At 40.8% G+C, this 269,543-nt stretch overlaps 17 protein-coding genes, 2 long non-coding RNA genes, 103 other non-coding genes and 2 pseudogenes across 127 annotated transcripts in view; 66 read left to right on the forward strand and 58 right to left on the reverse strand.

The window, feature by feature from the left end:
• Window positions 1-11,832: 11,832 nt before the first annotated feature.
• On the reverse strand, window positions 11,833-13,532 carry LOC130687818 (uncharacterized). Its single transcript, XM_057510976.2, has 7 exons — window positions 13,377-13,532; window positions 13,125-13,248; window positions 12,812-13,058; window positions 12,598-12,743; window positions 12,312-12,537; window positions 12,122-12,238; window positions 11,833-12,029 (listed from the first exon to the last, which is right to left on the reverse strand). The coding sequence occupies exons 1-7, from the start codon at window positions 13,425-13,427 to the stop codon at window positions 11,903-11,905; spliced, it is 1,038 nt and encodes a 345-aa protein (XP_057366959.1). The 5' UTR covers window positions 13,428-13,532; the 3' UTR covers window positions 11,833-11,902.
• A 1,110-nt stretch (window positions 13,533-14,642) lies between these two features.
• LOC130687817 (unconventional myosin IC-like) lies at window positions 14,643-21,933 on the reverse strand. Its single transcript, XM_057510975.2, has 19 exons — window positions 21,720-21,933; window positions 19,405-19,594; window positions 19,209-19,324; window positions 19,075-19,145; window positions 18,776-18,984; window positions 18,517-18,696; window positions 18,225-18,437; window positions 17,658-18,090; window positions 17,301-17,587; window positions 17,045-17,227; window positions 16,812-16,982; window positions 16,545-16,733; window positions 16,241-16,471; window positions 16,053-16,173; window positions 15,847-15,974; window positions 15,499-15,744; window positions 15,324-15,391; window positions 15,135-15,237; window positions 14,643-15,059 (listed from the first exon to the last, which is right to left on the reverse strand). Exons 2-19 carry the CDS (start codon window positions 19,528-19,530, stop codon window positions 15,048-15,050), a joined length of 3,087 nt encoding a protein of 1,028 aa, XP_057366958.1. The 5' UTR covers window positions 19,531-19,594; window positions 21,720-21,933; the 3' UTR covers window positions 14,643-15,047.
• A 1,475-nt stretch (window positions 21,934-23,408) lies between these two features.
• LOC130687821 (uncharacterized) lies at window positions 23,409-24,076 on the reverse strand. Its single transcript, XM_057510978.2, has 3 exons — window positions 23,853-24,076; window positions 23,649-23,792; window positions 23,409-23,586 (listed from the first exon to the last, which is right to left on the reverse strand). Exons 1-3 carry the CDS (start codon window positions 23,994-23,996, stop codon window positions 23,518-23,520), a joined length of 357 nt encoding a protein of 118 aa, XP_057366961.1. The 5' UTR covers window positions 23,997-24,076; the 3' UTR covers window positions 23,409-23,517.
• Window positions 24,077-26,026: 1,950 nt separating this feature from the next.
• Window positions 26,027-26,879, forward strand: LOC130687820 (sodium/calcium exchanger regulatory protein 1-like). Its single transcript, XM_057510977.2, has 5 exons — window positions 26,027-26,240; window positions 26,304-26,476; window positions 26,534-26,601; window positions 26,677-26,710; window positions 26,770-26,879. The coding sequence occupies exons 1-5, from the start codon at window positions 26,171-26,173 to the stop codon at window positions 26,824-26,826; spliced, it is 402 nt and encodes a 133-aa protein (XP_057366960.1). The 5' UTR covers window positions 26,027-26,170; the 3' UTR covers window positions 26,827-26,879.
• Window positions 26,880-27,871: 992 nt separating this feature from the next.
• LOC130687824 (E3 ubiquitin-protein ligase RNF10-like) lies at window positions 27,872-31,443 on the reverse strand. The gene is made up of 11 exons (XM_057510981.2): window positions 30,979-31,443; window positions 30,710-30,915; window positions 30,423-30,649; window positions 30,268-30,358; window positions 29,836-30,032; window positions 29,417-29,789; window positions 29,127-29,351; window positions 28,766-29,069; window positions 28,400-28,662; window positions 28,104-28,326; window positions 27,872-28,040 (listed from the first exon to the last, which is right to left on the reverse strand). Exons 1-11 carry the CDS (start codon window positions 31,037-31,039, stop codon window positions 27,940-27,942), a joined length of 2,271 nt encoding a protein of 756 aa, XP_057366964.1. The 5' UTR covers window positions 31,040-31,443; the 3' UTR covers window positions 27,872-27,939.
• A 21,236-nt stretch (window positions 31,444-52,679) lies between these two features.
• LOC132087773 (uncharacterized) lies at window positions 52,680-65,975 on the reverse strand. The gene is made up of 2 exons (XR_009420559.1): window positions 65,873-65,975; window positions 52,680-52,806 (listed from the first exon to the last, which is right to left on the reverse strand). It is a non-coding gene; the product is annotated as an uncharacterized LOC132087773 (long non-coding RNA).
• On the forward strand, window positions 54,267-56,338 carry LOC130687812 (RAC serine/threonine-protein kinase-like; annotated as a pseudogene).
• Window positions 58,230-62,141, forward strand: LOC130687823 (neprilysin-4-like). The gene is made up of 16 exons (XM_057510980.2): window positions 58,230-58,332; window positions 58,573-58,749; window positions 58,820-58,903; window positions 58,966-59,177; window positions 59,269-59,466; window positions 59,593-59,706; window positions 59,778-59,919; window positions 60,007-60,124; window positions 60,205-60,301; window positions 60,420-60,599; window positions 60,702-60,805; window positions 60,917-60,975; window positions 61,045-61,099; window positions 61,189-61,256; window positions 61,555-61,682; window positions 61,768-62,141. Exons 1-16 carry the CDS (start codon window positions 58,281-58,283, stop codon window positions 62,110-62,112), a joined length of 2,133 nt encoding a protein of 710 aa, XP_057366963.2. The 5' UTR covers window positions 58,230-58,280; the 3' UTR covers window positions 62,113-62,141.
• On the forward strand, window positions 64,857-64,929 carry Trnar-acg (transfer RNA arginine (anticodon ACG)). The gene has a single exon. It is a non-coding gene; the product is annotated as a tRNA-Arg (tRNA).
• A 1,704-nt stretch (window positions 65,976-67,679) lies between the features above and the next one.
• Window positions 67,680-69,851, forward strand: LOC130687813 (RAC serine/threonine-protein kinase-like; annotated as a pseudogene).
• Window positions 69,852-72,743: 2,892 nt separating this feature from the next.
• Window positions 72,744-74,903, forward strand: LOC130687814 (uncharacterized). The gene has a single exon (XM_057510972.1). The coding sequence runs from the start codon at window positions 72,744-72,746 to the stop codon at window positions 74,901-74,903; it is 2,160 nt and encodes a 719-aa protein (XP_057366955.1).
• Window positions 74,904-77,659: 2,756 nt separating this feature from the next.
• On the reverse strand, window positions 77,660-77,732 carry Trnar-acg (transfer RNA arginine (anticodon ACG)). Its single transcript has one exon. It is a non-coding gene; the product is annotated as a tRNA-Arg (tRNA).
• Window positions 77,733-99,937: 22,205 nt separating this feature from the next.
• On the reverse strand, window positions 99,938-100,010 carry Trnar-acg (transfer RNA arginine (anticodon ACG)). The gene has a single exon. It is a non-coding gene; the product is annotated as a tRNA-Arg (tRNA).
• Window positions 100,011-100,621: 611 nt separating this feature from the next.
• Window positions 100,622-100,698, reverse strand: Trnar-acg (transfer RNA arginine (anticodon ACG)). Its single transcript has one exon. It is a non-coding gene; the product is annotated as a tRNA-Arg (tRNA).
• Window positions 100,699-101,310: 612 nt separating this feature from the next.
• On the reverse strand, window positions 101,311-101,383 carry Trnar-acg (transfer RNA arginine (anticodon ACG)). The gene has a single exon. It is a non-coding gene; the product is annotated as a tRNA-Arg (tRNA).
• Window positions 101,384-101,995: 612 nt separating this feature from the next.
• Window positions 101,996-102,068, reverse strand: Trnar-acg (transfer RNA arginine (anticodon ACG)). The gene has a single exon. It is a non-coding gene; the product is annotated as a tRNA-Arg (tRNA).
• Window positions 102,069-102,680: 612 nt separating this feature from the next.
• On the reverse strand, window positions 102,681-102,753 carry Trnar-acg (transfer RNA arginine (anticodon ACG)). Its single transcript has one exon. It is a non-coding gene; the product is annotated as a tRNA-Arg (tRNA).
• Window positions 102,754-103,365: 612 nt separating this feature from the next.
• Window positions 103,366-103,438, reverse strand: Trnar-acg (transfer RNA arginine (anticodon ACG)). The gene has a single exon. It is a non-coding gene; the product is annotated as a tRNA-Arg (tRNA).
• Window positions 103,439-104,050: 612 nt separating this feature from the next.
• Window positions 104,051-104,123, reverse strand: Trnar-acg (transfer RNA arginine (anticodon ACG)). The gene has a single exon. It is a non-coding gene; the product is annotated as a tRNA-Arg (tRNA).
• Window positions 104,124-104,735: 612 nt separating this feature from the next.
• Window positions 104,736-104,808, reverse strand: Trnar-acg (transfer RNA arginine (anticodon ACG)). Its single transcript has one exon. It is a non-coding gene; the product is annotated as a tRNA-Arg (tRNA).
• A 1,297-nt stretch (window positions 104,809-106,105) lies between these two features.
• Window positions 106,106-106,178, reverse strand: Trnar-acg (transfer RNA arginine (anticodon ACG)). Its single transcript has one exon. It is a non-coding gene; the product is annotated as a tRNA-Arg (tRNA).
• A 612-nt stretch (window positions 106,179-106,790) lies between these two features.
• Trnar-acg (transfer RNA arginine (anticodon ACG)) lies at window positions 106,791-106,863 on the reverse strand. The gene has a single exon. It is a non-coding gene; the product is annotated as a tRNA-Arg (tRNA).
• Window positions 106,864-107,475: 612 nt separating this feature from the next.
• Window positions 107,476-107,548, reverse strand: Trnar-acg (transfer RNA arginine (anticodon ACG)). Its single transcript has one exon. It is a non-coding gene; the product is annotated as a tRNA-Arg (tRNA).
• A 612-nt stretch (window positions 107,549-108,160) lies between these two features.
• On the reverse strand, window positions 108,161-108,233 carry Trnar-acg (transfer RNA arginine (anticodon ACG)). Its single transcript has one exon. It is a non-coding gene; the product is annotated as a tRNA-Arg (tRNA).
• Window positions 108,234-108,845: 612 nt separating this feature from the next.
• Window positions 108,846-108,918, reverse strand: Trnar-acg (transfer RNA arginine (anticodon ACG)). Its single transcript has one exon. It is a non-coding gene; the product is annotated as a tRNA-Arg (tRNA).
• Window positions 108,919-109,530: 612 nt separating this feature from the next.
• On the reverse strand, window positions 109,531-109,603 carry Trnar-acg (transfer RNA arginine (anticodon ACG)). The gene has a single exon. It is a non-coding gene; the product is annotated as a tRNA-Arg (tRNA).
• Window positions 109,604-110,215: 612 nt separating this feature from the next.
• Trnar-acg (transfer RNA arginine (anticodon ACG)) lies at window positions 110,216-110,288 on the reverse strand. Its single transcript has one exon. It is a non-coding gene; the product is annotated as a tRNA-Arg (tRNA).
• A 612-nt stretch (window positions 110,289-110,900) lies between these two features.
• Window positions 110,901-110,973, reverse strand: Trnar-acg (transfer RNA arginine (anticodon ACG)). The gene has a single exon. It is a non-coding gene; the product is annotated as a tRNA-Arg (tRNA).
• Window positions 110,974-111,585: 612 nt separating this feature from the next.
• On the reverse strand, window positions 111,586-111,658 carry Trnar-acg (transfer RNA arginine (anticodon ACG)). Its single transcript has one exon. It is a non-coding gene; the product is annotated as a tRNA-Arg (tRNA).
• Window positions 111,659-112,270: 612 nt separating this feature from the next.
• On the reverse strand, window positions 112,271-112,343 carry Trnar-acg (transfer RNA arginine (anticodon ACG)). The gene has a single exon. It is a non-coding gene; the product is annotated as a tRNA-Arg (tRNA).
• Window positions 112,344-113,658: 1,315 nt separating this feature from the next.
• Window positions 113,659-113,731, reverse strand: Trnam-cau (transfer RNA methionine (anticodon CAU)). The gene has a single exon. It is a non-coding gene; the product is annotated as a tRNA-Met (tRNA).
• Window positions 113,732-113,830: 99 nt separating this feature from the next.
• On the forward strand, window positions 113,831-113,903 carry Trnak-uuu (transfer RNA lysine (anticodon UUU)). The gene has a single exon. It is a non-coding gene; the product is annotated as a tRNA-Lys (tRNA).
• Window positions 113,904-114,020: 117 nt separating this feature from the next.
• On the forward strand, window positions 114,021-114,102 carry Trnas-gcu (transfer RNA serine (anticodon GCU)). Its single transcript has one exon. It is a non-coding gene; the product is annotated as a tRNA-Ser (tRNA).
• A 112-nt stretch (window positions 114,103-114,214) lies between these two features.
• Trnaq-uug (transfer RNA glutamine (anticodon UUG)) lies at window positions 114,215-114,286 on the forward strand. The gene has a single exon. It is a non-coding gene; the product is annotated as a tRNA-Gln (tRNA).
• Window positions 114,287-114,792: 506 nt separating this feature from the next.
• Trnam-cau (transfer RNA methionine (anticodon CAU)) lies at window positions 114,793-114,865 on the reverse strand. The gene has a single exon. It is a non-coding gene; the product is annotated as a tRNA-Met (tRNA).
• Window positions 114,866-114,964: 99 nt separating this feature from the next.
• Window positions 114,965-115,037, forward strand: Trnak-uuu (transfer RNA lysine (anticodon UUU)). The gene has a single exon. It is a non-coding gene; the product is annotated as a tRNA-Lys (tRNA).
• A 117-nt stretch (window positions 115,038-115,154) lies between these two features.
• Trnas-gcu (transfer RNA serine (anticodon GCU)) lies at window positions 115,155-115,236 on the forward strand. Its single transcript has one exon. It is a non-coding gene; the product is annotated as a tRNA-Ser (tRNA).
• Window positions 115,237-115,348: 112 nt separating this feature from the next.
• Trnaq-cug (transfer RNA glutamine (anticodon CUG)) lies at window positions 115,349-115,420 on the forward strand. Its single transcript has one exon. It is a non-coding gene; the product is annotated as a tRNA-Gln (tRNA).
• Window positions 115,421-115,927: 507 nt separating this feature from the next.
• Trnam-cau (transfer RNA methionine (anticodon CAU)) lies at window positions 115,928-116,000 on the reverse strand. The gene has a single exon. It is a non-coding gene; the product is annotated as a tRNA-Met (tRNA).
• Window positions 116,001-116,099: 99 nt separating this feature from the next.
• Trnak-uuu (transfer RNA lysine (anticodon UUU)) lies at window positions 116,100-116,172 on the forward strand. Its single transcript has one exon. It is a non-coding gene; the product is annotated as a tRNA-Lys (tRNA).
• Window positions 116,173-116,289: 117 nt separating this feature from the next.
• On the forward strand, window positions 116,290-116,371 carry Trnas-gcu (transfer RNA serine (anticodon GCU)). Its single transcript has one exon. It is a non-coding gene; the product is annotated as a tRNA-Ser (tRNA).
• A 112-nt stretch (window positions 116,372-116,483) lies between these two features.
• Trnaq-cug (transfer RNA glutamine (anticodon CUG)) lies at window positions 116,484-116,555 on the forward strand. Its single transcript has one exon. It is a non-coding gene; the product is annotated as a tRNA-Gln (tRNA).
• A 505-nt stretch (window positions 116,556-117,060) lies between these two features.
• Trnam-cau (transfer RNA methionine (anticodon CAU)) lies at window positions 117,061-117,133 on the reverse strand. The gene has a single exon. It is a non-coding gene; the product is annotated as a tRNA-Met (tRNA).
• Window positions 117,134-117,232: 99 nt separating this feature from the next.
• On the forward strand, window positions 117,233-117,305 carry Trnak-uuu (transfer RNA lysine (anticodon UUU)). The gene has a single exon. It is a non-coding gene; the product is annotated as a tRNA-Lys (tRNA).
• Window positions 117,306-117,422: 117 nt separating this feature from the next.
• On the forward strand, window positions 117,423-117,504 carry Trnas-gcu (transfer RNA serine (anticodon GCU)). The gene has a single exon. It is a non-coding gene; the product is annotated as a tRNA-Ser (tRNA).
• A 691-nt stretch (window positions 117,505-118,195) lies between these two features.
• On the reverse strand, window positions 118,196-118,268 carry Trnam-cau (transfer RNA methionine (anticodon CAU)). Its single transcript has one exon. It is a non-coding gene; the product is annotated as a tRNA-Met (tRNA).
• A 99-nt stretch (window positions 118,269-118,367) lies between these two features.
• Window positions 118,368-118,440, forward strand: Trnak-uuu (transfer RNA lysine (anticodon UUU)). The gene has a single exon. It is a non-coding gene; the product is annotated as a tRNA-Lys (tRNA).
• Window positions 118,441-118,557: 117 nt separating this feature from the next.
• Trnas-gcu (transfer RNA serine (anticodon GCU)) lies at window positions 118,558-118,639 on the forward strand. The gene has a single exon. It is a non-coding gene; the product is annotated as a tRNA-Ser (tRNA).
• Window positions 118,640-118,751: 112 nt separating this feature from the next.
• On the forward strand, window positions 118,752-118,823 carry Trnaq-cug (transfer RNA glutamine (anticodon CUG)). Its single transcript has one exon. It is a non-coding gene; the product is annotated as a tRNA-Gln (tRNA).
• Window positions 118,824-119,334: 511 nt separating this feature from the next.
• Window positions 119,335-119,407, reverse strand: Trnam-cau (transfer RNA methionine (anticodon CAU)). Its single transcript has one exon. It is a non-coding gene; the product is annotated as a tRNA-Met (tRNA).
• A 99-nt stretch (window positions 119,408-119,506) lies between these two features.
• Trnak-uuu (transfer RNA lysine (anticodon UUU)) lies at window positions 119,507-119,579 on the forward strand. The gene has a single exon. It is a non-coding gene; the product is annotated as a tRNA-Lys (tRNA).
• A 117-nt stretch (window positions 119,580-119,696) lies between these two features.
• Window positions 119,697-119,778, forward strand: Trnas-gcu (transfer RNA serine (anticodon GCU)). The gene has a single exon. It is a non-coding gene; the product is annotated as a tRNA-Ser (tRNA).
• Window positions 119,779-119,889: 111 nt separating this feature from the next.
• Window positions 119,890-119,961, forward strand: Trnaq-uug (transfer RNA glutamine (anticodon UUG)). The gene has a single exon. It is a non-coding gene; the product is annotated as a tRNA-Gln (tRNA).
• Window positions 119,962-120,470: 509 nt separating this feature from the next.
• Window positions 120,471-120,543, reverse strand: Trnam-cau (transfer RNA methionine (anticodon CAU)). The gene has a single exon. It is a non-coding gene; the product is annotated as a tRNA-Met (tRNA).
• Window positions 120,544-120,642: 99 nt separating this feature from the next.
• On the forward strand, window positions 120,643-120,715 carry Trnak-uuu (transfer RNA lysine (anticodon UUU)). The gene has a single exon. It is a non-coding gene; the product is annotated as a tRNA-Lys (tRNA).
• A 117-nt stretch (window positions 120,716-120,832) lies between these two features.
• Trnas-gcu (transfer RNA serine (anticodon GCU)) lies at window positions 120,833-120,914 on the forward strand. Its single transcript has one exon. It is a non-coding gene; the product is annotated as a tRNA-Ser (tRNA).
• Window positions 120,915-121,026: 112 nt separating this feature from the next.
• Trnaq-cug (transfer RNA glutamine (anticodon CUG)) lies at window positions 121,027-121,098 on the forward strand. Its single transcript has one exon. It is a non-coding gene; the product is annotated as a tRNA-Gln (tRNA).
• A 506-nt stretch (window positions 121,099-121,604) lies between these two features.
• On the reverse strand, window positions 121,605-121,677 carry Trnam-cau (transfer RNA methionine (anticodon CAU)). Its single transcript has one exon. It is a non-coding gene; the product is annotated as a tRNA-Met (tRNA).
• A 99-nt stretch (window positions 121,678-121,776) lies between these two features.
• On the forward strand, window positions 121,777-121,849 carry Trnak-uuu (transfer RNA lysine (anticodon UUU)). The gene has a single exon. It is a non-coding gene; the product is annotated as a tRNA-Lys (tRNA).
• Window positions 121,850-121,966: 117 nt separating this feature from the next.
• Trnas-gcu (transfer RNA serine (anticodon GCU)) lies at window positions 121,967-122,048 on the forward strand. The gene has a single exon. It is a non-coding gene; the product is annotated as a tRNA-Ser (tRNA).
• A 112-nt stretch (window positions 122,049-122,160) lies between these two features.
• On the forward strand, window positions 122,161-122,232 carry Trnaq-cug (transfer RNA glutamine (anticodon CUG)). Its single transcript has one exon. It is a non-coding gene; the product is annotated as a tRNA-Gln (tRNA).
• A 505-nt stretch (window positions 122,233-122,737) lies between these two features.
• Trnam-cau (transfer RNA methionine (anticodon CAU)) lies at window positions 122,738-122,810 on the reverse strand. Its single transcript has one exon. It is a non-coding gene; the product is annotated as a tRNA-Met (tRNA).
• Window positions 122,811-122,909: 99 nt separating this feature from the next.
• Window positions 122,910-122,982, forward strand: Trnak-uuu (transfer RNA lysine (anticodon UUU)). Its single transcript has one exon. It is a non-coding gene; the product is annotated as a tRNA-Lys (tRNA).
• A 117-nt stretch (window positions 122,983-123,099) lies between these two features.
• Trnas-gcu (transfer RNA serine (anticodon GCU)) lies at window positions 123,100-123,181 on the forward strand. The gene has a single exon. It is a non-coding gene; the product is annotated as a tRNA-Ser (tRNA).
• Window positions 123,182-123,293: 112 nt separating this feature from the next.
• Window positions 123,294-123,365, forward strand: Trnaq-cug (transfer RNA glutamine (anticodon CUG)). The gene has a single exon. It is a non-coding gene; the product is annotated as a tRNA-Gln (tRNA).
• A 506-nt stretch (window positions 123,366-123,871) lies between these two features.
• Window positions 123,872-123,944, reverse strand: Trnam-cau (transfer RNA methionine (anticodon CAU)). The gene has a single exon. It is a non-coding gene; the product is annotated as a tRNA-Met (tRNA).
• A 99-nt stretch (window positions 123,945-124,043) lies between these two features.
• Trnak-uuu (transfer RNA lysine (anticodon UUU)) lies at window positions 124,044-124,116 on the forward strand. Its single transcript has one exon. It is a non-coding gene; the product is annotated as a tRNA-Lys (tRNA).
• A 117-nt stretch (window positions 124,117-124,233) lies between these two features.
• On the forward strand, window positions 124,234-124,315 carry Trnas-gcu (transfer RNA serine (anticodon GCU)). Its single transcript has one exon. It is a non-coding gene; the product is annotated as a tRNA-Ser (tRNA).
• A 112-nt stretch (window positions 124,316-124,427) lies between these two features.
• On the forward strand, window positions 124,428-124,499 carry Trnaq-cug (transfer RNA glutamine (anticodon CUG)). Its single transcript has one exon. It is a non-coding gene; the product is annotated as a tRNA-Gln (tRNA).
• A 505-nt stretch (window positions 124,500-125,004) lies between these two features.
• Trnam-cau (transfer RNA methionine (anticodon CAU)) lies at window positions 125,005-125,077 on the reverse strand. Its single transcript has one exon. It is a non-coding gene; the product is annotated as a tRNA-Met (tRNA).
• Window positions 125,078-125,176: 99 nt separating this feature from the next.
• Trnak-uuu (transfer RNA lysine (anticodon UUU)) lies at window positions 125,177-125,249 on the forward strand. The gene has a single exon. It is a non-coding gene; the product is annotated as a tRNA-Lys (tRNA).
• Window positions 125,250-125,366: 117 nt separating this feature from the next.
• Trnas-gcu (transfer RNA serine (anticodon GCU)) lies at window positions 125,367-125,448 on the forward strand. The gene has a single exon. It is a non-coding gene; the product is annotated as a tRNA-Ser (tRNA).
• A 112-nt stretch (window positions 125,449-125,560) lies between these two features.
• On the forward strand, window positions 125,561-125,632 carry Trnaq-cug (transfer RNA glutamine (anticodon CUG)). Its single transcript has one exon. It is a non-coding gene; the product is annotated as a tRNA-Gln (tRNA).
• Window positions 125,633-126,130: 498 nt separating this feature from the next.
• On the reverse strand, window positions 126,131-126,203 carry Trnam-cau (transfer RNA methionine (anticodon CAU)). The gene has a single exon. It is a non-coding gene; the product is annotated as a tRNA-Met (tRNA).
• Window positions 126,204-126,302: 99 nt separating this feature from the next.
• Window positions 126,303-126,375, forward strand: Trnak-uuu (transfer RNA lysine (anticodon UUU)). Its single transcript has one exon. It is a non-coding gene; the product is annotated as a tRNA-Lys (tRNA).
• A 117-nt stretch (window positions 126,376-126,492) lies between these two features.
• Trnas-gcu (transfer RNA serine (anticodon GCU)) lies at window positions 126,493-126,574 on the forward strand. Its single transcript has one exon. It is a non-coding gene; the product is annotated as a tRNA-Ser (tRNA).
• A 112-nt stretch (window positions 126,575-126,686) lies between these two features.
• Window positions 126,687-126,758, forward strand: Trnaq-cug (transfer RNA glutamine (anticodon CUG)). The gene has a single exon. It is a non-coding gene; the product is annotated as a tRNA-Gln (tRNA).
• A 507-nt stretch (window positions 126,759-127,265) lies between these two features.
• On the reverse strand, window positions 127,266-127,338 carry Trnam-cau (transfer RNA methionine (anticodon CAU)). The gene has a single exon. It is a non-coding gene; the product is annotated as a tRNA-Met (tRNA).
• Window positions 127,339-127,437: 99 nt separating this feature from the next.
• On the forward strand, window positions 127,438-127,510 carry Trnak-uuu (transfer RNA lysine (anticodon UUU)). Its single transcript has one exon. It is a non-coding gene; the product is annotated as a tRNA-Lys (tRNA).
• Window positions 127,511-127,627: 117 nt separating this feature from the next.
• Window positions 127,628-127,709, forward strand: Trnas-gcu (transfer RNA serine (anticodon GCU)). The gene has a single exon. It is a non-coding gene; the product is annotated as a tRNA-Ser (tRNA).
• Window positions 127,710-127,821: 112 nt separating this feature from the next.
• Trnaq-cug (transfer RNA glutamine (anticodon CUG)) lies at window positions 127,822-127,893 on the forward strand. Its single transcript has one exon. It is a non-coding gene; the product is annotated as a tRNA-Gln (tRNA).
• A 506-nt stretch (window positions 127,894-128,399) lies between these two features.
• Trnam-cau (transfer RNA methionine (anticodon CAU)) lies at window positions 128,400-128,472 on the reverse strand. The gene has a single exon. It is a non-coding gene; the product is annotated as a tRNA-Met (tRNA).
• Window positions 128,473-128,571: 99 nt separating this feature from the next.
• On the forward strand, window positions 128,572-128,644 carry Trnak-uuu (transfer RNA lysine (anticodon UUU)). The gene has a single exon. It is a non-coding gene; the product is annotated as a tRNA-Lys (tRNA).
• Window positions 128,645-128,955: 311 nt separating this feature from the next.
• Window positions 128,956-129,027, forward strand: Trnaq-cug (transfer RNA glutamine (anticodon CUG)). Its single transcript has one exon. It is a non-coding gene; the product is annotated as a tRNA-Gln (tRNA).
• A 507-nt stretch (window positions 129,028-129,534) lies between these two features.
• Trnam-cau (transfer RNA methionine (anticodon CAU)) lies at window positions 129,535-129,607 on the reverse strand. Its single transcript has one exon. It is a non-coding gene; the product is annotated as a tRNA-Met (tRNA).
• A 99-nt stretch (window positions 129,608-129,706) lies between these two features.
• On the forward strand, window positions 129,707-129,779 carry Trnak-uuu (transfer RNA lysine (anticodon UUU)). Its single transcript has one exon. It is a non-coding gene; the product is annotated as a tRNA-Lys (tRNA).
• A 117-nt stretch (window positions 129,780-129,896) lies between these two features.
• Trnas-gcu (transfer RNA serine (anticodon GCU)) lies at window positions 129,897-129,978 on the forward strand. The gene has a single exon. It is a non-coding gene; the product is annotated as a tRNA-Ser (tRNA).
• A 112-nt stretch (window positions 129,979-130,090) lies between these two features.
• Window positions 130,091-130,162, forward strand: Trnaq-cug (transfer RNA glutamine (anticodon CUG)). Its single transcript has one exon. It is a non-coding gene; the product is annotated as a tRNA-Gln (tRNA).
• Window positions 130,163-130,667: 505 nt separating this feature from the next.
• Trnam-cau (transfer RNA methionine (anticodon CAU)) lies at window positions 130,668-130,740 on the reverse strand. The gene has a single exon. It is a non-coding gene; the product is annotated as a tRNA-Met (tRNA).
• A 99-nt stretch (window positions 130,741-130,839) lies between these two features.
• Trnak-uuu (transfer RNA lysine (anticodon UUU)) lies at window positions 130,840-130,912 on the forward strand. Its single transcript has one exon. It is a non-coding gene; the product is annotated as a tRNA-Lys (tRNA).
• Window positions 130,913-131,029: 117 nt separating this feature from the next.
• On the forward strand, window positions 131,030-131,111 carry Trnas-gcu (transfer RNA serine (anticodon GCU)). The gene has a single exon. It is a non-coding gene; the product is annotated as a tRNA-Ser (tRNA).
• Window positions 131,112-131,223: 112 nt separating this feature from the next.
• On the forward strand, window positions 131,224-131,295 carry Trnaq-cug (transfer RNA glutamine (anticodon CUG)). The gene has a single exon. It is a non-coding gene; the product is annotated as a tRNA-Gln (tRNA).
• A 507-nt stretch (window positions 131,296-131,802) lies between these two features.
• On the reverse strand, window positions 131,803-131,875 carry Trnam-cau (transfer RNA methionine (anticodon CAU)). Its single transcript has one exon. It is a non-coding gene; the product is annotated as a tRNA-Met (tRNA).
• A 99-nt stretch (window positions 131,876-131,974) lies between these two features.
• Window positions 131,975-132,047, forward strand: Trnak-uuu (transfer RNA lysine (anticodon UUU)). The gene has a single exon. It is a non-coding gene; the product is annotated as a tRNA-Lys (tRNA).
• Window positions 132,048-132,164: 117 nt separating this feature from the next.
• On the forward strand, window positions 132,165-132,246 carry Trnas-gcu (transfer RNA serine (anticodon GCU)). Its single transcript has one exon. It is a non-coding gene; the product is annotated as a tRNA-Ser (tRNA).
• A 112-nt stretch (window positions 132,247-132,358) lies between these two features.
• On the forward strand, window positions 132,359-132,430 carry Trnaq-cug (transfer RNA glutamine (anticodon CUG)). Its single transcript has one exon. It is a non-coding gene; the product is annotated as a tRNA-Gln (tRNA).
• A 509-nt stretch (window positions 132,431-132,939) lies between these two features.
• Window positions 132,940-133,012, reverse strand: Trnam-cau (transfer RNA methionine (anticodon CAU)). The gene has a single exon. It is a non-coding gene; the product is annotated as a tRNA-Met (tRNA).
• Window positions 133,013-133,111: 99 nt separating this feature from the next.
• On the forward strand, window positions 133,112-133,184 carry Trnak-uuu (transfer RNA lysine (anticodon UUU)). The gene has a single exon. It is a non-coding gene; the product is annotated as a tRNA-Lys (tRNA).
• Window positions 133,185-141,773: 8,589 nt separating this feature from the next.
• On the forward strand, window positions 141,774-141,855 carry Trnas-gcu (transfer RNA serine (anticodon GCU)). Its single transcript has one exon. It is a non-coding gene; the product is annotated as a tRNA-Ser (tRNA).
• A 12,659-nt stretch (window positions 141,856-154,514) lies between these two features.
• Trnam-cau (transfer RNA methionine (anticodon CAU)) lies at window positions 154,515-154,587 on the reverse strand. Its single transcript has one exon. It is a non-coding gene; the product is annotated as a tRNA-Met (tRNA).
• Window positions 154,588-154,686: 99 nt separating this feature from the next.
• Window positions 154,687-154,759, forward strand: Trnak-uuu (transfer RNA lysine (anticodon UUU)). The gene has a single exon. It is a non-coding gene; the product is annotated as a tRNA-Lys (tRNA).
• Window positions 154,760-154,876: 117 nt separating this feature from the next.
• On the forward strand, window positions 154,877-154,958 carry Trnas-gcu (transfer RNA serine (anticodon GCU)). Its single transcript has one exon. It is a non-coding gene; the product is annotated as a tRNA-Ser (tRNA).
• Window positions 154,959-155,069: 111 nt separating this feature from the next.
• Window positions 155,070-155,141, forward strand: Trnaq-uug (transfer RNA glutamine (anticodon UUG)). The gene has a single exon. It is a non-coding gene; the product is annotated as a tRNA-Gln (tRNA).
• A 1,555-nt stretch (window positions 155,142-156,696) lies between these two features.
• Window positions 156,697-158,510, reverse strand: LOC130687840 (uncharacterized). 2 transcript variants are annotated; one of them, XR_009000278.1, is made up of 5 exons: window positions 158,292-158,510; window positions 158,006-158,212; window positions 157,767-157,953; window positions 157,039-157,707; window positions 156,697-156,955 (listed from the first exon to the last, which is right to left on the reverse strand). It is a non-coding gene; the product is annotated as an uncharacterized LOC130687840 (long non-coding RNA). The 2 variants fall into 2 exon arrangements; XR_009000277.1 differs by having other exon boundaries at window positions 157,767-158,212.
• A 14,443-nt stretch (window positions 158,511-172,953) lies between these two features.
• LOC130687838 (protein dimmed-like) lies at window positions 172,954-177,755 on the reverse strand. The gene is made up of 5 exons (XM_057510998.2): window positions 177,391-177,755; window positions 175,566-175,704; window positions 175,158-175,381; window positions 174,945-175,081; window positions 172,954-173,199 (listed from the first exon to the last, which is right to left on the reverse strand). Exons 2-5 carry the CDS (start codon window positions 175,702-175,704, stop codon window positions 173,064-173,066), a joined length of 636 nt encoding a protein of 211 aa, XP_057366981.1. The 5' UTR covers window positions 177,391-177,755; the 3' UTR covers window positions 172,954-173,063.
• A 2,492-nt stretch (window positions 177,756-180,247) lies between these two features.
• On the reverse strand, window positions 180,248-181,341 carry LOC130687839 (mitochondrial import receptor subunit TOM20 homolog). Its single transcript, XM_057510999.2, has 4 exons — window positions 181,105-181,341; window positions 180,951-181,045; window positions 180,712-180,885; window positions 180,248-180,450 (listed from the first exon to the last, which is right to left on the reverse strand). Exons 1-4 carry the CDS (start codon window positions 181,235-181,237, stop codon window positions 180,391-180,393), a joined length of 462 nt encoding a protein of 153 aa, XP_057366982.1. The 5' UTR covers window positions 181,238-181,341; the 3' UTR covers window positions 180,248-180,390.
• A 1,092-nt stretch (window positions 181,342-182,433) lies between these two features.
• On the reverse strand, window positions 182,434-185,795 carry LOC130687836 (poly(A)-specific ribonuclease PARN-like). The gene is made up of 14 exons (XM_057510993.1): window positions 185,680-185,795; window positions 185,478-185,612; window positions 185,132-185,368; window positions 184,893-185,040; window positions 184,661-184,777; window positions 184,374-184,557; window positions 184,246-184,297; window positions 184,112-184,181; window positions 183,797-183,915; window positions 183,618-183,725; window positions 183,451-183,523; window positions 183,316-183,371; window positions 183,170-183,256; window positions 182,434-182,769 (listed from the first exon to the last, which is right to left on the reverse strand). The coding sequence occupies exons 1-14, from the start codon at window positions 185,696-185,698 to the stop codon at window positions 182,444-182,446; spliced, it is 1,731 nt and encodes a 576-aa protein (XP_057366976.1). The 5' UTR covers window positions 185,699-185,795; the 3' UTR covers window positions 182,434-182,443.
• A 2,347-nt stretch (window positions 185,796-188,142) lies between these two features.
• On the forward strand, window positions 188,143-191,988 carry LOC130687837 (uridine-cytidine kinase 2-like). Of its 3 annotated transcripts, XM_057510996.2 has the most exons (9): window positions 188,143-188,361; window positions 188,429-188,468; window positions 188,537-188,656; window positions 188,748-188,844; window positions 188,902-189,047; window positions 189,105-189,202; window positions 189,305-189,353; window positions 190,606-190,731; window positions 191,817-191,988. In XM_057510996.2, exons 1-9 carry the CDS (start codon window positions 188,152-188,154, stop codon window positions 191,840-191,842), a joined length of 912 nt encoding a protein of 303 aa, XP_057366979.1. In that variant the 5' UTR covers window positions 188,143-188,151; the 3' UTR covers window positions 191,843-191,988. The 3 variants fall into 3 exon arrangements, with proteins under 3 accessions (XP_057366979.1, XP_057366978.1, XP_057366980.1); XM_057510995.2 differs by lacking the exon at window positions 191,817-191,988 and having other exon boundaries at window positions 190,606-191,228; XM_057510997.2 differs by lacking the exons at window positions 190,606-190,731; window positions 191,817-191,988 and adding an exon at window positions 189,631-190,053.
• Window positions 191,989-194,293: 2,305 nt separating this feature from the next.
• Window positions 194,294-204,350, reverse strand: LOC130687835 (discoidin domain-containing receptor 2-like). Of its 2 annotated transcripts, none has more exons than XM_057510992.2 (24): window positions 204,225-204,350; window positions 202,694-202,875; window positions 202,106-202,211; window positions 201,198-201,318; window positions 201,019-201,129; window positions 200,839-200,946; window positions 200,732-200,771; window positions 200,314-200,415; window positions 200,155-200,211; window positions 199,874-200,013; window positions 199,087-199,224; window positions 198,863-198,935; window positions 198,499-198,615; window positions 198,075-198,241; window positions 197,736-197,985; window positions 197,317-197,621; window positions 196,892-196,968; window positions 196,546-196,743; window positions 196,356-196,448; window positions 196,152-196,293; window positions 196,041-196,088; window positions 195,838-195,945; window positions 195,544-195,673; window positions 194,294-195,438 (listed from the first exon to the last, which is right to left on the reverse strand). In XM_057510992.2, the coding sequence occupies exons 2-24, from the start codon at window positions 202,800-202,802 to the stop codon at window positions 195,416-195,418; spliced, it is 2,763 nt and encodes a 920-aa protein (XP_057366975.1). In that variant the 5' UTR covers window positions 202,803-202,875; window positions 204,225-204,350; the 3' UTR covers window positions 194,294-195,415. The 2 variants fall into 2 exon arrangements, with proteins under 2 accessions (XP_057366975.1, XP_057366974.1); XM_057510991.2 differs by having other exon boundaries at window positions 194,295-195,438; window positions 197,736-197,988; window positions 204,225-204,349.
• A 4,088-nt stretch (window positions 204,351-208,438) lies between these two features.
• Window positions 208,439-209,860, reverse strand: LOC130687828 (protein obstructor-E-like). The gene is made up of 6 exons (XM_057510982.1): window positions 209,701-209,860; window positions 209,437-209,625; window positions 209,157-209,345; window positions 208,971-209,041; window positions 208,756-208,880; window positions 208,439-208,625 (listed from the first exon to the last, which is right to left on the reverse strand). The coding sequence occupies exons 1-6, from the start codon at window positions 209,750-209,752 to the stop codon at window positions 208,583-208,585; spliced, it is 669 nt and encodes a 222-aa protein (XP_057366965.1). The 5' UTR covers window positions 209,753-209,860; the 3' UTR covers window positions 208,439-208,582.
• An 890-nt stretch (window positions 209,861-210,750) lies between these two features.
• Window positions 210,751-213,147, reverse strand: LOC130687843 (protein obstructor-E-like). The gene is made up of 9 exons (XM_057511001.2): window positions 212,846-213,147; window positions 212,668-212,771; window positions 212,484-212,583; window positions 211,897-211,967; window positions 211,679-211,802; window positions 211,499-211,589; window positions 211,373-211,417; window positions 211,205-211,282; window positions 210,751-211,113 (listed from the first exon to the last, which is right to left on the reverse strand). Exons 1-9 carry the CDS (start codon window positions 212,934-212,936, stop codon window positions 210,897-210,899), a joined length of 921 nt encoding a protein of 306 aa, XP_057366984.1. The 5' UTR covers window positions 212,937-213,147; the 3' UTR covers window positions 210,751-210,896.
• Window positions 213,148-213,310: 163 nt separating this feature from the next.
• Window positions 213,311-215,327, forward strand: LOC130687844 (protein obstructor-E-like). The gene is made up of 11 exons (XM_059494175.1): window positions 213,311-213,439; window positions 213,503-213,545; window positions 213,625-213,658; window positions 213,739-213,766; window positions 213,848-213,866; window positions 213,927-214,012; window positions 214,091-214,176; window positions 214,241-214,355; window positions 214,599-214,803; window positions 215,034-215,123; window positions 215,251-215,327. The coding sequence occupies exons 1-10, from the start codon at window positions 213,358-213,360 to the stop codon at window positions 215,050-215,052; spliced, it is 717 nt and encodes a 238-aa protein (XP_059350158.1). The 5' UTR covers window positions 213,311-213,357; the 3' UTR covers window positions 215,053-215,123; window positions 215,251-215,327.
• A 790-nt stretch (window positions 215,328-216,117) lies between these two features.
• LOC130687845 (formin-binding protein 1-like) lies at window positions 216,118-225,612 on the reverse strand. 2 transcript variants are annotated; one of them, XM_059494174.1, is made up of 11 exons: window positions 225,408-225,612; window positions 223,754-223,869; window positions 223,638-223,688; window positions 220,842-220,989; window positions 219,853-220,125; window positions 219,201-219,371; window positions 218,856-219,119; window positions 217,869-218,062; window positions 216,991-217,287; window positions 216,715-216,914; window positions 216,118-216,354 (listed from the first exon to the last, which is right to left on the reverse strand). In XM_059494174.1, exons 1-11 carry the CDS (start codon window positions 225,429-225,431, stop codon window positions 216,194-216,196), a joined length of 1,899 nt encoding a protein of 632 aa, XP_059350157.1. In that variant the 5' UTR covers window positions 225,432-225,612; the 3' UTR covers window positions 216,118-216,193. The 2 variants fall into 2 exon arrangements, with proteins under 2 accessions (XP_059350157.1, XP_057366986.1); XM_057511003.2 differs by having other exon boundaries at window positions 217,869-218,092.
• A 4,506-nt stretch (window positions 225,613-230,118) lies between these two features.
• On the reverse strand, window positions 230,119-230,194 carry Trnaq-uug (transfer RNA glutamine (anticodon UUG)). Its single transcript has one exon. It is a non-coding gene; the product is annotated as a tRNA-Gln (tRNA).
• A 311-nt stretch (window positions 230,195-230,505) lies between these two features.
• Trnak-uuu (transfer RNA lysine (anticodon UUU)) lies at window positions 230,506-230,578 on the reverse strand. Its single transcript has one exon. It is a non-coding gene; the product is annotated as a tRNA-Lys (tRNA).
• A 99-nt stretch (window positions 230,579-230,677) lies between these two features.
• Window positions 230,678-230,750, forward strand: Trnam-cau (transfer RNA methionine (anticodon CAU)). Its single transcript has one exon. It is a non-coding gene; the product is annotated as a tRNA-Met (tRNA).
• Window positions 230,751-231,253: 503 nt separating this feature from the next.
• Window positions 231,254-231,325, reverse strand: Trnaq-cug (transfer RNA glutamine (anticodon CUG)). Its single transcript has one exon. It is a non-coding gene; the product is annotated as a tRNA-Gln (tRNA).
• A 112-nt stretch (window positions 231,326-231,437) lies between these two features.
• Trnas-gcu (transfer RNA serine (anticodon GCU)) lies at window positions 231,438-231,519 on the reverse strand. Its single transcript has one exon. It is a non-coding gene; the product is annotated as a tRNA-Ser (tRNA).
• A 6,769-nt stretch (window positions 231,520-238,288) lies between these two features.
• Window positions 238,289-242,329, forward strand: LOC130687815 (uncharacterized). Its single transcript, XM_057510973.1, has one exon. The coding sequence runs from the start codon at window positions 238,289-238,291 to the stop codon at window positions 242,327-242,329; it is 4,041 nt and encodes a 1,346-aa protein (XP_057366956.1).
• Window positions 242,330-243,377: 1,048 nt separating this feature from the next.
• Window positions 243,378-243,450, forward strand: Trnam-cau (transfer RNA methionine (anticodon CAU)). Its single transcript has one exon. It is a non-coding gene; the product is annotated as a tRNA-Met (tRNA).
• A 25,464-nt stretch (window positions 243,451-268,914) lies between these two features.
• Window positions 268,915-268,986, reverse strand: Trnaq-uug (transfer RNA glutamine (anticodon UUG)). The gene has a single exon. It is a non-coding gene; the product is annotated as a tRNA-Gln (tRNA).
• Window positions 268,987-269,098: 112 nt separating this feature from the next.
• Window positions 269,099-269,180, reverse strand: Trnas-gcu (transfer RNA serine (anticodon GCU)). Its single transcript has one exon. It is a non-coding gene; the product is annotated as a tRNA-Ser (tRNA).
• Window positions 269,181-269,308: 128 nt separating this feature from the next.
• Trnak-uuu (transfer RNA lysine (anticodon UUU)) lies at window positions 269,309-269,381 on the reverse strand. The gene has a single exon. It is a non-coding gene; the product is annotated as a tRNA-Lys (tRNA).
• A 100-nt stretch (window positions 269,382-269,481) lies between these two features.
• The window catches only part of Trnam-cau (transfer RNA methionine (anticodon CAU)), a 73-nt gene continuing 11 nt past the window's right edge, over window positions 269,482-269,543 (forward strand). The window contains exon 1 of the tRNA in view: window positions 269,482-269,543. This exon is cut by the window's right edge and continues 11 nt beyond it. This is a non-coding gene — a tRNA (tRNA-Met).

Here is a 269,543-nt window from a genome sequence, read left to right on the forward strand (position 1 = left end):
GGAAACTAATAGCTAGCAGGATTGCGTTAGTTAAGGAAAAAGAAACAAAAAATGAGGTATCATCATCATCAGTCCCTTTGCATTTCGTTTAAAAAAATTCTGCCACCCTTAACGAACATGAGCTATTTTTTATCGACAAAGAAACACATTGGCCGTGCGTGACAAATATCCAAGAGTTAAAGATTTGTTCTTGGAATATAGCACAGCCTTACGTCGGTGCTTCAATCGAGATGCTCTTTAGTGAAGGTGGCATGTTCTGACCGCACATAATCACCTGGCCGAAAACATTTTTGAGACTTTACTATTGCTAAAGATTAATGCAAGTTAAGAAAACTAAGCTTTCGTGTCAACTTCTGTCATGATAACTAGTCTATTGCCAGTATATTAGTTAGTCAAAGTTTAATATTGCTACAGTCTTACGCAGATAATACACTTGAACAGTTTATACCTTGGTACCCAAGAGCTCTCGATTCTGATTTTGGATTCTGTTTTTGATATTTGATACTGATTATTTTATCCTTGTTCTGCTTCATTGGTTTCTGATCAAAAATTTTTAACTGTTCAGATTTTTTATTCTTTGGATAATTGAAAGTAATTAGTCTATTCGGAATTGATTGATTTTCAGACCGCAAGAATGGTGGGAATACTCTTTATTTTGTATGATTTTGCAATGTTATGTAGCGTATAGTCCTTAATGCTGCAATTAATTACTGCTATGATCTGACGTGCGGGCATATATCGTCGCGTATAGAACGAACGGCACTTGTTTCGACGCAAACTATATGAAAATTAAAGGTGGGGTAGGAAGAAAAACAATGTCTGTTTGTTGGTGGTTTTCACTGAGTGGTATTGGGGATTTTGTCCGGATTGAAAGAAAGTAGAAAAGCGAAAAATATTTGGAGACTCTTGGGAAAGTTCTGCTTTCTTCCATTCACGCAAGATTTCTCGGAAGCCGCAAACAAATGTCACGGTAGGATGCCAATTCATCAATTATGAATGATAAAACAGTGGTTTACGATCCTGATGCCGAAAATGAGCTACTTCTGTTCCCATCTTAAGGAGTCGACATGAATCCAATTGAAAATGTTTTAAGGTGCGTCTACACTGGTAGTTTTTACAGACAAGTTACAGTCATACGGGCATACAGACCCCATACAAACATACGGAAAGCTTATTCTGTCCAATCTACACTAGCAATTTTCCGTAGCCGTATGCCTGTATGCCTGTAATTCTGTAAGAAAAAATGTTTGAAAAGTTTCAAACTTTTCCCGTAAGCGAGAGCTTCCGTAAGCTAAAAAATAAGGTTCAACCAATCAGAATGAAGTATATATTTTTAAATACTTTTTATTAGTACAACAACACATAACTGCAACATTGTTTGTTGATGTTCGTATCCCACAGTTTTCGTGTGTATTTAAAAATTTAAATTTGAAAAATAAACGATATCAAAAACATGGGCCTAAACTATCTCCAAACAAGAAGAAATCTCCAAAGAAAATAACAGAAAGGTAAATAATTGAATTGTATTGGTTGCTTTTGCTCAGTTTTTGTAAAATTTTAATATTTTTTAGACTGAAACTAGAAACACAAGACATTGAGAGGTTCATTTTGTGTATAAAAAATCATCCTGTATTGTATGACACAGCATTGCATGATTACAAGAACGGACAAGTTCAAGCACAAGCCAGGGCAACAATTGCAGCCCAATTTTATTGCAGTAAAAGCACCATTACAATAATGCATATCAAACTTTAATCGTGGTCCTTTTTTGTTGCATTTACAGCCCCTGCTGAGGTGAAGGATACATGGCAATCGTTCAAAGATAGGTACACCAAAGAAAGAAAGATGTTGAACAAACAGCCACCAATCACATGCAACTCCTTCGAGAACTCCTTCTTGGTTCTACAAACAAATGGACTTTCTGGACAAGCACATTAAACAGCGACAGTATTCTATGATGCTAAAATTTTGTTTAAAGAATTTGATTATTGACATTAATATTACCATTATATTCATCAGGCGACAATCAAACTGTGGCGATACCAGTGATGTATCAACAGCTGAATGTGCAAGTGTTGTACGGAAGGAAATGCCACATGAGGTGATTGAAATGAACATAGAAGACATTGAAACCGCACCTGAAGGTTTCCAGCCTGACGAAATAGAAACGTTCTGCATTTCTGAAGAGTATGCGCAGAACTCAGCAGCGCCCGATGATGAAGGTTAATACAATTTCTCCTGACAACTATTGTGTTCATGCAGAGTGAATGAAAAGCTAATATTTTCATTTGAAACAGATGATAATTGGATGATCTGTTGTACTATTGATAGTGGACATGTAATGACATGTCCACTATCAATAGTACAACAGGTGATACCAATTCCACGGCGTCCGCTAGCAATGTTGCAGATTTTGATCGTGATGTCTTCAAGACGCCATCTCCAGCTTGTAATAAGAATTCGACATCATCAGGAAATGGTAGTTGATGGTTGCAAGTCATACATTTGTCAGTATAACTCGATTGCGTCATACGATCATTGTAGGTGTTACACATGGATTTTCCGAAATTGCCAGCCCGTCAGGGGAAAAACCATTTAGAAAAAAACGCAAGCTAGAAGACGGTGATGCAGCTTTGCAACAGTCAATGGTGAACACTCTTGATGCCTTGTCGAGCAGTTTGAGGAACAAAACCAAAAGCGTACAAGAGGATGAAAGGTCGAAAACGCGTAATAATGATCCAGTTTACGACGAATTGTTGCAATACTGCAGCAATTTTGCCAGGCGTTTAGCCGATATTCCAAATGAGGAGTCCCGTGAAAGAATTAGACACGCAATGGAAATGGCCATGTTTGAACATAAATTTAAATGATTCATTTGTTTTCTTAAAGCACCAATGCGCTCCTGCGCGTGTGAACACAGATCTCATTCTTGTCAAGAAAGCTTAATTGAATAAACTTTCAGCAACAACATTAAAATATTTTCATAAACAATTCTCCAGGTAATTATACTCATGTGGCACACTATACTCATTTTGTATATAAAAATAATACATAACTGGTGGTTTACAAAAAAACCTGTAATATTGAAGGGTGTAGACGAGTCCACCTACGACCTTCATGAACTTTTTAAAATCAATTATGAAATTTCAAGTTTGAATATTATGAAACGTATATGACAGATTACCAAGAGGATGTTTCCTTCGATGTTGACGTTCCTTCATAATTTTTCTTATCTTCCACATAAGTGATAACATCAAAACAATTTCTGTGGTTTCAATAAGCTGGTCTAAACTAAGATCCATGGCTTAAAATTTAACAAAATACACAGTTAAGCGAATACTTCAGGAAGAACGAAACTTCGAGACTTGTTTCATCAACACTTGAAACAGACAGATTTGAGTTGACACTTGTTTGTTTTGAAAACAAAGTTCGCCTAGCGGGATGTGCAGGAACTACCAAAAGGTTGCTCCGCCTTCTATAACGCCCATTTTCCGTACAATGTCTATAAACCTATGTGCAGTATAGATTGCGCTACGGAAAAACTGAAATAGCGTGACAGTAAGACTGTATGCCTTTATGCCCGTATGCCTGTAACTTGTCTGTAAAAATTGCCAGTATCGACGCACCTTTACGTGATATGGTGAAGGACTCTGAATTTTTCCATCCTCGCTCCTTGGATGAATTTTATAATAAGACTAAATTAGCTAATGGGATTTGCGAGAGTTATCGGGGTAAGCCTAATTATTGACCAAAACTCTGAAATTCTTTGATTAAAAGATTGCAAATTATAATGGAAAATACTTGTTATTGGACCAAGTTTTAACAGAATAAGTAAACTAAATTCATGTAAATTCGTTTCTGTTATTTTGTGCTAGTGACAGCAGTGAACTACGTTTAAGTAAAATCCAAAAAAAGAAATCGTTAGCTTATGGAAATGGAATCCAAAAGCAGGAAGCGAGTTATAGTGTGGGAGCAAACAGCACCTAAACAGTTTCGAAAAAAACGTTGTGTTTTTTGAACGTATGGATTTTTTATTTTCTTTCGTAAAAAATACTAAAATGGATAGCGATAGCTCTTGCCATGGCAGATCCAGAGTATGATATATCGAATTCATCAAGCTCTGAGTTGGAGATATAATATTAAATCCAATTCAAAAGAAGAAAAGGAAAAAATAAACGAGTTGGAGGAAGTTCCAGCAATGGCTGAGAATTCCTGTGCAAATTATCAAAAAATGAAAACTGCAAGGCAGTCCACCGCACTGAAAAACCATGAATTTGTCAAAGTAAGTATCCTCAAAGAACACTTTGTATTGCATTGTTATACATTTTTGGCTTAGGTTCATCACAATGCCACTAAATGTGCACTGCATTACAAGACCATTCAAGGAAGGACACGTACCAAGAAAAACAGATAGAGGATGACTGTGCTAAGCTTTGGCCAAAAGCTTAAGCTTAGAAAACTTGTGAAATCGTTGAAGCTACCTCACATTTCTTCTCAGTTTTTAGCTCCTTATTCGCAGAATCATCCTACGCTGTTGGCTACTACATCTCCATAGTTCACGAATTCACAGTTCGCTAGCACTTCTTTGCAGACAATTATTGAAGATCTTGGGAGATCTCCATCGTACATTGCACTAGTTACTCCTCCGACGACACCACGAATACCGTTTGAATCATCTCTATCCAGCCTAGCCAACGCCTCTAAACAAGGATCATCAGTTGCTGCTGCATCGATTTCGTCAGTTAACACTAGTCAGGCAAAATATTGGTGAAAGGCTTTTGGTTTTGGGCTCTCCACCGCAAGATCCCTCCGGGGGGTTGGGTTTCGTGCTCCGGGAATGTAAGATTGAAATTAAAAAACAAAAGCTTCGATATGGGTTTGGGCCCGAGCCGGCATAAGAATGGCGAAGAAAAAACGGTGTGTGCTAGTTGTGTGTATGAGTGTGCTGATTTCATTAACACCGAGTGCAAGCTTAACTGTAAACCAGTTTACCTTGATTGTGGTTGAATATGGCCAGTCGGCCATCAATTATGTGTGTCTATTTCATTTATGGTGGGTGAAAGCGTAACTGTCAAGCAGTTTACCTTATTCCCGGGTGGGTGTGGCTAATTAGCCATTATTTAGTGTTGTCCAGACGCTAGGGGAACGCTAGGTTGAAAGAATTTGCGTTGGCGGCTTCTTTTTTGGCGTCATTAACTTAGAATGCGCTTTCCGGCCAGTAAACGGCGCCGAATGATATTAAATTATATATTTTCAGAATCAGCATAAAAAACTGAACATATTGTGTAATTTTCATGTAGAAGCTCAGTGATTCACAACTTAGGTAGTTTGTCAGTCGCTCTCCAACGCTCGTACGGGTAAAACGAACATCTCCGCGCTCTGGCTCTTTTATACAAAACTTCACCAAAATCATCCAAATTCATTCTTTTTTTTCAATTATGTCCAGTTCAGAGGAAGAACCCGACAACCGTGAATTCGGGAGTCGGTTTTTTACTAGTACACGGGACCCTTATGGTTCCCGGCTGTGGGTCAATGTCAACGACCTGCATTGTTACCACGTCGAGGGTCGTGGGAAGTTAAGTTTCCGCGGGTACGCTGCGTGACGTCACCTGTCGCCAGGAGAAGGTCAAGATTTGTACGGTCGCCCCTGGAGGGGATCATACCCATCGCCCAATCACCAATTTTGAGGTATCTCCGTTTACGTTATTATATTCGAATTGATTGTGCCTCATGGCGTTCAACAGCAGGGGTACAAGGCAAAATGAGTCGCTTGGTAACGCGTTATGCTATGCCCTGGGAGGCTAGGGACATATACCGTAGTCTTAGGGATATGGCCACATATTGCGCCCGTTCGGACAAGCCCTGGCAACGGGCAGACGAGTGGAAGGATCCCGAGTCCAAAGAGCGCTTAGAGCGCGAGTTCCGCCTAGCCGCTCGCTTACAGCAACGGCAGTTGCGAGGGGGGGGGCAGTAGGGCCCGGGAATATGGAGTTAGCCTCAACATCAGCGGCTTCAGCCGTGGAGGGGGCAGTAGGGCCCGAGGATACGGAGCTTGCAACAACATCCGCAGCTCCAGCCGTGAAGGTGGCTCCTGAGGTGATGTCGCAGTGTAGGCGGTTCGGATGAGTATTTTATTTGCATTTTCTCTTCAAAAAACAAAAAAAAATCCCAAAAAAACAAAAAAACAAAAAGATATTTCTATCGTTTTTAGTTCCATAAAATCTTCCAAGCTCTTCAAATCTTCCAGGTAAATTACAATCTTCACGACATTCTAAGTACAAGAGAAGATGGAAGAAGGCGGTTGGTAACGTATTCCAAAAAAAATAAAGTAGTAGTGTCGATTATAGAAAAGAGCCTTCTGGTCAGAATTTGTACCGACAGACTTTGTAATGACGTTTGGCATTTGAATCCCACGTCTGAACAAAAACACAAATTGTCGTTAGCAATCGTCCGTCTGTTCCCCAGCCTAAAGAGCAACCAAGAGAATCATCCAGAATGGCTTAATTTACATAACAACTGGAGTTCGGGCTTCATCGACGTTCGTTTGTAAATGATGCGTTCCAAAAAAATAAGAAGCAAGACCTCAAAGCCTTGAGGCATCCAAGAAATGTAAAATCTTGACTTACACAAACCACAGGACCACACTGTAAGCCTGTAGTAAGCCGAATAACATAGATATATTCAATAATTTCGTCTGCTGTTGATGAAGGGAGAGAATTAGCCGTTAGATGGTGTGCCAAATGTGTCGTGGTGGGTTTCCTTATTCCGTGTTCCATCTCCTTATCTCTGCTGGCACTACGAAATGGGCAAATCCTAAATCCGTTAACGTGGTTAACTTGATATTTGATCAACAAAACAATACACCAAGAATGTCAACTACGGAAAAAATTATGACAAAACATATGTAAAATATACTCTAAAAAGTTAGTTAGCAAATGAATGATAAATAGAACATTTCTTAAAATTTCTTATTTTCGCCCTATTCCTCCCATGTAAAATTTCCTCTGTGTTCTCTCGGAAAAGATTGAAGACACTTCAACTCAGCGTCTTTTAGAACTCTTTCAATTTGATCTCGTTCAGCTGCCTAACACCCCCAAGAAAAGTACGATGGAAAGCCTTGGTAGAGTTTAGTTCATTTAAAAAAATTTCGAAGTTTTCGTTCTCCGCTTATATATACTCAACCTTTTTGATAAAAAGATGAAAAAATGTTTCTTTTAAAAATTTTTAAATAACAATTATCCAGCAATTTTTAGAGAAATACATAGCTCTCATAAAGAGCTTTTTATTTCATCTAAGTTCTTGAATTTTCAATGTTTAGTTCTCCCAATAATAATAATTTTAATTTCATTTAAAATTGGAGATGAGTACCCGCCTCAATCGGGTAGATTTTTGGCCGATCGGCTGGGTTGACTTGGATTTCGTTAAGGTTCTTTTGCTAAAAACTGGTTCCAAAAACCCGAGTGCATACCCCGATTACACCACTTTCTAACCTGATTACCCAACTTCTAATGATATTTAAAAAATAAAACAAATTATTAGAACCGGCATTTCATTATTTACATAAATATAAAAAATATATAATAAATATTTATTAAATATTAATGCATTATCAATGAAGGCCATGCATAGGTTATATTGTAGTATACAGATAGGTGCTATTTCCCCTATGTGCTTCATAGAAAGGGCCTGAACCCTACCAGAACGTTCAGCCGTACTTTCCTGGTATGGTTCCCGCAGCTGAACGAGATCGAGTTGTGAACATTTTTTCTAAATACACCGTGTTGCCAACGTGCTGAGTTTAAATCCGCTTACTTAGTTTTTTTTTTTAGATAATCAGGGGATAAATGTCAGGTTCCGTGCTAAGCTGGAGTTATATCCGGCGTTTTCTTAACATCTTAGATTTTTTAAATTAGTTAAATAGATGATGAATTTGGTTGCCTTGAAGGGAAAAATTATTAATTCTAAGGTCACGTTTTTCCCTTTTGACGTTCTCGTTTGTCATTAGACGCGAAGCTCTACATGGAGTACATGATATTCAGCTTTCGATTCGAAAGCATGTCGTTTTAAAAACTTTGATCGTCCCAGATTAGTTTGATTTCGACAACATGGTCTCACTACATATGTACTAAGTAGTACATAGTTGCAGATGCACTTTTTCTTATGGGGTAAATGATAAACGCGCAGGGCGTTAGTCAATTATTTTTTTTTAAATTTTGTCTGCTTGGAGCTTTTCCACGCGGAAGTCGCGATAAAACGTGATTTTCCATGCGGAATGTGGAAAAAGACACCTAAAATTGTAAATTAAATGAGAACCCATGAAATAAACATATTTAAATTATCTTAGTTAATTTTTAATACAAGACGGAATGCTGAAATTTTCTAGACACAAAAAAAATGTAAATATGTACTTATAATTAAAATTTTTTACACTTATTTACACTTTTTAAAATTTGAACTTGGCGCGGTAAAAAAATGGCCGCCATAATGGTTTATCGAAAACCACTTTTTCAAACGTAATTTTTGGGGTTAATATAGCATCTTAAAAGTAAACGTTTAGAATAACTTGTTCCTCGAATCACCAGGAACAAAAATATTATAATGGTTTCCTGTTTTGACGAAGATTAAGCATCAAACAATCAATGCAAAGTTTCATCTTTTTCACACACCCCCTCCCCTTTCTAAAATCATGAAATCCTTTAACAATTATTTATAAAGAAAATAAACAGTTAAAATTGACAAATTTTGCATCAATCGATAGCTCTTATCAAGAGCTATCTAATTCTATAAAACTTATGTTAAATTTTCAGAAAAGGAAAAAGTTTAAGTGTAACATCAATTTTTTGTTTTTATCGGTTGCGTCCATTAGAACCTTAGATCGAAAAACAACAAAAACGCATTTTGCGTTTAAGATATTTCGATTTGAAAATATTGATTACAATTACCTAAAAATGGACAGCCCTTACCAAGGGCTATCGATTTATATTATATTTATATTATTTATATATTAAATCAGCGAATATCATAATTAATTTTGCTGACAAATAATTAAAAAATTGTTCCTCTTATATTCGCTTATTTCAATTACCATAACTATTGTACATATATCTAATAGTAATATATATATTGTAATTGTATGTATGTATAAATATATAAATATAATTGTAATATACTGTATATATGTGTATTTATTATATTGTAGTATTTATGTACATTATCATAATATTGTAAATATAAATTTATATAAACCTAATTCATATTATTCACTTTGAAAAAATTAAGACATGCGCTGCACGCATTTTTGTTTAACTGGTTTAACTTTAACGGTTTAACCATTAAAGCAACCAAATCAAAGCCCTAGGGGTGACAACACACACTTTCCCCATAAAGAAAACTGCAGGCGCGATTATGTACTAAGTAGTACATATTGCCTCGCGACCAGCCTGGATTTCGAGGCTGTGGGGCGGGGACCCCGATTGAAGTCCATCGTGGCAATCACACGAAACCGGTTTTATGCTTTTTCCCGGCGTTTGGGGGAAAAATTTGGCAATCGGATCGTTCCGGTTTTTTTTAAGGAGTTGATTTCGGGATTTCAAACGAAAATGAAGTTGGCAATTATTACTATCCCTGTTCCCACACAACTGCCATATGGTTGTTTGCGCGCGGAAGTTCTCGTCAAATTTGACTATTTTCTTACAATAGGGGAGGGTGGGCGTGGTTGGAACACAAAACTTATTTTTGTTCCGTACGATTACAAAAATCGTCCAAGTAAAGTAAAAAAATATATAGATTTGTAGCCAGTTATCTCAGCTACATAACAGTATTTTTTTTGGGTGGGTTCGGCAAAGTTTAATATGTGCTATGAGTAAAAAACCGGAGGTACCCCAAGTTGTTTCAATTGCCAATTCTACTCGGCAATTGAAACAGGGCGTCTGGGCAATTGAAACGTGGGTTTTCCCATAAGAGAGCTCCTGGTTTTACGAAAAAACTAAAATGACGATATCTCAGAATCTGGGATACGTATTTTGATGAATTTTTTACAGTAATATAGAGAATTTTAATCTTTATTTTTAAAGATGTTTTATAAGTTTCTATAGTAACTAAATATTATTTAATGAATTTTAGTAGTTTTCTGAATTAGGTTCCGAACACCGTTAGTAATCCAAAGAACGGTTAATAGTATGGAGAGCAAATTTTTATAATCGAATATTGCATGTCCAGCCTTACATCATAATTGTTGTTAATGTCCTTAATTTAATTTTTAAAATTTAATTTCTTTCTTCAACGTTGTAAATAAAAGCGCAAACATTGTGGCAGACGATAAATGCCAGCCACCCAGCAGACGAAATAAAACAGAAAATAAACAATAATTGAAAAAAGAGCTCTGCTAATACGCTGCGTAGGGAACACTGTTGCCAGACTACAGTAAAGGAGACGCGCATACGGAAGGGTCGCAATTGGAACAAGGTGTTCCAATTGCTCCGACCATGGGTCTTCTCGGAGTTTTAATTTTTATAAGTGATAAAGTTAAGCTAGAAAATTAAGGTGATCAACTTATAGCTTAATGAATGACGAATGATTGAAGACCTTTTTTAATGATTTTCTCCATCGTTTTCAGTGTGAAAACGAAAAAATTTTCTGCAAAAAAACAACAAATGGACAGTCAAAAAACAATTTTCTGGGATAATTCGAAAACTTTTAAATTCTAAAGCCTCCAATTTTTTCTAAAAATTGAGAACCCTAATTCCCGTTAGTTAAAATTTTTTAAACAAAATCTCTTACATACTTTAAGTGGTAGAATTTTTGTTTCAATTGCCGCGTGTTCCAATTGCGCCCTCCCTCCTCTAACTGAACGACTAAATGAAAAAATTTTTTGTACACGTTTCAATAAGTTCTCCATGCTTGTATTTTTAAATTTTTAAATTAAAAAAAGTGCGTCTTTGCGCTGTTGATGTTTTTGATTGCATTTTAAAATATGATGAAATTCTTATCTCAACGATTTTCACACAGTTATTAACTAATGTTTCCTTAAACCCCCCCCCCCCTAACAAAAACATCTATTTATTATTAATTTGGCTTAATACATTGTTATGACTGCTCTATAATATTGAAAGTACGATTCATCAATGAAAACACTTTTCTGTGACCAATGAGTGATTGCCTTTTTCAATTTTTAAAGAATTCTTTTTCGTTTTTAGCCTCACTCCGTTTGCCTGTCGGTAGTCGAGAACTGGGGGTGGTATTATGCCAAATAAATTTTGTTGTGTTTCGTTGGTTGCGGCACATTTTTGCAAAAAGGTAGCTATTTTGTTTGAATGTTACATTTCATTATTATTATTATTGTTTTCATTGCTAAGAGTAGTCACCTAGGAGAATACATAAGAACTGCTGTTGGCCAGCGGAAAGAACGGCACCTGCGGGATTAAAAAAAAAATTTGATGACAGCACCTGCTGATGTGAATTGAGAGGAATCCATTTTCAATTTTTCTAATGGTGGCTCCTATTTTCATCGGAATACCAACGCAGATTCAGACAATCCATGAGAGGCAAACCTGGCTGTAGGGCCTACACTGTACAATATACAGTATCCCCCAGAAAAAAGAGGCTCTCTTTGGTCGTAAAAAAAACTAACAATTGTGAGTATTTAGTGCTACATTGCATTTTTAATTTATGGGATGAAAAAAAAACACGCTGATTGTTTTTTGTGTTTTATTTTGACCAAATTGAATTTTGCCGTGCTAAGACAATAAAAAAACGTATATCTTAGACAAAGCAAAGCTGTGCCGTTTAGATATGTATTTGTCCAACTAGAAACAGTGTTCCACTGCCCATTCTCAGATTAAAATTGTTACGCCATAGAACCGGTTTGGCCTTTCACCTCTTCCACTGAGCAAACTAGATTTTTCTAAGAACATTTGCACAATCGTGAGCATCGCTCGCTAAATGGCGATAGCAAGCAATCATGCTGACAAAAAGATTCCTCTGAGGCTCGTTCGCTTTTTAACAGTTCTTCCTTGGGGGCACAGCTTACTCTGCAAAATATAATTCAACACGATACTTCGTATTTGGGGGAAAAAAATATCTATTTTTTCTATATAAAGATGATTAAAGGGGACAATCTTACATGCACTGACAAGCGTGTTCCGGACAAGTGGGCGGGTACTTCATACAGCTAGTCATGCACCAGGAATCGAAGTAACTGATGCCGCGGTATTTTCCAACTGCAGTACAGGACTGGGAACTGTGTATTTTTAATGTGCAACCAAATTAATTCTCCTCTTAGTTGAAATTGAAAGGATAAAAAACTTTCGTACCGGACAACTAAAGTTTCTTCGGTGAGCGTGCCATGAGGAGGGTTGTTCCATAATCTAATGGCATACGGATTAACGTTTTGGCTGGTTGGAATAGTTGGAATGAGCCCAAATGGTTCGAAGCCCCCTGTATTGGTGATGATGACTACATCCGCACAGTTCCGATAAACTTCTTGTTTTCCACATCCAGCGTTTACGGTTCCGTCTTCGCATGTCCCGTTAATATTGCCTATATACGTTAATCAAAAAGCTAAAAGCTAACGGGAAAATCCTTTCAAAAAATGAATACTGGCATAGTGAATCCACTGGATTATGCAATGTGTACAAGTGACTTGGTTAGGGAGTTTAACGCGGTACTTGAAAACTGCGTGTCTTTCCGAATCATCCGGAATCTTGAATTGATACGTGGATTGGCCTTCTAAATACAGCGGGTACCTGCCATATGGTAAAGATTGTTTAAAATTCACAAAGTAAGTTACGTGCTAATGCGATGATTCGAATACTTTTCGAAGCACTCGTCTGTTTCATGGTTTGCAGTTAGATGTCCGAGCAATGGACAAAGACGCAACTCGAAGTGTCCTTTGTGATTTGAAGTGAGCTCGATTTCTATGTCAATTACTTGTCCCGGAGTGTAGCGTCGTCCTAGCAGGCCGTTTGCAAAGTATCCCCCAATTTCGTGGGGGCGTGGTTGAGGTTCGTTCCATGGATCTCCGCAAACGCCGCACTTGCCACCATTGATATCCCATAGCACTGTATCATTGAAATACATTTGGTAAATTCATTCCTTGCTAAAGTCAGTAAATATGTGCCTATTACCCTCGACTCCTCCGCACCAAAGCTCGTTATCTTTTACGTCGACTGGATTGGGGAAACCGAATCTCCACATTGCGTTTCTTGATGGTGGATTCATTAAACGTCCATGGCAAATTACTAGTTCAATCTATAATTGGTATTTATGAAAACCAAATAAGAAGTTCAATAATAAGTTTTAAATAAATGAGGCAGCTATTTGCAATCGCTATTCCTATTGTGGTCAATAATTTTTTGCGACAAATAAATTTTTCTTACCAGAAGCAAAAATGATGCGAGGAGAAGTATCGCAACGGCCAAGAGCTTCATTTTTGAACATGCGCTTTCAGCCGGTAGAACTGGGCGAATACCCACAGAACAGACGAAGAGCCAAGCTTAACTGTTCTTTTTCTTTTTTATGTTGTTGATCAAATTGAAATGTTCCAGGTTTACACAAAAAAATAAAATAAAAACACGGGTCACGTATATGTATTTTTTCTTACTTGTTGCTCATTTCCTTCTTTTGCAGGGCCGAGACTTTATGCAAAGTCTCACCTTAGGGGAAGATCAGGAAAAGATTGCATTTTTAACATGTTCCTCACGACGCGACTGTCTTATTTTGGCGTTGGCAGCTACAAAATATCTGAGTTTGAATCCATCTATGGAAAAATTTTCAAAATTCAAGCAAACTGAAAATATCGCGAAACAAACTGCATTAATGACGTGAAGTTCGTACAGTTCAGTAAATTGTTCTTTGCTCCCCTTAAAGTAAATAGCATGTACTTCTTATCATGACTAACTATTTTCAGTTATCCGAACAGAATGTTAATGAAGATAAATTGAATGGTAATTTAATGTTGGATTTTTTGCTTCTAAGGACCTGCAAAAATTCAACAAATGCAATTAAAAAGAACGAATGGTAAAGCAAAATATTTGCTAGGGAAATTTAAACAGATTGCATGATTATCCATATTTAAACATTTTAAAAATTTGTCTAGTCTCAAAGGTAATCAGACTAATAATTAAATGGCTTTTTCCATTCAACTAACAATATTGATTGTATCCTGAATTTTTTTAATTTTTGCTTGTTCCCATTGCTAAACAACGCCCAGAGATGTCTTTTTGCCATCGCGCAACTTGCTTGACCTTGAACACTTTATTTAAAAAAAAAAAATCAAGCACCTTGTTAAGAATGATTAAGAGAAACGAGAATTTCCAACATCCCAGTATGGTCTTGTTATTGCTGCGCATCGAAACATTTCAGCTCGTTTACATCGTACTGTGAAACGTGAATTTCACTGAAGCGTTAACGCCTGGCTTCCCCAGATGTCGTGAGTATACAAATAGATGATTCACTCTGGTTAATCGGTTACTTGTTGCGTCATCATTGCCATCTGCATCTACAATGTAATCAGAAATTCTTGCCGTCAAACTCCAAAGTATGGCGGAATCTTCAACCGAATAATGAGTTGGCATTTCACGGTAGGACTATATTTATATGAATGTTATACCTTGAGATCAGACAAAGAAAAAAACAAAAATATCTTCTCAATTGATAAATTTTCCATGTTATCGATTTCGAAATGCACATAAATTCAACATAGTAAGTACAATAATTTCCCCCTTCATAAACAATCTAACCAAATAATATGTTTTAGGATTTTTTTGTGCTATATCATTTGTATACCATGTTTACGAGACTAGCTGATGGAATTCCAAATCACAATTATCGATTATAATTTGTAAATGGTTGACCAAATCGAATAAGGGCACTTGTTGTCGATGCTCCGAGTCGTTTTGCTTGTCCTCTCTCAAAAATAATAATCAACAAAAATGAATAATGGAAAAGAAAAAAATAAAATAAAATGAAGGAATGTCTTCTTTTTATCTGAACTGTCGCTTGTGAATTGCCCGTCTCACCGCTAAACGGTTCCGTTTGTGATCCGACTTTTACGTAGCAGCCTAAGGCGTGAAATAAAAAATAATCAAATGTTTATTGAGGGAAGATAAACGTTTTAGCGGTTGTTGGCAACTTACCACCATCAGATGTCCATTTTTACCCTTAGCAATGCCCGTTATTTCTCCACCTCGGGTAATTTCAATAGTACCAGGCTTACCCTTGGCAATGTGATGTGTCAGCCTTTAGGGAAAAAAACGATAAATAAATTGTAGAAAACGAATAATGCAAATATACGAGTTGATTAATTAGTGAAAGCGGATCATTACGAAGTTGCGGATTCAAATCGAATTATGTCGCGCTTTTTGCAGGTTTCGACAATCCAGGTAAGCGTTTCCTATGAAAAAAAAAAACAAAACAAATGTATATATATATACTGTAGTTTATGCACAGTCACATGGAAGCAAGCATTTACTACACTATTAATAAGAATGGTCGACTTACAATCAGGTAGTTGCATTCGAGGATCAGGTCACCTTTATCTTTTTTATCGTCTTCGGGGATTCGCACCACGACCAAATTATCCTGACTGTTGGTCACCGTTATGCCAGTAATATCGTTGAAGGTCAACCTGTGCTTGACTTTGCAATCTTTGGCATCCAGCAAATAGACGGCCGCCTTGGTAAGTACTAGGTAACGTTCGCGAGCCGTGTATCCATGACGGTCAAATTTCGTTACCGGAGCCGAGTACTACAGAAAAGCCAATTGAAAAAGGAAAAAAAAAAATGACCCATCAAGTGCAACGGACGAGAAAAAAGTCGTCGAATAAAGAGTAAAAGCATAAAAGCATACCAAAATAGTCTCGCCTTGGGATTTGACATTGGCTTCGAAATTAGAACGGAAAAGTCCTTGTTGTTCGGTGGACAATCGGCAATCGACGAACCATTTGGTGACACTGGCACCGTAACTCTTTTTGTTATCTACAGTGCAACAAATGACAATGATGAATCATTTGAATACAATTGCAAACATTAGGAGGGTAGGATTATGTAATTTACTTTTAAATACCGCTTCAGCCAACACTTTCATTTCAAATTGATGACGACGCGAAGGCGAAAGACCCTTGCAGTAGCGTCCCACCATCCATTGCATGTACATGGCTCGCAGTATATTATTGGCCTGCATAAAAAAAGAAAATCAAACGTATTTTCGCGGTTTTCCAGCAAGTGTGACAAATGCCAAAAACCTCTTGACAACTGGCGGGAGCGTCGGGCCAGGACTTGTCCATGACTGATTGAGGAAGCTGCTTAGCCAAACGCAACAGATACTGGTAACGGACGAAGCCGAGGAATTTTTCATTGTCGCTTCCCATCGGCTCGTTACGCTTCATGAAGCCAATAATGAATCGACGAATCACGGCTACAGCCGATCGGCGTTTGGTAGCTTCACGTTTAGCCAAGAAACGGCGAACCAACGCCTTAAGATGTTAAATTTAAATCTTTATGATAAAAAGAAAACAGCTCTCAATTTCTTTTGCCAATAGGGTTTACTTGCACGTGGATGATGTGAGCGCGAATAACCAGGTACTTGCGTCGTTGCAGTATGCCCTTGTATTTGGCCTGAATTTTGCTAGCCAACTCGTTCTTCCGCCTCTGAAACGCGTCTTCAGTTTCAAACAGAGTCTTGGGCAGTCTGATGAATATCTTGGTCAGACCCATGCGATAATCATCTTCTCCATACTGCGTTTTCCAAATATTCAATTGTATCAGTACGGACGATGGCTTTTTGCCTACATCTGGAGAAAACTTTGCTTTCACCTTAAGATGATTGACGAGTGTCTGAACGGCGCTTTTGGCATCGCCTTTCGGATGCGGCCAAGTTTCTGGACACAGGCTTTTATAGCGACCCAGGAAGCCTTCGTAAGGCCGACGGTAGGCGAAACCAGCTCGACGGACTCGCAAGTTCTCCATCAAACCCAAATATTTCACCTAACGAAAATGAAAAAAAATTTGAAATGATATTCTCTTTTGAATTTTCATCAAAGTCATACTTGATGCGTGACGATGGCCGTCTCGAAAAGCCCCGGTTTTTGAACGTCATTGGGTTTGATGCATCGAATATACGACGGCTCTTTACTAACCAAAATGTCTACCAGCTGCGCCAAACTGGTCTTGAATTGTGACGCGGCCGTATCTGGACGCTTCTTTCGACTCAAATCGCTCGCCGTGAACATCTGACGGGAAAGAAAAAAAATTTCAATTCAATCACACGGAAATACGTAGAAAAAAAAATCTCGTGACGCGTACGTCTTTGGTGATTTTGTTGGAAGACGAAATCATGGCTTCCTTCAAGTCACGGTAGAGAAGATCGTTGTTTTTCTCCAAGAATCCGTTGGCGTTGTACGTGACTTCGCCAGCATAGTGGACCAAACGGAATTCTTCGCGCTCAATGGTCTTTTTGGTTTTGTTGTCACCTTTAGCATGGCTCAGATAATGCGGGTGATCGCTCAGAAGTTTGTCCATCTTGTTCAAGAATGTTTTGTCGTTGGCTTCGCCAGGCACGAGACATTCTTCGTCCATAATGGAAATAATACCTGGACGAACGGAGAGAAACAGGTTTCTAAGAATGGATTCGGATTGACTGGCAACGATTGTATGTTATACCTTTGTGCTTCTCTTCGATCAGATCGCAAATGATCTTGTTATCGAAGTAAGTGACGGGTTCCCAAGCGATGCCTTCACGACGATATTCATCTTGTTCGGATTTCATGGTCAGCTCGATAAAGAGCTGTTGAAGTTTCTCGTTACAATAATTAATGCACAGTTGTTCGAAACTGTTGGACTGGAAAATTTCAAAGCCGTAAATGTCCAAAATGCCGAGTACGACTTTCTTCTTGACCTCGGCGGCAGATTGCAGAGACTGATTGAGTCGCTGGACGAGCCAAGTAAACATGCGTTCATACACGGATTTTGATAAGGCGTCTCGGGCTTTGACAGCTTCGTCACGACCCATCGGCGACACCACAACGTCTCCTCGTGCGTCGATTGTCCGATTCAGCAGGGCTTTCACCAGTTTTTCCTCGGGGCATCCAAGGAGCTAATGCATTACAGTGAAAAACATTGTTATTTTTTTTTTCAAGACGCCCCAATTCTAGAATACTGGTTGGTTTTTTTTTTTTTTCTTTCCAAAAAAAAAAAACAATAATAAAAAAAAACAACATAAATACACACCTTTGCGATAGTGGAAACCAAAGCAGGATTGCTGATGCTCGCTCGGCCACCCTCTCCGCTGGCAAACTCGAGGTTGCCAAGATGGATGATGACTGACAAAAGATGGAAAAGTGCTTCTTGCTCTTCGTCTCCAATTTCCATGACGTGCAGAGCCTCCCTAACGATTTTAAAGCTCTGCGCGTCGTTAATTCCGCTCAGTCGTGAGCTTTCGCCCTACGTTCAATAAGCAGACCAGCCATATCAGAGACAATGATCATTTTGCATCACACGGCGCACACTGTGTACGGCAAACCTGTTTAAGGTAAACGTAGAGATCAGGGTCCCTCTTGAGGAATAGTCTCTCCAAAAGGTCATCGTCAGCACCCGCGAGCAGCTGGTAAAATATATGGAAGTTGCGTTCGCCTTTAGCCTGGAATACGACGCGTGACTTTTCCAGTAGATAGTTGATGATATGTCCACCGGTGGGATCGCCCTGCACGAAATAAAACAAACGGCGCTCTCAGGTACGACTTTCTCCTTCTGAAACTCGTTTTTAAGGAATTTTATTTTACGGTGAAATCGAACTCGACGTCCATGTATTTGCCAAATCGAGACGAGTTGTCATTTCGGTTGGTCTTGGCGTTACCAAAGGCCTCTAAGACCGGGTTCGACTGAAGCAATTTGTCTTTAACCGTCTCCAAACTGGCCTTCTTGCGCGTAGTAGCCGCGATGAACTGCAAAACTTTCTTTGATGCTTCTGTCTTGCCCGCTCCAGATTCACCTGGTGGCCGCCAGGAAGAATCCACAACAACAAAATTACTTATAATCCGTACAAAGGGCGAATCAAATTGTTCAACTTGTGGCAATTAACCTGAAATGAGGATGCATTGATTGACGAGCTCTCCGCGCAAAGATCGCAGCGCCGTGTCCGTCAGGGCAAATCTAGAGTGCAAATAAAGGGTTTAAGGTGAAAGGCTATTCGCTTGGGGCTGAGATTTCTCTTACACGTGAGGAGGCAGCTCGTAGAAATTGACATTGCGATACTTTTCAACATAGTCTGATCCGTAGATGGGCAGGTTCTTGTACGGATTAACGGAAACCAACACTGATCCAATATATGTCTGTTGTTTTCGTGAAAAGAATTATTTAGCCTCGATTTGAAATTGCTATTGAAATTGAAAGGGAGAACAAAAGCTCTTACATAAATAAGCTCTTCTTTGGATCGTTTCTGCAAGTTTTCTATAAAATCCGCCTCAGACGTGTGGTTCTCCAACAGAACAAAATCCTGGACTCCTACCCGGTCCCGCACGTGCAAATCTTGCTCCATGGCACTGTTCACTCACGCTGGAGGAGGGGGGCGACGATGACAACGGTAGATAAGGGCCGTTCTCCTAGCGCATGAAATTAGATAGCACTTGTTAATTCTCAAATTTTGTTCATGCATGGTATGAAACGTTGGCGAATGGTAGACCACTCAGCGAAACGTGTTAAAACAATCAGAGCATAAACTTTTTCATTGCTAAGCTTTACTTCACAGCGACCGGAACTGACCCGATAGAATCATCAGTCGTAAATGTCGCTCAAGGCAATGGCTCGTAACAACAAAAAAAAATAAGAAAATAACTAAATAAAATAAAACAAAAAATGTCGGGGTCACGTTGAGAACATGCGTCTAATGATTTATAAACTTCGAGGAAAATGGACTCGCCGTAGTAGGACCTTGTTTTCCCATCTACGTTGCCTTCCTTATTGTTATTCAAGCTCTGCTGGGAAAGATACTATTTGAAAGGCGGGGCAAATGTTAAAGCAACAACAACACCCAGGATGCAAGGGGGGAAGGGATTGGGGTGGGGGGGGAGGAGGGCGTTGTTTCTACGGGTAAACGTACATACGCACGCACGCGCCTACCGAACGAATTAAGGCGGAAGCTGGCTGCTGCGCGTACCTTAAAATAGAGGTTAATGAATCACTGCTTCAACACGGATCTGAAGAGTTCCAATAGAGGAACTTTTAAAGACAAGCCCTTTTATATACATATATATACATTGTATATGTGTATATATATAAATATTTAAAGAATAGCAACGGGGAAGGCATAGCCGGGAATTTCACGTATGATAAAATAGGAGGGCGAATGGTCGAATGGCTGATACGCACAGGCAGTAAAAATAACAACCAAAGAAATCGACTTTGCTCCATTGAACCAGTAGAGGTTTCACGATGCAGGCGCGGCCAGCTTGAAAAATGAATAATCAATCGCAGCCGCCCACCATCGACGTCAATCCTTTCAATGCAAATGAGTTTTTTTTATTCTTTTTCTTAATTTCTAGTCTGAGATGCGCTTCGCTTCAGAAACGAACCCATGGTCACGGTTATTTTTCAATCTTTTTTGTTCTTTTTAGAAGGTCCTAGTGAAATAAAAGGAACCTGTTTTTTTTTGTAAATATCAACGTCAAGAATGCCCTTGTTTACCGAAAAGAAACATTCCCCACCCCCCCATTTCTTTGAAAATGGAAAAAAATATAATAAAAAAAAAGACTCAGTTATGGAGTGATCTATCTTTTTACCGGGTGTCGCAACGCTTGTTGACTGGAGAGATCAAGCTGTGTTAGATAAGAAAACAGTACCAGACTCATTGTAACTTTGACGTTCTTTGCACGATTCCCTACGCCTCGAGAAAAAAAAAGAAAATGAAAAAGATAATGCACAGTAAATAAACGGGAAAGTTGCCTTGGCTGTTTACAGGGCGTGATAGTTAAAAAAAAAAAGCTGGTAGTGACAAAGGCCAACAATTCCAGGTGAAACTTTCCTATACGAGATCAAAAGTAAAAAGGTGGAGTTCATCGAGCTCCCGCGTCACGTCAACTATATAATGCAATGCACAAAACACGATCGTTATTACCTAACAGGTTACTGGTGGAAAGCTGATTGTTTGACGTCACTGTCGATGACAATTTCGATTAAAAACCGTCAAAATCTTAACTTCTATAGACAACTAAAAGCGTCAAGCACTAGACGCCGAAATATAGTGAGAGCTTTGTCCTTTTTCTTCGATAACGTGACGAGGTATTTGAATCACGTCAAGATAAACGACATCATTCCCAAGATAAGTAAGCCGGCCGGTGGCTTATTGGGACACGTCTTATCAAAAGGTTGGTAAAAGATGAGTATCTGAGTCCGGCTTACGAGTGGCAACTTCTTAACTGACACACACTGACACCAACGAACGAAATATTTAGTTAGGCCACTATACACTTGACGAATTAAGTAGGATGCAGTTGAACAAACGAAGACTGTAATCGAACGTTGGAACGAAAAAATAAAATAATAAAAACAAACATTAAAAAAAAACTGTGACGAACATCTGCAGCTTTGACAGATGGCGATCACACACAATGCGAGAACGTTTTAACGCCATTTTTACGTTGAGTCACAAATACCAAAAGCGCGCACTTTTAATACGGAAAAATAAACAATCAAAATAAACACAACCAACTAGACGCAAAACGAACTTACTTGGTTTGAAATAAACTGCTTGGTCAAACTCAGGGGAGAGAAGAGACAAGTGGAAATGGTCCAGTGCCACCAAGATAAATGGATAATGGAAGAAAGTGAGTAGGTAAAACGGAGCACGAAAAGTACTAGACTGCACCGGTCGGGACTTGACAGTAAAATCGCGCTGATGGGGACGAAAAAACCACTTTCAACTATAGCCACCTCTCAGTTCCAGATGATAACTGTGCCGCCAGTCCCGCCACAGTTTTTGTGTGCATTTTTTCGAGCACGCGAGAGGCTCCAAAAGGTTAAAATTTCCCAATTAATTCAGTTCCGAATGCCATCTATTGGACTGTTCTGAAGGCTGTTGGATGTTAAAACTAAAACGAGACAAAAATAATTTTTGGAGTCATCATAGGGACAAAAGAAATTAGTCGGGGATAGCAAAACTCAATGTAATGGTCAAATTGGGATTTCAGCTGTAATAGCCTTCCGTCCCCCCCCCCCAGGAGACGGAACTAGATGATAAGATAAACAGACCGACACGTGCATTTGAAGCAAACTAGACTACTGTGCCAGCTTTTTTTCATTTCTATCCCTGTTTTGCAAGAAGTTTTATTTCATTCGACTTTTTTCATGTGAAGTCTCACCTCGTACAATCTTTGTAGACATTCCATTTTTCTTTCGCAACAGCCGCATATCATTTGTCGGTAACGGCTAAAACTGCTCTTCCCTCGCCATGATCACAGGATGTGTGGGCTAGTAAGAACTTGCAGTCAATGCAAAGTAAAGCCATTCAGTCAGACAGAAAAATGAGAATACAAATTTTTGAAGCGCTAATGCTCTTCGGCTTCTGTCAGTAAGCGGTCAGACATGGAGCAACTTGTGGTTCAGGGATTATTACTAAAGTACTCCATGAACTCGAAAAATTTACATTCGTTATCTTTCATCGCAATTTTGTCGTTCATCGCAAATTTTTTGTCATTAATTTTGGTACAATATATAATACAGTATTTCAATACGTGCGAGCCATGATCCATCCCTCCCCCCTTACAGCGGATTGTTAGAATTGTATTCAGTTTTTTTTAGTGGGTAGAAGAACGTTCTGCATCATTCGTGTAGCAAGGCCTTCAGCAGAAGGAATAGATTTGGAAAAATTCTTGTTTACGCCATGCTTACACTGTTGAATTTTTCGATAGGTTGACGCAATCACGTTATTTACAGAACCAAACACGCCTAAAGGCATTACTGTTATCATTCCCCTCCCGTTTCGCTATTATTTTCTATCCAGAAAATACGATAAAGGTTTTAAAGACTTCGAACAAATAGAAAAATTTAACTAGTTTTTTTTTAACACACAAAGCTATTTTTAACATTAACGTGAGTCGGAAGCGGCAGACACATGTCTCTAATAGATTTGAATATCAATTCTCAGCTATTGGACTTAAAGGATTTAAAAAAATAACACTGATTTCTTATTTCTCCACTTTTATAGGGAGTCATTAAGATATATTCAGTCCATAATTATTAGGTCAAGAGGTTTGCATGATGTTTTTTTCTATTTAGTAAGTACTAATCTATCTTATTGTACTTTAACTTTGGCACACCGAGATGTTATCTGCTTCCACCACCAGACTATAAGATGAGTTTCTACAAAGATAAAAAAGAAATGTTTGCCTATTTCTACCAAAAGTATAATCAGGGGCTTCATACATCTCATTCCCATTTATTACAATAGATGCAGTACAGAATTTAAACAGGACTAAGATCAAATAAGCTTCTTTAGCAATTACTATGTACTAGTGTGAGCTTATTTGAACTAATTAAACTTAAACATCCTGTCTGCATAGGACACCTGACCTGTTCTTAGCTTGGCTTCTTGTTCATTCTAAAAAAACAAACAATAAATGTTACATAAACAGAATTAGACATTTAAATAAAATATATTACTCGTTTGGACTGAAAAATCCAAGCAAATCCAAGGATTAACCCAACCAGCGGGACAAGACCATATTGGGTAGTTTTTGGTGTAACTCTGAAAAAATCAAAATTTGAAACCTTCATGGACGAGAATCGCTGGACTGCTGGATCGAACTGTAATGATATCGAGATTAGTGTTGACCAAGTGCAACAATTGAATTTTCAAAGACTTACGATGACGCCAGGTTCACTGTGGACGTAGGGATGAGTTACTTGCTTGCGAAATTCAGCTTTTAACGCATTTCTTAGCTTTGCTCGGGCAGCTGCTGCTTCGGTTTCAGGTAAAACTGGGATGCCTTTACCTGCTTTATCCGCCATTTTCCACTAAATTTGCCAAACAAATGCGAGTTATTCTGCTTTCAGAGTAAGGTTATGGAATATGGATATACTAATGTTAGCAGACGAAATTATCCTGTGAATTCCCTGTAGCCCTCTAGGCATTGAGTTTTGTAACGCTGCTGAAAGCTTCATTATTTATCCGCTAGGGAAGTTAGCCGCATTTTAAAAAAAGTTACGAGTGCCTAAAACGCAATGTGTAAAAAAATTTTCACAAAAAATGAAGTTAAATGAAGAGAAAAAAAATCTTGTTCGTCGTTTAAACACCTTTGGTACTTTTCTAGGGTCGACTCCAATCAACTTCAGCCCTGGTGCACCCCAACTTCCGCATGGAAAACGGACCATCGGAATCGATCAATATGATTCATTCTCCAGCAGATGCAGTGTCGGTCGGCGCACCGGTGCTCAAACGGCTGTCTTCATGTTACGTGGTGTTGGTCAAGGGGCCATTTTCACAAAAGTGAAATTTTTTATTTTGTACTTGAACACTTGCTATACAATAATTTTTTTTTCCTGTTAAGGTAACCGCAGAATCGGAAGCAGCACCAAAGAATTTTAAAGGAAGACCAAAGGTAAATTAAATTTTTAATAATTTAAATTTTGTATAATTTTTTTTGTGTGTTTTGCAACGACCACGATTATGAGATACGGTAAAAACTTGTTCTCAGTTCCTGCCCCGAGTGTGGCAAGTGAGGGCGTTTTAGCGCGGAAATAAGATATTTTTGGTGTTACAAGGATGAGTCTGAATCCTGACAAAAATGAAGTCCTTGCCTGTTTGCGTTTTTGGTAAAGGCCAAGATAAGTGGACGAGTTTGATGTTCACAAACCTATTGAAGGTAAAGACGATAGTGACCTCAATTCAGAACATGTGTAAACAGAAGATCGGGTCAAAATGCGACCCGATCAACGCGGACCGGGTCCTAGCCTTTTCGCAAAAAAATGCTATCAGCGAAACATTGGAGGCAGCAACGTATAAAAGTGCTAGCAGGCTAGGGCTGTTACAGATGCGCGCATTGGACAAGTGAGGATTCCACAACCGGTTTCTTCACAAATCCGTCGTCTGTTTCCCCATTTGTTTATCCGTTCTTTTAAAATTTTTTTTTGGCAATCATGTGTTCCGGCGGTAACACATGAATACTAGAATGATAATAACATTTGTGCTTTTGCTCTGTCTTTTCTTTATCTTCTATTTTTTAATTCTGATCTTCTGTAAGAAAATGTTACCTACTTGTTTCACCTCAAAACTGTCCAACCGCTTCATCGATACACTCTTTCAACGTTTCGAAAACTAAAAGGTTGCTTGATACTATAACAGTCACTATTCACGAGTAGTGACGGAACGAGCAACGCAGGAATTGAACAAAAGAAGTTCGTTTGTTCATTCAGCATTGCAAGAAAAATCTTTTCCGTCGCTACGCTAACTTTTAAAGTGTATTACCAGTAAAACAGAACTAATGTTGTTTTTTGTTTTGAAAAAGAGAAGATAAACCATTGGCGATACAAGTATTTCAATGTTTAAACTGGCTAGCAACCCTGCACTTCCTTAGAGACAAGACTGTTTGTGATAAAATAAACACCATCAAATGACATATGATACGGTTTGTTTCTTCTTTAAAATAATTTTATTTTATAAAACGAGTCATATTCCTGGGCTAGCCATCCTATGCATATATGCATGAATCCGAAGTCACGTCTATAATGTAACATGAAACCAGTTGGCTTTTAATATTATCTAGATATATTTTTTTGAGTTGAAAATTCAGCTGGGAATTAGCGTAGGAACAGCAAGAAGGATAACCAATTTGCTTAAAAAACCAATTGCGAAATTGTTTTAAACTTCTTTATAAGCCTACATTTTTAAAATCTATATGCATATATTGGTTGCAAGAACTGATCGATCCTGATCCGGTCCAGGAAAAAAAATTCTGCTTCTGCACCTTGGGGGAAATTTTGTTTTTCAAGAGCCATTCCGTCAATCGTATTATAACATGTAAAAGGCAACGTTGCGTTTGCTGACGTCGCATGCCTGCCATGGGGAGTGTTTTTCATTTTTGACATTTCAACAATCGACAATTCAACTCAACAAGTAGTCGCTTCCTAGTCACACTACAATATATTTCTCCAAAATATTTTCCTGCCCATCATACTTCCAGAGAATGACCAACTTTGAAGGCACTTTTACCAATTTCAAAAATGAAAAACTAGACGAATTTTATAGTGCTATCGGTATGTTATTTTCTTTCCGAATGTTATTTTCTATCGCAACATTTAAAAAAATTGTTTGCTAAGGAATACCATGGGTGGCACGAAAAATGATGACGGCTTCGTCACCCACGATTGAAATATCCAAGAACGATGACAAATGGACTGTTAAGACAAGTACATTGATGTCAAGTAGCTCAAATACTTTTCAGCTTGGTCAAGAGTATGAAGAGACAATGATGGGAGGCAGATCTATTAAGGTAAAGAAAACTCAGGTTTTTCAGTATCATATAAAATTTATGATTGCCAATGTTTAGAACACAACTGTTATTGAAGACAACAAGATGATTACCACCTCCCAGAGTGACCGTGGTAAATCTCAAAGGTATGGTATTTGATTAGTTGTAGATGTACTTCATCTTTCGTTGATTTGAAAATGATTATTGTTTTGTTTCAACAGGGTTATGGAGTTTGATGATAATGGCTTCATTATGGTATGTACTAAACCATTACACCATTTGGTACAATTGGTTAATTTTTATTGCATCGCTAGACAATGACGCACGAGAAAACAGAATTAGTCGCTGTTCGTCACTTCAAACGAGTGTAAATTTTCCACCATATAACGCTTCGGAAAGATCTGAATAAATTTTATACTAACAATTTCCGTGCATTCTTTTCCCAATATGGGCTTCATGTCTATGATAATATACTTTTATGCATGTTTTATTTTTTAAAGTCTACATTTTCCAATCGCTTTTCCTCACTATCATCAGTTGCCTAATAAGTGGGAGAAAACCTTAAATAAAATAGGAAAAACTAAAAAAAAAACGTCAAATAGGAAATAACAAGAGGTTCGTCAAACACTTAAAAATGCAGGCTCTGTTGAGTTTGGTGAATGGGAAAAACATACAAAAGGCATTGGGGCCATGCTTTCTTTATTAATTTTTTTTTAATGTTCAACCTGTAGTCGTAACTCTTCTTCAAGAAATATTTCAGTTGGTCTAGGCCTACATTTTGCTTACCGTAGCGGTCGGTCCCACGTCAATCGCTCTGTTTGCCAATCGGATGGAGTACTATTTTTGTTTTTCATAGCAGTCCGATGGTGTGCAGACATTTTTATTTTACTTCATTATTTTTTGTGCCTCACATCATCGTGTTTCCAGCGGAACAGGAAAAGCAAAATCCCGAATTCAGCTAAGCAAATGTTTCGACAATAAGAAAATAACAAGTCGGAACTCGTAAGCCAATACCAACGGCATGAAGCTCTACCGAAAAGCAATCCAAAAGCAAGACTATGTTGACTAAAGGTTACAGCTGAGTTTACACCTCGTGAATTGGCTCAATGTTACCTAAAAATCTTTTTTCAGTAGGCCTATAACTCGTACGGGCTACAATCATCGTTACATTATTGAAGAAGTATTTCTCACATTACCGAATTCCGACAAAGGTTCCAATGGGATACAACGTGCCATTTACAGAAAGCTGTGCATATAAATGATCCATTACGGAAAATGTTCAACCTTCCCTGTAGTCAGGCATCGGTGCAAAATGCTATCCTATTGAGCAATTTCGGAGGCATGACTAAGCAGAAACATTTCTAGTTCTCGATCAAAAAATTTTTTGACAAACGAGTTGTTCCAAGTTTTTAGGGATTATATTTAGCTGTTTTAATGTTCTAATTCCTTGTCATTAACAACGATTGCTTAGGTTATAATAAATGTTACATGAAATTCATACCAGTCGAAAACAAAACTTTCTGTCTGGTTTTCTTGTTTTTCTTGTTGGACGAAGAATTTTCGGGTTTCTCATCTGTGTTAACACCTATGGATGAAACGTTTGCGTTAAACAAAGCAGTTAGAATAATTTAAATTTTTTAGTTATCACTTTTCGATTTTGCTGCTTGGTCGAACGCGGCCGCCAATGCCGAACTGAAAGTTTCTTTATATTCGGGAGCTGGAGCGTAATCGGCAACTTCTGACCCACTTTCACTTGTGTTGCGATGTCGGCCGGCTTTATTCAGACCGGTAGCTGTTTGAACAGCTTTATATCCTGATGTCGGAAGCGGAGACCAGACACTAGGGATTTTATTTTTCCCTTCGCGTAACATCTAATGTAGATGAAGCATAACGAGTCAGTAAAATTTGCACAAGAAGTTAGAGACCAAATTCTTTAAAAGTAACCTGTGCGAACGATGGTCCAGCTCCAAGTTGAGCCCCACTTTCAATACTAGAAGGTGAAACATCAATGAATGTATCCATTTCCGGTACAACATCTTGTGGGCTGTGACTAAATCCTGGGAAATGAACTTGTGAGTCAATCCGCACAATAGGTTGATTTTTCGTCCGGCCCCATTTAGCGTCTTCGGCTCGCTGAATTTCTAATTCACGACGACGTTCGTCGCGATCCTTTCGCCGACGCCTCCGGGCTCGATCTTCGACACGTTCTGCGAATAACATAAAATGACATCGTTATGTTTCTTGGAAATAACCACTAATAGTACCGCAGCAACGGCCCCAGTGAAAATAAAATAAAAACAAAAAAAATACCTCTAAATTCTTCGAGTACGGTAGAATCTATTTCGGGTTCCATCAACGCTATCTCCATAATCTGAAACTGTTTTGATATCGGTATATGTCCCAAGTAGCGAAGCCGATTTCGTAATTCCTCGGTCATTGATAAAGTTTCAACTTCAACTATGCGTCCTTGTATAGTTTCTGGGCACAGTTCTAAAGACCCAAAACAGCGAACAAGTATTTGTACGTTGATGTGGTGAAGATAAATTGCTTGGCCATCACTGCTTTGGTAAAAATAAAAGACATTCTTCTGTTGGCTACGGTGAGCGTCTGTCATCTATACGACGAAGAATGATAATTAAACAGAAAAGCAACCAAGAGAATAGATACACACCGAACTATTGTCTGGTATAGCGTTTGGGAAACTCGGAGTAGGGGACACGATCCACTCCAACGATGCAACATCTGGGTCTTGCGTCATCATTGTCGGTTGCATTGCCTTGCTAAAATCTAACTGGAGCTCAATAGGAGATGCACAACCATAATTATCATTGGATGTTGCAAAACGTGATACGTCACTATCATTCGATTCAACATCTAATTTTGTCGCAGTCAAATCCTAATATTTAGATAATAATTAGTTTCGAAAGGCAAAGAGCAACGTTTATTACAAGAGTCACTTGCCAAATCCGTCGCGAAAGACGAAAGACATTGAATGGCTGCGTCGTTTTCTCTCACTGCCAGTAGTTCCAAAGCTTGTTGGATGAAACATGATTCGGGACAATCTTTCTCGGTTTCCAACTGAGCTTGCAACTCAGACTTTTCCCACTGAAGAATGAGATTGACCACCTCGTTGGGCGTGCAGAGTAGTAGTTTACTGAAAACATGATCTTCGCCGACTTTCCCCAAATACTTTGGTTTTGGCTGACAATGGGCAGGATCAGATCCTTTAGATCCCGAAACGGGTTGTGGCTGAAGCGAATGACGTTCACGTTTCATCAACTTCATCTCCAAGACATCTCCTATTTTTAAATTTCTTTGTTCAAGAGCCACAACACTATCGCAAAAGCAAGATGTTACAGATTACGCTGAAGAATAAAAACTGTTGAAATATACCTTTTAGATCCTGGATACGAACAGAGACGTCACAAATAGGGCATGGTCGAGATGGTTTGTCGGATAATGCAAGAAAATGAAGAATGCAAGGCCAACAATATATATGGCCACAACGTGTCATCTTCGCCGCAATCGGAGTATGTAAACAAATAGGACAAGATCCAACCTCTGAACCCCAAATTCTCTATTAAAAAACAAAGGATTTTTTTTTAGTTGCTTTACAAATTACCCTACATACAATGTATTGCCAATTGACGAAGTCATGCTACGAGTCGGAAGGATAATACCTCAAGCCTCCACATTAATTGACAAATTTAATATTCCAAGCAGAAATTAGCGCTGGGACATGAAGAATCCTCAAGCGAACTCAACGGCTTGGTTACATCGTACAAGGAATTTTCTAAATGAAGTGTACTTACAATTTGTTCGACCGTCTCCCACGGAACTAACAGATCAGGATCGGCCAAATATACCGTATAGTCCCCATCTGCCTTAACAACAAACTGGCAACTGCAGAGACAAAATCAACCATACATCTTCATGCATAAAATTGAGTAAAACAATTTTATTTCACTTGGCTTGTAGATAGTGATCCTTGTTGAGATAAGACCTAGCAGAATGTTGGTTAAATCTCTTGTTTCTTCCACCCACTTGGCCAGAATGTGTACTTCTCCAGTAATTTGATACAGAAGTCTCTCTCGGAGCAAATTGAAACTTCATGTTCAGTAGATGAGCCAAATTTTGCTTCTTGCCCGTTTCAGATAATACCAAATCCAAATCAGGATCATTGGAATCAGTTACCTAAAAGTCAAATATTGGTTTACATTTGGTCAACGTTAAGAGGGGAAAAATGGTTTCCACCTGGTGATAACTTTTTCTATCGATTCCTGATCCAGAAAACCCACCATTTCTCTGCTGCCTCTTGTCTGGTCCTTTTTGTTTTGACAGCCAAGGTTTCTGATTTTTAGAACCAGTTGATACTGCCAAACTGGGAGTTTTAGGTAAGACATTTTCTCTTTTTTTCACACTCCGATTCTGTAGTTTTGGACCAGTTACAGAGCTCAAATCTTCAAGATATACAGACAGTTAAATGGAAGATTAGAGGATTCATATAAATAAAACTTAAGTACCTGATTTGATGGGTTTTAACTCCGACGGCTGTCCATTAGGACGCACGTTCTTGTTTTCCATTTTCAAAACCAAAAGTTAACAAGCTGGAAAACAAAAAACTACTAACACTACAAAATCTAAAGCCAAAAAACAAACGAGACACAGAGCTATCTCCACGAGGGGAGTAGAAAACGCGAGATTCCAGCAATGGATTCATCTTATCAAAAGGCACCTTCCATCTTTTAAGTAATAATAGGAACTATTGAGAATAATAGTTCAGCAAAAAGTTGAATATTATCAATAGAAGTTAGCGGCAAAAGTTAAAAACTGCAAAGGAGTAACTTTGAACTCCTTTGCTAAGCTAAACAACAACAGAGAATAGTTACTTTTACGACAAATTTGCCGGGCAGCACAATGGCTGAAACTCGTTCTCGATAGTCTGTCTCAACTCCCGATTTCTAATGGCTGAATGTACGACGTAGGACGTTCATGAGGTGGAAGAGACAGTATCATGCATCAGTGGGTAATCGCTAGTGTTCCTGGACGTTGCCAAAATGCGATTTTTATGTATTTACACATGTTTCCTGGACGGAAAAAGCAAAAGAAAATTCTTGTACTTTTTAGAAGAAGAAAACAGTAATTTGAAGTAAGATATTTTGCGATGAAAATTATGGTAATAAATATGGTTAGAGCTTGTTCCCGCTTACTGCAACCCGACAACATGGTCTCAGTACATATGTAAGGCTCAGCCCCGATCGTCTTTGATCGGGGCAAACCGCGGTTTTTCATTTAAAAATCGTCAAACCGTCGGTTCGGTTTGGTTTTCGGTTTGCAACTGGGCCAAACCGGTTTGAACCGCCATTAAATTTTTTTTTTTAATTTTGCTAAAATTCCAAATCAAATAACTATCACTAATTGTTGTGAGCGTAATGGCGGTCAGCAACTTGTTATAAATCAAATTTCCGATCAGATTTGTAGGCATCACGATCGAAAATCAGTCGATCTTTCCGCCATCTAGCGACAAAATTTGCTACTGATGATTGTCTGTGCAAACCGCAAATCCACGGTGCAAACCGTAAAACCGCGGTGCAAACCGTGCAAAACCGCAGTTTACACCGCGGGTACAAACTGCAGATACAAACCGTCAAACCGCGCACAAGGCGTTATTCAATTGTTTTTTGGTATGCTGTCTGCTTGTAATTTTTCCGCGCGGAGGGCGCGATAAAATGTAGTTATCCACGCGGAAGGCGCGTGGACTTCCGTTTAACTTATCTTAGTTAATTACTGCGATTTTCTATCTAAGACGGATATTAAAACTCCCTAGCTGCAAACAAAATTTAAATACCAATAATTAATAAATATTTAATTTTTGGACGGTGTATGGGAGGAGGGGAAACTACGAAAAAATCGACAACTTTGGGCCCTTCGTTTAGGCATTCTTTGGGCTTATGATATGTTATTAAGGTATTATCTCGATTCCTTGTTTCACGAGGAATGTTTTCGTGGGTATTAAACAACAAAATTTATCAAATTAGTTAACGAAATACTAAGTTACAAACAACCAATCACAATTGAGAAAACGGGTGCCATTATTTTTAGGCGCAATTTTTAAATTTTCTATTATTACCAGCGTAAATAAAATTTCAAAACAGTTTTACGATTCTATATTTACCTTATTGTATAGGCTTATTGTTATAATAATACAAAAAAAAGAAAATTTTTCATTCGGTTTATTTTCATATTCAAATATTTACAGTCTTACATTATTATTACAACTACTTACATTATCACGGTTCACCGGATACAAAAAAATCGCTTACCGTCGAGTCCAAGGGGTTGTCGTAAAAGATGTCAGTGTTGATATCAAGAACGTTTTACGATTTTTGATTAGTAATTTTGTGATTTGAAAATTGAATTATTTTGAAAATTAAAATCGATGCAGACGACACGCAGACGGCACAAGCAGACGACACATCAACAGCTTGCTTTCTTTCAGCGGTGGTTGCCACTGGCATCAGAGCTGGAGAGCCAATCAAAACGCAAGAATGGGGGTGCCGCTGGGAACCCGAACGGTCGAGTCAACTTGCGGAGACCATGTTGAATTTTTTACACCTACTTACAATTTGAACTTGGCGCGGTAAGAAAATGGCCGCCATAATGGTTTGTCAAAAACCACTTTTTCAAGCGTAATTTTTGGGGTTAAATGTAGCATCTGAAAATCAATCGTTTATAACAACTTGTTCCTGGAATATCCCAGCAACAAAAATATTATAATGATTTCATATTTTGACGAAGATTAAGCATCAAACGATCACTGCAAAGTTTCGTCTTTTTCACACACCCCCTACCCTTTCTAAAATCATAAAAGCCTTTAATAATTATTTACGAGGAAAATAAACAGTCAAAATTGACAAATTTTGCATCAATCGATAGCTCTTTTCAACAGCTATCTACTTCTATAAAATGTATGTTAAATTTTCAGAAAAGGGAAAAGTTTAAGCGTAATATCTATTATTTTTTGTTTTTATCAGTTGCGTCCATTACAACCTTAGATGAAAAAACAACAAAAACACATTTTGCCTTTAAGTTTTTTTCTATTTGAAAATGTTGATTATAATTACCTAAAAATGGATAGCTTTTACCAGGGGCTATCGATTTATATTATATTAATATTATTTATATACTTAATCAGCGAATATCGTAATTAATTTTGCTGACAAATAATTAAAAATTTGTTTCTCTAATATTCGTTTATTTCAATTACTATAACTATTGTACTTATATATAATAGTAATATATATATTATAATTCTATGTATGTATAAATATATATATATATAATTGTAATATACTGTATATATGTGTATTTATTATATTGTAGTATTTATATACATTATCATAGTATTGTAAATATAAATTTATATAAAACGAATTCATATTATTCGCTTCGAAAAAATTAAGACATGCGCTACACGCATTTTTGTTTAACTGAATTAACTTTAACGGTTTAACCATTAAAGCAACCAAATCAAAGCCCTAGGGGTGACAACACACACTTTCCCCATAAAGAAAACTGCAGGCGCGATTATGTACTAAATAGTACATACTGGCTTGCGACCAGCCTGGTTGTCGCCACTAGGGCTTTGATTTGGTTGCTTTAGTGGTTAAACCGCTAAAGTTAAACCAGTTAAACAATAATGCGTGTAGCGCATGTCTTTTAAATTTTTTCGAAGCGAATAATGTGAATCCGGTTGATGTAAATTTTTCCAATGAGGTAATATGTATAACAAATACTAATATATATGTTACAATTATATATAGATATTTATATAAATTACTATTATGTATATACGATACTATTATATGTATACAATACTGTAATATATATTATAGTACATACACGATATATATATAATATATATATATATTGTACTTACGTACAATTGGTGTGATAATTGAAATAAAAGAATATAAGAGAAACCATTTTTTAATTATTTGTCAGCTAAATTAATTACAATAATTAGTTGATTAATTACAGTAAATAGACCTTGGTAAGGGCTATCTATTTCTGGGTAATTGTTATCAACATTTTGAAAGGGAAAAAATCTCAAAGGCAAAATGTGTTTTTGTTGTTTTTCGATCTAAGGTTTCTCTGTTTTTATCAGTTCGTCCATTAGAACATGGACAAAAAATAGATGTTACGCTTAAACTTTTTCCTTTTCTGAAAATTTAACATAAATTTCATAGAACTAGATAGTTCTTGATAAGAGCTATCAATTGATGCAAAATTTTTTAATTTTGACTGTTTATTTTCCTCATAAATAATTATTAAAGGATTTCATGATTTTAGAAAGGGGAGGGGTGTGTGAAAAAGACGAAATTTTGCATTGAACGTTTGATGCTTAATCTTCGTCAAAACAGGAAATCATTATAATATTTTTGTTGCTGGTAATTCCAGAACAAGTTGTTATAAACGATTACTTTTAAGTTGCTATATTCAACCCCAAAAATTACGTTTGAAAAAGTGGTTTTTGATAAACCATTATGGCGGGCATTTTCTTACCGCGCCAAGTTCAAATTTTAAAAAGTGTAAAAAATTGTAATAATAAGTACATATTTACATTTTGTTTGTGTTTAGAGAATTTCAATATCCGTCTTAGATAAGAAATTTTAAAAATTAACTAAGATAAGCTAAACAAATTTATTTCATGGGTTCTCATTTAATTTGCAATTTTAGGGGTCTTTTTCCACATTTCCGCGTGGAAAACTACGTTTTATCGCGACGTCCACATGGAAAAACTCCAAGCAGACAATATTCCCAAAAAACAATTGACTAACGCCCTGCGCGTTTATCATTTAGCCCATAAGAAAAAGTGCATCTGCAACTATGTGCTACTTAGTACACATGTAGTGAGACCATGTTGGCGACAACACACACTCTCTCCATATAGAAAACTGTAGGCGCGATTATGTACTAAGTAGTACATATTGCCTCGCGACCAGCCTGAAAGAACCTCACTGCCGGCGATGAACAGAGACCAATTTTTGACACAAATTACGTAAACAAGCCGCAATAATGGTGGGAAAACGTAATTGTCACTGACGAAAAATCATTTGGGTATTATTTTTAAACGTTATGTAGCATATAGTCTTCAATGCCTAAATTAATTATAATTAAAACGAGGTGAATGCGGCCGTATAACGTCACTAGTAGAACGAACACCACTTGTTTCGACGCAAATCATAGGAATATTAAAAATGAAGGCGGAAGAAGGGCAGCGCCCGTTTGGGCATGGCTTTCATTTAGCGGTGTCGGGGAATTTTCTGAATTAAAGAAAAGTTCAACAACGAAAAATATTTGTAGATTCCTGGGACGTTCTGCTTCCTTCCATTCATGTAAAATTTCCCGGGAGGCGCAAAAATGTTTTTCACGGTAGGCCGCTAATTTATCGGTCCGAAATAAACCAGCTAATTGGATTTGGGAGAGTTATCGCGAGGAACCTATTATTGGCAAAAAGTCACAAATTGTATGATTGAAAGATTGCAAATTGTAATGGAAAATAATGGTTATTTAACCAAGCATTGATAAAATATTAAATTAATTTACTGTAGCGTGTAATTTTCAGTTATTTCGTGCTTTTTACAAATTCAATATTGATGTTTCATTTTCATTTGCATTTAGAAACGAAACATTTCAAAAAGGAAACTTTTAAAAAGAAAATAAATTATTTTGTAGGGTAAACGAGCGAATTGGGACACAGGCCCGGTTTCTGCTAATTTGGGACAAAAAACATACATTTCGTCGCTTCACGAATGGTATACTGATAGGGGTTCTATTGGAACATGAATCTTAGCTCAAGAAGGGTATAGCTAGGCCTCGTCTTGTGATCCCAATGCGGTATGAATATTCAGATCACAGTTGCTCAACAATGGTATATTTGCCACGAAAAGGTGTACCTTTAATTTACAATAACGTTAGATGAATGACGATAAGGCAATCTCAAGATATTACCTTGGTTGACCAAAGACTATGTTGGCCACCTCGGCTTCGACAACCAAAGGCAAAATATACGGTGATCTGGGCAACGTGTCTACATTCACCAAGGATAAATTTAAGGATAAACACATAAGCAACAGCAAACATCTCAAAGTGTCTAAGAGAGCTTAATTACCTGAAGAACAGCTTGATCGTAACAATAGGGAACAATGACTGACAGGACATGTGGTTTAATCAGACGACGAAACTGAACGTTAAAGCGGAACATAGACAATAAAGGTCTACCAACTGCTTAGTGAGAAAGAGAAAATGGACAAAGTATACTTGCGCCGCCAAGCGGCAGATTCTTTATGCTATCGCTGAGTTTCTTCGTCAATCCAGAACATCTTATAGGCGAATTATAAACTAAAAGAGGGGTTACGCAATTTATCAAAAGGACAAAATTTAAAACATAACAATATCCGAGAAAACGGTAATTGAAATCTATGCGTTTTGCTTGCGGGCGAAAAACCTAAACAGCGTACGATTTGTTAGCTGACACCTGGACGGCACAGAAAATTTCTGAGGTAAAATTGAAGAAACCCATTAAATAATTATATCAAACAGTAGAGCAAGTTAAGTTCTACAGATTAAGTACAAGTCTGTCCCATTAAATGCTAGTCTTATTCCAATATTACAAACCAGAAAAAAACCATTCCTGCTAATTTGGGACAGCCGACGCTAATTTAGGACACAGATATTTTCGAAAAAAACAAAACCATTTTTTTCCAATATTTTTACATCAATCGACGCAGAATTCAAAAATAAATCGATTGATGTAATATTTATACGTTTTTTGCATCATTTTCATAGAAATAACGCAAAAATACTTTAGGGACTTTAGGGAATCTAGTCTGGGTTCATCCACGCAGCTTTTAAAAAAAATTAATTTACATCCTTTCACTTTTTTTTTCGTAACTTCAAAGCCAATAAACTTTTTAGATTTTTAAAGGTAATTTCGTATTTTTTATTTCATTTTACCAGCTACTAAACGAGATATTTTTCGGAATCTGTTGTCCCTTATTGGGACACAAGTTTATTTGTAGTTTTTTTCAGAAATTTCAGTGGTTTTTCATGCTTTTCATGTTCCTTTTACTTGTCGTAGAAGAAATTTGTTAATAAGTCATTGGTTTTAAGTAAAAATAAAAAAAAACTGTTTTGTTGTACTCGTCATAGCCCCATTTGACTGTGCTTTAAGCGAAAGCGCTAATTCTGGACACTGTTTTCGAAGCGCATGGGGTGGCGGTAATTTTCTTTTATCTTACGAGTTGGCACAGTGGATGAATGCCTGGATGGTAAGAAGGAGGTCTGAGGTTCAGTTCTCAGTAGCTAAATATAATCTTGTGTTTAGTTAATACATTAGATGTATTTAGGTACGATAGACGATGTCTGCCTATCATGTCTAATAAAATCCCCAAAAAGTAATATTTTTGTCTGCATTTTGGGGTAACATTTAAATAGTATTTATAAATAGAATGAAATAAAAACTTTCATTAACAATTTGGTAGCTCAGATGTAAAGCATTAGCCTCATGATATTATGGACTGCAGTTCAATCCCAGATAGAAGTTAAAACTGAATAATTATTTTGCATAACGCTAGAAAACTACCATACAGCAGTAAACAAATAATGACGAAGAAAAAAATCCACAATGAGTTTTCTTTTTTCTGCAGTTTTTCTTACAAACCGCGATTCAACAATATCGCACGAAATGTGAAAAAATCAAGAATGATGTAAAACAACAACGTAAAACAACAACAGCCATGTAGGGAAAATTTATACGAATCTATTAATCGCAATATTTGTTGATATTGCGTTAGTTAAAGATGTCTTAAGTGATTACAAAATATCTCACAAATAGGGAAAAATTGCAAATCGAGTTAACTGAACTTTACATGTTGTGCACTGTCGGTATAGAACCATACAATTTGGTGTTAGTAATCCAACGTTTTATCACTAGGCCATAGTTAATAAGTAATTTTTGAAAAGCATAATATGTCACTTAGTATGTAGTCTGCTGTCCCAAATTAGCGTCACGGGGGCTTATGTAAAAAACATAAGAATTGCAATGACCTATGAGATTAATATTGTAACGAAATTAAAAGTATTAGTTTGGTTAACTAGGAAATAAAAAGTAAAACTAGAAATAAAAAGTCATTTGAAGGTTGCCCTAAGCCCTTGGGAGTAGTCGGGTTATAGACGAATATCCGGAAATGGAAATGGATCCTGGGAATGATGCAAGATTGTCGTCGATCTTGCATCAGTGAATCGTGGGTTTCGCGTTGATGGAAGAGAGTTTTATAAAATGGTAGGACGAGAAATTAAAAGGGGGATTCTGGTTTGAGTTGGTCGGTCGGTGCAACGTTAGTTTTGGTGATGGTCGGTGTTTGTGCGGGCGGTGTTGGTTTTAGAGAGAGAAGTTAGAGAGATACAGAGAGAGTAGGAATCGAGTTTAGTTTTTAGTTTTTTTCGTGGAGTGACAATTTATGCTTGTTTGGACAGTGTTGGTTTTTTGTGAGTTTGAGTGTTAGTGTGTAGTGATTCTTTTGTTTTCGATAGTCCCACACAGCACACTGCTGTTTCTTAGTTGACCATTTTTGGTCCTCACTGGACCACTAGGACGTCCATAAGACGCGGTGAAATTCTTAAATGACGTGTTTTGGCTGCCTCCTGCACATCTAGATGTCCGGCAGAACGGAGCCCGAGTGCGTCTTTTACCAGCCGTCCACAATGAGTTAAGGCGGTGAACTGGACCACTTTTGGACCGATTAATAATATAGTTTTAAAAAATGTGGCTGTGGCTGCTATCGAACACGGGTCTCCCGCATCATGGTCGGACGCGCTTTCCACTAGACCACTCTATACTTATGAATTTCATTATTTTCAAACAATACAATAGAAACATAGGAAAATACTCAAATTTTTTTTCGACAACAGGTCACAAAATTTTTTTCTCAAACATAAAGTTAAAGTCGAAATTAAGTTAGACCCTCGATCCTTCAAAAGTAATTAAACAAATTAGGCTGAATTTTTGTAGATTTTGAAACTTTCTAAATTTTTAAGAAAATGAATTATTTGAGATAATATTTTTATGCTAAATAAAATATATTTTTCTAACTTCCTCATTTCAATGAAATTCACAGTATCAATTTACTTACCCGTTTAGTTGTAAAGTATAAAGTTTAAACATTCTACGTTTGAATTACATGTATGTCAAAACTGGCAACACAGGATTTGACCAAATGTGGGACTAAAGAAGTCAAGAACAGATATATTGATTTCCTAGGCAACAAACGTGGCTAACGTACATCTATTTTCGCGCCTATATCAGGCCCGTCCTGGTTGTCCTAGTGGGACGGATTAAGGATGACTTCTGGCTTTCAATTCTTGTGTGGGGTGGAGACGCCCGGTGGCCTGACGTGTTAGACTTCGGATCTGTATTAAATTAATTTCAGACCGAAGAATAACCATTGAGTCTATCCGGTGGCCTAAAACACGCTTCAATCCCGTTACAAACAAAGAAAAAGATCCCCGGCGTATTGTGGGCTTGCGTCCAAGCGCGCGTTACAATATTATCACAAGATTTTCATGACAAATTCAACAGCCATGTAGAGGAAAGTTTTTCGATTCTATTGATACCAGTATTTGTTGATACTGCGTTAGCTCAAGTGCCATTAAAGATTTAAAAGAATCTCACAAAATGTGATAAAAAGTGAAAAAGTTTGGCAAAAAATATTTTCTACAACTAGAATTGAACCATGATTCTTCAGGTTGGCAATCCAACGTCTTACGACTATGCCACCCTTGACATATTGCAGCAGAAAACTATAATAGGTCATTCAGTATGTAGTGTGCTGTCCCAAATTAGCGTCATGGGAGCTTATGCAAAAAATACAAGACTTGCAATCACCGATTAGATGAATATTATAACATGATTTTCACAAAAAAAATTCGACAACCATGTAGAGAAAACTTCAACGAATCCATTGATCCTAACATTTTTGATATTGGGTTAGTGTAAGGATTTAAAAATATCTCACAAAAAAAGGGAAAATTCAAAAATTTGAAAAATGAAATTATAGGGCCTGGACAGTATAGAACCACCGTCCTGTACGTTGGGAATCCAACGTCTTACGTCTATGCCATCTAGAACAAAAAGTTATTCAAAAGCATAATATGTCATCTAGTATGTAGTCTGCTGTCCCAAATTAGCGTCACGGGAGTTTTGTAAAATACATAAGAATTGCAATCATCGATTAGATGCATATTTTCACATGATTTTCATATAATATTCAATAGCCATGTAGAGAAAACTTAAACGAATCTATCGATCCTAATATTGTTGATATTGTAGTGGTGTAAAGTACCTTAAGTGATTTTAAAATATCTCACAAAAAAAGGGGAAACGAGAATAGGAGGATCCAAAAAATTAAAAATAGTGACTTGACAGTATGGAACCATTAACCTTTTGGTTTGGCAATCGAACGTCTTACGACTATGCCATGGTTCATACAAAGAAGTTCAAAAGCATAACATGTCTTTCTGTATGTAGTCTGCTGTCCCAAATTAGCGTCACGGGAGCTTATGGAAAATACATAAGAATTACAAGCAGCCATTAGATAAATATTCTCACATGATTTTCATAAAATATTTAACAGCCATCTAAAGGAAAATTAAACGAATCTATTGATACCAATATTGATGATATTGCTTTAGTATAAGGTGTTCTTAGTGATTTCAAAATATCTGACCAAGTGGCGAAAAATTCAAAAATAAGGAAAAATGAAATTTTTATGTAGTTTCCATAGAGTATAGATCCGTCAGCCTTTAAGTTGGCATTCCAACATCGTACGATTATGCCATGCTGAATAAAAAGATTTTGAAAAGTATAACATGTGTCTTAGTACGTAGTCTGCTGTCCCAAATTAGTGTCATGGTAGCTTATGGAAAAAACATAAGAATTGCGATCACTGATTAGATAAATATTGTGATATGATTTTTACAAAATATTCATCAGCCATGTAGAGAAAACTTAAACAAATCTATTGTTACCAATATTGTTGATATTGCTTTTTCTTAGTGATTTCAAAAATATTCACCAAATAGGAAAGTTTCAAAAATTAGGATAAGTAAAATTGAATGTTGTGTCAATGCGGTATAGATCCATAACCCTTCGTGTCATCAACCCATCGTCTTACAGCTAGGCCATGATTAATATAAGTTGCCAGAAAAGCAAAGCACGTCATTTAGTCTGCTGTCCCAAATTAGCGTCATGGGGGAAAAACATAAAAAACATAAAAATTGCAATTACAGATTAGATGCATATTTTCACATGATTTTCATAAAATATTCAACAGCCATGTAGAGAAAACTTAAACGAATCTATTGATCCTAATATTATTGATATTGTAGTAGTGTGAGGTATCTTTGGTGATGTCAAAATATCTCACAAAAAAGGGAAAAATGAGGAAATGAGGAAAACGAAACTTAAAAATAGTGCATTGGTAGTATAGAATGAGTGTCCGTCAGAGTAGCAGTAGAACGTCCTACGACTATGCCATGGTTATCGAAATATTGTTAAAAAGCATAACATGTCTTTTTGTATGTAGTCTGCTGTCCCAAATTAGCGTCATGGGGGCTTATGTGAAACACATAAAAATTGCAATTACCGATTAGATGCATATTTTCACATGATTTTCATAAAATATTCAACAGCCCTGAAGAGAAAACTTAAACGTATCTATTGATCCTAATATTATTGATATTGTAGTAGTGTGAAATATCTTTAGTAATTTTTAAAATATCTCATAAGAAAGGGAAAAATGAGGAAATGAGGAAAACGAAACTTAAAAATAGTGCCTTGACAGTATAGAACCACTAACCTTTAGAATGGCTATCGAACGTCTTACGACTATGCCATGGTACACAGAAAATTATTAAAAAGCATAACATGTCTTTTTTTTATGTAGTCTGCTGTCCCAAATTAGCGTCACGGGAGCTTATGAAAAAAATATAAGAATGACGATCACCCATTAGATAAATATTTTCATATGATTTTCCTAAAATATTTAACAGTCATGTAGAGAAAACTTAAACGAATCTATTTATACCAGTATTGATGATATTGCTTTAGTTTAAGATGTTCTTAGTGATTTTAAAATATTTCATCAAATACGAAAAAATTCAAAAAAAAAAAGGATTTACAAGTATTTAGTATCCATACGGTATAGAACCATTAGACTTTTGGATTGCTATTCAACATCCTACGATTATGCCATGGTGAGTGTAAAATTATTGAAAAGCATAACATGTCTTCTGGTATGAAGTCTGCTGTCCCAAATTAGCGTCACAGGGGCTTATGTTAAAAACATGAGAATTTAAATCATTGGTTAGATGAATATTGCCATATGATTTTCATAAAATATTTAACAGCCCTGTGGATAACATTTAAACGAATCTATTAATACGAAGATTTTTTGATATTGTGTTTGTTAAAAGTGTCTTTGGCGATTGTATAAAATCTCACAAAATAAGATAAAAAATTACAAATAATAAATAAATATTTGCACATGAGCCCCAATTGGTATTAAACCACCAACCTTTGAGTTGGTACTCTGACACCTTACGACTATGCCACTGTTGATTGATAATGGAAACACAACCTACCTACGTTATTTAGTTTATCGTTAAAAGTCTGATGTCCCAAATTAGTGCCATGGGAGCTTATGTATAAAATATGAAAATTGGCATCACAGGTTAGATGAATATTGAAAGCTGGCTAAGGTTTAAAAATTGATGGGCACAACTACGAAATCGCCTAATGATAAACGGTTGCATTGGTGAGCGAAATTCATTTTGCGATTTTAAGTATTGTAGTATTGTAGTTCATTTTACAAGTAAAAAATTTTTGCGTTTTAGTTTATTCATCCGTGTGCTGATAAGATATCAGAAAACAGCAGACAGCGAGGCAATTAATTTTATGGTTGGCCACGTAGCATTGTCGCTTTTTAAAAATGATTTTGCACTTGCTATCAGACAGAAATTTCCTTGTCTACTTTCCTAGTCTCCATAAGGGCTTGGTTCCGCGTGATTGGGACGTTTTTTTTTATCTCTTGGATCATTTCGGGTTTTGGGTTGCTGCGAGCTGTTACGGACAGCAATTTTTTTTTTGCCTCCGTGCCTCATTGGATTTCAATCTGGCTGATAGGGGAGTCAACCCGAAAGCAAGCAATCAATTAGTTTAACGAAAAAAATTTCTATTGTCGTTTTTTTCTAAAACAATCCATTGTCGATAAACCAAGCAGACATTTCTTTTTAATGTGACGTCGCTTAAACTGTAGTTTAAGAAACAAACCCAATACCGTATCCATCGCATCCCGTGGCAAAACTTATACATCCATCAGTCCCGGTATTAGTATAGATTACTACGTCATTTTTCAGTGAGTGGTCGAAACACAGCTAATCGGAGTCGAACCCCAGTGTCAAGTATAATGAGAAGAAAAGAAAGAAGAAAAACAAAATAATTGGCTCTAAGCGAATGTCAATTATCAGTGGCAGCTGGAAAAAAACTAGTCCATCGAAACATTTGATTTTACTGTGATTCAAACACATATGATTATGATGTATAACTACATGATTCAAAACTGTTATTTTTGTTGTTTATTGCTGTTTAGGTTTGATTGCCGAAAAAAATGACATGTGACTGGCGAATATATTATAGCGTGGCAAGAAAGATGCCTGAAATTTCAGCTATAGATGAGGATGAGGTTAGGAAAGAATTAGAACGTTGGCTTCATCCGGATAATAAAGGAACCAATCTGAAGCTTTTCCGGAATGCTAGAGAACATATTAAACAGAAATTTAAGCTCCAACTTTCTTTTCTCAAACTATCGTGGCTCGAGAGGCAGTACGTCAAATTTGTCTTGGAAATTTGGCAGAAAGAGGCTTTCGAAAAAGTCTCAGTATCCGGAAATGACTGCCAACTCCTCGGAAATATTTATTCTACTACAAGATTTTAATTCTATCAGTTCGTTCCATGATGTTGGAAGAGACCTATAAAAAAATTCACAACTTCTATCTTTGCGAGATGGAGGATATTTTCAGTTGATTGTCAAAGCGGAAGAGCTGTTCAAACAAGTGCCTCGTTTCGTCATTCTTGTTTCCAACTGTTTTAATAACTTCAAGATTCGCTGCATAAAAACGATTTTCTCCTGGTGTTGGCAGGTCATCGCGAAAGACGAAACTAATGGTGAGAAATACAAAAAATGCATTTTCGCCCTAAAATACTTCCTGGACAAAACTCTTGAAAGCAAAAAATTTGAAGACATTATTCCTCAATATATGGATCACATATGGTATATATATAAGGTAAGGGGGCAACTTGATCCCAAATCAGCTGATTTCTGCCTATTTTACGAAAAAAAACTTTAAAAAAACCCGACTGGCAGCAGCGACCAGAGTTCAATCCCTGATTGGTTCAAACAATTTAAAGCGGCAGCTGAGGAAATAAAAGAAGCGAAGATCATGAACATCAGCGAGATCACCAAAAAAATTATTTGTTCAGAGGGAATATAAATGTTTGTAGAATCTTCTTCCCAAAGGCATCGTGAAATAATAACGAGGATTAGTAAAGCACTCGGAGGACTTCAAGCGCAAAATGGGTTAGTGCAGTGGATGTTAAAAAAAATGGATGAGTCCTTCACAACCGAGGAAATAGGTAAAGAAGTGGGCATCTTCAGAGTGATGATGAATGAAGTTTTCAAGGTATACCTGCTGCCTCTAACAAAGGTCGATATCATACACGATGATGGGCGCAGTATTATTTTTGTCAAAGGAAATGTTGTATTTCTTAGCAAAGTTATGGATAAAATGGAAAGAAGAAAAAAAAAGAGAAAGACGTACAGGAAATCAGAATTGTTGGCCTAACATCCGTTCATATAGATTGGGATTTGGCCAATGACACCTGGCATGGAATCAATGTAGGTCTCGTTACTGACAAACTTATCGTTTGTGCCAATGAAAACAAGAAAATAGTATGGGATGTATCCGGCAAACATGCTATCGCCAAATCAAGACGTATGCTATCATAACATTTATATATTATTGCAATCATATTGTGTTACACAATTTTTATGTTCTTCAACTTAGAAGATAAATTAAGCGCAGGCGAAAGCGGAGGTAATGTTCATATTATGTTATCGGAGCTGATCAATGGACGATCGTATCCCATGGAGAGAACGGATGTTCTGGTCTCAAGTGGACGGCGGAAGAACTTGAAAACAATAATTATATAATAATATAATATTATTGAATATTACTGAATAACAATTATTATATTGTGAAATATGATAATGCATTTTCATTTAAACAGTTATTTAAGGCATTTAATCAAAGGAACTGGCTGGGGTTAGGCGGTCTAACAAAACCATTCTGTACACAATTTTATCCAAATATTTTTATACCACCTGAGGCATGAGAAAATTAGACCTAACTACCCAACCCCATTTATGGTAGTTTAGCTCCAAACCTGCCCCATCTCTATTTTAAAAAAGTTAACAATTAAAATGTTTTGCCTGCAAATCGCTTTTTAAAAACATGAAGGTGGTTTGCTTTTATTTGCAGAATACCATGAGGATACTGTAGATTGTACCGTAGTAGGTAGTACTAAGACGTAGGGATCTGCCTAATTTGCTGTAATCTTGGACTCTGCTCTCCTTCTAGAAGAATGGGCGATTTGGATAGCTACTTCTACGGGAATAGCGCGTCGCCCATTTTCGGGCTTATTCGGGAAGCTCTGATGTTGCTAAATGGAACCACGTTTTAAAAAGGAGATTAGCGATGACACGACTCTTAAAAAGTAAATCAGAAAATATAAATCATTGTCATAATTAATCAATTGCTTATAACCAAAGTGTGCACCCAGATTGAAACCCAACTGACGCTGAAGGGGAAAACCAACACCCTGTATCTCTGAACAGCTCCGTACTGAAAACCAAAATGTCTTCCTCTATCAGCAAAAAAGCTACCAGACGTTCGTTTTTAGTTTTTAGGCAAATAGATGAGAAAATAAATAAATTTTATTGTGTGTTTGTTTATTGACAATAAAATATATCTTACGCTTTATTATTCTGTGTTTTTTTTAGACGAAAGTCTCCTTGGTTTATCAATGAAACATAATTATTTTTAAGAAACTGAGAATTCAATAATTGGATTCGAATTCGTCTGCCACAATTCGTTTAGCAAAGGTAGAACAGCCGTAAGTCAGGGGGCCAGAAGGCGTTCAGTAAGTAAATAAAAGTCACATATAGTCAAATGCAAGCAATTCTTAATACAATTACCTTTTTCCATTTTTCCACCTTATATTTTTTTCATTGTAGTGCTATCGATATACTTTGTTATTTTGAATGCTAGATGTCGTTTTCGGTGTCCATACGAAAATTATCGCAGAATGATTGCAAGCTGATCGGGATAAAAAAATTGGTCGGAACGGCAAGTCTGAACTCAACATTTCCGGTACTACTTTAGTTGATCGATTTAACATAATAGCGATCACTATTGCAATTTGTTTGAAACTATAATATTCAGCGTCATTCTAGTGGAAAAAAAGCTAAATGCAGAGAAAGGGAATATGGACAACTCAGTGCTATAAGACAGACTTGGCAGGGTTTCCAAGCAAATTTCACTAACATTTTCGCCATAATATGGCAACGATGCTGTTTGTGAAGTATTTTATCATACCGGTTTCCCCTTTTCGAGATTGGTTGGGGGTACAACTCTGCGTAACTCGAAAAATGGATAATTGTGTTATTCATTGTCTATGATTTAATGACCCTGAAATGAAATGGGCGGGTATGGTTCGATAACGATAGTTGCGTGTAATAGCTAAATAAAACTAATCAGGATACTGTTTCCGAGGGTACCGCGGCTTGGGGATTCTCCTATCAAGTCCCACATAGCACCGGGTTGCCTGTAAGATATGCCAAGGATGTCCCATAGTCCGAAAGACATCCCTGACTAAAACAGGCCGTCTCAAAGATATCCGGTCAGGCCTACTTTGGTACAAAGACAGCTCTGTCCAAAAAAGGACGTCTCAAAGATATCTGGTCAGGACTTCCTTAGGTCAACGGAATAGGAAGACTAAAAAGTGACGTCTTAAAGACGTCAAGGCAGGCTTAATTAAGGACAAGACGATTCGAAAGCTAAAAAAAAAATGTCTTAAGGATGTCCCCGGAAAGACTAACTCGGGACCTAGGACTAAGATTAAAATAAGATATTCTTAAGACGTCCAAGATCAGACTATCTCAGGACAATTGCTGAAGAAAAAAACGGGATCAGAAGAAGGTGTCGTTAAGACGTCTAGATAGGGCGAATTTCCTACAGCTTTATCAGTGAAGTTAAAGGCAAAATGCAGGTGTTTTCTAGACGTCTTAAAATATCTTAAAGAAGTCTTTTAAATGTGCTCTACACGCCTGTTGGGTGTTTTTGAGATGCCTTGTAGACGCCTATACCCGAAAATTTAAGTCGCCTCTATCAGTCTATTTTTAAGGGGTATAAACAGCGTAAAAAACATATCATCAGTTATTGCGTGAAAATGAACATAAAACAATCAAAATTCATTGTTTCTTTATTGTCGGACTTCTTTGAAAACGAAAGAAGACTTCCAACATTTCGAGAAGAATTGTTGAAACCTGCTGACGTCCGAAACGTGCAAAGTACAGCAAACAAATCGTGATGCTTTTTTACATGTCCCTATTTATTTACTTGATCCTGTATTGGCCGTATGGCCCCGCAATGTGTTGATGTACACTGCTAATTCAAGAATATATTACTTGTCATGTAATGATGTGGACTCTTGTTACCATTTTAGGCCTCATATCTTCGTAAAGTTTTTGACGTCATATTCCATTTTTTATGACGTCTGTCAGATGTCTTTAACCATATTTTAGACGTCATTTTCTATGCATTTGGGCGTCATTTTCCATTCTCTGGGACGTCGTGATCCATACCCTAGTAGCACGCGGTGCCGTTTTGGTACCCGAAAGGTGCCGTACATACCGGAAATGCATCCGCACCGATTTCAGGCACCAAAACGGCACCAAAATGGTACCCGTTTGCAGGATAGGGGAGACCGGATCCATGTTGGACACCGTTCCAAGTTGGACAGTGCCGCAAAAAATATAAGTTGTAATAACAAAAATATAATATTTATAATTTTTGTTTGAAACAGGTTTTTTTAAATAGTGTAAAAGTTTGAGTTTCGTGTCTTAATTATTTACTGAGTTATTTAATAAACAAAAAAATGAGAAAAAGTTTGTATTTTTTTTGGTTCCTTATTGGTGATTTTTTCCTAAGTTATCTTACAATTATTTGTTTATAAATAATGGCAATAAGTAGAGCAGAGATTAATTAATAATATTTGAAAGTAAAAATAATTTTAGTGATACAACTTTAAACATATCAGTTTTCCTGCGAAAGCTATTTTTTGGGGCCAAGTTGTACAGACGGCATGGGTGATATTGGACACGAAATAGGCGTGCAATGGAGGAGTTAAGTCAAAGCGTGAAAGTTTGAAATGTTTCAATTTAACGGAACATGTAGAATATAGCTAAAGTTTATTCATATTTTTTATCTAAATTTTAAAAAAATTATCGAAATGTGTTGGTTCCGCCTCCTCCTATGTCTTCCCTATCAGTAAAATAAAAATATTTCAGGTATAACAAAAGTCTTTTATTTCATGTAAGATCTTATTAAGACTGCATTTAAATTGTTCCCTAATTTAATACCAATAAGCTACAATAAAAGTAAAATTTTAAAACAACTCATTCTACCTATTTTGACCCCGTCCAAAGTGGTACAGGTGTCAGTCCAAAGTCACCCCGGTTCGGTCTAAACTCACCGCAAAATATAAATCGTAATAAATACTAAAAAAAATACATTACATTCCTGAAAAAATTTGAGGGGGTGGAGGAAAAGTAGTAAATTCATTTTTAACAAATTTTGCGAATTTTGCATAAGTGGGATAGTAAATATTGGGGTAAAACCGAAACTGTCCAAGATGGGTCCGGTCTCCCTTACTAAGGCATCCTCAAAGCGGGTATGAAAAGGGTACCATTTCGGCACCCGAAACCTTCCGCAGATGACGGAGAGAGCCGACACACGTTTAAGGCACGAAATCGGCATCAAAGCGGCATCATTTAAATGTTGTGCTCATTAAAAATGGGATACGTTTATTAGGTTAGCTTGAGTTTTGGGGGGTGGTTTCAGCGCCTTAAAATTAAACTTGCGCTTAAAAAAAAATAAAGAGCTAGAAAAGTGGGAGTTAGGAAAATATATATTATTTAGCATAAGAAATGCTTAAAACAAGCATTAGTTATGATAGGACTTTAATCTTAAATAATTCATTTCCTTAAAAAATTAACAAATCATACTTAAGTTTGAAAATAAAAAACATTTAGCATAATTGGTTTAATTGCTTTTGAGGAAACGAAAGTTTAACTTAATTTTGACTTCATCTTTAGGTTTTTTAAATTCTGTTTCTGACCTGTTGTCGAAAAAAACTTAAGTATTTTTCTAGATTTCTATTTATATTGTTCGGAAATATTAGTTACAATATAAATAGAATCGTCCAGTGGAAAGAACATCCGACTGTGGTGCGGGAGACCTGAATTCGATCCCAGCCACAGCCGTTTTAGCAACGGGGCCAAAACGGTGCCGATGTGCTACTAGGGTAACTACGGAAGTCTTAAAGGCAACTATAAAATATTTTTGGGAATTCGCCTATGTAAAACAACATCGTCATGAACGTCTTTCATGCATCAAAATGAAAACTTAAATTTGTCCGCAGATTGTCTTGAAAGTTATCTTAAAGATACTACTAGTCCCGGACATTTGGACGAAAGGAAGGGGTCTTAAATATTACCTAAAGAGCTCCTCGGGATCTCCTTACTCGGGACGATCGGACATCCTCGGAATGTTTTAACGACAGCCCAGTGCTATGTGGGGTTGTGTTACATTCACTTTATAAGAACTATAATGTTGCCTATACTTTCTTAAATATAAAAAAACTATTTATGAAGAGCTTAATGATTAGTGAAAAAATACCGAAGCTGAAATTCTAGGAAAACAATGTGGTTATAATGGGGAAATTACTAACCTATAGATATATAGATCTACTTTTGCTGTCAGCCGGAGACTTTTGCCCGTCCTAATGACTAAAAAGAAAAAGCCAGAGACTGAATTAGTTTTTAAGTAGCACATGTAGGCTTAATCTGTAAAGTAATCTATTGTTTTATATGTTAAAGGCGTCTGACTTTACTGCTTTAATTTGTCTTTCGATATTTCACTAACAGAGTCTGTGAAAAACGAATGGCTCTCGTATCCCATATCCCCATAAGGCCACAACCACCCGCCACAACGAGTTGGCACGAAGTTTCTAGAAACGAAAGGGGATTTATTTAACAGTGTCCTGTCTGAATTTTTCGGTTAAGCGAATTTGGCTAGTGCAAAAGGCGTTGAGCAGTTCGGACGAAATCTTTATATGTACACTGACTGAAAATAATTGAAAAATCTGTCTCCCTTGTATACAGATATTTGGGCATAAAAAAATGTAATGCGCTATTTGCTTAAGGACACTTTATCGTATGAGGAAAAAACAGGCTTTAACAACAGCGTAGTTATTTCCTGTAAGCAAGGCTGATTTCAAAGAACAATGCGAGGACGTATGCAACTTTACATGGGCAACAGACACTACAACGTAACAAGGATTGCCGGAGAAATAGGACCTGGAGAAATAGGACCCGGAGATTTAGGACCCCAAAATAGGACCTGGAGAATTAGGATCCGGAGAAATAGGACCCAATTTTCAAACATTTTTTGGAGGGTCCTATTTCTCCATCATAAGGGTCCTATTTTTCCTTGCTCTTGGTCCTATTACTCCTATTTAAATATCTATATGTTCCATGGTGGAAAGGGAGAACCGGACGGATTATGTAGTTTTCCGCACTCTAAACAGCGTTATCAATTGCTCGGGTAATCATTCCATCATAACTTTTTTGTTTGAATTGATATTTGTAATATTTTCAACTTTTATTTAAAAGTTATACTTTTTTATACACAGTGTTTGGTTTTTAGCCCTTGACATTTTGTTACTGGCGTTTCCAGTCCTAGTATCGCCCTCCCCCCCCCACGACTAATGTCCTTATTCCATGGGTCCATGGGTACTTTGCTACATTAGCAGGCAAATTATTTTTTTTTTGTATTGTGATTTGTATGGTGCATACCTTGTGAATTGTGTCTTTATTTACGTTATTTTATTTTAATGGGAAGAAAGAAACTATTAAGTGTGGAAGAAAAAGCTAATAAGAAAAAAATGTACAATGAAAATACATGAAAAGGTAATTTGCTGTAACGGTGTAATTATACTGTAGACCTTAAGTGTTGATTGTTCATCCACTAGTATGAAATCATTGGCTGCTTTTCTACATCTTTACGCAAAGCGGTTAAATGGGCTTCACGGAAAACGGAAGTAAACAAAATTAGTGGTAATTTTTAATTCTTACATATTACTTACTTATTATATCACAATGCCTGCTTTCTTATCTTTTGAATCATGAAGACATTCCAGTAGTGGTAAGTGTTGAAAATTCAATTATTGCAGCCATCGATGTCCAACAACATTTAAAACATACTTTACCACGTAATCAATTTGTTTAATTTTGATGTAATATCATACAATTTGATCCTTTCCTTTCAATCTCATTACAGATCATCTGGAAAGTGCTTAGATAGCTTTGTGGTTTAAGAAGAAGAATCAGGCATCTCAAACAAGGAAGTTAAAGCTGCACAAAAAATGTTGGACAACCGGGAAAAAGAGAGAAACATGCAGAAGAAACTCAAGGAGGGTTTGAAAAGAATAGTTTTTATGAGTCTGTGATTAATTAATACACTAAACCTTTTAAAATGAATCTCAATATTTTTTTTCTTCAAATTTTCCACAATCATGGAAGGCATGCCAGTGTACTTTTATAAAAAACTATCTCGACATGGCTTAAACATGAAAGAACACGAAGTTAGCTCATCCATGAGACAGTATCGGTCTTTCATACGATAAATCTGCCTTTTTCCTTTAGTTTATTCAGTTTATGTTCTTTCTTTTCAGTTTTCTTTTTCTTAATGTTGGCTTTTCTCGTTTTCTGTTGTTATTCTTTTCTCTTTTCCTGTTCTTCGATGCGTTCAGCCCACTTCTTTTTACTTTCTGATTTGATTTTATCTTGTTTCTTAATTGATTTAGCAAGCAATTCCACATTGTTTTTTACCTATTGCAATACAGAAAGGTTAAAATTTTTGAAGATCATACAAATATGTTTGTCAAATTGAAAGTTTACCTGAAAATCTTCAGCTCTTTGCAGAGCACCTTTTCATGCCTGTTTGTCTTCAATGCTTCTTGCATTCTCAACTTCAGCTTGGCCTTCCAAGATTTTCACTTTTGCTTTGCGTTTTTTTTATATTTTAATTGTTACCACTTTTGTATCTAAAGTGGTGTTGTTCAGAATGGGTGAGGGATTAGATAGTTCTCCTAAATCAAATTTGCTGAAACCCAGGCAGCCTTCACTGCTGAAAATTGGTGTTGGCAGTGTACTCGTTACTCTTGGTTCAGGAATATCTGTTTTGACAACCTCTGTGAGATCAGAGGTTGATGACACAGATGCTGCTTCAGTGGCTTGTGCAAATTTTGCAATTCAGGACAACTTCTTGTTATTTTTCTTTTTTAATTTCTTCTTCTTCAATTTATCTAACTCCGTTTAACTTTGGTTTTCATTGTCCTATCAGACAAATCCAGCTTTTCCCCTGAAAATAGATGGAATAAGCTGGCCAGTCTTCCTTTAATGTAAAGATTAACACATACCTGTTGAGTGTGAGGTCTTAGCTGCTAGACATTCTTCCAGTTCAACACCAACCTTATTGCTATTGAGATCTTCAACTGTAGAAACACTTTGAGTTGGAATCAGACTTGCCGCGCCGATCAATTTTCCGATCTTGATCTCCGATCCGATCTTTTGAGTTTGATCGGATCGGGCGATCCGATCAAACTGCAAAAGATCGGATCGGCAAAAATCAATTTTTGCCGATCATTTTTACCGATCATTTTTGTGCGACAACTAACGCTTAAAATTCACACCGTCTAACGAATGTTGCATTGGCTGTCACAGCGGCAGTCACTGACGGCCATTGAGGGTGAACCCTAAACAGTTTCCTTCAATTGGCATTCGCAAAAACAGTAGTGAAAAGAGCCATGCGACTGCAAAATTTACAGCTAGATGGCGAAAAGTTTGATCGCTAAAAATGATCGGATCACGATCAATTTTTTGGGATCGCCGATCCGATCTCCGATCTTTCTCAAAAGATCGGATGGGCGATCATTTTTTGATCGAAGATCGGATCGGCGATCATTTTTTGATCGAAGATCGGATCGGCGATCAATTTTTGATCGCGATCGCGGCAAGTCTGGTTGGAATATTGTTTTTTTTTTGGTCTTTTTTTATTGTTCATGGTTTCCATCTATCGGTGGAACACGCGAATCCCAATAATAGCTTTGCTGTGCTGCTATTGTCTGCTAGCATCACTAAAAATGGCGTTCAAGTTTCGCTTCATTAATCCCTATAATGGTTTCCGCTTTTGGTATGTCCACATTGCTGTTTTCACTTGTCCAGTTGCTGTGATCCTATTACAGTTAATCTTGCATAGGCTTTTTACTTCTGTTTTTGGTATTGAAATAATGGCTGAGTCTGTGGCACTAGTAAACAACTCCTACGATAAACGAAGGCTGGCTGCTTTAAAGAGGTAAGTTGAGAAAACTCTGCTACAGAAACTTACGCACAGCATTCACTCAAATTGTTGATGTGGAATATATCATGCAGGCTTATTCACTTTTAATGTTTATTTTGTTTTCTAGGAGAACATAAAATTGGTGTCAAAGATATTTTGTTCTACTGGATGATGGATTACTACTAGGATTCAAGCATAAACCAAAGCTAAACATAAGACTTGCTAAACCACTCAACAATTTTACTGTGAAAGGATACCAAATTATGAAAGTGGTAAAACATTTTACTAACAATACTTTATTGGATATCTTTACTTTGTTTTTGGATAATACCAAAGGATCGTCCAAAACAATTCACCTTTCTGATTCGAGGTCTTCAATGGATGACTGTAACTGAAAGGACTTTTCATATTGACTCTGAAAGATAAAGGTATGTGAAGGGCCAAAACCTAATTTTAAAAATATTCATGAATAGTGGTTTTCTTGTGCACGAATTAACAAAAATTGTGAGCGTAACTTTGTTCGCTCACTCTCGCGAACGGCTTCATACAGACCTGATAGCAATGATGTGGATATGCTCGTCGTTTCCGAAGAAAACGAACTAAAGGGCTCATCAACACTATTATCCCTATCTAACAAAATGGTTTCTTTGCCAATGGATGCAGAGAATGATGAATTGCAAATGAAATTTCTTGTAGCCGGAACGTCTACAAAATAGACCTCATCATTCAGGGAAGAAGGAAGTGGTACGTAGTCGAAGAGATACAAATATGTGGTTTATTAATAGTGAAGACGGTTTAACCATTTTTAACTATTTTTTATTTCAATGTTGTTCCTTTTTTACCCCAATATTTGTTTCAAACAGACTTAAGAAAACTTTGAGTTCATCAAAATGTTGGGCAAAGGTATGTTTGGAAAGATGATTCTTGGCCGAGAAAAAGGCACTGGCTACTTGTTCGCCATCAAAATCTTTAAAAAGGAAGTCATTATTGGAAAGACGAAGTTGCCCACATTCTTACGGAAAACCACGTGCCACCACCAACCATCCTTTTTCTTTTATTGTAAAACAGTTTTCATTCAATAATATCGCACCCTTTCTCATTCATATTTTTAAAACTTCGAAACAGGCATTAAAATATTCCTTTCAAACAGCTGAACGGTAGTGTTTCGTAATGGAATATGTTAACGGTGGTGAAATGTTTTTTCACCTTTCACGTGAACGAAATTTTTCTGAAGACAAAACGCGGTTTTACGGAGCGGAAATTGTTTCAGCGCTAGGTTATTTACACGATCAAGGGATTATCTGTAGGGACCTTAAGGAAACAACCTGATAGATAAATTGTTTTGTTTCTTGGAGTTTCACGTACGAAACGATTTTTTGTTACCAGCTGGAAAATTTGTTACTCGCAAAGATGGGCACATAAAGATTGCTGACTTTGGACTTTGTAAAGAGGATACCACGTACGGACGTACTGCCAAAACATTTGCTGAACCCCCGAGTACCTTGCCCCTGAAAGCGCTTGGAAGACGACGACTACGGGGGTGCAGTACGTTGGTGGGGCTTGGGTGTTATCATTTATGAGCTCATTTGCGGTCACTTTCCTTTTTACGACCGGGATCGCGACATTCTCTAAGACCGTATTCTTTTGGAAGAAGTTAGATTCCCTCGAACACTATTTCAGGAAGCGAAAGATCTTCTTGGTGGGCTTTTAGCTAAGGATCCACATAAGAGATTAGGAGGCGGCCCTGAAGATTATCAAGAAATCATTCTACATCCATTTTTCCTACCGATTTCTTGGACAGATCTTGTTCAAGGGAAGGTACGTAGGCGTGCAAGTTGTATTTGAATGTTTTGATTTTACCCTGTCTCCTACACGCAGATTCCACCACCGTTCAAGCCGCAAGTGGTAAGTGAAAGACACCCGATAATTCTGTATTTATGCTTATGCTCAATGAGAGAAATAAACTATTTGTAAAATTGATAAAACTCTTACGAATGTTTGCGTAATCCATTTTTAATTACTTAATACTTAAATTGAAAATTTTAGGGAACTAATTCCTAAGTGTGAAATGCATGCTAAGGAATTAAAAATGCGATAAAGAAATAAATGGTATTTGAATCAAAATTGAATTATAGTAGTCTTTTTCTTTTGTCCTTGCTTCAGACGATAGTTTGTGTAAGATTGTAATATTATTCCTATATACATAATTCATCAAATGTTAGTAATACTGAACTAGATTTCATGATAACAAATCTCGTTCCTAGCACCCACCAAAAACCCCACGGAACTCATTCAATTTTCGTGCTTACCATGTAGGCCTAGTTCTTTCCTTTGTCCACAAAAGGCAAAAACAATATTTTGCGCAAGGGCAAACAGTGTTTCATTATTAAATTAACGTTTCTTAAATTATTTTTATATAATAATTTTCTTATTTGTCTGTGTATTAAAAGGTACTTATACGCCCTCCCAAGAATCCTCATTGAGGCATGAAGAAAAAAGGAAAAAAAAGTGAATAAGGACATTAGTAAGGGATGGTAGGCCTGAAAACACCAGTAAGAAAATGTCAAATGCAAAATTCCAGATACTGTGTGAACAAAATTACTTTTTTATTAAATGAGCTCTAAAAAGCAATAGATAAAGCATATAATCATGCAAAAACATTACGAATACTAATTCAAAAACAAAAGTTATGATGGAGTAAAAACACGTCATATTGATAACGGTGTTTGAAGTGCAGAAACCTGTATAAGCCGTTCGGTTTTCTTCCTAAATATCGGACAAATAATGCTCGTTCGATATTTGGCGTTTTTAAGCTGGAGAAACAGGACCAATACCAAGGAAGTATAGGATCCTTATGATGGAGAAATAGGACCCTTCAAAAAATGTTTGAAGATTGGGTTCTATTTCTCCGGGTCCTATTTCTCCAGGTCCTATTTTGAGGTCCTATTTCTCCGGCTACCCGTAACAAGTCTACGTAAAACTAGTGGTAGGCTTACTATATCATTAAACAATTCTCGCATTAACCCCTGCCTTCGCAGACAAAAAGCAGTCCACTTAAAAGTAGCCTGTTAGAAAGAACAACTTCACAAAACTAAAGCGCTCCGTTTCAAATTTTTTTTACAAGTTTGTTATTCCCCAGCTTCTTGTTGCATGAACTGCCTCTGGGTTTTTTCACATTTTAAATTAAAGGTTAATTGGAAAAAAAATTGCAAAATTATTGGCTAAACCTTTGTACATTTTATTAAAACTAGAGCTTAGTCTATTCAAAGTTGAACTCCATGAGTTTCTTTTGACTGCGACAATTGCTGCTATGACGGATGCATCTGTTACATTCTCCTAGCTCCCGTGGTTATTTAATATTGAGCTAGACACAACAATGGAGTAATAATGAATAAATTGGTTTCACTATGATTTTCAATTGGGTTTTACTTGTTTTGTAGAGATACAGCATGAAATACAATAAAGACGCATCCTATGGTATCAGGCCGAAAAATGCAATGTCCTTGAATATTTTACGAATGTATACATTGTAAGTTACGGCGAACAACCATACACAACACGCACATCCTTCCCAGTAATGTTTTCGTTCGAAAAGAGTGAGCGCAGATTAGATGTTTGGTATATAGTTTTCAAATAATCGGATATGGGAAAAGTAAAAGTTACCAACCGCCTAGATTTATGAATTTTTCAACGAAGCTTTAAATTCGAAAGACTTTCCTTAAACAGATCAGTTGTACACCGTTGGTCGCACTCACTCCATCGGACATCACTTCCGAACGGCACGCTGTACCGGGGACTTTAGAATTTTTGTCACAGCAACATTCTGTAACATGAGTACCAGGTAATGAAAACAAGGCGAACAAATATAGAAGCTCTTAAATATTCTTTGTATCACACATGGTAATCAAGAACAAAAAGATTCTGGTTTTCACAATTTGCCTGCTGGATCTTCTTCAGTTTGGTAATGGCAGTGAAATGTAACCCTATCGCCGATCATCAATTCACGAAAGTCGAAGGTAAAAACTGGCTTCTTCCTACAAGGTATTTTTCACACGAACATTTTTTAAAATTATTTTTGGAGCTATATACGTAGAATAAATCAATTTACATTATGTAAGAGAAAAGCAAACGGAAAACCAATAATTTAAATAGAGCTTTAAGTAAACTCCAATAATGAAGAAAAAAAAATTCAGAGTTGTGAAAACATGTTTGAAGTGGGATTGAACATATTGAATAGGGTTCTTTATTGAATGTAGGGGTCTATGGAGCAGCCTCGTCATTAATTGAAGCAATGGACCTGAGTGTTGACCCGTGTCAAGATTTTTTCCAGTATGCATGCGGTGGGTGGATAAGGAAAAATCCTATCCCTGCGACAAAATCTCGGTGGACCCAAATCGATGTTTTACGGGAACGACTAGCGAATGATTTGAAAAGTAAGACATTTGTAAAATCGAGCGATGTAATAATTTTCATGGTTCATCGAATATTTCGAATTACTCGAAGACATTTTAGAGCAAGACCATGACGCCAGAGACCCAAAACCTTTGAACAGTGCAAGAGATATGTACAAGGCCTGCATGAATACGCGTAAAATTTCTTTTCCATTTTTGAAATGCATGATTTAATTTGGGATTTTCCCATATATAAAGGTGCTATTCAGAAGCTAGGGTTAAAGCCGCTGACTGACGCTTTGGAGAACTATGGTGGTTGGCCAATTACGTCGGCGGCAGGTATTCACGAAGGGATCCGTTTTGATTGGAAAGTTGTGACAGCTTCAATTCGCAAACGTTACCGTATATCTTACCTGATTTCCGTGTACAACGATCTCGACAACTACGATACGAAAAAGAATTCAATTTACGTACGTATATCGGTCTATAGCTTAAAAAGTGGTTTTGCAAATAAGTTTAATGAGCGGCAGCTAATGACTAAAAGCATATTTGCGTTAAAAGATTGATCAGGGGTCGCTTACCTTGCCACACGAGATTTTGCTGAATTCTGAAGATTACCCCAAAATCATGGAGGCTTATTTTGTTTATGTTTCGGAATCGGCAAAGGCCATTCGCAATTCACTCGGAGGTGACGCAACGGATGGACAAATTGACTTGGATGCCCGCGATCTATTGCAATTTGAATTTGAACTAGCCAAAGTAAAACATCTTTATTTAAATATTATTTTTTTTAAATATCTCTTTATTTAAATATTATTTTTGTAAAAATATTCTTGTTTTTCAATTGTCTTACCCAATTTTTTCGTGGCTGGGGCTGTTTCTCAGATCACCACACCTGCAGAAGCAAGGCGAGATAGCACTCGCATGTACAATCCCATGCTCTTAATGGAAATGCAAAAATGGACTGATGGATTTTCTCATAAATCACCCCAAGCTCAAGTATAGCCTAGCGATGGAACCTCGTGTGGTTATAGGACTTTAGCATTGCATCGCAAATCTATTTTATCTAGGTGGACTGGTTCCAGTATCTCAACACAATTTATTCAGTGGCTGGCGTTGCCATTCCCACCGATGAACGCATTATCGTCGTAGAGGTAGAGTACGTGAGAAATCTTCTGGCGCTTTTGGAAAACACGTCCCCGCGCATTATAGGTATAAACTAGCTTATATAGCCTATGGCTAGAAACGATAATAATAGGCAAGTTTGACAATGCATTGTTTTACCACTTCAACCTCCAGTAAACTACGTCATGTGGCGATTGGTTAGAATATTAGCACCTGGAACTGCCAACCAAATGAATATCTTGTCTATCAATTTTTCTAAAGCCCTCTACGGCAATCCTCAGTCAGAAACTCGGTAAATAAGTAATTTTGTTATCTAAATATTTCTAAACATTAGAGATTACACGACGGAGAAAACTGATTTGAAAACAATAGATCAAATAGCTGCGCTAACGAAGTCAACAGTATGTTCGGCTATGCAGTGGGCGCAAAATATGTAGAAAAACATTTTCAAGGAAGTATCAAGACGCAGGTAGACCTACCAATCTATTACACATTTTTTCCCATATTTACTTAACATATTTTAGTATCAGTTGTAAATAAGCTACTAAACTAATCGAGTTAATAATAAACAAATAAAAACGTTTCAGGTTGAATCAATGATCAAATACCTCAAGGCCGCATTTGTGACATTGATTGACGAAGCCGAATGGATGGATGCTACAACAAAAGCTATCGCCAGAGAAAAAGTAGATGCTATGGTTGAACTAGTGGCTTTTCCAAACTGGATTAAAAAGAAAGAAGATGTGGAGTCATTTTATTCCGACCGGGTATTTATTTAATGAACCTTAGAATTCTAAATGAAAATAAAAAATAAGAACGGCCAATTTACACTTTAAATAAAAAGGGGCTAATAATTGTCTTGTTGCTAGCCACCCGTCTCTAAGGAGGAACATTTCGAAAACATTCAAAGTGTTAATGCCTGGCTGACGAAAAATGGGCTTATGAGCCTGCGACGTAAAACAAACCGAACTCGGTAGGCTAAACGATAATCGAACAACATTTTACCACTTGAAACTCTGTTTACATTGTTCCGCAGCAGTTGCAGGGAATAAGCTGAAATTTTTTTTATTCCGTTATATTTCAGATGGATTACTTTTCCTTCAATAGTCAACGCTTTTTACGCCCCAAAATACAATTCTATTAGTATATTATCTTTTGTTTTTCCCTTCTGCATCTATTGTACCTAAGGTAAAGTTAAATTTTTCTAACTAGGTTTCCCAGCAGGAATCTTACAACCACCATACTTTGGGTTGAACGGGAGATCTTCGTGAGTATGCGATTTTTGGTTAAATAAGATATTTCTGCCATATGATTTCATAAAAAAGCCTCTAACTTTATCGGACATTCAAAATCTAGTTCGATGAATTACGGTGGTATTGGAGTCGTCATTGGTCATGAAATAACACACGGTTTCGACGACAAAGGTATGGTAGGAAAATGAGCTTGGCAAGGGTTTGGCAACTCTCTGGCAAAGTATACGGGATTCTAAATTTTAGACTAGATTCACCAGACATTTTGGATTAAGATTCGTAACTTGGATTAAGGTTCACACAAGCTGTGGCTTAGGTTCCAAATGGTTCTTGGCAGGTGTGTAGGAAAATTAAATCAGTTGCCAAACCTTCGAGATTGGCCTTCAACCCATTTTTGTGACATTGACGCCAGAATGCATCCGAGAAATTCTTTAACTAATCTGTTTTCTATATGTCTGCGTGAGATGTATAGGCCGCCAAAACGATAAGTACGGCAATACTGCTAACTGGTGGACGGAGAACACATTGGCGCAATATCAATCGAGAGCAAAATGTTTCGAAGACAAATACAATAATTACCTTGTTTTAAATGGAACTCAAGTAAGAAATTTGATACGTTTCGAAATCTAGACCTTTCTACAAAAATATCCACGTTCTTTTAATAGAAACATTTTTTTATTTTCAGTTGAACGGCCTTACCACGCTAGGGGAAAATATTGCTGATTACGGTGGAATACGCGAGGCATTCGTAGCCTATCGTAACTACGTCGCAGCCAATGGAATCGAGTCTGTTCTGCCAGGTTTGGAAAGGTTTACTTCCGAACAGATATTTTTCCTATCCTTCGCTAATACTTATTGCGGCATCGAAACTCCAGAAAAGCTTCTGAATCAAATAATGAATGACCCGCATAGTCCCAACCGTTACAGAGTTATAGGGACTCTCTCCAATTCAGAAGATTTCGTTCGCGAATTTAACTGTGTGCCTGGTACTCCAATGAACCAACTTAGAAAATGCACCCTTTGGCGCTGATTCTGTCATTATGTGTTACAAGTTATTCTACAAATAAATTGTTTTCGTTAAAGTGATCGTCACAGTTTAATACTATATAACCGTATATAATTTTTCTCATTAGGCATTATTGCTTTAATATTATGGAATGGGCATCGAGAATCAAATTGGTAAAATCAATGATTTCATCTGCACTCATGGTTAATTTGTCAGCTCAAATCTCATCCAGTACAAGAAGAGGCCCGTGTGTAACAGGCGGCTAAGAAATGGTTTTTCATTTTTTTTTGCTCGAACGTGGCTCCTGGCCCATTTCACACAGTGATAGGCGCTGCTATTAAATATGATAAAATCAGGGCAAAAAAAAAAAAGTCGTTTACACGACAAATCCTGGTTTCCTGTGTAATGGGGAAAAAGCTCCAGGATAACTCAAAAACTTTTAGTCTAAGACATCAAATTTTTTCTAAAAAATAAACAGCCTAAATTACTGTTAGCCCAAATTTTTGTACGAAATCCATGTCGTACTTCCAGAGGCAGAATTTTTGTTTCATTTGCCCGAGTTCCATTTACGCCCATCTTCATCTATCTTGCTTGGTGCGGATGGAAGCATCATTCAAAAGAAGTGTGATCACTTTCAGAGCTTCGTAGCGAAGACGTTGGAAAAATCATAACTGTAAAAAATAATATGAGTTAAATGAAGACTAAATAACAGCAAAAGAAATACTGAATGAAAGATTGCTTAAAAAGCTATATACCTCCTACGCTACTTGTTCTTTTAACGTTAGGGTCCAATGTCCGTTCATAATGGAAGAAGTAGGGGAGACCGGACCCATCTTGGACAGTTACGATTTTATTCCATTATCTACCATCCCACTTACGCAAAATTTCGAAAATTTGTTTGAAAATAAATCTAGAACGCTTCCGACATCTCCTGAATTTTTTTCGAAGATGATATGTAATTTTTTTTTAAATTTATAACGATTTTTACCTAACGGTGAACTTAGACCGAATCGGCGTGACTTTGGGCGGACCGCTGTCCCACTTTGGACGGGGTCAAAAGAGGTAGAATCAGTGCTTCCTATCTTTTTTTTTTTACGCTGTAGATACAGTTACTGTAAAAAAAAATTTTAAATACAAAGTTAAGTTAAGATATTTTGTAAATACCGAAAAAAATGCTTCGATACAAGATACTACCGAAAAAACCAGTTAAGATAAGATATTTTAAAAATTTTTTAAAAATTCTCATTTTAGGCTAAAGATAAGATAAAATAAGATACAAGATACTTAGTAATAACGCAAAACTAAATAAAAAAATTCTGAATCGAAGATTAATTGAAATTCTGGGTTGCATCAAATTTGTAGCTTCATAATTCATTTATTTTTGATCCACATCCACGAGACAAGGGATGACTAAAACAATGAGACCCGAAAATTTTATTCCAAATAAATGAACTTGTCGCCGCTAGATGGCGCCGAAAGTATCTTGTATCTTTTCGGTAACTTTAGGCTAAAATTGGCTTAGCATAAGATAAAGATACTTTTTTTTGGCTCAAATTGACGCCCGATACAAGTTATCGAAAAGATGCCGGAAGTATCTTAACTTTTGCCATTCTATCTTATCTTTTCCGAAAGATAGGATCCACTGGGTAGAATGAGTTGTGTAAAAATTTTGCTTTTATTTCTAGTTTTTGCTGTTAACTTAGCGAACAACTGAAATACAATCTTCAAAGAGATTACCTGAAATAAATGACTTTTATTATGCCTGAAATATTTTCATTTTACTGATAGAGAAGACATAAGAGGAGGCGCAGCCACCACAGTATCGATAATTTAGTTATTTCAATTTATCGATCGATTTCCCTGATTCATTATTTGTAATATCATGGCTGCGTCAGTTGACGAAACTTTGAAATTGTTGAAACAGTTGAATAATACAGAAAAGTATTACATTTTTTTCCAAAATAAAATGTTTTTATGTAAGATTAAAAATATAAATAAGCATTAGCTATATCATAAATGTGCCGTTAAATATTTAAAACCTCCGCGCTTTGACTTGACTCCTCCCTTGCACGCCCAATTCATGTCCAATACAACACATGTCGTTTGTACAATTTAGCCCCCAAAAGCAGTTTCACAGAACAACTAATGTGTTTATAATTCAATAGCTAAGATTATTTTGATTTACAAATATTATTAAGAAACCTCTGCTCTACATACTGCCAACATCTACAATCGTATAATTATAAAACAACATAGGAAAAAATTATCGACAAAGAACAAAGAAAAATACAGATTTATTCTAATTTTTATTATTTGTTGAAAACTCAATAAATAATTAACTCTGTTCAAATAATAAACTCCTGTTTTGGCCATTCGTTAAGTTTCTTAACCAGTCACTCACGGAATGTGTGAAGTTTGTACAGAAAGAAACCTTTGGGATGTCTTAACCGACGAAGCGTGGTCTTTTCTACAATACTTCACTTAAAGAAGGCATCCCTTCTATTTCGAGGAAGGAATTTGGTTCACTTGGGATGTACAAAACATTTCTTAGCCTTGCCAGGTCGCTGAATCCTACCATCACGGTGACGGTGTTCATAAGTGTATGTTAAGTAAAAAGAATCGTGGTCTTTTCCAGTTGCCAGTTACTTTGGGTAAAGTAACATTCAGAACACAAGTAATTTGCTTAAACGAATTGGGGAAATAAATTTCTTATCCATTTGTTAAACACTTGGTTAAGTTTCTTAACTAGTCACTCATCATTCGCCAGTGGATGTGTGGCCCAATGGATAAGGCGCCTGCCTACGGAGCAGGAGATTCCAGGTTCAATCCCTTGCACGTTCATTGAAGACGTGAAATGTAAAGAACATTGATTGATAATGGTTTTTGAAGCCGTGTTTAACTGGAGTGATGGTGTGGTCTTAGAGGTCGTGCCAGCAGTCAAGTGGCCTGAAGCTTTTGTCTCAATCCATATTTAAGGCCAATACAGCAACGTTTCGCAAAGTGGGAGACTAGCTTAGTGGAGATTGCTGCAAAATGGGAATGTGTGAAGTTTGTACAGAAAGAAACCTTTGGGATGTCTTAACCGATGCCGAAGCGTGGTCTTTTCTACAATACTTCATTTTCAAGACTGGAGGCATCCCTTCTATTGTTTGGTTCACTGAATTATCGTACAAAACATCATATACATTTTCAAGCAGCTATTGTTTACCTAATACATCATATACTACAGTGAAATATAAGGAAGCTTTGCATTTGCCGTCAACAAAGCTACTAACAATTACAAATCAATTTTAATTATTTTGTACCATGAAGGACTTCTTTTAATGAGTCTGTTATTAGTGAAGACACTAAACCTTTTAAAATGAATCTATGATTTTTTTTCTTCAAATTTTCCACGATCATGGAAGGCATGCCAGTGTATTTTCATAAAAAACTATCACATGTCTTGCACATGAAAGAACACGAGTTTAACTCATCCATGAGTCAGTATCAGTATTTCATACGATAAATTTTGCTTGTTTTGATTTGGTTTAATCACTTTATGTTCTTTCTTTTCAGTTTTCTTTTTCATAATGTTGGCTTTTCTCTTTTTCTGTTGTTATTCCTTTCTCTTTTCCTTTTCTTCGATGCGTTCAGCCCAATTGTTTTTTACTTTCTGATTTGATTTTATCTCGTTTCTTAATTTATTTGTCAAGCAATTTCACACAGTCTTTTACCTATTGCAATACAGAAAGGTTAAAAGTTTCGAGACCTTACAAAAGTGTTTGTAAAATTTAAAGTTTACCTGAAAACCTTCAGCTATTTGCAAAGCACCATTTCATGCCTGTTTCTCTTCAATGCTTCTTGCATTCTGAACTTCAGCTTGGCCTACCAAGATTCTCACTATTGGTTTAAGCTTTTCTTCTTCATTTTAATCGTTGCCACTGATGGATCTAAAGTTGTCTTTTTCAGAATGGGTGAGGGATCAAATAGTTCTCCAAAATCAAATTTCATGAAAACTAGGCAGCCTTCACTGTTGAAAATTGGTGTTGGCAGTGTAATTGGTAATCTTCTTTCAGGAATTTCTGCTTTGACAAACGCTGAAAGACCAGAGGTTGAAGACACAGATGCTGCCTGGGTGGCTCGTGCAAGTTTGGCAATTCAGGACCTCTTCTTCTTATTTTTCCTATTTAAATTCTTCTTCATTTCGTCTAATTTCTGTTTAGTTTGGTTTGTGTTTTCTTATCAGATAAATCCAGCTTTTTCCCTGAAAATCAATGGAATAAACTGGCCAGTCTTCCTTAAATGTAAAGATTAACACATACCTGTGAAGTGTGAGAGCTTAACTGTTGGACGTTCTTCCATTTCTTCAGGATTGGGAGCATGGTTCCTGATGTTTTTTCAGAAACAACTGGCACATCCACATCATTGCTATCAGGATCTGTATGAAGCTGTTCAGCAACATGATCAATAGCAGTCATCCATTCTTCCCTAGAATCCAACAACAAAGTTATGCTCACAATTTTTGTTATTTCATGTAGAAGAAAACCACAACATATGAATATTTTAAAAATTAGGTTTTGACCCTTCACATACCTTTTTTTTCAGACTCAATATGAAAACTCGTTTCAATTGCATTCATCCATGGAAGACTTCAAATCAGAAAGGTTGATGGTTTGGATGATCCTCTGGTATCATGCAAAAACAAAGTAAAGATATTCTAAGATGTATTGGTTAGTAAAATGTTATACCGCTTTCATAATTTGGCATCCTTCCACAGTAAAATTGTTGAGTGGTTAAGCAAGTCCTATGTTTGGCTTTGGTTTATGCTTGAATCCTAGTAATAATCAATAATCCCGTATAACAAAATATCTTTGACGCCAATTTTTTATGTGTTCTCCTAGAAAACAAAATAAACATTGAATGTGAATGATAATTCATAATATATTCCACATCAACAATTTAAGTGGAAGCTGCACGTAAGTCTCTGTAGAAGAGCTTACTCAATTTACCTCTTTAAAGCAGCCAGTCGTCCTTTATGGTAAAAGGAGCTTTTGGTAGAATCTATTGCACCGAAACATTTTGTTGTAATAACGGCCTTTTCCCTTCTTTCGCCGAATTCTTTCGGTACTAGCTTCGATGCTAGCAGACAATAACAGCAAAGCTATCAATGATATTCGCATACTACACCGATAGATGGAAACCATGAACAATAACAAAGTAACTAAATTTTGTTGAATTTGTATTATAAGACTTAAAATTTTTTAAAAATTTCAATAGACAATCTTAAGAGTTTATTTTACTACGTTTGTTTTTTGTACTACCCTTCATACGATTTTTTGGATACCTACTCTGCTTATACTGCCCTCAAGCGGAGGCGCCCTGAACCTAGATTTGGGCTTGAAAATGTCGAAGAACCTAGGCTATTGTTATTTTCTTTAGAGAACGACATTAAGATTGTCGATTGAAATTTCAAAACAAAATTTATGCTTGTATTACAAATTCGAAAAAATTTTTTCTTTTTTTATTGTTCATGGTTTTCATCTCGGTGTAGCGTGCGAATCCCAATGATAGCTTTGCTGTGCTGCTCTTGTCTGCTAGCATCACTAAAAATGGCGCCCAAGTTTCGTTTCATTAATCCCAATAATCATTTCCGCTTTTGTAATGTCCAGATTGCGGTTTTCACTTGTCCAGTTGCTGTGATCCTATTACAGTTAATCTTGCATAGGCTTTTTACTTCTGTTTTTGGTATTGAAATAAGGGCTGAGTCTGTGGCACCAGTAAACAACTCCTTCTACCATAAAGGAAGGCTGGCTGCTTTAAAGAGGTAAGTTGAGAAACCTGCTACAGAAACTTACGCACAGCATTTTTCTCTAATTGTTGATGTGGAATATGTTTTGCAGGCTTATTCACATTCATTTTTTTTTTGTTTTCTAGGAGAACATAAAAATTGGTGTCAAAGATATTTTGTTCTACTGAATAATGGATTATTTCTAGGATTCAAGCATAAACCAAAGCCAAAAATAGGACTTGCTGAACCACTCAACAATTTTACTGTGGAAGGATGTCAAATTATGGAAGTGGTAAAACATTTTACTAACCAATACTTTATAGAATATCTTTACTTTGTTTTTGGATGATACCAAAGGATCGTCCAAAACCATTTACCTTTCTGATTCGAGGTCTTCAATGGATGACTGTAATTGAAAGGACTTTTGATATTGGCTCTGAAAGAGGAAGGTATGTGAATGGCCAAAACCTAATTTAAAAAATATTCATAAATAGTGGCCACCTTATGCATGAATTAACCAAAATTGTGAAGGTAACTTTGTTGTTGGATTCTAGGGAAGAATGGATGGCTGCTATTGAGCATGTTGCTGACCGGCTTCATACAGACCTGATAGCAATGATGTGGATATGCTCGTCGTTTCCGAAGAAAACGAACTAAAGGGCTCTTCAACAGTATTATCCCTATCTAACAAAATGGTTTCTTTGCCAATGGATGCAGAGAATGATGAATTGCAAATGAAATTTCTTGTAGCCGGAACGTCAAATAGACCTCATCATTCAGGGAAGAAGGAAGTGGTACGTAGTCGAAGAGATACAAATATGTGGTTTATTAATAGTGAAGACGGTTTAACCATTTTTAACTATTTCTTATTCCAATGTTGTTCCTTTTTTACCCCAATATTTGTTTCAAACAGACTTAAGAAAACTTTTAGTTCATCAAAATGTTGGGCAAAGGTATGTTTGGAAAGGTGATTCTTTGCCGAGAAAAGGCACTGGCTACTTGTTCGCCATCAAAATCTTAAAAAGGAAGCATTATTGCATTAGACGAAGTTGCCCACATTCTAACGGAAAACCGCATGCCACCACCAACCATCCTTTTTCTTTTATTGTAAAGCAGTTTTCATTAAATAATATTGCACCATTTCTCATTCATATTTTTAAAACTTTGAAACAGGCATTAAAATATTCCTTTCAAACAGCTAAATGGTTGTGTTTTGTAATGGAATATGTTAACGGCGGTGAAATGTTTTTTCATCTTTCACGTGAACGGAATTTTTCTGAAGACAAAACGCGGTTTTACGAAGCGGAAATTGTTTCAGCGCTAGGTTATTTACACGATCAAGGCATTATCTGTAGGGACCTTAAGGAAACAAAGTGATAGATAAATTGTTTTGTTTCTTGGAGTTTCACGTACGAAACGATTTTTTGTTACCAGCTGGAAAATTTGTTATTCGACAAAGATGGACACATAGAGGTTGCTGACTTTGGACTTTGTAAAGAGGATACCACGTACGGACGGACTGCCAAAACATTTGCTGAACCCCCGAGTACCTTGCCCCCGAAGTGCTTGAAGACATTGACAACGGGAGGACAGTAGATTGGTGGGGCTTGGGTGTTGTCATGTATGAGCTCATTTGCGGCCACCTTCCGTTTTACGACCGGGATCACGACATTCTCTTTGACCATATTCTTTTGAAAGAAGTTAGATTCCCTCGAACGCTATTGCAGGAAGCAAAAGATCTTCTTGGCGGGCTTTTAGCTAAGGATCCACATAAGAGATTAGGAGGCGGCCCAGAAGATTATCAAGAGAACATTCTACATCCATTTTTCATACCGATATCTTGGACAGATCTTGTTCAAGGGAAGGTACGTAGGCGTGCAGGTTGTATTGAATGTTTTGATTTTACCCTGTATGCTGCACTCAGATTCGACCACCGTTCAAGCCGCAAGTGGTGAGTGAAAGACACCCGATAATTCTGTATCTATGGTTATGATCAATGAGAGAAATAAACTATTTGTAAAATTGATAAAACTTTTACAAATCTTTGCGTAATCCATTTTTAATTACTTAATACTTAAATTGAAGATTTTAGGGAACTTATTCCTAAGTGTGAAATGCATGCTGAAATTCAAAGATCAAATCAAGATTAAATAATAGTAATCTTTTTCGTTTGTCCGTGCTTCAGACGATAGTTAGTGTGAGATTGTAATATTATTCGTATAAACATATTCATCAAATGTTAGTAATAATGTACTAGACTTCAGGATAACAAATCTCGTTCCTAGCACCCACCAAAAACCCCACGGAACTCATTCAATTTTCGTGCTTACCATGCAGGCCTAGTTCTTTTCTTTGTCCACAAAAGGCACTACGATAAGAGTAAGTATTTTGTTTTTTCGGCGTCAGTAGGTATAGGGCTAAAAGCATACCACACAACGAATGATGATTGTTCTTTATCTATGGCATAAGTATCGCAAAAGAGAAGTTACAAGGGAGACTGAGTGGGGTGGGGGGGGGAGAGAATGAGCAAGAGGTTGGACAGAACAACGCGAAGTGCGAAAAACATAGATTTCTTATATTATATTTTAAGACGCGATAGTTGTTCAAAAAACAAAAAATGTAAAAAATGAACTTTATATAACTAGTTATTAGCATTAGATAAATACTAACATAATCGAAAATCTGATTACTACCGAATCAATAATCAAAGAGCAATAATCAATAGCAAATAGCGCACATACGCTAACATTGTTTGATCTCGGCAAACCTTATAGGAGGTGACGGTTTCAGCAACCTTCGTACATTCCAACTTCCACGGAATAGGAGGTCGGAAATATATTTTGGAAAAAAACATAAAGTTTTTAGGAACTTGGAAATTGAGCGGAGAAAAAGGCCCAGTCCAAAGGGAAATAAGGCCCACTTTTGAATGTGGAAAAAAGTGGGCCTTTTTCGTCTGGGCCTTTTCCTCCGCCAATCCTTTACGTTCCATATTTCAATGATCCTACCAGGGATCAAACATGGAATCTCCTGCTCCGTAGGCAGCGCCTTATCCATTGGGCCACACATCCACTGGCGAACTTTGAGTGACTAGTTAAGAAACTTAACCTAGCTTAACTTAACCCAAAGTGAGACTGGCAGACCGAAGGAAGATTCTTTTTACTTAACATACACTTATGAACACCGTGATGGTAGGATTCAGCGACCTGGCAAGGCTTGCAGGGTTCTTTAGTGGAAATGTTTTGTACGATACTCCATTCAGTGAACCAAATTCCTTCCTCGAAATAGAAGAGATGCCTCCAGTCATTGCGGTAAGTGAAGTATTGTAGAAAAGACCACGCTTCGTCATCCGTTAAGACATCCCAAAGGTTTCTTTCTGTACAAACTCCACACATTCCCATTTTGCAGCAATCTCCACTAAGCTAGTCTCCCACTTTGCGAAACGTTGCTGTATTGGCCTTAAATATGGATTGAGACAAAAGCTACCAACGTCAGGCCACTTGACTGCTGGCACGACCTCTAAGACCACACCATCACTCCAGTTAAACACGGCTTCAAAAACCATTATCAATCAATGTTCTTTACGTTCCATGTTTTCAATGAACGTGCCAGGGATCGTAACTGGAATCTCCTGCTCCGTAGGCAGGCGCCTTATCCATTGGGCCACACATCCACTGGCGAATTATTAGTGACTAGTTAAGAAACTTAACCAAGGGCCACAACAGGTGTTTAACAAATGGATAAGAAATTTATTTCCCCAATTCGTTTAAGCAAATTACTTGTGTTCTGAATGTTACTTTACCCAAAGTGAGACTGGCAGACCGAAGGGAGATTCTTTTTACTTAACATACACTTATGAACACCGTGATGGTAGGATTCAGCGACCTGGCAAGGCTTGCAGGGTTCTTTAGTGAAAATGTTTTGTACGATACTCCATTCAGTGAACCAAATTCCTTCTGTTTACGCGAAATCGCAATAATTTAATCTGGCACCTACGCCTACCCCTCCTGTCGTTATTCCCCTCCTTTCATCTTTATTAATGTCGTCTGTTATTCGACCATGTTGCGTTAGTTCTTTGATGCCATCTAGGTAACGCTGCTCTTTCTGGAGAATTTCACTGTCGTGAGTGCGACTCCCTTTACTCTTTTCCCATCTTTCTCGAAGCCTAGCAGGTCTCAGCTATCTGTATTGTATGCTCTGTGCATGTGTGTGTGTGTGTTAAACAAATTACCCGATAAGCTTTCTGGTTTCTCTGGTAGACTTATACTTTATTGTATTTTCCCCTATCGTTCCTAACCATGCTGATCCTTCTCAGGTACCACACGCGTCTCATGTACATCGTCATATTGTATATATACTCTCACCGTTCATCACTCATCACTCATCAGTCTCAAATAAACTCTATGGCAAGAGAGAGAGAGCGAGCTGTCTAGCAATCTATTTTACTGGTTCCACATCCATAGGAACATTTGGTCCTTCGAACCGGAGCCAACAACCCTTTGTTGGCCACACTCATTCCAGGCCTCTGTGATCAGTTAATGCCCAGCAATCCTTGTTGGCCAAGTCTTCTAAATCCTCTACAACCACACAAGCCTACATCTCGTCGTCAGACAGCCGGGAACCTCCACCATGACCGACCGAGTTGTTCAACAACCACTGGAAGAGGCTTCAAGACTTGAAGAAGAGGACGCTGCGTCTACAACTAATCGGACGGAAGCACGGGCGAGAGAAGCAAAACTTAAGAGGAGGACACTCCGTCGACAAATCACTACGACGGGGAGAAGAATAGAGACTCTGATTACTAGTAGAGGCTCAAGAGGAGGAATACTGGGCCTACTTCGTAACTGTGAAGAGCTTCTGCTCAGAGCGTCCCTTCTACAGACGGAACATGCGCAGTCTCATTATTGCCGGCCGGACCCAATTAGACCGGTTGATTTCTGAGATGCGTCGCTTCTGCGACACGGAGGCGTTCGGAACGGAATTCAAGCAAGACTGTCTATCTCCCGATAATCAGAGAGCTATGGCGCTCGTGAAGGGGAAGACACGAAAATTAGCCGTCGGTTACGAGGTTCCTATCATTTGGAGAGAGGGGGAACCGGGCCTCCCGAACAATAGAGCCATGGCCGTCAATCGTTTCCAGAGTCTACTGAGGAGATTTCAACATCAGCCGCAACTCGAACGGGATTATGAGGCCGCCATGCAGAAGACCCTGGACCAAGGGTACGCATCCCGTGTTGAGGATCCGGCTGACGCGAAATATTTTCTCGCCCACCACGGCGTTTATAAAGGGACGAAGCTGAGAGTTGTGTTCGATGCTGCCGCCTCCTTCACAGGGAAAGCTCTCAACGACGCCATCATAGGAGGACCAGCACTACAACCAGCGCTGGCGGCCGTTATCACCCGTTTCCGACAGGAAGAGTGTGCCTGGGCTTCAGACATTAAGGCGATGTTTAGTCGCCTTCGTCTATCTGCGGAAGATGCGAGATTTTTCTGTTTCTTATGGAGACAGAAATCATCTGGCAACATGGTGACGTACAAGATGGATAGGTTGCCTTTCGGAGCAAGTTGTTCCCCGTTTGTAGCCATTCATACGATCCAGCGGATTGCAGAAGACGCTGGAGTAGAGGAAAAGGTGGCCGTTGCTGTTCGAGAACGGATGTACGTGGATGATTATCTGAGCTCCGCGCCAACCGTTCAAGAAGCTGTACAAGAAGCGTCCGCCGTGAGAAAAATGCTAGCGGACGCGGATTTGAACCTTCAACGTTGGGTGTCCAACTCGCCCGACTTCCTGCAGCAGATGACCGTCAGCACCAGACTGAGTTCATCAAATATTCATCAGTTGGGGAGCAATTGTGAAGAAAAGGTCCTAGGGGTTTTCTGGGACGTTCATTCCGACACTTTGGGTTTTAAAGTTGCCGAAGCGCCCGATGTCAAGTTCACCAAGATGGAGCTGGCCAGTCGAGTAGCCGGAGTTTTCGACCCCTTGGGCACCGCGTCGCCGATTATCGTGAAGGCAAAAATCCGTCTCAGGATGCTGGGACAGAGCGGACTACAATGGACGGACGTAGTAGGCGAAGAAGACGCGAGCTGGTGGCTTCTCTGGTTCAAAGAGTTGCAATATCTGAACCGAGTTGCGATGCCCCGTTGTTTATTTCCAAATCGTGAAACCCTTGAGTCGTCGGAACCTCATACTTTCTGCGACGCGTCGGAAGAGGCGTATGCGGCCGTCCTTTATGTCCAGAGTGTTTTCTCCAGTGGCCAAGTGGTGATTCGGCAGGTGAAGCCGACCAATAAGCTTGCCCCTAAAAAGACCATATCGGTGCCGAAACTTGAGCTGAACGCCGCATTGTTAGGCGCCCGTATGACCCAAGCCGTGCAGCAAGCTCTACCAGCCCATATTCATCGTCGTCGATTCTGGACAGATTCCAGTACGGTGCGCAACTGGATTCGCACCGCTGCAGCCAACTATCAAGTTTTTGTGAGTAATCGAATCGGAGAGATACAAACGATTACCGACGAAGGCGAGTGGAGATTTGTGCCTGGGCGGCTCAACCCTGCCGATGCTGCCACTCGATCCGCTTTGGATGGGGATATCTTCCCGGCCATATGGCTGAACGGACCAGATTTCCTTTTACAGCATGAAGACAAATGGCCAGTCGACCTTCCATGGATGAAGATCAAGGAAGAAATGCGGCCGGTTCGAGTGTCTTTCGCGGCCCAAGTGGAGAAAACGGATTGGTCCAAGGTCCAGCTCACACCCAGTGACATTCCGCAGCTGTGTGCGTTGGAGGGAAAATTCCTGGGTCTTGTTCGTCAGTGCCAAGAAGAGTCGTTCGCCGAGGAACTACATCGACTTCGAAAGAAGAAGGCGCTCTCCTCCACCTCCTCTCTTCTAGCGCTTGCACCGATCCTGAGTGAAGACGGACTACTTCGTTTAGGCGGGCGTGCCGGTCGGGCGCGCTTGCCGTATGATCAGCTACATCCACCATTTCTTCGGGTCGGCATCCCTTTACGGAGAGGATCGTCTTCGCTTATCATCAGAGTCTAAACCACGTCGGAACAGACTTTCTTTTGAGTTATATTCGCCAACATTTTTGGGTGACTGAAGGCCGAGAAGTGGTCAAGAAGATTCGACGCGACTGTGTAATCTGCCGACGCAACCGCGCGCAGCCGGGTGAGCAGCTAATGGCGGATCTAACGGAGTCTCGTCTCGATTTTGGTTCTATCCCTTTCACTCGAGCTGCTGTGGACTTATTCGGGCCACTAGAAATCGGGTTGTATCGAAACAAAACCGCAAAACGTTGGAGTGTGCTGTATACTTGTCTCGTCACCCGTGCCGTCTTCTTGGAGTTGGTGCCGTCGTTGTCCTCTTCTGACTTTCTTCTTTCTCTCAGAAAATTCGTCGCCATGTATCGCAGTCCAGAAGTTCTGCACTCTGACAACGGGACCAATTTCGTTGGTGCGGAAAGAGAGCTGCGTGAAGCAGCCGACGCATTGTATGCATTCGAAGAGCTTCCAAAGTACATGCAGGCTTTCCGCATAAAATGGACATTTCAGCCTCCACGGACTCCGCATTTTGGCGGGGCCCATGAATCATTAGTCAAGTCTACAAAGAGAGCGCTCTACAACGTTCTGGAGCAAGAGAAAGGCGATTTTCGTTATACATCAGAAGATCTTCTGCGTACTCTCCTCTACGAGGTAGCTGGGCTCTTGAATACTCGTCCATTGACCTACGCAAGCTCGGATCCTTCCGACTTCCGCCCGTTGACGTCCAACGACTTCCTGAATAGAGCTCCCACTGCTTACCCACCCGCCGGATTGTATAGTGATGCGCAGCCAAGAGATCACTACCGATATCTGCAACGCGCCCTCAACTTATTCTGGGATATTTGGAAGACCGTCTATTTACAATCCTTGGCTGCGAGGATGAAGTGGCAAACTCGCCGTCCAAATCTGGAAATTGGAGACGTCGTGTTGGAAATCAACAAGGGTTTCGAACGAGGTGTATGGAGCATCGGGCATGTCGTCCAAGTATTTCCGGGCCCTGACGGCTGCGTGAGATCAGTGGAGGTTCAACTGCCGTCCGGAGTCTTCCGCCGCGGAATTACAGAACTGTGCCTGCTTGAAACTAACTCAGCCGTTCCGGCCTCAGGGGAGGATGTTTCCGCGAAATCGCAATAATTTAATCTGGCACCTACGCCTACCCCTCCTGTCGTTATTCCCCTCCTTTCATCTTTATTAATGTCGTCTGTTATTCGACCATGTTGCGTTAGTTCTTTGATGCCATTTAGGTAACGCTGCTCTTTCTGGAGAATTTCACTGTCGTGCGTGCGACTCCCTTTACTCTTTTCCCATCTTTCTCGAAGCCTAGCAGGTCTCAGCTAACTGTATTGTATGCTCTGTGCATGTGTGTGTGTGTGTTAAACAAATTACCCGATAAGCTTTCTGGTTTCTCAGGTAGACTTATACTTTATTGTATTTTCCCCTATCGTTCCTAACCATGCTGATCCTTCTCAGGTACCACACGCGTCTCATGTACATCGTCATATTGTATATATACTCTCACCGTTCATCACTCATCAGTCTCAAATAAACTCTATGGCAAGAGAGAGAGAGCGAGCTGTCTAGCAATCTATTTTACTGGTTCCACATCCATAGGAACACCTTCCTCAAAATAGAAGGGATGCCTCCAGTCATTGCGGTAAGTGAAGTATTGTAGAAAAGACCACGCTTCGTCATCGGTTAAGACATCCCAAAGGTTTCTTTCTGTACAAACTCCACACATTCCCATTTTGCAGCAATCTCCACTAAGCTAGTCTCCCACTTTGCGAAACTTTGCTGTATTGGCCTTAAATATGGATTGAGACAAAAGCTACCAACGTCAGGCCACTTGACTGCTGGCACGACCTCTAAGACCACACTATCACTCCAGTTAAACACGGCTTCAAAAACCATTATCAATCAATGTTCTTTAAGTTCCACGAAATGAACGAGCCTGCCAGGAGTCGAACATGGAATCTCCTGATCCGTAGTCAGGCGCGTTATCCATTGCGCCACAACCCCACTGGCGAATTATGAGTGACTAGTTAAGAAACTTAACCAAGGGCCACAACAGGTGTTTAACAAATGGATAAGAAATTTATTTCCCCAATTCGTTTAAGCAAATTACTTGTGTTCTGAATGTTACTTTACCCAAAGTGAGACTGGCAGACCGAAGGGAGATTCTTTTTACTTAACATACACTTATGAACACCGTGATGGTAGGATTCAGCGACCTGGCAAGGCTTGCAGGGTTCTTTAGTGGAAATGTTTTGTACGATACTCCATTCAGTGAACCAAATTCCTTCCTCGAAATAGAAGGAATGCCTCCAGTCATTGCGGTAAGTGAAGTATTGTAGAAAAGACCACGCTTCGTCATCCGTTAAGACATCCCAAAGGTTTCTTTCTGTACAAACTCCACACATTCCCATTTTGCAGCAATCTCCACTAAGCTAGTCTCCCACTTTGCGAAACGTTGCTGTATTGGCCTTAAATATGGATTGAGACAAAAGCTACCGACGACTGGCAGACCGAAGGGAGATTCTTTTTACTTAACATACACTTATGAACACCGTGAGGCCACTTGTCCAGTCATTGCGGTAAGTGAAGTATTGTGCGTACAAACTCCACACATTCCCATTTTGCAGCAATCTCCACTTAGTCTACTGCACGACAAACTCCACACTAAGACCACACCATCACTCCAGTTAAACACGGCTTCAAAAACCATTATCAATCAATGTTCTTTACGTTTCACGTTTTCAATGAACGTGCCAGGGATCGAACCTGGAATCTCCTGCTCCGTAGGCAGGCGCCTTATCCATTGGGCCACACATCCACTGGCGAATGATGAGTGACTAGTTAAGAAACTTAACCAAGGGCCACAACAGGTGTTTAACAAATGGATAAGAAATTTATTTCCCCAATTCGTTTAAGCAAATTACTTGTGTTCTGAATGTTACTTTACCCAAAGTGAGACTGGCAGACCGAAGGGAGATTCTTTTTACTTAACATACACTTATGAACACCGGGATGGTAGGATTCAGCGACCTGGCAAGGCTTGCAGGGTTCTTTAGTGGAAATGTTTTGTACGATACTCCATTCAGTGAACCAAATTCCTTCCTCGAAATAGAAGGGATGCCTCCAGTCATTGCGGTAAGTGAATGTTGCTGACTCCGTGCCGAGTAGCAACAGAGAGAAGATGATGATGATGAGGGTGAATGAAGATGAAATAAAAATGACGATGATTTAACAAAGGGACGGCTTTATTTCCAATTTTGGAAAAGGAAAGGGAAAACTGACACGCTTGATTTGGACAAACTGAGGGGACGAGAAATGAGGCTGGGACAAAAAGGCAGCTGAACGAGACATAAATTGGAGACAACTTGTCTGGGTGGCTAACAATACTATTACTACCCCTTTCCCATGGAAAGGAGTAAAAAGAAAACAAAAAATGGGCACACAAATACTAGGCAGGCCCGTGCCCCCTACAGCCCTGCCCGCGAGGGCAGCACCGTAGGTGACAGCGGGACCCACCGTTACAACAGGCTCTACAAACAAAAATTACAAACTTCCCACGCAGAACATACCACCAAATATAACCACCAAATTTAGTGGCTGGGAAGATCCTTATACGTCTTCTTCGTGCCGCAGAGGATTTGATGATGGTCTCGGGTGTGGCACAACCCGCACTGACGAGGATGGGAACAATCGGGGAGCCTCACGTGCCCCGCCACGGCCGTCGGGACGAAACACCCGAAACACCTCCGTTGCCCGAAGAGAAGCTCTTGTTTCTCTTGATTGGTGAGGAGCATAACCTCCTCACATTCTGCGATCTTCTTTTTGCACGGCGTCGCTCCCGAGACGTGGCACTTAAGGAAACACATGATGTTGGGAGTGTGTACCGGAACTATATACGTAGGACGTTCGGGGGTGACGAGCGGCGTGGGCGCAAGAGTTTCGGTCGCCTTTTCACGTTCCTTACGCAGGAGGGACCCGACCTACTCGCTTAACAGGGCTCCCCGCTCAGTTTTGAAGTGCACGTGCACGTTCACCAGGTCCTTCTGACGCTCGTCGTGTTCCTTGTCGAGGCGAACAATCGCACTTTGGTACAAGTACACTTTCTCCACGGCTTCCTTTTTTGCTATCAAAATCCCGTCAATGAGTTCCGTGAGGTTGGCCACGCACTCTTGTTCGCGTTCCCTGCTTACTTTAAGTTTTTCCTTCACGGATGCGGCTGATGGAGGTGGATAGTCTGCCATGGCAATCACGTTGGGTAGAAGTTCACAGGTGGTACGTTTCACTATGACGAAGTTAGGTCGACTGAATGCCGTCTGCTAACCTAATAGGTTAAACAGTTTCCAATTTTCCTGATGTTTCTAAACAGCAACCGAATTGACTTTCGCCCTTTGCCCTATATTTGAACTTGAATATAGGTGGCGTTGAGGGCAAAGGTACTTATTGACTCTTCCACCAGAGCTTAAGTTGCGATTTTCCTACGTTGTTTACATTTGTGTTTTTACATTACGATTTACTTGTTACATTTACAATTTTGGTTTTACAAGGGGAGCTACTAATTGTAGCTCCATTACAAATCGGTATTTACATTTTACAATACTGAAATTTAATTTTTACGCTGTTGAAGGTTCCATTTTTTCTTCTTTTGCGTAAATTTGTTGTTCTTTGACTGGTACCATGATACATAATTTGGCCACCGGCCGAGTACATGGTTTCGGATGATTGGTAAGTTTTACTTTTACCACTCGAACAACATTATCCGTTGTACTGGGGATAACTTCCAACACTTTACCCATCGGCCATTGCCCACGCAAAGTATTTGGTTCGATTACAAGTACTAGATCCCCCACGGTGACGTTAGGCCTATTTTCTTGCCATTTTCTTCTCTCGGTTAAGTGGGGAACGTATTCACGTAGCCATCTGTTCCAAAAGTGCTGAAGTATAGCTTGACTTTGCTGAAACTGCTTGTTGGTTACGTTCATGTCTTCCACTTCGGTAAATTGTAGGGGCAAGTATGGCCGAGCTCCACCGTGTAGGAAGTGGTTTGGCGTTAACGGATCCGGGTCTTCTGGGTCCATACTAAGATGAGTTAACGGACGGACATTTAATAAAGCTGCCACTTCAGCAATTACAGTTCGTAACACTTGATCCGTGACTAGGCAATTTCCGATGCTTGTCTTCATTGCCCGTTTGCAGGATTGTACAATCCTTTCCCAAACACCACCAAAGTGAGGCCCATGGGGTGGAGAGAAATGCCACTCAATCTGTTGACAAGCCATTAACGTCTGAAGTTCTTCGTGCTTGGCAACAAGTTCTTCTAGAGCTTGTCGTAACTCTTGCTCGGTAGCGACAAGGTTTGTCCCATTGTCGCTGTAAACCACTTTGGGCTTTCTCCGTAGGCTAACGAAACGGGAGAAGCAGAGTAAAAACTCCTCCATACTGAGCCCGTTGGCCATTTCCAGGTGAACTGCTCGTGTGGTAAAGCACGTGAATAGGCTGATCCAACGTTTTTCGTGTCTTCTTCCCCGACCACCAACTCTTACGGTCAAGGGTCCGAAATAATCGATCCCTGTGTACGTAAACACCGCCAGATGTGGTGTCAAACGATGGACTGGTAGTGAAGCCATTAAAGGAGGACTAGGTTTTGCCGACGTGCGCTTGCAGGGCCAGCAGTTGTTGAGGACAGATTTTACTACTTTACGTCCAGAGAGTATCCAGTAGCGAGAGAAGAGGTCCGTCAACAATCTCTCGTCTTGACGTGAATGTTTCTAACGTGATAATCCCAAATTATCCTCTTCGTTAGGAGTTGAGATGCTGGCAGAAGTATGGGGTGTTTAGCTGCATAGTCGATCGGCGCTAGGAGTATACGTCCTCCAATTCGCATCTGTCCATCTTCATCCAAGAAGGGCTTGAAGTTGCGAAGTTTGGATCGGAGTGGTAGTTCCAGATTCTTGCGAAGGCCATAGACTTCTTCAGCAAAGGCCAATTCCTGCGCTCGTACGATGCATTTTGTCAGCGATGTTACCATTTCTTCTACTGTCAGCTCTCCGACAATGGGTTTTTCATCATGAAGTTTTGCTCCTGCGTTGTTGGTAAATCTTCTACTCCAGGCTAGCACCCGTTGAATCTTCACCAGGCTGGAAAAACGTGTTATACATCGGTCGATGACATGGTTCTCATCTTCCGTTTTGACTGCCAAAACGCGAATCACGTTTACGTCTCGTTCCTCAGGCTCCGTAATCTCTTCCCAAATGTACCACTCTGAAGGGTCTAGGTTCAGGAACGCAGGTCCTCGATGGAAGTAGACCAATTCGTCGACGTCCTTTGGTTCGATACCCCTGCTGCAGAGATCCGCTGGGTTTAAGTCTCCCGCAACATGACGCCATTGTCGACGACCCGTGTTTCGGAGTATTTTTCCGATGCGGTTGTTGACGAAGACTTCAAATCGACACGTCTTCGAGTGGATCCACCGCAGCACTGTTTGCGAGTCTGTGTGGAAGGTTACTTGCCTCAAATCAATTTCTAGTTCACGACAAATCGTGAGAGCAATGTTGAGGCCTTCTACTGCCGCCTGTAACTCCAAACGGGGAATCGTGAGACCTTTTACCGGTGTGACGTGCGTTTTCGACAAGACGAATGACACGTTGACGGAATAGTCTTCAAATACAGTGCGGAAGTAGGCTACTGCTCCGAATCCTTTGGAGCTTGCATCCGTGAAGACGTGGAGGCACTGTTGAGTATATCGTCCTCGTTTGAAACGGAAGCATCTCCGTACTGAGAGCGACTCCATATTTTCCAGATGATCGTACCAGCAATAGAAACGTTGACTCAATGTTTCCGGTACGATGTCATCCCAACCGATCCGTTCTTCGTAGGTCCAGATGTCTTGGAGTAAAGACTTCATAACGAAGATAACTGGTGCAACCAGCCCCAACGGGTCGTAGACGCTAGAGATGATGCTTAGGAAGGCTCGCTTCGTGAGTGTCACGTTGTGTGGCGGCTTCCGAATCTTGAAAGTCAACACATCTCGTTCGCTGTCCCACATTACTCCCAGCGTTCTTTCGACGGGGAGTTTCTCCAAATCCAGATCCAGAGTTGGTGACGCGAGGCCAAATTCTCGTAGCGCAGCTATCACCATTCGCGATGACGACGTCCATTTTGTCAGATTGAAACCGCCTAACTGGAGAAGGGACTTCATTTGGCGGGACCGTTTGATGACCTCGTCTTCGGAGTGGAATGAGTCGAGATAATTATCTACGTAGAAATTACGTCGAACGCTATCGGCTACGTCTGGAAACTGGCTGCGGTAGTCGTCGGCTGTCCTGTTGAGGGCAAAGATGCAGCTCGTTGGGGATGAGATAGCTCCGAATACGTGTACCGTCATCTGGTACGTTAACGGAGCTGAATTACTGCCAGGCGTCCGGAAGAGAAATCGGAAGGCTGCCTGGTCTGCTTCCGGGACTTTCACTTGGTGAAACATTTTCTCAATGTCCGCTCCGACTGGTACGAGGTTACGACGGAAGCGGATGAGCACACCAAGCAGGTTAACGAGTAAGTTAGGTCCTCGGAGCAGATTTTGATTTATCGATGTGCCACCAAACTCAGCAGCTCCATCGAATACGACACAAACTTTGGTCGATGAGCTGGAAGGGCTCACGACCCCGTGGTGTGGCAGGTACCACGTCTTGTTTGTCTCCGTCTGGGCTTCTTGGGTCGTTAGGAGCCGGGCGTGTTTTAACCCGATGTACTCCTTGACTACTGCATCGTACTTATGAGCAAACTCTTCATCCCGATGAAAACGTCGTTCAAGAGCGTAGAGCCTCTTCAATGCAGCTGCCCGATTGTTTGGGAGATTTACTTCGTCGGCTTTCCACATTAAGCCAACTTGATACTGGTTGCCAATACGTTTTACTGACGATTCGAGGATGCGTTTCCCACGTAGGTCATCCTCCGATAGAACAGGTGGTTCTATTTCTACTTCGTTGGCCTCAAGGTGCCAAAACTTCTTCACCAGCTCGTTAAGGTCTTCGGAACGTTCCACGAAGGCCAGATGAGCGATGAACGGGCGTCCGTCTTGTGGTGGACCTGTTTGTCCACCCAGACACCAGCCAAACGGCGTCTTGAAGGCGATGGGCCCAGTCGTTCCAGCCGGCGGCTTGATGGAAGCTACATGATGGTGGGCCTCTGCGACGTCGATTCCTATCAGCACGGTCACGTCCTCTTCTTGCACGGTTGGGACGTCAATACCACGTAGGTGTTTCCATGACTCCAACTGTCGAGGGTCGATCGGCGAATTCGGCGTCACCTTCAAATTGTCGACGGCGTAAGCGTGTTTGACTTCAAACTGGCTGCTACCATCACGAGACGTTAGGGTGAAGTTTACTACGGAAGCCGTGACGTTAGACATGGCTCCGTCATACGAGACGACTTTGATGCGTTTTGATGGCCCAACGAGTCCCAACTTTCTTACTAGGTCGCTCCGAATCAGCGTGGTGTCGCTTCCGGTATCAAGGAAACCGAAAGTGTCGACCCACGTTTTTCCAACTCCAACACGAACCGGTACGATCTTGAAACGTATACGTCGTTTTACTGTTTCCAGATGGGTCAAGGTCCCAAGGAAAGCTGTCGAAGATGGCGCTGATGGAGCAATTGGATCCGCTAGCCTCCTCAATGGGATGAATTCGGATCCGTGAAGCAAGGTGTGGTGTCTGTTTCCAGTACAATCAGCGACAGTACAGCTGACATCCCTGGGACATTCCTTGCGTTCGTGTTTTCCCGTAAGACATAACAAACATCTTCCGGACCTGAATACCTTCTCAGCCCTTTTCGTGGGCATGTGCTGTGTAATACTGGCGATCTCTCAGGAAGTCGTTGATCTTGAATCGTTCGGGGTTGAACTTTCATTTCGTCTACTTCCGTTCGAAGGTCTTCGATTTTAGCGGACAAATCCACCTTAACCACGTCAATTTTCTGATCCAAACCGTCCAACGTGTGGTGTGCTTCCCGTACTAACGTGTTGTTGGCCGCGATATCTTTGGACGTGATTCTTGAACTATCAATGAGCTTACTAAGTTGTTCGCTCATACTCCTTAACGCCTTGTGAGGGTTTCTGTGATGGAAGTTGTATTTGCTTCCATCTGGGCCCTTGCCGTTTCCAACTTCAATTCCAGCTTTAGCATCTGTTCTTCTTTCTCTAACTCCCCTTGGGTTGCTTGTTGGAAAAGGCTGGCTGGTTTAGAGTTGGTACGCCTTTTTTCAGATAGCGTGGTACTACATGTGATGTCCGAAGCTACTGTCTCAATCGAACTGGCGGACTGACTTGAGGAAGTGGCGTAGCGATTTGCGAATTTGATAACTTTAACGTGGTCGGTTTCGAAGTCTACTTCCCACTTGTCACATGCTTGACGTTGTTGCTCAGTCAGGTCGGATAAACTTTCTGTATACTGATTGTGAATTGCTTTGACTTCGTCGTATATACGAATCAATTCGTCACGCCATGCGGTTACTTGTAACTTCTTTACTCTGATGGCTCCCATCTTGTGGTCTTCCACTGCCTTTCTGAGTTGTGTCGTTAACTTCGTGTGGGCCGCCTTTCTCTTCCCACGTTTCTTCTTGAGATCGTTTTCGGGAAGTAATGGCCGTTCACTCTTCTGCCGTTCAGGTTTCGATGCGTCTACCATTGGGTTCGGGCCGTGTTCCCAAATGTGGCCAATTTCCATTTTTTCGGCTTTGAGTGCGGCTTCACTCATGACGTAGAAACGTTATTAAAGGCTGATAGAGTCACACGTTAACGGATGTCGATGATTCACGTAGATACACCGATCTTTTTGTCAGATGGCAAACACGTGGTGGATAGTGGGTGCTTTCAGGCTGGCGTGGACGTCTGCCAAAGGTTTACAGGGAAAAATACCCGAAAATTTACAAATCAAGCGAGGGTTTTTACTAACGAGGACGGGAATTGCACGTGTTCGTCAAATCCCGGGTTTCGGCACCATTTGTTGCTGACTCCGTGCCGAGTAGCAACAGAGAGAAGATGGTGATGATGAGGGTGAATGAAGTTGAAATAAAAATGACGATGATTTAACAAAGGGACGGCTTTATTTCCAAACTTGGAAAAGGAAAGGGAAAACTGACACGCTTGATTTGGACAAACTGAGGGGACGAGAAATGAGGCTGGGACAAAAAGGCAGCTGAACGAGACATAAATTGGAGACAACTTGTCTGGGTGGCTAACAATACTATTACTACCCCTTTCCCATGGAAAGGAGTAAAAAGAAAACAAAAAATGGGCACACAAATACTAGACAGGCCCGTGCCCCTTACAGCCCTGCCCGCGAGGGCAGCACCGTAGGTGACAGTGAAGTATTGTAGAAAAGACCACGCTTCGTCATCCGTTAAGACATCCCAAAGGTTTCTTTCTGTACAAACTCCACACATTCCCATTTTGCAGCTATCTCCACTAAGCTAGTCTCCCACTTTGCGAAACGTTGCTGTATTGGCCTTAAATATGGATTGAGACAAAAGCTACCAACGTCAGGCCACTTGACTGCTGGCACGGCCTCTAAGACCACACCATCACTCCATTTAAACACGGCTTCAAAAACCATTATCAATCAATGTTCTTTACGTTCCACGTTTTCAATGAACGTGCTCCGTAGGCAGGCGCCTTATCCATTGGGCCACACATCCACTGGCGAATTATGAGTGACTAGTTAAGAAACTTAACCAAGGGCCACAACAGGTGTTTAACAAATGGATAAGAAATTTATTTCCCCAATTCGTTTAAGCAAATTACTTGTGTTCTGAATGTTACTTTACCCAAAGTGAGACTGGCAGACCGAAGTGAGATTCTTTTTACTTAACATACACTTATGAACACCGTCACCGTGATGGTAGGATTCAGCGACCTGGCAAAGGGTTCATTCTTTTAGTGATTGAAAAGAATGACTTTACGTTATTAAAGACAAATTGTAATAGGAAAAATGAACTCGGGAAGGCGTTACCACAATGCGGAATATATTTTATTCTAATAGGCCAAAGATAATAAAGGCATTACACAGATATAAGATATAAATGGGAAACGGAAATACAAAATGGAGTCAGGCGAATTTAGTCTTACCGTCACCGCTGTGGCGAAGATGGAATAAAGATGTCAAACGTTGAAGAGAAAAGATAAGGAAAAACGGGACTTGTCGGTCGCACAAGAAGCGATGAAGACGCTCACAATAATTATTGAATAAGAACAAATTAAACTCATTATATTTGAAGAAAATAATAACACTTGGAGCACTAAGAATGAGAGCTGGAACTAAAACTGGAACTAGAACAAGAGAGAGCTGAAGAACTGTGGAACTAACTTTTGGGGACAAAAAGGGTATCCTTTTATACGTTTTACATGTTTGAGGGAAACATAGCATTTCCGACAGATGAGCTCCGGATATAAGTTATTGAATATCTCACGCAGCAACATTTCTTATTCAGGAAATGTATGGCGCGATGTTCTACGCATTAGGCTCATCCAATCAGCAATAAGCAGGATGTAAAGTATAATATAAAAATAGAATTCAAGGAAATGTCAATGACACTTGAATTACTATATTTATAATGTATACTTTAAATATAATGCATAACAAACATAATATATAATTTTAATATAAAGAAAACAAACAATGAAGATAAAATATAATCAAAAGTTGTATTTTGGTGACTTCGTTACATCACTCCCGGCGGTGCGAGATTACGTCCCGTAATCAGACTTGGTAAGCGAAATCAGGCTCCGGTTCTTGAATTGGGCGACAGCATAACTTGCTAATAAGTCCGAAAAATCCACAGCCATAACAAATGCGTAAGAAAAGTAGACCCAGGAGGCATAGTACACCGATGAAGAAATAATTTTTAATAGTTTCCCACCAGCTGGTATAACTAGCCACTCCAGATGCGGATAATAAGACGTTGGTGACACTTGGACGATTATTGGTTGAAAACTCACTCGGCGAATGTTCATTCATAGCTGCGGCAATATCAGCCATTATACTCATATGATCCATAATAGTTTCACTATACGCAGGGTTACTTTTATGTTCATAATAAAAAAATTTCACGTCTTCATACCGAAAAGAATGCGCAAGAGTTTGTATTGGTAACACGATACTTGCGTTCACAGGCTTCCAAGTGTTATTGCGAAACGCATAAGGTATGTCATTGAAGTTCACAAATCCATTTGTCCAATAACACGGCGAATATTTAACGAGTTCCCAACCGTCCAAGTTAATTGTATAATTTTTAAATTTTGGTTGCGGTCCGCAAGACGTTACGACTGTTTCGAAAGTCACATTTAAAGGTTTACACGAGATGACAATGGCGGTTTTTCCAAAGGCTTGCAATTTTGTGCACTTGGGTAGATCTAGATGTGAAGCAGCTAACCAGCCATTATATTGTGCTGCAATAATTGCTCTTACATGTTTCGCATTTCTTGAATCACACTGTAAGATTTGAATTAATCGTGATAATTCATTTTCATGGTCCGTAAGTTGATCACGAACATATTGTAAAGTAGCGGGATGGTCCAAATTTTGGCCGCCAGGTGGCGCGAGGTCTGCCAATGTTATTGTCGACAAATTTTCCATGATGGCCGCCGTTGTAACGAAGAGTTTTGATTGGCCGAGAATATTAAAGGCATCAGATTTCTTTGAACAAGAGTTTTGTATGGGAATACAACGCGGTTGAAAAGTTAAATGAAAATCCAATTGTTTTTTGTCATCTTGAAGGCGAAAAATTTTATCATTTCCCGTTTTTCGTATTAATTTTCCAATACCAGGTTCAATGAGATGAGCTTTTGGTTCAGATCGTTGAGTATATGTTTTGTCCCAAACTAATGTCAAATGATTATGCGACAAATGACCTGTTGAGGCAGAAGCAATTCCTATCGGCGTAGAAAAATTACTATCTTCCACATCTTGATATAGGTGAATGTTTTCGAGCACACAACTAATAATTTCCACGTCGATCGTTTGTAACCAATGACCAAAAATTTCAGGTTCACGGTCGAATACAAAATTATTTTCCTCAGCAGTCATTTTTTGATCTTCGCACCGAAGACTGTTAATCATATCGTTGCACTCATTTGGCGTAGTGTCAAGTGGAATTTTATCCGGCACAATCACCAATTGTCCAAAAAAATTCATGGTGACATGTCGAATTTGTTTCCACTTCGCACAAATATATCCTGGAAATTGAACTGCGGCGCGAACTTCACTATGCACTGAATATTGTACGTCAATGGAGTGTTCATCTTTATTTCCGGATGACAATCGTCATCCGAAAATTGAATTATTCCCATTTTTGATGATTCAGTACAATCGCATACGGTCGTTTCAAAGGCTCGAACGTGAAGCCCAAAAAGACATAGCAGTAAGACAATTGGAAAAGGCGACATTTCTACATATGTCAAAAAAATAAAAAAAAAACAATACATAAGAAAAATTTAACAATACACAGAGCAGTGGCCAAAAATATTCTACATCGACATTGGGTTTTTATAATATTTTGGATTATATATATATATAGTTGAAATAAAATAAAAGGTAAAGAAAGAAGAGAAGAGAAGGTAAAAGTAAAAAACTTTCCGACGGCTTTGAAAGGTCAACGGTCTCCCGTCGGCTTTTCAGTAGCCGCGCTACAGCAAAAGATAGGAAAATAAAAGGGTATCGCATTATAACTGTGTTTTGGGCAGAAGGAAAATTTATTTTTTAATCGAAAGTGATATTACTGGGAAGAGGCGAAGATGCTCGTATTTTTCAGAAGGAAATAATTGAAAAAGATTGTTTCGTTTAATTATGCGGAGAAGAAAAGAAACGTTTTAAATTCTATGGCGGAAAAAGTCCGTGCGCCAAAGGTCAAACTCAGATTTTCGATTTTTTTCTAAGTCCAACGCAATGGAAAAAGGACTTTGTTAGAAACGGAGAGAAAAGATGTGAAACATGAACAGGTGGGCGGAGCTAACGCGCTTGGAGGGGGACAAGGAATTTTTGGAAATATGAACGCGAGTGGAAGGGGAGGCTTGTTAGTTGCCCTCTGGCAAAATTGGGGAAGTAAAAACATTTTTTCTTCGCTAGCTGCGAAGTGTTGGAACAAATTCAGTGTTCGCTCGAAAGGGAAAGTGAAAAGAAGTGTAAAGTGAGAGACGCGTTGTGAAAAAAAATCTGGGCGGTGGCTACATTCAAGAAGAAAAAGTGACTTGGAGATGCAGTAGAAGAGGAATTGTGTGTGTAAAACAATTTGTGCGTTTAGAAGAAAAGTTTTGTTTCTACATCATTGATAGTTTTTCATGTTTGTGCTATTGCTGTTAATGTAATTGTATGAAATAAAGGTTTAATAAAATGTTCTAAACTTACTCGGTATCGGATTGTTAATAATGTTATACTTAAGAAAAACGGAACACAGAATTTAAGGGCATATAATTTTGAAGGAAAACATTTTTCAAAAACACATATAATTTTTAACATCGTTTATAAGATAAAAAGAAAACAAAAGTGAGAAATAAAATAAAATTCTCTAGTAACATGTTTTGTGCATTCGCTATAACTTTTTTTTTTTTTTTTTTTTTTTTTTAATTATTATTATTGAGAAAGAATTAAGACAAGACAAGTGTAAGATTAAAAAGTTGTATATAATGAATAATAATATGAAGAAAACAAGAGATAAAATTATAAAAGAAATGAATGTGGAAAAAAAACAAACAAAAATAATAGTATAACGAAAACAATAATGAAAGGTCAATCATCAATGGTCACGACAATCGGGCCATTGGGGCGTCTTCCGGCCCGTCCGCAGGTAGGGCAGACGTCTTGTATCCACCATTGGGATAGCGCCCAATTTGGTGGTGGCGGCATGCGGTTCTGTGGGTCAAGTTCTAAAATTGCTTGAAGGTTTTCCACCGCTCCTTGCCAATTCTCCTCGTATAAAGCGTTTAGTAGCGCCAATCTTAAAACTCCGGTGCGAAGGTAAAGTTCATGAAGATTTAAATCGCGTCGGGTAGGCCAGGTGGGGCGTGCGGGTTCCGGCATAAGTGTAGCGATTGGCCTTACGCGCACCGGGTTGGATCTTGTTTGAGGTGGAGCCGGGTTGGGCTGGACCCGGGGTGGAGCACGGATGCGGGTACGGGATGGCAAAGTCACTTACGGTGGGAAAGGTACCCGGGGCGGAACAGGTGGAGGGGTAATGCGGTTCGATGGCCCCGCTTCCGGCTCATCGAAATCAATTGGCCTTAGCCGCCAAGCACTGTTGGAGCTATGCCGACGAGTGGTGTACGGGGAAAGCCGATAATCTCCCGTATGGTCCTTAGACATTTTGTTAAAATGATTTTTCAAGACTTGTGAGAAAGGATTGATCCCTTTCCTTGCGCCCACGTTTGTTATATAAGCAAAAAGTGTCATTGTCAGCTTTCTTGAAATAACTTTTAATGTTTCTTCTTGATGTTGTAAGCAATTCTTCTTTTGTTTCCGAATCCATTTTTTGTTGCAAAGCAAACGAAGAGATAACCATATATGGGTAACATGAAGAAGGGAATTGATTACAATTTCCAAGAAGTACAAGCATATATAAAAAAAAAATTTCATTTATAATAAACATATATATATAACAGAATTAACAATTCGTACAACTTAAAAATAACTATAAGAAACAGACAAAAATTGTCGTCAAATTCTATTTATATATATTTGAAAATATATATATATATTGAACTGTATTCGCACCCTTGCCGTTCGCTGATCCAATTTCTAATACAGTAGTGTAACACTACTCTTTCTTCTGCTATTTTTGAATTTCTTTTATTCATTATTAAAACTAACATTTTTTTTTCCAATGTCTACACCAACTGTGGCTCGTAAAAGAAAAGAAAACCCCTTTTTTTTTCTTTTATTATCATTCGTAAGAGCCAAAATTAAAATTGTATACCCAAAATTTGTATCTAAAGGATAAGTATATTGTTTGTCGGATAAGCGCAAGAGCAAGAGATACTAAAAGTTGACAAAAGGACACATGAATAGAGTCATAAGAAAAATAACACATACACAAAAGGAATAATATAATAGGCCACACAAAAAGCACTACAACAAATAAACAAATTTTATAAAGACGATAAAATCTTCAGCTGTCCTGCTTCTTTAATTATTCTTGCAGAATCTGCAACGGTAGTGGGGATTCCAATCCTCAGGAAACCATCCGTAGAGAGGTGGGCTCCTGTTCTCAGGGTCCAAATCCAAAATCCTTTTCAATTTGACAACTGCTTTTCTCCAATTTTCCTGGCGGATGTGGAGTTGAAGTTCGTCCGCCAAATCTCTGGTCCGTTTCCGCATCTCCCTGTTGAAACGCCTCTTTTCTTTACGCCAGTTGTGTTCGTCTTCTGAATCTTCAGAATGACATTCTTGGTTTCGGTAGGGTTCTAACATTTCATCACAAATCTTATCGGTTTCATCTTTATACTTTCGTTGTTCTTTAGTCATTGCTGGATGCAGAAACTCCTCTAAATCCTTCTCCCTCTTGATTTCTTCTTCTTCGTCAGTGCTTTCTATCTCTCCTTCTTCGAGCTTGCACTTTTTTCCCGCGGGCTCTTCCTCTCCCATGGACAATTGCGAAGTCATCGCCACTTCGATGGTTTGGGCGACGTCCCAGGCGTTCAGCTCAACAGTACTGTCCGAATCCATGTTGTGCTCAAGATCACCAACAAACTGTTGAATATCTGCCACTATGTGTCACCAGCTTATATAGTCCTTTTTCCATCATTAAAAAAAAAAAAAATTTCAAATTAAAATCCAGCGGTGTATCGAATAGGCTTCCTGCGATTTCTTTGTGGACGTCCGGTGTTCGAGACCGTTTGAGGATCATCTTTTTTCAAATTTTCTTGAGAAGTTCCAGAATCTTGTGAATTCCGTTGAATGTAATCCGTCTTCATTGGGATTTCCATAGAATTTTGTTGATTTTCCCTTGCTTGAAATTGCTGGTTTTCAAATCCATTTCCGGTGTGTATTTTCATCTCTTCATCCAGAAGTGCGTTGTTTACGAGAGAAATGTTTACAATTTCTTGGACATCACACAAATCATTAAACTCATCTATAAGCCCATCCTCGTTTTTTGATAAATCAATTGTTTGGGTTGAAATCGTTTTACGAAATCGACTCTCAAACTCAAAAGGGGTCTCAAATGGTGGACAATGTTCGGTCTTCCAAAGCATTGTTTCGTACAAAGGTTTTAATCTGTTAACATGAGTACGTTGACAGATATAAGAGTTATCCGCTATATCTACAGTATTATTAGAATACACTTTTACTACCCTATATGGTCCTTTATATTTCGAAGTGAATTTCCTGCTATCCCTATCTTTAACTACGCGAATATCCAATAACACTCTATCGCCTACCACATATCGTCTTTCTTTGGCGCGTTTGTTATATTGTTCCCTCTGACGCTCCCTAGCTTTTCCGCTTTCTTCTCTAACCCTTTGGAAACTATAACGCAAACGTTCCGCTAAATTACCTACATAATCCGAAGAAGATTTAAATGTTTTTGGGGACGCATCAAGAAATTCATTTATTGGAATATTGGGATCCCTACCGTGGAGTAAATAATAAGGGGTGTCAAGTGTTGAGGCGTGCACTGAGCTACGATAAGCAAATAATACGTCGTCTAACATATCTTCCCAATTGGAATGCTCTCCATCTTTTAATTCTTTCCTTAACATTGTTGTTAATGTCCTATTGAATCTCTCTGTTTCCCCATTACTGGCTGGATTATATGCAGTTGTTAACCTTTGATCAATCTTCAATTTCTTACAAAAATATCGAAATAATTTTGAAGTGAAATTAGTCCCACGATCAGAAAGAATTGCTTTTGGTATCCCATGACGTACAATTATAGTCTTATATATACACTCGGCTGTTGTTAACGCAGTTTGATCTTTTAAAGCAACTGCTTCTACCCATCGACTAAAATAATCAGTAATAACTAAAATATAACTATTTCCGTTAGGCGAAATCGGAGTAATAGGCCCTAAAAAGTCCATTCCAATTACTTGAAAAGGAGCTTTGGCGACTTCATGAGGGTGCAAAACTGCTCTATATGTAGAGGAAGTGTTAGTATACATATTTCGCAAGCTTGGCAATACTCTTTAATATCGCCCCTCATGTTAGGCCAATAATAATGGTTTTTTACTTTTAAATACGTCTTATAAAATGCTAAATGCCCTCCCATCGGTGCGTCATGTAATTCCTTGAGCACTAGATGGCGGAGCGCTACAGGTAACACCAATTGATAATTTACGTCGCTGCGCTTGCTATTTGACAAAGGCAACTCATGCCGATAAAGAGTACCTTCGATGACTTCAAAATATTCAATTTCATTTACCCAATCTGGTCTAGTTTGTTGAAAAATTTCATCCAATTCTCCTTTCTCTAAATAATTCCTAATAGCTATACAAAGTTCATCTTCTAATTGTTTCTCACAAATAAACTTAATATTTTTCCCAGTTTGAATACTCGCCACCTTTAAACGTGACAAACAGTCAGCATTTTGGTGAATACGACCAGGCCTATACTTTAACTCATAATTGGTCGCAGCTAATAATATAGCCCATCGTCCTAATCTCCCATTGTTATCTTTTTGATCCTTAAGCCACTGTAGTGGACGATGATCACTAATAATCTCGAATGGCTTATCCAAAAGATAATGTCGAAAATGTTTAATTGCATCAATCACTGCTAAAGCTTCTTTCTCTGTAGTGGCATATTTCATCTCAGCTTTTGTTAATTGTCTACTAGAATACGCTATCGGATGTTCGTGGCCATTTTGTATCTGCGAAAGTACCGCTCCTATTCCATAATCACATGCGTCTGTGAAAAGTAAAAATTTTTCATTGAAATTGGGGTAAACTAATACTGGGGGCGTAACGAGAGAAGTTCGTAATTTTTCAAAGGCATTTTGCTCCTCAGTACCCCAAACAAAAGGTTTTTTGCTAAGGTCTTTATGAGTTAATCTGGTCAATGGCTTAGCTATTGATCCAAAATTTTGAATAAATCTCCTATAATATCCGGCTAATCCCAAAAATGATCTTACTTCGTCTATAAAAGAAGGTGCTTTATAATTCACTATTTTATCGATTTTCCCTGGATCTGGCTTAATTCCTTCAGTCTTGGCCTAAATAATTTACCGATCGTTTAATAAACTGGCATTTTTTTAGTTTTAATTTTAAATTTGCATCCTGTAGTAGTTGAAAAATTTCCCGAATATCCCTCAAATGGTCCTCGAAATTATCCGAAAAGATTATTACATCATCCAAATAAACTAATGCCTTACTTCCCAAAACGTCTTTCAGTACATAATTCATTAGTCTTTGAAATGTGGCAGGTGCATTGCACAAGCCAAATGCCATACGCTTAAATTCGTATAGATTATTTTCTACCACAAATGCTGTTTTTTCTATAGCTGGCTCATATACCTGAATTTGCCAATATCCCGCAGCTAAGTCGAGAGTAGTAAAAAATTTCTTCCCATACAATTTATCCAATGTTTCATCTATCCTTGGCATAGGAAACGAATCTTTCTTTGTGATACTATTTAATTTCCGATAATCGACGCAAAACCTGACTTCTCCACCTTTTTTCTCAACTAAAACCACAGGTGAAGCCCATGGCGAATGCGAGTATTGAATTACATTCGCATCAAGCATTTCTTGTACCTTATCCTCCAATAATTTTCTTTGATTATTTGTAACTCTATATGGGCGTTGTCGAATAGGGCCTCGTCCCTGTGTATCAATTGTATGTTTTATAAGATCTGTGTTGCCTAATTCTGAATCTTTTGCAGCGAACAAGTCGTGAAAGTCATTTAATAATTTAGCGAGCTGTGTTTGAAATTCGGGGTCGACCTCCGGAATTACAATAGGCTCTTTTACTACGTTAGGCTTGTCCTCAACTTTATTTAAAGAAATTTTTCCGATCGCTCGAGTAGTAACTTCGATGCCACCTAACTTCGTATCCCTAGGAATTTTGACTTGATTTAACGAATGATTTTCAACTAGAATATTATATTTTCCATCTCTCGATACTTTTCCTACGAACTCCTCAATAAAAACGCCGGCCGGCAAATCTTCTGCTGGGGTAAATATAAAAGCTGTATTCGGCGGAACAAACGGAAATGACCCTTTCATTTGCGCGGCAATTACTAGCGACGTCTGACGAGATAACGTCGTCTTTTTGACCGAAGTAACTGCCATGTCCGGAATGCTAGAAATAGCTGATCCCTGCTTATCTCTTGCTAAATAAATGCTCTTGGCTTCTCCATCAAGTCGAAATCCGTGTTTCTGGATTGCGTCCCATCCAAGGATACAGTCCTCAGAAACACCATTTGTAACAATAAACTCTTGCTCCAAAACTGACTCTCCGTATCGCACGGGCAAAGTAACGCTCCCCAGCGTATGTAATTTTTTCTCCCCTACATCGTATAAATCAAAATCAAGTTGACTGCAGATCACTTGACCTCTTTGGGGTAATTTCTTAAATAATTTCTCATGAATAATACTCTTAGACGCTCCTGTATCGAATAATGCTTGAAATGGGATCTGATGAATTTTCAATGGAATTCTCGGTGTCGATTCATTCGTTATGGTTGTTAATTTTGCGACTTGTCGGGATTTACACGGAGGCTCCCTATCAACTGACCCGAAGTTACAGTTGATACCTATTGGTTTCCCTGATTCGGAGGCGGACCTGGAATGTTAGGCCTACTCTGGTTTTTTGCCTTTGGACAGTTGTTTGATTTATGGCCAATTTCCCGACATGAATAGCATATTGGTGGCTGAGCTTGTTCCAAACTTTGCCGTTGATATTTGTAACAATTTGTCTGAGAATGACCCTTATATCCACAAAAATTGCAAATCAGCTGTGGCTGCGTAGGCTTATGGTGAGAATCACCAGCTGGTTTTGAAAAAGGGGTTTTATGAGCTGTAGGCCTACCCGGGAATTTATTGAAAGGTTGTGCGCCATTGTTATTGTTATTCTGCTGCGGAGGTCTCCAATTCCTATCCTGGATACTGTTACTAGTTTGGAACGAAACTTGCTTTTTATACGGTGCGCTTGATACGTTTTTATCAAATTGCAATTGCCTTACCGCTTGCATTAGCTCAAGAAGTGCGCTCTTAATTTCCTCCTTTTCAGTTTTTGGGTCATCGACTTGTTTGCTTCCCTGTCTGATATTTGCTACGGCATTTTTGACGAATTCTTTTTGCTCCAATATTATTTCCTTTAGTTCTTTTAATTCTGCGTCTTTGGTGTCAGGAGGCTCAGTCACTGCCCTAATAAAATCATGTTTTTCCCTATTCGTTTCCATGGCCTCCAGTCGCAATGCATACATTCGTGTTGCCGAAATAAGATCATTAAAATTCTTAAATTCTTTATATTTAACTTTCGATTGTAATTTGGAATCCAACCCCTCTATAAATTTTTGCATAAGAATTATAGCAAAAGATGCTTCTGAATAGCCTACAGGATATGCGCGTTTGAAAATTTCCTGCAAACGATGAGCATATTCTATAATCTTTTCCCCTGGCTTACGCTTAGCTTTATTAAACTTCTTTTGATAAAAGTCAGCATTTTCGTCACCATGAAAATGATCAAGAAGAGATTCTTTAATTAAAGCATAGTTGTGAGGATGACCCTTCAAAGTTGCCTGAATAATCGAGAAAGCTTTATCAGCCTATTTTGCCCTTAACATCTGAATAATTTTCCCCTCAGACCAACCTGATCCTTCTACTATACTTTCAAAAGATTCTAACCAGGAGTCAAAACGCACCAGGGGATTTCCAGAAAAAGAAGGAAGTAGCTGTAAACGGGAAAAAGTGTGTTGATTATTTTGGAAATCGTTCAAATCATCGACCGTGGCCGTCATGTTTGAACAAGTTTCCGCCATGTTTGGATTAAATTTTAAAAAATTCAAAGTTCTTCCCTGGGAATTTTGAGGGTGTTCTGAAATGTCGTTTGTAATTGCCTTAAATTCCCCTGCGTTGTATCCGACTGGCTGGGTGGGCGGGCTCGAAGACAGGGTAGAGGGTACGTAGGACAGTGTAGGGTTTGTGACTGATTGAAATGATAGTTTCTTCTGCGCGACCGTTTCCTCTTTGGAATGCTTCCCGACAGCGGCGATGTTTGTTGGATTGGCGTGCTTTGTTGCTGCGTTGGTCTCGTTTGTATGAACGTCAGCGATTGTCTCAATGTTTGTTCCGTTTGCGTGATTATTGGCTTGATGTCGCTCGCCTGCTGTGCGAAGAACGGGTTGTTGGCTTCCGGAAAATTGTTCAGTTTGTCCAAAAGGAATATGATTTCCGGCTGTAGTACCTCCAAATTGTTGATGAGTTGTAGTGTCTTTAGGTATGCCGCTAGGTTGGCTACTTCCTTCAGGAACGTTCGTTGGGACGCCAGCAAGATCTCTTCCAGATGAAGGGATGTGTCGCTCACTTTGGTGATGATTTCCACGTATCTCCCGTCCTCGTCTCTGTCGGTGATGTCCCGTCTTGGAACGAAGCCGAATAGTTCTCGCTTTGTTGTTGGTGTGACCACTTGAAGGTCTATTATGTTGTAAATTTGTCCGTGTAGGCAAGTCAGAACCTGTCTCGCGTGTCGTGTGAAAATTTTCTTGAGCTCCGTCACAATTTCCTCCGTCTGCTTCTTCGTCTTCTTCGTGATCGGTACACTGGCTTTCACCTCCAGAATGGATGTCAGCTACTTCAGAAGTGTCTTCGGTTGTTTCCGATCCGTTAGTATTAATTTTTCGGCGTCGTAATTCCTCTGAATGATCCCAGATGATCCCAGATTTTCGGGTCGCTCGATTGGAAGTCCTTCTCCCTCTCCTTGAGGCTCTTGATGGCTAGCAGTAGGAACGGTAGCTGGCTGTTCGGTAGTTGGAAGATGGTGTCCCCTTTCTTCTTGATCTCTTGGAACAGGTGCTGGAGGTTGACGTTGAGCTGGTCTTCCATTGGTTGTCTTTTTTTTTGCAAACAAACCCGAGACTTGTTCAAAAAAAGCGTTTGTTGGGGAAGTGTTTGTGGAAACGGTTTTCTTGGGTGAAAGACGGTTTACTAGTTGGGCTATGAAGGAAGGAGAATTTCTTACGGTCGAGGTATCAGCTTTACTTTGAGCTCGTGGTTTGCGAACGTTTGAAAGGTCTACTGGCTTTACTAACTCATACGCAGAGTTCGATCTTAACTTTCTTAGCTGGGGATTATTTGGAATTGCACTAGGCTTCAAAACAGGAGAGGCAGATTTCCTGATAGTTTCTGTTGCTTTTCTCGAAGTTTTATTACCCGTAAACTTATCAGATCCAGCAAGATTTGAAGTGGAAGTTTTATCAAAATTAAGGGTTCTGGCTACACCTTCATCAATTTGAATAACTGGCTCAATAGGACTTTTAATAGTGGATACAGGTGTGCGAGAAAGTTTATGCTTACTAGAAAAAATATTATCCGTCATTGTGGGTGAGTTCGATAGATCGCTGCCACCATTATGTAAAGCATTCTTTTAGTGATTGAAAAGAATGACTTTACGTTATTAAAGACAAATTGTGATAGGAAAAATGAACTCGGGAAGGCGTTACCAGAATGCCGAATATATTTTATTCTAATAGGCCAAAGATAATAAAAGCATACACAGATATAAGATATAAATGGGAAACGGAAATACAAAATGGAGTCAGGCGAATTTAGTCTTACCGTCACCGCTGTGGCGAAGATGGAATAAAGATGTCAAACGTTGAAGAGAAAAGATAAGGAAAAACGGGACTTGTCGGTCGCACAAGAAGCGATGAAGACACTCACAATAATTATTGAATAAGAACAAATTAAACTCACTATATTTGAAGAAAATAATAACACTTGGAGCACTAAGAATGAGAGCTGGAACTAAAACTGGAACTAGAACAAGAGAGAGCTGAAGAACTGTGGAACTAACTTTTGGGGACAAAAAGGGTATCGTTTTATACGTTTTACATGTTTGAGGGAAACATAGCATTTCCGACAGATGAGCTCCGGATATAAGTTATTGAATATCTCACGCAGCAACATTTCTTATTCAGGAAATGTATGGCGCGATGTTCTACGCATTAAGCTCATCCAATCACCAATAAGCAGGATGTAAAGTATAATATGAAAATAGAATTCAAGGAAATGTCAATGACACTACAAATTACTATATTTATAATGTATACTTTAAATATAATGCATAACAAACATAATATATAATTTTAATATAAAGAAAACAAACAATGAAGATAAAATATAATCAAAAATTGTATTTTGATGACTTCGTTACAGATCGAACCTGGAATCTCCTGATCCGTAGTCAGGCGCGTTATCCATTGCGCCACACATCCACTGGCGAATGATGAGTGACTAGTTAAGAAACTTAACCAAGGGCCACAACAGGTGTTTAACAAATGGATAAGAAATTTATTTCCCCAATTCGTTTAAGCAAATTACTTGTGTTCTGAATGTTACTTTACCCAAAGTGAGACTGGCAGACCGAAGGGAGATTCTTTTTACTTAACATACACTTATGAACACCGTCACCGTGATGGTAGGATTCAGCGACCTGGCAAGGCTTGCAGGGTTCTTTAGTGGAAATGTTTTGTACGATACTCCATTCAGTGAACCAAATTCCTTCCTCGAAATAGAAGGGATGCCTCCAGTCATTGCGGTAAGTGAAGTATTGTAGAAAAGACCACGCTTCGTCATCCGTTAAGACATCCCAAAGGTTTCTTTCTGTACAAACTCCACACATTCCCATTTTGCAGCAATCTCCACTAAGCTAGTCTCCCACTTTGCGAAACGTTGCTGTATTGGCCTTAAATATGGATTGAGACAAAAGCTACCGACGTCAGGCCACTTGACTGCTGGCACGACCTCTAAGACCACACCATCACTCCAGTTAAACACGGCTTCAAAAACCATTATCAATCAATGTTCTTTACGTTTCACGTTTTCAATGAACCTGCCAGGGATCGAACCTGGAATCTCCTGATCCGTAGTCAGGCGCGTTATCCATTGCGCCACAAATCCACTGGCGAATGATGAGTGACTAGTTAAGAAACTTAACCAAGGGCCACAACAGGTGTTTAACAAATGGATAAGAAATTTATTTCCCCAATTCGTTTAAGCAAATTACTTGTGTTCTGAATGTTACTTTACCCAAAGTGAGACTGGCAGACCGAAGGGAGATTCTTTTTACTTAACATACACTTATGAACACCGTACCGTGATGGTAGGATTCAGCGACCTGGCAAGGCTTGCAGGGTTCTTTAGTGGAAATGTTTTGTACGATACTCCATTCAGTGAACCAAATTCCTTCCTCGAAATAGAAGGGATGCCTCCAGTCATTGCGGTAAGTGAAGTATTGTAGAAAAGACCACGCTTCGTCATCCGTTAAGACATCCCAAAGGTTTCTTTCTGTACAAACTCCACACATTCCCATTTTGCAGCAATCTCCACTAAGCTAGTCTCCCACTTTGCGAAACGTTGCTGTATTGGCCTTAAATATGGATTGAGACAAAAGCTACCGACGTCAGGCCACTTGACTGCTGGCACGACCTCTAAGACCACACCATCACTCCAGTTAAACACGGCTTCAAAAACCATTATCAATCAATGTTCTTTACGTTTCACGTTTTCAATGAACGAGCCTGCCAGGAATCGAACCTGGAATCTCCTGATCCGTAGTCAGGCGCGTTATCCATTGCGCCACACATCCACAGGCGAATGATGAGTGACTAGTTAAGAAACTTAACCAAGGGCCACAACAGGTGTTTAACAAATGGATAAGAAATTTATTTCCCCAATTCGTTTAAGCAAATTACTTGTGTTCTGAATGTTACTTTACCCAAAGTGAGACTGGCAGACCGAAGGGAGATTCTTTTTACTTAACATACACTTATGAACACCGTCACCGTGATGGTAGGATTCAGCGACCTGGCAAGGCTTGCAGGGTTCTTTAGTGGAAATGTTTTGTACGATACTCCATTCAGTGAACCAAATTCCTTCCTCGAAATAGAAGGGATGCCTCCAGTCATTGCGGTAAGTGAAGTATTGTAGAAAAGACCACGCTTCGTCATCCGTTAAGACATCCCAAAGGTTTCTTTCTGTACAAACTCCACACATTCCCATTTTGCAGCAATCTCCACTAAGCTAGTCTCCCACTTTGCGAAACGTTGCTGTATTGGCCTTAAATATGGATTGAGACAAAAGCTACCGACGTCAGGCCACTTGACTGCTGGCACGACCTCTAAGACCACACCATCACTCCAGTTAAACACGGCTTCAAAAACCATTATCAATCAATGTTCTTTACGTTTCACGTTTTCAATGAACGTGCCAGGAGTCGAACCTGGAATCTCCTGATCCGTAGTCAGGCGCGTTATCCATTGCGCCACAAATCCACTGGCGAATGATGAGTGACTAGTTAAGAAACTTAACCAAGGGCCACAACAGGTGTTTAACAAATGGATAAGAAATTTATTTCCCCAATTCGTTTAAGCAAATTACTTGTGTTCTGAATGTTACTTTACCCAAAGTGAGACTGGCAGACCGAAGGGAGATTCTTTTTACTTAACATACACTTATGAACACCGTCACCGTGATGGTAGGATTCAGCGACCTGGCAAGGCTTGCAGGGTTCTTTAGTGGAAATGTTTTGTACGATACTCCATTCAGTGAACCAAATTCCTTCCTCGAAATAGAAGGGATGCCTCCAGTCATTGCGGTAAGTGAAGTATTGTAGAAAAGACCACGCTTCGTCATCCGTTAAGACATCCCAAAGGTTTCTTTCTGTACAAACTCCACACATTCCCATTTTGCAGCAATCTCCACTAAGCTAGTCTCCCACTTTGCGAAACGTTGCTGTATTGGCCTTAAATATGGATTGAGACAAAAGCTACCGACGTCAGGCCACTTGACTGCTGGCACGACCTCTAAGACCACACCATCACTCCAGTTAAACACGGCTTCAAAAACCATTATCAATCAATGTTCTTTACGTTTCACGTTTTCAATGAGCCTGCCAGGAGTCGAACCTGGAATCTCCTGATCCGTAGTCAGGCGCGTTATCCATTGCGCCACAAATCCACTGGCGAATGATGAGTGACTAGTTAAGAAACTTAACCAAGGGCCACAACAGGTGTTTAACAAATGGATAAGAAATTTATTTCCCCAATTCGTTTAAGCAAATTACTTGTGTTCTGAATGTTACTTTACCCAAAGTGAGACTGGCAGACCGAAGGGAGATTCTTTTTACTTAACATACACTTATGAACACCGTCACCGTGATGGTAGGATTCAGCGACCTGGCAAGGCTTGCAGGGTTCTTTAGTGGAAATGTTTTGTACGATACTCCATTCAGTGAACCAAATTCCTTCCTCGAAATAGAAGGGATGCCTCCAGTCATTGCGGTAAGTGAAGTATTGTAGAAAAGACCACGCTTCGTCATCCGTTAAGACATCCCAAAGGTTTCTTTCTGTACAAACTCCACACATTCCCATTTTGCAGCAATCTCCACTAAGCTAGTCTCCCACTTTGCGAAACGTTGCTGTATTGGCCTTAAATATGGATTGAGACAAAAGCTACCGACGTCAGGCCACTTGACTGCTGGCACGACCTCTAAGACCACACCATCACTCCAGTTAAACACGGCTTCAAAAACCATTATCAATCAATGTTCTTTACGTTTCACGTTTTCAATGAACCTGCCAGGGATCGAACCTGGAATCTCCTGATCCGTAGTCAGGCGCGTTATCCATTGCGCCACAAATCCACTGGCGAATGATGAGTGACTAGTTAAGAAACTTAACCAAGGGCCACAACAGGTGTTTAACAAATGGATAAGAAATTTATTTCCCCAATTCGTTTAAGCAAATTACTTGTGTTCTGAATGTTACTTTACCCAAAGTGAGACTGGCAGACCGAAGGGAGATTCTTTTTACTTAACATACACTTATGAACACCGTCACCGTGATGGTAGGATTCAGCGACCTGGCAAGGCTTGCAGGGTTCTTTAGTGGAAATGTTTTGTACGATACTCCATTCAGTGAACCAAATTCCTTCCTCGAAATAGAAGGGATGCCTCCAGTCATTGCGGTAAGTGAAGTATTGTAGAAAAGACCACGCTTCGTCATCCGTTAAGACATCCCAAAGGTTTCTTTCTGTACAAACTCCACACATTCCCATTTTGCAGCAATCTCCACTAAGCTAGTCTCCCACTTTGCGAAACGTTGCTGTATTGGCCTTAAATATGGATTGAGACAAAAGCTACCGACGTCAGGCCACTTGACTGCTGGCACGACCTCTAAGACCACACCATCACTCCAGTTAAACACGGCTTCAAAAACCATTATCAATCAATGTTCTTTACGTTTCACGTTTTCAATGAACCTGCCAGGGATCGAACCTGGAATCTCCTGATCCGTAGTCAGGCGCGTTATCCATTGCGCCACAAATCCACTGGCGAATGATGAGTGACTAGTTAAGAAACTTAACCAAGGGCCACAACAGGTGTTTAACAAATGGATAAGAAATTTATTTCCCCAATTCGTTTAAGCAAATTACTTGTGTTCTGAATGTTACTTTACCCAAAGTGAGACTGGCAGACCGAAGGGAGATTCTTTTTACTTAACATACACTTATGAACACCGTCACCGTGATGGTAGGATTCAGCGACCTGGCAAGGCTTGCAGGGTTCTTTAGTGGAAATGTTTTGTACGATACTCCATTCAGTGAACCAAATTCCTTCCTCGAAATAGAAGGGATGCCTCCAGTCATTGCGGTAAGTGAAGTATTGTAGAAAAGACCACGCTTCGTCATCCGTTAAGACATCCCAAAGGTTTCTTTCTGTACAAACTCCACACATTCCCATTTTGCAGCAATCTCCACTAAGCTAGTCTCCCACTTTGCGAAACGTTGCTGTATTGGCCTTAAATATGGATTGAGACAAAAGCTACCGACGTCAGGCCACTTGACTGCTGGCACGACCTCTAAGACCACACCATCACTCCAGTTAAACACGGCTTCAAAAACCATTATCAATCAATGTTCTTTACGTTTCACGTTTTCAATGAACCTGCCAGGGATCGAACCTGGAATCTCCTGATCCGTAGTCAGGCGCGTTATCCATTGCGCCACACATCCACTGGCGAATGATGAGTGACTAGTTAAGAAACTTAACCAAGGGCCACAACAGGTGTTTAACAAATGGATAAGAAATTTATTTCCCCAATTCGTTTAAGCAAATTACTTGTGTTCTGAATGTTACTTTACCCAAAGTGAGACTGGCAGACCGAAGGGAGATTCTTTTTACTTAACATACACTTATGAACACCGTCACCGTGATGGTAGGATTCAGCGACCTGGCAAGGCTTGCAGGGTTCTTTAGTGGAAATGTTTTGTACGATACTCCATTCAGTGAACCAAATTCCTTCCTCGAAATAGAAGGGATGCCTCCAGTCATTGCGGTAAGTGAAGTATTGTAGAAAAGACCACGCTTCGTCATCCGTTAAGACATCCCAAAGGTTTCTTTCTGTACAAACTCCACACATTCCCATTTTGCAGCAATCTCCACTAAGCTAGTCTCCCACTTTGCGAAACGTTGCTGTATTGGCCTTAAATATGGATTGAGACAAAAGCTACCGACGTCAGGCCACTTGACTGCTGGCACGACCTCTAAGACCACACCATCACTCCAGTTAAACACGGCTTCAAAAACCATTATCAATCAATGTTCTTTACGTTTCACGTTTTCAATGAGCCTGCCAGGAGTCGAACCTGGAATCTCCTGATCCGTAGTCAGGCGCGTTATCCATTGCGCCACAAATCCACTGGCGAATGATGAGTGACTAGTTAAGAAACTTAACCAAGGGCCACAACAGGTGTTTAACAAATGGATAAGAAATTTATTTCCCCAATTCGTTTAAGCAAATTACTTGTGTTCTGAATGTTACTTTACCCAAAGTGAGACTGGCAGACCGAAGGGAGATTCTTTTTACTTAACATACACTTATGAACACCGTCACCGTGATGGTAGGATTCAGCGACCTGGCAAGGCTTGCAGGGTTCTTTAGTGGAAATGTTTTGTACGATACTCCATTCAGTGAACCAAATTCCTTCCTCGAAATAGAAGGGATGCCTCCAGTCATTGCGGTAAGTGAAGTATTGTAGAAAAGACCACGCTTCGTCATCCGTTAAGACATCCCAAAGGTTTCTTTCTGTACAAACTCCACACATTCCCATTTTGCAGCAATCTCCACTAAGCTAGTCTCCCACTTTGCGAAACGTTGCTGTATTGGCCTTAAATATGGATTGAGACAAAAGCTACCGACGTCAGGCCACTTGACTGCTGGCACGACCTCTAAGACCACACCATCACTCCAGTTAAACACGGCTTCAAAAACCATTATCAATCAATGTTCTTTACGTTTCACGTTTTCAATGAACCTGCCAGGAGTCGAACCTGGAATCTCTTGGTCCGTAGTCAGGCGCGTTATCCATTGCGCCACACATCCACTGGCGAATGATGAGTGACTAGTTAAGAAACTTAACCAAGGGCCACAACAGGTGTTTAACAAATGGATAAGAAATTTATTTCCCCAATTCGTTTAAGCAAATTACTTGTGTTCTGAATGTTACTTTACCCAAAGTGAGACTGGCAGACCGAAGGGAGATTCTTTTTACTTAACATACACTTATGAACACCGTCACCGTGATGGTAGGATTCAGCGACCTGGCAAGGCTTGCAGGGTTCTTTAGTGGAAATGTTTTGTACGATACTCCATTCAGTGAACCAAATTCCTTCCTCGAAATAGAAGGGATGCCTCCAGTCATTGCGGTAAGTGAAGTATTGTAGAAAAGACCACGCTTCGTCATCCGTTAAGACATCCCAAAGGTTTCTTTCTGTACAAACTCCACACATTCCCATTTTGCAGCAATCTCCACTAAGCTAGTCTCCCACTTTGCGAAACGTTGCTGTATTGGCCTTAAATATGGATTGAGACAAAAGCTACCGACGTCAGGCCACTTGACTGCTGGCACGACCTCTAAGACCACACCATCACTCCAGTTAAACACGGCTTCAAAAACCATTATCAATCAATGTTCTTTACGTTTCACGTTTTCAATGAACCTGCCAGGAGTCGAACCTGGAATCTCCTGATCCGTAGTCAGGCGCGTTATCCATTGCGCCACACATCCACTGGCGAATGATGAGTGACTAGTTAAGAAACTTAACCAAGGGCCACAACAGGTGTTTAACAAATGGATAAGAAATTTATTTCCCCAATTCGTTTAAGCAAATTACTTGTGTTCTGAATGTTACTTTACCCAAAGTGAGACTGGCAGACCGAAGGGAGATTCTTTTTACTTAACATACACTTATGAACACCGTCACCGTGATGGTAGGATTCAGCGACCTGGCAAGGCTTGCAGGGTTCTTTAGTGGAAATGTTTTGTACGATACTCCATTCAGTGAACCAAATTCCTTCCTCGAAATAGAAGGGATGCCTCCAGTCATTGCGGTAAGTGAAGTATTGTAGAAAAGACCACGCTTCGTCATCCGTTAAGACATCCCAAAGGTTTCTTTCTGTACAAACTCCACACATTCCCATTTTGCAGCAATCTCCACTAAGCTAGTCTCCCACTTTGCGAAACGTTGCTGTATTGGCCTTAAATATGGATTGAGACAAAAGCTACCGACGTCAGGCCACTTGACTGCTGGCACGACCTCTAAGACCACACCATCACTCCAGTTAAACACGGCTTCAAAAACCATTATCAATCAATGTTCTTTACGTTTCACGTTTTCAATGAACCTGCCAGGAGTCGAACCTGGAATCTCCTGATCCGTAGTCAGGCGCGTTATCCATTGCGCCACACATCCACTGGCGAATGATGAGTGACTAGTTAAGAAACTTAACCAAGGGCCACAACAGGTGTTTAACAAATGGATAAGAAATTTATTTCCCCAATTCGTTTAAGCAAATTACTTGTGTTCTGAATGTTACTTTACCCAAAGTGAGACTGGCAGACCGAAGGGAGATTCTTTTTACTTAACATACACTTATGAACACCGTCACCGTGATGGTAGGATTCAGCGACCTGGCAAGGCTTGCAGGGTTCTTTAGTGGAAATGTTTTGTACGATACTCCATTCAGTGAACCAAATTCCTTCCTCGAAATAGAAGGGATGCCTCCAGTCATTGCGGTAAGTGAAGTATTGTAGAAAAGACCACGCTTCGTCATCCGTTAAGACATCCCAAAGGTTTCTTTCTGTACAAACTCCACACATTCCCATTTTGCAGCAATCTCCACTAAGCTAGTCTCCCACTTTGCGAAACGTTGCTGTATTGGCCTTAAATATGGATTGAGACAAAAGCTACCGACGTCAGGCCACTTGACTGCTGGCACGACCTCTAAGACCACACCATCACTCCAGTTAAACACGGCTTCAAAAACCATTATCAATCAATGTTCTTTACGTTTCACGTTTTCAATGAACCTGCCAGGGATCGAACCTGGAATCTCCTGATCCGTAGTCAGGCGCGTTATCCATTGCGCCACACATCCACTGGCGAATGATGAGTGACTAGTTAAGAAACTTAACCAAGGGCCACAACAGGTGTTTAACAAATGGATAAGAAATTTATTTCCCCAATTCGTTTAAGCAAATTACTTGTGTTCTGAATGTTACTTTACCCAAAGTGAGACTGGCAGACCGAAGGGAGATTCTTTTTACTTAACATACACTTATGAACACCGTCACCGTGATGGTAGGATTCAGCGACCTGGCAAGGCTTGCAGGGTTCTTTAGTGGAAATGTTTTGTACGATACTCCATTCAGTGAACCAAATTCCTTCCTCGAAATAGAAGGGATGCCTCCAGTCATTGCGGTAAGTGAAGTATTGTAGAAAAGACCACGCTTCGTCATCCGTTAAGACATCCCAAAGGTTTCTTTCTGTACAAACTCCACACATTCCCATTTTGCAGCAATCTCCACTAAGCTAGTCTCCCACTTTGCGAAACGTTGCTGTATTGGCCTTAAATATGGATTGAGACAAAAGCTACCGACGTCAGGCCACTTGACTGCTGGCACGACCTCTAAGACCACACCATCACTCCAGTTAAACACGGCTTCAAAAACCATTATCAATCAATGTTCTTTACGTTTCACGTTTTCAATGAACGTGCCAGGGATCGAACCTGGAATCTCCTGATCCGTAGTCAGGCGCGTTATCCATTGCGCCACACATCCACTGGCGAATGATGAGTGACTAGTTAAGAAACTTAACCAAGGGCCACAACAGGTGTTTAACAAATGGATAAGAAATTTATTTCCCCAATTCGTTTAAGCAAATTACTTGTGTTCTGAATGTTACTTTACCCAAAGTGAGACTGGCAGACCGAAGGGAGATTCTTTTTACTTAACATACACTTATGAACACCGTCACCGTGATGGTAGGATTCAGCGACCTGGCAAGGCTTGCAGGGTTCTTTAGTGGAAATGTTTTGTACGATACTCCATTCAGTGAACCAAATTCCTTCCTCGAAATAGAAGGGATGCCTCCAGTCATTGCGGTAAGTGAAGTATTGTAGAAAAGACCACGCTTCGTCATCCGTTAAGACATCCCAAAGGTTTCTTTCTGTACAAACTCCACACATTCCCATTTTGCAGCAATCTCCACTAAGCTAGTCTCCCACTTTGCGAAACGTTGCTGTATTGGCCTTAAATATGGATTGAGACAAAAGCTACCGACGTCAGGCCACTTGACTGCTGGCACGACCTCTAAGACCACACCATCACTCCAGTTAAACACGGCTTCAAAAACCATTATCAATCAATGTTCTTTACGTTTCACGTTTTCAATGAGCCTGCCAGGAGTCGAACCTGGAATCTCCTGATCCGTAGTCAGGCGCGTTATCCATTGCGCCACAAATCCACTGGCGAATGATGAGTGACTAGTTAAGAAACTTAACCAAGGGCCACAACAGGTGTTTAACAAATGGATAAGAAATTTATTTCCCCAATTCGTTTAAGCAAATTACTTGTGTTCTGAATGTTACTTTACCCAAAGTGAGACTGGCAGACCGAAGGGAGATTCTTTTTACTTAACATACACTTATGAACACCGTCACCGTGATGGTAGGATTCAGCGACCTGGCAAGGCTTGCAGGGTTCTTTAGTGGAAATGTTTTGTACGATACTCCATTCAGTGAACCAAATTCCTTCCTCGAAATAGAAGGGATGCCTCCAGTCATTGCGGTAAGTGAAGTATTGTAGAAAAGACCACGCTTCGTCATCCGTTAAGACATCCCAAAGGTTTCTTTCTGTACAAACTCCACACATTCCCATTTTGCAGCAATCTCCACTAAGCTAGTCTCCCACTTTGCGAAACGTTGCTGTATTGGCCTTAAATATGGATTGAGACAAAAGCTACCGACGTCAGGCCACTTGACTGCTGGCACGACCTCTAAGACCACACCATCACTCCAGTTAAACACGGCTTCAAAAACCATTATCAATCAATGTTCTTTACGTTTCACGTTTTCAATGAACCTGCCAGGAGTCGAACCTGGAATCTCCTGATCCGTAGTCAGGCGCGTTATCCATTGCGCCACACATCCACTGGCGAATGATGAGTGACTAGTTAAGAAACTTAACCAAGGGCCACAACAGGTGTTTAACAAATGGATAAGAAATTTATTTCCCCAATTCGTTTAAGCAAATTACTTGTGTTCTGAATGTTACTTTACCCAAAGTGAGACTGGCAGACCGAAGGGAGATTCTTTTTACTTAACATACACTTATGAACACCGTCACCGTGATGGTAGGATTCAGCGACCTGGCAAGGCTTGCAGGGTTCTTTAGTGGAAATGTTTTGTACGATACTCCATTCAGTGAACCAAATTCCTTCCTCGAAATAGAAGGGATGCCTCCAGTCATTGCGGTAAGTGAAGTATTGTAGAAAAGACCACGCTTCGTCATCCGTTAAGACATCCCAAAGGTTTCTTTCTGTACAAACTCCACACATTCCCATTTTGCAGCAATCTCCACTAAGCTAGTCTCCCACTTTGCGAAACGTTGCTGTATTGGCCTTAAATATGGATTGAGACAAAAGCTACCGACGTCAGGCCACTTGACTGCTGGCACGACCTCTAAGACCACACCATCACTCCAGTTAAACACGGCTTCAAAAACCATTATCAATCAATGTTCTTTACGTTTCACGTTTTCAATGAACCTGCCAGGGATCGAACCTGGAATCTCCTGATCCGTAGTCAGGCGCGTTATCCATTGCGCCACAAATCCACTGGCGAATGATGAGTGACTAGTTAAGAAACTTAACCAAGGGCCACAACAGGTGTTTAACAAATGGATAAGAAATTTATTTCCCCAATTCGTTTAAGCAAATTACTTGTGTTCTGAATGTTACTTTACCCAAAGTGAGACTGGCAGACCGAAGGGAGATTCTTTTTACTTAACATACACTTATGAACACCGTCACCGTGATGGTAGGATTCAGCGACCTGGCAAGGCTTGCAGGGTTCTTTAGTGGAAATGTTTTGTACGATACTCCATTCAGTGAACCAAATTCCTTCCTCGAAATAGAAGGGATGCCTCCAGTCATTGCGGTAAGTGAAGTATTGTAGAAAAGACCACGCTTCGTCATCCGTTAAGACATCCCAAAGGTTTCTTTCTGTACAAACTCCACACATTCCCATTTTGCAGCAATCTCCACTAAGCTAGTCTCCCACTTTGCGAAACGTTGCTGTATTGGCCTTAAATATGGATTGAGACAAAAGCTACCGACGTCAGGCCACTTGACTGCTGGCACGACCTCTAAGACCACACCATCACTCCAGTTAAACACGGCTTCAAAAACCATTATCAATCAATGTTCTTTACGTTTCACGTTTTCAATGAACCTGCCAGGGATCGAACCTGGAATCTCCTGATCCGTAGTCAGGCGCGTTATCCATTGCGCCACACATCCACTGGCGAATGATGAGTGACTAGTTAAGAAACTTAACCAAGGGCCACAACAGGTGTTTAACAAATGGATAAGAAATTTATTTCCCCAATTCGTTTAAGCAAATTACTTGTGTTCTGAATGTTACTTTACCCAAAGTGAGACTGGCAGACCGAAGGGAGATTCTTTTTACTTAACATACACTTATGAACACCGTCACCGTGATGGTAGGATTCAGCGACCTGGCAAGGCTTGCAGGGTTCTTTAGTGGAAATGTTTTGTACGATACTCCATTCAGTGAACCAAATTCCTTCCTCGAAATAGAAGGGATGCCTCCAGTCATTGCGGTAAGTGAAGTATTGTAGAAAAGACCACGCTTCGTCATCCGTTAAGACATCCCAAAGGTTTCTTTCTGTACAAACTCCACACATTCCCATTTTGCAGCAATCTCCACTAAGCTAGTCTCCCACTTTGCGAAACGTTGCTGTATTGGCCTTAAATATGGATTGAGACAAAAGCTACCGACGTCAGGCCACTTGACTGCTGGCACGACCTCTAAGACCACACCATCACTCCAGTTAAACACGGCTTCAAAAACCATTATCAATCAATGTTCTTTACGTTTCACGTTTTCAATGAACCTGCCAGGAGTCGAACCTGGAATCTCCTGATCCGTAGTCAGGCGCGTTATCCATTGCGCCACACATCCACTGGCGAATGATGAGTGACTAGTTAAGAAACTTAACCAAGGGCCACAACAGGTGTTTAACAAATGGATAAGAAATTTATTTCCCCAATTCGTTTAAGCAAATTACTTGTGTTCTGAATGTTACTTTACCCAAAGTGAGACTGGCAGACCGAAGGGAGATTCTTTTTACTTAACATACACTTATGAACACCGTCACCGTGATGGTAGGATTCAGCGACCTGGCAAGGCTTGCAGGGTTCTTTAGTGGAAATGTTTTGTACGATACTCCATTCAGTGAACCAAATTCCTTCCTCGAAATAGAAGGGATGCCTCCAGTCATTGCGGTAAGTGAAGTATTGTAGAAAAGACCACGCTTCGTCATCCGTTAAGACATCCCAAAGGTTTCTTTCTGTACAAACTCCACACATTCCCATTTTGCAGCAATCTCCACTAAGCTAGTCTCCCACTTTGCGAAACGTTGCTGTATTGGCCTTAAATATGGATTGAGACAAAAGCTACCGACGTCAGGCCACTTGACTGCTGGCACGACCTCTAAGACCACACCATCACTCCAGTTAAACACGGCTTCAAAAACCATTATCAATCAATGTTCTTTACGTTTCACGTTTTCAATGAACCTGCCAGGAGTCGAACCTGGAATCTCCTGATCCGTAGTCAGGCGCGTTATCCATTGCGCCACACATCCACTGGCGAATGATGAGTGACTAGTTAAGAAACTTAACCAAGGGCCACAACAGGTGTTTAACAAATGGATAAGAAATTTATTTCCCCAATTCGTTTAAGCAAATTACTTGTGTTCTGAATGTTACTTTACCCAAAGTGAGACTGGCAGACCGAAGGGAGATTCTTTTTACTTAACATACACTTATGAACACCGTCACCGTGATGGTAGGATTCAGCGACCTGGCAAGGCTTGCAGGGTTCTTTAGTGGAAATGTTTTGTACGATACTCCATTCAGTGAACCAAATTCCTTCCTCGAAATAGAAGGGATGCCTCCAGTCATTGCGGTAAGTGAAGTATTGTAGAAAAGACCACGCTTCGTCATCCGTTAAGACATCCCAAAGGTTTCTTTCTGTACAAACTCCACACATTCCCATTTTGCAGCAATCTCCACTAAGCTAGTCTCCCACTTTGCGAAACGTTGCTGTATTGGCCTTAAATATGGATTGAGACAAAAGCTACCGACGTCAGGCCACTTGACTGCTGGCACGACCTCTAAGACCACACCATCACTCCAGTTAAACACGGCTTCAAAAACCATTATCAATCAATGTTCTTTACGTTTCACGTTTTCTACGAGCCTGCCAGTAGTCGAACCTGGTCCTGATCCGTAGTCAGGCGCATTATCCATTGCGCCACAAATCCACTGGCGAATGATGAGTGACTAGTTAAGAAACTTAACCAAGGGCCACAACAGGTGTTTAACAAATGGATAAGAAATTTATTTCCCCAATTCGTTTAAGCAAATTACTTGTGTTCTGAATGTTACTTTACCCAAAGTGAGACTGGCAGACCACACCATCACTCCAGTTAAACAAAACAAAACAAAACAAAACAAAACAAAACAAAACAAAACAAAACAAAACAAAACAAAACAAAACAAAACAAAACAAAACAAAACAAAACAAAACAAAACAAAACAAAACAAAACAAAACAAAACAAAACAAAACAAAACAAAACAAAACAAAACAAAACAAAACAAAACAAAACAAAACAAAACAAAACAAAACAAAACAAAACAAAACAAAACAAAACAAAACAAAACAAAACAAAACAAAACAATACAAAACAAAACAAAAAAACAATACAAAACAAAACAAAACAAAACAAAACAAAACAAAACAAAACAAAACAAAACAAAACAAAACAAAACAAAACAAAACAAAACAAAACAAAACAAAACAAAACAAAACAAAACACAACAAAACAAAAAAACAAAACAAAACAAAACTAAACAAAACAAAACAAAACAAAACAAAACAAATCTTCTGCAGAAACTGCCCCGAGTGAGGTTCGAACTCACGACCTCGAGATTATGAGACTCGCGCGCTGCCTACTGCGCTATCGAGGCATTGTATTAATTAGAAAATTAATCATGTAAAACAGATCATTCTTTGGTAGGGTGCATTAAAGACACAAGTGAGGTTATCATGGCAGACACAATATGTAAGCCCGGTTAGCTCAGTCGGTAGAGCGCGGGACTTTTAATCCTGAGGTCGAGGGTTCAAGTCCCTCATCGGGCGACATGAAATCATATTCTATAATTCAAATATTGTGCATACATGCCCAATGCTGGGAATGTTTATTGAAAAAAGGCTTACGGTTCATTGTTACTCGAGTAAAATTGTAATCAGTTTGCAGACGAGGTGACCGAGCGGTTAAGGTGATGGACTGCTAATCCATTGTGCATTGCACGCGTGGGTTCGAATCCCATCTTCGTCGTGATCATTTAATCCTCCAATTGATACCGAAATTTATCGAATACTTACGAAATTATAATCGCAATAAAACCGTTGGTTTCTTCGTGAAACTTACAGGGTCGAACTTATATGACGGTTCCATGGTGTAATGGTTAGCACTTCAGACTTTGACTCTGACAATCTGAGTTCGATTCTCAGTAGAACCTGAGACAGTGAAGCCAACGACAAACATTTTTCAACACTACCCTTTTCGTAGAAGCCACTCTTGTGACAAACGCGTTTTTTTTTTCATTTCCACTGTGAAAGTTTTCAAGTGTATCGTAGAAACGTACCCCTTCTTTAAGTCAACGTTTGAACCATTTCTCCTGTGTCCTTGAGACTGGCTCTACCTTGAAAGCTAAAACATATTAACTGTTCTCCCCCCTTATTTTGTCGCCTGCTTCTTTTCCTCCCCGAATACTACTTTGATACACGGTTTGGAACACTAAGTAACAACCTATTTCTGTGGTTTAAGTTATGCTGTTTTCTTCTGAATCGGTTAACTTGTTTTACTCTGAGTGCAATTTCCCTAAGACGATTATCTCCCAGTGATCGGGCGGATCGATTTGGATTTGGTTCATGTTTGAATTAAAATTGAGAACGATGCGATCGAACACTGCCCTTGCAGTGCGAGTTGGATCTAAATGTTGGAACAAAAACCTAATGCAGAAACTGCCCCGAGTGAGGTTCGAACTCACGACCTCGAGATTATGAGACTCGCGCGCTGCCTACTGCGCTATCGAGGCATTGTATTAATTAGAAAATTAATCATGTAAAACAGATCATTCTTTGGTAGGGTGCAGTAAAGACACAAGTGAGGTTATCATGGCAGACACAATATGTAAGCCCGGTTAGCTCAGTCGGTAGAGCGCGGGACTTTTAATCCTGAGGTCGAGGGTTCAAGTCCCTCATCGGGCGACATGAAATCATATTCTATAATTCAAATATTGTGCATACATGCCCAATGCTGGGAATGTTTATTGAAAAAAGGCTTACGGTTCATTGTTACTCGAGTAAAATTGTAATCAGTTTGCGGACGAGGTGACCGAGCGGTTAAGGTGATGGACTGCTAATCCATTGTGCATTGCACGCGTGGGTTCGAATCCCATCTTCGTCGTGATCATTTAATCCTCCAATTGATACCGAAATTTATCGAATACTTACGAATTTATAATCGCAATAAAACCGTTGGTTTCTTCGTGAAACTTACAGGGTCGAACTTATATGACGGTTCCATGGTGTAATGGTTAGCACTTCAGACTCTGACTCTGACAATCTGAGTTCGATTCTCAGTAGGACCTGAGACAGTGAAGCCAACGACAAACATTTTTCAACACTACCCTTTTCGTAGAAGCCACTCTTGTGACAAACGCGTTTTTTTTTTTCATTTCCACTGTGAAAGTTTTCAAGTGTATCGTAGAAACGTACCCCTTCTTTAAGTCAACGTTTGAACCATTTCTCCTGTGTCCTTGAGACTGGCTCTACCTTGAAAGCTAAAACATATTAACTGTTCTCCCCCCTTATTTTGTCGCCTGCTTCTTTTCCTCCCCGAATACTACTTTGATACACGGTTTGGAACACTAAGTAACAACCTATTTCTGTGGTTTAAGTTATGCTGTTTTCTTCTGAATCGGTTAACTTGTTTTACTCTGAGTGCAATTTCCCTAAGACGATTATCTCCCAGTGATCGGGCGGATCGATTTGGATTTGGTTCATGTTTGAATTAAAATTGAGAACGATGCGATCGAACACTGCCCTTGCAGTGCGAGTTGGATCTAAATGTTGGAACAAAAACCTAATGCAGAAACTGCCCCGAGTGAGGTTCGAACTCACGACCTCGAGATTATGAGACTCGCGCGCTGCCTACTGCGCTATCGAGGCATTGTATTAATTAGAAAATTAATCATGTAAAACAGATCATTCTTTGGTAGGGTGCAGTAAAGACACAAGTGAGGTTATCATGGCAGACACAATATGTAAGCCCGGTTAGCTCAGTCGGTAGAGCGCGGGACTTTTAATCCTGAGGTCGAGGGTTCAAGTCCCTCATCGGGCGACATGAAATCATATTCTATAATTCAAATATTGTGCATACATGCCCAATGCTGGGAATGTTTATTGAAAAAAGGCTTACGGTTCATTGTTACTCGAGTAAAATTGTAATCAGTTTGTGGACGAGGTGACCGAGCGGTTAAGGTGATGGACTGCTAATCCATTGTGCATTGCACGCGTGGGTTCGAATCCCATCTTCGTCGTGATCATTTAATCCTCCAATTGATACCGAAATTTATCGAATACTTACGAAATTATAATCGCAATAAAACCGTTGGTTTCTTCGTGAAACTTACAGGGTCGAACTTATATGACGGTTCCATGGTGTAATGGTTAGCACTTCAGACTCTGACTCTGACAATCTGAGTTCGATTCTCAGTAGGACCTGAGACAGTGAAGCCAACGACAAACATTTTTCAACACTACCCTTTTCGTAGAAGCCACTCTTGTGACAAACGCGTTTTTTTTTTCATTTCCACTGTGAAAGTTTTCAAGTGTATCGTAGAAACGTACCCCTTCTTTAAGTCAACGTTTGAACCATTTCTCCTGTGTCCTTGAGACTGGCTCTACCTTGAAAGCTAAAACATATTAACTGTTCTCCCCCTTATTTTGTCGCCTGCTTCTTTTCCTCCCCGAATACTACTTTGATACACGGTTTGGAACACTAAGTAACAACCTATTTCTGTGGTTTAAGTTATGCTGTTTTCTTCTGAATCGGTTAACTTGTTTTACTCTGAGTGCAATTTCCCTAAGACGATTATCTCCCAGTGATCGGGCGGATCGATTTGGATTTGGTTCATGTTTGAATTAAAATTGAGAACGATGCGATCGAACACTGCCCTTGCAGTGCGAGTTGGATCTAAATGTTGGAACAAAAACCTAATGCAGAAACTGCCCCGAGTGAGGTTCGAACTCACGACCTCGAGATTATGAGACTCGCGCGCTGCCTACTGCGCTATCGAGGCATTGTATTAATTAGAAAATTAATCATGTAAAACAGATCATTCTTTGGTAGGGTGCAGTAAAGACACAAGTGAGGTTATCATGGCAGACACAATATGTAAGCCCGGTTAGCTCAGTCGGTAGAGCGCGGGACTTTTAATCCTGAGGTCGAGGGTTCAAGTCCCTCATCGGGCGACATGAAATCATATTCTATAATTCAAATATTGTGCATACATGCCCAATGCTGGGAATGTTTATTGAAAAAAGGCTTACGGTTCATTGTTACTCGAGTAAAATTGTAATCAGTTTCTGGACGAGGTGACCGAGCGGTTAAGGTGATGGACTGCTAATCCATTGTGCATTGCACGCGTGGGTTCGAATCCCATCTTCGTCGTAATCATGTAATCCTCCAATTGATACCGAAATTTATCGAATACTTACGAAATTATAATCGCAATAAAACCGTTGGTTTCTTCGTGAAACTTACAGGGTCGAACTTATATGACGGTTCCATGGTGTAATGGTTAGCACTTCAGACTTTGACACTGACAATCTGAGTTCGATTCTCAGTAGAACCTGAGACAGTGAAGCCAACGACAAACATTTTTCAACACTACCCTTTTCGTAGAAGCCACTCTTGTGACAAACGCGTTTTTTTTTTTCATTTCCACTGTGAAAGTTTTCAAGTGTATCGTAGAAACGTACCCCTTCTTTAAGTCAACGTTTGAACCATTTCTCCTGTGTCCTTGAGACTGGCTCTACCTTGAAAGCTAAAACATATTAACTGTTCTCCCCCCTTATTTTGTCGCCTGCTTCTTTTCCTCCCCGAATACTACTTTGATACACGGTTTGGAACACTAAGTAACAACCTATTTCTGTGGTTTAAGTTATGCTGTTTTCTTCTGAATCGGTTAACTTGTTTTACTCTGAGTGCAATTTCCCTAAGACGATTATCTCCCAGTGATCGGGCGGATCGATTTGGATTTGGTTCATGTTTGAATTAAAATTGAGAACGATGCGATCGAACACTGCCCTTGCAGTGCGAGTTGGATCTAAATGTTGGAACAAAAACCTAATGCAGAAACTGCCCCGAGTGAGGTTCGAACTCACGACCTCGAGATTATGAGACTCGCGCGCTGCCTACTGCGCTATCGAGGCATTGTATTAATTAGAAAATTAATCATGTAAAACAGATCATTCTTTGGTAGGGTGCAGTAAAGACACAAGTGAGGTTATCATGGCAGACACAATATATAAGCCCGGTTAGCTCAGTCGGTTGAGCGCGGGACTTTTAATCCTGAGGTCAAGGGTTCAAGTCCCTTATCGGGCGACATGAAATCATATTCTATAATTCAAATATTGTGCATACATGCCCAATGCTGGGAATGTTTATTGAAAAAAGGCTTACGGTTCATTGTTACTCGAGTAAAATTGTAATCAGTTTGCGGACGAGGTGACCGAGCGGTTAAGGTGATGGACTGCTAATCCATTGTGCATTGCACGCGTGGGTTCGAATCCCATCTTCGTCGTGATCATTTAATCCTCCAATTGATACCGAAATTTATCGAATACTTACGAAATTATAATCGCAATAAAACCGTTGGTTTCTTCGTGAAACTTACAGGGTCGAACTTATATGACGGTTCCATGGTGTAATGGTTAGCACTTCAGACTCTGACTCTGACAATCTGAGTTCGATTCTCAGTAGGACCTGAGACAGTGAAGCCAACGACAAACATTTTTCAACACTACCCTTTTCGTAGAAGCCACTCTTGTGACAAACGCGTTTTTTTTTTTCATTTCCACTGTGAAAGTTTTCAAGTGTATCGTAGAAACGTACCCCTTCTTTAAGTCAACGTTTGAACCATTTCTCCTGTGTCCTTGAGACTGGCTCTACCTTGAAAGCTAAAACATATTAACTGTTCTCCCCCCTTATTTTGTCGCCTGCTTCTTTTCCTCCCCGAATACTACTTTGATACACGGTTTGGAACACTAAGTAACAACCTATTTCTGTGGTTTAAGTTATGCTGTTTTCTTCTGAATCGGTTAACTTGTTTTACTCTGAGTGCAATTTCCCTAAGACGATTATCTCCCAGTGATCGGGCGGATCGATTTGGATTTGGTTCATGTTTGAATTAAAATTGAGAACGATGCGATCGAACACTGCCCTTGCAGTGCGAGTTGGATCTATCTAAATGTTGGAACAAAAACCTAATGCAGAAACTGCCCCGAGTGAGGTTCGAACTCACGACCTCGAGATTATGAGACTCGCGCGCTGCCTACTGCGCTATCGAGGCATTGTATTAATTAGAAAATTAATCATGTAAAACAGATCATTCTTTGGTAGGGTGCAGTAAAGACACAAGTGAGGTTATCATGGCAGACACAATATGTAAGCCCGGTTAGCTCAGTCGGTAGAGCGCGGGACTTTTAATCCTGAGGTCGAGGGTTCAAGTCCCTCATCGGGCGACATGAAATCATATTCTATAATTCAAATATTGTGCATACATGCCCAATGCTGGGAATGTTTATTGAAAAAAGGCTTACGGTTCATTGTTACTCGAGTAAAATTGTAATCAGTTTGTGGACGAGGTGACCGAGCGGTTAAGGTGATGGACTGCTAATCCATTGTGCATTGCACGCGTGGGTTCGAATCCCATCTTCGTCGTAATCATGTAATCCTCCAATTGATACCGAAATTTATCGAATACTTACGAAATTATAATCGCAATAAAACCGTTGGTTTCTTCGTGAAACTTACAGGGTCGAACTTATATACGGTTCCATGGTGTAATGGTTAGCACTTCAGACTTTGACTCTGACAATCTGAGTTCGATTCTCAGTGGAACCTAATACAGTGAAGCCAACGACAAACATTTTTCAACACTACCCTTTTCGTAGAAGCCACTCTTGTGACAAACGCGTTTTTTTTTTTTTCATTTCCACTGTGAAAGTTTTCAAGTGTATCGTAGAAACGTACCCCTTCTTTAAGTCAACGTTTGAACCATTTCTCCTGTGTCCTTGAGACTGGCTCTACCTTGAAAGCTAAAACATATTAACTGTTCTCCCCCCTTATTTTGTCGCCTGCTTCTTTTCCTCCCCGAATACTACTTTGATACACGGTTTGGAACACTAAGTAACAACCTATTTCTGTGGTTTAAGTTATGCTGTTTTCTTCTGAATCGGTTAACTTGTTTTACTCTGAGTGCAATTTCCCTAAGACGATTATCTCCCAGTGATCGGGCGGATCGATTTGGATTTGGTTCATGTTTGAATTAAAATTGAGAACGATGCGATCGAACACTGCCCTTGCAGTGCGAGTTGGATCTAAATGTTGGAACAAAAACCTAATGCAGAAACTGCCCCGAGTGAGGTTCGAACTCACGACCTCGAGATTATGAGACTCGCGCGCTGCCTACTGCGCTATCGAGGCATTGTATTAATTAGAAAATTAATCATGTAAAACAGATCATTCTTTGGTAGGGTGCAGTAAAGACACAAGTGAGGTTATCATGGCAGACACAATATGTAAGCCCGGTTAGCTCAGTCGGTAGAGCGCGGGACTTTTAATCCTGAGGTCGAGGGTTCAAGTCCCTCATCGGGCGACATGAAATCATATTCTATAATTCAAATATTGTGCATACATGCCCAATGCTGGGAATGTTTATTGAAAAAAGGCTTACGGTTCATTGTTACTCGAGTAAAATTGTAATCAGTTTGTGGACGAGGTGACCGAGCGGTTAAGGTGATGGACTGCTAATCCATTGTGCATTGCACGCGTGGGTTCGAATCCCATCTTCGTCGTGATCATTTAATCCTCCAATTGATACCGAAATTTATCGAATACTTACGAAATTATAATCGCAATAAAACCGTTGGTTTCTTCGTGAAACTTACAGGGTCGAACTTATATGACGGTTCCATGGTGTAATGGTTAGCACTTCAGACTCTGACTCTGACAATCTGAGTTCGATTCTCAGTAGGACCTGAGACAGTGAAGCCAACGACAAACATTTTTCAACACTACCCTTTTCGTAGAAGCCACTCTTGTGACAAACGCGTTTTTTTTTTTCATTTCCACTGTGAAAGTTTTCAAGTGTATCGTAGAAACGTACCCCTTCTTTAAGTCAACGTTTGAACCATTTCTCCTGTGTCCTTGAGACTGGCTCTACCTTGAAAGCTAAAACATATTAACTGTTCTCCCCCTTATTTTGTCGCCTGCTTCTTTTCCTCCCCGAATACTACTTTGATACACGGTTTGGAACACTAAGTAACAACCTATTTCTGTGGTTTAAGTTATGCTGTTTTCTTCTGAATCGGTTAACTTGTTTTACTCTGAGTGCAATTTCCCTAAGACGATTATCTCCCAGTGATCGGGCGGATCGATTTGGATTTGGTTCATGTTTGAATTAAAATTGAGAACGATGCGATCGAACACTGCCCTTGCAGTGCGAGTTGGATCTAAATGTTGGAACAAAAACCTAATGCAGAAACTGCCCCGAGTGAGGTTCGAACTCACGACCTCGAGATTATGAGACTCGCGCGCTGCCTACTGCGCTATCGAGGCATTGTATTAATTAGAAAATTAATCATGTAAAACAGATCATTCTTTGGTAGGGTGCAGTAAAGACACAAGTGAGGTTATCATGGCAGACACAATATGTAAGCCCGGTTAGCTCAGTCGGTAGAGCGCGGGACTTTTAATCCTGAGGTCGAGGGTTCAAGTCCCTCATCGGGCGACATGAAATCATATTCTATAATTCAAATATTGTGCATACATGCCCAATGCTGGGAATGTTTATTGAAAAAAGGCTTACGGTTCATTGTTACTCGAGTAAAATTGTAATCAGTTGGCGGACGAGGTGACCGAGCGGTTAAGGTGATGGACTGCTAATCCATTGTGCATTGCACGCGTGGGTTCGAATCCCATCTTCGTCGTGATCATTTAGTCCTCCAATTGATACCGAAATTTATCGAATACTTACGAAATTATAATCGCAATAAAACCGTTGGTTTCTTCGTGAAACTTACAGGGTCGAACTTATATGACGGTTCCATGGTGTAATGGTTAGCACTTCAGACTCTGACTCTGACAATCTGAGTTCGATTCTCAGTAGGACCTGAGACAGTGAAGCCAACGACAAACATTTTTCAACACTACCCTTTTCGTAGAAGCCACTCTTGTGACAAACGCGTTTTTTTTTTCATTTCCACTGTGAAAGTTTTCAAGTGTATCGTAGAAACGTACCCCTTCTTTAAGTCAACGTTTGAACCATTTCTCCTGTGTCCTTGAGACTGGCTCTACCTTGAAAGCTAAAACATATTAACTGTTCTCCCCCTTATTTTGTCGCCTGCTTCTTTTCCTCCCCGAATACTACTTTGATACACGGTTTGGAACACTAAGTAACAACCTATTTCTGTGGTTTAAGTTATGCTGTTTTCTTCTGAATCGGTTAACTTGTTTTACTCTGAGTGCAATTTCCCTAAGACGATTATCTCCCAGTGATCGGGCGGATCGATTTGGATTTGGTTCATGTTTGAATTAAAATTGAGAACGATGCGATCGAACACTGCCCTTGCAGTGCGAGTTGGATCTAAATGTTGGAACAAAAACCTAATGCAGAAACTGCCCCGAGTGAGGTTCGAACTCACGACCTCGAGATTATGAGACTCGCGCGCTGCCTACTGCGCTATCGAGGCATTGTATTAATTAGAAAATTAATCATGTAAAACAGATCATTCTTTGGTAGGGTGCAGTAAAGACACAAGTGAGGTTATCATGGCAGACACAATATGTAAGCCCGGTTAGCTCAGTCGGTAGAGCGCGGGACTTTTAATCCTGAGGTCGAGGGTTCAAGTCCCTCATCGGGCGACATGAAATCATATTCTATAATTCAAATATTGTGCATACATGCCCAATGCTGGGAATGTTTATTGAAAAAAGGCTTACGGTTCATTGTTACTCGAGTAAAATTGTAATCAGTTTGCGGACGAGGTGACCGAGCGGTTAAGGTGATGGACTGCTAATCCATTGTGCATTGCACGCGTGGGTTCGAATCCCATCTTCGTCGTGATCATTTAGTCCTCCAATTGATACCGAAATTTATCGAATACTTACGAAATTATAATCGCAATAAAACCGTTGGTTTCTTCGTGAAACTTACAGGGTCGAACTTATATGACGGTTCCATGGTGTAATGGTTAGCACTTCAGACTCTGACTCTGACAATCTGAGTTCGATTCTCAGTAGGACCTGAGACAGTGAAGCCAACGACAAACATTTTTCAACACTACCCTTTTCGTAGAAGCCACTCTTGTGACAAACGCGTTTTTTTTTTCATTTCCACTGTGAAAGTTTTCAAGTGTATCGTAGAAACGTACCCCTTCTTTAAGTCAACGTTTGAACCATTTCTCCTGTGTCCTTGAGACTGGCTCTACCTTGAAAGCTAAAACATATTAACTGTTCTCCCCCCTTATTTTGTCGCCTGCTTCTTTTCCTCCCCGAATACTACTTTGATACACGGTTTGGAACACTAAGTAACAACCTATTTCTGTGGTTTAAGTTATGCTGTTTTCTTCTGAATCGGTTAACTTGTTTTACTCTGAGTGCAATTTCCCTAAGACGATTATCTCCCAGTGATCGGGCGGATCGATTTGGATTTGGTTCATGTTTGAATTAAAATTGAGAACGATGCGATCGAACACTGCCCTTGCAGTGCGAGTTGGATCTAAATGTTGGAACAAAAACCTAATGCAGAAACTGCCCCGAGTGAGGTTCGAACTCACGACCTCGAGATTATGAGACTCGCGCGCTGCCTACTGCGCTATCGAGGCATTGTATTAATTAGAAAATTAATCATGTAAAACAGATCATTCTTTGGTAGGGTGCAGTAAAGACACAAGTGAGGTTATCATGGCAGACACAATATGTAAGCCCGGTTAGCTCAGTCGGTAGAGCGCGGGACTTTTAATCCTGAGGTCGAGGGTTCAAGTCCCTCATCGGGCGACATGAAATCATATTCTATAATTCAAATATTGTGCATACATGCCCAATGCTGGGAATGTTTATTGAAAAAAGGCTTACGGTTCATTGTTACTCGAGTAAAATTGTAATCAGTTTGTGGACGAGGTGACCGAGCGGTTAAGGTGATGGACTGCTAATCCATTGTGCATTGCACGCGTGGGTTCGAATCCCATCTTCGTCGTGATCGTTTAATCCTCCAATTGATACCGAAATTTATCGAATACTTACGAAATTATAATCGCAATAAAACCGTTGGTTTCTTCGTGAAACTTACAGGGTCGAACTTATATGACGGTTCCATGGTGTAATGGTTAGCACTTCAGACTCTGACTCTGACAATCTGAGTTCGATTCTCAGTAGGACCTGAGACAGTGAAGCCAACGACAAACATTTTTCAACACTACCCTTTTCGTAGAAGCCACTCTTGTGACAAACGCGTTTTTTTTTTCATTTCCACTGTGAAAGTTTTCAAGTGTATCGTAGAAACGTACCCCTTCTTTAAGTCAACGTTTGAACCATTTCTCCTGTGTCCTTGAGACTGGCTCTACCTTGAAAGCTAAAACATATTAACTGTTCTCCCCCTTATTTTGTCGCCTGCTTCTTTTCCTCCCCGAATACTACTTTGATACACGGTTTGGAACACTAAGTAACAACCTATTTCTGTGGTTTAAGTTATGCTGTTTTCTTCTGAATCGGTTAACTTGTTTTACTCTGAGTGCAATTTCCCTAAGACGATTATCTCCCAGTGATCGGGCGGATCGATTTGGATTTGGTTCATGTTTGAATTAAAATTGAGAACGATGCGATCGAACACTGCCCTTGCAGTGCGAGTTGGATCTAAATGTTGGAACAAAAACCTAATGCAGAAACTGCCCCGAGTGAGGTTCGAACTCACGACCTCGAGATTATGAGACTCGCGCGCTGCCTACTGCGCTATCGAGGCATTGTATTAATTAGAAAATTAATCATGTAAAACAGATCATTCTTTGGTAGGGTGCAGTAAAGACACAAGTGAGGTTATCATGGCAGACACAATATGTAAGCCCGGTTAGCTCAGTCGGTAGAGCGCGGGACTTTTAATCCTGAGGTCGAGGGTTCAAGTCCCTCATCGGGCGACATGAAATCATATTCTATAATTCAAATATTGTGCATACATGCCCAATGCTGGGAATGTTTATTGAAAAAAGGCTTACGGTTCATTGTTACTCGAGTAAAATTGTAATCAGTTTGCGGACGAGGTGACCGAGCGGTTAAGGTGATGGACTGCTAATCCATTGTGCATTGCACGCGTGGGTTCGAATCCCATCTTCGTCGTGATCATTTAATCCTCCAATTGATACCGAAATTTATCGAATACTTACGAAATTATAATCGCAATAAAACCGTTGGTTTCTTCGTGAAACTTACAGGGTCGAACTTATATGACGGTTCCATGGTGTAATGGTTAGCACTTCAGACTCTGACTCTGACAATCTGAGTTCGATTCTCAGTAGGACCTGAGACAGTGAAGCCAACGACAAACATTTTTCAACACTACCCTTTTCGTAGAAGCCACTCTTGTGACAAACGCGTTTTTTTTTTCATTTCCACTGTGAAAGTTTTCAAGTGTATCGTAGAAACGTACCCCTTCTTTAAGTCAACGTTTGAACCATTTCTCCTATGACTGGCTCTACCTTGAAAGCTAAAACATATTAACTGTTCTCCCCCCTTATTTTGTCGCCTGCTTCTTTTCCTCCCCGAATACTACTTTGATACACGGTTTGGAACACTAAGTAACAACCTATTTCTGTGGTTTAAGTTATGCTGTTTTCTTCTGAATCGGTTAACTTGTTTTACTCTGAGTGCAATTTCCCTAAGACGATTATCTCCCAGTGATCGGGCGGATCGATTTGGATTTGGTTCATGTTTGAATTAAAATTGAGAACGATGCGATCGAACACTGCCCTTGCAGTGCGAGTTGGATCTAAATGTTGGAACAAAAACCTAATGCAGAAACTGCCCCGAGTGAGGTTCGAACTCACGACCTCGAGATTATGAGACTCGCGCGCTGCCTACTGCGCTATCGAGGCATTGTATTAATTAGAAAATTAATCATGTAAAACAGATCATTCTTTGGTAGGGTGCAGTAAAGACACAAGTGAGGTTATCATGGCAGACACAATATGTAAGCCCGGTTAGCTCAGTCGGTAGAGCGCGGGACTTTTAATCCTGAGGTCGAGGGTTCAAGTCCCTCATCGGGCGACATGAAATCATATTCTATAATTCAAATATTGTGCATACATGCCCAATGCTGGGAATGTTTATTGAAAAAAGGCTTACGGTTCATTGTTACTCGAGTAAAATTGTAATCAGTTTGTGGACGAGGTGACCGAGCGGTTAAGGTGATGGACTGCTAATCCATTGTGCATTGCACGCGTGGGTTCGAATCCCATCTTCGTCGTAATCATTTAGTCCTCCAATTGATACCGAAATTTATCGAATACTTACGAAATTATAATCGCAATAAAACCGTTGGTTTCTTCGTGAAACTTACAGGGTCGAACTTATATGACGGTTCCATGGTGTAATGGTTAGCACTTCAGACTCTGACTCTGACAATCTGAGTTCGATTCTCAGTAGGACCTGAGACAGTGAAGCCAACGACAAACATTTTTCAACACTACCCTTTTCGTAGAAGCCACTCTTGTGACAAACGCGTTTTTTTTTTTCATTTCCACTGTGAAAGTTTTCAAGTGTATCGTAGAAACGTACCCCTTCTTTAAGTCAACGTTTGAACCATTTCTCCTGTGTCCTTGAGACTGGCTCTACCTTGAAAGCTAAAACATATTAACTGTTCTCCCCCCTTATTTTGTCGCCTGCTTCTTTTCCTCCCCGAATACTACTTTGATACACGGTTTGGAACACTAAGTAACAACCTATTTCTGTGGTTTAAGTTATGCTGTTTTCTTCTGAATCGGTTAACTTGTTTTACTCTGAGTGCAATTTCCCTAAGACGATTATCTCCCAGTGATCGGGCGGATCGATTTGGATTTGGTTCATGTTTGAATTAAAATTGAGAACGATGCGATCGAACACTGCCCTTGCAGTGCGAGTTGGATCTAAATGTTGGAACAAAAACCTAATGCAGAAACTGCCCCGAGTGAGGTTCGAACTCACGACCTCGAGATTATGAGACTCGCGCGCTGCCTACTGCGCTATCGAGGCATTGTATTAATTAGAAAATTAATCATGTAAAACAGATCATTCTTTGGTAGGGTGCAGTAAAGACACAAGTGAGGTTATCATGGCAGACACAATATGTAAGCCCGGTTAGCTCAGTCGGTAGAGCGCGGGACTTTTAATCCTGAGGTCGAGGGTTCAAGTCCCTCATCGGGCGACATGAAATCATATTCTATAATTCAAATATTGTGCATACATGCCCAATGCTGGGAATGTTTATTGAAAAAAGGCTTACGGTTCATTGTTACTCGAGTAAAATTGTAATCAGTTGGCGGACGAGGTGACCGAGCGGTTAAGGTGATGGACTGCTAATCCATTGTGCATTGCACGCGTGGGTTCGAATCCCATCTTCGTCGTGAACATTTAGTCCTCCAATTGATACCGAAATTTATCGAATACTTACGAAATTATAATCGCAATAAAACCGTTGGTTTCTTCGTGAAACTTACAGGGTCGAACTTATATGACGGTTCCATGGTGTAATGGTTAGCACTTCAGACTCTGACTCTGACAATCTGAGTTCGATTCTCAGTAGGACCTGAGACAGTGAAGCCAACGACAAACATTTTTCAACACTACCCTTTTCGTAGAAGCCACTCTTGTGACAAACGCGTTTTTTTTTTCATTTCCACTGTGAAAGTTTTCAAGTGTATCGTAGAAACGTACCCCTTCTTTAAGTCAACGTTTGAACCATTTCTCCTGTGTCCTTGAGACTGGCTCTACCTTGAAAGCTAAAACATATTAACTGTTCTCCCCCCTTATTTTGTCGCCTGCTTCTTTTCCTCCCCGAATACTACTTTGATACACGGTTTGGAACACTAAGTAACAACCTATTTCTGTGGTTTAAGTTATGCTGTTTTCTTCTGAATCGGTTAACTTGTTTTACTCTGAGTGCAATTTCCCTAAGACGATTATCTCCCAGTGATCGGGCGGATCGATTTGGATTTGGTTCATGTTTGAATTAAAATTGAGAACGATGCGATCGAACACTGCCCTTGCAGTGCGAGTTGGATCTAAATGTTGGAACAAAAACCTAATGCAGAAACTGCCCCGAGTGAGGTTCGAACTCACGACCTCGAGATTATGAGACTCGCGCGCTGCCTACTGCGCTATCGAGGCATTGTATTAATTAGAAAATTAATCATGTAAAACAGATCATTCTTTGGTAGGGTGCAGTAAAGACACAAGTGAGGTTATCATGGCAGACACAATATGTAAGCCCGGTTAGCTCAGTCGGTAGAGCGCGGGACTTTTAATCCTGAGGTCGAGGGTTCAAGTCCCTCATCGGGCGACATGAAATCATATTCTATAATTCAAATATTGTGCATACATGCCCAATGCTGGGAATGTTTATTGAAAAAAGGCTTACGGTTCATTGTTACTCGAGTAAAATTGTAATCAGTTTGTGGACGAAGTGACCGAGCGGTGAACGTGATGGACTACTAATCCATTGTGCATTGCACGCGTGGATTCGAATCCCATTTTCGTTGTATTCATTTAATCCTCCAATTGATACCGAAATTTATCGAATACTTACGAAATTATAATCGCAATAAAACCGTTGGTTTCTTCGTGAAACTTACAGGGTCGAACTTATATGACGGTTCTATGGTGTAATGGTTAGCACTTCAGACTCTGACTCTGACAATCTGAGTTCGATTCTCAGTAGGACCTGAGACAGTGAAGCCAACGACAAACATTTTTCAACACTACCCTTTTCGTAGAAGCCACTCTTGTGACAAACGCGTTTTTTTTTTTCATTTCCACTGTGAAAGTTTTCAAGTGTATCGTAGAAACGTACCCCTTCTTTAAGTCAACGTTTGAACCATTTCTCCTGTGTCCTTGAGACTGGCTCTACCTTGAAAGCTAAAACATATTAACTGTTCTCCCCCCTTATTTTGTCGCCTGCTTCTTTTCCTCCCCGAATACTACTTTGATACACGGTTTGGAACACTAAGTAACAACCTATTTCTGTGGTTTAAGTTATGCTGTTTTCTTCTGAATCGGTTAACTTGTTTTACTCTGAGTGCAATTTCCCTAAGACGATTATCTCCCAGTGATCGGGCGGATCGATTTGGATTTGGTTCATGTTTGAATTAAAATTGAGAACGATGCGATCGAACACTGCCCTTGCAGTGCGAGTTGGATCTAAATGTTGGAACAAAAACCTAATGCAGAAACTGCCCCGAGTGAGGTTCGAACTCACGACCTCGAGATTATGAGACTCGCGCGCTGCCTACTGCGCTATCGAGGCATTGTATTAATTAGAAAATTAATCATGTAAAACAGATCATTCTTTGGTAGGGTGCAGTAAAGACACAAGTGAGGTTATCATGGCAGACACAATATGTAAGCCCGGTTAGCTCAGTCGGTAGAGCGCGGGACTTTTAATCCTGAGGTCGAGGGTTCAAGTCCCTCATCGGGCGACATGAAATCATATTCAATAATTCAAATATTGTGCATACATGCCCAATGCTGGGAATGTTTATTGAAAAAAGGCTTACGGTTCATTGTTACTCGAGTAAAATTGTAATCAGTTGGTGGACGAGGTGACCGAGCGGTTAAGGTGATGGACTGCTAATCCATTGTGCATTGCACGCGTGGGTTCGAATCCCATCTTCGTCGTGAAATTTTAATCCTCCAATTGATACCGAAATTTATCGAATACTTACGAAATTATAATCGCAATAAAACCGTTGGTTTCTTCGTGAAACTTACAGGGTCGAACTTATATGACGGTTCCATGGTGTAATGGTTAGCACTTCAGACTCTGACTCTGACAATCTGAGTTCGATTCTCAGTAGGACCTGAGACAGTGAAGCCAACGACAAACATTTTTCAACACTACCCTTTTCGTAGAAGCCACTCTTGTGACAAACGCGTTTTTTTTTTCATTTCCACTGTGAAAGTTTTCAAGTGTATCGTAGAAACGTACCCCTTCTTTAAGTCAACGTTTGAACCATTTCTCCTGTGTCCTTGAGACTGGCTCTACCTTGAAAGCTAAAACATATTAACTGTTCTCCCCCTTATTTTGTCGCCTGCTTCTTTTCCTCCCCGAATACTACTTTGATACACGGTTTGGAACACTAAGTAACAACCTATTTCTGTGGTTTAAGTTATGCTGTTTTCTTCTGAATCGGTTAACTTGTTTTACTCTGAGTGCAATTTCCCTAAGACGATTATCTCCCAGTGATCGGGCGGATCGATTTGGATTTGGTTCATGTTTGAATTAAAATTGAGAACGATGCGATCGAACACTGCCCTTGCAGTGCGAGTTGGATCTAAATGTTGGAACAAAAACCTAATGCAGAAACTGCCCCGAGTGAGGTTCGAACTCACGACCTCGAGATTATGAGACTCGCGCGCTGCCTACTGCGCTATCGAGGCATTGTATTAATTAGAAAATTAATCATGTAAAACAGATCATTCTTTGGTAGGGTGCAGTAAAGACACAAGTGAGGTTATCATGGCAGACACAATATGTAAGCCCGGTTAGCTCAGTCGGTAGAGCGCGGGACTTTTAATCCTGAGGTCGAGGGTTCAAGTCCCTCATCGGGCGACATGAAATCATATTCTATAATTCAAATATTGTGCATACATGCCCAATGCTGGGAATGTTTATTGAAAAAAGGCTTACGGTTCATTGTTACTCGAGTAAAATTGTAATCAGTTTGCGGACGAGGTGACCGAGCGGTTAAGGTGATGGACTGCTAATCCATTGTGCATTGCACGCGTGGGTTCGAATCCCATCTTCGTCGTGATCGTTTAATCCTCCAATTGATACCGAAATTTATCGAATACTTACGAAATTATAATCGCAATAAAACCGTTGGTTTCTTCGTGAAACTTACAGGGTCGAACTTATATGACGGTTCTATGGTGTAATGGTTAGCACTTCAGACTCTGACTCTGACAATCTGAGTTCAAATCTCAGTAGGACCTGAGACAGTGAAGCCAACGACAAACATTTTTCAACACTACCCTTTTCGTAGAAGCCACTCTTGTGACAAACGCGTTTTTTTTTTTCATTTCCACTGTGAAAGTTTTCAAGTGTATCGTAGAAACGTACCCCTTCTTTAAGTCAACGTTTGAACCATTTCTCCTGTGTCCTTGAGACTGGCTCTACCTTGAAAGCTAAAACATATTAACTGTTCTCCCCCCTTATTTTGTCGCCTGCTTCTTTTCCTCCCCGAATACTACTTTGATACACGGTTTGGAACACTAAGTAACAACCTATTTCTGTGGTTTAAGTTATGCTGTTTTCTTCTGAATCGGTTAACTTGTTTTACTCTGAGTGCAATTTCCCTAAGACGATTATCTCCCAGTGATCGGGCGGATCGATTTGGATTTGGTTCATGTTTGAATTAAAATTGAGAACGATGCGATCGAACACTGCCCTTGCAGTGCGAGTTGGATCTAAATGTTGGAACAAAAACCTAATGCAGAAACTGCCCCGAGTGAGGTTCGAACTCACGACCTCGAGATTATGAGACTCGCGCGCTGCCTACTGCGCTATCGAGGCATTGTATTAATTAGAAAATTAATCATGTAAAACAGATCATTCTTTGGTAGGGTGCAGTAAAGACACAAGTGAGGTTATCATGGCAGACACAATATGTAAGCCCGGTTAGCTCAGTCGGTAGAGCGCGGGACTTTTAATCCTGAGGTCGAGGGTTCAAGTCCCTCATCGGGCGACATGAAATCATATTCTATAATTCAAATATTGTGCATACATGCCCAATGCTGGGAATGTTTATTGAAAAAAGGCTTACGGTTCATTGTTACTCGAGTAAAATTGTAATCAGTTTGCGGACGAGGTGACCGAGCGGTTAAGGTGATGGACTGCTAATCCATTGTGCATTGCACGCGTGGGTTCGAATCCCATCTTCGTCGTGATCGTTTAATCCTCCAATTGATACCGAAATTTATCGAATACTTACGAAATTATAATCGCAATAAAACCGTTGGTTTCTTCGTGAAACTTACAGGGTCGAACTTATATGACGGTTCCATGGTGTAATGGTTAGCACTTCAGACTCTGACTCTGACAATCTGAGTTCGATTCTCAGTAGGACCTGAGACAGTGAAGCCAACGACAAACATTTTTCAACACTACCCTTTTCGTAGAAGCCACTCTTGTGACAAACGCGTTTTTTTTTTTTTCATTTCCACTGTGAAAGTTTTCAAGTGTATCGTAGAAACTTACCCCTTCTTTAAGTCAACGTTTGAACCATTTCTCCTGTGTCCTTGAGACTGGCTCTACCTTGAAAGCTAAAACATATTAACTGTTCTCCCCCCTTATTTTGTCGCCTGCTTCTTTTCCTCCCCGAATACTACTTTGATACACGGTTTGGAACACTAAGTAACAACCTATTTCTGTGGTTTAAGTTATGCTGTTTTCTTCTGAATCGGTTAACTTGTTTTACTCTGAGTGCAATTTCCCTAAGACGATTATCTCCCAGTGATCGGGCGGATCGATTTGGATTTGGTTCATGTTTGAATTAAAATTGAGAACGATGCGATCGAACACTGCCCTTGCAGTGCGAGTTGGATCTAAATGTTGGAACAAAAACCTAATGCAGAAACTGCCCCGAGTGAGGTTCGAACTCACGACCTCGAGATTATGAGACTCGCGCGCTGCCTACTGCGCTATCGAGGCATTGTATTAATTAGAAAATTAATCATGTAAAACAGATCATTCTTTGGTAGGGTGCAGTAAAGACACAAGTGAGGTTATCATGGCAGACACAATATTTAAGCCCGGTTAGCTCAGTCGGTAGAGCGCGGGACTTTTAATCCTGAGGTCAAGGGTTCAAGTCCCTCATCGGGCGACATGAAATCATATACTCACCATCCGTTGGAGATGATCGTCTTTCTCCATCCGATCGCTTTAGCCTTGGATGGTCGGAACATGCGGCCACGGGAAATAGCTCGGGCAGAGTAGTGGGGGCAGTCAGTCTTTTGGTGTTAATCAGTCCAGTTAGTCGATTTGTGTTGGTCTATGTGTTTTAACGTGCGCGCTTCTACCATTAGTGTATCCAGTTTTTCTCCCTTGTAATGTTATCTTCCTAGTGACATACTGTGTGTAGTTGGTTGATCGAAGCCCTCTAATAAACGTTTTTCCCAGATCACTCGTTACATGGTGGAGATGCAGGGTACACCTGCCTGCTAGAGCGAGGTAAGTCTTTTGGCGTTTTCGTGAAGGTAATAGTGGAGTAAGGAGCTAGGAGGCGGGTACTGTTGAGAGGTCCTTGGGAAGTGCGACCAGCGGGTACGGTTACCTTAAATTGCTTGGGCATAGGACCACAGTTCCGGCCGAACTTCTTGCCCCTCTATTTTCCTCCACCGCCTGTGAAGACCTTGTTCTGTGGGTAAAATAGGTGTACGGGGGGAACCTTGAGACCGGAGAGTCGTAGGATTTCGGGTTAAGGGGGTAGATGAATTTTGGTCAACTTAGGCAAAGTAAAAGGATAAGGGGGATAGCAGCCTCACCTGAGAGGGAGACTAGGGAGCACGTAGAACAAGGAAGGGAATTGGGGGTTAAGCCTAAAGCCCCGACGGGAGCCTGCGTAGACGCAGGGACTCAGACTTCGCCCACGATCGGCCATTCGGCTTCAAACCTTGGAGCTGAATCTCAGAAACCGGTCGGGAGCGTAGGTGCACAGACTCAGGTTGTCTGTAATTACCAGAGGTTGCGAGAGCAACAGAAACCTCGGGATAGTGGGATAGGAGAGCAGACGGTAGTCGAGCCGGAGAGCACCGGTGAGGAAGTAGGTGGGAGAGAACATGCGTCAACGTACCCACTTTTCCTCGACAGTAAGTCGGCCAGTAGGGGCGAGTTAGTTGAGGGTGCAATAGAGGGAACGGTCGCCGAATCCCTGCAGTGGGACTCGGGAGATTTGCGCGAGGTTTTGGCGGAACCGGGACCTTCAGAAGGAGAGGCTAGCGGAGACTTGGGCTCAAGCTTCCGGGGGGCAAGCTTCCGGGGTTGGAGAGGTCCTAACGATTCTTCGGGAGGTTCGCCTGTAGAGACTTCTAGTGACGAAGGGGAGACCAGCGGCGAAGTTGATAGTAGCACCGTCCCTTTCCCCTTACCACAGCTCGCAATGGACCAGCGGGCACCGGCCCCTCAGCTGAAGTATCGTTCTCCTCCAATTTTCTGCGGGAAAAAGGAGGAGGATGCGGCCGATTGGTTGGAGCGCTACGAGAGTACTGCTCAGTACAACCGCTGGGGGAATACCGAGAAGGCCGAAATTTTGGAATGCATTTGGATGGAGCGGCTCGTAAGTGGTTTCTTTGCTCGGGCGCTCCCACGGATTGGGAGGATACTCCAGCGGTGGCAGCGGCACCGGGGGTAGCGGCTGTCCCGGCAGTGCCCGGATTGCGAACGAGATTCCTAGCGGAATTTCAGTCGCAGCATTATGGCCGCTATCAAGAAGCTAGACTGCGGCAGCGTAAGCAGGGCATCGAGGAATCGGGAGTAGAATACTTTTACGACGTAATCGACTTATGTCGTAAGGTGGATCCGGGGATGTCTAAGGAGGCAAAAGTAGACTATCTGTTTAGGGGGCTGAAGCCCACCTTGCTGGAGAAGATTTGGATAGTTAGCCCCAAAACGTCCGCAGAATTTTTGGCAGCCCTAAAATTGCACTCCGAGGCCTCGGAATTAGCTAATCGACCCGACTGGGCCATTAGCGTCCTGGGCGCTGCGAAGGGTGGGGCACCACCCAAGCAAGATACGAAAGACGAGTTACGCGACTTAGTGCTTGAGTTAAAGGCGGAACTCGCTGAATTGAAGCGGGCAGCGGAGAAGATGAATGACAAAAAGAGGGAGCCGGCGCGCAAGCAGCCGGATGGGGGACGCGACGACCCGCAGGAGGATAGAAAGGGGAGCCGGAAGGACGACCGAAGAGACGGGTCGCGACCAGATGGGGCAAACCGTGAGAAGAAGGTCGAAAGTCGCGAAGCCCGAGACAGCGATAGCATGAGCGTCGGGATGGTCTCGACCGACGAGGACGAAGCCCAGGAACCAACGGTCCTACTTATAGACTCCTCTCGTTTAATTACGGAAACTGTAACCTGTCAGGGAGTGGATATTCGGGCCGTAATCGACACAGGCGCCGTGATATCGGTGGCGTCTCCTGATTTACAGCAGAGGCTACGGAGAGAACGGGTAGAGTGGGATGGGCCGTCGGTGGTGATGGTAAATGGTCAGAAGGCCCCTCCGTTAGGGGCTATGGAGTTAGAGATCGAGCACCAGGGCAAAAAGGCCAGCGGTCAAGTACTAGTACTCGAGATGAGAGGCATCGAGTTGCTGCTAGGGAATGATTTCCTTAGCCAGTTTAAAAGATTGCAAATTAACTATGATGCGGAACGCCCGGAGTTGTTGCTAGGGAGCCTAGTGGAAGAGTTGGCCGAAGAGGCGGAGCGCAGATCGAGACCGAAGATAGTAGCCAAGAAAGCTAGAATGCTCCCTCCCCGGGCCATCGTGCCCGTAGAGATTGAACCTGCGAATTTGGGGGAAGCAACTTGGATGATTGAGCCCTCTGAGCATCTCTCGCGGGTTAAGGGAGTTACCACTGGGAAGGTGCTAGTGTCGGCTGACCCCCTACTCGATCGCGTGCTCATCGTAAATTGGGCTAGCCGCCAAACGTACTTGCGGGAGGGCACGGTGTTGGGCCAGATGGAGATCGTCGATTCCACGGTGGTACCCATTGAGGGAGCTGGGCAGCAGAATGGAGAGGAAGGGGCGGCTACCCCGCTAACGCCCGAGGAGGTCCATCCCGACTCTTCGGAGACGGGGCACATCCCCCGCGAAGCCTTTAGAAAACAAGTTTCGACAGACCTCCCTGCCGCTGAAACTGAAAAGCTGGTGGACGTACTCGAGGAGTTCAACACCTGTTTTGCGTTGAGAGATGGTGAACTAGGGATGTGCCGAGAGGCTGAGCACCGCATTAACACGGGGACCGCAGCACCCGTTCATCAACCACCCTACAAAAGCGCGTGGAAAGAAAGGGCAATAGTCCAGGAACAGGTCGACCAAATGCTAAAAAAAGGGGTGATCGAGCGCTCCAGCAGCCCCTGGGCCTCGCCTGTGGTTCTCGTGAAGAAAAAGGATGGAAGCTGGCGGTTTTGTGTCGACTATCGTCGGCTGAACTCCATCTCAGTGAGGGACGTGTACCCTTTGCCGAGAATTGAGGAGACGCTGTCGCGTATGGGAAATGCCTGTATTTTTAGCACCATCGACCTTGAGAGCGGGTACTGGCAGGTACCCCTCCACGAGGCCGACAAAGAAAAGACCGCGTTCGTTACCCCCGACGGCCTGTACCAGTTCCTGGTAATGCCGTTTGGGCTAGCTTCAGCCCCCGGAACCTTCCAACGGATGATGGATTTAGTCCTGGCCGGACTCAGGTGGTCGATCTGCCTCGTCTACCTGGATGACATCATTATCTACGCTTCCGGAGTGAGAGAACATTTAAGCCGAGTCCGCCAAGTTCTGACCGCCTTACAAAGTGCGGGCTTAAAGATCAAGCTAGTCAAGTGCCAGTTTGGAGCCAGTGAGATCAAAGCTCTTGGCCACGTAATCAGTGGGCTAGGTGTCCGCCCTGATCCCGACAAAATTAATGCCATTGTCAACTTTCCCGTTCCTTCCTATTTCAATAAACCGAGCGAAAGGTTGAAATGCGTACGTAGCTTCGTTGGGTTGTGTTCTTATTACCGTAGGTTTATCCCTCAGTTCGCCCAGTCAGCAAAGCCGCTTACGGACCTGTTTAAAAAAGGAGGTTGTTTTGCGTGGGAAGCACCCCAGGAAGCGAGTTTCTTTTCTTTGAAGCAGGCGTTGACTCGAGCTGCAATTTTAGCCTACCCCGATTTTGATAGGCCTTTTGAAATTCACCCTGACGCTTGTGACTACGGCCTAGGGGCCGTACTGCTACAACGCTTCGATAATGTGGAGAGGCCGTTGGCCTACGCGAGTCGACTACTGTCTAAAAGTGAAAGTAACTATTCCATCACCGAGAAGGAGTGCTTAGCCTTGGTGTGGGCCGTGAAGAAGTTTCGCAGTTACATCTGGGGCATGGAAACTTTGGTGGTAACCGACCACCACGCTCTTTGTTGGTTGTTGACAAAGAAGGACTTAGCAGGGCGCCTAGCCCGTTGGAGGCTCCAGCTCCAAGAATTCTTGCTACGCATCGTTCATCGGAACGGGAGATTACATTCCGACGCGGACGCTCTCTCTCGTTACCCGACGGACTCTCCGCAAGAACTAGACGAAGATTTGCAGTGCATGGTTGCTGCCCTGAGTGTCGACCTGGAAGGCAAAAGTACGTTACAGTGCGCCCAGAAAAATGAGTGGAAGCTTGTATTTGCTGAATTGGAAAAGGGGAAACCATACCCCCAATATCGTCTTAGGGATGGACTGCTATATCGTGCAAAAGTCATGGAGGACGGTCTTCTCTTACGTCTGTGTGTTCCCTAACCCTTCAGAGAAGAAGTGATGCGTGCTTGTCATCACGACATTACTGCTGGCCACTTGGGACTCACGCGGACACTACACAAGATCCAGGCCCGGTATTATTGGCCAGGCATGGGAGAGGATATCCGTGATTTCCTGCGGAAGTGTCGCGAGTGTCAATCGCGCAAGCCGGTATACCAGCGTCCGGCTGGATTCATGGAAATCCAGCAAAGTGAGCGTCCCTTCGAGAGACTGGGGATGGACATTTTAGGTCCCTTCCCTCTGTCAAAAACCGGTAATACCAACATCATTGTTGCCGTTGACTACGTTACTAAGTGGGCAGAGACTAAAGCCCTGCCGAGAGCAGACGCCGCAGAGGTGGCTGACTTTTTGGTGAAAAATGTGTTGTTACGGCATGGAGCCCCTCGTAAATTGACAACCGACCAAGGGCGCTGCTTTATGGCGGAGGTGACGCAGAAGGTGCTACAGGCGATGGAAACCAACCATACGCCCACCACAGCATACCGGCCCCAGGCGAATGGGTTGGTCGAGCGGCTAAATCATACTCTAGCCGATATGCTATCTATGTACGTTAGTGCGGATCACCGGGATTGGGATGAATCCTTACCGTTTGTAACCTTCGCCTACAATACCAGCCGCCAGGAAAGCACGGGGAGGACCCCTTTTTACCTCGTCTATGGAAGGGAGGCTTTCCTCCCTATCGACGGTGCCTTGGGTTCCGACCCCAATCTTGTTCCTCCTCGCGACCGGGACCCCACGGAATGGGCCTTGGAAAGGTTACAACGAGCGCGTCAGGACGTACAGAGGCTGAGCGCTGCCGCACATAAAAAGCAGAAGGTGCGGTACGACGAGGGACGCCGAGAAGCCCCGACTTACCTGCCTGGTGAAGAGGTATTAATTTACAAACCGATCCGGAAGGTAGGGAAGTCGGAGAAGCTTCTGCATCGCTGGTTTGGGCCGTACACGGTTGTGCGCCAAACCACTCCCAGCAACTATGAGGTCAAGCTCGGCAAGTCCCCAAGATCCGAAATTGTACATGTGGAACGGATCAAGCCTTTCGTCGACTATGTGAGTCCTAGGCCCCAGGTGCAAGTCACCAGTGCTATGGGCATCGGCGATCAACCAGGGGAGACTTCTCCGCGTCGCCGACCCCGGGCCCACACTGAAAACCGGGCACCCGAACAACCACCGGAGCAGCCACCGCTCGCGGAGTCCACCCTTCCGCGATCGGCCACCCCGCCCGATGGAGAGGGAGGTGGAGGCCTCCGACGTTCCGCGAGGATCCGGGCGGCCAGAAAAACATTCCTGTTGACCTTCCCGCTCCTGCTTATCCTCACGGTGATAGGGGAGTTTAAGCATGCCTCAACTAAAGAAGTAGTGGCTTATCAAGGAGTGATCTTTAAATCCGAGGGGGAAGTGTCGTTCTCCGACTCCGAATGGGTCGTGGCCACCGACCTTACGTTCGACCACCTGACAACCATGATGAAGACCTTACACGAGTGGCTCGAGGTGAAAGTGGATACTATGGCTAATCGTCATAATGGCCCTAGAGACAAATTTAAGCTGACGCTACAACAACATGTGAAGGGGAGGGCCCTAGTAGAGTTAGGGAAGTTACGGCGTTGTAGCCAACGTTTTAGTGACCTAAAAACAGCCGTTAACCTGCAAGCAGCGAGGCGGAAGCGAGGATTAATTGACGGAAGTGGTAAAGTACTCAATTGGCTCTTCGGAGTGTCCACGCAGGAGGACCTCGAACATGTCCATGGTCGCCTGGAAAAATTGTCCACGGAGACTACCTCAATAGTGCATGCTTTGGAAATCCACGCATCTCTCATAAATGAGACATTGTGGGAAACGAAAGCAGTAGCTGATGCTGTGAATGAGCTACAGACTGCTTTCGCGCAAATCGAGAGAGAAACCTGGATATTAGACCAAAAAATTGAAGGAGTCGCCCGAGAAATGGAGACATATTGGATAGCAATCACGAGAGTGGAGGATGCTTCTCGGCAGGTGGAGTCCGCCCTCGCCTGGCTTGATGAAGAACTGAACAGCTTTTCGGTTGGCATAGCTACTATGTCCATGGGGCGGCTTCCGGTTACTCTTTTTCCTCCATTACAAGTGCAAGCGGTGCTGAAGGAAATCAAGGCGGTTCTACCTCCAGGCTGGTCGTTGAGCCCATCCATCCAGAACGGGGATATCTGGAAGGTGTACACGGAAGCGAAAGTGGTTGTAGCCACCGTAGGTAACTACCTCCGCATTTTCATGCACTTACCCGTGTTCGAATTCCCTTTCAGATTTACGCTGTATGAGGTCATCAGCTTGCCGCGTCCCATCGGTAATGCCACGCTAGGTGCTCAGTTTGAGCCCCTTCCCCCATTTCTTGCCGTGGCCGGTGATAGTCAGGCTTTTGTGGAATTGTCGGTGTCCGACTCTGCCCGCTGTGTGACCTCCCCTACGTCCATCTGCCCAATCAGCCGAGCAGTAAATAGGAAACACCGGGAGCCAAGTTGCGCAATGGCGCTGTTTCTGAAGGACGAGGTGCGAAGCCGCCTTCACTGCAAAACTAAGCTTTCGCCCTGGAGAGGCCAACAAACGGTGTATCTAGGTCACCGTAGGTGGGGTTATTCCACGACACAAGAGATGACTATAACGTTCACCTGTCCACACGAACGCGGGAGACCGAACACCGTTATTAAGAAAGAAGCGTTTGATGTCTTCGAGGTACCAATGTCGTGTTCTGCACATACGGACGATTGGATTTTTCAAGCAAGCTTCAGAAAAAATGTCAAACATGCACTCAGCAACAACACTCTACCGACTATGACGCAGCTCGAAAATTTGGGTCCACTTCTAACGGAGACTGCCGAAGAAGAAACTACATCGCCCGACGAAAAAAATGGTGCGCCTAAGAAGCTCCTACTATCGCGCCGCGCTAAGTTTCAGAGCCGCATTTCACTCATGGGTGAACACTTGCGCGTGATTGAAGAGGAAGAGAAAGCAAGAGTGGCTATGGAGTTCGACCGCTCCGTCGGGTTCCGATATCCCTACGAAATAGTTGTCGCGATAGCCGGGTTGTTGCTGGGCTTTGGGACTTTGTTATTTTTCGGCCGGCGTGCATATCAGTTGTCGCTCGCCAGCGTTACCCAACGCATAGTCGATCTAGAAAGCCGACTAGCTGTACACGAGGCAGATGTAGAAGGGCGACTGTAGTTCGACCCTCCAAATACAGAAAAACTTTGTTTAGTCTCGCTTCGTGTCGTTATTATTATGTTTACCCCTTTTATTCCCTTATATGTAGTCTGCCCGATACTTGATGTGTAGTTTTTCTGCTGTTAAAGGTAGCGTCGTGCATTTGTTTTACGTCATGTAGGTCTAGGTCTTCGCCCGTCTAGTTTCTGCCCGCGGGACAATGCGATCGGGACGAGTCGCAGGCTGAGGAGGGGGATGTAGCGAATGATTTCTTGCTAGTTCAAGAAACACGAGAGTGGCGTGGGAGAGAGCTTCCACGCCCGTTCTCACCCTCCGTTATGGCTGTAACGGAGAGACTCACCATCCGTTGGAGATGATCCTCTTTCTCCATCCGATCGCTTAAGCCTTGGATGGACGGAACATGCGGCCACGGGAAATAGCCCGGGCAGAGTAGTGGGGGCAGTCAGTCTTTTGGTGTTAATCAGTCCAGTTAGTCGATTTGTGTTGGTCTATGTGTTTTAACGTGCGCGCTTCTACCCTTAGTGTATCCAGTTTTTCTCCCTTGTAATGTTATCTTCCTAGTGACATACTGTGTGTAGTTGGTTGATCGAAGCCCTCTAATAAACGTTTTTCCCAGATCGCTCGTTACAATATTCTATAATTCAAATATTGTGCATACATGCCCAATGCTGGGAATGTTTATTGAAAAAAGGCTTACGGTTCATTGTTACTCGAGTAAAATTGTAATCAGTTTGTGGACGAGGTGACCGAGCGGTTAAGGTGATGGACTGCTAATCCATTGTGCATTGCACGCGTGGGTTCGAATCCCATCTTCGTCGTGATCATTTAATCCTCCAATTGATACCGAAATTTATGGAATACTTACGAAATTATAATCGCAATAAAACCGTTGGTTTCTTCGTGAAACTTACAGGGTCGAACTTATATTACATGGTTACATGGTGTAATGGTTAGCACTTCAGACTTTGACTCTGAAAATCTGAGTTCGATTCTAAGTAGGACCTGAGACAGTGAAGCCAACGACAAACATTTTTGAACACTACTGTAACGAAGCCGAATATACTACTTTAACTTTTTCTCGCTTTTGCTTCAGTAGTGAATACAAGTCTGGGCACGACAATTGCAACACTATGTACGCAGTGCAGCTGACCCAAATGAACACCTGCAGCTGACTCACGCAGACGATACGCCCCAACACCACGCCACATCGAACGGCATCCTCTGATTGGCTGCACGCGTGAGTTACACAAGCTCCGCCCAATCACGCCACTTTTGCAAGATGCAAAGTTTCGTGATGAACCCAGCTATTGATGAAGATCAGACAAGTAGTTGCAGCCGAGACAAGTAGTTGCAGCCGAGACAAGTAGTTGCCTTAAGCCTATCTTCCTTGCCTTATTGAGTAGTATTGTGTCTTAGTTAATGTTTCCATACTTAAACCTTGAATAAAATCTCGTTCTCGTCCCAAGGTTTTCGGACATTGTTGTCCACTCTAAAGTGTCTGAACTCTTGTCGTGTACCGCTTGTGTAGAAGCCGAATTCCAAGTTCGCCTTGTGTCGTTTCTCTTCCATTCTTTCACTCGTGAGTTCACGGTAAGACCCCCTGGTTATTTGTTCTTTCTTTTAACTGTTTCCTCAAATGTTCCTTCTTATCTGTTACTCTCTTATCTTTTTAATTCTTGTATCTTAGCTATAATAAACACAGACGTCATTGTGGGTAAAAACGCCTCTGAGTTCAATATCATTTTATTGTCTTAATTCCGTAAAGTTCATCTTCCCACACGGGAAGATGCTTTACATTATGGTGGCAGCGGTTTCTCGAACTCAACCACAATGACGGATGATGTTATTTCTGGCGGACATAGGATACCTCGCACGCCTGTAAGCACCCCCCTTGTTCCCCTAACGCCAGTGGTACAAATAACCGACGAAACAGTTGCTAAGTTAATTGATTTTGAGAAACTATCAGGTCGTTCTACGTCCACGTTAGATAAGTTTCAGGGCTGTAAAGCGTCAGAAGCAGACACTGAGGCCGTTAAGAAATCTGCTTCCCCTGTTTTGAAACCTGAAGTGCAGACAGATAATACTCAGTTACGTAAATTACGGTCGAATCCTGCTTATGAGGAAGTCGCTCCGTTCGTTAAACCCACCAATAAACAAACTGGTACACGTGCTAAGTCTACTGCCGCTTCCACTCAACGTCCACGATCGGTTTATGCTAAGTTCTTTTCTCGTCTTGCTCCTCCAAAATCACCTACGAAAAGCGAATCAAAGGCTAGTCTCCTCTCGAGTACTCTTTTAAGCTTCTTTCAAAAGAAAAGCCCAGTGAATGGACGATCACCTCAACTTGAGTCTCCATCACCTATACCACGAGATCCAGAGCAATCCATCCACAGTATTTCCGACGCCGTCGAGTCCAATTCCGTCCCTGATATTAGCACTCAAGTGCCTGAAGGAGAGGGTGTTGGACTTCCAGTCACACGACCCGAAAATTTGGGACCAGCTGAACCGGCTACTGAACGATTTCGGGCTGAGGGACCGCCCCCTGGGCAAACCGCAGTTGCTGACGGACGTGGAGACGCCGACAATATTCCTGAAATACTTAGCTGTGATTCAGCGGGCAGATAAAGCGGACGACGCGGAAGGCGGATCAACAGGCGTCCGAGTTGACGACGTCCTTTACGATGTATGCGAGGCAGTTTACGACGTTCCTGCTAGGACAGACGTACAGCATAGAGGAACTACAGACGCTCGTACCAGCGAACGACACGACCCTCTTCGGCTTTGTGCCGAGAGCGACGACGCAAATCAGCGAGGAGGAGAGGCGATACGAGTTTCTGATCCTGGAAACGTTCGAATTCTCGATCCACCTAGAGAAAACCTTGTTGGAATTCCAGCTGTCTCTTCTCACGGCAATACTAAACCTACTCTCGTTCATAAGAAAACTACAATCAATCACCAGCTTGGAATCACTGTTACCCGAACTGATACTCCTCGGGAACAGATTGACCCACTTCCGGAGAGTGGCAAGACCGTGCCACAAGCAGCTATCGGCCATCGTCAAAGACCTCCTCGCCCAGACTGCCAAAGAATTGAAACAGTTGCTATCGTCCATTCGGGAAACCCAGGAAGTGCTGGAAATTACCCCAACTTGTCCGACATCATCACAGCAGAACGACAAGCGCAAGACAGAACGACTACGATTCCGAAACCGTCGATACCACTGACCGACAACAATATTGGCGAATTCCGGCCAGTTTCGAACCGCATTCCGGGCACCACGCAATCTCGCCATCAAAGGGCTCGAAACTCTCCTATAACTTTTTTTACCAACAATATGGCTTACTCTTATTCCCCTACCAGGGCAGCTACGGTAAACGATTTAAATGATTTACAAAACAACCAGCATAACTTTTCACGCTTACAATTACTTCCTCCCTTCTCCGGTAGTCCAATTACTCGCTTTGACTCTTGGCTAGAATCTTTTGAGAGTATAGTTGATGGGGCAAGATGGTCTGAAAGAAAGATTATTCAGATGATGCGAGCAAAATTAACGGATAACGCTTTTTCACTCATACAAACCTTAATTAAACAGCATCCATACGACTATGGCTCCATTAAAACGGCTTTGCTCGATCACTTTCACGGGGATCAAAATGTTGATGTATACATTAAGAAATTCAATAAAGCTAAACGTAAACCTGGGGAAAAAATTGTAGATTATGCTCATCGTCTACAAGAAATTTTTAAAAAGGCATACCCTGATGGTTATATGGAAAAATCTTTCGCAGTTATTCTCATGCAGAAATTTATCGATGGATTGGATTCAAAATTGCAAGCTAAGGTCAGATATAAGGAATTCAAAGATTTTCACGAGCTCGTAGCAGCAACTCGCGTTTACGCCGTTCGGCTGGAAGCCTTGGAAACAGACACTGAGAGGCATGAATTTGTTAGGGCAATTGACGAGTCATTTAGCACAAAAAATTCGGAATTAAAAGAACTTAAGCAAATGTTAAGTGACCAGAAAGGAATTGTAAGCAGAGCCGTTGCCAATATTCGCCATAGCCAAAAGCAAGGGGATAATCCAAAGTCGGACAAAGATGAGATCAAGGATGTTCTTCACGAACTCATACAGGCTGTTAATCGACTCCAGCAAGATAGGAAAGATTACTCTGCGGCTACACCAGGCACTCCTTATAGGAAACAAGTTTCATTCCAATTGAATAACGCCAATCAAGACAGAAACTGGAGGCCTCCCCAGCATCGTCCCAGTAACAATTATAATAATAATAATAATTTTAATCCTAACCCTTACCAACACCAACCTTCTCGATTTCCAAACAGACCGACGCCAGTTGCGTCCTCTTCATCGAGGCCACCTAGCAATAATAATAATAACAGGTCAGATCAGCAGACCATAACGTGTAATTTTTGTGGTTACCGCGGTCACACTCAGTCCAATTGTCGTCAATTTCAGCGTCACACTCTGGAACAAGCCCAGCCTCCAATCTGCTATTCCTGTCGAGAAATTGGGCATAAGTCTAATATTTGTCCAAAATATAGGAATTCGCAAAGACCTAATATTCCAGGGCCCCCTCAACACCAGGGAAACCAGTAGCTATGAACTGTAGCTTCGGGTCAGTTGATAACGAGCCTCATACTAAACCCCGACAAGTCGCAAAATTAACCACTATTACGAATGAATCGACCCCTAGAATTCCATTGAAAATTTTTCAGATCCCGTTACAAGCACTATTTGATACAGGCGCGTCTAAAAGTATTATCCATGAGAGATTATTTAATAAGTTACCCCCTAGAGGTCAGGTGATCTGCAGTCAGCTTGACTTCGATTTATATGATGTAGGGGAGAAAAAATTACATACGCTGGGAAGAGTTATTTTACCCGTACGATACGGAGAAACAGTTTTTGAGCAAGAATTTATTGTAACTAATGGTGTTTCTGAGGACTGTATCCTTGGATGGGATGCAATCCAGAAGCACGGATTTCGGCTTGACGGAGAAGCCAGGAGCATTTACCTAGCGAGGGATGAGCAGGGATCAGCCATCTCTGAGGTACCCGACATGGCAGTTACTACGGTCAAAAAGACGACGCTATTTCGTCAGACGTCGATAGTAATTGCAGCGGAAATGAAGGGTTCATTTCCGTATGTCCCACAAAATACAGCATTTATATTTACCCCAGCAAAAGATCTGCCAGCAGGCATTTATATCGAAGAATTTATCGGCAATGTATCGGGAGATGGAACTTATAAAATTTTGGTCGAGAATCATTCACTACATCAAATCAAAATTCCTAGAAACACTAAATTAGGCATAATTGACATAGTTGGAAGTGTTATCGGAAAAATTTCTTTAGCGAAATTAGAAGATAATCCTAAACCAGTAATTGAGCCAATTTTACTCACAGAAGTAGATTCCGAATTTCAAGAACCGCTTTCAAAATTATTAATCGACTTTCACGACTTGTTCGCGTCCAAAGATTCAGAATTAGGAAACACCAACCTTATAAAACATACGATTGATACACAAGGACGAGGCCCCATTCGACAACGCCCATACAGAGTAACAAATAACCAAAGGAAATTATTAGATGATAAAATTCAAGAAATGCTTGATGCAGATGTAATTCAATATTCGCATTCCCCATGGGCTTCACCCGTGGTTTTAGTAGAAAAGAAGTGTGGAGAAGTAAGATTTTGTGTTGATTATAGAAAATTGAATAGCATTACGAAAAAAGATTCATTCCCTATGCCTAGAATAGACGAAACATTAGACAAATTATATGGGAAGAAATTTTTCACAACTCTTGACTTAGCTTCAGGCTATTGGCAAATTCAAATTGATGATCCAGCTATTGAAAAAACAGCGTTTGTGGTAGAAAACAACCTCTACGAGTTTAAACGTATGGCATTTGGCTTGTGAAATGCACCTGCCACATTCCAACGGCTAATGAATTACGTACTGAAAGACGTTTTGGGAAGTAAAGCATTAGTTTATTTGGATGATGTTATAATCTTTTCCGACACTTTCGAAGATCATTTACGTGATATTCGAGAAATTTTTGAATTATTACGAGATGCCAATCTGAAATTGAAACTCAAGAAATGCCAGTTTATTAAACGCTCAGTAAATTATCTAGGTCACGTAATATCGACCGATGGTATTAAGCCTGATCCGAGCAAAATTGACAAAATAGTCAATTATAAAACACCGACTTCAGTCGACGAAATCAGATCATTTCTCGGATTAGCTGGATACTACAGAAGATTTATTAAAGATTTTGGATCGATTGCCAAACCGTTAACTCGTTTAACTCATAAAGATCTTAGCAGGAAGCCTTTTAGTTGGGGACCTGAGGAACAAGTTGCTTTCGAGAAATTGCGCAATTCTCTAGTAACGCCACCAGTTCTTGCTTACCCCAATTTCAATGAAAAATTTATCCTTTTCACCGATGCCTGCGATTACGGCATTGGAGCAGTGCTATCTCAAATTCAAAATGGCCAGGAACATCCCATAGCCTACTCCAGTAGACAGTTAACAAAAGCAGAATCGAATTATAGTACGACAGAGAAGGAAGCCTTAGCAGTCGTAGATGCCATTAAGCATTTTAGGCATTATCTATTGGATAAACCTTTTGAAATTATTAGTGACCACCGTCCCTTGCAATGGCTTAAAGAACAAAAAGATAATAATGGTAGATTAGGTAGATGGGCTATACTATTGGCCGCAACGAATTATGAATTAAAATATAGGCCGGGACGTGTCCACCAAAACGCGGATTGCCTGTCACGCTTAAAAGTAGCCAGTATCCAAACTGAAAGCAAAATTACCTTAATTTGCGAGAAACAATTGGAAGACGACCTTTGCATAGCCATTCGTAATTATTTGGATAACGGAGAACTCGAGGAATCTTTTCTTCAATCTAAGCCGGATTGGGTTAAAGAAATTGATTATTTCGAAGTTATTGATGGTACACTTTACCGGCACGTGCTGCCACCTGCCGATAGCAAAAGAAACGAAACTAACCATCAGTTAGTCTTGCCTGCATCGTTACGCCATCTAGTGCTCAAGGAATTACATGACGCACCGATGGGCGGACATTTAGCTTTTTATAAAACCTATTTGAAAATAAAGAATCATTATTATTGGCCAAATATGAGAAAGGAAATTAAAGAATACTGCCAGGCTTGTGTGGTGTGCACCGCCAACACTTCTTCAACATATAGGGCAATATTGCACCCTCATGAAATAGCTAAAGCTCCTTTCCAAGTCATTGGGATGGACTTTTTGGGCCCAATTACGCCAATTTCACCCAATGGAAATAGTTTTATTTTAGTCATTACCGATTATTTTAGCCGGTGGGTAGAAGCTGTTGCGTTAAAAGACCAAACAGCACAGACGACAGCAGAATGTGTATATAAGACAATTATAGTTAGACATGGTATGCCTAAAGCTATTGTTTCGGACCGCGGATCTAATTTTACTTCTAAGTTATTTCGATCCTTTTGTAAAACATTAAATATTGAGCAAAGATTAACTACCGCCTATAATCCAGCTAGTAATGGAGAAACTGAAAGATTTAATCGTACAATGACGACAATGTTGCGTAAAGAATTAGAAGACGGAGCGCACGGAAATTGGGAAAACATGCTGGGAGATGTTTTATTTGCTTACCGTAGTTCTGTCCACTCTTCGACATGTGAAACCCCGTATTATTTACTGCACGGTAGAGATCCCAATATACCCATTAATGAATTCCTTGACGCTTCCCCAAAAACGTTTACCTCCGCATCAGATTACGTAGGTAACTTAGCTGATCGCTTGCGTTACAGTTTCCAGCGCGTCCGTGAGGAGAGCGAAAAAGCAAGGAAACGTCAGAGGGAACAATATAATAAAAGAGCGAATGTAAAACAGTATATGGTAGGTGATAGAGTATTATTAGATATTAGGGTAGTTAAAGAGGGCGATAGTAGGAAGTTTACCTCTAAATATAAAGGTCCTTATAGAGTTGTAAAAGTTTATTCCAATAATACAGTTGATATTGCTGATAATTCATACATCTGTCAACGAACTCACGTTAACCGTCTAAAACCCCTGTACGAAACAATGTTATGGAAAGACGAACATTGTCCCTCTATTGAGACGCCTTCGAAGTTCGAGAATCGATTTCGTAAATCGATTTCCACCCAAACAATGGAAACTATGGAAAATATGGAGCTAACAACAAGCGAGTTGGAAAACATGGAATTGGAACCTTTGGAATTGGAGAATGTGGATATGGAAGCAAGAGCCGCAGAAAACGCGGATGTGGAAAGTGCGGAACCCGAAACGGTGGAATTGGAGTCAGCGGAGTTACAAATGGCCGCCAACCAAAACAATAAACAACATTCTCCTTTAGTCAGCGAAACCCAAGGAATATATATTTCAGACGATAATAAGTCGGCTTTTGATGACATGTGCAATAGCCCACTTAACACCACAATAATTCACGGAAACAACGCAGCTGCAATAATAAATCCTGAATCTGATGCTCGTCAGGTGGCGCCAGCCATCGATCAGCCTGAAGAATTGCCACCCCAAAATGCTACCGGACGCCCGCACAGAAATCGAAGACTACCAATGCGTTATAGAAATTAGAAGCGTTTTTCCAAAACAAAGTCAACGATCACATAACGAACGACGTGTATTTAACAGCAAGAAATTTTAAAAGGGACTTCACAACGTTGCTGACACTTGTTGAGTCGAGTTCACCAAAACCGCGCTCCAAATTTAAACTTCCGTGAAGATGGACCCGTGCGCCAACTCAATCAATCAGCAAACCCAGGCAGCTTCCGAGTGGCTAAGTGCCGAAGAGCAAGCCGGAAAAGCGATGGCACCAATGGTGGCCATCCCAATCTACGACGATTGGACTCCGGTGCCCGAAAAAACTACCACCGTCGTCAGCCAGACGCCTCGGTCCCCGGAGCTCGACGACATGGAATCGTGGGAGATGGAACGTCAACGTTACGAGCGCCGTGTGGAAGAACGTACGGCCGCGCTCACCCGTCAGCTGAACGCGGATCTCTTCGCCGAAGATTGGGGAGGCGCTGTCACCACCCTAAAGCTGATTTTAGACTTGATCCAGCTAAGCGCCACCCCCTCTTTTCAACTGGTCGCCCGACCAGTGGGACACTGGCCGGAAACGTCAGAGGCGCGATGGCCCCAACACTTCCCGTTGAACACACCATGAAGAAAAGGAACGAAAAAAAGGACACCGACAACGACGACAACCCCTTTTAGTTACTCTCACCCAGTAGGAACATGTGTTTATTCCCCTTAGAATAGAGCTCTATCCCAAACCATTTTGTTTTCCTCTTCGCATTATATTCTCTACCTTAACAAACAATAAAATAAACACAGTAGGACGCAAACAAAATCTCCGCCGGCTTTTCATTATACGTAAGACAAAATTCAAAAGAAAAGAAAAGAAAAGTTTAAGGTAAAGGAAAAATAAGATAGGAAAAGAAAAGAAAAGCCAGCACATCGTTTAAGGGTATTTCAAAAACAGCCGAGGCAAGGCTCGAACATAAGACCCCGCGAGTATATAATAAATTTTAATTGTTCAGAAAAAAGACAACATTTCGACGAAGGGAATTTCGGCAGCCGAGCCGGGTTTCGAACCCGAGACTCCCGAGTGGTGTTCCGAGACTGAGTCGCTATGGCGTCTAGACATATGTCTACCCTAGCGTAAATATAAAAGCCATTTCAAACCAAACCGAAATAAAACATAAAATAGTCAATAATAATTCAATCACAGTAGCATAATTGCGAATATGATTAGCTCGCCTACTCTTGAGGGATCTGCCAGAAAATTTTTAGTTAAGATCACAGAGTGATTTGAACCCGACACTTCCGAGCCGTGGTCGAGGGCTATACCATCTAGCCATATAACTATATGGAATACCAAATTCAATACCCAGAATTATTAGAAAATTCGAAACAGGATCAATAAAAATTTTAATATCTATTGCCAATCAACCCACAGAATAGTAATTAGGGAATAGTTAACCTCACCAACTCCTGAGGAATCTACCAGTAAATTTTTAGTCAAGGTCACGGCGTGATTCGAAATTAAGACTCCCGAGTGACAGTCAGAAGCTATAGTATTATGCCACATAGCCAACACCCATACTCCGCATCCCTCTCAAGTTGATATACCCAATTTATCCATAATCAACCTTACTCTCTAGCAGAAGCACTGCACTTCGTCATTTCTTCTTTCACTTTTTCTTCTTTCTCTATCCACAATTAATAAACAGTAGTAAAAAAAATTAACTGTAAAAGAAATGGAAGAAAAATGAACCGTGGTGCGCCACTGGAAGAACGCTATCCGACTCCCCCCCCCACAGCAATAAATAAACCCCCCCCCCCCCCCCAAGCCAACGACAAAGAAAGCTGACACCTGTTGAAACAATCGGGTGACACCTCAAGAGACTTAGTGTTGAACTCGAACTTTTAACAGAAAATAACGAATCTAAAAACTACGGAAGAAGGCTTGACTATATAAGTCAATACTTCTCGGACGTCGGGACCACACTCGCAACTCATCAACGCTGCCGAACAGTAGCACCAAACTGAAAGCTGACCAATTCCCAATCTAAGATGGCCGGAAACCACTTTCGCCAACCGCGTTTGCCCACTATCGAACGCGTTCGCCGTAGTCCTGGTACCAAAGACACCGTGGTGATTCAAGAAGCCACAAGCACCACTTCAACAAAAGAAGAAGTCGACCAGGCAATAAGCGCAGCCTGCGCAAACAATTCTATCAACAATCAACGTCCGTTCCGGAGGCGGCTGATGGATATGGAGCACCATCTACAGAACCGATGGAGAGTAGCGCGGCTAACAAAAACTCGGACGGAAGAACTTGTCCAGTTAATCGAACAGCAAGAGTGGCAGAGGGCCACAGAAGTATTCGCATCAATTCTCGACTTGGACCCAACAAGCCGCCGTCCACCATCGCAAGAAGAAAATTAAAAGGACTTTGATTTATATTTTTACACATCCACTCATGCCTGTATGTATCTGTTCTTGCCCTTTACCGAATAAATTAGGCCGAAAACTAGCTATTCATGCTCTTGTTCATATATATCTATATATGAACTACCTCACAATCTAAAGTCAGGTAAAAGGAAGGGAAAGGGGTATAAGAAAAAAAAGACCCTATAAGCCGATACACAAAAACATATACCTACACTTAGAATAGAAAGATATCAAAGTAACTACCCGCGTTAGCGTATGCCTTATTTTACAGTAAATTCTCTAAGTTCAGTTCTAAGTCTTGTTTTGTCTTTTTCTTTTTTTTGCGCCAGAATACTCCTTTTAACGTAGGTTTCCTTGAGATTCTTCCCTCTTAACAAAGTCTTCCCCTCTTTTCGTCCTCTCCTTGATCCCTCGCGCATATAGAATAAAATAAATCAATGGCCCATATATCTCATAAGCTTACAGACCTTTTTACATGAAATTTACGCCTATTTTACCCCAACCTCTTGTGTCTGCGACAAATGTCCCTTGTCTCGCACAAGCCGCTTTTTCTTTCTTCCCCAGATGTTCGTTCCCCTTTTTAGCGCCCTTTTATTTCCTTCTCTATACCATTTCTCATGTGTTGGACTTAGAAAATAAAAGCTAGTCTTCGCGTCGTTTCTATTATCAAAAAACAATGAATGATAACCTTGCGTAGTATAGCACCCTCATAGATGGATGAGTTATCTAGTTCTACTGAGGATTCGAACGTCGAACATCCAGCATCACAGCTAATCGCTCTACCTTTTGAGCTGTTAGCACCTGTATTACGCCTTGCGTTGAGCTTAGGAAAAATACACCCTTCAAGCCTATCGAGCGCGCCCTTTTTTCCTTACTCGTGTTTCACTTGCCTTTTGCCTTATCTGTACCCGCCCTTTGTTGTACCTCAAAATGAAAATTGACCATGTGTTTTTCCGTCGTTAAAATCATTTCATGCATCTTTTTATTCTCTTGCCTAAACGATACATTCTATCCATGATTTTTCTTTTGCATCATTGAGGTCATTCTTTCTTCTTTCTAATGACACCAATCACTACACAAAAATATTCACCCTTTATTCCGAATGAAGCGTATTTTCCATGCCCTATATGCGTATTTTTGCTCGCTCGCGACCATCGGCAATTGTCGAAAAGCCGACGGAAGATCGTTGACCTTTCTCCTTGCCGTCTTACATACTCCCCGCTTTTGCTTATTATTTTATCTTCTTTATTATTTTTCGCTATCTAGTTTTAAGAAACCCACATGACGTGATGTTATGCTTTTATCTTTATTATCCGATGCTGACTTTATCATGATGTTCACCCTACGTTTCCATTTATAGAAAATGTCGCTGCTTCCATTTATGCTGTTATTATGCCTTTATGGGTTACACCCGCAGGCATTTGAAACGACTGTATGCGACTGTTCGGAAACATCGAAAATGGGAATTCTACAATTTTCCGATGCTAATTGTCAACCAATTGCGCCCGATGACAGAGCCGTTACGGTGAAATATGCAATTTATAGTGAAGAACGTGCCGCAGCTAAATTTCCCGGTTATGTTTGCGCCCGATGGAAGAATATACGCCGCATCACAATGAACTTTTTCGGTCAATTGGTGATAGTGCCGGATAAAATTCCAATTGATACGTCGCCCGCCGTGTGCAACGACATGATTAACCATAAACGATGTGATGATTATTGTATGACTTTTTCGGACGATAAATATGTTTTTGATCGCGAACCTGAGATTTTTGGATATTGGTTGCAGACGATTGATTCCGAAATTATAAATTGTGTTCTCGAAAAAATCCAACTTTTTCAAGAACATGAAGACGGCGACTTTTCGACACCTATCGGAACGGCTTCTGCTACCACTGGAAATTTATCTCATAATCATTTGACATTGATCTGGGACAAAACTTACACTCAAAAAACTAAAATGAGTACTCGATTGGTTGAAGATGGAATAGGCTCACTGGTCCGAATAGCAGCAGACGACACAACTTTCAGACTACAAGACGATGCCAAACAACTTGATTTTCATTTAACTCCTATAAAACGCTGTGCCTCACTGCAAAACGAATGCACCAATAGAACTTCGTCGTTTGAGGTCATTGGCCAATCAAAACTCACCGTTTCGACGGCGGCCATCATGGAAAATTTAACAGCGCTTTTGGAGGCCCCAGAGCCATCTAGCGACGAAAATTTAAATGTACCCGTATGCTGTTTTCTTCTGAATCGGTTAACTTGTTTTACTCTGAGTGCAATTTCCCTAAGACGATTATCTCCCAGTGATCGGGCGGATCGATTTGGATTTGGTTCATGTTTGAATTAAAATTGAGAACGATGCGATCGAACACTGCCCTTGCAGTGCGAGTTGGATCTAAATGTTGGAACAAAAACCTAATGCAGAAACTGCCCCGAGTGAGGTTCGAACTCACGACCTCGAGATTATGAGACTCGCGCTCTGCCTACTGCGCTATCGAGGCATTGTTTTAATTAGAAAATTAATCATGTAAAACAGATCATTCTTTGGTAGGGTGCAGTAAAGACACAAGTGAGGTTATCATGGCAGACACAATATGTAAGCCCGGTTAGCTCAGCCGGTAGAGCGCAGGACTTTTAATCCTGAGCTCGAGGGTTCAAGTCCCTCATCGGGCGACATGAAATCATATTCTATAATTCAAATATTGTGCATACATGCCCAATGCTGGGAATGTTTATTGAAAAAAGGCTTACGGTTCATTGTTACTCGAGTAAAATTGTAATCAGTTTGCAGACGAGGTGACCGAGCGGTTAAGGTGATGGACTGCTAATCCATTGTGTATTGCACGCGTGGGTTCGAATCCCATTTTCGTCGAGATCATTTACTCCTCCAATTGATACCGAAATTTATCGAATACTTACGAAATTATAATCGCAATAAAACCGTTGATTTCTTCGTGAAACTTACAGGGTCGAACTTATATACGGTTCCATGGTGTAATGGTTAGCACTTCAGACTTTGACTCTGACAATCTGAGTTCGATTCTCAGTGGAACCTAATACAGTGAAGCCAACGACAAACATTTTTCAACACTACCCTTTTCGTAGAAGCCACTCTTGTGACAAACGCGTTTTTTTTTTTTCATTTCCACTGTGAAAGTTTTCAAGTGTATCGTAGAAACTTACCCCTTCTTTAAGTCAACGTTTGAACCATTTCTCCTGTGTCCTTGAGCCTGGCTCTACCTGGAAAGCTAAAACATCTGTTCTCCCCCCTTATTTTGTCGCCTGCTTCTCTTCCTCCCCGAATACTACTTTGATACACGGTTTGGAACACTAAGTAACAACCTATTTCTGTGGTTTAAGTTATGCTGTTTTCTTCTGAATCGGTTAACTTGTTTTACTCTGAGTTCAATTTCCCTAAGACGATTATCTCCCAGTGATCGGGCGGATCGATTTGGATTTGGTTCATGTTTGAATTAAAATTGAGAACGATGCGATCGAACACTGCCCTTGCAGTGCCAGTTGGATCTAAATGTTGGAACAAAAACCTAATGCAGAGACAGCCCCAAGTGAGGTTCTAACTCGACCTCGAAATTATGAGACTCGCTCGCTGCCTGATACTGCGCTTTCGAGGGTAGCCGGAGAAATAGGACCTGGAGAAATAGGATCTGGAGAAATAGGACCCAATTTTCAAACATATTTTGAAGGGTCCTATTTCTCCATCATAATGGTCCTATTTCTCAAGCATAAAACGACCTTTTAATAGGACCTGGAGAAATAGGACCCGGAGAAATAGGACCCAATTTTCAAACATATTTTGAAGGGTCCTATTTCTCCATCATAATGGTCCTATTTCTCAAGCATAAAACGACTGATAATCGAACGAGCGTTTTTTGTCCGATAGTTTGGAAGAAAACCGAACGGCTTATACCGGTTTCTGCACTTCAAACACCGTTATCAATATGACTTCATTTTACTCCATCATAACTTTTTTTTCAATTAATATTCTTAATGTTTTTGCATGATTATATGCTATATCAATAGCTTTTTAGAGCTCATTTAATAGAAAAGTAATTTTGTTTACACAGTATTAGGATTTTTGCATTTGACATTTTCTTACTGGTGTCTTCAAGCCTACCATCACCCGCTCTTTACTAATGTTGTTATTCATTCTTTTTACTTTTTTCTTCGTGCCTCGTTGAGGATTCTGGGGAGGGCGTATAAGTACCTCTTAATACACGGGTAAATAAGAAAATTATTATATAAAATAATTTAAGAAACGTTAATTTAATAATAAAACACTGTTTGCCCTTGCCATAGTCATAGAAACCTGGTTGCTCCACGCTGTATGGTAAATGTTATACGGGTATGCTTTTTAAACGGCTAGTACATTTTAAACAACTTTTAAACCAACAAAACAAACAATGGCACCTTTTGCTATGAATTATTCTAACAATCTGCTTCTCCTAAAACAAATATTAAATATACTGCAGTTAGAGAAGAGTAGTGTGAAACAACGAGTGTCGAAACACACGAAATATTCTAACTCTTATTACTGAAAAGCGAGGATGAAATCAGGATTTTTTTTAAATTTTATATTTCATTTTGGGCTGAATACGTCAGAATCATTTTCAAATATTGTACGTCAATTAACTCAAGGGAAATGAAATAATGAAAATGTCAGTGGAAATTGAATAACCCAAAAGCAAATTGCATGTTTTGTTAGGCTATGATTAAATTTCAGTCTTGAAGTCAACTAATTATTACCGTTGGAGACAGGTTCCGCAATAAATTGTCTAGTTTGCCTCTCGCCCCCTTTTGCGCCAACAGCTTGCAATTCTGACGAAGTTCCTCCACTAATTCTGAGGTTCTCTGTATGGTAATAGGAGATAAAGTTTACACATGTTTATGGAATGAAGTTAATTGACAGTATTGTAGTATTTTAAGATGATTACCTTTGCTCTCGACTCCAAAAGACGAATTCTGCGTCTACTACCATTTATTTGGGTCTATTTCTTTCTGGTGCTCAAACAACCCCTGTATTTGGGCCGTGGAATCGGAACTTGCTCGCTCGCGGATTTTGATGCTTTCCAGAGATAACCCTTCAACGCTCGACATTGTGCACATAAATTCATCTTTTCAGCAACAAAGGAGCATTTCATCGAACGTAAGACTCCATCTTTGTCCCACACGCATGACAATTTTGACGACATCTTGACAGTGTGCAGCGCGTAATCAGCTACACTAATACAAGGCTTTTGTAATCCAAAGGCAACAATCATTGCAGACAGCTCTTCTATTGATGAAAAGGTCTCCGCAAGATCTTTGAGCGAGATATTCCTGCCATTGAAGTAGTACAATACTATTGGGCCGTTCAGAACTTGCACGGTCCTCACTAACATGTTACCATGTGGTAACATATCCGGATTGGTGCACAAAATTGTTTGATTGTGGTTATTAAACGACCACATCCATCCGTGCCCATCATCTGGTAATTTCACCATAAGTTAAAGTGATTGATAAAGTAGCAAAGTTTGTCTGAAACTCAGCATTTGTAGATTCCTCGGTAATAGGAATGGTTGCTTCATTAACTTCCATCACATCTTGATTGATATAACATGTAGCTGAAAGTAGAATGAAATACTAATAATAATTGGAATTTAGTTAATAGTAAAAGTTTTACCATTGGCTGCTGTTGAGTTGTCATGTAACTGTTCTTCTACACTTGGATGACTCTTGTTCATTGCAAGGTTCTTGTAAAATAGCAACGATGTTCTCTACTGGTTTCTTGCTATGTTGTGCTGATATTCCATTATTGGTTTGGGAGCCTTCGTGGACTTCCATGACAGCTCTGTTCAATATATCATCTACTACACACCTAAATAGAACTTAAAATGACAATTAATTGTTTATCAAAATTACCAGTGGTCAGTTCTCATTGTTCTCTAGTGGCAGTCACGTTTTCCAATTGTTCTATCTGTGGTAGATTCATCATTTCAATTTCACTATCACCTGTACTTGCTTTTTGGTTATGCTGTAGTTTACTGGTTTTTGTTTTCCCCTTGTTCGTTCAACCTACTTGTGCACCTTTAGGTTTCAACGAACCCCCATTTGGTTCACAATGTAGCACTGGAAATATAAAATGTGGTTTTCCATAATATTATTACACAATCTTCAAATTTGATAACACCATAAAATGAACATATACCTTTCCTCAGATTCTTACATGTTTCTTGTAGGATGTTTTGTAGTGGTGGTCTACTCGGCAAATCTAATCTATACTAGGAGCCTGTCACATTGTGCTTTTGTTTTGATTGGCTGGCGTCAAATCCGCCGTCTGCTATAGTGAATTGGTGGAATGGGCATTTGGAAGACTAAACTGCGGGTGGAATTGCGGAATTAGACAATTTTCCGGTCTACGGGCTTGGCTTAAAACGGGTGGGCAACGGCACGTAAGCTGACGGGCAGGGCATTTTATTATTATTATTCTAATTAATTATTTAAGTAGTTTAATTTAATTTAATTTGTTTATTTATTATTTTTATTGGCCACTACGGCAAGCGTTTTGGCGGTCAGAGAGCGAGTCGATGGGCAACAACGGCGAGTTCTTGGCGAGCAAAGTAGGTTGACGGGCAGTGGTAAAAAGTAAGTGGACAGGCAGCTAAATGGGCCTTTTGACGGGCAGAGACTGTACAATAGGTCGGATAAATGCAATTTTTTAGTCTATGGGCTTGGCTTAAAACGGGTGGGCGCTACAATAGGTAACTGTACAGTGGAAGACGGGCAACTACAGCGGGTTTTTTGGTGGGTAAAGAGGGTTGACGGGCAGAGACTATTCGAGAAAAAACGGGCAAAAGGCAAAAGTGGGTGGACGGCAACTACAGCGGGCGTTTTCTGGGCTGAGACTGTGAGGAAAAGACGGGCAAAAGTAAATGAAATGGTCAATGGGCCACTATAGCAGTCGTTTTGGCGGGCTGCGAATGGGGTGACGGGCAGAATGGGGGTCGATGGGCAGCGAGTGTGGGTCGACGGGCCGCGAGTGTGGGTCGACGGGCAGCAAGTGTGGGTCGACGGGCAGCGAGTGTGGGTCGACGGGCAGCGAGTGGGTCGACGGGCAATGAGTGGACCGACGGGCAGCGAGTGGGTCGACGGGCAGAGAGTGGGCCGACGGGCAGAAAGTGGGTCGACAGGCAATAACAGCGGGCTTCTTAGCGGGCAGAAGCAAAAAGTGGGTGGACAGACAACTATAGCGGGGACTTTGACGGGCAGAAATTGCAACAAAAGACGGACAAGTGCAAATAAAATATCGATGCTGTTTTGCGGGCCGTCGGGCAGAGAGTGGGCCGGCAGACAGACAGGGAATCAACTAGCAACAATGACAGGTTTCTTGGCGGGTAAAGTGGGTTGACGGGCAGAAGCAAATTGTAGGTAGACGGGCAACTGTAGCGGGTGTTTTGACGGGCGGAAACTGTGATAAAAGGACGGGCTAATGACAAAAAAGGTAGATGTGCCCAAGCAGGCGTTTTTGCGGGCACAATGTGTTGAGGGGCAGAGTGTGGGTTGACGGGCAGAGAGGGGGTCGACGGGAAAAGAGTGGTTTGACGGGAAAAGAGTGGTTTGACGGGAAGAGAGGGGGTCGACGGATAACTTCAGCTGGGTTCTTGGCCGGCAGAAAAGTCAGGTGATGGACGGGCAGAAACAGGGAGTGGGTCGGCGGGCAAGAAAGGGGAACTCCTAATTTGTAATAAGAATTAGTAGTAGAAGGGAAAAACAATAAATGTGGATCGATTTTCTTAAAAATAGCGCTAATTACGCTAGCGCCACCTATACCCCGGCCCTGGACGGGCCCAACGTTACTAGTACAACAAAATAAGTTAGAAAATCTTTTAACATTCTGAAATATAGAGCTAGATTACCTTCAATTAAAAAACGTTTTGGAACTGCATCATCTCTAAGTCTCCAATTTTTATATGGATGGAAATATGGAATACTTTTAATATATTGACTCCTTTTACTACGTCGTTGGCATCAAAATGACGACTGTATACTCGAGACGTTTTTGCCAATCGACTTGTTGGCATTACGCCTTGCCACTTGGTCAACGAGGACTTTGGAACTTTGAAGAAAGTTATTCCATTTTCCTTCGTACTTCCTTTTGAATTAATTTCACAACCACTTACGTGACAACGATTCCCCGTTGCAGCCATTCTCACATGTTTCTAAATGTAGGACGCCATTATTGTCGGGATATCTTAGTGTTGGCGACTATCTAAACCTCAAAACGATATATCGATATTTTTAGATAGATTTTAGATAGTCGACTTTTTTAGATAATCACTGTATCGATACATTCCAAATAGATCCCCCATTTAACAACAGATGGCGTCTAGCGCAAATGAGAAAAAAACTATATATTATAATTTAACATTTTTCACCTCTGCCCAGATTTGAACTCCGACGCTTCGTGTTACGAGCGACGACGTAATCCACACCGCTAAACCAGTAAGAAAAAATCGACACGGCACAAGTATGGTTTTCGTTGGCGAGTATCGATACAAATATCATGAAATACAATATTTTTATCGTCTGCTTTACTTTACAAGTCTTAACAGATGATTTTAGTTATACATATCAGGGTTGCCTTACGTAATAGAAAAGATTTTTGTAGAAATTTTTATTACATGAATATAAAATGTAGAGAAAATAATAATTTACCATTGTGCAAATGTATTTATCGTCAGCATCTAAAAATATATATTTAACATTTTTTTAAAATGTCTCGCAGACGGATTCCAACTTCTGTACTTCGTATTACGAGCCCGGAATAGATCCACAACGCTAACTCGTCACAATTTATGTGTGTCAGGCAATGAATCCAACGTGTGGTGCCGAGTATCGATACAAATTTCAGAAGCAACTGTTATTTACCGTCATCTGCATTATCCACAATGCTAAATAGAATACTATTTTGCTATGAAAATCTGTTATATTTATAAATTAAAACTCTTATTTTATTAGTACCGTACACGCCTCAGTTAACAGAGAGCAAGCATCCTAAATTGTTGTTACTCAGATACGTTTAAAATTTAATGTGTAGCAGATTGAAAAAATGCCCTAAAACAGATTTGAACTCGAGAATCCCGAATCCCAAGCGCAGTCCTTATCCACAGCGCTACTCCCTTATGATATTGTTTACAATGCTATGCATAATAATATTGTTACCGAGTATCGATACAAATTGCAGACGAAATTCTAACATTGCTGTCGTCTGCAACGATTTAGATTGAAGATTTGTTTACTATTGATATCAGGGTTGCCACGCCAATTAATAGTATTCTTGTACAGCAAGTTAACTATTAAAAACGTCACAATGTTTATATAGGACTGTTATGCAAAATATTTTGGAATTCCCGTTAGAAACCACCTAAAACATATTCTTGAAACAATTAAAAATAGTGAAAAACTATTTCTCCGTTGAGGGTTGAACTCCGTACCTTAATGTTCTGAGTCACATCTTCTTCCACTTAACCATGACGTTCTTGAAAAATGCGTAACCAGCAAGGTGGTATTGTTGTGGGATAGTATCCATACAAATTACAGACGAATATCTAATTTTATCGTCGTCTGCTCAGTTTTACGAAGCTTCGCAGTGAACTTTTTCAGTATTCAGGGGTGTTGCCATCAAATTTATCAGTGCTATAAGTTTCGTAATATATTATTATAAATATTTTTAAAAAAGACAAATGCTACCGCCTCTAAAAAACTTTTTTGTAAAAACATTCATGTAATTTTTCTCACACAACCAAAAATTGTGGAAAAGTTCATCAATTGGGCTTGAACCCAAGGATCTTGTGTCATGAACCTCGCCTTATAGCTCTGCGCCATCACACTTGATAAAATTAGAATCATAATCCATATGCATTTGAATAGTATCGATACAAATCGACAACGGAAATCTAATATTTCAGTCGTCTGCTTGCATTTCAAAGCATAAACACATTATTTGCAACAATAAAATCGATAAAAACATGCATCCGTACCTAGCATTGAACTCGGAACTGTTATGCCGCAAGCGCTGTCTATAACCACAGCGCTATGACATGTATCATAGGAGACGATGGTTGCCGCATAAGGTTATTGCTTATAATTATCGATACAAACCCGACAAACTAACCCCTATCATTTGTGCAGTGCTATTTTTGGCCGGTAGATGGGGGTTATTAGATATTTTATCGATAATCGTATCGTTATCTAAAAGTGGGCGTAGATAATTTGTATCTAGCAGAGCTAGATAATCGCCAACACTAGGATATCTCTAAATCTACCCAACAGATGGCTCTTTACCGCTGCCAGCTCCTCCCACAAAATCGCTGAAATTTTAACCACGAGTCCCAGCATACCCGTATAGCATTTCCCATACAGCGTGGAACAACCAGGTTTCTATGATTCTGGTTATCCCCATAATAAAAATGACATGGGCCGCTGACGCAGAAATTTGTACTACCCTTCCCACGATTTTTTTGATACTTATTCTACTTATACTGCCCCCAGGTGGAGGTTTTGATCACTACTTGAGCTTAAACAACAGCTTTCCAGCAGACGCCATTGTTTGTGGTATTTTTTGGCGTGTAGATTATGATTGAAAATGTAGTTGCGTAACGAAAATAAAAATAGGCTAGGTTGTAAAGTTTTATCTACGGAGTGATGTGTGATAATGTTGAAGGAGTAGCAAGGTACGTAATAAGGCACCAAGGTATATAATGATTAATTTTAATGGTTATCATTTAACAGGCAGTTTGGTAAATGGTAAAGGGGAAAACAAGTACTTGAAAGTATCGTATAAACAAAGTTTTAAGAAAATGGAACCAAAAAATCAAGAGCCTGATAAAAAGCGAGGATCAAACTCACTCCTGAAGACATTTACAATTCTTGCTTATTGACAAATATTCCAACTTGCAGCTTCTACAGTTCAAGATCACGATAGTAACATGGTTGGTGTTGACTGCAATAGTTCTAACAAAAAAATTGACACCAGAAATTGTTCTGCCAATCCTGAAGATCTGAAAGAGCGTCTAGCAGCTAAGCTATCATGGTTAAATTTCCTTTTTTTTCCTAAAGTAAGAGAAAGTGAAAGTACTGCAAGTATACTTACAATTCATATGTATGTGCTAATCTTTTTGTTTAAGGAATGCAAACCTGCTTATGCCATTCAATTTCAGGGGAAAAGCAGGACTTTTCTGATAAACTGAAAATCCAACTTAAACGGAAGTTAGATAAGTTGGAGAAGAAGAAACTAAACAGGAAAAATAACAGATGCTAAGGTAAACTTTGAATTTTTACAAAAAAATTTTTTTAGATCTTCAAATAATTTTACTTTTCTGTATTATAACAGGTAAAAGAATACTAAGAGCAATAGGTTCAAAAAACAATGTGGAATTGCTTGTGAGCTTGTCAAACCAATTAAGAAAGAGAATAAAATCAACATCACAAACGAGAAAGAAGTTGGTTGAATGCATCGACGAACAGGAAAAAAGAAAGGAACAACAACAGAAAAGGGATAAATCAACATTAAGAAAACGAAAAATGAAAAGAAAGCATAAACTGAATAAACTAGCGAAAAAAACAAACTTATCGTATGAATTGCCGATATTGACATGGATGAGCTGACTCGTGTTCCATTATTTACAAGCCGTGTCATGATAGTTTTGTATAACAATACACTGGCATGCCTTCCATGATCGTTGAATTTTTTTTTTTAAATTTCGGATTCATTTATAGAAGGTTAAGTGACATCGTTTATCACTGACGTACAAAAAAAAAGGTCGTTCCTGGTCGAAAATAATTAAAATGGATTTGTCATTATTAGTAGATTTGGTAACGCCAAGTGCAGAGCTTCTTTAAACTTTTCAGTGTTGTATGTGATGTTTAATTAGGTAATCAATGGCTCCTTGCAAATGTGCGTGAGGTGGAAAACAAGATACGGAGGACGCCAAAAATCCTTTATAAATGCGGGAAAAGTTCCTCTTCCTCTTTAACAAAAGCCACGCCATAACTATTGAAATTTTATTCATAGATGTTTCTACGCAAGTTGTACATTTAAGTTTTGCTTAAACCATTTATTGCTTTGGTGGAAAGCGCTCCTACCCTACATAACAGACAGCTTTCACCGCCTGGCATAGTTATAGCAGTAGGGTTTGATTTTCATATAATTATTGGAATCTTTGTAACTGCGAAAAGAATTGAAAAAGTGATGAAGAAATAAATGGTATTTGAATCAAGAGTGAAATATAGTTTATATTTTGTCCTTGATTCAGATGATAATGGTTTAATGGATAGTACTTCAGACTCTGACTCTGACAATCTGAGTTCAAATCTCAGTAGGACCTGAGACAGTGAAGCCAACGACAAACATTTTTCAACACTACCCTTTTCGTAGAAGCCACTCTTGTGACAAACGCGTTTTTTTTTCATTTCCACTGTGAAAGTTTTCAAGTGTATCGTAGAAACTTACCCCTTCTTTAAGTCAACGTTTGAACCATTTCTCCTGTGTCCTTGAGACTGGCTCTACCTTGAAAGCTAAAACATATTAACTGTTCTCCCCCCTTATGTTGTCGCCTGCTTCTTTTCCTCCCCGAATACTACTTTGATACACGGTGTGGAACATTAAGTAACAACCCATTTCTGTGGTTTAAGTTATGCTGTTTTCTTCTGAATCGGTTAAGTTGTGTTACTCTGAGTGCAATTTCCCTAAGACGATTATCTCCCAGTGATCGGGTGGATCGATTTGGATTTGGTTCATGTTTGAATTAAAATTGAGAACGATGCGATCGAACACTGCCCTTGCAGTGCGAGTTGAATCTAAATGTTGGAACAAAAATCTCATGTAGAAACTGCCCCGAGTGAGGTTCCCTACACCAGCTGTCCAGTTTTGTCCAGCTTTACTGATCGTCAGCTGTGTTTCCGTCTGCAAGTGTTCAGTCTGTCCAGTTACTGGCCCGTCAGCTGTACCCCTACACCAGCTGTCCAGTTTGCCCAGCCTTACTGGCCCGTCAGCTGTGTCTTCCGTTATCAGATGTCCAGCCTGTCCAGCCCTACTGCCCAGTCAGCTGTCCAGCCTGCCCGACCTTGCTGGACCGCCATCTGGATCTTCCGTCATTGCCCGTCTAACCTCTCCAGCATTCCGTCGTCCGTCAACTGATCGTCCGGCCGGCCGGCAACCAGCAACATTCCGCGCAAGTTCAACAGTGCCAAGCGGAAGAAGGCGGACAAGTTACTGCGTAGCAAGAAAAGGATTGCTCAAGCCCTTCATCGCTTCCAGGTCCAGCAAGCGACTGCTTCCAACATTTCTACAGTTACTGCTGCTAGTACTTCTGAAGAACAAATTAGTGAATCGCGACCACATCTAGCTGACTTTGTGCCGCCATAGAATCCTAGACAGGTCTTTTTTCACCCGTACGACCCGTGGCCCGTTTCACCCGTTGTTGACCCACCTACACCTCCGGCACAATCGGAATCCGAAGAGGACGATTTTATTCCGAGCCTCTCCGATTGTGAAGTCATAAGCGAAGTTGGACCCTCTTCAGAGGACGAAGCACATCGACCTGAACCGGTACCATCGTCGCCACGCCCCAGATTAGTTCGGATAAGAAACACCAAGACTGACGAAACGCGCTAGATCGGCCTTAGTCAACTTTTCCGCCCGGGTCCGCAAGATCGAATCGTCCGTCGTCGTCTGAATTAATTGATTCTGTGATCTAGTTTGTCATCTCCTTTGTAGGATGTCAACTCGACTCCGCCCCTCGTTGGTATCTGTTGTTTTGGTTCTTTCCGTCCGGTAAATACACTGCATCATGGCTCAAGCTATCGTACCTACTCTCAGTTCCATCGATGAAGAAAAAGAAGCATTGTCAGACGTGGAAACCATTGTTGATCCTACCCGCCTCAAGAGGCTAAGGACTAATGGAAAGTTGGCTCATACTAAAGCGGATAAGAAGCTCTCGCAATCTATAAGAGTCGGTGAAGATCGTGACACTGTACGAGCACTCCGCGCTAATTACGTTCCTGAGTTCGACAGCATAGAGAAGTGCCACGATCGATATGTCCAGTACAACACTCCCAATTGTAGCGCAGATGAACTAGAGGGCGAGAGACAGTGGATACAAGCTGTTATCTATGACCACCAATCAACCTTGGCAGATTGTGTCGATTATGTAGCATGGACGAAGCCAAAATCGAGCTCTTCCGTACATTCAAGATCATCTTCACGACATTCCATTGTTTCGTCCCGACAAGCTAAAATTCACAAAGCTGAGCAAAGGGAGAAGGAAGCCGAACTGATGCTTCAACAAACCCTGGAAGAGACAACGCGTAGAGAAGAAGAGGATGCGAGATTAAGAGAGCTCGACGAATATAAGCGTCGCGTTGAGAGCGAAAGGAAACAGCGAGAGCTTCGAAACGAGATGGAACGACAACGATTAAGCGGTGCCATTATGCGACGACAATAGGCCGAACTTACCGCAGCTGAGCAGCCTGGGGCAACACGAGCTTTTTCCGTTACGAGCAATATGTCCAGGATAAGTGGTTGGTAGTTACGTTCAGCTACCACAGCCGCAGGTTTACCGAATATTGCTACGACCTCCGCCGCTACTCAAGCCCCTACAGTGATCACACCGTTAGTAGGATCCACGTCTAGGATACCTACACCGACGAGACTCTTTGCCCAATCGATGGCGACTACACCGCCCACACCATCAGTAGGGTTCTTGGGAAGAGTACGCAATCTCGCTAATAAAGTCTTCACGCCCGGCAGCTCTTTATCACGCTCGACGTCTATGCCACACATCCCTACGATTCCTGTTCAACCTCCGACCACGCTTCCACCTGGGAACGTTACCACCGATTTCTCTCGGAGACACTAACCAACCGAGTTCCTTGAGTTCAGCGCTTCCGAATAGCACAAACTTTGGGCCGGTCAACCTAGGTCCGTCGCACGGTCCGGGTTTGTCCGCGCGAGTTTCACCGTAACTACGCTCCCGAGTGGCTCCGGTTCGTCACACGGGCCAGCCACAACTACCACTACATATAGTTTGCCGTTATTCACGCCATCGATAAACTTCGAACAACAAGCAGCGTCGACTTCATTTCCAGGCTACCAAGGAACACCCGCTCATCCGCCAACAGCGCAACATCCGCCTACCGTTTACACACCGGACGCTTGGATTCGTGCTCTTAACACTCCGCCTGCCGTCACGAATCGCCCTGGTATCAAACCACCCCGGATGAAAGCGCCTACCTTCGATGGAGATCCCGGCAACTGGCCGATGTTCATACAGATATTCAAGGTTTTTCTCCACGATGCCGTGAGTTCTGAGGCAGAACGCATCGCACATCTGTATGACACGCTAACACCGACCATTAGGAAGGACATCGGAGGAGCTCTTCTCAACCCGGGGCTTTACCAACATGCGCTAAACGAACTTCAACGGACATACGGAAACCCGCAAATTGTCTCCAAACCTGCACCTCATCTCTTCTCAAGCTGCGGCCGTTTAGAGACAACGACTTCAGTGCACCACGAGCTTTCTCAGCCGACCTTCACTCCGTGGTAGCAACTCTAAAATTAGGAGGATACGGAATGGAGCTGTACAGTCACACTACGCTTTCACAATTAATCTCCAAACTTCCTCCAGCATTGAAGAGTCGATGGGGCGAGAAGAGTTGGGCAATGTAGCCCACTCTCGCATCTAATGAAGACTTAGATCAATGGCTCAACGGAGTTGCAATGGCTGAACAATCTATCCGAGCGAGTTCGAACGAAACTCCTCATAGACAGCACATTAAACCATCGGAGGAGAACCATCGTACTCCACATAAACCGAACGTATTCAACACCACGTCCGTAACCCTCCCGAAACCGAACAACGACGAAGCAGCCTCTAGATGTCCGGTGTGCAACAGCAACCATCCACACCGCCTAAAGGACTGCAGAATAATTAGAGACATTCACATGGAGAAAATAGCGCAAATTGTAAGGAAGCCAACTTGTACCTTCGTTGCTTAGGCAGCGACCACCTTAGCAGAGCGTGCACCCGTACCGAACGTTGCTCGAAGTCCGACTGCGATGGAATCCATCACCCACTTCTGCACGGCGCTCCACGGCTCTACCCTCAAAGAACGAATCAAGGATCAACGACTACGGAATTCTGCGGTTCCGTCGCAACCAAATCGGCAGATAGCCGCACTCTACTACCGATTGTTCCTGTCATCCTAAAGGTCAACGGCAACGAGTATCCACTCTATGCGCTCCCTGACCCGGGAAGCGAAATATCCGTGATAAAGGGGAAGACTGCGGCTCTCATCAATCTACGAGACAAAGTCGAACGAATTGCAACGAGGACCTCGGCAAGGTTTATGGGTCGGTCATCAATACCTATGTCAGCTTGAAACACGCGCGCAAGCTGTCCCGAGAGGAGATCAATGCCGGACCCCTCGGTCGAACGTAGTATTGCCCTCATCATCCTGTCTTCAACCCGAACAAGCCAGGAAAGTGTAGAGTTGTGTTTGATTTATCGGCGAAACCCAATGGAACATGTTTAAAACGACGCCCTTCTAAAGGGACCTGACCTCATGACAAACCTGATCGGCGTGCTCCTCCGTTTCCGCCAACACGCTGTCCCACTCGTTGGCGACATCGAAAAGATGTTCCACCAGGTACGAGTAAGATCTACCGATGGGCCGGCCTTCCGTTTCATTTGGCGTGAACCGGGTAGCGCAAACACCCAGCAACAAGTTGTGAAGGACAGCGAAGATCCTAGCCCTTGCTACGTCAAATTTCACGACACTTTTACGTAGACAACTGGCTAACGTCGTTCCCTTCCACAAGCAAGGCCATTTCGATTGCCCATCAACTGACTAGGGCGTTGAGGGCTGGTGGTTTTCCGTTAACCCAATGGGCCACTTCAAACGACACTGTACGGCAGGCAATTCCCGGCTAGCGAAAGGAAGGAGCCTCTGTCAACATGGATTTAGATGACGACCCTATTGAACGAACCCTTGGGTTAGTTTGGGATTTTCGACGTGACGTCTTTGTGCTTGGTTGCAGAACCAGGAGGAAGAACTAAAAGGGATCTGCTGAAATCCATCTTCAGCATCGTCGACCCCCTCGGCTTCCTGGCCCCTGTAGTCTTCCAAGCAAAGGTTCTCATGCAGGACATTTGGTGCCGTAAATTCGATTAGGATGACGAACTAACTCAAGATCTTATCGACCGTTGGATCCGCTGGACCGAAACATTGCCGTCACTCTCCAAACTCGTTCTCGAACGATGCATTTCTCCACCGCGAAACGATTTTACAGCAATTCGAGCTACACATTTTTGGAGATGCGTCTGAATTAGGCTTCGCCGCCGTCGCATACGTTCGTTTCTTATTCAATGACCACCCGGCCAGCGTCAAGTTCATCATCTCGAAGGCCAGAGTCGCCCCTTTGAAATTTCTGACGATTCCCCGCCTGGAACTCAACGCCGCTGTTCTAGCCGCACGTCTCGGCACGCAAGTGTCCGTTGAACACGACCTCGCCTACGACCAGATCTCTTACTAGACCGACTCGACAACCGTCCTCAGCTGGATTAACTCCCGGAATTGTCGATTTAATCACTACGTCGGTAACCGGATCGGTGAGATATTTGAGACCACGACTCCCGATCAGTGGAATTACGTTCAAAGCGCGAACAATCCCCGCAGATGACGCCAGTCGCGGTCTAGATGCTTCCGAATTCACAATCGATCATCGATGGTTCTCTGGACCGCCCTCCCTTCGAGGATTAGACAACTGGTCCGAGCTTCAATCCCTTCCAGTAGTTGACGAAAGTTACCCGGAGTTCCGAGAGACGACGTGGGTTGGGGTAGTCCAGCGGGAAGTCGATGAAATTGACCAAATTATCGAAAGGAAATCGAGACCGCAGATCATCTATAACACCGTCGCCTACCTCTTTCGTTTTATATGGAACGCGCGTCAGAGGGAACACAATCAACGAAGAACGAATGGACTCTCTGCCGATGAGGTGCAAATGGGAAAATCTTTCATCCTCCAGCGGACAAAAGCGAACGTCTATCAGCCAGAGATGAACTATTTACGGGCCGGCCGCCCAATCGAAAAAGACTCAAAGCTGATTAAGTTGGCTCCATTTCTCGACCATCGAGGCTTCATGTGTCTCGGTTGCGAACCGACAAAGCGCCCCTACCAATCGATAGACGCCACTCAATCATTCTTCCCCGCTCTGAAAGGATGACACAGCTCATCCTTTGCAAGTAACACCGCGATCGGGGTCATCTTTCGGCCAGTGAGCTTCATCATGAGCCGCGTCGTCAGTTTTGGATTCCTAAAGGTCTCATCACGGCTCAACGAGTTCGCAATCTTTGCTACCTCTGCAGGAAACGAAGCACAAAGGGGACCACACCGATCATGGCTGCTCTTCCCGTTTGAAGGTTGGGTATCCCGCATTTACCCACACAGGAGTGGACTATTTCGGGCCTATCAACGTTACTATTTTCCACCGAACGATTAAACGTTGGGGTTGCTTGTTTACATGCCTAACGTCAAGGTGTGTGCACCTCGAAATGGCGTACTCAATGGATACCAGTTCATTTATTTCCGCTCTCGATCGCTTCCAAAATCGTCGAGGTGTACTCGCGTCCTATCATAGCGATAATGGGGCAAACTTCGTTGTTGCGCAAAGGGAATTGACCGAATGTCTCCAGAACTTGAACCAGGACGCCATCCTTCAACATCTAAACCGGCAACCGTCCAAATGGATGTTTAATCCGCCAGCTGCTCCCCATTTCGGAGGTGTCTGGGAGCGAATGGTAAGGGCCGCCAAGATCACGTTACCAGCCGTTCTAGGAAACCAGGGCCTAACCGATGAAATCTTACTGACCGCCTTCACTTTAATTGAGAACATCCTTAACAGCCGCAAGCTTACTCCGATAAGCGACGACCCGAACGCTCCAGAATGTCTCACTTCTAACCATCTATTGCTTGGCCGCGCAACTCCTAATCTACCGCCCGACGTCTTTACCGAGGATGATTTAACCGCCAAGCAGAGGTGGCGCATCGCACAAGCAGTCGCAGACCAGTTCTGGCATTGCTGGATGAAAGAGGTACGTAAGCCTCACTGAACGAGAGAAATGGTACCAAGAGCATCCTAACCTCCAGGTCGGAGATATTGTCGTCATCAATGATCCAGCCGGAGGAAGAGAATCGGTAACGAAGGGCGGAGCTTAGGGGTTCCGACTTCACTCGACCTCAGTCTCGACCACGCTAGCAAGTGAACAACATCTCAAACTCGTTTCGTCCCGTATTTCCGTCCTTAAATTGAACTTCGCACAAGCTCAACGTGTTCTTCCTTTGGCAAAGGTTTTGTGTCGCGTCTTCCCGAAAGTTTGTGTTGTTTCGCGACTACTTGCAGTGCTGTGTTTCTGACGACGCCCTAACTTTAACCTTTCTTTTCTTACACGAGACGCGTGGCTTGGCAGCCATTGCGTGTGGTTCTCGTGCAGATCCCCCCCCCCCCCCTTTTCGTGTGTATCTCCTTTCGCAACGTTCGGTGACAGGCAACCAACGGGCTTGTATCCGAATACATCGGCTACCCCGTGTTAAATCTCAACTTTTTTTTTTGACTAATCATTTTTCTTTTCTCTTCCTCGTACAACCGCGTGGAGAGGCAACACTCTGACTCTGACAATCTGAGTTCAAATCTCAGTAGGACCTGACACAGTGAAACCAACGACAAACATTTTTCAACACTACCCTTTTCGTAGAAGCCACTCTTGTGAAAAATCGGTTAACTTGTGTTACTCTGAGTGCAATTTCCTTTAAGACGATTATATCCCAGTGGTCGGGCGGATCAATTTGGATTTGGTTTATATTTGAATTAAAATTTAGAACGATGCGATCGAACACTGCCCTTGCAGTGCGAGTTGAATCTAAATATTTTAACAAATATATTACGCAGAAACTGCCAGTAGGTGGTCCTAGTGAGGTTCGAACTCAGAACCCTTATTATTGATTATGAGACTGACGCGCTGCCTACCGCGCTTCTTCTATGACGTTGAGACTGGTTTTTAATTTGTTTTGTATTTATTTGCGTAGTCATTACTTAAAATATGTTTGGGGTATGGCAATGTTGGCACTGTTGACTGCCATTCTGGTATCGTAGCTCAATTTTGGAAATCCTGATTAGAAAAACGAAGAAATTGAATATATCAGCTATATTAAAAGATTAGCTAGAATTTTTTCATAAATATGTTTGTTAGTGTGTTAAAGTTAAAAACTAAAAAGCGTCAAACGAAATTTGAACAACGTTCATCTTTCTGGGTAGAAGTCGGGAGGAAGTCTAAGCAAACGGAATTAAAAGCGGTGTTGCGTCACTTTTTGGAGAGTATTCCTGAGAACGGGGTTGTTTTAAGTTATTTCTAACAATGTTTTACATTAGTTTTTTTCCCACACGCCTGTGTAAAACGGCGACGCAAAATTTGCGGAGGCTTGCTCTTATCTCAAAGGTTATGTGGAAGCTTCCCAGGAGGTCCATCACTGGTTTACGAAATAAATCAAAAGAGCCAAAAGCTAGATCAACGTGACTAATATTATGATGAACCACGGACTTGTTTTATCTTTACCATCGATCTTTTGACGATAGGACCAAGACCTAATTCTAATTGTTTTGATCATTGGCTTTCAATGTCAGTGAAAATAAAGATTTTTTTATTTTTATGTTTTGGCAATAGCTGGAAGTTGGGCCTCAAGTTTTAGACGTCGTTCACTTCAGGAGACATCTGTTTTCATAGCTAAATAAGGACGATGTTGTTTTAATAAATTCAGTTTAAAAAATCATATTCGTTATTCCATTCATTCATTGAGATACATTCAAATATAATTACATTTTTTTTTCACTTGATTCTTTCCGGTTAATCGAACTCGATAATTTTATGCAGTAGGAATTCCAGCAGAATCACAATCATTCCTGAAATCCTGCTTCTCATAGTCCTCCGTGGCATTTGCTTGTTCTTCACTCGTCTGTCCTACTTCACAATCACTATCATCCATTTCAGCGGTGATGAATCTAAGAAACAATAATAGTCGTACAATTATTTTTCAACCACTTAAAAAATGTTCATTTGTGCAAATTGTAAAGCTTATGCGTAACGTGCGTTTGGATTCCTATAACAAAGTTATATTTTTTTTATTTATTTCGTTTATTTTATTTTTCGTGTGATGTAATTTGTACTTTAAATGTATGTAATTTGTGTAATTTTTTTTTACTTTATTCATTTTCAATCTTGACAGTTCGCATCTCCTTGTTACATCGTATGCCTTGGAACAACCCTGCCACTAAACCTGACCTTATTCTTTTCAGCTTATTCAAATTTGATCTCAGAAAGAAAAGAAAAACATAAGAAAACTGTATGCAGAGAAGTTCGCAGTGACCCATTTTTACTTTTTTGAATCACACAACTAATATTGCAGTTAGAAACCAAACAGTAGCCCGAGTTATATTCCCCCCAACTCAGGGGTTTGTTCTTATTCCTGTTATTGAGCCAACCGTTTGTTGATTTTCGATTGATCTGTACTTTTCTTAATGGAATAAATTTTAACCTGATTTGCAAATTTCAAACTTCGGATAAATTAAGGTGTTTAACATGGAAGCCAACTCAAAATTTCCAAATGTAACCATAAAATAGCGAAAAATGATTATTCTAGATTCCAATTTCCGAATTCAAATTTTGAGCAGGCAATATCGAATAAAACCATACATTTTACTGCAATAAAAAGAGTTTAACAGGCAAACGCACACTGAGAATTGTTCTCCAGACATGGAAGCACGCAAGCCAAATAACTATTCCATATATTTTAAAGCAAGGCTGAAATTCAAATTTGCTTTTCCCATTTCCGCGTACAGGCGGCAAATCGGTTCTGGAAATGGGAGAGGCAAAACAGCGAATATTACACTAGTGGTGGGCGCTATAGAATCATAATTCCACATTGGAGTGTACAGACGGATGGAATTCATACATATGATTCGTGTTCTTTTTAAACCTACATTAACAACGCTTATCTGAGGCTAAGTTTAAAAAAACAATATAAAACGTAAGGGATAACGAACCTAAAAGTTCGCGATAAAAGTTTGTCCCAAATGCACATCTTAAACACGATGAATTCCAAAAATTTCCGAATACTCAAAAGATTATTAAGCCAATTGGAGGAAACAATTTTTGATGTTATTAGACAGCTTTAGCAAAACTTGTCGATACGAAAACGGAAAAACTTTTTCAGTATATTTGTTTTGGATGATGTGTTCTTCAACTAATTTGGCCCACACTAGCGATTTGGACGAACGCACTAGTTACCAATGAGCCATCGGGAGGTAGGTTTCATATTAAGTTACGAACAGCATCCGCAAATTACAATCGTTTAAGAGTGCTTGGCCATCGCTTTTATCATCGTTCTTTTAGTGTGCTTTGACTGTTACTGGGTCCTAACTCTTTTGGCAGCTCGAGGCAAAACATTTGTTTCAAATGTTACGTGATACAGTTTGTCGTTTATGGTAGTAAACAACGCACAAGAAAAGAATCGTGAAGAGAAAAGCGCTGAAAAAAAAATTAGATCCAAAACGGTAGTCTACCTATCTTGTGCTATGGCGACAGATTTATCACTTTTTTGAAGCAAGTAATGCTCTTTACAACAATACATATTCGTATTGAATAAAAGGTAACTATAGCTTCGGTCAAGAGGGTGATTGCATTTAAGCTATGTAATGGCTCATGGTTTCTCCTTGTATAATCTACGTTGAACAGAAATGTATTTTACCTGTAAGGCTTTTTGTCCCCTCTCATGTCGCAAATCACGTTTGTAAGAGCCATTATATAATTTTTGGCTAAGGTTAATGTCTCGATCTTCGACAGCTTTCTTTCCACTTGGATGTGAGGAATCACAGTTCTTAACTCCTGTGCAGAAGGGAAACATCAGCAAACTTCATTGCGTACCACTTGATCACAGTATAGCTTTAGTAGTAGCAAATACCTCAAACGCAGCATTCAGGCCATGCATTCGTAGACGCTCCCTTTCATTACTTTCCAGCCGCCGAAGATTTCGCTCCCTTGCTGTAGCCCCTTGTCGTTTCCTTTTGGACTCAACCGTTGAGCCTATATTACCAGTACTGATGTCATGCTTAGACGTTGGTATTTGGCTTTGAGGTTGGTCAAGTTTACTTGGAATATTCGTCAACTTCTCAAACACAGCGGCTTCTAGGAAAAATGGAATTTCACGAGTTTAGATGCCACACGGTGAAATTGTGGCTTGGATTATCATCTGGCCGTAAACAAAGCAACATTTTTAACAATATGGATGATTTAGTAGAAATTCTGAGTCACGATGACTGATAGGACATCTTACACTAATTACTCACATGCAACAAAGTGATAAACTTACTTCTTCCTTTCAGAGAGTCGTCCCTCGCTGCTGTGTTTGTCTCACTCTCCGAGTCCATTAACTCATCGTCGTCTGAGGTAGACTGACTTGATTCCCCGTCAAAAGCATTGAGGTAATTGTTTTTTCTCGCTTTCATCATCTGTGGAAACAAACCGTTAAGTCCAAAATGCAATCAGGCTCACATTTCTTTGTATTTGAAAGTAAAATAGGCATAGGAGAACTGCACTTGAGCGAACGTTTTAAGTTCTAAGTTTGCGACACTGACCTAAACGGCTATTTCGTATTGTTCTAGGGCTAGCCAAGTGTAGGTTGCTGTACAGCCCGACAAGCAAGTGCGTGCCTTTCACCATGGGATGGTGGAAATGCCTGATGATCTTAGCGAAATTTTCTAGCACAACAGTGTAGCCTATGAGAGTATACATTTCAGCATTTGCGTCGAAAGTCGAACTGTATTTCTCTGTCTGCATATTTCTTAGATCAAAAATTGATCATAAATTGCAGCAGTCTTTTTGCTCTCTGATTTGTAAGAAACGACGCATGCGTATTAAAAAAGATACAGCTTAGCTTAGTGAAAAAATCGCATTTGTTCAGCAGTAGTCAGAGCCTACTGTTAATAATAAAATTTTTTTTTAAACGTACTGTATAAGTCGCTAATTTTCACAAGCATGTTGATAGAATTGGAACTTACTCTGTAACAATAAGAACAATACGCCCCGCATTTGTTTAGCCAAAAGCCGTTGGAATAATTTATATGACAATAGGGCCAATCGGACATGTGTCTTGCAGTTGTTTTAGTCAACTTTAATTTCAAAATAGAGGTGGAACTAACGTTTGTTCCTGATAGTTTTTTAGGAGATCTTCAACCATTTTTGATAACCTTCATTGCTTTTTTTATTCGTGTATTCAGTTTACTTTTTCAATCTTATTTTGTTCTACTTTTGTTGAATAACAAACGTAGACTTGTAAAAACAAAAGTAGATTGCTGACACCATTGGCAGCTTGAACCAAAATTATTTGGTTTCAATAAATAATTTTGATTATTTTGAATTGAAACATTACGTAGTTTTATATTCTATTGCGAGTTCCACATTAAATTGATAAACGACGGCAAAAATGACTTGTATCTAATAAGACATTCGTTAAGGCCTACGTAAAAATTTAAAATAAATCAGAGAATATAAATATTGTCAGAGGCAAATGTCTTCCCCTAGAGCAATGAGGACCGCACCCTCATCCGCGGGGCACGAACGGGCATTTTTCAACCACTAAGTTGCCTGCCCCACTTTGAAACTTTCCGGTTTGGGAATTAGATCAGCATTTGTTAAACAATTCAAATGGAAGCTGAATTTTATCCATGCACAAGGAAAATAAAAAAAGAAACACCCTGTAATAACCAGTTGGTTGTCGCTGGCTCTCCACGCAATCTTGCAACAAGCAATTTTCCTTCGCTGCTTTGCGCGCAAACAGTGAAACAAAATAAAGCAAAAACCCAAAAATAAATTGGTAATTTTGAACTTTCTTTATCCAGGATGTCTTACAGTCAGGACAATAGTTTACACCGTAAGTTCGTGTTGCCAAAGAAAAGCGAGAAAATTTCTTGCAGAAGTAAAGTATAGTCTAGGAAAACTTGGAATAGTTAATTTTTAAAATAACATATCGAACATGAGTTAGTGGTAAACACCTAACATTCGCTCAAGACAGTGCTATCAATGAGCTATTAAATGTAACTTAATGAATCATTATCGGCTGTCTCTATCAAGGACCTAAATGCAATAGTAAACACCGGTAAACACACCAAGCATAGAGTGAACGCCATTTTACTTACTTTTAATGTTAAGAATCCGGCTAAGATGCGTAAAACGGTGTTCAGGAGAGAGAAACCTGCTCCGAGCTGAACGCGAGAATATTGAGAAGCAAACTGAACCTCATTTCACCAGGTTATGGCAGCTTAGACGCCAGGGAAAGGAGGCCGACCCTTACGAACCGCTATATCAACCACTGGAAAGGACGAAAGGACGACTTTTTTTTCATCTTCTTTTTTTTTCTTTCTTTTCATTAATTCGATTTCTTCGTTTTGCCCTTTCCAGTACATTTACTTTGGAGAAAGCAGTACGAAAAGAAAGGAAACGTTTCTCACTGTTCTACTATTCATGCTCATCAGAAATCAACCTCAATATCCATTATTCGTTAAAGAATCACTGGCTGTAAAGGTAGGTCGACTTAGTTGCGAGATTGATGAAAGTACGAAATATTACTACTGCTATACAGAATGCTAAACATCCATACAGAAGTCTAAAATGACAAACAAAGCAAATTGAGTTTATCCGCCAAAAGACGTTTTCTTTACGTTTTTTTTTAGTTGAATGAATCGTTCATTTTCCATTGGTTTACTATTGACTTAGCTCTATGTTTCTTTTTTTAAAAATTCGAGAAACTTCACTTTCGTCTTCTGTTTTGGGTCGGCAAGCCACATTTTAAAAAATCTCGTGAATCTTGACTTGTAATCTTTTGATGGCTTCTGCTACCACAAACTTCTAGAGTACGTCCTTTGGAGTGAAACACATTCCAAAACATTTATTGGATTTTAAAATAAACGTAATATAGGGCAATTAAAAAGGGGGCTATTGCGTCATCTTGGCAGTTTATCTACTTTTAGAGAGAAAAAATAACACTATTGGCGTCCTAAACTGAAGGTGAACTTTAACAGGATTCATTTCGGAAAATAAAAATATATGCTGTTGGTTGACTGTAAACGAAATAGGGTGAAAAAAAAAGCTTTCGATTTTGAACGGAGAAAATTTTGGGATGGAATGAAACATTTCAATAAGAACCCAGTTTCGTCAATTCATTCTATAAAAAATCGGGCTGGGAAAAGCTTGATGTTATCTTAAGGAACGTGTTTGTAAACTAGCATTAGACAACCGGTTGTTTCCTTTCTTTGGGCGTGGTTCAAGAAATATAACCTTTTCGTCAGGTAACATTCGCTAGTCAAACTCTGTCGAATTCTACATTTATGTGCAGTTAGACTTTAAGTATGGGACAGCTTTAATTCAAGTACACTCGAACCGATTTTATGTGTTCTATTTTTCTATTTCTCTTTTTTTGTTTTCTTTCTTTCTTTCTTTTTTTCTCAAATAGTGGCTCGGTGTAATTTAATGAATTTCAGGAGAAAGGGATGGGGCAAAAACAATGTTTCCAGAGAAACCGATTTCATTTACCTCGCTCTAGGCGAAGGCAATCTCTGCAGTACTGATCGGAGGGAAAAGTAGGAAAAGAAGGAGAACGACAAGAATCGCGGAATAAAACCAATTTTAGAAGTAGTGCTTTTTCTTTGCCTTAGTACTGTGACATTACAAGCCTCATAAGTGAAACAATCAATTTGGATTCGATTATTAACTGCACCGTCCACCGAAGGACAAAATTACATCACAAAATTCTACGAGCAGCAAAAGTAGATCAGAATTAGAATGTGTCCGTTAGCTAACGGTTTTAGTGGCTGGTCAAACGTGAAGGCGTGCAAGTGGAAGCGAAAAATCTACTAATTCACCGTACGCAACCAGTTGGCCCCAAGAGCGAACATGGTTCGGTCGGTTAGTATCTCGTACGCATGTTTGGATTGATTTACGTGTATTGCCATTGTTTTGTGATCATGACTTCAGTTTGACCTTATTCCGCAACCTTTGGTTGTATGATTTAAAAAAATCGAGACTTGCTACTTTACGAAATTTCACCATTGCGGTGAAATGTTTTCTATTTTTGCAGCATCGTGTTAATTAACAAACACGATAACCAACCGGTAAATTGTTTTTTAAACTTTGGTTTAAAAGATCACAACTTTGCTGTTTTGCATACATCGCAGTTTAATGTTTTGAAAATGTTTCGCTGCTACGAAATGGCAAAATTGACATAACATTTACTGGTAGTCACGCAGGTTTGATTCAACGCTTTAACAGAAGCTTTCACTTCGATCAAGCGCCTCTAGTGCGAGCAATGCTCAACTTCTAAATATCATTATACACGTCAACGATCAGTTGCTAAATTCCACGCCAAAATCCTTGTACAATTCAAAATTGCCATTTTAGCTAACATTGGGTTTAAACAGAACTTGCAGATTACATTTGGTTATTTTCGTCTTCTTTAAACTCAATTACGCCAACAAAGTTTATTTAACTTTACATTTAACAGGCCGGACAGGGACGAAGGTCAAAGTTAAGCAAAATTTGAAATTCTTTTAACCAAAACACGAGTGAAAAAAAAATGAAAGAAAAAATAAATGTGTTGACTAAATCTCCGGAGCGCAAAGGTTAGAAGCGTGAAATACCTATGGTTGTTAAATAACAATTCTAGACTTCAAGAAGCGCCATACGATACCCTTAAACAATTTTTTAAATAGTTTAACTTGAAATTCTACTTCTAGGGATTTAGTGGAACAGTGGATTCTGTAAAACTACTGGCCTGCTAAGTCCCAAGAAGTGGAACCTTGCATGTATGAAAATATATTACCGCTTATCGCAGTATGGGCAAATGCATTACAGTTTCCCAGTAACGTTTCTTCTTTCTTTTCAAGAAGTATTAAATATTTTCCAACCTGATTCGCTTCAAACAACATACCCAAAAAACTATGTCGAAAATCTTGGATGTTGTTTTTGCAAATGTTTGAATTGAGCTATTGAACCATCGGGTTTTCGACATTATTCACTTTTATTCCTTCGGTTTCGAAATGTGATTACTAACTGCTACACAGATGAGTAGTTACTGAAAACATAACTACCAAGACAATGTAATTGAACTTCAGTTTAACAAAGACCCTACCAATTATATTTGTCTATTCAACATCATCTTCGGCCATTCCTAATCCAGACTGAGCCGCGTTCGCCATTAGCCTCTAAAGAAAACAAATACAAAGAATGAATAATTAATAATTAAAACCAATAAAAATATTTGGGCATTGAATGAAATAATTTTCAGCTTAGTTTCTGTTCTCACTGATAGAAATAAAACAATATTCCTCTCAATTTCAATACACAACCATTGCATAAATTCTTAGTAATGATTTAAATCTACTAATTGTTTTTAATCCTAAAACCAATGTGGAAAAAAAAAACAAAAAAAGGAAGTTGTAATTAACAATCCTTCAGTTGGGTACCTGTCCAACAACTGGTAGACGCTCGAGAAGTAGACGGAAAACTTGAGGTGGCAGAGTTTGTTGGAGAACTTGAAGTAACTGTTGGGGTTGACCACAAACGGCAACTGCATTACTTAAATGTTCCACTCCCTCCTCAATTTCACCTTGGGCCAATAATTCTTCCCCAAGTTGCACCTGATTTTGTAGAATAAGCCAATTTATTGGTACTCATGAAAATCAACTTGAGAAAAGGTAATTACCTCACGAAGGAAAAATTGTTGAACAGCCTCATGATCTTTCAGATCTGGAAGAGCTGTAGATCCATCTTTTGAAACATTCGTTCGGCGTTTGCGTTCTAAGAAAAAGTTACGATATAACCGGTTGTACGAGAAACGTTTCACAAACGAAGCTTACTATCTTTTAGTTTTTTCTTGAATTCCGGGTCTGAGCGTCGCTTACGATCAAAATAGATGCAATAAGAAACGAAAAGTGTACCGGCAACGGCAGCCAAAACTGACATAGATGCTTTAGACATAAGTGCTGACATTGTAATATTTGAAATTTATGAAACTTTAAACATCAAGACGTATTCAGAATTTTAGCTACGATCGCTCATCGAGCACGTTTCAGCGAGCTCACCTTCGCTAAAGAAACAGGCCTGACTGATTCGAATGGTAAACTTCCAGTTTCCGCAGAGTCATAGTAATTCGTTCACTGCATTGACGTTGGCAATAAGGCTTGGCTATCCTGTAGACAGTGGTAGCACCTAGTGGATTTATACTGAACTACATGTCAATTTTAGGCGAGTTTGTACCAAGTTATTTAAAAAGGGGTATATTACATAAGATATTCTTTGAATTTTTCAATGGTTTTGATTGAGCCATTTAGAAACCCAAGCTAAAGTTACAATCTCAAACTAAATTCTAACTACCGAAGGCCTCCTTTTAACGTTTTCCTTAACTAATGTGCTGCGCTCTGCTGTATTAGTTAGAAGCTGAAATTTAATGCTCGAAAACTGACGACTAAGCCTTATGATCAAAGTCAACGTAGTGAACGAATCATCCCGTCTATTACTCAGTTCTCGGATGTCGAAGGAGTAAAAGAAACATTCTGAAAACACTTTAAAACGATAGGTGTCTCTGTGTCATAGTCCTTTCCAGCGATACTTCTCTAGCACCCATCATCTGGACAGAGATCTATTTGTTGCCAGTGCTATCCAAGAATAATAATCAAGAATAATACAAAAATATTTACACTTTTATTTGCTTCTAAACTTTATCGTTCGTAATCTACATATAACCTGTAAAGGGAATGGCTACTCACGTAAAAAGCAGTAAGGGGAGCAGGGTTACGCATTTAGCCTTTGCCGCATCGCTTTTAGCGCAAAGAAAGGCATAACTAGATAACAACAATCAATGTAATAGAATAACAACTAAAAGGAACAATGTTGGATAGTAATAATCGATCGTGAAACTTGTTTTTTAGAACCTTGGATTCACGTGCTATGTTGAAAGCTACAACCAGCCATTTGATACTGCGGGACTTTCACGTTCGACTCTCAAGGCTGTGAGGTGTAATGCAAGACATTTGTAAAAATAGCCGGACAACTTTTAGAACGTGGATACCTTTTTAACCGTTATGCAATGCCATATTTGAAGAAAAATTAACTTTCTTTGCGTCAAGCTAATAATAATACCACATATTGATATTAGGGCAATCCACTAGAGAAAATGAATAACTCTGTTTTCATCATTTAATCCCAGTCTGCAGATACCACAAACTGCTCTTTATTCAGTTTTACGTTTTTAACATCTTTACGGATTTTCTTCGGAGACGGAAAATCGCAACTATTGCACTCCACAGCAGAACTCAGCCGCTTTCTTGACGATAAGTCTGGAACTTCCGCAGACAACGTGGCGTTCTGGGATTTCCTGTCCAAATAGTGTTTATACGAAATTACGGAGCATCCCACAGGCAGCTTACTCTCCGCCATGGCCCTGAGCACGAAAGGGCTGTTCTCTTTCCTATGTAACGTTACAAACGCTGAGGTATCTCCTGTCCAGTCGACCCTTACCGTACCTGTGAAAATCAGTAAAAAGGGTCAAACAGAAATTTTAAGCTAGTGACTAAAGCGTTATTGGACAAGACTAGACAACAATTGAACTGCCATTGATGTCTTCGAATTCACAAACTAAGAAGCGCACATTCACACAGGTACCAAATTGGGCGCTTTATGAAAACTTATGCATCTATTCTTCCCGGATAAGAAACGTGTTCTCTTTTCTGCAAAAAAAAGTTTCGTGTCATAGCTTACTCTAAAGATTTTAAATATACGTTCCGCTATGTTTCACCATTATGCGCTAGTTTTCCAAGAACACGAAGTTAAGAAGTAGATTAAACACAAAAAAAAAAACGAAAATAGAAGGCAAAACTAGAGAGCTGATTGCCAAACTATAACAACGGCTCGCTTGGTACATACCATGAACTGAAAATAAATGAAAGATGTCTTGAAGTTTCCATTCACTTGGAAAAGTAACATGGAAAACATGTTCACGTGATGGTTCCACTACCAAAATCAGAATAAAATAGTAAGTACATCACACTTAAAAGTTAGTGGTACCGTACAATCGGGGCCGGAGATGGTCATGTAAGGAATATCAGGAACCATCATCATAAAGATCCTAGATAAAAAGAAAAAAAATTACATGAAAATTGTAATACGGAGGTGAATATTGAGATCTCAAATGGCATAAAATGTACTTTTGATAAAACGGGGTGATGAATGATGATTCATGAACAGCAGTTGTTTTTGACTGGCTTGAGCTAATATCTTCTGTTAGAAAACATTTTTAAATGAAATGTATAGAAAATTCTTTTTATAAAGTGAAGGTATAAAATTTTATAATGTGAAGACATTTATACGCCACCTAAATAGTTGGCCATGGCAAGGAAACAACGGCCTGTTATAAATGCATCATAACCAGCCTCATGGTTCTTAAAGTTGTCCGTGTAGGAAGGGAAACCGGTAGCAGGAACTAAACAACGTATCTGAGATTATTGAACCATAACAATATCTATTGAAATAAACTTAAAAGAAAATACTCACCAATTTCAATGCTTCGAAAGGGAGCTGCGAGTAAACTGCTTAGCAATCGCTCAAGGGCCGAGTTTTGCAGAATATCGCGAAATGGCTTGGTTGTAGCCATGACCTTAGTGTCGATGAATCTACGAAAATTAACTCCGGGTTAATGGTTTCGACATTAGTACGTGTCCGTTTAGAATTCCAGTAGGTTTTTAAAAATGAAATTGTTGTTTGTAGTTGCTTTTATTAGATGCTCGTTAGTTTATGTTAGGTATATAAACTTCCGATACCCACAAGGTAGTGTATTAGTACTGTTTTCAGGAAATTTTTTTAGCTTACCTTGGAAAAAAAGTGTTAACCATACCTTTGAAGTCATGATAATCTTCAGGTAACGGCGCACAAAATTGACCTCACGTTTCAAAGTTTAGTTAAATAATTTCGTAATTCCAAAAAATGTAATTTTTTTTCCTTACCCAGAATATGACACAAATCGAGTAACATGTTATGTCCAACAACAAGTTTACCCTACAAAAAAAAAATATATATATATGTATGTATATTTATTTAGAAAAACGTTTCGTCGATGAAGCGTAACACCGACCGAATCGGTGATTTTGCGGATAACTCTACTAAAACCGACGTTATCTTCGAATTTTTCCATTTCGGATACGTTGTTGTCTGTTCCTGAAGGCTCCGTCTTCGAGTTTTGAATGCCAGTTTTTTTAACAATGACTGTGCAGCCACTGCTGGTTTTTTTTGAAATCTCAAACAATAGCTTTGGGTATCTAATATCGGAATTCGAAACACGGTTAAGAACTTTTTATATGGCTTAATCATACTTAATTATATAAGACTATTTGTAGGCGCAACATTAAGATAAATCTTTACCTATATTTTACATGGGAGAAAATAAGTTCATTTTGAATCGTACTGCAATGAAGCTCTAGAGCGGCATTGCTCTTTTCTTCGTTTTCTTCATTCTGTAAGAATGTTTCAACCTTCGAACTAATGCAAAAACACACTTTAAGTTTGGATAAAGAGACGTAAACCGAGTAGCATACATAAGCGTATTAGCGCACGCATCCAATATGTTTTGGAAATATGCAAATAAGTGACCTACGTAATATTGTTAAGGAATCCTTTTTGATCAGCGGGAAGTTCAGATACTTGGGTCGAAGATGCATCCGAACGAAGATGTAATAATTTGCTCTTTTTTTCTAAAATCACCTTTAGTTTTTCTTCATCCACCAAGTTAAGGTAGGGGATTCCTAACCAGTTTTAGAATATGATGATTGGTTTACTATATTCCTATATTTTATGTTGAATTGTAATTAAAAATCATGATTGTTGAATATCTACCTTCTTTAATGAGTTTGTTGAAATCAAACCCCTGAGATGCAAGAAAGCCCAGAGAGGAAGCTTGAGACAAAAACTTAGTGTCACATAGCCCAGGCAATGTTGAAGTGTTAGGGAATATGTAAAAATTGTATGTTTTATTTACATACTTAGAGATACTATTATCAAACCTAAATATGCTCAGGCCAAACTGGATAATGACAAACTGTGATGTGCCATTTAGAACCTTCTTGTATCTTTCTGCAAAATCATATAAGTAACACATTATAGTACTACTATCAACAGAAGAAAAACATAAATGTAAAATACAAATAGAACCGATCACACATTCTTTTATAAAGGTATTAACCTGGAGGTGTGTCCAAAGAAGAGAGTTTACTGTTTCTTCCTTCCGTGGAACTTAGTCCTGTGAATTCCGTGTCGATGGATACAAAGGATGCATTTTTCAATTCATCGTCAAGCGCTTCCAATACCGTCTGAAAATCTTATGTAGAAAAAGATATGTATATTTAAAGAGTTATGGTTTACTTATGAAACTTTATGATTTATACTGCTTTTGGTAACGTCCATCGTTGAAAAACGAAAACAACCACACACACCATCACATCTTTGGTAAGACGGCCCGCCACTTAAAAAAAAAATTATTTTTAAGTCTTTACTTCAATACACTGTTGTTGCAAAACAATTCTAGCACAAGTGTTTACTAAATTTTAAAATGTATCATTTATGTTTGATTTTACTAAATTAGTGTAATTATTGAATAACAAAATACTGGGGTAAAATAAAATTCTGTGGTGGCAGCACCTACCATGCGAACTCGTCGTTCGTAGGAAACAGAAAATAGCAGAATTCCCACCGAATTCTACGAAAAGAATTTAAGCAACTAATTTAAACAAATTGTTGTCTGAGCCTGTTGTATTTAATGGGCTGTTTCTTTGCTCTTATCTATTTCATACTAAGATCAAGAAGGCTTAGAACAAAGATATTATGGGGAAAGAATATTAATATTATTCACCGTGTGGCTAAAAAGAAATTCTTAAAATTATTATTTTTTTTTTGCGTTTATACTTAAGAATTTCCCTCAGGTAATGGGTGGTAGGAAACTTAAGTCGCCATTTGATTATACAGTAAAAATGTGCATAATGAACTAGGGTAGACTGGGCGTTTGACCGCTATTGAATGAGCTCGCCCAGTCTTGCTATTACCTCGCTCTTGCAGACGAAACATGACACATAAGCTAGTATTATTAAAATATGCCGTCCCATGTAGAATTTGCATTGACACTTGTGTACATCGAGAAAAACCTAAAGCTAACTCTTTTACAACAAAAGAGCCGATACGAAACTTCCGATACGAAACTTAACGAATGGCCAAAACAGGAGTTTATTATTTGAACAGAGTTAATTATTTATTGAGTTTTCAACAAATAATAAAAATTAGAATAAATCTGTATTTTTCTTTGTTCTTTGTCGATAATTTTTTCCTATGTTGTTTTATAATTATACGCTTGTAGATGTTGGCAGTATGTAGAGCAGAGGTTTCTTAATAATATTTGTAAATCAAAATAATCTTAGCTATTGAATTATAAACACATTAGTTGTTCTGTGAAACTGCTTTTGGGGGCTAAATTGTACAAACGGCATGTGTTGTATTGGACATGAATTGGGCGTGCAAGGGAGGAGTCAAGTCAAAGCGCGGAGGTTTTAAATATTTAACGGCACATTTATGATATAGCTAATGCTTATTTATATTTTTAATCTTACATAAAAACATTTTATTTTGGAAAAAAATGTAATACTTTTCTGTATTATTCAACTGTTTCAACAATTTCAAAGTTTCGTCAACTGACGCAGCCATGATATTACAAATAATGAATCAGGGAAATCGATCGATAAATTGAAATAACTAAATTATCGATACTGTGGTGGCTGCGCCTCCTCTTATGTCTTCTCTATCAGTAAAATGAAAATATTTCAGGCATAATAAAAGTCATTTATTTCAGGTAATCTCTTTGAAGATTGTATTTCAGTTGTTCGCTAAGTTAACAGCAAAAACTAGAAATAAAAGCAAAATTTTTACACAACTCATTCTACCCAGTGGATCCTATCTTTCGGAAAAGATAAGATAGAATGGCAAAAGTTAAGATACTTCCGGCATCTTTTCGATAACTTGTATCGGGCGTCAATTTGAGCCAAAAAAAAGTATCTTTATCTTATGCTAAGCCAATTTTAGCCTAAAGTTACCGAAAAGATACAAGATACTTTCGACGCCATCTTGCGGCGACAAGTTCATTTATTTGGAATAAAATTTTCGGGTCTCATTGTTTTAGTCATCCCTTGTCTCGCGGATGTGGATCAAAAATAAATGAATTATGAAGCTACAAATTTGATGCAACCCAGAATTTCAATTAATCTTCGATTTCGAATTTTTTTATTTAGTTTTGCGTTATTACTAAGTATCTTGTATCTTATTTTATCTTATCTTTAGCCTAAAATGAGAATTTTTAAAAATTTTTTAAAATATCTTATCTTAACTGGTTTTTTCGGTAGTATCTTGTATCGAAGCATTTTTTTCGGTATTTACAAAATATCTTAACTTAACTTTGTATTTAAAATTTTTTTTTACAGTAACTGTATCTACAGCGTAAAAAAAAAAAGATAGGAAGCACTGGTGCAGCCTATCGTACTATTAGATGATTTTTCAATGGTGAAATATGGAGAGTAAGAAAGATTCATGGTATTTAATAAAAGAATTTTGTAAAGAACAAGGTGCGAATATTTTTTTTTTTTCCATTTCAAATTCGAAATTGACAAAATTGTTTGTGAATGTTGCCTCATTGCCGCGATAGTAGTGTCATAGTGTGTTAATTAAAAATGCACTTGCACGTAAGTCGCGTATGTAAATGTAATAAAAACTCGTTAAACATCTTGTTCTTCCCGATATGCTTGTAAATATACGAATTTTCTTATGTTTTTTTTCCAGCAAAAAAATCGTAAACCGCAACGTTGGAGGTATCGATCAGAATGGCTTCAATACGCCATGCGGTAGTTAGTCTTAGCATAGGAACCTGGAGCAAAAACTCTCAGAAATTTCTCTTTCCTCCGCGTACTCTGTTAATGTCAGCAATGGCTGCAGATAGAAGATTTTCCTATAATGGTTTAAAAAATTTCAATGGTTATGGAACTAAAACACCTTTTTTAATTGGCGTTGCCGGTGGGACAGCATCTGGCAAAGTATTATGTTGCATAGGTTATATATAAATTTCTTCTGACCATATTTCTTTTTCTTGTAACTTCGTAGTCGACAGTTTGTTCAAGAATCATTGAAATGCTTGGACAAGGTCAGTTAAAATTGCTGGCTGCATTATCAGTAAAAAAAAAAACTCATGATCTACTTTAACTATTCCAGATGAAATAGACCATAGACAACGTCAAGTTGTCTGCATCAGCCAGGACAGTTTCTATAGAGAATTAAATCCTGCAGAAAGCATTAAAGCATCCAAGGGGCTTTTTAATTTTGATCATCCAGGTTTGTTTTGCATGAATTAGGTTTAATTTTTAAATAGTTTTATTTCAGGATAAGTTTTATTGTTTATTGATTTATTGTTTTGTATTTGTAGATGCTTTCGATAATCAATTGATTTTGAAGACACTTCAAGATATTTTGGATGGAAGAGTTTGCAAAATTCCTGTTTATGATTTCAAGACCAACTCAAGGTGTGAAAATATATGTGTTAAAACAGCCAAATAATTTATACCAGATCATGTTTTCAGAAAATTGGATGAATTTGTCACGATTTACCCTGCTGATGTACTACTGTTTGAAGGGATATTGGTTTTTTATTTTCCTGAGATAAGAGAAGTTTTCCATATGAAACTGTTCGTTGATACTGATGCTGATACGCGTCTATCCAGAAGAGGTCTCGTATTCATTGCTTAATTTCAAATGAAATCATAACCGATGTGCTTTATTATAGTTCTTCGCGATATACGGGAACGTGGAAGGGACCTTGAACAAGTATTGGCTCAATACACCACACTAGTTAAACCCGCTTTCGAGGAATTCTGTTTACCGGTAAAGTTTTGATAATTCTATGTTTAGTCGATATGTATAGATAGAACAGTAAAAGTTAAGAATTGCAATTTATGGAAATTAATGATTTAATTTTGTTTTTAGACCAAAAAATTTGCTGATGTCATTATTCCACGTGGGGCAGACAACACAGGTCAGTTTAATTGGTACAGTAGCATAATTAGTTGTTTAATTTGTTGGAGTACGATATAGTATAAAGAAACAAATTTGGGTGAAGAACTATGATATGCTGAAAATACTGACAATGGAACGCTTTTTAAAAATTATTTCGTGAATGGTGGCACAATTCTGTCATCAAGAGAATATCGTATCCCATTTCTAGTATTCGCATAGTGAAAATTATTTACTATCATCCTTCATCGGTTTGCTATAGGGCATATATATGCTATAGGCTGTATTTTTATTTTCAGTGGCCATTGGACTAATCGTCCAGCACATAAGGGATATAGTAATCTGCAACGCAAATCTGACTGGACGTAGGGGATCCTATTTACAAAGTGCTGCTATGATGTCTTCTTGAAGATGAGATATATCCAGGGACCTAGTACAGCTCATTCGGGAAATGCGTAAAAGGGGTTAGGGAATTGAGATGCTAAACTTACCAATCAAATGAAGGCGCCCCAATTCATTACCATTTGCTATGCGTTCCCTATAACACCTCACATACGATGGTTTTAAATCCTCATTCCGATTATCATACCCATTTGACTTTTCCTTTGATTTGTAAGAGAACATGTAAATTGTTCTTCACGGTATCCGTTTTTGTCTGAATTTTTTTTTCTCAGACAATTGAAATGTGCCTTATTAATTTTCTCTTTTTCTCATTGGTGTACCGAATCAAAAGTAATATTTTTGCGTTATATGTTCCCATCACGAAGTGGAAGATGAAAGAAAAATCTGACAGCTCAGAGATCTGTGATTCAATTGTGACGTTTCGCTGCTGGATTTCCTCATTTCTGAATTCGTGAAGGGACTGTAATTGAAATGGACCGATAATACACATTATTGTTGAATCTTTTCTCATCAGAGCGTCTGCGTTTTCAGACATTCTGTTCAAATCGTTTTTGTAGAGCTCATGATCGACTTGAATTCTTTGTTATTGATGTACATGTCGACGTACGTCAAACTAGGGCAGCGATTCCGGATATATTTTTACGACTCAACTTAAAATATATTAAAAAATATAAACGGTTAGCTAAAATAAATGGGGTTCTGCGTACATATGAAGCAGCGATAGTTCGATTTCTTGGATGGCGTTGTGATCCACATATGTCATGAATTACGGCCAGTTCTCTTATTTCGATAAACCTAATTATGGATCATAGTATAAAACACTATATTATGGATTACAAACTAATATTCATAATGGATTTTTATATTTTCAGTGGCCATTGGATTAATTGTGCAACATATAAAGGAATTATTAAACTATCGCAATGGCAACGTACTGCAGCAACAGAGGGACCGTCAGATCGCGCTGCAGCAACAGCAGGCACACTTGGATGAAAATGGTAAAAGAAATCGACACAACTCAGATTCTTTTTTTACGCGACCTCATTAGCTGATTTCGTAAGTCAAAAAATGATATGGCTTCCTTCCCTCCCTGTTTCATACGAACCCCGTGGGCTATTTCAACTTTTGTGGTGGGATGTACACAAATGTATTAGTCGTGTTTTTAGCGAGCATCCCAGCTAGTCGGGTCTGATGGATCTCTTCCTTCTTTGCCGGAGGCCATAATCACGTGTCGCTTAGACGGCCATCATGCAGTGTATTAATTGGTCGTCATCCACAAAATGACGTAATGTAATTTGGGGAGGGAATAGATACTGTAGCAGTCGTGATTGAGTTTCTATTAGCTGACTCGTTCTGCAAAATTTCATATAGAATTTCACATCTGTTTTCTTCCGAATAATATCGGCACCGAATCTTACCGTCTACTCTATGAAAATGTTAGGCTACCCGTGTTTCACCCAGAAACTGTTCAAATGCTCCCTTATTTGAATAATAAAAAAAGGAAAATACCGAAAATGTGTGATTTTGTGATCTATGTTTTAGTAGCACCTTTCGGTCGAAAAACTCGTATAGAACTGTTCGAACTGCCGACTTCAGTAGCGACCATAATTCCTTAATTATTAGAACGGAATGTGGCAATCCTTAGAATTCAACAGAGCTAAACCATTTAAAGATGGTTGTTTTTAATCGCATTGGCACTGAAGTGGAACTGTTAACGTATAAATTCGATTGGATCATGGTTTTTATAAGGGCGTAATAACCATAATCAGAAGGCAGAACGAAAGACAGGCACAGCACAATGACTATTAATAAATTTTTTGAAAAATTCCACAAGAAGCAACTTGTTGCTCGTACAATTCAAAACGTCGGCGCGCTTCCGTCACATATTTATATTAACGATATGTATTTAAATTCATGAGTACGATGAGAAAAAGTTTCCTTTGTGAGAGGCAAAAACTCTTACGTTGAAGTCCTTCTATTACCGCATAAGGCATTTCTGTTTAAGGGGATGAGAAGAACATTTTCTTCCTTTTGTCGATTTCGGATTGAAGAATTGGCTGTTTTTATTTTGTTAACCTTCTAGGACGAAACGATCAAGACCGACGATGATGAATCTGCTGACGAACGCATCGTTTCATATCGTGACCTTCCCATCCGTAAAGAGGGAAAAAAGACATACCAAAACCTTCATCTACGTTGTTGTTAAATCTTTCTTTGCTATTATAATTCAATCTACCCATATTTTCATCCCGATTCGGATGCATCAGGCATTATTTTTTGCGACCAATATCATTTTCAGACAAGGTGACAAAAAAATAAGTTTTTTTTTCAATCTAGACCATGTCAATTGTTAAATTTTTGTTGATAGAATGTTTCTTTGTTTTTAAAAACATTCTGATGTTTTTAATATTCCAATAAATGCAGCTGAACGGCGCTCACTGAAAGCTATGCACAAACGCATAGTATAGCTCTTGTTTTCTACACTTAAAAAAATTAAAAAACATAATTTTAAGCTTCGGCTCCTTTGAGTTTTGGTTTCATAATACTTTGATTTAAGTATGGTTTTTTTTTCGTCGTAGTTCGGATGCATTACGTAATGCAGTAATGCGTAAACAGGTCCATTGTCAATTGGGGAAAATTGACCACGGGAACAAACTATTCTGTCGTAAAAGAACCACTTTAAAGTGGGCCCATAGCTTTGGTATTTTTGTTTTAACACGAAAACACTGAGCAATAGTTAATATAAAAGGGAAATTGTTCGTTTCATAACAATACAATATTTCAATGTTCACGTACCAAATAATCAAGCGCGCTAGAACACATGTTGAACATCCAGTTCAACAGTAACCTAGCAATTATGTCGCCACCGTGTAGAAGGTTTAGCAATTGACGGTGTCGGCTTCAGTGTTTATTAGCAGGGAATGAAGGATGCGTAACCTAGGCCCTGGTGCACCGTCTATGGCGCTGTTCAGCGACCCTAAGAGCAAGTAACGGTAAACCATTTAGAATTCTTTCTGTTTTAATTCCTTATATTTCTCTGTTTGGTCGACCAGCTTTCTTGCCGTTCTGCTTTTTTTTCTGCGTATGTTTGTGAAAGCACTTCAAATTATTTTCCTGCCGTTGACTCAGGTTGAAAACACTAAGGAAAGAGGCTAATGTAAGCGTTCCACCCCAAGCCAGCCGAGAGATTCACAACTCCGTGAATATTACGTAAATCGTGTTTTAAGTTTCAACAAGAACTTGTGTGGAATATTCTTGAACTGTGCAAATATTTCAGTCCTGAATCCGTACACTACGATTTTCAGAACTCTAAGGCCTCCGTAGTCAGATCTGCTATATTTTTAAAGAAAATGAACAAATCGATTGACGGCGTGGTGCGACCAAAGGCTGGCATTTAAAAACAAGGCATTATTGCAGTGAAAATTTTTGGCTTAGCCTAGTACACGCTAGCTAAGCCAAAGCTTCATCGTACCCAATAACGGTTTCCTTCCATTATGTATTGGGGCTGCTGTGAGGCAGTGTAGCCATTTTTTGTGATAGGTGTAGTAGTTAAAACTTTTATCAGCTTTGACTCTTTCTTAAGTTACATACGTGGTTTGCTTCTGCAACTATACACAGCATCACCTATTCGTCCATTATCATTCATTACTTCTGGTCCATATGCAAGCGTGATGCTACCAAGTTTAGTTACGAGGTAGCTATGACCACTTGTTTCCCGAAGAGGTCCCCATTTTATTTCATGCATTTCGTTGAGTTATCGAGGAAAATTTATAATCTTCAACATCATTCTTGTTATATGAATCAAGTTTCGCACTCTCTAGGTCACGGATACCGTTGAAAACCTTAAGGTGGTGCCTTTTCCCCAAAGCCATCTGTATCAAATATACGGAACTTTATCATCGTCGATCATTGCGGCGAATTTCTTTATTAAAAATTAAATATTTTGAAATCCAAATTTTATTGCTTACTTTTTTTTCCACTTGTGTTTACAAGATTGAAGCTTCATCTCGTGTACATATTGGTAACATAACACTGCTGAATGAAGGGGAAACGTCACTGGTATCGTCATTGCATCTTTCATTTCCGCCAGATAAGTACGTGACAAGTCAATAGACATAAGACACTATGTGCCATGCACGCCATAGGAAGAGCTCCGCCAGCTGGCGGCGTGATGGTAACATAGCCAGTTGAAAGGGAATTCAAAATGTAATTAAATCCTTGAACATGCTGAAAATGGTAGGAGCTATCCAAACTGAGATTTCCCTGTTTCATTCGGCCATCCACGGAAAGCAAAAGCACTTCCGTATCCGACCATAGACACTTACGTTTCGTTTTTTAACAGTTCATGTCTAACAGCCTAATTTTTAGTAGATTGGGACAGAGAAGCAATCGTTGTCCGCTTTTCTGGTATGCTTAATTTCCCTTTGAATATTCGATATTGTTCGTGTCCCATAAGAGCAGTACCAAGCTTTGGCTTCTGGTTTGTATAATTAGATGTGGTAAGGAAATCCAATCCGAAAGTGAGCCAGTGTGTTTCGTATAATTAGCGAATGAACGAAAGATGTGATACATTGGAAGGCTTAATGTATTGTTTATGGGATTGTGAATGTTTACAGTAGGACAACGTGCAATAATAACTGTTTTGAAACTTCACTAGTCGCTTAGCAATTCACAAGAAACAGAGGAAAAATAAAACCATTTGCATAAATGATCTGCTTTACCCTTGTGCCAAGGTGAGACGATAATCTGATGTGTAAAATATGCTGTCCTATTTCGAATAAAGGCAAGCTACCGGGTGAGTATGTTAGCTACTCGTTACAGAAAAGCGGGGCATCATCTAGTTTTAAAAACTTAAAACCAAACAATTGTGGACAGTTTTCGTGGGTGTTATACCAACTGTATCAAAACGGCTAAGACATGATTAAAGTGGTGTTTGTATAGGAACAGATGCAAACAACACGTTCTGGATGGATTCTTAAAATCCTATTGCACCTCGGTTTTCAATGCTTGGAAAAGGTGAACTCTGCACATATTTGGGAAGTCAATTTGGCTTGTGCCTGTAGATAGCCGCTACCACAAGCATCGTGACTTTTGTTCTGGTAGTTTGAGTGGCATTGAAGTTCTTTTTCTTTCTTTCTTTTTATTATTATTTTTTTTTTTACTGGCAAGTGGAGTAACTTGTCGCTTTAGCTAATAACGTTCGCTTCTTTAAAATGACAATAATGCAGCCCATGCTGGAAGTTCCGAGCCGTTTTGCCAATTCCCCGAATTTGCTAGAGGACAGCAGGAACAGACTTTTTTCTTTAACCCTCCAATACAAGATAGAAAATGATTTCTCCAAAAATAACTAAAGAAAAATCCAAACTGCGCCAGAACTTTTCAACGACCACTTGAAAAAAAAAGTTACTGATGAGACATAGGATCAATGACAGCAAGGCCTTCCTATAGTTCGAAGCCCTACCTTAAAACAATCGCATGATATACTTTTTACTGCACAGTTTGCAGCTGAATTTTTTTAGAAAAGCAAAATAATTTTTCATATAATACTAGTGAAGACACATAGTTTTCAAATTCAGATAATGCGATGGTCGTTGACTTAGCCTTCCCTTTGATATTTAGGAAGTTACCGCTGCGCTGTCTACTTCAGTTTCATGCTTTTGTCGCGTTTCACTTTTGGCTAGGTTATATATCGTTGGGATGGTATCCTAAACGTTTAAAAAAGTTGAATGGTTTTACGAACCGAATAATTTTAAACTCTAGAGTATTAACAAAATGAAAAATATGCAAGTATGACTTTACAATAGGCATACCTAAATTTTTGCGCATCAGAAACATGTGAATCTCCTTAAACGTGGGCCGGTCGTAAGAGTTACACTTCCAACATTCACACATCAAATCGTAAATCTCCTTGGGGCAAAGGATCGGGCTGGCGAGCAACATCTACATAAAATTTGTTGTCGAAAATAGCCGAAAATAAAACAACTTTTATAGTACTACTGAGAATGTTCAAATTGACTTGTAAGGCTGATGAAGCAGGTTTAGAATTTGAATAATCGGCATGCAATAAAGCTTTCTAATCATACGACGTTATAACGGTAGCTAACCTCGTTGAATCCCCCTTCATGTTGTTGGTAATGCAATAGCAAATTAAGCACTTCTTTGTCTGTTAGAGCCTCAATGGGCGGATCCCGAGCGAACGTCAGTATCTCCCACTTGGATTTAAAAAAAAAAAAAAATCAATAATTCACTTACACACTAATCTATGGCATTTTGAGCGTTTTATGTACAAAAATCTGAAATTTCCTACCAAGAGAACGGCAAAAGACCAGACGTCGCTAGCTGAACTATGTTTTCCCTATACAACGCATTGAAATCTGTTAATATATCATGTAAAGGTTAATTACAAAGCAATGCTTACCAGGGTAACACTTTCCCACGCCATCCATCTAAGAGGAATGCATCGACCGTCATCCATCGCAAAGTAATCGGCTGGATATCGTTTGCTACTAATGTCGAAAGACGCGATTTTTACTACGTAATTGGCTTCCACAAGACAGTTCCTACCAACCACAGAGAACGCGATGTTAAGTGTCTGCCCTGCATAAGAAATTATTTTAAGTACCTGGCGGCCAAGTCTCGATGAGTGATTTGCCGAATTTCCAAATACTCCATCGCGGCCGCAATTTGCTTAGCCATATAGATAAGGCACCCGTAGCTATATATTAACGATTATTGACACACGTTCATTAAAGAGAAATACACACACACAGACAGACACACAATTAGAAATGATGGTATTTTGCGGAATTTACCTAAGGCTCCTTTCACTAAGGGACGACGTTTCTGCGACATGATCTTGCAGAAACTGGTACATATCTCCAACGTCTCCGTAGGCATATACTAAGGAGACCCCATCTTCGGCATGTTTTAACGATACAATGCCGAGAAGCGCTAACAGTTTGTCGTGCTGCAGTCCGCTTAGCACTTGGCATTCCTTGTCCACGTCAACCCTGTCAAAATGTCAAAGACAAGGTCAATCTATTAAGCAATATCCGTATGTCTCATTGCTGCTTCATAAAGTTGATACGTTATAAGAGTTTGTTGTTTTGTTATAAGGGAGACGGTAAGCTGAACTATATAGGTTTATTGTGTCATTACTTTGTCCAGTAAGACGGGAAGTGACGAGTGAGTACGCTTGCTGTCGTTGAGTCATCAATCAGCTGACACAAATATACCTGCAATCACAAACAAGAGAGGATTTGAGGTTTCGTACGACAACCTGAGCTTGGCTATGCTACTGTTAGTTCTTTCTATCCCTCGTGATAGATCGATAAGCTGCTATATAATTCACGGTGTGCCTTAGCAACGGCAGCGCTACCATAGTTACACACACCGGTGATTTCTATTATAAATCAAGTGCCCGATGAAAATCGTTGATAGCCAACCTCGAGTCTTGTGCGCTGGAAAAAAAAATGTCAAACATTGTGATTTCATATGGCAACTTGTTGTCCCCTTTTATCTTATCACACCTTTTGTTCGGATTTTATGACAGAACAAAGGAAATGGCGAAAATAGAAACAAACCTCAGCGCCGAATTGCCCGCTCGATAAATGTTCAAGACGATTCAACGTCGCTGAAGGAATTTCAGCTAATCGTGTGTAAGTGCAACGTGTTGACGATGGTTCAGTTTGCTGTTGCAACAAGTCTGCAGTAGCGTAGAATCCGCCCATGTCTGGCGAAAAGAATGGAGGCATTTCGTTGGCGGAATTCGAAATGCAATTCATATGCGTGTAGAGCCGGGACATGAAGGAGACGTTCACCGACGGCGACGTGATCGTGTTACGCTCAGTTGGAAGTAAACGGATCGGAATATCGTAATCCTGTTGGGCTATTAAAAAATAATCAGTTAAAAGAAGGTTTCTAGTTTTTCACATCTTTATTCATCTTATAATAAAGGATTTCTTAAAATCTAATTGTCTAAATTTCATCGCGCTCTATTCACCTGGGACGACTTTCCTGACTGGCGGATTTGACATCGTTTCTGGTTTCCGGCTTGAGCAAACAGAGCACGAGTCGTCCGAGAATGGCTCGTTGTAAACAGTTGAAGAATTTTCTGTGGAGGAACTGTTTCTACCTAAATTCGTTGGGTTGAGCTGCCCGATGGGGGAGTAGATCGCCGCTTCGTAATTGGAATCATTGTGCGTTCCGAAATGTGGACCTAATTTGTTGTGTTCTGCAACCAAACCGAAATTCTGCTAAAAATTTAAAAAGGATCGGTTTTTTTAAAATTTGATCTGTGCCAGAATGATCGTTTTCAACCTAAAACAGGAGGTTAGATTACCGGGTTTGTTCTTCCAAATGGCGGAGATAGAACTGATCGACTCACGGTTTGCCTGACGTTATGTACACTTCTCGAAATGATGATGGCGAGCGCGAGTGCCAATGCAACGATGATTGAAGTCATGACCCCGATAATAATTCCCGTGTAACTGTCACTTTCGGCCAAAACTGGAACAGAGAAGCACAAAACACATGCATTTGATGCCCATTTGGATTTGGCACCTCTACACTCCCAATTCAAACTGCGTCATATTTATACATTAAATTTAATTGATATATAAAACTCACAGCGTACCGATGACAAATTCAAATAACTCTGCTACATTGCAAGCCATAGTAAATTTAAGTACAGCATCAAATGCGCACTTTGAAGACGGAAGCAACTGTCAACACATTCGAAACTAACAAATAGTCTCGTGACTTACTATTGTCTTCGATTTCTGACGTTTTGATGTGAGCAACTGCGTCCCGCTGTAAGAATCCCTCGTCCGTTTGGCGTCCCCTGACTCGAACGTCATCACTAAAGTTTCCATCGATTTGTTCTGCACCCGACGGACAGAAGGAAGAAGATGCGATTAAGACTTGACAATTTATAAGTTATAGCTTCATCCGTCAAGAAGATCGTCTTTTTATTTTCAAAAGTTCTTTGAGATTTTTGAACAGAATTTGACACATACCGATTTTCTTAGGGGCCAACAAGCCTTTTGTAAGCCAAACATCAAGCTAAATGTTTGGCGTCTTTTTTTTAGATTAAACATATTGAATGAGGGTGAAGTCGGATGTGCTTACCAGACGTAAAGTACAACTCCGAGATGACAAGCCACTCCGCAGCGAACGTAAATTGTAGTTTGAGATAACGTGCCTGTAACCAATTCAAAATGACCTCTTAATCAATTTTGTAAAACGGAATCATTAATAGGTGAACTGACGCGACAAAGAATGGGATGGGAATGGTTGATGGAGCGTAACCATGCAAGGGGAATAGGCAATTATCTAGAAATTTAGAACGGTACCATTTTAAAGCCGAGATGGATCGATACGTTGCGGGCATTGGCCAGGAAACGGTCGGGCATGTAGGAATAAATGACGCTGCTGCTGGAAGGAAACTGGCGACCACCGATGCTGAACAGAACTCGCAACTCCGAAAACACCTGAAAAAAAAGATTAAAATAAAATATCAAACAGAGAGTCATACATCGTTTATGAAGCTTTAATTGCAATTAAATAAATGAACCAAAGGAAAGGCCAATTTGGCTTACATGCTTTAATCAATTCAATTATGGAAGTCTAGTGGACAATAGCGAAGTCGTCTGTTTCGAACAGAAAAAACAAACAAAGCTGATGAGATGACTAATTCAATTACTGCTCTGACGATGCTGGAGCATACGATCGAGTGGAATCAGCGTAGGTGAACAGTTACATATGCAGTACGACTAATGTTAAAGCATCCGTATAACTCGAATAAGTCTGTTCACTTTCCCCTATGGTTGAGCTTCAAACGAAGGGTTGTCGCACTCATTCCACTATAAAATGAGATTTAATCGAAAGGAAACCCCACACGATTTTTTTTCTCCACCTTGCACATCGATCAGGTTTGCTGGCTCTCCACCATTATACACAGGCAATACCTTTGCGGCGAGAGAGAGGGGGAGTGAGATAGTTGGGCGTGATGGGCATTGCTCAGGTCTTTGTGAAGTAAAATCAATAGAGCTGCATTGTATAGCATGTGGAGCGTGACAGGGTCAGCGAAAAAAATAAAAAAGCACGGTGCGCCCTGAAAAAATAGCTTGCCTAACCCACCTGGATGTTTTTGTGGAAGTCGTTGTTGGCAAAGACATCGATTCGCGAGAAGTTACGGACCCCCTGGAATTCGAAAGTCAGTTCTAAGGGACTGAGACGAGGCACGATCGTTTTATTTTGCCAGCCGACCCATTCGTAACCTGTTGTCAAAGAAAAATGGCCACGTACTACTATTTGTTTTGATTGAGCCAAAACCACTGTAGCTCGCTTTGTAGAACTAGTTGGCGGTACTCGTGAGTTTTGTTTTAACATCGTAGCATTGCTTCACAACTAAATTTTACCAAAATCATCGACGCCGTGACTTCCAATGCGTCCATCGGTGAGCTGGCCTAGTCCACCTATCAAACAAAAAATAAATGCGTGTTAATGATTTCCATTTGTACTTGTTGAATGCACAGAATTTCTTGCGTAGGAATCAAATCTAAGAAATTGTTGCTCACCCTTTAGAAATCCATTTTCTATTATTCCGTCATAACTTTCATCGATTAGGTCAACGCTACGGAAAACATCGCCTTGAGGAGCTGAATAGCTAACAACTCCGTCTGTATTAATAAATAGCTTTACATGTCAGTTGTGCATTGGCAAAATATGTTTTTCTAAGAATTCCAATAAATCTAGCTATCTCATCAAAATTCTATATATAGACGGATGAAAAAAAAATAAGGAAGGATACTGAAAAACAACGAATGATTATTGGTAAACGTTCGGTCTAATAAACCGTTTTAATTGAAGGAGAATATCAAGGAAGAGCTAACAATTATCGCAAAGCTCTATGAGGATAATATCAAAAATTGTGATTCCTTTTAGAAGCTAAAAGTACAATGAACTAAATGGCATAAAATGAGAAAAACCGTTTACCTTCGAACTGACAGCCGGAAAGTTCTAGCCGAAGGCAGACCTGGAAAGTTCACAATCACAAAAAAAAATGGTCAAAGACTGCGAAAATACACATATCTGTTACGCACTGTTCTGCGATGTATAGAATGCGGGACGATCCGGATCTTGGCTGCGAGTATAACTGGGCTTAAATCATTTGATGTCACCATGTAGGTGTTGGTATTGCCTGTGAAAATCTAGTGCGTAAAATACGGTTAACGTGCTTATATCGAGAGGCGAAAAATAAAATTTAATATATTTTCTCATACTTCAACGCCCGTTTGATTTCTATAGCGGACCCAGCGTTCCATTCCGGGTCGCCAATATTCAATTTTAAAATGTTCAACGTACTCCTGACCTTGTCCATTGCCGAAGCGACCCTGTCAAATTACAAGGCAAAGTACACTCAATTCTCTTTCATTTTCTAGCTGTTGATGCCACAAGTCACCTGCGTTTGGATAGCTGAAATGACGTGCATCGTTTTGAGGTCAATTTCAATCCATTCTTTGACTCCGCGCATCACTTGCTGTTTGGGGCACCACGCTCCTCCATTTTTGTCCTTGTTTAATCTGATAATATTATATATATATATATTTATGGTCGCAGATGGTATTTTACAGCGCAGCCAGCAGCCAGAGAAAAAGTACAACTATAAAAAAGGCAAGGACACTAAGCATGATCTACGTTTCTTGCTCAACGTGTATACACGGTAATATCAAAAGTTTTCAGAAAAGAACACCTTGTTGATTTACGGGCATTTGTACGTATAGCCATGTACGTGTAAAAAAAAATCTAAAAGGCTATAGCAAAAGTCGAACAAAGGATTTTCGTCGTAGGTGTTGTATAAGCTTGTAGGAAAGAGTCTGCAGCATGAACGGAGACTATAGAAATGTGGGTTACTATTCCGTTTTGTCAGTACACCAGGCACCACGCATAGCGCCTTTTCATCACATAGTTGGATGTTACCCACAAAAATTGTACCGTAAACAAGATGATTATTGGGACCTTTTGGGAAATTACCTTAGAATCGACATAAATTCAAAAATATTAATAAATGTAACAATCGTACATATACCATTGTTTCCCCAATTCTTTACAAACCTCACGAATGCGGGTATGATGCAAGGCAACATTTGTTATTTGTTTGGGCTTAATTATCTTATTCCCCCCCCCCTCCACGACCGCTTAAAAATAAACAATTAGAGCATTACAATGTAAAATTTACTGAGCGAGCAGGTACGTGCATGTCTGTAAGCGATATTATACATGTTCGTTGTAGGTCGTGAAATGTTTAACGTGGAGCGTTTTTAAAATAATCGCCGACGTACAGCGGCGAACATGATTCTCTAGACCTACCGAGCGAACTGAGGTCCGACGTTGCTGGCATCATAAGATGAACTAGCCGTGATGGCCGCATCTTTGATGTAGCCCGATTCAAGGCCGAGCGATGCGTTGCACGAACCTATAGAAAATCACACGTTATTGAACATAAGTCAATTCGCCGTTTAGTAAGCGACGCAGATGCCGACAAATGCATTCCAGCATGCAGTTTAATAAACTTATTACACAATAAGGGCATTTCAAAACTAGCATGATCTTATTCAATTTCTGTCAGCGCATTCCTTAACATGACAGACAGCAGGGCAAAAAAAATTATCGTTAGTTTACAATACAGTTTTCTTTTTCAGCAGTTAAAAATTTCAACCCACACGCATGACTAGTGAAAAAATAATAATAAACGAAAAAAAAATATATAGGAAGCTTAATTGAAGACGCAAGGTAATTTTTTTCATCTTCAGTAATCTAGGATTGAAGCCTAAAGGTGTCTGCATTAATTTCCAGTTAACAGTGTCTGCAAGCTGTAGGTCTGATTCACCATGACAGATGCAATAATTGCCCCACCCTCCCTCCCCAACCACTCTTATTCCCACAACAAAAATATACCTAAATTGAGAGCGAATGACTTTGAAGCTGCGGAGATGACGGCTACCAAGACAGCCAACTTATGCATCGTCGCTAATGAAGATATGAATGCAGAGTCGGCGTGGCACATCTTCTTGTCAAAATTAAAGACGATCTTCCATGGCGGACATGTAAGACGTATCGGTCCTAATTCTTGCCTGGTCCTAAAAGACAGAATCAGGAAACCTTATTTCATTTCTCCACATTAGCGTCGTATACGAAACGATAAACCTGTCATTAAATCGTTTACAGAGATTAAGTCAAATTCTTGCATAGTAACAAATCCTGTATTTCTTCCGTGAGCCTTTCTGGAAAAAAACGTGGTTCCGAAACCAAACTCCTAAACTTCGGACAACGTCCAATACGCCAATCTGAAGAATGATTGTGTAGTAAGAACCGTTGTTTTGCCAGTAGTTAAGTTGTAAACAATCCGTAAAAAAAAAATAAATAAATAAAAAACGGCTGTAATAAAAGTAAATAGTCGATGGAGGTCCTGCATGCTGAATGATTGATTTCCTATTGGGAAAAATTGTGTACCAAGCAACTTGACGATTATTGGACTGGGGCTATTTGGAAATTACGGTTGTACGATCCTCATGTCCAGTGGCAAATTAAATCGAACACATTATGCGAGTTTTGCATGTTGAATTGGTCCATCACGAGGCGAATCATTTTACTTTCAAATCAGAAAGACCAGCAACATTTTTGGAAAGACAAGGCGATTGACCTGTATTGGCAATTTACGTGGGGAGGGTTTGACCATCGCAGTGAAATACGCAGAATAAAACCAACAGGGCTTCAATCCAGTACTAGTGCGACATATGCCGTACTAGATTGTGGTAGTACAACATTGATCCAACGACACAGCGGACGTAATGAAACCATAAGACTTGAAATAACGTCTGGTCGGGAGCTCTGCGAGGGCCCAGACGACAACCAAATGGCATGAAATGGCTAGAGCGATACAGGTCAGATGTTGCGTCAGCGACCGACATCGCTTTATGCGTTCATTTAAGAAACGCGATTGGTGATTTTACTGTTTCCCTGCAACACATATGACTCTGCTATAGCTGTTTGCATCAATTTCGTTTTAGAAAACCGATGGAGCTGAAGGTATTAAAATAGTAACGCAAAAAGCAGAGATCAAATATTCATTGGCGGTAAGTGCGGCGAGGTTTGCTTTATTTGCACTTATTTATATTTCACCCAAGTGAAATCTACCGTTTTCTTTGACTTTTTTTTAGGAGCGCAACGTTATATTTTTGTGCACTCTTTTAGCTAAATTCGATTGAGACTTGACCTAATGTAAACCGACTATACTCTAGTCCATTTTTCATGATCTCCGCAAATGGCACTTCCTTTCAAATCTAGGCGATTCAACGGTATACAAGCATTGCAGTGAACCGTAGAGAGCAACTTGCGAAGTTGTTTAATGCCATTAATTTAGCCGTGCTACAATGATTCATCACTCTTAATCGAAGCGTAAACGAGTAGCAGCTGCTTTGCGACCTACCTGATCAACAGTCAACACCTTTGGAGGCTTCGTTTGAAAGTATCTCAATTCTTATGGTATCACTTTGTACATAAATCTTCAGTGACTTGTCATTCAATTGATGTCTAACATAGGATGGAAAAGTGTGAGGAAAAAAAAAACGATTCTTCCAGAAATTGAAATTTTCCTCTAAAAAAATTCACGGTTTCACGTTTCCAAATGATTGACGAAACTGTATTCCTAAGTGGAACTGTGCCGGGAAAGTGAGTAAGCGACGAAGCATAAAACGGGAACTAATCAGTCGTCAAACTAGAATTCCTTATATAAATACTGAGCAGGGGAAATAAAATCCACACGCACGTCAAGGGATCCCCACACGGAAAACACTGGACACTACACGGATGGGTTGTTGTCGGTTGCGTGTCGGCCTTTCAACTGAGAGCAAGTGCAGCGCAATGCAGGAATAAATGGGAAAACTCGACGATCAAACTTACATGGGGAGCAGCTTGAGAAAAGAATAAGCAAAGAGGGTGGAGAGAGGGGATCCAGGACTCGTTCGGTAAGGCAGGAACTCGGGACTATGGCCTACTGGGACAAGAGAGGCACATCATTTGGGTTTTGCCCTTATATACCCCGCCGGGCCCCAAGACGTGCAGCGGATATAAGATGGGATTTTTTTTCAAACAAGCGCTAACCCCGGAAATGGAAACAAAAGGGTACTGACGATGTCGATCAAGACAACGGCCGAAGACGAAATAAGCGACGATTTTTTTTCCATTCGCCCACATCCCTGATAATACAAGTGAATTTGGTGCTATAAGTAAATCAAATTGAGTCGCGCGTTCAACCCATCAACGTCTAAATGGGCGAATAATAAGATTGTTCACAATCAACCAACTGCCATCCATAGCAAAGGTAATCGCTTCCTCCACAATCGATATCTCTGTATAGGGTGAAGAATCGCACTGACGTCTTATAACAATATAAAAAGGGCATTAAAGTGATTGCGTGCCAACGGTTTTTTTGAATCGCTATGGGCCTCGAGCTTTTTTTTTTTCATCGACGACTAGTTGTGGACACAAACAACAACGTAAGCGGATCACGTGAGCTATTATTCTTGAATATAATTGTAGCATGAAAATATCCAGCCGTTGGCAGTTCCAGGTAAGGGACCTACAGGAGAGATGCTGAGAAAAATAGGAGAAAATGGGAATTATAGGATAACAATAAGCCTGTACTCTTTTACGGTATTTTCTAACGTGTATGCAAGAAAGACTGGCAATTTTTTTTTCAAAATTTGTCGATTCCTAGTAGAACCCCATTATGTCCCCCCAGTATATGTCTATATATATAAATGCATCTACTGCGTATCGTGATGGTATCCGATGCTTTCGGTTTGCACATGGTTTCGTTCATTTTTTTCCCGTAATTAAAATTTATGTACGGAAAAAGCTGTTGAAAACCTATGATACAGGGTTAAGAATTCCGAAAGCCCAAGTGCCACTTTCATGCGTTAAAAGCACATGGTCCAAACAAGAACAGAATATTTTGTTAAAAAGCACGCAGGAAAATAAAATCCACCCTCCTGCGTCCAGATAACCTGTAAGCCTACACTCAACTGGAGTTGCTATCGTGTCTTTTTATTAAAGCCGTTCTTCCACGTAGTTTCAGATAAGGAACTGTTCGATATAGTATTTAATTTGCAATGGAAAGTGAACTTATTCGTTCTAACCCTACAAAGGCAAGGATATAAAATTCCCTCGCATATTCTACGAAAACGAATGGTTTAAAATGCAGAGGAGTTTTTCAATTTACGTGATCTCATTGGCACTTTTGGCTATCTTCTTCAATCGTTTTTCATTTTTAACTGCCGTTGGAAACTGCAACCGACCAACCAACTACAAAGAAAGCGCTCCTAAAATTGAAATGGGTTTTGCCCTTTGCCTGTTGAATAGAGTCCATAATGAAATGCTCATAGGGTATGAGATAAATCAACGATGGTCAACGAGATTCGAATCATCGAATAATTCAGTTCTTTAACATCACATTGCGAGGTGCAAAACACCCTAGGAGCGGTTAGGAATACCATCGAAAATATTCATCTAACTTTTGATTGATTGGCGGTGACTTCTAGTATAAAATCATCACACGAATGATATGAAAGCTGGTCGACTGGATATTGATTTTATTGCTGCTTAGCATCAGTAATGCCACAGACAGGTAAAGCTGTCCATTTTTAGGAGTAAAAAACACTATGTGGACGCAGACGAAGAGAATTTCGTTCCCGGTACTTAGACCAAGCTCTGTTGAAAAAACTATACATCTTCGAACAAGAAAAACAAAGAATCAGGCCATTTGTTTCTATATTTGGCGTCAGTTCATCCGCTTCAAAAGGTGGCGTGTTCGACCACTAACACCGATGTCTTTCACGAGTTTGAAAAGCATAATTTGACATCGCATAAAGTCAAACACACAAATGGCTCCTTTTCCGCATCAATATTGAAAAACGTATACATGTAGACTAATATCCAATACGAAGGGTAGTGGTATAAACACGGCCTACCAATATTGATCAACCATACAATGCTAGTCGTGAATTTCTCAAATGACTTTGTATCTCCCGAAAGCAGGCCTGATCGATAGCCTGAAAAGTTGCCTGGGAACATGTCAGTAGTTTTCCTCCTTGTTCCAACAAATAAGCGTTGAGAGAAGAAAATAGATTTCAATAAAAGAACGAATGGTAAATGGCAAACAGTGCATGTAAATCTTATTTGGCAATGACACAGAGCCTCGCTCTCGGAATCATCAATGTCAAAACATTTAGCCGTGTAGCCCCTTTGATAAAATAGAAGCATGCCCAATCTATTTTTCCAAGAGACACGACTCTCAAAGTTCCACGCTTTCGAGTCATACCGCAAAACAAACCAAGAAAAGATCAAAACCAACTCCCCGCCGTTTTCTTTAAACTTCGCGAGCGCTTGTTTTATGTATGCCGTAGACGCGAATCCGTTTAGACAGGAACAGGAACGAGACTACATTACAATTTCTTCTAGTTTTAACTCAAAAACGTTGTTCTTTTTCGGAATGTTTGTTCTCAGCCTCTCAATGATCGCCTACTAGTTTCTCACGCTCTATTGTTTTTCTTTTCTTTAGAAATGTGTGCCCTATCGTATTATTTTTTTTTTATACAGGGGCAGCACTAATCAAAGTTGGCTATCTACCGACCCGCAGAAGCTTAGAAAAACAAAGCATTTAAAAAGAAAAAGAGAAAAAAAAAGGACGTCAAGTGACACAAGTGGCGAACCAAATCATTTCATTTAGCTGTTGTCCGACTGAAGTGAACACCGGCCTCCTTTCTACAGCAGAGCTGTAAAACATCAGAGTCCTTGATATTTCAACAAGGACACTCAAATGAACGGTATACGTGATCAATGCACAGTTTCGCCTAAAAATTTGCGTGTTCTCAATTCAGAGGAGACCCTTACGTAAGTTCTCTAAAACCACGTTTTGATTTAAATCGTGTGTGAGACCATACACCCTTTTGTTCCATGTGTCTCCTGTTCATCTCACGTTTTCGCCCTTCGTCGCTTCCTTATAAATGCTCTATATCCATTGATTATGAATATTCTTTTTGATCCTATTGAACAGCGAGAAAGTAAGTACACTTCGAGTATCACAATGGCATTGAGCTGTTTGATATCATGTTCCATTCGATATCGAACGAACAGTTTGGTTTTATTTTCAGAAACGTAAAAGAGTGGCATAGAAAAAACAAATAAACTTTACAACGTGCGATTACTTAGAACCCTTTTTTCAAAAAATTTATTAAACATTTTCCATCAGACTTTCTTGTCTAATACGAGGGAGATCACATTTGTTGCCCAACTTTTCTCACCCACCAGTTGACAGTTGAGTAGGCTTTCTTACATTTCACATCTTATAGATGAATGGCAGCTACAATGCATTAATGGTGAGTCGGCTGTGAGAACCAGTGCAGCACTAACTGTCTGGCCTTTCATGCCGGATTTTTCAAACCCTACGTGATTTATTATCACTCATTCTTTGTGATGCACTGAACCTTCAGTGGCAGATCAAAAGGTGAAGACTTGATAAATCACGTATGATGTTTTGGATAATCATTCATTATACAAGTGACGCATCAGTCCCGCAGGTGGCGCAAAACCATTTTGGACGCAGAGTTGCGCGTAAAAGGGAAAACGTTGATTTGATTAAAATTAGACAAAAGACTGTGTATTCGATGTAAACCATATGACAGAACAATACGTTAATACGACCCGCTCTTCATCCATTTCGATTCGCAATTTTTCCCTTGACCCTGCTATACAAGTTGCGGCCTATAGATTTTTATGGAAGCGTTTTCAGTAGGTGGTCTCTTTTGGTTCCGGTGGGTAGTAGTTGGCACTAAACAAAGATTAAGAAATTGAGTTAAAGAAACATAACGTAGCATTCCACTTTTTTTTTAAAGCATTACTATTGTCTAACTGACTAAAGTCAGAAATAGTTTCAAGAAATGTTTTAAAATTTAAATTACCAAGCTGGCACGTTCTCAGGTGCTCCGCAGGCGCCAATAGCCTTGTCGAATACCGTTCTAGCTCCGCAAATCTGCAGGCGTGGTTTGTTTCCCTCGACGCAGACGAAATATCGGGCGCAGTCACTCTGATTAATTTGATAAAAAAAGCAATTTCATTTTTTTTTTGGTTAAAGAGGCGATTGGAAATCAAACATATAACGGTGCTATTTGATTACCGGGTGGGGGTAGACGGGGTTGGTGGAAGCGACGTATTCATCAACAGTTGGGCACTTGAAGCCAAGGAATGCTATCAATTACACGTATAACAATTGATTAAATAAAAAAACTCATCAAAATTTGTAAAAGTGTGCTGAAATTGTTCAGCAATGTTGAATATACAGCAAAGCCCAAAAACGGGATACCTTCCACGTTGCAAGTGGGCACTTGGTCTGGCCATTCGCAGCGCCAAAGAGTCGGGTGCCAGGCTAATCCTTCGGGACACTTGAATACGTGCTCAACTCCATCGACGCAATTAACAAAGTCACCGCAGCTATCTCCAATCTTGAACATACCCCACTTTCTGGCGCAGTTACCGTACGATTGAGACGCAGCTACAAGCAAATTAAACAATGAAACCAAGCGCAAAATGTTAGCACGCAATTATTGCCAATCATATCGAACGCTGTTAAAATTCGGACTTACGAGGTTCAGTTCTCTTGCCGCAGTCGACTTCAGTGGGATAGTCGCATGGGTAGCGGAAAGCAGCAGCTTTTTCGTTCACCAGAAGACCATCGGGACAGGTAACCTCTTCGGCAACGCCGTCACGACATTCCAAAAACTTGTCACATCGAGAGGCATCGGGGAAATAGCCGTTCGGGTACGGGCAGTTGGCTGGACGGAGGGGAGCGAATCCGACAATGTAAACTCATAGAGCGAAAATAATGAATGAAAACAGAAAATAAATACCTTGAGCCCAGGCGAGAAAAGCCAATGTAATAACAAGCTGCAACGCGGCCATGTCTTGTAAGAATGAGTACGTTGAGGTGTTGTTCACTTGCGAGTCTTCCACACACTGGTGCTGAGTTAAGTCCACAAACTGCAGTTGAATGCAGTTTCTCGAAGGTTTTTAATAAAAAAAAAGGGAAAAGAGAAAGGTTCGCTACTTCGAACGAACGATGACGTTCTCCAAAAAGGTTAGAATGTATGAAGTCTGGAGAAGGGGAAAAACGGAAAAGCCACCTTTCACATTGGGCGAGAGACTCGAAGAAGTTCCGTATACACTCGTGTAACAATCATTTGCCAATCCCTATTATTATACGTGATATCGTAAGCCGACGTAGGAAAAAAAACCCACAGACAAACCGAATCAATTCTCAATTTCATATTCAAGGACTTCACGAATCCCATCGTCTTTGTTTCTGGACGAAAAAAATTTTCCCTTTAGGCTTACTTGGCCACCAACGTTAACAACGTCATAGTAAATATCAGTGCGATTTTGACAACGAATAGACGTTTAAATCTTTTTTTTGGCCAAAATGGTGATATGCACTGCTCACTTTCACGGGTGTGTTCATTGAACGTTTTCGGTCTCAGTGCCGATGCCTTGCATTTTTCGAGGGACTTAGAAGACACTCACGCGTCACCTTCTGCGCTGAGTGAAAGTAGTCAAACTGGTCAGCAGCAAATACGCTGAGGGGAAAACGTGGGAAACGATATACAAATAATTCTTTAATTCATGATTTCTAATCACAGAGCTATGGTTTATTTTGTGAATCGGTGAGTCTCTCATTCACCGGAGGAGGAAAGAGCCAATATGAAACATACGTCAATTACATTAGAAAATACGCGATGACCGCAGGTAAAGCTGAATTTTTGCAATTGCTTTGCCTTCCCGATGGCCAGTTGTAGCCGATTGCCACGCCTCTGTCGGAAAAGCTTTCTTTTTCCTTTTCAAACACCTAGTTCATGTTGGTTCATTCTACGAAAAAACAGACTAAACAATCGCAAGGCATCCAGTTAGTCGAATAGAATTTTTATTGCAAACGAATCAAATGATACAGAAACCTGGTGAAACAAGAAAAATGCGATAAGACAATGGAATGATTGAATCAAAACGCTAGTCAATGCTCACAAAGGGATTGAGCAGAACGATACGGTCTGTACTAAAGTAGGCCAAATAGATTGGCTCCCCTAGACAAACGTCGCAATGGTTGCTGGCTGGATTTCACCGTCTGTTCAGACTCGGCTTTGGCAGACACCGTTCCAGTTGATGGTCGGACAGCTGAGTTGTTGATCTTCTTAGTTGCGAGTGACGGCGAGATCGAGTCCTCGGAAAGGCCATCCTCCTCAATCGGATCATCCTCTCCATACCACTTTTCACTATGTCAAAACGTCAGTTTAATAAGAAACATTGGCACTTTGTTTAGTCCCATTGCGGGGCCCCATTTAGACAACGGTTGCTAAAACTTACCAGCCACGGACATTCTGAGGCTCATCACAGCGACCAGACACCGGATTAAAGACCAGTCCGAACGTACATCCTCCGAGGCTAGCAGAGAAGATAGAGATTAAAATCTATGTTTAGAGGGAAACTTATTTTCAGGTAGAAACGTTTAATAATGTAAGGCAAAACACGTACCGTGGCATTCCAGTTGACAGGCACATGTAGAAATGCCGGCAGGAACTAATGGAAAAAGCCATTCGATAAAGTAAAACTGAATTTAAAAAAAAAAAAAAGATAATTTTTTTTATGATAATTTATTACCTTGGATGGGCGAGGCGATCGTGATCACCGAAACGAAGGGCAGTGGGATTCGCCCCAATTCCAATACTGGGACACACGAAATTTAGGAACTCTATAAATTAAATGCATTCCATTGTATTAAATAACGAGGTAAGCGTGGGACCAAGAGAAACGCCTCACGTTTATGTGACATCAACTTACGAGAGGCACTGCAATTCGGCCTGTTTGTTTGGTCGGCGTGAACGCAGGCTCCAACTAACGGGTCAAAAATAACACCAGGTGGGCACGCAATAAGAGATTCTTGGCCGCCGGTGCAGTGATAGAACTGATAATAACGATATTTGTCAGTTTACATATGTGAATGATTGTAAATGGATAATGTTTTCAAAATTTCGAACAAGGACGATAATGTTATTTACTTTGTCGCACGATCCGGGCACTGGGTACATTCCGTTACGACGTGGGCAATTTAAAGTTGAGTGGGGATTTTCTATTTAAAAAAAAGAATATGATTGTTACATGACTATAAGGCCTGGATAGATACTAGTCTACAAAAATTCTAGAAACTGGTCTTGATTTTTTTTTTTCTTTTTTTTACATGACCTTTATCTAGTTCATCAAAATCAGCACATTTCGCTGAACTAGATGTAGGTTACGAAAAAGGAATAGCAGTAAAAGGGCTACAAAAGTGGTTGCAAGCAAGGTGATTGCACAACGACCTTGAAGCTGGTTCTAACGGTTCACTAATGATCGCCAGATGGCAGCAGCGTACGACACGGTTAAGGGACGTGAATTTATTCCCTAACCAATGCCTTACATATCAATGATAAAAATAAGGACTAAAACGCACCACAATTTTATAAACAGTACAAAGAGAATCAAATTAACTAATATATCATTCTAGGTTTTAAAAGTCCCAAAATTTTTAAATCCTTTCTTAACCACTTCTATGCAAACTACTACTAAATAAATAAAAGAATAATAATAATAACAAAAATAAGATTACGTTGTTTCGTCCTGGTGCCACATTGGACGGCATGGGGAAGTTCGCATTTTTCTTTATCGGCGTCGAACACGAGCCCATCGTCACAGAATTCTTCGGTTGCCTAATTACACGCGTAAAAAGAAAATGGCAATTGAAAATCGCAACAGATTTTTTGCTACGATTTGCCTTCGCCGAAAACGCTTACCGTTCCATCTTGGCAAACGAAATATTTGTCGCAGAATTCCGTATCGGGCAGCATGTAGGGTCGATGACTTCGTTCGCATGGAGGAGTCTTCACCGTAGCAGCAGCTAGAAATAAAAAAAAAATATGAAAACTGTTACCAACACCTTATGAAATTGATAACATGTCGTCTGTTACACACCAATGCAACTAACGATGGTGGCAATGGCAAGGAGCGTTTTGAACCACATCTCGGCGAATGATGCAATTGACGAATGATGAAAATTGCCCATCTCACTTCATTTTAAATAAGAATCTTATGGCCTTCGAATCAAGGCTGTATGTTTCATTTAGGGAATTTGAGGGTGCATTCAAGCGTAATCGCTAATGTGAACCTGTACATCCGCTTCGACATATGGGCAGAAGAGACATGAGACTCGGAGATTATTTTTCGACCTTGTTTTACCTGCGGGAATTCATATTTTAAGCGGGGTACGTGTTTTTCTCGTAGGCTCGAGTATCCCAACAACAATATCGGCTCGAGGGCGAATTTTTAGATCTCGAAAAATTTGCGCTCCTCTTCAACTAGATGCCAAGTCTCGAAAAAGATTTCAGCCTCCAGATTCATGAGATGAAGAGAACTGCAGCACTTTCACAAATCCATTCAATCCCCTTGCTTGGTCAGAAAGTGGTAGCTACCAAAATTAGCTCAACATGCAGAGAACGCTTCATCTGTTGTTACTCGGAGGGGCCGTCCTATGCCTCTCAAGGGTTTCATCATCTCAACTTCATCGAGGTATGAAATGCTGTCAGAATTTAGCCGCCGAATGTAATCTATAACGTAACGTAATTTCACAAGATTTATGGAAGCTCGTGCCAGGCTTAGTCGAATGCGTCATACGGTATACTTTTGGATTACGTATTTTTTCATTTACCTATCAAAGTTAATAGTTAATACCTGTAATTACTTGTTTACGTCAGTCCACGACCATACAAAATCGCTGACAAGAACCAGGTAAATATACGTCTCACATTGTCATTCATGTATCCTTATCTTCAATGTCTCCAGTTCGTTTCATCGTTCTTATTTTACAGTGTGATAAATATTACATCTGCGATAACGGTGAGTTTTATATTAGCGTACACTTTTGCAGTGCGTGATTGATTTTTTAAAAATTGATTACCATTTTTGTAAATTCGATAGGTGTGGCCATACCGCAGCTGTAAGTTATTTGGTCAGTCCACAACAGTTCAGCCAATGATTCATGTTTTCTTGCCAATAGTTGTCCGGATGGTACAGTGTTCCATTTTCCAATTCAGAATTGCATTCTGATAAACGGTGCAGACTGTGGTGGTCGACCTTTACTTCGTAAGATAATCGTTTTAAAAGGGTTGCTTTATTATTTGTTAAGCTAAAATTCGATTCGATTTCACCCTGGAAATATAGAGGAATCGATTAAAAAGAACCAATGCCTAAAGAAGACCGGACTTTTCCCTCACGAAGATCCTAGGCAATGCGATAAATATTATCAAGTATTTAAAGTAGATTTCCATCGTTCTACCATTATCGATCAAACAGTGCTCTTTATCGATCTAGTGTCTAGATGGGCGCCAGACGTTAATCACATGTCCCGAAATGTTGCTTTTCGATCGCTCAAGAGGTGTTTGTGATTATGCTGATTTGGCCGACACTTCCTCATGCGTTCTTGAACGTAAGTATTGCAAATTGTCAGCTAACTTCATACTTTCTTTTCACTGAATTTTGCATATTTATACTTGATTCTGGAAGTTAACGGAACAGTTTTGCGTTAACTCTGCGTTCTCATATAACCTGTTAATGTAGCAATCTACACTGTGCGTCATCGGAAGTCGCTATTCAATCTACTGATTAACCTTGGATTTTAAAAGTTTATAGTTCAATTTAAATTATGCACTTTATGCTTCTGTTCTTATAGCGTCACCAGTGGTTTGCCCCTCTCGGGATGAGGAACCCTTCTCGTCATCACTGGACATTACGAAACGTCTGCTCCCTCATCCTAGCGACTGCCGTAGGTTTTTCTTCTGCGAGACGGCCATTCCACGACCACTCATTTGCGAGGAACATTTGGCCTTTGATTTGGAGACCTTATCTTGCATCGATAAATCACAAGTTCAACGCTGGTAATTAAATATATGTACCATTTTCCCCCTTTTTTTTTTACTCAAGGTCGACGGTTCGTCATCGAGAAATGTCACCGTTCATCCTGAAAATTAAAGAAAAACTGGTGTCTAAGAAAACTCTAGTGTGCTAGTTAGGAGAACAATGCCACGTCTAACTAAATAGAAAAAAAAAGAGAGAAATTATAAAGATGATTTTTCACCACACAAATAATAATTTCTTTTTCATGCAGTTCCAGTACCCATCATTAAAGGGAAGCAGACACGTTTATTCCCGACCGAGACTTGCGTCGCATTGAGCATATACGAATTAAATGACAAATGTAGACCTTCCTTGGACGCCAAAATCAAGAAAAAAAAAATTACAAGAAAACAGAAAAAAGAAAAACAGGAGATAAAAAAAAATAATAAAAAAAACAGAAAAAAAACGAGGCATTAAAAACTGAAGAGTACTTACACAAACACAAAGCAGTGCACGAATCACTGTCAATTTTCACTGAACGCATAATACACTGACATTAGCATTCGGCGTGGAATTTCTTCACCATTTCTCTTGTCGCCAAAAGGAATTGTTATCTTTCCATCGAATAAAAAAACCTCTTCGCCGACAAATGAGGCTGTCCTGTAACGGACATATTTTTGTTTACTCAACGGCCTGTTACACCCACGTCTCGGTGGCCCACAAACAGTACACTGTACATGAATTTCGACGTCACTCGTTTTTCTAAACTCAAAAGAATATGTGGGACTATAAAACAGAAAAAAAGAGGTGTAAATTGAAAGGCAGCAAAATGTCAACACACACAAAGGCAGCGCACGAACCCTTAAAAAAGAATTATTTTCACGGTAAGAAAAAAAAAAAAATTCAGAATTGTAATGTAACGGGTCAAAGTCAATTGTTCGCATTAAGCAATGACCGAATTTTTGGGCGACGAGAGCGAACGGACAAAACATAGCGATACAAAAAATAAAAATAAAAAGAAGCGATTGCACGCCAAAACGACTATAACTTATCTTTACTGAATGAAAATCAAGAAGAAGAAAAAATCCCCAAACAAAGAATTTTGAATTTGATGGAAAAAAAAATTATTACAGAAATTAAATAACCCCTATGAAAAGCGAGAACGTTACAAATTATTTGTGGAATTTCAGTAAAGTAAGAAGGCCATGAAAAAATTTTTTTGTTACGATTTAAAACTCCATTGTTGATTTGTCACCAATGACCGCCACGCACTGACGGAATGATCAAACTTCACAGATTTCCTTCACATCGATTTGATACGAACAGGACCCTTTTTTCTCTCTCTCTCTCTCTCGCTCTCTCTCTCTCTCTCTCTTTTTAATAGCCAATAAATAATTGAAGACGCGGATGGGGCAAGTGTTGGTGGGTGAACTAGCAATTATTATACAGCGTACACTGAATATAGGAGGTGGGAACAAAGCCTTCCTCAAAGCCGGAATTCCGCCGAACTCTTGTCCAGCCGTCTCCTTGGTCGACTTCGATGACGAACAGCTCTTCGCCTTCGTGCAGGGGGATGGAGCCTTCGCTTTGGGCTACCAGTGAAACAAACAAATAGAAGAAAGACAAAAACAAAAACAAAAAAAAAAACTTTTAAGTTGCATAAAGGTTTTTGCGCAGCAAATTTTGTTTCGAAATGGAAGCGGTGGCGTGAAGGCCAATTTCAGAGTGACATGAGATGTTTGTGACATCATCACCATTGTGGTTCAAAGATTATAAAAGTTATCATCAGATAAAGCCCATCACCAGCGCTATCCCGAAAGTAAACATGCAGAAGGATTATGATTGAATAGAAAAAAAAAAAAAAAAAAAAAGGAAGGAAGGGTTGACATTGAAATGATGGAAAAGCCGTAGAGTATTTTACATTGTTTCCGAATGAAAAAGTGGCTACTAACCTTCAAATGCGTAAAGTGCTCGGCAGGTACCCAAAACTGGCAGTAGTTCGCTTTCGTACACTTCGCTCCCGTTGAGCGTATCGTCCTCTTCAGCGTCAATCTCCGCCTCAGCGTTAGCGTAAAGCCTTTCCACCTCTGAATCGGGGAAGCTAGTATGTGAGGCGTGTGAGCCGACTCCGCTTTCCGGACTATGGGACGACCTATTGAAAAAGTAATTTATATTTTCTTCCAACAGCTTCATCTTTGTTAACAATGTTAACTCTAATAAGTGTTTACCCGTGGGTAGGTTGCGGCGTTCCAGGTAGAGAAGGTTTATTGTTAGGATTGGAAACGCTCGAATCGGACGCGCTCCGGCTAAGGGATTCGTCGGAGCCGCCGTGCTGGGTCAGGGCGTTGTTCGATCCTTTAGATCCCACCAATTTCCTCAGTCCTAGTCCTCCACTACTGCCATTCATGCCCATGGCCGAAGACGTTCGGACAGCAGGCGCGTTTATTGTTTGGGACGCTACTCGGCCTTCGGCTTCATCCAGGTACCCTTGGAACTTGTGAAGTTCTAACCGTAGTTTATCCAACCTGGATAAAAAAAAAAAAAAAGAAAAATCAACAAAAATGGAAAATAAATAAACAAAATCTAGTTTGTGTTTCTGCTCAAGACAATGACAAACTGGAATCCCCTTAGAATAAAGTTCATTTCAAAGTCTAAGAAGATGAAGAAGAAGGACAAACGATGCAAAGCCCCCGCTTCATTGTTGTCAGTCAAGCCAGCGATGACAGGTTTCGTTGTAGGGAAATTCATGTTCGAACGAAGAGATAACGGGTGATCCATATATGATTTTCAGGATAGCGGGCCGTGGCGCTTGTTTCAGTGTGGTACAATATAAAGGATGAAGAAACGTGAAATTTGCCGTTTTCACAGGCAAATCCATTTGAAATCGTTACCATCATCTGATTTCGGCCACAAGTCCAACCATAACGTGTTACGTATGGCATACGTTCGTTCATGAAATCTGTTCTTCATTTTAGCAAGAGACAACCGCCAGGGGCTTCATACTACTTCTTACGAAATGCCAAATCGAAACGGAGACGAAGCTAGCAGTGTCTCCTAAGTTACGAGCGCCAACTGACAATCAAATAAATCGTTGGGGTTGAAATACCTCTGTCCACTCTCTGTCAGTTGGCCCTCAATGGAAAGCGGGTCGCCTAAGGCGCGGTTTTGTTCGTAGACGCCCTTCATTTTCATGAGTCCGTCGCGCGTCGCCGTCTCCTGCAGTAAACGCGTGTTGATCTCGTCCAGCCGCTGTTGCAACTTCTTGCGTCGCTGGTTCGGTGCCAAATCACTAAAATCCTCCTTGGGTTCGACCAAGGCGATGAGAGACGACTGGAATAGAGAAAGTAAACAAAAAATAAAAAATAAAAAAAATGTGCCAACAAATAATCGCAATTCATTTGAAGCAGCCAAGCGCTGACGGAGCGTGCCATCCTATTTTATACTCAGCAGTTATTTTGCAAGATGAAAATCTTACAAGACTCATTAATTCAAAAGACATTGGTGACAAAAGCGGATGGTGGATGAGGGAGAAAACGTGCTGGGAAAATGGACGAGGATGAGTGCATGCTGACAGCAAAGTTTTTTTTTTTCCTCTTCGATTGAATCAATTAATCATTGCGGAGAAATGGGAACGGAAGCGCAAGCTGGGGGGAGGAGGCAAAACGTAAAAAAAAAGTTTCGAATCAATACTTACGATAATTGATTAGTGCACTTGAGAGTGTGGCGTGCTACAATACTACGGATGGTAGCGTCTCCACGCTCGGCATCCATTTTTTTGCAGAACGAGAAAAGAAACAATAACAAAACAAGGGTGAGATGGAATCAGAAAAAAATAAGTCTCCACACTCGGCATCCGCATTTGCAGAACGAGAAAAGAAATTATAACAAATAAGGGTGAGATGGAATCAGAAAAAAAAAAAAAAAAAAAAAAAAAAAAAACGAAAACGAACAAAAAATGAGTTGAAAATGATAATGGATTGGTTGAAAAATAGGCATTTTTTTTCACGAAATGTTGGTCAACGAATCCACTGTTAGTCACGCCATTCTATCCTGTTTCGTTAAGGAAGATGTTTTTGTGCATTCGAAACGTTACCTTGCCAGCGTTGAATATGCTAAAGATGCCGGCCCGTTTTTTAAGTTTCATAGCGGTCAACGTGCCGCTTTTCGTCTCGGACTTGAGGATACCGCTCGAGGTAAGGCTAATGGTGGAATGAATGGCGCCACTGCCCACGCCGCCGCCATTGCTGGACGAGTCCGAGCCGACGCTGCCACTTCGCATATTGCTCAGGTCTTCAAAGGGAACATCTTCCGGTGGCGAGAAACCAGACTTGTACCGTTCAATCACCAACCGCGAGTCCTTAAAACAGGGAGAGAAAAAAAAAATCACGTTCTATTCCACTTCATAACGAATTAACGTATCAAATAACAATAAAGTTACTTTTTCTGGGTCGACACTGTCGGCTGCTCGAATGATTCCGTCCAAACATTTGTTAATTATGGGAAAGACACTTCGTTCTATATCGACGCCCTTCCGGATAAAATTCTCAATTTGTTTGATTCTTTTATCGTCCAACTCCTGTAGGGTATGGAACACACCTGGCAGGGCCGTCTAGTTGGAACAAAAGCACAACCATCATTTAAAATGATCAAAAGCTATAAATTAGAAATGCAGCAGGGAAAACACATCAAAAGGCTTCGTCCGCCTTTTTACCACTATGCAAGCCGCACGGATGGTAATGCAACATCTGTTGGTTAACTTTTTCCCAGCCAAAATAAGGCATTGTTGCATTAAGATAAATAATGATTGCATCACAACGATATTGCCGTGTGGAACCAGGTTGGGAGAGAGAGAGAGAGGGAGAGAGAGGGAGAGAGAGAGAGAGGGAGAGAGAGAGAGAGAGAGAGAGAGAGAGGTCCCAAAACCTTATTGGCGGATAATCTGAACAAGCTTCGCCGAAAACGGTACGACGTTTCTCATTTTGGTTCTCGATAGAAACTCAAAAAATAAATAAAATAAATAAAAAAAACAAGGGGGAGGAGGGTGGGAGAGGAAAAAAAAGAAAGAAAGAAAACACCCGTTTCCCACGCACCTGGTAGTGACATGTCTGAAGCTCGTTGGTTTTCTGCAGCTGCTTAGCGTACTCGTTTTTGTTGTCATCGCACTGGTGACTTTTGATGGACGAGTTAATGCGCTGCTTCTCCACGTCAGCTCTAGAGAGGTTCAGATCCGCGTCGGCTTTGCGGTACGCGTCTTCTGCCCGCTCTGCTTCCCGGAAAGCCTTTTCATAATTCTTCTGTGCCCGATCCAGAGCCGACAGTTGCTGGCTCAACGACGACTGTAATTTAGCGCCTTCTTGTAGAGCCTGTAAATGCAAGAAACGTCACACACCTATACGTTATATTACTATAAATGGGACCGAGCCCACCCAGAGACTATCGGGAGAAAGCAGAATAAGAACTTGGTCCAAACTCCAAAGAGATGGAAAGTAACTAGGAGATGCCAAGGTTGAAATCCCGTTTTTTTGAAAGTGTGACACGCCCGCAAGCGACTACAGCACGTCTGATGTTATTCAGATTCTTTTTTGTTTTGCAACACAAGCTGAAGCCATGGACCCATAATATAATCTGTTTGATGTAAATTTATTTTCTTTGTTTTACGCTATCTGGAGCCCAAAGAACTATGGCTACAACCGCGCAGAGAAGTAGATTGAATGGGACGTGCACGCCCGTACTGAGGTTGGATCACCATTCAAAAACATGACAATGCCTTTAAACTGCCCGATGATTATCTCAACTTTCGAAGGCAACGCGTCCTTGAAGCCCAATGTGTGTACTGTCTCGAACTGTGGGTGTATGCGTTAACTATGGTGGGAAGAAACCTACGAATTCCGTTGTTGCCATTTCCTTTTCTACCAACCAAAAAAACTACGTTATGAAAAAGGGAAAATAACTCGAAATCTCCTTTTTTTGCCTGAACTCCAGGAATGTAACAAAACACTGCTCTTTTCAACAGGTTTTGCGACTGTTGCAAAAACTTGTTAACGAGGTAATTACAAAGAAATAAAGGTGTGACAAGTACCTTTTTACGTTCTTCTTTCAAGTCTTTTACGAGAGCCACAATTTCCTTGGTGACGGCTGACGTTAGGTTCTCGGCGACCACTTCATGCTGGCCAGCTTGATCATTGACTTCGGTCAGGACGTCGCGGAACGCTTTCTGGCACGAAAATCTGTTGAAAATGAAAAGACAAAACAAAAAATGAGATCTCCCATACCGCACGTTAAATTCAACACGGCGAAGAGAACAGTGGAGAGCTGTGGGGAACGCACAGTTGGTTGGCCACAGGCGCTCGGGATGTCGGTGCGCCGCATGGGAACCTATTAAGAGTACTATGGATACGGTGCAATGGTTAAGAGAAAGATGCAAGGAAAATAAATAAATAAACAAATAAATATATAAAAAAAATTGTTTAAACGACGCAGCAGAAGAAAGAAAGCAAACGAGCGAGAGCGATAAGCAGACGGAAGAAACCCATTCCCAGGCTTTTCTTGCGAGCGCACGCCCGCGTCCGAGTTCATTAAAATTAAAAGGGAAGGAAAAAAAAGAGATGCTATATTCAACGTCACACGGCCATATTTCAGGCCAAACAGCTATTTTTTTTTGTTCTCTTTCAACCTAATAAAATACTCCAAATATTGTTGAAGCATTCCCCAGAAATCGACTATCAGCTTGACGATAAAAGGCTATCGTCGTGCCGTCGTTAAAGGCTAATTATCTGGGCTTTGGATTTGTCACCTATGGACAGCCTGAATGGATGACACACCAGCAAATGGTTTCCATGCCTTATTCTCATTATCTTGGCCGACAACTGAAGTGGAGAGAGTCAAGACCTTAGGATGTCAGCGAGCATGATTAGATTTTCAGTGACAACTTCCGTTAAGAACAGAGATAGTGCAGAAAAAAAGGGCACGAATTGCCAATCAGATTCAACAGTATAACGTGAAGAAACGCCATTATGAGTAAAACGCTAGATGGAAGGGGTCGTTGAGCTGCACGACATAGCCCGCTTTCAGTGCGTGACTTAGCCATTCGCCTGCGAGACAGTGACGGAAAATCAGAGGTTTCGTCTTTCCTTAACAAGATTGCCCCGTAGAGTATCTACCCTTAATGCGGCGCAGTATAAAAATAGAAATCCGAACGTAAAGCGAATCTTATTAGCATTTTAAAAAATCTATCTTCCAGTCGATTGTCGTTCATTCTGAGCTAGTTAGTGGCGACCTATATGAAAGCCCAAGTGAAAGGTCAACTGTTATTTTTAAACCAACACTAACTCAAGCCCAGTAAGGAAAAAAGGAGGCGAATGCCAGGTAAAACATTTACAGTCACAAAGGCTCTCCCTTCCAAGTGCGTAAAATCGTCATTGTTTCTTTCCCTTTGCTCCTTCCCAATTTGCCAAAACAGCAAGGGCCTCCAAGAGTTGCGCACTTAAAGTTGAAGGGAAAAAAAAAAAAACTGATATAATACAATTTACAGTTACAACAACAGGTCGCGTTTCACTGGAAAAGTCTCAAATCCAAACAAATTAAACAGGTATTATTGATATGTTACTGTAGTCGATGGCAATGGTTGAGGAGCGTAACGTCGGTGCAGAACAGACGGAACCTGTCGGCCAAGCGGAGATGGTTTGTTTCATTTTCTACCGTTTCGGATTGCACGATTCGCTGAACGTTCACCAAAATCGGTCGTACCCACGCTAGAGTGGAGTAGAGCTTCGGTACTTCAGCTGCCTCACTATCTCAGGCTAAAAAAACGTTCGGGTTGCGACCGGAACAGGCCACCAAGTTTAGCCCCACTCATCTTACACCAACAAACACGATGATCTTGTCGACAGCCGACTGAACCGTTATATGACATGCACATGATCAATTCTCGTTTAATACTTGTCTTTCTTGTCTTCTTATCTAGTCGCATTTATTCCCCCCCCCCAGAGAAAGAAGTATTTGAGTAATGAGCCGAGGTGGAAGGAATGCTACGCGATCAAGATACCCAAACGAACAACTGTAATCATGAGACATGGTTTAACAAGAATGATGGCATTATTTTTGTAACCTCCTAAAGGTTAGTGGAAAGGGGGGAAGCAACGTTTGGCTGGATCGCTATCGGACAAGTGGGGTAGGCTCCTCAGTGGGGTGACGTCATCCCACGATGAGTCAGCGTCATTACTAGTTACACCCCCGTTAACGAAAAAGAAAAAGGAAGAAGAAAAAAAAATCGATAGTCCTAGCAAGGGGTGGGAGGGCTCATAGCGGGCACAGCATTATATGCCAGGTGAAGAATTCGCTAGGTCCGCTAGCCCCATTTCAGAGATTGGGGAAAAGCGGCAAGGTCAGCATGTTTGCCCTCTTAAAAAAAAAAAGGAAAAAATAACGGCGAACCATTCGAGTTTAGTGGGTCAAACCATTTTGATATTCTGAGGCGGATCTTTCTTCTTCTTTTTCTTTCTGTTCTTTAGCTCTCAACATTCGACAAGATTGGTCATCCTGAAACAAAGATAGCGGAAGTACGCTAGACATTACACGACAACCAAACACAAACACGACCCTGCACGTCGATGTTCGCAGTGCTCGCCGTGAAAGGTTGGCTACGGCACCCGAAACAGGGTGCGGAGGATGGCGAAAAACCATCAAGTATAATAAACAAAGAAATTGTACTTCACATAACAGATTCTAGGCCTTTCCTTCTCGGAAACCAATTCGAATGATCTGGAATATCGTGAGCGTTTTTGCTGGAGGCGTCACCAACAACAAAAACAGCTAGAGGCACGCCCTAGGCACATTACGTTTGTTTTAGAAAAAAGAAAAAAAAATTCCCACTTACTGGTATTCTTCTTCTTCCTTTTTCTTCGGCATATACGACTTTACCAGCCGCCTGGATAAAACATCAACGTTAAACCGAATACACAAATTTGCTATTCAAACTCTGAAACTAATCACCTCAATTTGCCGGCGTACTCGGATTCGATCGCACACCGATCTCGTATAAAGTTCCCATAGCGTTCAAGAAAGTCGATGCCCTTTTGGGTGTGGGCAGCTACGTTGTCGTATTGGTCCTATTAAGGTCATAAGGGAAAATGCACGTATGAAGCCGTTATCTCTCGGTGCACCGATCCAATCAACAGTAAAACGTGACACGTATAAGATAAAACTGCTTAACACAAAACGGCGTTATCATCGGCCATAAAGACGAGGACGGGAAGAAGTTCTATCAACTTCAACGACGTTAGGGGAAAAGGCCAACGCTGATCCAAGCCGCTGGATGAAGATGTAAAATAAGTCACGGAAACTTTGCCAGAGATAAAATTGGAACCTTTCGTCCTCAGTGGACGCGAGGATCGTTCAGCAGCTCTCAGATCACATGACTCGAGCCGAAGACGTCACAATCTTTTGGCTGCTGCAACAAACGCCCCCTCGAACAGATTTAGAACACAACGAGCCAAGTGAAAGAAATGTAAAAAAGACGCCGAAGAAGATTAAGAAACTATGGTTGTAGGCCGGCAAACAAATGCCAACGACAAGCGCGGGTATCCATGCAATTCGGAAGGTGAATAACAACAACATACTTTTGGAGTGAATTTAAACAAGGAGCTGGTACCGGCAAGAAAGGAAATAAATCGGCTAACTAACAGCAAGGCGCATTCCAGCACGGGCTCCACCTTAACGCAGTTCCCATTCTAAGTGACGATCAAGCCATTTTCGAATCCAATCCCGTAAAACACAGTGATATTTTGATATTTATAAGCTATAACAGTTAGGCTTGGTACAGCGTCGAAGTGAACACGAAGTGACGACTTGGTCTAAATAAATATTGTGACAGCTTTTCGGTGTCTGTGGAGTCTTGTGTATCACTGTCCCCACTAATGCCGTCTCACAATTGCGTACGCAAGGACTCAAATATAGCTTATAGCTAAGAGCAAATATAGCTAGTTCTTTTCTCTGCTGACGAACTGTCGAAAAGAAGATGGAATGGGAAATTTTAACACAGTCTTGGGATCGGTCGAGAGGAAATTTAATGCTAGACGTACGCTGGAATCGTCTGACTATGAAGAACCTCGGTAATATCCTGTCGGAAGTTTAATACGAAACATCCATTCCTTGTTCATGAGCTGCTTGGTTGTTGATTCTGAAAAATAAAGTACCTAAACATTTCATTGCACTAAATTCCCAAACTATGCTTACTTATCATATCACTTTTAGACTTCCGGCGCCCTGAAATTGCAGAAGTATTAGGTAACAAGGAAAAGGTTTGCAACCAAATGACAGTGAGCCTTAGTTGAGGAGTTTGATTACGCCATAGTCTGACAGATTTACAAGAACTCAACTGAGTGGGTGTACAACCAAACTCTCCTATTGAAGCTTTGATAAACAATATTCACACTGGTCACTTCTCCAATAATCTCCAAATAAACGAGCAAAAAAAAAACAATAATCATAAATTTGGATCTTGTAGTGTTTGTTTGTTTTAAAACTTAAAAATGGTCGAATTCAAACGCTGCAAGCTAGGGATGGGTCGTCTCGTTAACACAAGGCTACTGTGAACAGGGGTGTGTTACGCTTTATGATTCTTGTTGAAAAATAGGAAAGAACTTACCCAAAGTTCGATTCCCCAACTCATTTTTTTTTTAAATGCACGTATCCGACTTATCCAATCAAGTTCCAAATTGACATTGCAGATAAAACATTCAAAATTCAACACGAGTTTCACGCACACACAAAACTGGCTTTAATATGCTGACCAACATGCACTTACTTCTGCTTCTAACGCCACTTCAGCAAAACTTTGCTCCTGCAATGCCAAGTCTGTCGGCCTCCTAGTGACGAAAACTAGAAGGAATAGCCGAACAAATTAAAAACAGACTGGATAGTCAGCCAACGCCATCTTACGACCATTGTTAAAAGTAAGCACAAAAGCAAAAGAAAAACACAAGCAATATGTAATAAGTAATAAATAATAAATAATAATAAAAAACAAAAACAAAACCCCAACAAAAAAACAAACACAAAAAAAAAAAATTATCATTCGCCCCGTATGTGGTGCGACGTTTAACGAATGCGATAACATGCAACCTCTGGTAAGAAAAAAAAACTTTTGTGGCAAAAAATCCGAGTTAGCATTGAAACGAAAAGCTGCCGTTACTTTCGGAACGAAGGGGTATAGTGACAACTGAGGAGCTATGCGGAATCACGAAGGTCATGCAGTATTTTTTTTTGTCATCGTTTGCCATATTGATAAGTTGAAAAAAATCCCAAACGCAGAATAAAAGAATGAAAGAAACGAAAAGCAAACAAAACAATCTAAAAAGCTTAGTTTGTTAAACTGTTACTAACGCTTAATACTTCTACTTGTTAATACAACCTGCCACTGAAGCGACTACTATTCTTCACGACGCAATACCAACTAAGGGAATAGCCCCCATTTACGTTGTTCATGAATAACTATCACCATTTAAATATAGAAAATTTCAGATTTGGAAAATTAAATGTATCAAATTTTAATGTAGCCGTTGAAAGGAAAAATAATGTTAAGAAACAAATAAAACAAATAATCACAATAAATTAGAATATAAGCTATAAAATTGCAATGATATGCAATTAATATACTACACTAATAAAAACTAAAACTAATAAACGCAAAAACAAACTAATAAAATGCAAAATCTAAATCTGAATACCAGTTTAGATTGAACAAATTGATCGAAACAAGTGAAGCCACTCGTGTGCATAATTATTATGCTTTATTCTTGGTTTTTTAGCTGTCTGATACATCATGAAACTTTCAACGCGTTGGGGGCTTGGTTGTTAAACCGTTTCATACGTTAATTGGCAATCTCGCAAACAGCTACCACACATTACACTAAACTCAAGCGAAAATAAAGACACTAGAAGTATTTATTTTCAAAATTGTCATAATTGATGATGCTGGATCATCGACTTGTGTAAGTAAACCAAGTTTTTCAGAGACGTTCCAATTCGATTTCGTGAATTGCGGCAAATTCTAAGTACTAATATTCATCGCTTGTTTGCCTATTGAGCATCGATAAATATTTAATGGGTTTTACTTCTGATGAATAATCAATTTCTGTACAGACGGCAAGCAACTTAGGGCAAATGGCTACGTTTCAAGAAGCGTCAGTTCTTTGGCAAAATTTATGGACTATTGTTATATATATATATTTTTCACATCCAGATGCCGAATCAACCCGTCATAAAAGAAGTTCTTAAAGGGCTAAAGGCGAATAATGTGGTTTTGTATGTCTTTTTTCCCAGAGCTGACTTCCCTTTCTGGACAATTATGTAGGGCCTAGAGAACGTGAGGATTAAGAGAAAAATATCACAACTTAAAATTTTAAAATGTGACAGCTGCGCAGATTCGATCTTTTGCTCGTAATTGATATGGTATACGCACTTGTCTTAACAACAGTAGATGATTGGGCACATTTGCACAGCCGACATGTCGGTAGCAAGGACGGTAAGCATCGGAACAAGCACATCGGAAATAGCGTGGATGATTTTTCTAGAATAAAGAAAATGCAACAGTAACAATACATTCTACCCGTTGAAACAATCCTAATTTACGCGAATGAGTAAGAAAATCAAAACAGGACAAAAAAACGACCGTGCGATTTCGATCAATACTAAAAGCACTCGACAAGTAGTCCGGGAGTCGAGCAGGTTGTGGTCTGAAACCGTTTGTACTAAGGTTTCATACGATATTTATACCAACTTAGATGAGTACACACAATAGGGGAGGTAGGGCGTGGTTGGAACACAAAACTTATTTTTGTTTCGTACGATTACAAAAATCGTCCAAGTAAACTAAAAAATATATAGATTTGTAGCCAATTATCTCAGCTACATAACCGTATTTTTTTTGGGTGGGTTCGGCAAAGATTAATATCTGCTATGCGTAAAAAACTGGAGGTACCCCAAGTTGTTTCAATTGCCAATTCTACTCGGCAATTGAAACAGGGCGTCTGGGCAATTGAAACGTGGGTTTTCCCATAAGAGAGCTCCCGGTTTTATGAAGAAACTAAAATGGCGATATCTCAGAATCTGGGTTACGTATTTTGATGAATTTTTCACAGTAATATAGAGAATTTTGATCTTTATTTTTTAAGATATTTTATAACTTTCTATACTAACTAAATATTATTTAATGAATTTTAGTAGTTTTCTGAATTAGGTTCGGAAAACCGTTAGTAATCCAAAGAACGGTTAATAGTATGGAGATCAAATTTTTATAATCGAATATTGCATGTTCAGCCTTACATCATAATTGTTGTTCATGTCCTTAATTTAATTTTTAAAATTTAATTTCTTTCGTCAACGTTGTAAATAAAAGCACAAACATTGTGGCAGACGATAAATGCCAGCCACCCAGCAGACGAAATAAAACACAAAATAGACAATAATTGAAAAAAGAGCTCTGCTAATACGCTGCGTAGGGAACACTGTTGTCAGACTACAGTAAAGGAGACGCGCATACGGAAGGGTCGCAATTGGAACAAGGTGTTCCAACTGCTCCGACCATGGGTCTTCACGGAGTTTTAATGTTTAGGGGGGATAAAATTTAGCTAGGAAAAAATTCATGTGATCAATTTATAGCTCAATGAATGACGAGTGATTGGAGACCTTTTTAAATGATTTTCTTCGTCGTTTTCTGTGTGAAAACAAAAAAATTGTCTGCAAAAAAACGACAAATTAAGAGACAAAAAACAATTTTCTGGGATAATTCGAAAACTTTTAGATTCTAAAGCCTCCAATTTTTTCTAAAAAGGTAGAACCCTAATTCCCATTAGTTCAAATTTTTTAAACAAAATCTCTTACATACTTTAAGTGGTAGAATTTTTGTTTCAATTGCCGCGTGTTCCAATTGCGCCCTACCTCCTCTACTTATTCACGTTCGCTGCATATTACGCAAACACGCCACCAAACGCTCCCGAAGATGGCGTAAAATCACACCAAATCTAGAGTAGATTGGACCACCAATTTTTTTTACTATAAAGGGGATGGCATTGTGTGTAGTAGGCTAATGTAAAAGGCCAGAACGCATTTTATGGTGCTAAATGCAAACTATAACAGGGTTTTTAAACGTATAACATAAGATTAGTTGCACTAAAAATAAACACATGGTAAATTAGAAAAAAACCATTTCTAAATACATTAAAAAATCAAAAAGAGACACCAGAACCAACTGTGTAGCTTATAAAATACGAACACAGGCATTTAATTTCTGGGCAACACTTTCAGCACGAGTTTTTCAAATCTCTTTACAAGCAATACGGAAAATATTCTAAAATATTGCAAAAGTATCTGGAATGTGAAACAAACATTTGCAAATTTTCCTATCTACAACTATACATTTTTACTGAATAACTAGGCGCTGTTTCGGTGGCAGGTCCTTCTTGACACTTGACGCAATTTTTAGGATGGGCTTCTTATTGACGTGGTTGTACTGTTCGCCTGCAAGTTGAGGCGCTAATTTTGAGTTTTGTCCAGACACCGAAACAGAACCGATTTACAATTTCATATACGCTCTCCTGTAGCGAAACCACTCCAATACATTAAATTCCGCCGCGCGTAATCGCTGGAAGAATCATACATTTTTCAACATCAAAATCTTTCGTGCACAAAACTACATACTATTGTCTACCAGCGATAACGTTAGTGAGAAATTAACACGAAACTCCCAGAACACCTGCGAAAGAGTAAAACAGATCAAACATAGTCCCCAGGGCCCTCTTGGAAACCAAAAGAGAATTAAATATTTAATACTAGGAAACGTAGTTATCCTTTATTATTTTATTAGCAAACCAAATGTGACGTCATTAGCTGCGTGAAATTTTCAAATTTAACAAGCAAGTAAAAAATGAGTTTATCTGGCGCAACAGTGTCGGTGAAGTCATAGAATCGGCGTGTACGCGGTTCTATAGTAATAGTGCCGGAATTTTTTTCGTATAGAAATATTGCACGTAAAATTATCGGGTTTGTTGTTCGAAAGATGAAAGAATGCTCTTTGTCTCTAATTTTTTTATGTAAAATCCGTTAAGGATTCTATGAAATAAATCATAGACATAATATATTGGGTCACCCCAAAAATCGCACGCACGGAGTGTTCCTACCCCCGACATAGCCTTAGGATATGGGGTGGCAAGGGTGGGAGAAATAGTAAGGTAAAAAAATTTCAGGTGAATTTTTTTTGCGAACTATCAAAGTGGAAATGCAAAAAAAGGCGCGTTTGTCAAAAAAGTGGCTTCTACGAAAAGGGTAGTGTTGAAAAATGTTTGTCGTTGGCCTCACAGTGTCACATCCCACTGAGAATCGAACTCAGATTGTCAGAGTCAAAGTCTGAAGTGCTAACCATTACACCATGGAACCATAATATAAGTTCGACCCTGTAAGTTTCACGAAGAAACCAACGGTTTTATTGCGATTATAATTTCGTAAGTATTCGATAAATTTCGGTATCAATTGGAGGATTAAATGATCTCGACGAGGATGGGAACACTACCCCTGCGTGCAATACAAAATGTATTGGCAGTCCATCACCTTAACCACTCGGTCACCTCGTCCCCAAACTGATTACAATTTTACTCGAGTAACAATGAACCGTAAGCCTTTTTTCAATAAACATTCCCAGCATTGGGCATGTATGCACAATATTTGAATTATAGAATATGATTTCATGTCGCCCGATGAGGGACTTGAACCCTCGACCTCAGGATTAAAAGTCCCGCGCTCTACCGACTGAGCTAACCGGGCTTACATATTGTGTCTGCCATGATAACTTCACTTGTGTCTTTACTGCACCCTACCAAAGAATGATCTGTTTTACATGATTAATTTTCTAATTAATACAATGCCTCGATAGCGCAGTAGGCAGCGCGCGAGTCTCATAATCTCGAGGTCGTGAGTTCGAACCTCACTCGGGGCAGTTTCTGCATTAGGTTTTTGTTCCAACATTTAGATCCAACTCGCACTGCAAGGACAGTGTTCGATCGCATCGTTCTGAATTTTAATTCAAACATGAACCAAATCCAAATCGATCCGCCCGATCACTGGGAGATAATCGTCTTAGGGAAATTGCACTGAGAGTAAAACAAGTTAACCGATTCAGAAGAAAACAGCATAACTTAAACCACAGAAATAGGTTGTTACTTAGTGTTCCAAACCGTGTATCAAAGTAGTATTCGGGGAGGAAAAGAAGCAGGCGACAAAATAAGGGGGAGAACAGTTAATATGTTTTAGCTTTCAAGGTAGAGCCAGTCTCAAGGACACAGGAGAAATGGTTCAAACGTTGACTTAAAGAAGGGGTAAGTTTCTACGATACACTTGAAAACTTTCACAGTGGAAATGAAAAAAAGCGCGTTTGTCACAAGAGTGGCTTCTACGAAAAGGGTAGTGTTGAAAAATGTTTGTCGTTGGCTTCACTGTCTCAGGTCCTACTGAGAATCGAACTCAGATTGTCAGAGTCAGAGTCTGAAGTGCTAACCATTACACCATGGAACCGTCATTTAAGTTTGACCCTGTAAGTTTCACCAAGAAACCAACGGTTTTATTGTGATTATAATTTCGCAAGTATTCGATAAATTTCGTTATCAATTGGAGGATTAAATTATTACGACGAAGATGGGATTCGAACCCACGCGTGCAATGCACAATGGATTAGCAGTCCATCACCTTAACCGCTCGGTCACCTCGTCCGCCATCTGGCTCGAATTTCACTTGGGTCACAATGTTTGAGATTTGCCCTTTGGCTGGGCCACTCAATGCCGGAGTCTGCCGGCTCAGCGTAAAGTAGTGGACTGAGACTTATTAGTCTCAGGGTAATAGCCGCGTTACGTCCAGGCAGGCCGCCGGTGGGGGTGCCGGTCGGCAAGGGTTTGACGGGCTGGACCTCAAATACGATGTCGAGCGCGAAATGTAGCTTCGAAAAGCCGGGGCCACCTGACGCGGCCAATGTGACGGACACGAATAATAAACGCTGAATTACTTATGATTCTTGGCGTGGAGTGCCCCCGGGTTGATGGTCCAGCTGAAGCGACGGCGAGACAGGATTTCGCGCAACCGGGCAAAACCGTTAACGGCTTCGTTGGAGTCGTCGAGAAAAGAGACGGCCAAACGGAACTGGTTGACGGGCGGTGAGTGGGTGATCCACGGCCGGGCAGAGGTAGACGGCCGAGCACAGCAAGCAGTGACAAGTGATATAAGAGAATACTTGAGGGTAGTTACCAGGCTGAATGAAGAGACCACTCCGGGGGCTTCGGTGAAACTCGTGTGTATTTACTCAGCCGAAAACCGGCCTTTATATACTCAACATTTACAAAACACCGTTGACTAATATATACAATAAACATACATAAGTTTAAACGCTGGAGTAGATGTCACCGTTGTTCCGTCACCCGTTTTAGCCGCAGGATCCTCCGCTTCTTCCAACCTCGAACTCCCCTCCACCGACCCTCCGTCGGTTCCTCCATCGTCAACACCCTCCTTACTCTGGGCTAAAACAGGCTCCAGTCACGATGGTTTTTGGTGTTGATTTATGAGAGCGGTCGGTAGAGACCGCCTCACATAGCTGTAAAAGACGTCAAGTAATTTTAATAATATGCTATCGGCTTCCGACCTTCTATGTCAAGGATTCGCCGAGCAAATCTTTCTAACTCCCGTTTCCATTCCGTCGTCTGCCGTCTACCGGTATGTCATTTCCATTGGCCGGGAACTTCTTGGTTAGTTCCCGCCTAGCGTTGGACTTACCCCGGCTACCGACTCTTCGGTGCCGAGTGCCCGGGCTTCTGTTGCCATTCCGTCTATCCCTCTGCCGTCCCTTCGGACTGCTCCAGACGTCGGAATTTCCGACACTCCCCCCGTTAGACCTTCTTCCAACTCAGAGTCTGAGCTGTCCGCTACGTCTCCGTCTTGGAACGGTAGAGTATTTCTATGATCATCGTCTATCGTCCCTGCTTGTAACTCTAGTGGGTATAGACATTTAATGTCCCTGTATATTGGCTTTGATCCTTTGCCTTTGAACTTATCGGCAACCAATACTGCCACTCTTCTAAACTTATTGTCCGAGCCGGGATACAATTTGGCCACTCTCCCTACTTTCCACTTTGTTCTTTTGGAATTCTCATCGTGTATAAATACCACCTGGCCGACTTCAACCTGCTTCGTTCTGCCCGGTGTCGGGCAATGAAACTTCTCTAGGTTTGCCACATATTCTTTATAAAAGTCTTCCCACCAGCCTGCTAGTAGGTTTCTCCTCATTCTCTCTCTCTTGGTTAAGGGTATTCTGTCCGAATATTCCCTTTCTTCATCGTCCACCGGGTGTTTCTGATTTTGTCTGTAACCCGTGATAAGTTGCTTCGGTGTTAGAGGCTCATTGTCGTCGTACGAGACGTACGTCAACGGCCTTGTGTTTATCGTGTCTTCAATCTCTGCCAGTACAGTCTGGAACAAATCATATTCCAGACATTCGTTTCCATACGTTTTATGTAGTAACCTCTTTACTGTCTGGACCATTCTCTCCCAAAACCCACCCCACCAAGGGGAGAGACTTGGGGAGAATCGCCACTTGACATTCAGGTCTACCAGTGTATTATACACCTTCTCACTTTTGTAGGCCGCTCTCAAATACTTAGCGGCTTGTGTAAACGTTTTAGCGTTGTCTGAATACATGGCTTTCGGCACCCCTCTCCTTGCAAAAAACCTTCTCAGGGCAAAGATGCAGGTCGCCGTTTCTTGGTCTGCAGTCATTTCTAAGTGTTCGGCTCTTGTTACCGCACACGTAAATAGACAAATATAAGCTTTCGCTTTCCCACCTCTTGCTGTGAGTCTTATCGGGATGGGTCCCGCAAAATCAATCCCCGTCACGTTGAACGGGTTTGCCATTTGCAGTCTATCTACCGGTAGGGGTGCCGGTACTTCGTTGAATGGCCTTGAATCTAATTTCTGGCACTTCATGCACCTCCTTAATTCTTTCTTGATCGTCTGCCTCAGTCTTGGGATCCAAAACGTCCGCCTTACTTCCACCATTGTCGTGCTCACTCCAGTATGCAGTAGCCGCTCGTGCGTCTGCTCTATGGGTTTGCCCTTCAAGTAGTGGTTCTCTGGTAGCAAGATCACCGCTTCTCGGCCGTTGAGCCGCAACCAGTTTTCTTGCCGGCCGTAACACCTGATTAGCCCGTTTCTTCCGTCCCAGGCCAACCCTAGCTTTCTCAGCTTGTCATTTTTCCAGGGCTTTTTTTCTTTTATGGCTTCCCTTACATCGGGGAATGCTTCATTCTGCATCTTCCGCCACAAGTCTAACTCTGCTTGTTCTACCTCTTCTACTGCGAGAATGTTGAACCGTTTCTTGTCGGTTCCACTCGACACTTCTGCCAGCGGTGTCTCGGGATTCGATTGTCCCCTAAACCTCTTCACCCCTCTTTTCACTGTCGCCCAGATCCTGACGACCGTGCGCAGTGAACTATAGTTTTCGTACCATTCTTTTTCCTTTGGTATCGAAATACTACATTGTGTTATCTCTTTGGCTTTTTCCTCTTTCCTGATTTCTACCGTACAATCCAGCTCCACCTGTGCTGGATTCTTCGGCCAACTCTCTTTTTTGTTCAGCCACTTTGGGCCAAACCACCAATCACACTTTTGGTTCAGCTGGCTCACTGAAGCCCCTCTCGATGCTATATCTGCCGGGTTTTGCACTCCCGGGCAGTGCCTTATCGATTCTATATCGATTTTCTCCCTGATTTCTGTCACTCGGTTGTGAACGAACTGTTTCCAACGGCCCGATTCGCCTTTCATCCACCAGTAGGCTATCGCCGAATCTGTCCACAGTGTTTTCTCAAACGATCGTCCAAGGGACCTTTCAATGTATTCCCCCAGCCTGACTGCCAGCAAATTGCTGAGCAGCTCCAACCTGGGGGCTGATACTGATTTCTTGGGGTCCGGTGCTATCCGGGTTTTGCTGCATAACAGCTTTGTCTCTTCTCCGGTCTCTAAATATGCGGCTACACTGTACGCGTCGTCACTCGCGTCACAAAACAAGTGTAGCCTCGGTGAACGGATCTCTCCAGTCCACCGTCCCAGCTTAGTGTTCGTAAGATCTGACAAACTTTTAATGAATGTCTCCCAGTGTGGCATTATGCTTGCCGACACTGGTTCATCCCAGCCTGTCTTGTCTATCCAGACCTTTTGCATAATGATGATGAAATGAGTCCGTCTCCGGATCCCAAGTGACCCCTAATGCTTTTACGGTCTTTTCCGTATTGTCTCCCATTGTTATTTCGTTGTTCTGGAACTGCAACGTCTGTAACCGTTCTCTCAGTTCCTCGCTATTTATCGTCCATTTCCTAAGCTCCATTTTAGCTGAGCTGAACAGTCTCTGCGCCTGCGTTATCAGATCGATTGCTTGGGGAATGCTGCTGGCTCTGTTGGGAAGTTTGAACCTTCCCAGCAAGCGACACCAAAGCCCCCTCAAGCAAGTGATGTCACACTCGTCGATCCAGACAGCGAGTGACGTCACGAGACACCACAGACTGCCCCTAGCTGAACGGAGGCGAAACGGAAGAGGGAATGGATCCCTTTTCTTTGTATCGCGTGGCGCTCTCCCTCTGCCTTACTATTTTTCGTCGTATGTCGAATTATCGATCAGAACGCATTCGTTTTTTGGTACTTGGACAGTACATACTTGTACATCTCGTGTCCTTTCGACCACTTCGACTAAACGTAGTTGTCCCTATTTTCGTCCCTTTTTTTCGATTTTCGTCGATAACTTTCTGGCCGCCATTGACAGCGTGCCTTCGTGTCTTCTTCTTGTTCAAATCTCGGTTTGTCTCGTTTTGTGTGTATCTATTGACTGTTAAACGGGCCGGCAACTCGTTTACCATCGTCACAGACTTGTGTTTCGTGTCTTAAGTTTCGTGGGCTGGCAACCCATACAATCGGAGAAGAAAATAAACTTAGTTTAAACATTATCGAACGCCTACATTCGTGTCTTTGGAACATTTTGGTGCATCGACCGGGAATTATTCCCATTTGGCATTCGACCAACGTGACTCGTGTAGTGCAACAACATTCTTGTAAAGTCCCGCGTGGCAATCGTATCGTGAATTTCGTGTTGACTGAAATTTAACGCTCAGCGTTTCGCCAAAGACTAGTCGTAGTGGCTTTTATCCGACGTTTTTGTACTACGCGCCGTGTACAAACCACCATCTTTACCTTGAGCCTCAGGCTGTCACGTGGTTTTGTAAATCGTCATCCTCTAATTTTGACTTCAAGATTGTCGAGTTATCGCCCCAAGCTGCCTCACCTGAATAGAAGAGCAAGACTGTACGTTTTCTGTACCTTTGCTTGAGCGTACCAAAATCCTGCTCGACGTCGTGAGCTGCATAATTAATTCGGAACTATAGAACAATTCGTGATCGACAATATGGCTGAAGCAACGGTTAATCTTACGGCCATCTACGAGGACGAAGAGCATAGTGACTCGTGGGAAAATGTAAATGACCCAGAGAGGCTGAAAAGATCTCGTTCCGGTAGAAAAACCGTCCACACCAAAACGGGAAAACGGTTGATGGCGTCCGTTAGAATAGGAGATGATCGAGACACCGTCCGAACGCTTCGTGCAGTATACGTCCGTGATTTTGACGATCTTGAAGCACGTCATGATCAGTATGTCGCATGTGCTAATTTATCCCCGGAACAGGCCGAGATGGAGAGACAATGGTTCCAAGCTGCCGCGTATGAACACCAAGAGCTTGTCGATAAAGTTGACCTCTATTTAGCCAGCCTCTCAACTCGATCAGTACATTCTTCTCGTTCCAGCCGGTCGGTCCGTAGTTCCAGTGTTTCATCAACACTCGCAAAGATCCATGAAGCCGAAAGACTTCAAAGGGAAGCTGAACTGAGATTACAGCAAGCGGGAGAGGAGTCAAAACGGCGAGAAGAAGAAGAAGCTTATCTGTTGAAAGCCGAAGCCAACAGACAACAACGTTTGCTGCAAGCCGAAGTTGACAGACAACAACACCTGTTACAAGTTGAAGCTGACCGAAAACAACATCAAAGACAGGTCGATTCCTCTAGGAAGCAGCGAGAATTGCACAACGAGGTCGAACGTCAACGACTTAGCGGCGCCATTATGCGTCAACAGCTTTCCGAAGTATTAGCGGACGACACCGTGCCTAGGCATAATGAGCAACCGACAAAGACAGAGACGCAGCCGGCAGATGATCTACAACATACCACGATGGCGCCGCAAATGACGTCAGACGTAATGATAACTAATCAAGCGATGAACCCGCCTGTGTCAAACCGCCGTGCCTTACCTACAGTTCCTCCACCGATGACTCGTCGTTCGACTGCCCTAGCACCGTCGATGTCATTTACCGCTCCGCACCCGTCAAATGGGCCCTCGGTCGTGAACGACACCTGTCGATCAATGGCATTTCCAAATAATACTGCTGCCCAGGCTTTCGTCCCGCTTAGTCCTGTGCAACCTGTACACGCATCAGATCCTCCAACGCAGACCGATGACAGATACCAGCATCCACCTGGTATCTATACGCCAGATGCATGGATCCAAGATTTGGGCACTCCATACGCTACCACTGTCCGTTCCGGAATCAAACCACCGAGGCTTCGAGTGCCACATTTTCAGGGAGACCCACGCAGTTGGCCTATGTTCATTCAAACGTTCAAGATTTTGGTCCATGACGCTGTTGGATCGGATGCCGAAAGGATCACGCATCTCCGCGAAGCACTGTCGCCGGAGATAAGAAAAAACATTGGAGACGCCCTATTGAATCCCGGGCTCTACCAACATGCTCTTATGGAGCTACACAAGAGGTACGGCAATCCACAAATTGTGGCTCAAGCATGCATCACTTCACTTCTGAAGCTCCGCGCTTTCAAAGATGGGGACTTCCAGGCGCTGAAAACCTTCTCTGCTGACTTGCACTCCGTAGTCGCAACTTTACGCCTCGGCGGCTATGGTCTTGAGCTGCACAGCCATGCGACATTATCACAGTTAGTCTCTAAGCTCCCGCCGATGTTAAGAAGCATATGGGGAGAAAGGAGCTGGTCGATGCAACCCCACCTATCAACCATCGACGATTTCGACCACTGGCTGGATGACATCGCTATGGTGGAACTTTCCATTCGTTCAGCTTTCGTCGATTTGAATTCGACTACCCATTTCAACGGGAAAGGAGTTAACAACGCAAAGGGTCGACAGCCGACGACCCACCAAGTCTTTAACACTACCAACACGACAATCTGTCCTGCATGCAGTGGCCATGGCAAGCACCCTTTGAGCGAATGTCGACAATTTAAGCAACTCCCTGTTGAGAAGAGAGTTGCGATCGTTAAAAATTGTAAGCTGCCTGCTTCCGTTGCCTGGATCGTGGCCACTTTAGTCACGATTGTAGGCGGAAAGAACGTTGCACCAGTACAAATTGCAGTGGTTTCCATCACCCTTTAATGCATGGAGCCCCCATAGTCTTCCCGAAAAAGCAAGTAGATTTCGACGGTGCCACATTTTCGGGTTCTATGGTCGTCAGTTCATCTAGCGGCCGAACGCTTCTGCCAATAGTGCCGATACTCTTGAAAGCAAACGGAAAGGAAGTTTATACTTTCGCTCTTCTTGATTCCGGAAGTGAGATTTCGGTTTTAAGGCGTCGTACGGCAAATAAATTAGGCATTAAAGGGAGAACTGAAAAGATGGTGACAAAGACGGTGAAGGGAGAAGGTGAAGCTGTTAACACCGAAGTCGTCTGCTTCAACATCTCTTCGCTCGACCGAATTTTCAACTTCAACGTCGTGGATGCGCACATCATGGATTCATTCGAATTGACGAAGCGACCATTCGACCTGGCCCAGCTCGCAAAAACATGGCCACATCTCGCCCATGTACCCGTCCATTCTGTCGAAACCGAAGATGTCGCAGTACTCGTCGGTCAAGACCATCCCTCAGCTCTCGAGATATTTGAAACTCGGAAGGATCCACTTCAGCAACGAGCCCCTTGTGCCCATCTGACTGCCTTCAGCTGGTGGCCGACGCACCCATCGACTTCTCGTGAAATCAGCTGCTTCCACGTCAGCTCCCACGAAGAGGAAATGTCGTCCATGGTCCGCCAGTTTATCGAAACAGACACTTTCGGAACTAAGCTGAATGTTGTGCTACCAATCAGTCAAGACGAAAAGAGGGCCTGGAAGATTCAAAGGGAAACAACAAGACACATCGGTGAACGATATGAATGCGGCCTACTATGGAAGACCGACTACCCCAATCTTCACAACAACTTTTTTGCAGCCCACAGGCGATTTCTGAGTCTCGAAAGGAAGTTCGTCAAGGATCCTAGTTTGGCAGATACCTACCGCAACGTCATAGAAACTTACGTGTCGTCAAAACATGCACGAAAGCTGTCGCAAGCTGAAACTGACGACAGTCCAATCGGTCGAACGTGGTACAACGCCCACCATCCAGTCTTCAATCCGAACAAGCCCGGAAAATGTCGAGTGGTTTTCGATTTACGTGCGAAGAGCCAAGGCGTCTGCCTTACCGATTATTTGTTGAAAGGACCTGACTTCCTAACAAGCCTTATCGGTGTGCTTCTACGTTTTCGCCAATTCGCCGTACCAGTCGTCGCAGATGTCGAAAAAATGTTCCACCAGGTACGGGTCCGCCCATCAGACGGGCCGGCCTTTCGGTTCATATGGCGCACGCCTGGTTGTAGAGACCCACCGGACGTGTACCAAATGGACGTCCACTTATTCGGAGCCGCCTCGTCACCTGCCGTCTGTTCTAATGCATTGCGGCAAGCAGTTCGAGACGGTGAAAACGCTGACGACCTCATGACTCAAGTTACTCGTCATTTCTATGTCGACAATTGGTTGGTGTCCTTCCGCTCCGTACCTGAAGCTTTGTCCATGTCACATCGTCTAACCAAGGTGTTGAAGGCTGGAGGGTTCCCTTTAACCCAATGGGCGACGTCAAACGCTTCTGTCCGATCTGGCCTCCCCGGCATGCAGCAAAAGGAAGTCACCCTGGATATGGATCTCGATGCGTCACCCATTGAACGCACGCTTGGCTTAAAATGGAATTTCGACCTCGACGCCTTTGTGTTGAAGGCTTCTGTATCATTGGATGGGAAAACGAAACGGTCCCTCTTGAAGGCGGTGTCGAGTATTTTCGACCCACTCGGATTTCTTTCACCGATCGTGTTCTTGGCAAAACACCTCCTGCAAGATGTTTGGCGGCGAAAACTCGACTGGGACGACGAGCTGGATATCGACCTATTAGATCGCTGGAAGCGTTGGGCCAGCACCCTGCCATCATTAGACGGACTCGTACTAAAACGATGTGTTTCTCCTGACAGACCAGACGCAGCATCAAACGAGCTCCACATTTTCGCGGATGCCTCCGAAAAGGGATTCGGAGCCGTCGCCTACGCTCGATTCGTTTACCCTGACGGAAACGCGGACGTTGCCTTCCTCATTTCGAAGTCGAGGATTGCTCCGCTCAAGTTTCTCACAATTCCTAGGTTGAAGCTATCCGCTGCCGTCTTAGCTGTTCGACTTAGCAGCCTTCTCTTAAACGAGCTTGACATTCAATTCGACCAAACGCTTTATTGGTCGGATTCGACAACGGTGCTCAGCTGGATCAAATCTACGTCCTGTCATTTCAACGTATACGTTGGAAATCGAGTCGGGGAGATCCTCGAACTTTCAACAGCTGATCAGTGGAAATACGTACCAAGCGGCCTAAATCCAGCAGATGATGCTAGCCGTGGGCTACACGCCGAAGATCTCACGGCCCAACACCGGTGGTTTGCTGGTCCAGCCTATCTAAGAACCTCAGCCAACTGGCCTAGGCATCCGTTCCTTCCACCTATCGACCCTGACGATCCTGAAATTCGTTCAGCCTCTTGGATTGGCTTGGTACGTCGCGAAGAAGATGGCGTCGACTTATTAATCACCAATATCTCCAGAATCCACATTATAGTTCGCACCTTAGCCTACGTACGACGGTGGATAGGAAACACGCGAAGTTCCCAGTATAATCGTTTAACCGGTGAACTTATGGCCAACGAGATCCTTCAGGCTAGAGAGTTCTTGTTTCGACGAGCTCAAGGAAATGCGTATCAGCAAGAAATTGTAGACCTGGGAGAAGGCAATCGACTATCACCAGCATCGTCGCTGCTAAAGCTGTCGCCGTACCTCGACCACCGTGGACTTCTTTGTGTCGGTGGTTGCATCGACAAGGCACCACTTCCAACCGGAACTCGTCACCCAATTATTCTTCCGCCAAAAGAGCGCCTGACGGAACTCATTTTGTTCGATCTTCATCGTGACCGAGCTCATCTGTCAGCCGAGCAGCTCCATCATGAAGCTCGGAAACAATTTTGGATCCCAAAAGGACGGATAACTGCTCAACGTGTCTGGAATCTCTGTTACACCAGTCGGAAATATAAAGCAAAAGGTTCGACACCTAAAATGGCCGACTTGCCCACCGCACGATTAAGCCCAGGCCTACCCGCCTTCACACACACAGGAGTCGATTATTGGGGCCCGATGGAAGTGACTATTTTTCGGAGAACAGTGAAACGCTGGGGATGTTTATTTACCTGCTTATCATCACGTAGTGTCCATCTCGAAATGGCCTACTCGCTCGATACTAGCTCCTTTATCGCCGCACTCGACCGCTTCCAGAACCGTCGAGGTGTTCCCGCATCGTACCGTAGCGATAACGGTAGAAATTTCGTCGGCACTCAGCGAGAATTAGCCGCCTGCATTGAGAATCTGAATCAGTCGGCCATTCTCAGGCACTTGAGTCGTCAACCTACATCGTGGTACTTCAACCCGCCAGCCTCTCCGCATTTCGGTGGAGTGTGGGAGCGAATGGTGCGGGCCGCGAAGCAAGCACTTCAATTCGTACTGGGCAATCAACGCCTGTCGGACGAAATTCTCCTTACTGCACTTACGCACGTCGAAAACGTCCTTAATAGTCGTAAGCTGATTCCACCCAGCGAAGACCCGACTGATCCGGAAAGCCTGACACCACATCATCTCCTGTTAGGACGGGCCAATCCCAACCATCCCCCAGACGTTTTCACTGGTCGAGACCTTTCCTCTAAAAAACGCTGGCGTATCGCTCAAGCCGTCGCCGACCAGTTCTGGCAACGCTGGTACGAGAACCAACCCAACCTGGAAGTGGGCGACATTGTCGTCCTCATCGACCCAGTCAACCCTCGTGGCTCTTGGCCCATCGGAAAAATCACCAAGGTTTTTGCTGGACCTGACAAGGTTGTTCGTTCGGCTATGGTCCAAACAAATGGTACCGACCTACACCGCCCGGCGCACAAACTTTGTCTTCTAGAGTCCGTAGATATACGTCAAGATGTGCCCAGCTCAGCTGGACACAGGGCCGGCGATGTTGGGAAGTTTGAACTTTCCCAGCAAGCGACACCAAAGCCCCCTCAACCAAGTGATGTCACACTCGTCGATCCAGACAGCGAGTGACGTCACGAGACACACAGACTGCCCCTAGCTGAACGGAGGCGAAACGGAAGAGGGAATGGATCCCTTTTCTTTGTATCGCGTGGCGCTCTCCCTCTGCCTTTCTATTTTTCGTCGTATGTCGACTTATCGATCAGAACGCACTCGTTTTTTGGTACTTGGACATATATTTTTTATTTCTGATAACAGGTTTTAACAATTACAAACAACAATACATTAATCAAGCACTGGAGACTTTAAAATTTCGTCCTCTGAAGAGGATGCAATTCCTGTTCTCGCCAGTCGCTTCGATAGTTGTTTGCTCAACCGTTCTTCGGGTGAAGATTTTTTCCAGCTTCTTGGCGTGCCTGTAGCGGATCTCGCCTTCCTTGTCGGGGCCGGTTCCTTGGAAGTTCCGGCGACCAGATCCTCGCTTTCTTGACTTAACACCGTGGGGGTCGGTGCCGGAGCTGGTATCTGAAGTGTGGCGGGCGGCAGCTCCTTGATGCCGCGTGCCCTCTCCAATACCTGCTCCCTTCTTTGTAACTCCTCTTTGTCCCGCCTTAACTTGCTTGTCTCCAGCAGATATTTTGCGTGTTCCTCTGCTCGTTCTGCTGCCATTTGTGCCGCTGCTGTTACTGAGGAGTGCGACTCTTGAACCTTGGTGATCGCAGCTAGCTGCGCTCTTTCTTGCTCACTTAGAAACTGGGCAGGCGATTCTAAGGTGGGTGTTACCGGCCGAACGTATGGGTTTGGCCGTCTCTTTTTCTCCACTAGCTTTTTGGGGCGTTGTTCCGGGAAGGGCTCTGGAATCCGGAGTCTCCTGAAGACACCTTTCGGGATTGTCAGCTCCAGCTCTTTCCAGAGCTCGTATGGTCTGGCCTCTGGAGTCTAAGAGGTACTGGAACTTGGCAAACACCGCCTTCTGGTGCTGGTGGAGTATGCTGTCCGACACTGTTTGGATGTACGGATATTTCTTTCAATTTTTAGTTCGAAGGACCAATTTGTTTCTCAGATGCCTCTTACGAAAGAACGACTTTTTTTTCATGATTACTATTCTCACCCATTTTACGCCTCGATAGCGCAGTAGGCAGCGCGCGAGTCTCATAATCTCGAGGTCGTGAGTTCGAACCTCACTCGGGGCAGTTTCTGCATAAGATTTTTGTTCCAACATTTAGATTCAACTCGCACTGCAAGGGCAGTGTTCGATCGCATCGTTCTCAATTTTAATTCAAACATGAACCAAATCCAAATCGATCCGCCTGATCAATGGGAGATAATCGTCTTAGGGAAATTGCACTCAGAGTAACACAAGTTAACCGATTCAGAAGAAAACAGCATAACTTAAACCACATAAATAGGTTGTTACTTAGTGTTCCACTCCGTATATCAAAGTAGTATTCGGGGAGGAAAAGAAGCAGGCGACAAAATAAGGGGGGAGAACAGTTTGTAAAGTTTCGAACCTCGTGTATTACAGTAGATTGTCGTAACAATTCCGATTTTACAAGGTACAAACATGCTGTATTTATACTACTAACAAACAACCAAAATGAAGGTAAAATGGGCGGGGATACGTTCAGTTTCACTTGTGAAACGCTCGAGGGATGGAAAGGGCGTGGCTGTCTTTGGATAGCCTTTGGGCTTGTTACATTCCTTCCCTTCTTCGATGAGAAGAATTGGTCCTCCAATATGTATTCTGTCACCGGCTACAGTTTACAGTTGAATAATAAAAACTGGTTCCTTCACCTAAAATTTATAAGGATTGGTTCTCCCATTTTCTTTTTCCATCACCGTCTACAATTGTTTCTACGGTAGAATAATAAAAAACGTTTTCCTTCACCGTTTTTTTTTTTTTTGTTTGTTTTTGTTTTTGTTTTTCTTCGGGTTTTCTCGCGGATTTTCTTTTCTCGTCATGGCCTCGCGGCGTTGTTGAAGTTGGCCTTTTCTTCCAGTCTTAGTCAGGGGATTACTGTTATGTTTTGTTTCTCCCTTTGGAAAATGGCTCGCGCTCCATTACTGCGTGTATGTGCTTCAGCTGTGTTTCCATTGGTGTTCTTTATTCCGGTGTCTGCTCCGTGTAGCAGTAATAGCTCAATCATGTTGATTTGATTGAAACTGGCGGCTCTATGTAAGGCAGTTTCACCTGAGTCGTCTTGTTGATTGATGTTGATAAGTCTTTTTGTGCACACTAATGTTGCCAGGTCTTCTAGGCCATATTCGGCTAGATAATGTAAAATGGTTAAGTTGCCTGGTTTTGTAATGTTGATGTTAGTCGGTGTCCAAATCAATTTCGCACATTCTTTGTTTTTGTGTGAAATCGCCAACATTAAGGGAGTTTCTCCGTTATAGTTGCGAGCTGTAAATTCGCAATTGTTATGTTTCAAGATTCTTATTAACAGTAGATCATTTTCGGCTGCTGCGATGTGGCCAATTGTTTTTTCGTGATAGAGTATCTCTGGGTCTGCTCCGAAGGATAGTAAAAGATCGGTAATGTCATACCTACATCTTCGTATGCTTGTGTGAAGTAGCGTTTGCTCGTTTTCGAATCTTTTATTGAGAAATGTTGCTCTCTTTTGTCTAGGCCAACCATGTTGCATTTCGAACTTGTTTTGGATGCATCATCTTATTACCTGCATCGGGGCTTCCATCATTGATAACGAAAGTGTTCCGTTTTCTAAGTCTATCGTAGCTTGCCTTTTCAGATTGATTATTTCTGCTCGTTCTGTTGGTATGGGTGCTATTGTCTTCATCCGACAGTTCTTGCATGATTCCGTTTCCCTCTGTTGGTCATTCGGCCTGCTCCGTTTTTGGGGCGGTTCACATCGGAGGTCGGTGTCACTGTTATTTTCCAATATAAATTCGGCACTGTGGGCACTTTCCATATCGGGTTCTATTTCACTATATGCATTTAACTCCTCAGTGTCGTCGTCACTCGATTCACTGCTGTCTTTCCTTTTTCTCTCTAGTTCGGAAAAATCGTTCTTTTCGGTTTTGATTCCGTTCCATTCTACGTTTTTCAATATTTGCTTGTTTACATCCGCTTTTTTCGCACTTTCTTTTTCTCTGTACTCTTGCTGGCTATTCTCACTTTCAGTATCACTAATGATTATTAACTCGTGTTCCTTTTGGTCTTGTGGGATGATGATTACGTCCATTGCGTTATCCTGATTGGTGTTGTTGTTTGCCATTTTGAGAGGAATGGTTTATTTGTGATGGCACTTTGCTTTGTGGAACTTTGTCGGAGTTATGTCGTTGAGACACTGGGAAGAGGTTAGTTATTGTATTTTGGAAAATCTTTCTTTTTCAGAGTTTTTCATAAATTCTTGTTCCCAACTTCTTAGTTTGAAAACTGGTCATTTCTTCCACTTAAATGTGTTCCGTCTTCTGTTTCACCGCGGGGCGAATTGACGAATATCCCGTTTGATTTTGGACTCTATTTTCCTTTTTTTTTTTTTTTTTTTTTTGTCATTGTCATTGTCTTTTTCTTATAGGTGTTCTTGTGCTTTTTATTTTTCTTTGTGAGTTAGTTTCTGTCGTTCCCTGTTACATTACACTGCTGCATCTGTTTTTCTGTTTGTTTATCCGATGATTTTGTTATTGACTTTTGATTTTGTTTTTAGTCGAGAATAAAAATGTTATTTGGGTTTGTAATTATGTTTGTTTTGTCTATCATTAATGTTTTCTGTTTTTGTTTTTGTTTTTTAGTGTTAGTTGGGAATACAAAATTGTTATTTGAATTTGCTTCTCCTTTTTGTTTTACTCTAAAGTTACGAGTACGGGATATATATATATAAAAAAAATTAAGAATCAACTTAATTGGTTGAAAATGCTGATAAGTGCGTTATTTACTGGGGGCTGCTAATTTATTCTGTTATTAATTAAATTTGTCAAGGGCTATGTTTAGTGGCTACTTTTAATTTCAATGACCTTGGGACTTTTACTTTCTGGCTGAGTTACTACTGTCTGTTTCTGACATGCAACGACATAGGTCTTCCCAAACCATGCCGTACCCAACGACATAAGTACATGTTGTGTGTTTTCCTGTGCATCTTTTGGGTGTGTCGGTTTCTTCGATAGATGGGTAGATTAATGAATTTGGTGCGCTTGGTCGTGGGGGGCGCACTTGACCTTGTCTTTCCATTGTCAGTTGTGTAGGGGCGGGCGTTCTTATGAATGGTTGTTCGATGGCTATTTCTGAATGATAATTTGTTTCCCGTGCCGGTATCATTGATGCGAGTTCGTGGTCTTCCTCTATGCCATCATCGTATCTGCTTGTAAACTTCCGGTTTCGGCGGATATGTTCTTTAATCTTCGAGATGGGGTTGCAAATGATGAAGATCCGTAGACATACGAGGAATAGCACAAATCCAATCGCTGAAAGGCCTATTATTTTCAATTTGTCAAACCATGAATACATGTGACCTATTTGATTATCTTGTTGTTCTGACATCACAATATCTCCAACAGAATTGGAATTGCCTTCTTGCATTCTGCCTACGAGGTCATTTAGGATATTTAATTGCTCCATCTCCATTGTCTCGTGTGCTGGATGACTTTTCAGCGAGAAGTCGAAATCATTTAGATGGAGTTCTTCAAATTCCGTAATGAGGTCTAGGTTAGGCACGTGAATGTTAGGTTTCTGGCGTATCCAATCTCCTGTTGTAGAGTTGTGTTTCCAGGTATGTGGATTTCCATACAAATTGACTAACGGTGTTTTCCAAAAACAGTCGGAATATGGGTGAATTGACCATCCATCCGTTCTGATCGTGCAGTTCTGGCCTTCGTAAGTAAAGAACGGTTGGAATCCAGATTTAGTTTCATTTGCTGATATAAAAATTCTTTTTGCTTCACATTGTTGAAGTATCATTGCCTGACCGAACCCTTGTAGTCGTTTGCAGATTGGTAAGCCTACTGCTGCTGCAGCCAAAATTCCGTTTGTTTGGGCTAGGATAACAGCTTGTGTTCTTTTAATAGCTGATAGTTGACAGTATACGTCCCGAATTTCTTTTGCAAGTTTGTTCTCATGTTCTGTTTCAATACTGATTTTGTATTGGTCGTGCATTTTATTAATTTCGTATTTTATTTTGTCGTTGAATTCTTCAATGTTTTTCGGCAGACCGCTCTCTAAGTTTTCATTAACTGATGAATCTTCATTTTGCTGATCCAGTGATATCACTAGGGATTCTACTGACGGTAAATTTATAATTTTGTCTTGCTCAATGGCCTGTATTTGTTCTTCTTCTGTTGCAGGCGTTGATTCTGTTATAGCCAACGGGGTCATTTTGGCTGTCTGTGTTGCTGACTGTGGGGTTGACAAACTTTCTTTTATTGTTGTCGTACTCAGCGTAGTTAAGCTTGGTTGACTTGTTGTTGTAGCCGTTGTTGTGGAACTTGTCGTCCTGGGTGTTGTTGTTGTTGTGGACGTAAGCTTTGTGGTAGTGGCGGATGTTGAAGTTACTTTAGAAGTTGTCGTAGATCTAATAGTAGTAGTGGTGGGCCTGGTGCTGGTTGACGTGATTATTGGTTTTGTAGTTATGGAAGGTTTTGTTGATGTTGATGTCACCATGGGTTTGTTCGTCACTTTTTGCGTTGGCGTTGGTTTATTTGTTATTGTACTTGTAGCTGGTTTAATTGTTGTCGTGGTTTTTACCGTTGTTTTTGTTGTTGTTCCCAAAGTTGTTTTTACTGTGGGCTTTGTAGGCGTCATAGCGCTTGTCGTTGTTGTGGATTTTTCTGTGGTGGGCGTGGCAGGGGGAGTGGCAAAAGTTTTGCTGTTTTCTGATTGGTTGATGTCCTCTCTTTTCATTAGTGGCGGTATGGATGGGAGTGTTTTTCCGTCCAATGGCTGTTTAGTGTGCAGTGCTATGATGGCTGCTGCTGAGAGTCCGTATTTGGTGTGGATTGCGATATTCAAAGCTAAAGTGTTGTTTTTGACTGGAGCCGTGACAATGCCCCAGGGTAACACGTCCTACTCTCTGTGTTAGACACTTCTGTCTGATGAAGGTGAATGTAACCCAGTTCTATCTGTTGCCATGAGCTGTCCTGTGTGCTCGAATGTACCCCAGATTGAGCTGGTGTTAGCGCATTCTTGAAGTACTAGCATTGTCGTATTGGCTTTGATACAGGTGTTTGTGTTGAACGGTCTGATGGTGAAATCAGATGTATATTCGAAAGCTTGTCCTCGTTCTGTTGCTTTGCTACAGTTGGCTACCATTGTTTGTGATTGCACTAAGGGCTGTTCGTCGTTGCTGCTTACTAGTTTTCTTATTTCTTCTTGACATCGCGGCAACTCTTTGTCACATTCTTCTAATGTCATTTGCTTGTTTACTCCATGGTGTGTTAGACATTTTTCGTTTGGTGTTTTTCCGTTTTTCAATAGGCCCCAGGCAATCATGTCCCAGATTATATTTCCGCTACCGTGATTAGTTTTTAAAATTCCTCCAAATAGCGATGAATTAATCGTGGTTGTGATTGCCTTTCGTTGTTCTTCCTGAATTTCCTGCATTTCTGCTAAAGTTGTGTCTGGGAAATTTTCTATGATGTCTGGATTGGTGTTTACAGTTTCAAAGATCCATTTTTGTGTTACGCTGTTCTTATCATCTCTGCATTCTGTCAATATGATAGCTTGGTATGTTCCTAGTGTAATAAAGAGATACGATTCTTGTGAAATTAATTGGTAGTTTTGTTGATCTAGAATCCACCGTGTTGAAAATTCTGAGCATTTGGCAACAATTAGTCGGCCTGCTTCTCCTTCCGTGATACAGATATCACTGTTCTGGACTCTTATTGTTTGGTCAACGATGTATTCGAATTCTGATCCTTGAGGAAGTGGATCATCTTTTTTGAGACGAAAGTGAGCGGTTAACTGAGTGCTTTCGTCTGGTTTGTATATTATGTATATCGTGGCGTTGTAATTTACACTTCGGTCCTTTTCGTTGATTCTGATTGACTGTTGATATCCCATTCTTATTGGTCCCCAGGCGTACGAAATGCTGTACAGACGTTTTCCTGAGTCTTCCAAAGGATTGTTGGGCAGGAATGTAACTTCCTGCTGAATGGATCGTTTCCGTTTGGTTAACTGGAGTTCCCTGTAGTCCTTGCACACCGATGTGTCTAGGTGAGTATTCTGTATACATGTATGTATAGTTGTTTTGAACATCTCGTACAATTTTCTCGTTGTTTCGGTTGGAAAGATTAGGTATGTGAGCGGTACGCCCACAACTTTGTAACATTGTGGTGTTATGTCCCGATCTGGTTTGTTAAAGAATGAAATCTCGATTTGTCGATTGGTGTCGTAAAGACGGCTGGTGTTTTCGTGTTCTGGCATTCTTGGAAGTTCTAAGTATCCTTCTCCTTTAAGCAGTGTTTGTGTGTACGAATTGTTTGTTGTTCTATCTCCCCACACAATTGTATTTTGATTCTGGATGAAGTGTCCTTCTTGTTGTGTTGTGTTCAAAGGTCCGAACGGGCTTTCAATTGGGTCGTCTGGTTTTTCTTGTCGTAGCGTGATTCGTTCTGCTACACAGTTGATAGTATGGTATTGTTTTATGGCATACCATTGCCCTTCGCCTGTCGGAGTGGCTGTGAAACTCAGTCCTGCTGGTCCGGTCTGCATGTTGTTACCGCCGCACTTCTTGTCGTTTACCATTTTCCAGCATTCCAGTGGGGAGATTAGTTTAGTTTCTTGTGAATATATTGTGTCGAACGATCCGATCCAAAATGATCCAGTTATTTTCTTCGTTTTTATCTATTGCTTGCAGGTCCAGCCTTTCCAAGAAGCTGCTGGTTTCTGCGTCGTTTTTAAAGTGTACAACGTGGGAATTCTGGGTAAGTGAGCTGTATCTGAATCTTTGTTGTTGCAGTAGTATGGTGCCTCTATATCTAAAATTCCTCTGGTCTTTACGTTCTTGCAGTCGCATACGGTTGAATAGATGGGATATGTGGATGGAATGATGGTGAGTAATTGGGTGAGTAATAGTATCAGTTCCATCTGTGAAAAGAAAATTTGGACGTTTAGAATCTCGATACTTCGTGGCGTTGCCGTAAGTTGTATCGTGGATTCGTCATTCTAGTGTGTGCAAGATTAGTTGGTATAGGATCGGGGAGATTCGGTGCGATGATTATACAATTTTCCGTTTCTGCTGCTTGATGATGCAGATGACAACACGGTCTCCGGACAGGCATTCTTTCGTTGTTAATGAAGTTTTTTCTTGGCCTGCCTGGTCCTCGTCGCACTTTCATTTTTTGGTTGTTGTGGTGCACCAGATGATCTTTCTGTTCCTTGGTGTCCCGGGACGTAGAGTTTTAGGCGGTTGACATGTACTATCGATTTTAGTCTTGCATTGTCTGCGTTCTCAATCTCGTAAGTGAGATCTGAGAAATTTCTGATGATTTTGAATGGTCCATTCCATCTGTTGATGAATTTTCCGGCAGTTGGTGGAGCTTTCAGTAGCACAAAGTCACCGATGTTGTATTTGATTGCTTTTGTTCCTTTGTCGTAATATCTTTTTTGTTTTGTCTGTGCCCGAAATAGGTGTTCCTTCGCTAGTTGCTGAGCCTTCTTCCATTGATGTGAGTACATTACACTGGTGTCTTCGTATGTTTCGTACCGACGATGACGACTTCCGCGCCGTCTGATTCACGGGGTTCCTGTACGTTGGACTCCGCTGAATCCGCTGATTGAGGTAGAGTCTGCATCTGAGCCAAGACTGCCCCTATACCGTATCCTGAAGCATCTGTGTAGATGATAAATTCGCGCGTGAAATCTGGATACCCTAGGATAGGTCTAGTTATGAGACAGTTCTTGATACAATCAAAGGCGTCCCTTTGTTCCTCTCCCCATTTCCACTCGGCTGATTTTCTCGTTAGTGCTGTCAGTGGGTGGGCTTTATCAGCAAAAGCCCTGATGAATTTTCTGTAATAGCTAGCCAACCCTAGAAATGAGCTCAATTCTTTCACGTTTTTGGGAGCTGGGTATTTGATGATTGCTTCTAACTTTTTTGTACTAGGTGTTATTCCTTTTTTCGAAACAATATATCCTAAATAGTCTAAGTCTTCTTTGAAAAATTCGCATTTCTTTCTTTTTAATTTTAGTCCTGCGTCTTTAAGAAGCTTAAACACTGCTTCTAGATGTGTCACATGTTCAGCAATATTATTACTGAACACTATGATGTCATCCAGATAAACCAATGCAAACCTGAACAATACTGATTTCAATATGTTATTCATTGCTCGTTGAAAAGTGCTTGGTGCATTTGTTAGTCCAAATGGCATTCTATTAAATTCGTATTGTCCAAGTTCACAGATGAAGGCGGTTTTGTGTTTGTCGCCTTCTTCTATCTCGATCTGCCAGTAGCCACTTAGTAAGTCCAATGTCGAGAAATAAACTGATCCGCTCAATGCATCAATGGTGTCGTCAATTCTTGGTAATGGGTATTTGTCCTTTACGGTTATTTTGTTAAGTGCCCTATAGTCAATACACATACGCATCTCTCCATCTTTTTTGGGAACCATTACAATTGCTGCTGCAAATGGGCTGTGACTTTCTCTAATATTATTGTTACTTATCATTAAATCTATTTTTGTTTTGACAATTAGTTTTAATGCTTCTGGTGTTCTGCGCAATCGTTGTGTAATCGGGGCATTGTATCCTATGTTAATGGAGTGCTTTACATCAGTTGCTAGACCCAAATCTGATTCTCTTTCTGCAAATAGGGTTTCGTGTTTTTTCAATAGATTTACAATTTTAATTTGTATCTCGTCGGAGATGTTACTCGCTTCACTTTCTTGGGTTTGTCCAATTCGTTTTGATTTTTTGTTAATTTCTGATTGGGAGAAAGATTCTAGGCTGCGATAATCTGCTTCTGTCAGATCGTTGTTGTAGTTACTATCTGACGAACGGTCTGGGAGGAGTGGAATATTAATACCTGTCTTGCCAAAAGTTATGCTGTATACTGGGAGTGTGTTTTTACCAAAGCTATGTTCTTTTCCGTAATGATCGTAATTGATCTGCCTGTTTTTAGTATTAATTTTTACATTGTTGCTCGATAAGAAGTCTAATCCTAATATGGAAGTTTCGTTCAAGTTTTCCATAATAAAGGAATCATGCTTAATGACGTGATTGGTGTTAATGGTGATTGAAAATCCATATTTTCCTTTTGATTTTAGTATTTCTCCTGACACCGTTCTAAATATTGGTGAAGGGGAGTCTTTAACATGTTTAAGTTCTTCATACTCCTTTAGATTAAGAAATATGTTGTCTGAAACTAAACTGGCTGCTGCTCCTGTGTCTACTAAAGCCTTAATTTCTTTTCCAAAAATTCTAATGGGTATACGTATTAGTTTGGGTATCGCTATTTCTAAATTTTGTGTTGGAGGGTTGTTTGGTAGGGATATTGTGTTTACTGCATTGGACGGTGGTTCTGGTTGTTGATACGTGCCATATCCGTCCAACATTCTCGCGCAATGTGCCCTCTTTTATTGCACTTGTGGCAGATAATAATTCTATTTCCTAGGTTGTCAGTGGTGTTTGGTTGATTTTGTCGTGGCTGTGGGTATTGGTGAGTATAGGCTGGGTTTTGATGATACACCTGTTGATTGTTATGTGGTTGAAAGTTCGGTCGATTGTAGTGTATCGGTCTGTTGTTGTACGGGGGTCTCTGGGGTGTTTGCTGGTAAGTTGGGTAATTTGATTGCCTATATCCCGTGGAGGTACCTTCTCTTCTTGGTGAAGTATAGTTGGTGCGGTATGGGCTGTTGTCTCTGCTTCGATTGAAGTTTCGGTCACTACTGGAGCCTCTGCTATTCGGTCTCTCGTGAAATCGGACTCGCGGATTTTGTGGTCTGGAGTAACGATCACTTGATCGCGAAGATCTTTGCTCGTATTGATTTGTGGCTGCTATGGTTATATCGGTATCCTGTGACAATTCACGGTTTTTATTAGTATTTTCCAGTTCACGTATTTTTTGTTTTAGGAATTCGATTTCTGTCTTTTGTTGTGAAAGTTCGTTATCTTGTTGTTTCTCGTGATGCGTTATCCCTGCGATTACCGCGTTTATTTCTTTCTCTTCTACAGTCTCCTTGCTATATAGGATGCCTTCGGATATGATAAGTTGTTTACATAACTGATCAAAATCTTCGGGGTCTTCGGGCATTCTGAAATAGAGCTCTGCTCTGAATTTTGGTAAAATGCCTTGCATCAGAATTTTGATTTTGGTATAATCTCTCATTCTTTTGACTGTGTTTATGAGTCGGCCTTCGACGATGGTTTGGTTTTGGTCAGATTTTTCTTCTTTGCCCTCAATGGACTCGTAGAGACTGTTGATTCTTGAGATAAAGGCTTTGCATTTTTCTTCAGGTTTTTGTTTTAGTGTGGATAACTTTTTTCTTTGTGCTGCTAAGTCGTATGCATCCTGGAATCTTGCAATAATGGCAGTTTTCCATTCTTCATAACTTAACTCGTCACCTTGCTCTTCTACGTAGTTTCCATGCCATTCTAGGGCGTCGCCTTTTAGTCTGTCAGAGAAGAATCGTATTTTTTGGTTGTCGTCCCAGTCGTTGTTGCGTGCTACATGTTCGGCGTCCTTCAGCCATTCTGTTATTAATTTATCAGTACTTTTCCCTTTGAAGATTGGAATTGACTTTTTGTCTTCTCTTGAAAAGAATTCTCCTAATGCTTTTACAATTGGTTGGGTTGTGGATGTATCGTTGTTTTCTTTCACTTTCAAGTTTGCTAATTATTTCTTGCCCTTCTCTCTCAACAGCTATGATATTGTCTTCTTTTTTTCGTAAAAGGTTTTGTAGTTGGTTTTCTGTTGCTGTGGCACTTTCAAGGCTTGTTTCTAATTCGCTGATTCGATTGGCAGATTTCTCAAGCGAGTTTTTTAGTGTTTCGTTACTTTCTTGGAGTTGTTCAAGGTAGCTACTTAATGTGTATTTGGAACTCTTTGCCTTTTTCTTGTTGCTATCTAGCTGTTTTCGTAAGCTCTGTAGCTCAAAATTGAGGTCAGACGAATATTTTTTCTCTGTTATCTGCGCAAGTACTACTTCTCTTTGTAAAATACGGCTGACACCTAATAGGAATTCTTTTTCTTTACCATGTACAATGCTAATTTGCTGCAATAAACTGTCAAGGTTTTCGGTGTTGCCACCAAGGGATTCTACGTAATTTTTAAGTGTCTTTGCGGTGTTTGTAATAGTTTCTGCGGTTATACCATTTGGTACTTGCAACGATTGTTCTAACAACGTATATCAATACAATTGTAATGCGTTGTGGGTCTCTTTAATAATTTCTTGTTTCTTGGATTCTATTTGTTGGATTTTTCCTTTTGTCGTGGTAGTCTGATAGGTTTTGTTTTGTCTTCTTTTGAAATTGAATAGTCTTAGAAGACTTAGAATTTGAACAAGAGTTCAAATTCTAAGTCTACAAGAGTTTTCCAGTGGTCTAAAATTTTTTCTCGTTGACAGTTGGGATTTTGGTTGATTGTGTCTGATTCGGGAAGTACAGGGTACAATGGTGGAGATAATTTGTCGACAATGTTTGGATACAAGGTATTCTCTTCACGAGTAGTCTCTGGTACAATATGATCAAGCGGCATTCGCTTACCTTTGATGGTGTTCCTTGGTCTGGTAGAGTTGTTGGAGACTCATCGGGGAAGTGTAGAGCACAATCACTGAAATAAGGTACGGGTAAGAAACTTTGTACTGGACAACAAGTGTGAGTCTCGTTGGGACCTCCAATTGTAAAGTTTCGAACCTCGTGTATTACAGTAGATTGTCGTAACAATTCCGATTTTACAAGGCACAAACATGCTGTATTTATACTACTAACAAACACACAAAATGAAGGTAAAATGGGCGGGGATACGTTCACTTTCACTTGTGAAACGCTCGAGGGATGTAAAGGGCGTGGCTGTCTTTGGATAGCCTTTGGGCTTGTTACTAGTTAATGTGTTTTTGCTTTCAAGGTAGAGCCAGTCTCAGGGGCACAGGAGAAATGGTTCAAACGTTGACTTAAAGAAGGGGTAAGTTTCTACGATACTGTAAAGCATCTTCCCGTGTGGGAAGATGAATTTTACGGAATTAAGATAATAAAATGATATTGAACTCAGAGGCGTTTTTACCCACAATGACGTCTGTGTTTATTATAGCTAAGATACAAGAATTAAAAAGATAAGAGAGCAACAGATAAGAAGGAACATTTGAGGAAACAGTTAAAAGAAAGAACAAATAACCAGGGGGTCTTACCGTGAACTCACGAGTGAAAGAATGGAAGAGAAACGACACAAGGCGAACTTGGAATTCGGCTTCTACACAAGCGGTACACGACAAGAGTTCAGACACTTTAGAGTGGACAACAATGTCCGAAAAACTTGGGACGAGAACGAGATTTTACTCAAGGTTTAAGTATGGAAACATTAACTAAGACACGATACTACTCAATAAGGCAAGGAAGATAGGCTTAAGGCAACTACTTGTCTCGGCTGCAACTACTTGTCTCGGCTGCAACTACTTGTCTGATCTTCATCAATAGCTGGGTTCATCACGAAACTTTGCATCTTGCAAAAGTGGCGTGATTGGGCGGAGCTTGTGTAACTCACGCGTGCAGCCAATCAGAGGATGCCGTTCGATGTGGCGTGGTGTTGGGGCGTATCGTCTGCGTGAGTCAGCTGCAGGTGTTCATTTGGGTCAGCTGCACTGCGTACATAGTGTTGCAATTGTCGTGCCCAGACTTGTATTCACTACTGAAGCAAAAGCGAGAAAAAGTTAAAGTAGTATATTCGGCTTCGTTACATCACTCCCGGCGGCGTGAGATTACGTCCCGTAATCAGAGTTGATGCATCGGAATGGATTCGGGAGCTGCAGGTCTTGGATCATCGGAAAGGCGGCAGCATACAGCCCAGATGAAGGTAAAAAGACCGCAAGCGTAACATATGCGTAAGAAAAGTAGTACCAAAAGGCATACTATGCCGATGAAGAAATAACTCGTGATGGTGTCCCACCAAGATGTAGAAGTTCCAACGCTAGCCGATGTCACTAAAACACTCGACGCACTGTATTTGTGGCGCAACGTAAATTCAGGTGGAGGATGTTCGTTTATTGCGGCGATTATATCGGCCACAATGTTCATATGGTTCAGCATATTGTCAGTGTACGCCGGGTTACTTCAATGCTCATAATCGAAAAACTCAACATTCTCATACCGAAAAGAATGCGCAAGAGTCTGTTCCGGTAACACAATATTAGCTTCGATCGGCTTCCAGGTGTCGTTCCGGTACGCAAAAGGTTTGTCATTGAAATTAACAAAACCATTGGTCCAGTAACAAGGGGAATATTTCACAAGTTCCCATCCGTCGAGATTAATAGTATAATTTTGAAATTTTGGCTGCGGTCCGCAAGATGTCAGTACAGTTTCAAATGTAACATTTAAAGCCTTACATTGAATCAACACAACCGTTTTACCAAAAGCTTGTAATTTCGCACACTGTGGTAAATTTAACTGCGAAGCCGCTAACCATCCGTTATATTGAGCAGTTGTAACAGCCCTTTCGTGTTTGGCTTTGCGAGCTTCACATTGCACTAGTCGAATTTGTCTGGCCAATTCATTTTCATGATCAGTAAGTTGGTCTCGAATATATTGTATATTCGCGGGTACATTTAAATTTTCGTCGCTAGATGGCTCTGGGGCCTCCAAAAGCGCTGTTAAATTTTCCATGATGGCCGCCGTCGAAACGGTGAGTTTTGATTGGCCGATGACTTCAAACGACGAAGTTCTATTGGTGCATTCGTTTTGCAGTGAGGCACAGCGTTTTATAGGAGTTAAATGAAAATCAAGTTGTTTGGCATCGTCTTGTAGTCTGAAAGTTGTGTCGTCTGCTGTTATTCGGACCAGTGAGCCTATTCCATCTTCCACCAATCGGGTACTCATTTTAGTTTTTTTAGTGTAGGTTTTGTCCCAGATCAATGTCAAATGATTATGAGATAAATTTCCAGTGGTAGCAGAAGCCGTTCCGATAGGTGTCGAAAAGTCTCCGTCTTCATGTTCTTGAAAAAGTTGGATTTTTTCGAGAACACAATTTATAATTTCGGAATCAATCGTCTGCAACCAATATCCAAAAATCTCAGGTTCGCGATCAAAACCATATTTATCGTCCGAAAAAGTCATACGATAATCATCACATCGTTTATGGTTAATCATATCGTTGCACACGGCGGGCGACGTATCAATTGGAATTTTATCCGGCACTATCACCAATTGACCGAAAAAGTTCATTGTGATGCGGCGTATATTCTTCCATCGGGCGCAAACATAACCGGGAAATTTAGCTGCGGCACGTTCTTCACTATAAATTGCATATTTCACCGTAACGGCCCTGTCATCAGGCGCAATTGGTTGACAATTAGCATCGGAAAATTGTAGAATTCCCATTTTGGATGTTTCCGAACAGTCGCATACAGTCGTTTCAAATGCCTGCGGGTGTAACCCATAAAGGCATAATAACAGCATAAATGGAAGCAGCGACATTTTCTATAAATGGAAACATAGGGTGAACATCATGATCAAGTCAGCATCGGATAATAAAGATAAAAGCATAACATCACGTCATGTGGGTTTCTTAAAACTAGATAGCGAAAAATAATAAAGAAGATAAAATAGTAAGCAAAAGCGGGGAGTATGTAAGACGGCAAGGAGAAAGGTCAACGATCTTCCGTCGGCTTTTCAACAATTGCCGATGGTCGCGAGCGAGCAAAAATACGCATATAGGGCATGGAAAATACGCTTCATTCGGGATAAAAAGTGAATATTTTTGTGTAGTGATTGGTGTCATTAAAAAGAAGAAAGAATAACCACAATGATGCAAAAGAAAAATCATGGATAGAATGTATCGTTTAGGCAGGAGAGTAAAAAGATGCATGAAATAATTTTAACGACTGAAAAAAAACACATGGTCAATTTTCATTTTTGGGCACAACAAGGGGCGGGTACAGATAGGGCAAACGGCAAGTGAAACACGAGTAAGGGGAAAAAGGGCGCGCTCGGTAGGCTTGAAGGGTGCATTTTTCCTAAGCTCAACGCAAGGCGTAATACAGGTGCTAACAGCTCAAAAGGTAGAGCGATCAGCTGTGATGCTGGATGTTCGAGGTTCGAATCCTTAGTAGAACTAGATAACTCATCCATCTACGAGTGTGCTATACTACGCAAGGTTATCATTCATTGTTTTTTGATAAAAGAAACGACGCGAAGACTAACTTTTATTTTCTAAGTCCAACACATGAGAAATGGTATAGAGAAGGAAATAAAAGGGCGCTAAAAAGGGGAACGAACATCTGGGGAAGAAAGAAAAAGCGGCTTGTGCGAGACAAGGGACATTTGTCGCAGACACAAGAGGTTGGGGTAAAATAGGCGTAAATTTCATTTAAAAAGGTCTGTAAGCTTATGAGATATATGGGCCATTGATTTATTTTATTCTATATGCGCGAGGGATCAAGGAGAGGACGAAAAGAGGGGAAAACTTTGTTAAGAGGGAAGAATCTCAAGGAAACCTACGTTAAAAGGAGTATTCTGGCGCAAAAAGAAAAAGACAAAACAAGACTTAGAACTGAACTTAGAGAATTTACTGTAAAATAAGGCATACGCTAACGCGGGTAGTTACTTTGATATCTTCCTATTCTAAGTGTAGGTATATGTTTTTTTGTATCGGCTTATAGGGTCTTTTTTTTCTTATACCCCTTTCCCTTTCTTTTACCTGACTTTAGATTGTGAGGTGGTTCATATATAGATATATATGAACAAGAGCATGAATAGTTAGTTTCGGCCTAATTTATTCGGTAAAGGGCAAGAACAGATACATACAGGCATGAGTGGATGTGTAAAAATATAAATCAAAGTCCTTTTAATTTTCTTCTTGCGATGGTGGACGGCGGCTTGTTGGGTCCAAGTCGAGAATTGATGCGAATACTTCTGTGGCCCTCTGCCACTCTTGCTGTTCGATTAACTGGACAAGTTCTTCCGTCCGAGTTTTTGTTAGCCGCGCTACTCTCCATCGGTTCTGTAGATGGTGCTCCATATCCATCAGCCGCCTCCGGAACGGACGTTGATTGTTGATAGAATTGTTTGCGCAGGCTGCGCTTATTGCCTGGTCGACTTCTTCTTTTGTTGAAGTGGTGCTTGTGGCTTCTTGAATCACCACGGTGTCTTTGGTACCAGGACTACGGCGAACGCGTTCGATGGTGGGCAAACGCGGTTGGCGAAAGTGGTTTCCGGCCATCTTTAGATTGGGAATTGGTCAGCTTTCAGTTTGGTGCTACTGTTCGGCAGCGTTGATGAGTTGCGAGTGTGGTCCCGACGTCCGAGAAGTATTGACTTATATAGTCAAGCCTTCTTCCGTAGTTTTTTGATTCGTTATTTTCTGTTAAAAGTTCGAGTTCAACACTAAGTCTCTTGAGGTGTCACCCGATTGTTTCAACAGGTGTCAGCTTTCTTTGTCGTTGGCTTGGGGGGGTTTATTTATTGCTGTGGGGGGGAGTCGGATAGCGTTCTTCCAGTGGCGCACCACGGTTCATTTTTCTTCCATTTCTTTTACTGTTAAGTTTTTTTACTACTGTTTATTAATTGTTGATAGAGAAAGAAGAAAAAGTGAAAGAAGAAATGACGAAGTGCAGTGCTTCTGCTAGAGAGTAAGGTTGATTATGGATAAATTGGGTATATCAACTTGAGCGGGATGTGGAGTATGGGTGTTGGGATGTGGCATAATACTATAGCTTCTGACTGTCACTCGGGAGTCTTAATTTCGAATTACGCCGTGACCTTGACTAAAAATTTACTGGTAGATTCCTCAGGAGTTGGTGAGGTTAACTATTCCCTAATTACTATTCTGTGGGTTGATTGGCAATAGATATTAAACTTTTTATTGATCCTGTTTCGAATTTTCTAAAATTCTGTGTATTGAATTTGGTATTCCATATAGTCATATGGCTAGATGGTATAGCTCTCGACCACGGCTCGGAAGTGCCGGGTTCAAATAACGCTGTGATCTTAACTAAAAATTTTCTGGCAGATCCCTCAAGAGTAGGCGAGCTAATCATATTCGCAATTATGCTACTGTGATTGAATTATTATTGACTATTTTATGTTTCATTTCTGGTTGGGTTTGAAATGGCTTTTATATTTATGCTAGGGTAGACATATGTCTAGACGCCATAGCGACTCAGTCTCGGAACACCACTCGGGAGTCTCGGGTTCAAAAACCGGCTCGGCTGCCGAAATTCCCATTCCGTAATTCCCCCTTTAAACTTTTCTTTTCTTTTCTTTTGAATTTTGTCTTACGTATAATGAAAAGCCGGCGGAGATTTTGTTTGCGTCCTACTGTGTTTATTTTATTGTTTGTTAAGATAGAGAATATAATGTGAAGAGGAAAACAAAATGGTTTGGGATAGAGCTCTATTCTAAGGGGAATAAACACATGTTCCTACTGGGTGAGAGTAACTAAAAGGGGTTGTCGTTGTTGTCGGTGTCCTTTTTTTTCGTTTCTTTTCTTCATGGTGTGTTCAACGGGAAGTGTTGGGGCCATCGCGCCTCTGACGTTTCCGGCCAGTGTCCCACTGGTCGGGCGACCAGTTGAAAAGAGGGGGGTGGCGCTTAGCTGGATTCAAGTCTAAAATCAGCTTTAGGGTGGTGACAGCGCCTCCCCAATCTTCGGCGAAGAGATCCGCGTTCAGCTGACGGGTGAGCGCGGCCGTACGTTCTTCCACACGGCGCTCGTAACGTTGACGTTCCATCTCCCACGATTCCATGTCGTCGAGCTCCGGGGACCGAGGCGTCTGGCTGACGGCGGTGGTAGTTTTTTCGGGCACCGGAGTCCAATCGTCGTAGATTGGGATGGCCACCATGGGTGCCATCGCTTTTCCGGCTTGCTCGTCGGCACTTAGCCACTCGGAAGCTGCCTGGGTTTGCTGATTGATTGAGTTGGCGCACGGGTCCATCTTCACGGAAGTTTAAATTTGGAGCGCGGTTTTTGGTGAACTCGACTCAACAAGTGTCAGAAACGTTGTGAAGTCCCTTTTGAAATTTCTTGCTGTTAAATACACGTCGCTCGTTATGTGATCGTTGACTTTGTTTTGGAAAAACGCTTCTAATTTCTATAACGCATTGGTAGTCTTCGATTTCTGTGCGGGCGTCCGGTAGCATTTTGGGGTGGCAATTCTTCAGGCTGATCGATGGCTGGCGCCACCTGACAAGCATCAGATTCAGGATTTATTATTGCAGCTGCGTTGTTTCCGTGAATTATTGTGGTGTTAAGTGGGCTATTGCACATGTCATCAAAAGCCGACTTATTATCGTCTGAAGAATATATTCCTTGGGTTTCGCTGACTAAAGGAGAATGTCGTTTATTGTTTTGGTTGGCGGCCATTTGTAACTTCGCTGACTCCAATTCCACCGTTTCGGGTTCCGCACTTTCCACATCCGCGTTTTCTGCGGCTCTTGCTTCCATATCCACATTCTCCAATTCCAAAGGTTCCAATTCCATGTTTTCCAACTCGCTCGTTGTTAGCTCCATATTTTCCATAGTTTCCATTGTTTGGGTGGAAATCGATTTATGAAATCGATTCTCGAACTTCGAAGGCCTACCATATACTGTTTTACATTCGCTCTTTTATTATATTGTTCCCTCTGACGTTTCCTTGCTTTTTCGCTCTCCTCACGGACGCGCTGGAAACTGTAACGCAAGCGATCAGCCAAGTTACCTACGTAATCTGATGCGGAGGTAAATGTTTTTGGGGAAGCGTCAAGGAATTCATTAATGGGTATATTGGGATCTCTACCGTGCAGTAAATAATACGGGGTTTCACATGTCGAAGAGTGGACAGAACTACGGTAAGCAAATAAAACATCATCCAGCATATCTTCCCAGTTCTCATGTTCACCATCTTTTAATTCCTTTCTCAACATTGTCGTCATTGTACGATTAAATCTTTCAGTTTCTCCATTACTAGCTGGATTATAGGCGGTAGTTAATCTTTGCTCAATATTTAATGTTTTACAAAAATAACGAAATAGCTTCGATGTGAAATTGGTTCCACGATCGGAAAGAATAGCTTTAGGCATACCATGTCTAACTATAATTGTCTTATATACACATTCTGCTGTCGTCTCTGCTGTTTGGTCTTTTAACGCAACAGCTTCTACCCACCGGCTAAAATAATCAAATTAAATCAAATAAAAAATCAAAATAAATTGGCGTAATTGGGCCCAAAAAGTCCATCCCAATGACTTGGAAAGAAGCTTTAGCTATTTCATGAGGGTGCAATATTGCCCTATATGTTGAAGAAGTGTTGGCGGTGCACACCACACAAGCCTGGCAGTATTCTTTAATTTCCTTTCTCATATTTGGCCAATAATAATGATTCTTTATTTTCAAATAGGTTTTATAAAAAGCTAAATGTCCGCCCATCGGAGCGTCATGTAATTCCTTGAGCACTAGATGGCGTAACGATGCAGGCAAGACTAACTGATGGTTAGTTTCGTTTCTTTTGCTATCGGCAGGTGGCAGCACGTGCCGGTAAAGTGTACCATCAATAACTTCGAAATAATCAATTTCTTTAACCCAATCCGGCTTAGATTGAAGAAAAGATTCCTCGACTTCTCCGTTATCCAAATAATTATGAATGGCTATGCAAAGGTCGTCTTCCAATTGTTTCTCGCAAATTAAGGTAATTTTGCTTTCAGTTTGGATACTGGCTACTTTTAAGCGTGACAGGCAATCCGCGTTTTGGTGGACACGTCCCGGCCTATATTTTAATTCATAATTCGTCGCGGCCAATAGTATAGCCCATCTACCTAATCTACCATTATTATCTTTTTGATCTTTAAGCCATTGCAAGGGACGGTGGTCACTAATAATTTCAAATGGTTTATCCAATAGATAATGCCTAAAATGCTTAATGGCATCTACGACTGCTAAGGCTTCCTTTTCTGTCGTACTATAATTCGATTCTGCTTTTGTTAACTGTCTACTGGAGTAGGCTATGGGATGTTCCTGGCCATTTTGAATTTGAGATAGCACTGCTCCAATGCCGTAATCGCAGGCATCGGTGAAAAGGATAAATTTTTCATTGAAATTGGGGTACGCAAGAACTGGTGGCGTTACTAGAGAATTGCGCAATTTCTCGAAAGCAACTTGTTCCTCAGGTCCCCAACTAAAAGGCTTCCTGCTAAGATCTTTATGAGTTAAACGAGTTAACGGTTTGGCAATCGATCCAAAATCTTTAATAAATCTTCTGTAGTATCCAGCTAATCCGAGAAATGATCTGATTTCGTCGACTGAAGTCGGTGTTTTATAATTGACTATTTTGTCAACTTTGAGCGGATCAGGTTTAATACCATCGGTCGATATTACGTGACCTAGATAATTTACTGAGCGTTTAATAAACTGGCATTTCTTGAGTTTCAATTTCAGATTGGCATCTCGTAATAATTCAAAAATTTCTCGAATATCACGTAAATGATCTTCGAAAGTATCTGAAAAGATTATAACATCATCCAGATAAACTAATGTTTTACGCCCCAAGACGTCTCTCAGTACGTAGTTCATTAGCCGTTGGAATGTGGCAGGTGCGTTGCACAAGCCAAATGCCATACGTTTAAATTCGTAGAGGTTGTTTTCTACCACAAACGCTGTTTTTTCAATAGCTGGATCATCAATTTGAATTTGCCAATAGCCTGAAGCTAAATCAAGAGTTGTGAAAAATTTCTTCCCATATAATTTGTCTAATGTTTCGTCTATTCTAGGCATAGGGAATGAATCTTTTTTCGTAATACTATTTAATTTTCTATAATCAACACAAAATCTTACTTCTCCACACTTCTTTTCTACTAAAACCACGGGTGAAGCCCATGGGGAATGCGAATACTGAATGACATCTGCATCAAGCATTTCTTGAATTTTATCATCTAATAATTTCCTTTGGTTATTTGTTACTCTGTATGGGCGTTGTCGAATGGGGCCTCGTCCTTGTGTATCAATCGTATGTTTTATAAGGTTGGTGTTTCCTAATTCTGAATCTTTGGACGCGAACAAGTCGTGAAAGTCGATTAATAATTTTGAAAGCGGTTCTTGAAATTCGGAATCTACTTCTGTGAGTAAAATTGGCTCAATTACTGGTTTAGGATTATCTTCTAATTTCGCTAAAGAAATTTTTCCGATAACACTTCCAACTATGTCAATTATGCCTAATTTAGTGTTTCTAGGAATTTTGATTTGATGTAGTGAATGATTCTCGACCAAAATTTTATAAGTTCCATCTCCCGATACATTGCCGATAAATTCTTCGATATAAATGCCTGCTGGCAGATCTTTTGCTGGGGTAAATATAAATGCTGTATTTTGTGGGACATACGGAAATGAACCCTTCATTTCCGCTGCAATTACTATCGACGTCTGACGAAATAGCGTCGTCTTTTTGACCGTAGTAACTGCCATGTCGGGTACCTCAGAGATGGCTGATCCCTGCTCATCCCTCGCTAGGTAAATGCTCCTGGCTTCTCCGTCAAGCCGAAATCCGTGCTTCTGGATTGCATCCCATCCAAGGATACAGTCCTCAGAAACACCATTAGTTACAATAAATTCCTGCTCAAAAACTGTTTCTCCGTATCGTACGGGTAAAATAACTCTTCCCAGCGTATGTAATTTTTTCTCCCCTACATCATATAAATCGAAGTCAAGCTGACTGCAGATCACCTGACCTCTAGGGGGTAACTTATTAAATAATCTCTCATGGATAATACTTTTAGACGCGCCTGTATCAAATAGTGCTTGTAACGGGATCTGAAGAATTTTCAATGGAATTCTAGGGGTCGATTTATTCGTAATAGTGGTTAATTTTGCGACTTGTCGGGGTTTAGTATGAGGCTCGTTATCAACTGACCCGAAGCTACAGTTCATAGCTACTGGTTTCCCTGGTGTTGAGGGGGCCCTGGAATATTTGGTCTTTGCGAATTCCTATATTTTGGACAAATATTAGACTTATGCCCAATTTCTCGACAGGAATAGCAGATTGGAGGCTGGGCTTGTTCCAGAGTGTGACGCTGAAATTGACGACAATTGGACTGAGTGTGACCGCGGTAACCACAAAAATCACACGTTATGATCTGCTGATCTGACCTGTTATTATTATTATTGCTAGGTGGCCTCGAGAAGGAGGACGCAACTGGCGTCGGTCTGTTTGGAAATCGAGAAGGTTGGTGATGGTATGGGTTAGGATTAAAATTATTATTGTTATAATTGTTACTGGGACGATGCTGGGGAGGCCTCCAGTTTCTGTCTTGATTGGCGTTATTCGATTGGAATGAAACTTGTTTCCTATTAGGAGTGCCTGGTGTAGCCTGAGAATAATCTTTCCTATCTTGCTGGAGTCGATTAACAGCCTGTATGAGTTCGTGAAGAACATCCTTAATCTCATCTTTGTCCGACTTTGGATTATCCCCTTGCTTATGGCTAAGGCGAATATTGGCAACGGCACTGCTTACAATTTCTTTCTGGTCACTTAACATTTGCTTAAGTTCTTTTAATTCCGAATTTTTTGTGTTAAATGACTCGTCAATTGCCCTAACAAATTCATGCCTCTCATTGTCTGTTTCCAAGGCTTCCAGCCGAACGGCGTAAACGCGAGTTGCTGCTACGAGCTCGTGAAAATCTTTGAATTCCTTATATCTGACCTTAGCTTGCAATTTGGAATCCAATCCATCGATAAATTTCTGCATGAGAATAACTGCGAAAGATTTTTCCATATAACCATCAGGGTATGCCTTTTTAAAAATTTCTTGTAGACGATGAGCATAATCTACAATTTTTTCCCCAGGCTTACGTTTAGCTTTATTGAATTTCTTGATGTATACATCAACATTTTCATCCCCGTGAAAGTGATCGAGCAAAGCCGTTTTAATGGAGCCATAGTTGTATGGATGCTGTTTAATTAAGGTTTGTATGAGTGAAAAAGCTTTATCTGTTAATTTTGCTCGCATCATCTGAATAATTTTTCCTTCAGACCATCCTGCCCCATCAACTATACTCTCAAAAGATTCTAGCCAAGAGTCAAAGCGAGTAATTGGACTACCGGAAAAGGGAGGAAGTAATTGTAAGCGTGAAAAGGTATGCTGGTTGTTTTGTAAATCATTTAAATCGTTTACCGTAGCTGCCCTGGTAGGGGAATAAGAGTAAGCCATATTGTTGGTAAAAAAAGTTATAGGAGAGTTTGGAGCCCTGTGATGGCGAGATTGCGTGGTGCCCGGAATGCGGTTCGAAACTGGCCGGAATTCGCCAATATTGTTGTCGGTCAGTGGTATCGACGGTTTCGGAATCGTAGTCGTTCTGTCTTGCGCTTGTCGTTCTGCTGTGATGATGTCGGACAAGTTGGGGTAATCTCCAGCTCTTCCTGGGTTTCCCGAATGGACGATAGCAACTGTTTCAATTGTTTGGCAGTCTGGGCGAGGAGGTCTTTGACGAAGGCCGATAGCTGCTTGTGGCACGGTCTTGCCACTCTCCGGAAGTGGGTCAATCTGTTCCCGAGGAGTATCAGTTCGGGTAACAGTGATTCCAAGCTGGTGATTGATTGTAGTTTTCTTATGAACGAGAGTAGGTTTAGTATGGCCGCGAGAAGAGACAGCTGGAATTCCAACAAGGTTTTCTCTAGGCGGATCGAGAATTCGAATGTTTCCAGGATCAGAAACTCGTATCGCCTCTCGTCCTCGCTGATTTGCGTCGTCGCTCTCGGCACAAAGCCGAAGAGGGTCGTGTCCTTCGCTGGTACGAGCGTCTGTAGTTCCTCTATGCTGTACGTCTGTCCTAGCAGGAACGTCGTAAACTGCCTCGCATACGTCGTAAAGGACGTCGTCAACTCGGACGCCTGTTGATCCGCCTTCCGCGTCGTCCGCTTTATCTGCCCGCTGGCCCTCACTTCTTGAATCGCAGCTAAGTATTTCAGGAATATTGTCGGCGTCTCCACGTCCGTCAGCAACTGCGGTTTGCCCAGGGGGCGGTCCCTCAGCCCGAAATCGTTCAGTAGCCGGTTCAGCTGGTCCCAAATTTTCGGGTTGTGTGACTGGAAGTCCAACACCCTCTCCTTCAGGCACTTGAGTGCTAATATCAGGGACGGAATTGGACTTGACGGCGTCGGAAATACTTTGGATGGATTGCTCTGGATCTCGTGGTATAGGTGATGGAGACTCAAGTTGAGGTGATCGTCCATTCACTGGGCTTTTCTTTTGAAAGAAGCTTAAAAGAGTACTCGAGAGGAGACTAGCCTTTGATTCGCTTTTCGTAGGTGATTTTGGAGGAGCAAGACGAGAAAAGAACTTAGCATAAACCGATCGTGGACGTTGAGTGGAAGCGGCAGTAGACTTAGCACGTGTACCAGTTTGTTTATTGGTGGGTTTAACGAACGGAGCGACTTCCTCATAAGCAGGATTCGACCGTAATTTACGTAACTGAGTATTATCTGTCTGCACTTCAGGTTTCAAAACAGGGGAAGCAGATTTCTTAACGGCCTCAGTGTCTGCTTCTGACGCTTTACAGCCCTGAAACTTATCTAACGTGGACGTAGAACGACCTGATAGTTTCTCAAAATCAATTAACTTAGCAACTGTTTCGTCGGTTATTTGTACCACTGGCGTTAGGGGAACAAGGGGGGTGCTTACAGGCGTGCGAGGTATCCTATGTCCGCCATAAATAACATCATCCGTTATTGTGGTTGAGTTCGAGAAACCGCTGCCACATAATGTAAAGCATCTTCCCGTGTGGGAAGATGAACTTTACGGAATTAAGACAATAAAATGATATTGAACTCAGAGGCGTTTTTACCCACAATGACGTCTGTGTTTATTATAGCTAAGATACAAGAATTAAAAAGATAAGAGAGCAACAGATACGAAGGAACATTTGAGGAAACAGTTAAAGAAAGAACAAATAACCAGGGGGTCTTACCGTGAACTCACGAGTGAAAGAATGGAAGAGAAACGACACAAGGCGAACTTGGAATTCGGCTTCTACACAAGCGGTACACGACAAGAGTTCAGACACTTTAGAGTGGACAACAATGTCCGAAAACCTTGGGACGAGAACGAGATTTTACTCAAGGTTTAAGTATGGAAACATTAACTAAGACACAATACTACTCAATAAGGCAAGGAAGATAGGCTTAAGGCAACTACTTGTTTCGGCTGCAACTACTTGTCTCGGCTGCAACTACTTGTCTGATCTTCATCAATAGCTGGGTTCATCACGAAACTTTGCATCTTGCAAAAGTGGCGTGATTGGGCGGAGCTTGTGTAACCCGTTCGATGTGGCGTGGTGTTGGGGCGTATCGTCTGCGTGAGTCAGCTGCAGGTGTTCATTTGGGTCAGCTGCACTGCGTACATAGTGTTGCAATTGTCGTGCCCAGACTTGTATTCACTACTGAAGCAAAAGCGAGAAAAAGTTAAAGTAGTATATTCGGCTTCGTTACAATACACTGGAAAACTTTCAAAGTGGAAATGAAAAAAAAGCGCGTTTGTCACAAGAGTGGCTTCTACGAAAAAGGTGGTGTTGAAAAATGTTTGTCGTTGGCTTCACTGTCTCAGGTTCTACTGAGAATCGAACTCAGATTGTCAGAGTCAAAGTCTGAAGTGCTAACCATTACACCATGGAACCGTCATATAAGTTTGACCCTGTAAGTTTCACCAAGAAACCAACGGTTTTATTGCGATTATAATTTCGTAAGTATTCGATAAATTTCGGTATCAATTGGAGGATTACATGATTACGACGAAGATGGGATTCGAACCCACGCGTGCAATGCACAATGGATTAGCAGTCCATCACCTTAACCGCTCGGTCACCTCGTCCATAATCTGGCTCGAATTTCACTTGGGTCACAATGATCCGTAGCCAAATTTCAACAGAGTTTTCCATAACTGTGCATATCACTTATTTGATTTGAAGTATATTCCAATTAAAGAATGAAATTTAACGACGCCCGATGAGGGACTTGAACCCTCGACCTCAGGATTAAAAGTCCCGCGCTCTACCGACTGAGCTAACCGGGCTTCCACATTGCCTCTGCGATGAAAACCTCAATTGTTTCTCTGTTGCCTCTAACGAAAGAACGACTTTTTTTTTCATGATTACTATTCTCACCCATTTTACGCCTCGATAGCGCAGTAGGCAGCGCGCGAGTCTCATAATCTCGAGGTCGTGAGTTCGAACCT

This window comes from Daphnia carinata, chromosome 2, assembly GCF_022539665.2.
Source record: "Daphnia carinata strain CSIRO-1 chromosome 2, CSIRO_AGI_Dcar_HiC_V3, whole genome shotgun sequence".
Classification (NCBI taxonomy): Eukaryota; Metazoa; Arthropoda; class Branchiopoda; order Diplostraca; family Daphniidae; genus Daphnia; species Daphnia carinata.

Excerpts from the sequence above, each read along its gene's own strand:
- LOC130687818 (XM_057510976.2), bottom strand. The coding sequence starts at position 13,427 with ATGAAGCTCTTGGCCGTTGCGATACTTCTCCTCGCATCATTTTTGCTT. Across the intron at positions 12,538-12,597 it reads CCAGTGGATTCACTATGCCA|GCAATATTAACGGGACATGC; the intron begins GTATTCATTTTT and ends TAACGTATATAG. Across the intron at positions 12,239-12,311 it reads GAAGAAACTTTAGTTGTCCG|TTCCCAGTCCTGTACTGCAG; the intron begins GTACGAAAGTTT and ends AAAAATACACAG.
- LOC130687817 (XM_057510975.2), bottom strand. The coding sequence starts at position 19,530 with ATGGAGCAAGATTTGCACGTGCGGGACCGGGTAGGAGTCCAGGATTTT. Across the intron at positions 18,438-18,516 it reads TCTACGTTTACCTTAAACAG|GGCGAAAGCTCACGACTGAG; the intron begins GTTTGCCGTACA and ends TATTGAACGTAG. Across the intron at positions 16,734-16,811 it reads CACTCGTCAATCATCTTAAG|TATGGAGAAGATGATTATCG; the intron begins GTGAAAGCAAAG and ends TGGAAAACGCAG.
- LOC130687821 (XM_057510978.2), bottom strand. The coding sequence starts at position 23,996 with ATGGCGGATAAAGCAGGTAAAGGCATCCCAGTTTTACCTGAAACCGAA. Across the intron at positions 23,793-23,852 it reads ACAGTGAACCTGGCGTCATC|TTCGATCCAGCAGTCCAGCG; the intron begins GTAAGTCTTTGA and ends ATATCATTACAG. Across the intron at positions 23,587-23,648 it reads GGATTTTTCAGTCCAAACGA|AATGAACAAGAAGCCAAGCT; the intron begins GTAATATATTTT and ends TTGTTTTTTTAG.
- LOC130687820 (XM_057510977.2), top strand. The coding sequence starts at position 26,171 with ATGACCAACTTTGAAGGCACTTTTACCAATTTCAAAAATGAAAAACTA. Across the intron at positions 26,241-26,303 it reads CGAATTTTATAGTGCTATCG|GAATACCATGGGTGGCACGA; the intron begins GTATGTTATTTT and ends TTGTTTGCTAAG. Across the intron at positions 26,477-26,533 it reads TGGGAGGCAGATCTATTAAG|AACACAACTGTTATTGAAGA; the intron begins GTAAAGAAAACT and ends GCCAATGTTTAG.
- LOC130687824 (XM_057510981.2), bottom strand. The coding sequence starts at position 31,039 with ATGGAAAACAAGAACGTGCGTCCTAATGGACAGCCGTCGGAGTTAAAA. Across the intron at positions 30,916-30,978 it reads GTTAAAACCCATCAAATCAG|ATTTGAGCTCTGTAACTGGT; the intron begins GTACTTAAGTTT and ends TATATCTTGAAG. Across the intron at positions 30,359-30,422 it reads GATCACTATCTACAAGCCAA|TTGCCAGTTTGTTGTTAAGG; the intron begins GTGAAATAAAAT and ends TTGTCTCTGCAG.
- LOC130687823 (XM_057510980.2), top strand. The coding sequence starts at position 58,281 with ATGGCAGTGAAATGTAACCCTATCGCCGATCATCAATTCACGAAAGTC. Across the intron at positions 60,806-60,916 it reads CGTAAAACAAACCGAACTCG|ATGGATTACTTTTCCTTCAA; the intron begins GTAGGCTAAACG and ends GTTATATTTCAG. Across the intron at positions 61,683-61,767 it reads TTGTTTTAAATGGAACTCAA|TTGAACGGCCTTACCACGCT; the intron begins GTAAGAAATTTG and ends TTTTATTTTCAG.
- LOC130687814 (XM_057510972.1), top strand. The coding sequence starts at position 72,744 with ATGCGCAGTCTCATTATTGCCGGCCGGACCCAATTAGACCGGTTGATT.
- LOC130687838 (XM_057510998.2), bottom strand. The coding sequence starts at position 175,704 with ATGATGAAAGCGAGAAAAAACAATTACCTCAATGCTTTTGACGGGGAA. Across the intron at positions 175,382-175,565 it reads CGACTCTCTGAAAGGAAGAA|AAGCCGCTGTGTTTGAGAAG; the intron begins GTAAGTTTATCA and ends CATTTTTCCTAG. Across the intron at positions 175,082-175,157 it reads GCCTGAATGCTGCGTTTGAG|GAGTTAAGAACTGTGATTCC; the intron begins GTATTTGCTACT and ends CCTTCTGCACAG.
- LOC130687839 (XM_057510999.2), bottom strand. The coding sequence starts at position 181,237 with ATGTCAGCACTTATGTCTAAAGCATCTATGTCAGTTTTGGCTGCCGTT. Across the intron at positions 180,886-180,950 it reads AACAATTTTTCCTTCGTGAG|GTGCAACTTGGGGAAGAATT; the intron begins GTAATTACCTTT and ends CTACAAAATCAG. Across the intron at positions 180,451-180,711 it reads GTCTACCAGTTGTTGGACAG|AGGCTAATGGCGAACGCGGC; the intron begins GTACCCAACTGA and ends TGTTTTCTTTAG.
- LOC130687836 (XM_057510993.1), bottom strand. Across the intron at positions 185,041-185,131 it reads CAACAAACTCATTAAAGAAG|GAATCCCCTACCTTAACTTG; the intron begins GTAGATATTCAA and ends AAAACTGGTTAG. Across the intron at positions 184,298-184,373 it reads TCCGCAAAATCACCGATTCG|GGTAAACTTGTTGTTGGACA; the intron begins GTCGGTGTTACG and ends TTTTTTTTGTAG.
- LOC130687837 (XM_057510995.2), top strand. The coding sequence starts at position 188,152 with ATGGCTTCAATACGCCATGCGGTAGTTAGTCTTAGCATAGGAACCTGG. Across the intron at positions 188,362-188,428 it reads GTGGGACAGCATCTGGCAAA|TCGACAGTTTGTTCAAGAAT; the intron begins GTATTATGTTGC and ends GTAACTTCGTAG. Across the intron at positions 188,657-188,747 it reads TTTTAATTTTGATCATCCAG|ATGCTTTCGATAATCAATTG; the intron begins GTTTGTTTTGCA and ends TTGTATTTGTAG.
- LOC130687835 (XM_057510991.2), bottom strand. The coding sequence starts at position 202,802 with ATGTGCCACGCCGACTCTGCATTCATATCTTCATTAGCGACGATGCAT. Across the intron at positions 201,130-201,197 it reads TTTCAGCTATCCAAACGCAG|GGTCGCTTCGGCAATGGACA; the intron begins GTGACTTGTGGC and ends GTAATTTGACAG. Across the intron at positions 198,242-198,498 it reads GTCAGAAATCGAAGACAATA|TTTTGGCCGAAAGTGACAGT; the intron begins GTAAGTCACGAG and ends TCTCTGTTCCAG.
- LOC130687828 (XM_057510982.1), bottom strand. The coding sequence starts at position 209,752 with ATGGCCGCGTTGCAGCTTGTTATTACATTGGCTTTTCTCGCCTGGGCT. Across the intron at positions 209,626-209,700 it reads TTTTCTCGCCTGGGCTCAAG|CCAACTGCCCGTACCCGAAC; the intron begins GTATTTATTTTC and ends CCCTCCGTCCAG. Across the intron at positions 208,626-208,755 it reads CCTGAGAACGTGCCAGCTTG|TGCCAACTACTACCCACCGG; the intron begins GTAATTTAAATT and ends ATCTTTGTTTAG.
- LOC130687843 (XM_057511001.2), bottom strand. The coding sequence starts at position 212,936 with ATGGGCAATTTTCATCATTCGTCAATTGCATCATTCGCCGAGATGTGG. Across the intron at positions 211,590-211,678 it reads GCCGAATTGCAGTGCCTCTC|AGTTCCTAAATTTCGTGTGT; the intron begins GTAAGTTGATGT and ends TTTAATTTATAG. Across the intron at positions 211,114-211,204 it reads CCTCAGAATGTCCGTGGCTG|TGAAAAGTGGTATGGAGAGG; the intron begins GTAAGTTTTAGC and ends GTTTTGACATAG.
- LOC130687844 (XM_059494175.1), top strand. The coding sequence starts at position 213,358 with ATGCAGAGAACGCTTCATCTGTTGTTACTCGGAGGGGCCGTCCTATGC. Across the intron at positions 213,440-213,502 it reads ATCATCTCAACTTCATCGAG|ATTTATGGAAGCTCGTGCCA; the intron begins GTATGAAATGCT and ends TAATTTCACAAG. Across the intron at positions 214,013-214,090 it reads TGGTGGTCGACCTTTACTTC|AGGAATCGATTAAAAAGAAC; the intron begins GTAAGATAATCG and ends CTGGAAATATAG.
- LOC130687845 (XM_057511003.2), bottom strand. The coding sequence starts at position 225,431 with ATGAGTTGGGGAATCGAACTTTGG. Across the intron at positions 223,689-223,753 it reads GAGTACGCCGGCAAATTGAG|GCGGCTGGTAAAGTCGTATA; the intron begins GTGATTAGTTTC and ends TGTTTTATCCAG. Across the intron at positions 219,372-219,852 it reads TTCAGACATGTCACTACCAG|ACGGCCCTGCCAGGTGTGTT; the intron begins GTGCGTGGGAAA and ends TGTTCCAACTAG.
- LOC130687815 (XM_057510973.1), top strand. The coding sequence starts at position 238,289 with ATGCATGGAGCCCCCATAGTCTTCCCGAAAAAGCAAGTAGATTTCGAC.